This window comes from Thunnus thynnus, chromosome 18, assembly GCF_963924715.1.
Source record: "Thunnus thynnus chromosome 18, fThuThy2.1, whole genome shotgun sequence".
NCBI lineage: Eukaryota > Metazoa > Chordata > Actinopteri > Scombriformes > Scombridae > Thunnus > Thunnus thynnus.
The window spans coordinates 27,575,842-27,864,199 of record NC_089534.1 but is presented as its reverse complement, the minus strand read 5'-3'; the positions used below and the strand labels follow the sequence as shown (position 1 = coordinate 27,864,199).

General features: G+C 39.7%; 1 protein-coding gene and 1 long non-coding RNA gene across 8 annotated transcripts; one reads left to right on the top strand and one right to left on the bottom strand.

The window, feature by feature from the left end:
• The first annotated feature begins 51,071 nt into the window (after positions 1 to 51,071).
• LOC137168784 (uncharacterized) lies at positions 51,072 to 253,929 on the top strand. The gene is made up of 6 exons (XR_010924341.1): positions 51,072 to 51,418; positions 123,996 to 124,214; positions 177,357 to 177,434; positions 231,991 to 232,027; positions 251,596 to 251,832; positions 253,851 to 253,929. It is a non-coding gene; the product is annotated as an uncharacterized lncRNA (long non-coding RNA).
• On the bottom strand, positions 175,270 to 265,647 carry epha7 (eph receptor A7). Of its 7 annotated transcripts, none has more exons than XM_067571524.1 (17): positions 265,414 to 265,647; positions 263,747 to 263,811; positions 262,452 to 263,121; positions 243,101 to 243,256; positions 233,555 to 233,890; positions 200,007 to 200,131; positions 198,064 to 198,232; positions 195,734 to 195,878; positions 193,679 to 193,734; positions 190,876 to 191,001; positions 190,244 to 190,429; positions 189,798 to 189,859; positions 189,383 to 189,592; positions 188,350 to 188,565; positions 182,772 to 182,965; positions 181,978 to 182,133; positions 175,270 to 179,826 (listed from the first exon to the last, which is right to left on the bottom strand). In XM_067571524.1, exons 1-17 carry the CDS (start codon positions 265,505 to 265,507, stop codon positions 179,712 to 179,714), a joined length of 3,081 nt encoding a protein of 1,026 aa, XP_067427625.1. In that variant the 5' UTR covers positions 265,508 to 265,647; the 3' UTR covers positions 175,270 to 179,711. The 7 variants fall into 7 exon arrangements, with proteins under 7 accessions (XP_067427625.1, XP_067427626.1, XP_067427629.1 ...); XM_067571525.1 differs by having other exon boundaries at positions 190,876 to 190,989; XM_067571528.1 differs by having other exon boundaries at positions 188,350 to 188,499; positions 265,414 to 265,646.
• Between the last annotated feature and the right edge of the window lie 22,711 nt (positions 265,648 to 288,358).

Genomic DNA, 288,358 nt, shown 5'->3' with positions numbered 1-288,358 from the left:
CCATCAGGCCTGACTAATTACAGTATGTACCGTGCACAGATAGTTAAAAAAGGGACATTGATCTAGTGTTGTACTTCACTGGATCACAATGACGTGTTTAGTGTGGCAACACAGGAAGGATTAAGCTTACTAAATGAGAAATACTTGTCAGGATAAATATTTAAAGTGTCCATTCACCCAGATTACAAAAACACATATTTCCTCACTTATCACTATTGGTACCAAGCAATGCAGTTTGTTTGTAAATGTGCCCAAGTTTTGAAGTGTGAAGTTGAAGTCTCTGATGTTTCTGCTCTCACCCCAATGGAATTTTGTTTGCAAAGGTCACAGTATTAAAAAAAAAAAAAAAAAACGTTTAGTGAATTGTCAACATCAGCATATCTCTCAAGAACCAGTGTCACCATTACACTGGATCAGCAGCTTTTCAGTGTCTGACACTGTGAGCATCTCCTCAGACAAAACTGAAACAACTGCACCCCCCCCAACATTTCCCAGCTACCATCAAATCCTGGGCACAATTTCAGTTTACTGTTTATATATGTTTAAATTTTGGCAAATTGGCATCATTAAAAGTATGCTGAATTAGCTTTTATCAGTTCCTGTTTGCAACATAGCTGTGACTGTATAGACAACCATCACTGAATTACTTTGATGCTACATATTTTTTCTGAACAAACAAGTTTACGCAATCCTGATTAACCCTATCACCGCCAGATAAATCTCTGCATATTTCATATGGAGTTGTCAGGGACGAAATTCCTGCGCTGGCTGTTTGGACGTTAATCGTGCGGCTGTTCTAGACTTAAGTGAAACGAATCATTTCATCAGGGTTGTGTGACGCTCAAGATAATTTATCCACCATTTTACAGTTGCAACAGTAGGTTATGGTCAGTATGTACTGGCTAACAGGCATACTGTTTTGGGGCAAATCACCGTGGGCCATCAAAAAATTATGTTTTTGGGCCTCTCTGTGTGCCTGTCATTCAAGATGTGCGAGGACCCTGCTTTACTCTCACTGCTAGAACGGGGAGACAAAAGTCCTGCACTCCAACTTTAAGGATGTATATTCATGATGCACATCAAGGATTATGATATTGTTGGGAAGTGTAAGTCACACTGAATCTGAATATACTGTATGTGTATCATATATTTGTGTTCAGATTTGACTGAGACTTATGACTCAAAGAAGGAACATGACTTGACGCAAATTACAGCTCACACTCACATCTCTCCCTCCACGCCTCGCAGTTTGAAAACTCTCTTCTTGTTTTATAAATGTAACTTTTTCTGACCTGTTAGCAGCACAAATAAACTTTCATTCACCTCCACTGTGTTGGGGTTGAGGCAGGACTCTGAGGCATGGGTATCTCAAATGCTGGATAGATAAAACAAAAAGAATCACCATGAGTAGATAGTACTAGAAGCCAGAAAATGATTGTAAAATTGTTGTTTGGGTGAATTTACCTCAACTATCTTTAAAGATCCTCTCCAGACATGTATTAAGACAAATAAAAATACTCTGCTTGGAACAATAATGTGTGTCTGATATGGTTTCCCCCAAAAAAGTATAATTACCATGTTAAAATCCTTGAAATGGCATCAACTCCTTGTCCCTCATTAAATATTCCAGAATCTATAAATATGCAAACATATTTCATCTCAAACGTTTTCCTGCTGGACATAAAATGTCTCCTACTTCACTGTAAAGTTCATTGTTCAGTCTTTGTGCACTGGAGGATTCAAGTTTCCACATCACACTTGTGTACGTTGCATATGGGATCAGGACTGACTCCAAACTAGTTGCTTTTTTTAAATAAGATTTTATTTAGATTTCTCAGTATATATGATATACACCTCCCACATCAACAAAACAAAGACCCACAATCATAATGACAAAGCAAAACAAGACATAATAAAACAAAAAAAACAAAACAAAACAAAACATAACACACCACAGTAGCATACATTTACCCCACACATCAAACAAACAATCTCAACCTCAGTATCTTCATATCTGATCAACTTAGATGAAATATGTTAAATATAAATAAACATACACATACATTATATATAACTCAAATACCATTCCTCTCTATTGAGTACCCATATCTTTTATCCTTCACCAACTGAAACTTCAACAACAATACGATCCTCTAGACTCTGACCACTCAATTGTTATTTCCTAAGTGGCATTATTGTCCACCTGTCCTAAAAAAACCCCACTCAATTCAATTTAATTTAACTTAATTTAATTTATATAGCACCAAATCACAACAGAAGTTAATCCAGGGCACTTTTCACATAGAGCAAGTCTAGACCATACTCTTTAATTTACAGAGATTCAACATTCCCCCATGAGCAGCACTTGGCGACAGCGGCAAGAAAAAAAAACTCCCCATTAATGGGAAGAAACCTCAAGCAGAACTGGGCTCTGGGTGGGCGACCATCTGCCTTGACTGGTTGGGTTAACTGCAAAATGTACATTTAAATGAGTAAATATATTAACATAATTACTACATGAAGGATTTTAAGAGTGGTTTTCAAGACTAACAGTGTTTTTCATCACACTTTTAATGTAATTCAAAACAAAACATCACATTTCCCTCCAAAAACAAACCCTTGATTCAGTTTGCTTCACCGGCTCTGTCTACTGGTTATCAGGACTGCTCCAGCAACAGCCCTCGTTTTCGCTCAAATAAGCACTAATTAAGATGGCCATCAAAGCGAAAAAGCATGGTGCTCTCGCTATCTCTGGAGGTATTGAATGTGATCAGCATTGTGCTGCAGAGAAGGGTGTTGTGTCACTGCGTTGTGCGTCATTAGCCATGTGGTGCTAACAAGTGTGGGGCTTCTGAGAGCCCAGTGAAGGGCTGTGGTTTTTAGTGAGGGGATGGGATGGAAGTCACTGCCAACAGAGGCCTGTGTAGTGCTGCTCAGAGCACGAGACGTCCTGTCAGCATGGGGCGTTGCCTGGCCTGGGCATTTGGGTCTACAGCCCTGAATGCTCAGGCCATGCTCTCATGCTGAGCCAGGAAAACAAGGTTTATAAATGTCTGTATGAGGTCCAAGTTACCTGAACATGATATGAGCAGAGCATAAGTTATATACAGCTAATGTACTTTGCATTGCACTGTAGCCAGCTAAAGCTTTGTGCCTCCCCTTGATTAGCGATACCAAACTAGCCTAGCATTGTATTAGACAGCCAAAAAGTTTTATATTGTATCAGTATGGTAGTCCTTCAAACAGTAATAACACCCGAGGCAAGTTTTATGACCAATCCAACTTTTTTTCTGATCATGTCATACATTGACACATGTTACCACAGCTTCCATAAAACTAAAATTTAGGCTACTGGCTGAGCTGATAACATTAGTCAGTTTAAAAAGTTGGCTCACTCATGAGAGATGTCAGATTAAACTATGAAATAAACACTGAATCTAAATGATTTAGATGTGTCACACAAACATCACTGTAGGTCAGTGTCAGGTGTAATATACAGTTTATTCTGTAATCATATATTGTGGTTCATATCAAGTAGGTCCACCAGTAATGATTTTGCACCTAAATTATGGTTTACTCAGTCCCTTTGAGTAGTTAGATATGATATGATATGACACTCATTTTGGTTTGAGAAATTTGAGGGGCTGGAATATTCATGTGCAGATTAAATAGTAAATGAAATCCAAACCCTTCCTTCCTGCTCCAATTTTCACATTTTTTAAGCAATGTGTGGCCCTCATGTGCAAGAAAAAAAAAAGCATGCAAACTATCTATTTAGAAGTATGTTTTTAAAAGTTTTTTGATGGAGAGGAATCTGGGCTCAGCCCCTGATGGTTAAAAGTCAAGCCAATGCCCCTGCCTGGCAGTCTCTTTGACAGGACCAGGGGTGCGGGGGCGGGGGCTGCTGATTAAAGACAACAAGAAAGGCTGGATACAGGAGGAGATGAGGGAAGCAGTCAAACTGTCAGTTGGGTCGTAAAATAGCTACCGCGGTGGCAAAGGACACCACTCACTCACTGACAGCTCTCTCCGTCTGTCTCCCCTCGAGGTGAGCTCAAGGAGGGCGATGGCCTCTCTGTGCTTTGCTTTGTTGTCGGTGCCCAGACACTGAATATTCTCTGTTTGCATCTATTTCAACTCATGGCCAACATGCTCCTCACTTGCCACTTCACTCTCCTGAAACCGAGCAAAAGCCTTCTTTGTCATTCAGAGCCTTACTTGTGTCTATCTGCAGTCACAAAGGTCAGCGATGGAGTGATATCACTGTTCTTTAAAGAATATGGTCTAAACCTGTTCTGTGTGAAAAGTGCCCTGAGATGACTTTTGTTGTGATTTGGCGCTATATAAAATATAAAACTGAAAATCATAATAAAATTTGGCATGCTGCTTGTAATGGCACTGTGGCAGCTTTGATGCATGATGGAGGAACAGACAAAAATGATGAAATCAAAGTTGATGAAATTATGACTGAACTGATGAATTTGCTCTTAAAGTCTTCTTTTCGTATAATTATCACGATCATCATGATAATCAAAGTGCTGCTGGTGACTGTGAGCTGCAGCTGGAACCATCAGTGAGTCAGTGTGAATGTTTTACCTGAACATTCCTCAGGACGTGTCCCTTTCAAGGTTTTTTCATCCATTGGTCAGAGCACATTTTGAGTTGTGATATGTTGTTGACATTGTTATTTTCTTATCTTAACCCAAGCCTATCAGGAAGCATACATGCTGCCCTATCCTCCTCCTAGATAATGTCCTCCCACTCTCCCACATTTTCAGGCAAACAAAATAATTTAATCTGTTTTTATTTGTAGATAATTCTCCTGAGAAGATGCTACAACTGACCATCAATCAAACATAATCCACTAACAGTCAGTGATCTTTGTAAAGATGGAAATATTAATCAAGTTTATTGCTGACATTACAAATAGTAGTTTTTGGATGTTTTATATAACATTATTTATCATAAAGTATCAAGTCTTTATAAAAAAAAAAAGTGTTTCTAGGGTTGCTGCATTATAATGCTGCAAATTATATGGCATTTTTTTCTAAAAATGATAAGCATTCATGCATCCACACACACCTCTGTAAGCAAACCTACACCCTTGGATCTTCACTATGATACATAAATGAATCACTTAATTAGATCAATCCAGCAAGATACAGCTATTAAAAGTAATAATGATTTAACAAAGCCAAATTCAAGTTCACTCTGATAACTGAGGGCAGTGCAAACTCTGCTCCAAAGTGTGGGTCCACACTGAAGTGTAAAAGAAATAATTAGCTTTCTTGTGTTTGAATACCAATTAGCCACTACAGAAACAGGATCCATCGCTCAACAAACTGTTGTTGCACCACCACATAGATGAACAAGTCTAGTCCAGATCTAATTCTGCAGATTGTTTGTTATACAAACATTTTTTTATTTGTCAAAAATAGAACCATTTGGTAGATGCTTATGATTTAAAAACTATGTGGTAAGTTGAAAACAAATGCTCTTTGTTGTTATTGCCAGAAGGAGTTAAGAAATGCAAAAATAGAATTAAGTAAATTAATTAATTCCTTTTTACTGTGTGGAACCACTCAAGGCATTGAAGCTTAGACACATCAATAATTTCCCATGAATAAGGAGAATGAATAGGGGAAAGTAAATTTGTGTGGATTTTTCACATGAAGTTCAACTTTGGTGAACTTTGACCTGGGAATTTGCACCACTGACCAACCACTGTGTTGACAGTGCTGAGGAAGAACATGAGATCACGCAAGAATCCATCCACAGTGGTTCGGACCAATCAGCAACCTATGAGGAGCTACTGGCAGCTACGGGCATGGTTTAGGTGTGACGACAGCGAGCAGTGACTGTTCATTTAAAAACACCTATGGCGGCTCCTAAAGAGGTTAGTGTAAATGCTGCTGTAGCATCAGTTATATCAGAACTGGAGAGTATTTATAGAACTACATATCTAGCTGCACTGACTTGCTTGCTAGCTTTTAAAGTTAATCAGACTGCGGCTTGTTATGTTTCCTCTTATGCGCTGTCCCACTGCGTCACATGGTTTGTTGATCTGATTGGTTGAAGTTAGCCCCTGATGGATGATGACAGATGGTTCATCCAATGACTTGCCCCTTTCCAGTTTCCAAGGACGACTTCTCTGATGGTTCTGTGTAACTGTTATGACCCGTCTCATGTTGCCCCAGCAAAAGGGACACACCATATCAAAATTTAATAAAAGGGATTTTATTATTTTTATTAAATCAAAATAAACCAAATTAAAGAGTTAACTAAATGTTTAAAGTATGTGGTGTAGAAATCAGTGATATCAGCAGTGTGAATAGGAGTGTGTGTGTGTAGATGTAGGTATGGTAAGATGCATGAACACAAAGCAAATAACTAAAGTAAAATAACCGAAACCAAGGAGTGCCTGATGGGAGCAGGGATGCAGCAACAGCTGCAACAGCGGAGTGGCTGGGAACACCTGAGGGTAACTGGTGTTACTCCCAGTTGCTCAAACAATCACCTGCAGAAAGCAGACAGACAGCTGAACCACACAGCAAACACAAGATGACACCAGGGGTTATCACAGTAACAAACCATCTGGTGTGTCAGGTTAATGGACAGCTGGAGTCCAAAATGCAGGAAGATATCTTAGCTTATTAGCTGTGTTGCACCATCCTCTTTTATTGAACGTAGTCTATCAAAGTAAAAACTGTTTCACAAAAGAGAAATGGTTTGTAGACAGTTAGAGACAGGACTCCATGGTACAAATATTTATATTTGGAGTACATCATGCTAAGTCATTGTCCCATTAGTGACCAAACTAAGCTAATGAGCTAACGAATACGCTATCAGCTTCAACAGTTCATCAACTAGCCCTGCGAGTCACTACGTCACTAAGCTTCCAGACCCTCCTATTATGGATGAGCAAATATCAGTTTGTGGTGTGACCGTCATGTAGGTGGTCTACACAGTACTGACATACTAAAGAGAATGCCATCTACAGTTCTCTACATTACTGAGTGACATCAATGAAGCAAATTCAATCAGAAAAGGGTTCTTCTGGTCTTGTCTTCTCAAATAATGGCATGACTTTTTTTTAATGCAATGTGCTAAATTGACATTAATCACTCTTAATATTAAAAAAAAGCCTTCAAAGTATCAGTGCTTCTAATTTTTATCATTTGGTGTGTATGGAGGATGATCAGGGGGATTAGCAAACGCTTGTCACTTTTTGTTCAGCTTTTTCAAACTAGAAAACTGAAATGTTATCTCTCTTTGCAAAGAGAGATCAATAATCCTTTTTGTCGTTTTGGCATCAACAGCAAACATCTAGAGAGACTGGTAGTAAAAAAGGACTGGACATTTAAAGGCTCACTTCTAAACTGTAGGATTTTTGTAATGCAGTTCTGCAAGAGCAGGCTGAGTGATATGAATAAATAATGGTCCTGCTGGTGCCAACAGCAGGCATTTCTTAATTTGAAGGGGTTTCTAAGCCCCTGTTCATTGCAGTTCAGTAGATTTTTAAGATATCACACCATGAAAATATGAAATTGGCACTTGCAATATCCTGTCTTGAATTATAACAGGAGCAGAAAGCACTGCTTGGATTCTGTCTGTCTGCTCCCCACCCCCCTCTTTCCTCTTTTTTTTTCTCCCCTTGCTCCCTATCTGAATTACAATTTTTCCCCTTGGAACATTCCTCTGGTACAGAAATGAAGACATCTTGAGCTCAACTTCAAACACACTCCTCAGTAAACAGTCACTGTGGAGAAAGTGTTTCATCTGTGCCTCTGGGATATTATTAAGCCTCTCTGGTAGCTCAAACTGCAGAGTACAGGATAAGAGCTAGCTCCTGTCTTTCCACCTCCTGTCCCAATGACAACTCGGCAAACCTGCTTCTGGATAACGACGCTATCTGTGCGCTTGTTGTGGTGGAACATGCCGCAAGAAAGAAATGCTCAAAAACATTTTTGAAATAGAAGGAGAAGAAGAAAGAGTTTCCAATTTTTTTTCTCCATCTAACTTCATGATTACTGCGTGACAGTGTATCTGAGCTGCACAGATTTTGGGATTACCTGGGCAACTCAGCAGCTCTGACCTCTTCCTCACCCGCTGTCCTCAATATGAGTTGCACAAGCCATGGCAGCCATTAAAATGTCCACAATTACTCTATTCATTACTAGCTGCTGCTGTTCCTCCTCCTCACTCAGGTTCAGCAGTGGTTTCATATTCCTGATGAAGTATTGCAGGAAGGATGTTGAATTTGAATGATGCAGACAGCTCTAATAAAATGAAGAAAAGTTTTCATCTGCACATAACTCGACACAATTATTCCCTTTTTTCTGGTCCTTGAAAAGCATGTGTATTGAATGTGAACTGTTAAATATAAGGCATTTTATAGTTAAATCTATTTTCTTCTTATGCATTTCAAATTCTATTTATTCTTATGTGATTATTATGAACTTTTATTTCTGCAGTTATGCTTTATATTTCCATGATTGTTACATTTGGAATACAGTGACATTGATATAACTTCTGTATGTTTTTTTCATGGATTGTCACGTGATAACTGCTTAGAATTTACAGCATACAACTATATATATATTACATGCATGCACGCGTACAGACGCACACAATTATGTGACAAAAAAAATGGTTAAACAAACCAAAATGTGTTCCAAATTTTAGACTCCTCAAAGTAGCCAGTGTTTGCACGCTACTGGCAATATCTTTACCAGCTTCATCAGGGAGAACATATATATTCTATCACCTCTCTTGATCTTTTTATCCTGTTTTTGCTCATTGCCTTGGTTTTACAACATCAACCTAGTGATAAACCCACTGTTTACCACTTGCCCAGCACCAAACAGCAGACAGACAAAGTTAGCGACTAGCTGGTGGACATAGCAAAACATTTAGCAGCTAAAGAGTTAGATGAGAAACGAGAAGGCATAAAGACCTGACACCTGTTTCACAAAGTGATTTGCGTTTCACAAATTACTTTTTTTTTATTTCACTAGATCATTAACAGCCTGATCAATAATGGGTTAAAAATGTAAGGATTGCTGTGTGTCGGTGCTAGAGGAAAGACCACAGAATAATTGAAAGTAAATGGGTTTATCCCCCTGGGATCATGACATTTCATAGTAATCTGTGCATTTGTGTGCACAGTTGACATTTTGACCTGTTGTGGTGATAGAGGGAAAGCTCATAGTGTCCATAGTGAAAAGGGTTCAATCTGTGGAAAGCATAAATGTCCTTAGTAAATGTCATAACCCATTAGATTATATTTCTTATTTAAATTTGACTTGATAGTGATGGAGAAAAAGTCAGGGGTCACCACAATGTTTAGGAATCCTTTTACAACTCTCTTTTTTGATCAGAAGAGTTCAGATATTTCAGCAGTGTAAAGTCTACTCTGCTTTTAGAGATATTTTTCTTCCAGTTCCCAGCATACTGAATCAGTATATTCTCTGTGATGAGACAAACAGCTCATCTATAAATGATTCAAAATGTCATGGGGCACCTAAGTGGGTTGATCTGCCTTCAGTACCTTGATGTGTTGTACTGAAACCATTATGGGCAGCATTTGGGTGAATGAAGGCAAAGAAAAAGAGAATGCTTAAGATATTTATTGCCACAGATATTTATTTTCACACTGTCTGCCTGTAAATCAGCACTTGAAAAGCAATTCGGAGAAACGGTTAATAATAGATGGTGAAAATGGAAAATGCTCAGAGCGTGACTGATGTGATTTCGAGACTTACCAGCACATACAGTATGGGCCTACATGACAAATTATTTATCCAGGAACAAAGATCATAAATCCCCTAGTTGTTTCAGTAGTTGTAATTCTGCGTGAAAAGACTCCCTGCTGCACTGCATTAAACACTGTACCTGCTCAGGACATCTTCATTAAGAGCCGATCATCCTTATTAGCCATGATATTGATGCCTGTGCTGCTGTCAATCAGGTCTCAGTGCTGATGTATCAGAGCGTGCCTGTTCTGCTCATCCCAAACGACCACACGATTGATTGTAGCTGCTTGCTATTCATTAGATTAATGAGTGGGAACAGGAGACAGCGAGAGGCAGGCATGGTGGATTTCGTAAGGGGGCCCTAACCTAGACACACAAGCAGCATAATGTATTCCCTTTAACACATCTGTGAGCACGGTCATGTTTGCTGTGCAACAGATGTCACTCTTTCAGTCCTTCCTGTCAGTAGAAGATCTTCATTAAGAGTTTCAAAGGCGATCCCCTCTGGCAAAGCACAAACAGCCAGGAGCAGTGGCAGAGGCACTTCAACAGTGTGGATAAAACAAGATAACCCCTCATTTCCAAGCATCATATTAGCATATCCTCTATTATTCATGCAGTCCCCGGTTCAGAAATTGCCCCTTTTAAATTGTTTTAGGGAAGATATCTGTCCTGCACAGGTATGTGAACTCACTGAATAAAATATTTTTCTAGTTCTGGGGGAAACATTGCATTGTTTCATGTACAGATATTTTCATGGGAAAAAATGATTGAAAACAAGGAATGTATTCAAAGCATCAAATCTGTTCTTGTGATATGTAAAGTACCTGTCTTCAAATATGGCTACGCTGAAGGAAATACTGCCTATACTGTGAAAGCATGGGAATCAATGGTTCCCTATAGAATATAGTCTTTGCATCTTTGTATACATGAAAGTGTGCCTGTGTGAGAACATGCTTGCATATATGTGTGGGAGTGTGTATGTGTATAAATCTGAGTGTGTTATGGTACTTTTAAGAGAGGAAGAGTAGGTACAGGAACAAGAGTAAAGAGTTACAGCCTCACTAGCGGCCCCTGGAGGCTACATTGTTCATTGATTACACCTTACAGTACAAAACAGTTGGGTGGAAACAACATACTAATCATTTTCCTTTTCTTACAGCCTTCCCAATAGTAGGGCTAAAAATAAAGTTTGTCCTGAAAGTGGCGCTAGAGGAAAGACCATATAATGATAAAATTTTATTACAATCAGACTGTTTGATCATAAAACATTTTGAGAGCATTTAGTCCTGCAGGTGGCGTAAGATAGGTGGTAATCTCACAGTGTCCAAATGAAATAGGTTCCCCATGTAGGAGGCATAAATTTGCTCTGATGTTTAATTACATATGAATGGAAATTCTTGGCCTGAGTAATAAAAGGCAGGAACTCTCATGTAAAACTAGCCGTTCGTTATTGTGAGGCCTTGTCATGGACCACAGTTTTGGTCAAGGTGGCATTATTATCTGATGGTAGTGCTAGAGGAAACATTAGGGTTGATCATCTGGGGACCATCAATATTCATAACCAGCGTTACTGATCAGTAGATCATCATGTTTTGTTATCAGCCCCATTTAATATGTGGTGTGCTACAAGAGCCAATTCTTGGTCCTCTGTGTACATGTTGCCCTTTGGTCATAAAATTAGTTGTTTTGATATTTCTTACCATTGGTATGCTGATGACACACTGCTCTATATCTCTTTTTGTAGAGTAATGCATCGTAATACCACTATGAATCTGGACACAACCTGCCTTGCTGCAATAAAATAATGGATGTCTCAAAATGTCCTACAGTATAACTCTGACAAAACAAAAAATCTTATTGGTCCAGATACTGTTCCACACATTTAATTTCAATGAGTGTACTTGCCCAAAATATGTGTGAAGAATCTTGGGGTTCCTTTTGTCAACTACGGAACATTGCAAGAGTCAGACAACTCAGAAATCAAGTGTTTAGAGTTGTTCAGCTACACTTGAAGGGGGAATGAAAAGTTGTGTCAAGACTGAAGAAATGGAGCTAGAGAAAGAATTTCATGGTGTGAAGTGGGTGTGAATGTCAGATCATCAGTTTCTAAAAGTTATAGAAATGGCTATACACATCCCCCTATCCAATGTTGGAAATGTATGAGGGAAGGGGGTTTCCGAAGCTATTGTCCAACAAGACAGAGTATACTGGCTCCTCCGAAGTGTGATGTCATGAAAGTATGGATGACTTCCAAAGATTTTGTAATCATCCATACTTTCATGACATCACATTTCGACTACCCTGCCTCTAAAATTTAGCTTGACCCCAACTGATCCAGTGCACCACAACAAGGCTTAACCGAACACACACATTACACCAATTTTAGCTTCTATGCACTGGGTCTCAGTCACTTTTTAGGGCTGATTTTAAGTTTTTGCTCTTGACACACAAGGCCTTAAATCGTTAAGAGTTGTTCCCTCTGGTCACTGGGAGGAACCTCTGATCTTCAAAGCAGGGACTTCTGGCTTTATTGTTACTAATATATATTAATACAGATTTTTCAAGTGATCTTGAACAATACATCATTGAACAAGAGTTTCTTTATAGACTCTTTTCTAAACTAAAAGTTGCCCCAGTGGTACAGGATTCAATAAATGTACAAGAAAAGCTATGTTACAAGACAGAAAACTACACAAATGTCACTGGGAAATAACTCATGGAATGTATGACACATTAAAACTTGGTGGTATATAACATGCAATAATACATCAGGATGGCTTTTTCCTTTTAAGGTCTGTGCCAGGCAGCTGTCCTCCAATGAGTCTTTCCTCATTCCTCCTTTAGTACTCTTTGGCCGTGTCAGACCACCACTAATCTGTCTGCTCAATTAGTCAGCACCATCCTTCGCTTTGATGGCTGGGGTTCTGCCAAACCTAATTATATAAGCTTCATTTTTGAGGCTTATGTCAAAGAGCTTGTCATTTTTTTGCACTTTGCTCGGGGAGCAATTTCATCATGCTTTCAGGAAGGACACCCAACGAATATCCAACTATTACTGGACTAATATAAAGATGAAGGGACAGGAACAAACTTGTGCATTGATTTCTTCCTGTGGAGGCTATAGTCTTGGGTGCTTGTATGTTGGTGTATTTCAACTTTATTTGCAGCTGCATTAATTCTAGGTCACACTGAATAAGAGCATTAGCTTAATGTACAGGCAGAGTGACTACTTGCAGTACAGTACATCATCATGAGTAATTACATGAGTGACTGCAAATCAAAGTGTAGAAAAGTACAGAACTCTAAGTGTGCTTTCAAATCAAAGTTCTGGTCGCACTTACACTGCATTGAGAGAGTTTAAATGTCATACCTATGATCAGAATTCACCGTGAAAGACCAAGAGAAGCAAATTTCTGGATTAAAAACAAGTAAAAACTGGTTTTATACCGCCTTTACTTAACTTCTACTGTACACAAAACTATAGTAAAGTACCACTATTTCAGTAGGATAGTTGGATATTCTTTCCACCCCTGACAGTAAGGTATTGTGAAATGTATTGCTGACACAGCACAGTGGGTTTCAAGGTTGTGCTGAAGCGCTCCCACCAGACTTTATATTCCAAAAGAAGACAGTGAGAGTGATATTGATTTGACTAGGGAGGGGAACAGGGAGGTAACAGGCAGCAAAAAGTGAGCAAATGGAGGTGGAGAGGTGCACAGTTGGTGATGTACCCAAACAGGAAGCCCCCTGATTGGATAAGTGTATGACTGGATATGATCAACTTTGCTGCTGTAGACCAAAAAGTTATTTTAAAGTGATGTGTATTAAAGTTTTCACTGCTGTGAAGTATGGTATGTTGATCCAAAGAATCATCAATCTTCTGAAATTTTAGGATTAATTCAAAGACACAGCCTTGATGCAACAGATGCAATAATCAGGCTTCATTCTTTATCATTAATTCTTGCCATAGCTCATGTGGTCCAGCATTTCCCTTGTGGAATTTAGATTTATTTTTTCCCCACATCCTGCACTTGGCTTCCACCATATTGGAATCATTCTTGCAAATGTATCACTGATAGAAATCTCTTCACTGAACTTTGGGTGAGCAAAAACCTGTCAATCCTCTGTGACAACACTTGACTGACTGAACCTAGATTGTATTGTGTTCCATTTCATTATAAAAAGTCAGTGTATGACATTACTCGGTGGTTTGGTCACATAGCATTCTGTGAAAAAAATAACATTTTTACCTGTTATCCAGCAGCGGGTTGCATCTTTAAATGTATTTTCGTGCATCATCACCATGTTTTTCTGGGTCCTAATTTTCTGTTCTGGTAGGGTCCCATTGTTCAGTTCTCAGGTCTGTGTGCCATTATGTCTAATACCTGGAAGGCTCTAAGTGGACTCACTATTTGTGAACTGTCAAGTGCTGGAAAAATGACTGATGACATATTGCCACATTATATCCTCTGGTTTATTTCAGACCAGCTGTCACTGTCCTCAGGTTTCTTCTGGATCAGGTCTCTGTTCAAAAATTAAATCTATGCTGTTCAGTTGGGGGTGGAGCGGGGAGGTGGGGGGATCCTAGTGGCCTGAGGGTATAAGGGTATAAGTTTTTCTTGATCTTAGTGCTCACCTGGTGTATCCATTATCTACTTTCTGACCACAGCAGGGAGAAAAGGCCGCTGGTTAGGATCCTTAATGATTCTCCTAGCCTTATTCTTGCAGTGGATAGTGTAAATATCCTTTAGGCAGGATAGAGGACTTCTTATTGTATGTTCAGCCAATTGCAGGGTCTTGCAAGGTGCTGGTTCCATACCAGGCAGTGATGTTAACCGTCAGGACACTCTTAATGGTGCAGGAGTAAAAATTCTTCAGTATTTGAGGGGATACCCAGAATATCCTCCAGACTCAGTGAATCCATTGACGTCATCATTGATGTCGACGGTGGTGTCTTGGAACATCGGACTATGTCATATACTACAGACTGTAGGGTGGCCTCTGATTGGCCTGACCTTTTCCTGACCTCTCGTGTTACTGAGGGCATGCATTGTAGTTTGTTTACATACATTGGCCTCAGCAAATGGCCGTATGGTAACCCCTCCTGAATGCGGATATCTATTCCGCTCTGCAGCTGTTTTTGAATGGCATGTAGGAGTGATCCAGAGTGTTTATTCCCCTTGTGGCACAGTCAGTATGTTGATGGAACGTTAGCCTGATTGAAGTCTCCAGCTACAATGAGCGCAGCATCAGGATTACCAGTCTGTTAGCAGCTCAAGTCTTTGCATAGATCCAACAGGGCAGTCTCTGTACTCACATGTAGTGGGATGTAGATAATGTGTAATGGGATGTATGACAATTACCGACAGTAACTCCAGATCAGGTGAGCATGAATGGGATAGCACTTTAACATTCCCACTGTCACACCAGTCCTTATTCACCATAAAGCACACGCCTCCTCCTTTTTTCTTGCCAGGGTCCTTTGTTCTGTCAGATCGGTATACAGAAAAAGAGTCACCTGGTTGAATGGCGTTGCCCGGCATTCCAAGATTTAGCCAAGTTTCAGTGAAACAAAGGACATTGCAGTTCCTGATACCCCGTTGGAAACTGATGCAGGCACAGAGGTTGTCCAGTTTATTATCCAACGCCTGTACATTGGCTAGTAGGATGCTTGACAGAGAAGACTCATGTGGCCGGAATCGCAGCCGGTGTTTAATCCTTAACAAACTTACATTTGAAAATCTCAACCAGCCAGATAGGAGGAGAGTTTACAAAGTCATGAGTTGACAATTTCTCTATCCTGATGAGTGACTTATAGTCATATGTTATCATTGTCAAATATTATTCACAAAAAGTACAACTAATATCATGACTAATATTGTAAAAATGCATGTAAAGAGCATACATTTGCATACATTTACATCAATTTAGTGGAGCTAGTGGAGTGGCGCCTGGATAGCTCTGCGCCACCTGCATAGTATGCATTTTAATCGATGAGTACTTGGATTTCCAAATTTTGAGTTCCAAATTTTGGATTTGTTAAGTTTCTCCAGAAGAACTGACCTACTACTACTACTATGCTGACATTGTCTCATATTGTCTGACATTGCCAGTAACAAGGGGGAGGAGTTTGTCTCAGTTCTTTCCTCTTGTATCCAGTTGCCATAGAACTGAATTGGAAAACATGAAAATCATGTCTGTGCAGCTTGATTTTAATCCTACTTGTTGAAATTTCACTGAAGGTCCCTCATATATGTTGTCATAGGCTGCTATAAATTTTCTCCATGTATTTTCTGTATCTTCCTGGTTATTTTCAGGGTCAGAAAATTTGTGAGGGAGCCATGTGCTGGAACTATTTCTAAGTGAACATCAGCTGGGTACAGCGACTTCTTGGAGTCTTTTACCATTAATATCATTATAAGTCTTTCCTGGGGAGACACGTCATATCCCTGTTTAGCATGTTACCTGATAGAAAATATATGGCTTGTAGCAGCTAAAAATGTTACGTCTGTACTTCCAAATAAGTTGATAACTGGCTCAAATGTAATTAGAGCCAGAAATTATTTTCTTGTTTCTTTAGTCGTTGATGATAGTAAACTGGTGTTGTGGACTGTTGGTCGGGACAAAACATTTAGTCATTTTAGGCTGCAAAGACCAAATGACTAATCGATTAATCCAGAAAGTAACTGACATATTAATCAACGATGAAAATAATAGTTGCAGCTCGAATGTTGATATAATACTTTGCAATAATGTAATAAATAAAACAACACCAATAAGTGGTTAATATTACTTACTGAGCAGTTTAATATATTTTACATCATCATGGAAATTACACTGAGGGCCTCCACCAAAATAAGACTCACTTGTCATTAAAATGAACAGTTAAAATTATGTTCAAGTCTTCATAATATGGAGTCATAGAAATTCCCTTTATTGAAAACATGCAGGTTCAGGTGTTAATATAATGTTTTATAACAGGTTTTACCAAAATTTAACACATAGAGAGATGAATTTCATGACATTTTATCAGGAACTAAGTAACAGCGAAGCCATGGTCCTCTACCTCTGCATTTGTGCATGCACTTGGAGTACAGGGCTAAAAGTGAAGTTTGATTTGAACTTTTTAACAACATTTAGATCTTTTCACACTGGCTGAATCAGACACCCCGTTGCCAGTCAGTGGAGGGGATGAAAAGCATCAGCTCAGACATCCATTGATTCCACTTGGACATCTGCTGCATGGTTGACCAAGGACTCCATATATCAGCTCAGGAAAAAACAATTTAAAGCATTCCATTTGTCATTTATAGCTTTCCATTTTTCAAAGTGACACCACAATAAAGCTCGACAGAATATCAGCAACACATAAAAGAGTCTTGAACATGGATGTTTGGATCTCAAGATCAACTTACTAGCTTTTGAGGCTTCCAACTACAGTTCATAGTCTTCATCAGTGAATGTATCCGGCATGAACTGGGCTGGGTCAGGGCCTCCATATTCTTCAAACAAAGTGCCTGTCAAGTCATCAAACAGCATCTGAAACTCTCTTTCCACCAACTGGTTTGGAGGCTGCTGCATCTGACAACTGTACCTTTTCAAAACAGACAGTAATTGGAGATGCACTAATACTGACCTAATAAAGTGTATCGGGTATCAGCTATGATGTGACCAATCAGTTTATTGTCAATGTCAGTATAACATTTAGTGTATCCAATGTCAGTTGCATTTAATCAGTCACAACAGATTGCCAACTCAGTTCCACAGCCCTGGCATCATGTTACTTTACATGTAATGACTGTAATGAGTTCCAACCTGTGAGGTATATCGTTTTAAATTCAGGAAAAAGACAGCACTGGTATCATATTGGTGCTTCATCATATCTCAGCCCTCTGTGTGATGGGAGGCTTTCTGTCCCATCATTGAGCATGGCTATTAAGAAGAGATGTAAAATAATTTGCCTTCAGAATTGTGTGGATCATATGTCATGCCCAAAATCGGAGACTCAATTATTAGAAATGTGAGTTAGAAAGGCTCATACTCTCTGTTTCCCAGGCGAAAAGTGCTTGACATTGCAGACAAAGTTCCAGACATAATAAAATCCCACCCTGAAGTAGATAACATTATCATCCATGTCGGCACAAATGACACTCCCAAGCAGCAGCCCGAACACCTGTTACACATAATCAAATAATTTGAAAGTAAAATCTATATTTCAGGACCAATTCCCATATATAGCTGTGAAATGGGGCTTGTCAGCAAGCTGATTAGCTTGAACACCTGGTTGCCCCCTACTTGTGATACTCTCAGTGTGGATTTTATCAGTAATTTTAACATCTTCTTGGAACGGGGAGAACTTTTTGGCCCAGATGGTCTCCACCCAAACAAGGCTGGAGTTCAGATACTTAGATGCTACTTTACCATATGGAGTCCTCTGTTCAGGTACTCCTCACAGAAATCCACCATGCCATCCCGCAACTTTCATGACTGGAAATGACTGGTCTGTCAGAGATTGATGCTCCTTGGGTCCCAGGCTATTTGTTTGGTTCCACATCTAACACCGGCAACTTTTCTGTTGGACTCGGACCAGACGCTGACATTTTCAACATCCCTGTGATAACCACCTATAGATGCCCTTTGTGTTTTACAGTCAAACAATCTGGTGCATGTCCCAGGAACCTCATCACTGTTAATGTTTGGCCTCAAAATCGCCTAAGCCAGCTCCTTCATCACTAAAATATCATGCCTCCTTGGCCAGTCCTATCACTCCTCCTCCTGCTCTCCATCCCCCAACTCAGTAGAGTTTTGGTTGTTGAATATCAGATCACTGGCAAATAAATCATTTTTCTGCTATTATTTCATAGTATCAAAGCAGTTCGATCTATTTATGCTTACTGAGACTTGGTTAAGTCCAAGTGACTGTTATACTGAATGAAGCCCATCCTCCTGGTTTTAATTATTTTAAGCAGCCTAGGATTTCAGGTCGTGGAGTTGGACTGGCTGTCATTCACAGAGAGAATTTTAAATGTTCCCCTGCTCACTTGGAAACTTTTCCCCATTTGAATCACTTGGTTTTATGATAAATGGCAAGGCCCCACTACTTTGTGTTTTAAGACCCCCAAAATCTAACTCTGGTTTTATTCAGGAATTCTCTGATTTTTTGGCTTTTATTATGCCTCCCTTTGTCAGTCTTTATTTAAAGTGATTTTAATAAACATGTATGCTGCCCCTCTGGTTCCTCTTTTAAAATGGATTTTATAGTGTTATGACCCCTCCCTTTCTGCCCGCAGTGGTTTACCTGGCCACTTCATGCAGGAGCTGGCAGTCAGGGAGGGTCGTTAGGGTAATGCAGGGACACCTGGATATGCCTCCACCAAGGCTATAAATACCACTCTGATCCATTGTCTCTCTCTCTCTCTCTCTCTCTCTCCTAGGATCCACGTCTCTCCTGGCTTTGGTTTGTTTTGGTATTTTTCTTTTGCATTCAACAGAAGCGTATACGCATCTCATACATCCACACACACTACATTCACGACTGATGCAGTTAGTCTCCACACCTCATGCCTTTTGTATATAGTTATGTTTGTTTTAGTTTCAAATAAAACAAATAATTGGCACATGAACTTGACTTGCTTCCTCTCTTTCTCACATCCATTGAGCCGGTTTGTGACAATTGACATTGTGCATTAATTTAATCTCACTCAGTCAGTTGAGGGTCCCACTCACTTACTGGTGGTGTAATATCAAATTATGAAAGAACTAATGTCTGCCTATCAAAAATCAATAAAAGAAGCCAGGTCCTTCTATTTTACCAACATTATACAAGAAGCCGTCATAACCCCAGAATTCTTTTCAAAGCCATTGATTCCGTAATTAACCTCCTAGCCAACAAACTGAAGCCACACCCATGATCTATGAGCAAGTTTTAGAGGTATTTAACAGTGTTGGACCCACTATTTTATCTATTGTATATAGCTCTCTATCTATTGGCTGTGTTCCTTCCTGCCTTAAGCATGCAGTAGTACACCCACTTCGTCCAAACGTCAACCCTACCCTATTAAAAAAAATTTTTTTAAATCCATTTCTAAATTAAAATTTTTATGAAAACTCTTAGAGAAGATTGTCCATTTCTTTTATGAATAATCATAATATTTTAGACAAATTTCAATCAGGTTTCCATGCATGTCTTAACGCAAAAACTGCTGTCATCAAGTTACAAACAACCTTTAACTTATAGCTGATGCTGGTGATTGTTCAATTTTAATTTTTGATCTGAGCTCTGCATTTGACACTATGGATCACTCTATCTTATTGGATTGCCTTGAAAAGTGGGTTGGCATCAGGGACACTGCTCTAGACTGGTTTAAATCCTGTTTATCAAACTGGATTTTCTCAGTTGTCTTAGGAAATGCCTCCTCTTTTGTGGCCTCTCTGACCTGTGGTGTTCCCCAAGACTCCATCCCAGGCCTCTTGTTGTTTTGTATATATATGCTGCCACAAGGACATATCATACATAAACACAAAATCCAGTACCATTGTTATGCAGATGACACACAAATTTAGGTCCCACTAAAACCAGTGAAGAAGGCAATTTTAATCATCTTTTATCTTGTCTGGCAGAAAGAAAGTGCTGGATGTCCCAAAATCTTCTCCAACTAAACGAAAACAAATCTGACATAATTCTCGTCCGTCCCCCAAAGTCCATCCCTATTACATAGAAACATTTTGGATCCTTGTTTAAAAATGTCAAACTTGCAGCCACAAGCCTGGGTGTAATATTTGATAATGACCTTTCGTTTGAAAAACAAATTACAAATGTTGTTTAATCATGTTTTTATCAACTAAGGAGCATCTCAAAAATCAGGTCTTATATCATATCCTGTAGTTCAGTGTATTCAGGGTAAAGACAAAAAATGATCTCACGCCTTCAGCTGGTACAAAACACAGCTGCACAGCTTTTAACAAATACTAGAAGGTAAGATCAACTAAGCCTCTATTTACTGGTTACTGGATTTTACTGATCACATTTAAAGCACTTCATGGTTCAGCTCCCAGCTACATTGCTGAATTGCTGCTCCCCTATGAGCCAGAGCACAGCCTCAGATTGTTGAGCAGGGCTCTGCTGGCTGTCCCTAAGTCCTGACTCAAGACTAAAGGTGACCAAGCTTTTGCAGTCAGGGCCCCTCAGCTCTGGAACGCCTTGCCTCAGAATCTGAGGCTTGCAGGATCAGTGAAATCTTTTAAATCACTTCTTAAAATGTATCTTTTAAAAAAAGGCTTTTATTCATTCTAGCACACCATTTTTATTTACATGTCTTACCTGTTTTATTATTGTTGCTGTATTTTTTCTTCTTTTTTATCTTTTTTTTATCTTATCAATTTTATTTTTGTATTATTTTAATTGCCTGATTTTATTTTCCTCAGTCCTGAAATGTTTTAATCCTGCTTCAACCATGTAAGGCACTTCGTAACTTTGTTTTAAAAGTGCTGTATAAACACAGGTTATTATTGTTATTATTATTATTATTACTAGTTGTTTTTGAGCATGCTGAGGCCTTCAAAGTCACTCGGTGGAAGTCAGTGGACAGCCGGAGCAAGATCAAATAGGCCGCTCGCATTCAATGTCAGAACCATCTTTGAGCTCACTCAGTTCACTTTACTGATTACACAATGACAAAGCTGTGGTCTTTTGTTTTGTTACAACATAGTAACAAGGCTCATTCAGCAGTGTGATATCACCGATATGGCCTATGCTCCACACTAAGGGCATGTGATAAGCCACTTGTGATGAAGACTGTGATATGGTTGAAAGCTCTGAAAAATCTAGACCTTGAATTGAGATGACTGTCAAGACAAATTTCATTTCAATGTAGATTGCTTTTGGTGCTTAAAGGCTGCATGTGCTCTTTTCACATTATATGTGCATGGATGAAATCCAGTGCTCTCTGAATCAACTGGGGTTTAGTTAAGCAAACTAACTTCATGTTCACAAATTCCCAGATGCTCTTTATATTCAGCCATCCCCAATTTTTTAACACACCACCAGCAGGAGAAGCATCCTGTTTGGAAGTAGAGTGCTGCTTTAAGTGTGATGTCAGATAATGAGAAGATTAATCATCTGCTCGAAAGAGCATGCCTACTGCCCCTGTCTCTGGAGGAAGTGGAGCTGCAGTGGGCTATAAAGAGAACGGTGGAGTCTACAGGGGGCTCTGCACTCTCTGCACTCTTCCTATGTATGTGGCTAGAGACTGGGAAAAAGATACTTCTTCATCCAGGGCATGCAACAAAAGAGTCCTGAGACCCAGCCACCACTCAAAAGGCGTGTTGAGAGAAACCAATATCATTACTGGCAATGCAAGAGTATGCGTGCTGAAAAGGCCAGCCAGTGAATGGAGGCTGATGGGTTTTCACTGAGGTCAAGAGGGGCAGCACTGTAACTATGCTGGCAGACTGCAGATGGTGGCGTCTCTTTGTTTTAGCCAGACTCTCATAACAGCGTGTGAATGAAGGTTCTCTTTTCCACAAAGCTGTTCACCTAGATGAATACCTGGCTGAAAGAAGTGTACTTACAGTCCTTATGCTCCCACATAAAGTGTATCACAGTTTTGAATGCTAGTCAACAGTGGTACATTTTTGATTTAAAACTTTACAACATATTTGTGTTAATCTAGAAAAATATACAAATTGATGACTTGAAATATTCAGCTAATATTGTTATTCTTTTTTCAGAAGAAAAAAAAATCCAGAAACCTATCTGTTTATTTAAAAAAAAATGGTGAAATGAAGAATGTAATTGCAGATGATACCCAATTATATTTATCAGTGAAGCCAGATCAAACTAATCAGTTAAATAAATTCCAAGCATCCCTTAAGGACATAAAGACCTGCAATTTCCTGCTACTAAACTCAGACAAAACTGAAGTTATCCTGCTTGGCCCCAAACACCACAGAAACACATTATCTAATGATATAGCTACCCTGGATGGCATTACCCTGGCCTCCAGCACCACTGTGAGGAATCTTGGAGTCATCTTTGATCAGGATATATCCTTCAAGTCCTACATAAAACAAATTTCAAGGACTGCCTTTCACATCCTGTCTCAAAAAGATGCAGAAAAACTAGTCCACACATGTGTTACTTCTAGGCTGGATTATTGCAATTCCTTATTATCAGGCTGCCCTAACAAGTCTCTAAAGACTCTCCAGCTGGTCCAGAATGCAGCTGCATATGTACACACAAAAACTAGAAAAATAAATCATATTTCTCCAATTTTAGCTTCTCTGCACTGGCTTCCTGTAAAATCCAGAATAGAATTTAAAATCCCTCTCCTCACCTACAAAGCCCTTAATGGTCAGGCACCATCATACCTTAGAGAGCTCATAGTACTCTATTACCCCACTAGAACACTGCGCTCCCAAAATGAAGGCTCACTTGTGGTTCCTAGATTCTCTGAGAGAGCCTTCAGCTATCAGGCTCCTCTCCTGTGGAACCATCTTCCAGTTTCAGTCCAGGGGCAGACACCCTCTATGTTTATGAGTAGGCTTAAAGCTTTCCTTTTTTTGATAAAGCTGAAAGCTAATTGATAAAGCTAGTTATGCTGCTATAGGCGTAGACTGCTTGGGGACTTTCCATGATGTACTGAGCTCCTCTCTCCTCTGATCCCTCTCTATTTGTACACATCCATGTATCATTAATGCATGTTACTAACTTGGCTTCTTCCCCGTAGTTTCTGTGCTTTCTTGTCCCACAGGTTCCTATGGATCATGGTTATGGATCGCAAGCTTTGGTGGGTTGTAGTTGCGGACCCCGTGCTGCCTGATGCCCACACCTGCTATTATTATTATTATTATTATTATTATTATTATTATTATTATTATTATTATCATTGTTGTTGTGCTTCTCTGTGTGTCTCTCTCCTCTCTCCCCTTCCTTCTTTCTTTCTCAATCCATTCTAACATCTCAGTTTTTCCTTACTGCTGTCGCCAAGTGCGTGCTCATGAGGGAATGTTGGGTCTTTGTAAAATAAAGAGTATAGTCTAGACCTGCTCTATTTGAAAAGTGCCCTGAGATAACTTCTGTTGTGATTTGGCACTATATAAATAAAAGTGACTTGACTTGACTTGAGTACTGTACTGTTATGCTCTTTAAGGATGTTTGTACTACTGAATATTCATTTCAGGGATTTTTTTCAACTAAAGGGTCCCTGTCATCAAGCCTAGTTCCAGATTTTCGGATCACTGCCTACATTTGTTCAGTCATTCAAATAATTCTGGTGTTGTGTCAATTGATCGCCTTTTCCCTAGGTTGGAGAAACAACCAACCTATCAAAACTTTGTGGGAAAGATTAAACATTAAGATGTCATCTAACTATGTAGCATAAAATAGCAACAGAAAAAAGGCCACAAAAATGTGACAACGTGGATCAGAACAACATGTTTGTACAGGTTGTTCAGTAACTCGCCCTACAGAAATAACTTTTAAAATTGTCACATTTCTTTGATCCCCGTATAAAATCTTAAAGGGCCCAACAATCTTTATTTTATTCCTTGGACACCCAAGCAGCTTCATCCATGCTAATTCACAGGCTTATTCTATTGCAAAGTGGAGAGTGGGTCTGTGGAAGCACCAAATCCTTGCAATAGTCTGCATGAAAGATTTAAGGTTAATTAAAGTAGCTTTAATCTGTTTTTTGGACCACATGGGGCAGAACTCCACAACACGCACTACAAAGTTGATATGGCTAAAATGCTAACAGTTTCCTATTTACACATCCTGCAGATATGGAATGTTAGCATTCATTTGGAGTCATGTTCCTGGTGACCTGATGAATGTAAGTCCAATGTTCACTCTCTGTTTAGCTCTGGTTTGGTCTCTACCAATTCCTGAGAAAAATATTTGGCTCTTTAGCTGTTAAATGCTCCACTATGTTCACCAGCTAGTTGATAAATTTGTCTGTCTGCTGTTTGGTGCTGGTCAGGTAGTGTACAGAATCTATCAGAGTTTTTTCACTGAAAACAGCTGCTTGCTTTAGCCAGAAACAGGGTTGATGAGATCAGTGAGTGTGAACCAAAACAGTAAGTTGTTGGCTAAAAAACCGAAACAATTTAAAAGATGTGGAAAATTGCTCAGTAGAGCTGAAGGAAACTGCAAAGTTGGGTGATAATTTTCTGTCGGTTCATCACGAGAGACACCTTTCACATTACATATAGTCATTTGATCCATTGTTCATATAAAAATATTAATTAGTGCAGCTTTAATATTGGTTCAAAATTTCTTCAGTGACCTGAATCTGAAAATATCTTTGTTTCAACTTCTAAAAATGAACTGTAGATATATTATATAAATGGAATTGTGATGATACCTGAGGAGAATCCTGAATATAACAGTGACCAAATCAGAGACCAAGTGTTTATCCAGGGGACGCTGCCAGCCATGCTCAGTGGATCATAATCGCCAAATAAGCTCTCTCTCCTCATCCTGATTTGAAGAGCAGCCCTCACGCCTCGGACTGTCACCCCTGACGATCACCGAGTCGCTGCTCTATTACTGCACTCAAACAAACAGGTTACAACAGCAAATGCACTGTGAGTCACACAAAGTCTCTGGCAGGGGAACAGACAGAACTTTCTTTTGAAATGAAGATCAAAGCTACATTGGCAGCGTCGGGGCCTGGTGGTGCACAGAATATTCATGAATACGAGACATCTGTCAGCTACTAGACAGTGTTGAGGGTGAGGTGGGAGGGAGGTGACATTTGTCTCCCAACAATGAAGGATGGGCCTCAAAAAGGGAAGTAAGTAAACACCCCATCAGCAAATGCATGTGTGCTTAAAGTTCGCTCAGGGGGTGTTTTGTCTTCTCAGGAGCTGAAAACAAAAAAGTGGCTGCAAGGCTTCTGTGTTCCAGCTCCTACAGTATGTGTTCTATGAATCATGACAGTTTTGCATAATACCTATTTCACTGTGTGATTCTATCATTATTTATATGACCTCTTTTTTCTAAAATGTTCATCTCCCTGAGTCTGCAGATCACTGTCCTTCCTCTAGGCACTGTGAGTTGAATTTAAAGTCACACACAATGTCATTGCAGATTTGCATGGAGTCCTCAACTGTGTGTTGCTTTATAGCCTGGAATAGGGGTGAACAGTGCAGCGGAGGGGGAAATAACAACAAAGATACAAAGACACTCTCCAGTTACTATGGCACTTTGGTCTGAGGGTCCAGGCCTGTAATTTATAGTGGAAGCAGTGATGATGCTACAAAGTAAAACACACACCTGCTGGGAGGCTGGTAGTCTGGGGATGCCAGGAGGTCTAGAGAGGTCACATCTGGAGCAGGATGAAATCCAGCAGTGACCATCTTATTCCAAACACCTGTGATATGATGAAAAGAGAAATGTCAGTTTTAATGACAGTATTATTTTTCATTTTGTCTCATTTCTTTTTCCTCTTGGGTACCCGAGAGCCAGGTTGCCACCTTTTTTTATAACTTCAGTAAGCATGGGCTGGTTGTCAGTGAACTTTCACAGTGAATTTTCACTCTGCACTCATGAAATGTAGTAAACACCATCTGTACGCATCTAAATGTTAGATCTGAATCCTCAGTTTTACCACATTGAATTGCAGTGTTCTTTATATTATTATATATTAATATATTGGATCAAATTTGTATTTGGGTTGTGAAAAGGGTCACTGGAAAGGACCAACTTTCAATTATTTACTGAGTTCTGCTCAACTCTATGAAGCATTTTGATGTCTTTCAGCTAACTGTTTTGGCTTTACAGCTGGCAACTTTGCTATTTTTGTTCACTCTCACTGCTCTCATCCACCTTTTTTCCAGCAGCAGCAGGCAGCTGTTTTCAGTGAAAACACAGGAACACAACTCCAAATGAATCGATCAACCATTTGCTAATGCATCAGTGCAAATGTTTTTACAGCTTACTTGGCAGAACCAAGTGTTAAAATAATAATTAATGCAAGGGGCACAAAAGGCAGCAAACACACCTTGAGCGACTTCGTAGTTATCCACCGTGTTATTACTTTACAGTGCAGCCAAAAGAAGTGTGGGCTGAGTAGATTTGTCATGTCACATTGTTATAATAAATAAGACAAAATGACAAAGTATGGTCATACTGAATCCATGATCTAATGTTTTCTTCCACACTTCAATAAAAGGTTTGCATGCACTGGCTTTTGTCTTTAAGTCCATCAGTGCATGGATTGTTTCCTGTGAATCTCTTGTGAGTGAGTCCACAACTTGAATCACTAGTAACAATGAAAATTCATTAAATGGCTATAAAAATCATAAATAGATATTAATATAACTGTTTTTCTTTCTAATTCCATTTGAAGGAATTAGAATTGTGTAGCAATGAATTAAGAATTGTGAAGCAATTTACATGTATTAATCATTTTTTATTGCCAATGAGTGAACAGGTAGTAACGTAACTTAAAAAATGAAACCTTCCCCAACTTTCTTGGTTGTCTGAAACAGCCTGTGGACTGATTTCTATGTGAAGGACCTGGGCCAGATTTTCTGCGAAAATCCAAAGGATGTGACTTTTTTTGCATTCCTGAGTGCCTTGCCTCTCTCCCACTAACGTCAACAAATGACCAGCATAACAACACAACAACACAACAAAAAGGGTGCTATCTGAGTAGAAACACCCTGCAGATATTAGCTGACTGGGAGTGAGAGATGCTTTGCTGTAACACGGTACAAACCACAACATTAGAGATCTTTTATGTATTTATGAGAAGTGTAAGCAAGGAAAAAGACATCACCTGCAATAGTCTTGCACACGTGTGAGCATGCAAGCACGAGCAACAAGATGTTGACTGCAGGTCATTTAACAGCCACAGGTGTCACTAATGAGAAGAAATTTCTGATTCTTACAAATAGAACCTTTAATTGGTAGAATTGGAAAAGGAAGCCACACTGTTGCACTGGGTGACATGTTCTTTCATTACCATGAGCACACACACTGTAGTTTAATTTGACTCAATCCCACACACACTGTCCTGCTGCCACAAATACTCACTATAGCACCAAAAGTGGATTAATTCGCTGCGGAAAATAGTCCCTAACGAATGCACAGTTTCCTCCTGGTTGATTGATGTTTCCTAAGAATGGCTGGGAAAATTACTAAGCCTTTTTCATAAAAAATGAAACTAATCGTGGGCTGTTTTTAAAGATGTATGTCGTAAACCAATGGGTTTGGAGCTGAGTGCTACATACAGGATAGGCAAGTCAGAAGTTGCTGAGAGACAGATTGATGCATTGTTGGTTATGGTCTTTTCTTGAGATTTGTTGACAATAAGAAAAATATAGAACACCAGCTTTATCATGACAAATTTTAATGATTTATCAAATGTTTTTGCGGGGAATGAATTAATTGATTTGGAATTTAGCTCTTCATAATTTGCCACAAGGCACTGAGTCTAGCTCAGCTGGAGGTTGTTCCGTCTGTCTCTCTCCTGTTGTATAAACTCTGTGTTGTTATGCAGTTGTTGATGTGCGCCTTTGACGTTGTTTCACGTTCCCTGTCAGAGTAATTGATGGTGACAGTGTCAGGAGACTTGAGACCAAACAAATTCATAACCCAGCAAAGTAGTAGTTGCCAAACTGCCTTGTCATGGCATGAATATTTCATAGATGTATACAAACAGCATGACACGGGGTACACAATACTCTTGTTACTTTTTCATGAGTTAATTAGTCCCCCTAAGCAATTAGAATTTCTGATTAGGTAAACAATAAGCATGAAATGAGTTTCCCAAAACCTTTGCATCCCCAACATATGTGTCTCCACTGAGCAAAAAAACAGAATGATTTGTTTATTCTTTGCATCCATACAAAGGCCTCAAATGGGTCATGTTTAGTTTCCTCTGCCAGTAGAAGCAAACACTGTTCAAACTAATGTTGTAAAAGAAGTGCAGGGGTGAGGATGAGGAGAGATGCAATCAGCACCTTGACTCATGGCTTCATTGGATGGCTTCATTATATACGCAATCCAACAAACACACAGGGGCTAATTACCACCATGCTCACTCATCCATCCATCTACTTACAAAACATCTCTGCTGCTCAGTGGTCATAGTTGTGGTGTTCTTGCACTGCACTGGAATTGTGACATCAGTTTCTTTTCGATAGGAAGCTTAAAGGATAGGTTTGGATTTTTTTAAGTCTATCTTAATACAGTAAGTCTAGACTGCTGAAGCCTCATGGTAGCTGGATTTTGTCCTCCAGTTCTTACAGTGTAGTCCTGCTCTGAAGGGATCACTTCACATCCAGCATTGAGAGGAGGAATGGTTACAAACACCAATAACTCTTTCAACATACCTATGTGAGGGTTGTATTAAGATAGACTTTAAAAATCCAAACCTGTCCCTTTGAGATTGAGTGGACATCAGAAATTTAGAACAGCAAATGTTAATGAAGTTTCCAATGTTTCAGTCTTTTAAGTACAAAATTCTCTCTTTGTGTTTCCTCAGACAATGTTTCATTGTTGAGCGGCAGTGCAGGGATAGTAACACAAAGAGGGAATTTGGTACTGAAAAGGCTAACTTTGAAAGATATCTACTTAATTTGACTAAATCAGACTGCTAAAGCCTCATGATAGCTTAAGATAACATTTGATTTTAGCACAGAACAAGGACTGTAGATTTTGTTCCCTATCACTTACATCGGAAGCACATTAGGAAGGAATTTCTTGATGGCCAGTTTGAACAAGAGGAATGATTACAGCGAGCATTTAGATAAGATGTTGCCTGTTATCAGGAAAAAAAATGTTGGCAACTGTGTGGAAACTTACTCAAACAGTTAAACAAACACAGCTAAAAGTTTCTTCCTAGCTAAAGAGCATACTCAGATAAGGCGAGTGAAGTATATTTATACAGCACATTTTATATTGTACACAAAAGTAATTGAAAAATAATGCATAAAAATAATTAAAAAGGAGACAGAGCATGAAACATTAAACAAATTAAATTGTATAATTTACTCTGATGTACGTAAATTGCATAATGTATGCATGTCAAGAGGTCCAAGGGTTTAGCCTTGGGGAACTCCACACATTATGTTGGTCTGGGAGGTTGACTTGAAAGTTGAAGACTCCTTCTGGACTGTGTCTAACAGTCCAAACCAGTTTTCTGTCCAGTAGTGCTGTATAGTCAAGCATTAAAACATTTATCTATATATATTATTTTCAGTATCAACTAACAATCAGCAGCCAGTATTTTCTTAACAAAAATAAAAGTCAAAATTGTGCAGACAGTGGTGCATTGTTTCCAAGACCCTTTCTTTGAAGAGGAAAGTTCAAAATAAATATCTATACCGCATTTAATGCTAATCTAGCAAGTAGTTGTTTAGAGATCTTTGTCTGGTCAAAGTGTTGAACATAAGGACATGAACCGAAACCATCTATGCACCTCGCATGAAGCAGAACAAAAGTTTCCCAGATAGGAGGGAATATTACTACAAACCTATTAGCTTTCAGCAATAATCTACTTCTACCAGGCTGTTTTTTAACAAAACATAGTGGATTATTGGTTTAAAATACCACATTAATTGCAAATCTTTGGAGTTCATGGCCATTGCTTGTCACACCAGACAAATGGAAACTGAGTCTTAATTAGCTTAATTTAGCTATTTTTTTATTATTTTCATTTTTTTGGTTCCTTAAAAAGTGGAAAAACAGTGTCTGTCCTTTTTAATTAGCTAAATTGGTTGTAATTAGCATTATGCCATATTCACACCATATCAGTCAGCCTGCAACAGATATTCTGATAGTTATGATCTCTCCTATTTGAGTAGGAAAGAATTGTACACCATCCCTGACTGAAACAAAATCCAATATTAATGCTAATACAATCGATTCAAGTGATTTAAAAGGAACAGCACTCTCTTTTTTTGCACCTGGTTTCATGTTTTAACAAACTGCAACAAATACTAAATACAACAAAAGTAGCCAATGACTGGCTATGAATACCACATTAAATACCACATTAATTGCAAATCTTTACCAAAAAAAGAAGAATTTATTTCTTTGCAAGGGACCAAGTATAATAAACATACAATAATAAACATAAATGTTTCTGTTTGTTGTGTTGTTATCATTATTATTATTATTAGTCTCTGTCATCTGGTAGACAATCTATTAGAAAAAGCAGACTGTCCAAATGCACTGCAACAAAAGGTACAACACCACTATAGAAGCTATTCTAGAAGAATCTTTCATGTTCCCTGTTGTTTTCTTGTGTTCTCTTGTGAAAAACAGACATTTTAACACAATCAAAAATTCTCAAAGCTCAAAAGATTCTGTTGCCCCAGTTCCCTGCAGTGATCATGTTGAATTGTCTTCTTATTCGGACTGTTTAAGACTCCTTTGCACAAACGCTCTAGTGGTTTAATGACTGTTTCCTCAGCCTGACCCCAAGATGTAATACAAAAGGACATGTGGGAAAAGATAGCGTGCATAAAATGTTGGCCACATCCATAGAAAGACTAAATTTGTCTACTTGGTTGTAAGTACCAGTTGCGAGATCCTGTGACCACTCACAGTATAATTCAAGTCTAATTAATACAGAACTACACAGGAAGATCATATAACAGTACATCCACCTTTGCTTAGCAGTCCACCCACCTCCTGATCTCCCCATTTAAACGCTGGACATTGCGGTGTGGATTCTAACAAGAAGAAGAAAGTTGTCTCTTTAATTTCATAGCACTGCTTTCCTCTGGTGTTCCTTCTTATTTCTTTATTGGACTGATGTATATGCATGAGGAAGCATTGCATCAACCTCAGTGGCAAAATTACGCATAGAGGACTAAGGTCTGATATGACAGGTCACCCATCACATTTGTATTCATGAGCAGTTAAATGAATGAATTGATGAATAAATGCATAACAAGAATCCGTTAAATTGTTGCGTAAATGTCAAAGGATGTGTGATCGGCTGGTGCTTTGTGATTTCAATTCACAAGAAAGGGAACGGGCTGATTGGCTGTGGAATGGTATAAATGGAAAACAACTATGTCTTCAGTAGAAAAATGCTTACTGGCTCCAACTGTAATGAAGATATTATTAATTGGGTTTTAAAATGTGCATTTTGAGTGTAGTCTTTTGTGGTCTTTTGAGCAGACTTCTTAGGAATCCCACCTGCATTCGACTGTCTGGAGAGCAGCATGATATTGTACACAGACTATGCTGTTATTCAGTGTGTTATCTTCCTGTTTAGTCCTTTGTGTCTGCTAGGATGGAGACACAAGGGCTGTGTGGAACATCCAAAAGCAATCTGTTTTAACAAGATGGCTCAGTTTGTATACATGCTTATCACCCAGCCAGGCAGCAGGACCAGTGTTTGACTGTTATTATTCATGATACAAGATGCCTTTGATCTGGGCTCTGGCGCTCTGCAAAACCCAGCTTAACCTTCTTGCAACAGTTTCTCTCAGAAACACATCATGCACTCATGTTGCCAAGGCCACTCCTTTAACAAGACATGAGCTTTCATGTTACTCCTGGTAACTGCTGTGCTGAAGTCCAGACACAAGTCATTCCTTTTTTTGTCAAAGTGATTTTCAAATTGACAGTTGTTAATACTGAAAGGAAGAAGAAAAAATACTTCTTTGCCCACCAAGGTTCTGAGTGGGTGGGCTGGTGAACACGTTTGATTGACAGCTGAGCTGATAAGGGTGCAGAAACACAATATAAACAAACCTGTGCTAACTGTACCTTACAAGCAAACTAAGGACAGACAGTGAGCTGTTAGTGTCACTGAATAATGACCCAGAAACCTTCTGTTATTCTGACTTGGGAGTTCATGGCCATTGCTTGTCACACCAGACAAATGGAAACTGAGTCTTAATTAGCTTAATTAAGCTATTTTTATTATTTTCATTTTTTAGCGGTTCCTTAAAAAGTGGAAAAACAGTGTCTATCCTTTTTAATTAGCTAAATTGGTTGTAATTACCATTATGCCATGTTCACACCATATCAGTCAGCCTGCATTTACAACAGATATTCTGATAGTTATGATCTCTCCTCTTTGAATAGGAAAGAATTGCACACCATCCCTGCCAGTTACACTGAAACAAAATCCAATATTAATGCTAATACAATCAATTCAGGTGATTTAAAAGGAACAACACACTGCATTTTTTGTACCTGGTTTCATGTTTTAACAAACTGCAACAAATACTAAATACAACAAAAGTAGCCAACTGAGGTTATTAAAATGGTGAAACTACAAGGCTAGAAGTGGGGCAACCAACTGTGAATTATGCAAATTAACACTCCAAGTCGGTAAACTGGAGGTTTTCCATTTTTTTTCCATTTTTCTAGCAATTCAGCAATGCAGAATTCATTTCCATAACAATGTTGGCTTTGCAGCCATTTTGGCCCTAGTATGATGACACTTCTGTACATCTTTTGGCCAAGTGGGAGCTAATGTAGCAGTTGCTAACTGATATCTCAGACTCAGAATATTATCTAGGAGGCTAGCATGGATGTTTTTTCAGACTCGATCACATGTAATTATTTGGAATAACCAATATAAGAATGAAACCATTTAGCAACTGTAACTGATCTAGACATTTGCAGGTAAAGAAAGCTGTTCAAAGCGCAATGGCTCTCCATCTAGCCAGCAAAATGATGTTGGCATTACTTAACGTTACGTAACATTGTTACTTTGTGACAGACGATAAAGTTATCTTATCTTATCTCATCTTATCATAGCAGTACACCTTTCTACCAATGGATGATCATTAGCTTGTTTGTTCAGTATAAACCCAGGTACATTATAAGGCATGATGTGTCCATGCTTGTAGAGAAGATGGAGAGAAAAGCTTGAAAAGCTAATGTGAGCTGCAATTGAGATCTTGTGTTAATTTTACATGTCCATCATTTCCTCATCCGTGGAATTGTCCTGAAAAGAACTTAACTTTGGTGGTAATTATAGGAAAATAAACACAAAGGTTAGATTTAGTGAGTTTATTATGATAGCTATGTTTCAGTACAGCTTCCTTCGTCAGGTTTTTCATTGCTGTTGCTGCACAGAAATGCAGCTATTCAATAAATTCACCCGAGGTGCCGACAGTGCTCAGGAACTGATTTCTGTTCCTCTGACACATCACTCAGAGCCTATATGAAGACAGGTGTGCAAAGGTCACTTTTCTTGTATATAACATCCTATAATTAGATCAAAATGAGCACAGTACTTTCCAGGAAATTTTCTAATAAACTTTATTAAAAATGACTATGAAATTATTAGGAGCCTACAGACTCCTAAAAAAGCATTACCAGAATTTCACTATGTAGATGGAGAACGAAAGGATTTCCAACCAGTTAATGCCCAGACAGTGGGTACCATCATCAAACATAATAATTTCTCTTCTTTGCATATGCTGTAGCAGAAAGAAAAACAACCATTTCAGTTGGATTTAGACAGTTACTTGATGTGACATTCAGCAAACTACTTCCCTGATCTTAAAATGATTAATGCAGGGCTGATGTCAATATGAGGCTTGCACAGGGAAATCTGCATGATTCACTATATAATATTTTTTATTATCAGTGTTTAGCTCTGGAGACATGCATCAGACAGCTCCTGGAAATTCATGGGGTATCGGCAAACATTAGCCAAACTCCTGATATGAGGATCCTCCCGTCAGAGGAGGGATTGAAGACTGGAATGTCCGCTGACTGATAAAAGTGACTGCTGTACTATATCCTCCTATGTCCTGTAATTGGTCATGGCAGACAGGCCAGGCTGTGTATGTGCGGGGGTACACAGCTCTGCGATCAATAGCAATTACGAAGTTGCATAGCTGATTGCTGAACTCAGTCACTAACAGAGTGTGTGTCGATGTGTGTCATGTTTCGCCCCAAGTCAACACGCCATTGCGGTTTGTTCAGTCCAGGCTTGAATGGTGCCGGGATCAGGGATAAAAGTAGAGCTTGTCTCAGCAGTTCAACAGAGCTTTACAGATTAGCATTAGATGGAGATGACAAATTCATTCAAACACCTCCTCCTACATGTGTGTTTAGTAAACAGGGAGAACAGACAGTGTGTCTTGATGTTAGTGTGTTATGCTGTATGCTGCAGAGGCTGATTTGTTGAAATAAAGCAGATTAGGCCATTAGTGAGACTGATAACACACACATACACAGACTGCCGCAGTGGCAAAAAACACAGCAGTGAATCTGTACTGCTGGATCAATCAAGAGGAATTACAGTGATAATCTGCAGTGTTGTGATATCAATACATGCCCGTTATGCTACACTTCACGCACTTCACTGCAGATTGATCCACAATAGCTAACAGTCAGTTTGAAAAACTTTTTTAAACACCAAACACTGGTTCTTCAGATGTAACTGAACCCCGGTCCTGGACTAAACTGAAACACCAAATTCAGTTTATATGTACCCTGAGGAGTTCTCATTGTAAGCAAACATGGTTTTATTTATATTCAACATTTCACATGAAAATAGTATGTATCCCTAAGGCTTTCCTGCCTTATAAAACATGCTTTGTTTACAGCAGTGGTTGTCTGATGTTCATCCACAGCCCTATTACAGTAGACGAACTGTCACGTTCTAAACATGCTCATTTAATTGATTTTAAAAGGGATATTAATGATATAAAAGTGGACAGTTTTTCATACAATCATTGTTTAGATCAGTTTAGTAAAGGTTGTGTTGGTACCACTAGGTGTGGCAGAAGCTGGACTTTTCAACCATTTATCCCAACAAGTCCTCCAAATTAAACAACCAAATACATGGTTTGAACATATGATTCCAGAACGACAAATAGAAGCGTTTTCTTATCTGGCACCTCTATTGGCAGTAATCGGCAGGACAGCATCATTTGTCTGTGCTTTCCAAAACTGTTACATACCACTGTTAAAAAAAAAAGATGTTTTATGGTGTGACAGCGCCGTGGTTAAGGTCTGGTTAGGTTTAGGCACAAAAACCCACTTGGTTAGGATTAGAGAAAGATCATGGTTTGAGTTAAAAGGTTAGAGAAGCATGTGGTGTGCGTTAAAGTTACTACTTCTTTAAAGTTAGGCGACCTTTGTGCTCATGGCAACAATCATAACCATGGGAGTATTACTGTCATTTTTCTTGGGAGGACCGTCTCCTTTGGCCACACCTGTCATTGTGGAGCTTATTGGTGTGCATGATGAATGTTTTCCAACATTCTGACCTGATGAAGATCCAAGTAGGATTGAAACATTGTCCAGATTAAACTTCGTGGCTTGCAGTAAGTGTGCAGGTGTTACCTTTTTTCATTGATACTGCTTTCTAATAGCCTTACACTTACATGATGTGTATAATTACTCTCCTTCAGGATAATCCCAGTTATCCATTACTTTTAGCATCTAAGACTTTTCTTCCCACTTGGTAAATAATTTTAGGCACTCTTAATTGCAACAAGCGGTGTTCAGAAGTTACGGCTGACTAAATATGTGGATTTAAAAAAATAATAATCTAATCGTGCAAACCTACATCATGCTCTGTGTGCCACACAATAAGTGATCACAAAGGCTTTAAGATCAAGTGGTGTGAGACTGGTCTATCCATTCATCATGCTCTTTATTAGATGGTGTATTTCTTCCCTTTAAACTCAAAGGTGGAAATGGCCTTGAGAATTAAAAAATAATTTCGAGCTGTTAAATGTATAAAATGTGCATAGAAAATAAAATTTTATTGCAGGTTTTACAGGCTGTTTTTATGTGGTCAGGGAGAAACCTCCATCATTTAGGTGTGTGGATGACATTTACAGGTCGATAGCTGATCTTAATAAAAGTCCAGTATTGACAAACCAATATATCAGCCTGAATCACATAAGCTGCAGCATCTTGACTGTTTTTTGGTTCGTGCAGGCTGAGGCTTTGTGTAAAGCCTGTACATTCATGGTAAATATTCCAGGCTGGACCCCACACAGCTGCCTCAGAAGTGGTCAGTCGGTGTGTGTGTGTGTGTGGGTGTGGGTAGGTGACCAGGGTTTTTCCTGAGTGTGTTGCAGCGGCACACTGTTAAGCCCCAGAGAGACACACAACCTGCTATGCATCAGTCCCAGACCCCCTCAGCTGTCTCTGCTCAGCCTTAGTGGACATGGCAGCCTGCTCACATGCATTTTCCTCCACAGGGACATTTACCCACTCACACACACACACACACACACATTTCCAACAGCACTCTCCCTGTCCCTACACGGATCAAAGCCATCCACACGGTAAATAAACATATCAAAATGGCCAACAAAAGAGCCAGTAACTGCTCTGGAAAAAGGAAAAAAAAGAGTTGACGAACAACAAAGCAAAGGCTCTTGGCTATTGGATCACAAGCATGAGCACTTGGATGGGCACGGTGTGAAGATGTGAAGGTAAACATGCGGGGAGAGTCTTCAGTAGTGAAGGCCGTCCACAATGATGTCATCTAAGCGAGGAAGCATACACTGGAGAATAAAATATAAGATGCAAAAATATTGATGTATAGGAGCTGGCTTTGAAATGCACCCTGAAGTCAACTACAAAGAGTCTATAATGAGCTTTTAGTGCAAAATCAGCAGGTAGTTTTGATGGACAGGTGGGAGAGGAGCAGGTGGTCTTTCATCTAAGGACCTGGAATATTTGTGACCAGCAGCCTTTATCTGTCTTCTGTTGAATACATTTGTATTTATAGGCCTGGATTAAATGTGTTAGATGTCATTTGATCAGAACTGGCACATTACTTCCATACCTGCTACATTCTGGATACATATTTTATTATATGTTTGTTGTTTGTTTTGAGTCTGCGTTCTTGTAGAAAGACTATTCCCATTATTCAACATTTTACTGATGAAGAGGATTTGCTGCACATGTTTTGTTGTTATTTTTTTTTTAAAATTCATTCATTTTTGTTTCTGTTATTTGCTATTATAAGATAATGGTTCAAAATCGCAGACATCCAGCATAATAGCTAACACATTGTAAGCTGTTGTCTACACAGGACGAGCTTCAGCTGTCTTTTATTCACATGCAGTTCACACACATAGTGTAGCTGTGTCTACTTTTTTATATTTACATGCATGAGCACTTGATCTAAACCTCTTGGGACAGTATACCAGTAAGTATACCAAGCAAACACTAAAGAATGCAGTCATTCTCTCTTATCCTCAAAAATATGAGGTTATTCATATTATTTTCATGGTTTGCTGTGGTTATTTGAGGAAAGACTGTCATGAATGAAATGTAGTGTTGTAGTGGGGTGTAGAATCTCCCCATTCAACCCACTTCACACTCATTGTGGTTGCCCTCTGACCAGCCAATGGGCTACAGACAAATACAGGTTGTAGGGAGAAGTAGACAAGCCACCATTACTGTTGGCACCTCACTTTGTAAACCTGTATATAACACTAATGTATAAAATGGTTAATTGTCTTTTCTGTTCTCTGCTGTTATCAGCTGTTCTAACAATAAACCTCAACTTTGGAAAAAAATGGGAAGTAAAAGTCACAAGCCTCTGCTCCATGAAATCAATTTTACTTTCATAAATCTCCATTAAATCCTCATGTTTCAATTGCATTCTGAGCAACATGCCGACAAAGGACACAGAGCCAATAGTGAGCCGCCACCCCGCTGATCACTCATAGAGTTTGATGATTTTAATCATGAGCTAGCGAGTACTCATGCTGGGTTTTGGATTTTTTTGCTGGTACTAAATTTCTTTGAGAAATTTACAACGTGTACCATGTCAAAAGATTGTGATATGTAACACAAGAAAGCACTGTTAACAGAACTGCATTCCACAGTGGCGACTGCCTTACACAGAACCACTCTCTAGAGACTGAAAACACGATCGTTGTTACTAGTTTTTGGAGCCAATACCTAAACAAACTGTGTAGACACGGTTTCACTTGGCTAACTCTAGGCTAGGTATTATCTCTAACTAAGATAGGCCTCTTTGGAATCCAGTGGAATTTAGAATTTAAACAGTATTTTTAAGCAATGTCTCACTCCTGGCTGTGGTATTTTGTGATTATATCATAGCTAAGGGGTGTTGCTCTGACAATCCCCGTAATCACAATATCTCACGACCAGGAAGGAGATATTGCTTTTATAAAACAGCTACCAAATATTACTTTATAAAATATAATAGACTGTCCAATAAAAACAGTTTTATTAAATAACAATTACATTATAAGGGTCTTTTGCAAGAAAGTAGTTCCTGGCTGCCTGTGGTTACTAGTTTATTTATTCACATTAATTTGAACATTCTCATTAATTGTACAGCCATGGAACTGTCCAACATCACTGGGGTCACATTGCAAAATGTTTGCAATAATGTTAGGCCTACTAATCACCGCTAGCTCAGCTATAACTCAGGTACCATATAGAAACCTTTACAGAGGGCCATGAATTTGATTCCAGTGACTGTCAAAGCTCCAGCGGACTCTCTGTGTTTCTCTGTGTGTGAGTCTGACAGCAGCTGCTCATGGCTGGTTATCTCTGACCACCAGCTCTAGGTCTATTTATATTACACCAAGAGGTGGCCAGTCTGTGTCAGTATGTCACTCTGGCCGGGGTCCCCTTACCTCCTGTGTCAGACACTACGTAGCCATGAGGCAACACCCATGACTGTTGTTGTCCTGTGCAGTCCTCTGCTGCACATTTTTGAAAATATGCTGGGATGGAAGACACTAACAGAAGCCGTAGTATAGGTTCATTATACCCTGGCTATCAACCAATCAGACGGTGAGACTTTAACTGCCCGTTTTATGATCCCTCTTATAGGATGGCCACTTTCCAGCAAACCACAATATGTCATCAAATGAACATTATCAGTCATTCAGTTACTTGACATACTTCATCTTTTATCTCACTTTTTTGTATATATATATACAGTGAAATATAGTATATACTGTCTCTTAGCCTGGTTAAACACCAAACCACTGATGATAGGAAAGAATATCACACACACAAATCAGGTGTCATCCCATAAAAATATTCACTGATCATTTGCACTAAAATCCAGTTTTCAAATTAAATGTGTGTGGTTCTATTCGTTTGTCTATTTTCTTCTTATTATACTTATTGCTACAACAGCTACCAAACGCCTGCATTAGAGATGCACGGTTACATTGTACATTAGAAGACATGAAGAGTGCTCTGCCAATTTAGCATTGCACTATAACAATATCCCACTCATGATGGACAGTCCATGGATTCTTCCTGCCACCTACATTACCCACAATGCAACTGAACTTGGTTGACTCAACAGTAGATTCAGGTATGATATGCCATTAGCAGCCTCCAGCAGAGATGAGGAGCAGCCACAGAGATCTGCTAACCTCATTTCTTTCTAACTCCACAACCCCACATTTTTTTACCATCCATACTTGTAGTCTTCAGTCCCAACTGATGCTGACTCAAGTGACATCATGTGAGGCAATTGATCAGTTTTCACACATCTCTCTCTGGAGACACAAAAGGCTTTATACCACTTTTTTCACATATACAGTAGTACTCCCCAACACCTGGAAACACACACTAATGTGTAAAATCAGTAAAGTTCCCCTTTAATAAACACCTACCACTGCTGTTTTTTACTGTAACTCTATGAAACATGTGCACACTTGGGAGATTTATGGGCGATAGAGACTTACACAAGCAAACATAATCATGTGTGGCTATCATCTTTTTATTTCAAGAAACACTCTTTAACACTGACTTTGGTAAACTGTGATATTTATGAGGTATACAGTATATTCCCAGTGCTGACTCAGTGTTGTTTTCTCCCCAAATCACTTGAGGATTATATAGCTATACTCTATACCATAGCCTAATCAATAATCCAAATGATGTACCATATAGAGCGCTATTACATGTTGCTTTTTAATTACATGCACTTATGATGCCAATAACCTGGACTCCCCCCTTTCATCATAACATAAATGAATTATGGTTCCTGGGAAAAGTAATGACCTTCAATAGAGGATCCAGAATTTCTATGTTCAGCACTTTATTTCACTGTGAAAGCTAATCAATGTAGGAGCAGAATTTATTAATGGGGAGTAATTGTACATGGTTTCTCTGTCTGGTTTCCAGTGTAACTTGCAGACAGTCAAATATTGAAACAAAGTAGTTCAAGTTAGCAGGATGGAATAGTTGTAGATGTACAGTATATGTATCAGGAGGGAAAAATCCACAGTGATGTTTAAGAACTGAAGCGCTGCATGTGGTTGTCCAAGCCTTCAGAATTCCATCAGTGTGATCCATTGTTCTGAGCATCGTGTTGGGGTTATTTTTAATATGCCAATGAAATCTGGTTGATTCAATTGAGAAGCAGCCCCATGCCGAGTCCGTGGCAAAGACCAGGGGCTGCTTTAATAGTTTCTGACAGGGAAATCAAAGATCAAGATGGAGTGCTGTACTAAATGGCAGGTCTTTATAATTACAGGGCAGGTGGGCTTCAGCCAGGCAGAAATAGTGGCTTGACTCGTAGCTGCATGGAATTTGGCTTAAAAATTAATGAAGCAGAACCTGCTCCCTGCAGAGGAGGGAGAAGCTGTTCGAAAATGCACTTCACTCATGATGAAATACAGCCAAAGTTTGAAGACATATTTCCATCCGCTATACGAGAGATACACCTCCATCACTGCAAATGATCAACCCCCCTTCAAACAATCTGAAAGCTTTGTTAGTGTGAAATACGACAAAGGAACCTTTCGGTGTTGCAGGAAGATCTCCACCTGCAGCTTTCCATTAAAACCCACCACTGGTGCCATTAATAAACTGAACTACAGTTCTGTCTTTTATTACTCCTGCTAGGACACTTACAACACAGAAAAGGAAAGTTCAGTGGTTTAACTAGTGGTATATTTCTGCGAAATTTCTGCACTGTGACAAATGAAAACAACAGCGGCAAAAACAGAACTGATAAACTGTGGCACATTTTGCTATGAAATTAGAGGAAAATCTTCCTTTTTGTGTAAATACTCTGCAATAAAACCAGGAAATAACCAACTAATGTCAGAGCAATTTCCTCTTGTGAGCTCTTTGAAGTGCTGAGCTTGTTGTGACACAAGTGGAAATACCACATCTGTCCTTAGTGGGAAGCAGAAAACCACCATTAGATTCATATGCAGCATGAAACAGCATGCTGTTCAACCTGTGTTCGACTGCGAAGGATAAAAGTGAACTGTGTGTTTTCAATTAAAATGATGCAAATGAAGCTTGATATGTGCTGCACACATGCATCTGCTTTAGGTCAACTTTCCCAAGTGGCTTTACTTTCAATTACATTATGTAATGAATCCATCAAATGAAGTCGGAAAAATTAATAACAGCAAAACTGCGGAGCGTTTGTGACTGCAAATTCAAACTGAGAATGGCACTGACTCATACTTTATATTCTGCATCATTTTGTCAGTGATGGAAAAGAATAATGTGGGAATTTTTTTTAGTAACATAAGTAGTTGAGCTTTTCCTGTCTGTACTGTACTGCTCGGTTATTGTTTCTACACGGCCTATTGTGTAGAGATATGGGAAAATGCATATATAGTAAAACTCATACAAACCCAGTTTTCACGCAACAAAAGAGAGCCACAGAAATTAATTACAAATCAGGAGGCTATAAATTCTTTATTTAGGAAAGTACAAACTATGCACAAAGTATTATCTTAGAGGACAAATTCAAAAAAAAAAGCATTTCAGGTAAAGGAGGTGAATTTATTGTACTAGCTTGATGATGATTGAATGTGTTTTACAATTCAGAAATTCAAAAGAATGTTTGAAAACAATGTAATAAACAAATGTAAAATAATGGTTTTCTATCCCATAATGCTCTGCGTGCATGATAAATCATGTAAAGAAAATAAGGAGCATTTAATCAATTCAATATGAAAAGTCACGTTACATTTTACCACAATCTGTAGGAATTGAACTGTATTTTAATGTATATGTACATTTTTAATCTTTTTAATCTCTTTTTTCTTCTGCTATTAATATTTTAAATTTAATTACATTTTTCTTTGTAGTTTATTTTCTTATTTTTCAATTTTGTTCACTCACTCACACACACACACACACACACACACATACACACACACACACACACACATATATATATATATATATATTCGTTTGGTCATATCTCCTCAGTTTGAAAATTCCTATTACTTTATACTGTATGTTGTTCTTTGTAAATCTTATCTTTTAATCCATTTTTGTGTATTTGATGTCTCTACCTCTGTCTATCTTTATGTGCTGTCACTTCACACCAATTTAAACAAATACACATGTGATGTAACATGAATTAAAATATGTGTACATAAATTAAGCAAATAAAAGAACTTGAAAGAACTTTAAAAAGCTGTCCATTTAAAGTAAATTTATAGTTGGAAACTTTTTTCTTCATATATGTTGAATTGTACACTTACCTGAAGACACATTTCATACTTTTGCATGTTCACTTGACCTGCTTAGTATTGCCTGAAAGAAAAATTACATGATATTATTCTAATTTTGCATCACCAAATCACACTTTTTTCATATGTATATGTAATATGCATTTATTTATTTGTATTTGTATTTATTTAATTTCACTATAAATTGCGATTCCTGAATTATATTTCCTTACATTTACTGAAATATGTTGTAACTGTCAACATTTATCACCTCTCCCTAATATGCATTGTTCTTGTATATTTGTTGTATGTTCCAACTCTCAAACACCCAACACCCTGCTGTTGAGCACCATATTCATGTAGCTGCACTAGGTCTGACAAGGAGCAGGTTTTGTGTGTCAGAGTCAAACTGGGTTAACGTCTGTCCAGACAGCAGATAGGAGGCCACACACAGGTTTGTTTGACCCCTGACCTCTGAGCATTAGGTCCAGAATGAAGGCGGCGAGGCAGCATTCTACTGATTTGCTGGAAGTGGAGGAAACATTGACCCAGCAGCTTTGGGATGGATTTTCTTCTCGGTGCTGAGCTGTAGCTTCCTGACTGATTACTGCATTCTGAAGCAAAGCAGACCAACCTTTCTCTCAAACATAAACACATATGGTGTGGATTTGTATCATATAAAGGCATGCATTCTTTGCCGCTTAACTGTTTTGGAGACAGCATTATCTTGAATTCTCCACCAATACAGTATTTATGTCTGGCGTTCCGAAGCCACCGAGGAGCCAATGAAATGACACAATTCTTCAAACAGCTTCTGTCCCGTGAGTGGCTACAGCAAACAGGCCGGCTGCCTCAATGGCTGGTTATTGTGTGCCATTTTAAGAAAAAGGCTATTACATCTTCACCTGTGGGCCGCGGGGAGAGCGGGGGATGAGGAGTGATGTGGCTGTCGGGTCTGTCAGCAGACTGCTTCCTGTTTGTCTCACACTCACTGCCCACTGAGAACAGCACACGATTTACTCTCTCTCAAGTCGAGGTGTCCATTTATCTCAAGGAGAGATGTCAAAGGTGTGACAGATTGAGAAAAGGACCTAATATTTCCTTTAGCTGATGCCCAGTCAGCCACCACATACACTAACTGTTCTGTCCACATCCTCCATGTTTCCATTATGCTGAGTTTATGTCTGCCAATTGCATTCTCAAACCTGTTATTACTTTTATAGTTTTATTGCAAAACCAATAAAACTAAGTTATTTAGAAAAAAAACATCAACATTGGTAATCAACCCTTCAGTGTTGCAACTATTCCCCAATGCTATACTGGGATTTACATTACATTACATTTTCATTACTGCATCACTACAAGTCTGCTAACTGCATGAAAATGCAGTTTTTATCTTATGCTAAATGAAATGTTTTTATATAAATATCAGTAGATGAGTACTTCGTCTTCACACTGTTGCCCAGAGAATGATAAAACCAAAAACCAAGAGAAATGGCTTGCACGTATTCACTTGAAATATAAAGCTGCACTAATCAATGGGTTGCTTGTGTTGACAAACCCACAGAGTATTCTCTTTCAACTCTGAAGAATTTTTTTAGCCTCTTTGACTCTGGTCTTGTCAAACCCGCTTCCAGCAGCAGCCAGCTGTTTTCAGCAAAAACCCCACTGTACACTACCTGCCAGTACCTAACAATGGAGATGAAGGTAGCAACTAGCTGGTCAACATAGTGGAGCATTTAGCAGCTAAAGAACCAGGTATTTCTCAGGAGTTAGTGGAGACCAAAACTGAGTGAAAAGGTCAGGTTGACTGAAACATTACTCTGAATGAATGCTAGTGTTGCTCTGTGACTGCCAGATGTGTAAATAGCAATTACTTAGCAACAGGTTGCTAACACATTCACAATATCAGTATTATACTGATGAAGGTTGTTTTGTTGTGAGCTCGTCCTGCTTTCCCCAAGTGGCAAAAAAATCAGGTAATGCAGCTTTAAGCTCACTGGTCAGAGTTAATTCATATAGAACTAAAATGTCTGTTTGACATTTTATAATAGTACAGTCTCCAACATGGTGGTAAATTCTTTGGATTTAGCACAATTAAAACATACTGTAACACCAAATAAAATTTTTGTTGTAACGCCTCTGAGAGAGAGTATCTCTCTCAGCAGAAACAGTGTCATCAGTTGATTTATAACTTGATGCCTGGAGCAGGAACTGCATTTTTGGCTAAATGCTGTTGCCAACTTGGCAATATTGTTGCTACATTTATCAGCTTTTCTGGTCCAAAAAGCAGCAAATTTGGCCTGCTTTTGGCTCAATTATACTTACTGTATCATGATGATGATGCCACTGCATCATCCACTTAAAGATGGTTTAATAGTTCCTCTCTAGAGCCTAAATAATCAGCCAATTGACCGTAAATGATCAATTTGATGGCCCATCATTCATCATTCAAGTCGATTAACATGACTAAGAGTATACAGCCATGCTAGAGGCATCTTAGTTTAGCTTGCCAACAGACCAACATTGTCATCCACAGAGCCATGCAGCTAGCATGGCTAACAATTAAGGCCTTCAGAAGAAAAACTGGGAAGCTTTAACCTCTCAAATAATGAAAATCTTTAGGTTGTGGCCTGTTGGTCGGACAAAACAACATGACGACATTTTAAGACATCACTTTGGGTCTGGAAACTTGTGATGGCCTTTTTTCTCTATTTTCTGTCAAGCTAAAAGATTGATCATATATCTCTCACAAAAGCCTTCTCCATATGTAAATTAGTTTATGACATCATCTGGTTACTTACAGAACCTGTTTTAGCAACCAATAGCTATATGCCTTGAGAGAATGTTGACAATATTGAAGTCAAAAGGACAATGCTAGAGTAAACCTGTATAACCCTTAATGTTATGATGACTACTGACTTGGAAAAACACCAAACCAAAGAGATTTAAGGCTGTCCATGATGTCATTTTTACACAGAGCAGCTCCACCTTTCATAAATGTTTGTATAACTATAATGTGCAAAATGATATGGAATCAAAAAAGAATTAACACTCCAAACATGAAAAAATAATAGCTGAAATGTTTTTCCAACAGCATATACTTCAGCTGCTAAAAGGAATATTTGGATTCATAAAAAAATCCATAGGATCACATATAAGTGCAGCAAGAAAAACAACATAAAGTCCCCTGTGTACACTGGAAAATTAAAAAATTGTGTTTTTTTGCTGTATGACTCAGCAAATATTTAACCATAAACAGCTCAGTCCAAAAGGCTGAAACCAGAGAACCAGAGAGTTTAATCTGTGATTTCATACAGAACTAATGCACAGCTTGGACCTGCTTCACTGACATGAACAGCAGACTGATCCTTCTCTAAAACATGCAAAACAAGCCATATCCCTGGAACCTTTTTATTTGCACTGCATGTTCCAGTCATGTTAACTGTCTTTTCTGATGTTTTTACTATCCTGCTATCCTCTGATATGACATAACAGATTACATGAGAAACCCTGTCTCTTGTTGTAGCAATGGGGAACAGAGATAAACACTTCCATAAAACTGTCCCACGGAAGGGACAAAGAGAACAGAAAATCACTTCTCTGGCTGTGTATATCGAGCTGCAGAATCATTCTGCTGTCTGAACATTAAAGCTGCATTTATCAGTTTTCTTTTGGCCACTTGGGGGCAGAAGTCCATAACAATTATCATAATAAAGTAATAATTGCTGATGAAAGCACTGAGGCCCTGGTCACACCTGGCATTAACATGCGTCTTGGGTGATCTGATCACAAGTGAACAGCTAAGCACAGGTGTGAATGAGAAAACATTGAGATCTGATCACAATGTGGCCGCATATGGCCACATTCTTTTAGCAGTGTGTATGCAAATATGTCCCTAGGCCACACTGAAGGACTGCCTATTCAACTGACGTCCTCTGCGGAAGTGATAGTACGTATTCATTCGCCAATGGTGTCATATTAAAGTGCAGAATAGGGTTGCATCGCAGATGGCTGGCAGTCATTGATCACTGAGCCCTCTACGTTTGTGACATTGTGATTTAAAAGTTTCGTTTCCCTGTGTCTTTTAACGCATTGATCTGGAGTAGCACTCCTAATGATGACGGCATGCAACTTCATGCAACTCTTATGTTACCTCCTAAAAGAGTGCAAAAATAGTATTAACCTGCGATATTGCATCATGCAAAATGCACACATTGTTTAGTGTTTCTGTTCTCTGCTCATCCAGGTGAAGCCGGCAGCTTGCAGCTGCTGGTGGTGCACACTCATGAGTGTGTGTGTGTGCGTGTGTGTATGTGTGTGAGGAGGAGCAGCAGTAGATAGCGGTGTCGGGGAGCACCAGGAGGAGCACTGGGAGTGTGGGACCTGCGTGTAGTTGTTGCTGTCCTCTGCTCCGCTCTGTGTGTGTGTAGCCCCGCCCTCGGTGACACACAGAGAGCAGAGGAGAGGAGAGAAACCTGTAAATGACAGCAAAACGCAGTAGAGACTATGTTTATCTATGTTATTTACCTAATTTATGTGCACTCATTTCATTTCAGGTCAGTGTGAGAGTCTCTGCTGCGTTGCAAACAGAAATGATGTACATATTTATTTGCATGTAGAGCGGGGAAGTGAGATCTGATGACAAGTGGTCACTCGAGACACATGTGGAGATGCTTTCTAATGCCAGGTGCGGACTGACGTACTTAGAGCTGTCCACTTGTGATCAGATCACCCAAGATGCATGTTAATGCCAGGTGTAAACAGGGCCTGAACTAAAAGAGTAAAGTGGCAAGCTATAAAATCACTGCCAAGATGCTGTTTTATTGTAAATACATAAATACATATACACATGTTTTTGTTTTCTGGCTCTTGCACTTGAAATACATGCAAAATAACAGTGGCAGAAAGGGTCACCCAAAACATTAACAAATATATTAATATCCTCAGAAAATTTCAAGGAAGTCTGGCCAATAGTTATCAAAGGACAGTATCATTCTCTGGAACAAAGTGTTGGAGAGATGGATAGAAAGACATACAGTGGGCTGAAATCTTAAAGATCCATGTCTCATGGGGTTTCAAGTTCTGAACTAAAACTAAATCAATGCCACTGCAGGAGAGCAAAACGTTTCTAAGAACACACAAATCAAAATCAATCACAACAAATCAAAAACAAACTTCGACTTAAAAATACGCACATAAAATATGTGAGAGGACAAAGTTCCCCAGGCGAGGTTTTCACAGGTGCTGCAGCCATAACTCACTGCAGGATGAAAGTTCTGCACTGTAGCTGGAGTCGTATTTTAATTGTGGGCTGTGCAATCTTCAAAAATTATTTTGCATGTTTTTTAAGGCCTCATTCCTTATGACAACACTATTACCTCATCCCAAAAGGTCACCCATCTATCATCTCCTTTGGATTTTTTTGTAGAGAGTAAACATGCAGGTACAAATCAAAATGATCTGATAGTGAATTCAAGTGTTTCACTTCTGCAGCTGCAAAAGGCATTTAGCAGGTTGTACAGTTTGTTCTGTTTTCCTGACCAATACTATGACAAATAAATATCAGCAGGGGTTGCTGAATGCTAGTAAGTAAAACAAAGTAAACAACACACAGCACTCTCACTCTGGGGAGTTGTGTGTTCAGGAGCCCTGCATCAGGCCGAGGCTGTTTTTCTTTCTCATTTGAAGTTAATGATCAATACCAGTGACTCAACATCTGCTCTGGTGCCAGAAATGTCAGGTGCTGAGAATTCTGGCTTTCAGAACTCACTGTCCAGCTGGTATTCTGTTACAATAAAAACTTCAATTTTAAGCTCTTACACCCATACCCACCTATTTGGATTTAATCTGTTCAATGGCAGATGGCATAAACAAGATGTTTCTTTTTCCCAAATGAGACGGTCTGCAGAGGATTCATCACTGTATCTTCACATGTTCCTCACAGCCTCTCAGAGAACATAAATGACTAGTGTGAGATTGATTTTAGGAGGGTGAAGCCTACAGGGGTCACACCAGTTTAGCCCTCCAAATTCAGGCAAAATACATCCCTTGGCCACATTTATTTTAACTTTGACAAAATAATCTAGACTCAAAGTCTTCTTACTAGTGTTTTTCTGGGATTTCATCCACATCTTCTGGTCCTCATCAGTTAATGGAGTTCAGAATCAGAATCAGCTTTTGTGACCCAAGGAATTTAACTCTACATACAAATATACAGGAAGATACACATACAGAGGACATACAGCTAAAACAGCAAGCTAAATAGAGTTAGAAACAAATATACAGCTAATTACACAGGAAAGTATCTGGAGAAAGAAAACATATTTATATATATTTGAATAAACAATGATGGACCATTAAACAACATCTACATACAGGTCAAACTGTCAGTACATGTAGAGAGCCAAAGCTGATTCTGTTCCACTAGTTAGAAAACCTCATTCAAAATCCCATTAACATTTTTTGTAACATAAATCACAAATATCCAGACTTGGAACAGAATCTTATTCAACAGTGTCATGTTGTTCAATCCATACAATTAGACAAGGACAACAATTCTTTAAAAAGGATCTAACGTCGTTGTTTGCTCAATGTTTCTGTTTTTTCATGTCCTTTGACAAACAACATTTTCCATAAGCCCTTGAACATCGCAGGTTAAACATCAGCTCAATAGATGCACCAAGACCATGAGTGAATCAAGGGGTCACAGAGATTACAGCTAAAAAAAATTGTTTGTGAATTTTATGGACATGGACAAAACCAAGTTATGATGACATGATAGTGGAGGCTGGTTCATAGAGGCAGAGGAGGTTGCCCCTCCTCTATTTTTTCAGAGGCAAGAGGAAGATCAAAATATAAAAAAGAATATTTGGTTGAAAAAAACCATTACCAAATCTCAGTATTATTTATAAAATAATTTTTCTCTCTTCTTTGGAAAAAATCCATTATTGAAATTATGGTTAAAATGCCTCAACAGCGACACCTGCAGGGCGGGAGGAGAAAGAGCAGCATGTGTGAAGTGGTGGTGGGGGGCAGTGGGGGGCAGAGGAGGACATGGATGTATTATGAGAGCTGGATACCGGACTAAAAATTGCGCCCATCCAGTTTTATAGGAATTGCTCGCCTGGCGTATAAGCCAAAAAAATTTCCAGCTTCCGGGTCTGCTTCCACTGAATATGTGCAGTAGTGTTTCCCCCGCTGGCCCTGTCTGCGAGCTCCTGCTCGGCCCATAGACTTTACATTGTGATGACGTCAAGGTTTTTTAAATTGCTTTTCTCGGCTCGAGGAAATATTTGATGTTGTTTGCAGTTCGAGGTGTCCTGTCAACAGTTCTACAGGCGTCTCTTTTACAATGGTGGTCTATGGGGAAAATCCTTTTTGGGCCGCAGGGGGATTTTTTGCTGCAATACCGAGTGGCCACTGGGAAAAATTGGCTGCAAGGCTGAGCGGCGGCGCCCTATCCAGCTTTTATTATACATCCATGGAGGAGGACCACAGACTGTACATAAAGATGGACATCATGACAGCACCCCAAAAGTGAAGCCAAAACATCCTGGTGGCTGGCTGCAGTATAGGTCATAAGTCCCGCCCCCTCCATGTTAGTGGATGGGACATGAGCCAAACTAAAAAATCAAAGTACACGTCAAATAAATTTTTCTTAAAGACTGGTTCTGTCATTTCAGGTAGTTCGTATCATGCTGAAGTGCTCATTTTTCTTGTAAGTTTGTTTTTAATTAGTTATTTGACGATATAGAAAGCAGGTCTGACGTCATGATTGACAGCGGTGACGGCCGCTCTCAAACGTCCGTCAGGCAGTGGGACGGCTGAGGGGGCGTGTTCCGCGGGCCGTCATCCCGCCGCCCGACTCTACTGCGCATACTCTGGCTGCAAATGACGTCACATAAGCAAGATGGCAGCCCCCGGAAGGGAGATATTTCGGCTTCACCTTTGCATAGCGGTAGGAAGTTCTCTTTATACATCCATGGTAGGAAGTGGTAACGCGTTGTCCATATTTATATACAGTCTATGAGGAGGACGGGTGCCTGCTGTCCTCTTCCTGACGTCGCCGGGGAGGCTGGAGAGAGAAGCAACCGGAGAAACAACCAGGAGAGCTAACTTGTCATTGTTGCTAATGATATCGGACTGGTTAACCAGCAGCCACAAAGTTCTGTTAACTAACAAACAAGATGACCAACAGCCACAAATGGACGTTATGACATGAATACTTCATACTCCATGAAAGAAAGAAGAAGACATCAGATAACGTGAGTCAGATACAGCTTCTCTCTCTCTGTCTCTATGGTCGCTAATTTCATCTCTGATGGTTAACTGTCTCTCTGTGTGGCTGTTGTGTGAATTTATCTCCTTAACAAGAATGCAGCAGAGATCATATAATGTGTTGTAGGTAGTTTGCTTGTTGAAGTTACAGTGAGCTGTCTGGACTCACTCATTCATTTGGAATTGATCCAGTTTTTAACTGAGTGGTTGTTCAGTCACCTGTTGATGTTGTGTGATTAGTGAATCAGTGTGCAGGAGGTCTGGCTGCATGTTGTGACAATTTCTTCAGTTTTTTTTTTTAAGCTGAGTCATATATTGAGTAATAAGCTTAAAGTAGCTAGAATAACAAGTGTTAACATGTCAGCTTTGTAGACTATATTTTGTATGTTGTGCATATAGATAAGAGTGTGTAAGTCATGTATTTGATACATGCAGTAATACTTTCTGATGTGAACCTACACTTTAAGATCTGTGAATTTTTTCATCAGGTGGGGGACAGTGATATAGTTTGATGTGTTTTATTGTAAGATTCCATGTTGGTTTTCCTCCTGTCCTCCCCAATATTTTGAGTCACCAACCGCCACTGTGACACAAGTACCCAAGCTGCTGTGCAGGTATTATTTCATGGGAGTTGTAGTTTTTTAGTATGCTCACAAAGTAATTATTTAACTTTTTTAGAGTCACAAAGTTTCAACTTCTAATAGCAGCTGCTGTGGATGTCTATTTGTCTTAGAATATGCTAATTAAACCCCATGTAGACCCCAACTCCCTGACTTCAACCTCCTTCACCGCTCTTGCATACTATGTTACACACCACTCCAGTCTTATGACATCATATGCAAGAGCTGTGGGGAACACTACATTGGTGTAATGGCAAGGACACCTGACCAAAACAGCATTGACTGACTGGAATTTCATTCTCAAGTGATGACAACTGAGCCAAAAGCTCCATTTGCTGATGAAGGTTTTAAGATATAGTTCAAAGCTCCCTGAAACATGAGAAAGTAGACCTTGAGTTAAGATTATTTTGTAACTACTATTTCCAAGGTCAAGAATGAACTTCCTTGCTTGAAAAACAACTACTTTTTCTACAATCCAGGGCCATGAAAGTAAAATCCAATTCTAACAAATTGTGTGAGGAACTATGGTTATTTTAAAATGCTCAGGAGAATATCAAACAGAATACCACATATGCTGTAAATACTGTATTCCAGAGTAAAGTTTGAGGAATAATACTTCCACTGATTTATGTTATAAAGATCCTGTCAGCTGATACTTAATGCCAATATGCAATAATTCAAACCTGACAGTTTTCATAAAGAATTAGCCTACAAAGATTTTGTGCTTCCAGTGGAATTCTCTTCTTGGTTGAGCAGAAGATCTTTCAGACAGTATGCATGACTAACCCAGCTTAAAAAGTCATTTAACATCCAATCACATGGGGTAGAAAATCAGTGCTGCACTGCTTTCAGTGGGTTGAACCCTTCCTGCATGTTTGACATCACAGATTTGGCCAGAGGTGTACCTGCAACCTGCAGAGTGGACTGCAACAAACACTGTATTTACACTGAGGTTGATAATTTAATTAAATCCACATTAAGCCAATACTGCCATTATTGCAAGTGCTATGTAAACACCTTAACAAGGTTATGTTAGTCATATAAAGGTTGAAATTGAGTGTACATAACCCGATTAACACACCAAGATTAGCTGTCAGTCTTTCAAATTACTGTGGCATGTTCACGAGATGGACATAATATATGAACACCTGTATAGTTGAATACTGTCCAATACAATAAATATTGTGGCGCTCATAATATTCAAACTGGATTTTCATGTTACAGTCTGAAACATCATAGAAATCTACAGAATATGTTTGACTTTTCAGGGATAGCCTATTAGTTTCAATAGTACTATCGTACACTGTTGTAAATATGAAAAATCACATTTATTCTCCAAAACAAACAGAAAACCAAACTCTTTTTTTAAAGACGATGAGGGAAAAAGAAAGAAAATTATTTTGTCAAATTCCCCTGGATATCATCCCTATGTATGGCATGGCTGCTGCTTAACATAAACCCATAGACAAGCCCAAATGTAATTATAACCATAAATCAAAATCAAAAAACAAACCTTAACGTGCAACTTCATTGATCAAACTAGAACTAGCTAATGAGAGCTTTACACATTCTGTTCCTTCAGGATTTCTCGTCAGTATTCCTTTTTACTCCCACTTTCCACATGGACTGTGGTCCTTGTCACTGTTCTCTTCCACTGATGACCTTGCTAGGGTGTAGATGGTCATTTCTTCCTTCTCATTGCCGAACAGTACTAAAAACACAAGAGGCTGTGTTAGTGTGGGCCTTTTGCTACAGGTACTGTTGAGAACGTGAGGTATCCAAGAAGATCCCAAATCATAGTACAACAGTTTTATACTCCAATGAGGCACTTTTATAGTATACATGGTATTCTACTTGTGTTGGAATCATAGACTCTATAAAAATATGGACGTAGTTACCGTGACATCACCCGTTGGTTTCTGAAGAGCGGTTTTGAAGCTCAAAGTGAGCCGCTCCGGCCATCGCCATCTTGGCAGTACGTGACTCTGCCTAACTCCCAGACAATCAAAAATGGGCAAAGAGGCGGGCCGAATGGCTGAAACAAGCCTCCTAGCGGCTGGCAGCCCTGTCACTCGAAGCAGCCATGTCCTTCATTATGCATAACTTTACGGCTTAATAAAATTTAAACGGGTGAGTTATAAAAAAATTCACCCCCCGTACAGTTGTCATGAAAGAGGAAATTAGCTACAGAGACCAAAACCGTTTTTTGTACCAGGCTGTAAACATGTTTATTTCTGTTGTAAAGTTGGGCATTTTAACATGGGGGTCTACGGGGATTGACTCGCTTTTGGAGCCTCAAGTGGCCATTCAAGGAACTGCAGTATTTGGCACTTCCGCATTGGCTTCATTTTTCAACCCCAGAGGTTGCTGCTTGGCTTGAACCAACTAGTTTGTACAAAGTGTCATCTGAACACGTCTAAAGCCAAAAGTGTTTATAGCTGGTCCAAATAGCTACACTTGAAGGCATCGTGATAATTATTCAAATGGGGGATGATGATGCACACTTTGAGGCAGTCACTCCTCAAAGGTGTTAATGGTGTTCCACTGATAACTGATGTAATCTGACCCTCTCTGACCTTGACCTGGCCTATCAAGCGAATGGAAACTGACTAAATGAAAATGAAAAAAAGAATCCAAATTCAGGTTCTGTTTCTTTGACTTTGTGCTATACTTGTTAAGATTCTTGCATTGACTCTCCTTGTCTCTGTTTATGTCCCGTTTTTTTTCTAAAGCACTTAATGACACCCCTGCTTGTTAAAAATGTTCTGTATAAATAACCTCAACTTGACAGCACCGTGACTTAGCCTTTTTTTAAACCATAGCATTACAGATGGATGTTTGCTGACTGAACATTGAGGATAACAATATATCTACTGTTTGCTATCTCTCTTGCTGACAGGAATGGCATTAAGTTTGTTGCCAAATGCACCTTGTGCATGATTAACTATCTTTGCTGTATTAAAACACACCCGCGTAGCCATCTGCCAAGTACGATTGTGTTCAACCACTGAAACCATTTCATGAGAAAACTCATTTTCAGCCTCTTAATTATTTTTTCATTACAGTGGGGCTGAGGAGTAGATTGGAATTGGACAGTAATTGCCCGGTCTGAGCGGTGAAACAATCCTGATGCATCAGTCTAGATGAAGTGTGACAGGGAGACATCTCGCCACTGTGCAGCGCCCATTAGCCTGTTTCCTCCTTTCTGATCGACTAAAAACCCCCTCGGATTGTGGTCAGTGCAAGGTCAGCGCAGCGGCCTTTTAGGGAGGCAGAGTGCCAGCGGCAATCTGCACAAGATGTTGATAACCTTGTCGCCAGCATTGCAACTGTCCCTAAGCGTGTCCGATTGTGAGTGGCTGTCACATTGCGGTGCACTTTACCATTCTCCTGAAGCTGCCACTGGAACTAAAGGGGGCAGCTCCTGCAGGTTTAAGAAGGATGTGTTCAGCACAGCTTGTGAGGCTGCTGTTAGGATTATCTTTTTTTTTTTTCCCCCATCTGCGCTGTGATAGGAAATCTTCTCCAAATGTACTATCATGTGCAGCGCTGCCAATCAATACAGCTCTCTCTGCAAGAGTTAAAAAAAGGGGGTCTCTGCTGTCAATTCAGCTTCGGTCCCGCTGCCTGTCCCAAAATCTGGGTTGATCCTCCCTGCAATGGCAAGTTTCTTGCAAGATAGTGTAAATATAAGAACACATAATGTGTCTGTGAACTTGGTCTACAAATGTTCTGTAAGTGCCATGCAGAAGGAAATGAGAATATGTAACTTACGCTGAGCAGCAGATACTGTAGCCACAAGTGACAATTATAGCCTAGTGGTACCAAGATTCTTGTGGGACATGAAGTCAGTCAGCTGGCTTGACTGAGAGTGAGTGGAATGGGACCACAATGAGGAAACAAACGTCTGGTGAGGCGAAAAAAAGGCTTGAAACTTGAAATATTGATCTGTGCCATGTTGTAACATTGTGTAACAGTAGCACAAGTCGAGTCAAATCAGCAAACTGACTCAGTAATGTTGGATACACAGCAATATCTATCTAACATTAGCTAACACTAGCCACCATAAGCTACTGGTCATACCAGACCAATAAAGTCTGTAGCTGGCTGTTCAAGCTGAAATGGGGTGTTCAGTCGCTCTTTATGGTGGTGATTATTTGTGCCTGGTGCACCTGGGAAAGAAAATATAGAAACAGTCCATTCCACAAGTGTTTCATTAGATATCTCTCTCTGCAATGGTGAGCAAACAGGAGTTTGTCTTGTTTTAATAGAATTTCCAGACAAGCAGCAGGAAAAGGCCTCAGGCTTTGACAGAAAGCATACTGCGGCCTTGCTGAGAGGTCTGAAGCTTGTTTTGCCTTGAAGGCTCTGCAGCTGCAGCCAAGTTTCACACATGGGTGGACAATGACCATGAAAGTAAAATCAAATCATTCAGCCGCACCTCACTGCTTGGACAGAGAGGAAGATCCTGCATGTCTTCATTCTTCACCTTAACCCAGTTGTATCAAGGTCAGCCTTGGCGCTGGGAAGCAAGGACATGCGGGTTTTTCCTTGGGGCGACATAGCAACAGCTCTGTCCAAATGCAGCTCCCTGCGTTAGACAGTTCAATAAAGGCTCAATAAAGATCTGGTAGGCTCTGATAGCGCAGTCAGGGTCTTTATTATGAGAATGATGGGAGAGGAAAGAGTACTGAGAGCTGTGTTCAGTGGAGCGGTTTACATGAGGCAGACACATAACGAGCAAACTCGTGAAACCAATCCAGTGGCCTCTGCTTTAAACCTCATGGCCTCCAAGCAGGCTCATATTGCCTCTGCCCTGAAATGTATTACTCTATTTAATGAAGGGAGGATTTATAATATCTAATAATGATGACTATGATCAATCACAAGGCATCACTCTTCTTCTCATCAATCTATTTCGTACACAAAAATTTCTCAAGTCTTGAAAAAACTGATCAAACCTAAATTCAAGCCTCTAACAAGAAAACAAGAAAATATGAATCAAGTATTCTTCTTGCAACAACTTTAAACAAGATTATGGCAGCAATAAAGAATAAAAGGGGTGGGTGTGTTTATTCAGGTACCGACAGATGATCAACCATTATCCTGGAATTCTAGTTGAAATGAATACATCAATGGGTTTGTAGTCTTATCAGATGCCAAAGCTTTAATTAGGGGCTTTTTAACTTTGGCAAGTTATCAGAGCAACACATTTTTCTGCTAAATCTTGACAATTGGGAATGTACACTTCAACTTTTTTTGGTAACAGTGCATTTTGTTGACAAATCTCTCTGGACCCCAGAAAGAAAGAAATGACATGGCTGTATTTTTCTAATGATTTACTAAATCTGATCTGTACATCACCTAAATGTCAAAGGTCATATTCATACATACCTGTGGCTCATCTTATTTGGTCTGGATCAAAGAAAAAAACAACAACATTGTTACTTTTTAGTTCTGGTCCAAATATTACAAAGAAAACCAAGAGATATAAATATGAAGTCACATGGACTGACAGGTAACTCATTCATTGGACAGTTTATGTGATGTCATCTAGCATTGTCAGTGCTACATGGACTTGGAGGAGGAAATCAAATTCCGGTGTCATAAAAAGCCTTCAAAGAAATACCTGAATATACCTGATGTGTCAGACAAACATACTTATTACCATGGTTACCAAACTTATCAGAAAATACTGCATAATTATATAAAGCGCATACACAGACCACGAGATTGTTTGAATTGTAGTTTAGCTTTTGAATTCATGGACCTTGATTCATTCCACGGCTAGCTGCGAGGAACTGCTGATTTTCTTCATCCACATCCCAGCATGCACAGTGCACCTGGCTATGGAAGCCAATTAGCTCAAGATTGCAGAGGATGCCTTTCAGTAGGGTCAAATTGAGATCGGATCACATTCCCACCACAAATGAACTGCTCCAGAACTACACCAAGACCAATTCATTCAAAGGGTCTTAGTGCAGGTTTTTTGGTCCATATCTGAGTACAATACAATACAAAACAAGAATGTTTGCACTAACAGGTTAAAGTACAATAAAAAGCCCTGCTAGTGGCCCCTAGTTTTATCTCAGTATTCAGCGCAGTCGTCTAGATCTGGGAGACTCCAGTTCAAGACCCAGTGTGGGGACCTTCTTTATCATGTAGTTTATTTATGAACACTTATTGTAACACTTAAATTTTCTAAAATTAAAAGCGTAATAAAAACAGAAACAGGATTTTTAAGTCTCTTTCCACTTTTATTCGAATACAAATACAAATAATTTTGCTGCCTCAACAAATACAGATACAAATACAAATACTGGGCTCTCTGCACATCCCTATTAAATACATACCTCAAGTAAAATGCACAAGAGATGAAGGAATAAACAGTATCAGCCCTGTCCTTTGTTCCTAAAAAAACATTATGATTTTCCAGATCATTTACTTTGTGTGATATTATCATAAAGATGGATTGCTTGTAAAAGTGGTTGCTGTTATAACAAATATTCTGTCATTGTGTGGAGTGAAATACTGAATATTGAGGCAGAGAGATGAGCAATAGAACATCAGCATCACAGAGAAAGGTTATGTATTAAATTTACAGAATGTAGAAAAGTGAATTCAAAGTGATTCAAAGTTTAAAACAAAACCATGCTTTGTTGAAGGTAATTTATGTCCGTTTAGGTACTCCAGAATAATACGTAGAGGCAATGGATTATCCCAGAAAATGGTCTTGTGTTAGAGAAAAAAACCCTCCTGTTAGAATGAATTGAGCTATTTTTATCAGTTTCTATCTGGAGAGCAGGGTGGAAAAAAAAAAACTTTTCTGCTCAAGAGCTGGGAGTATTGTCTAAGGGACAGCTGATCCGTATGCTTTACCGCCAAGAGAAGCCACTTACTCCATCATCGCAGAAATCCCTGCAGTACAGCCTTCCCTTGTACATTTACAGGCCTGAGTTCAGCCCTGTATCCCACCTGTCAAGACAGAGAGCTAAACATGTCCATCTTACTCCATTTGGTGAAAAACACAGAGGGAAAAAGCTAGAGAGGTGTGCTTCTCTATCTCTACTTTTACTTTTTTCTTCATTGTACTGTAATCGCAGGGGCGAGTGGGTTGCATATTTATGAATTATTTATTGGGGAGCTAATGCATTGCACTTGGAGGAAGAGTGCCCACTTTGACTGTAATTACTCTGGCACGAGATCCTGCGTGGATTTCAGATGCGAAGTCCCTTTCCGTCTTTCTGCTTGACTGTGTTCAATGATAAATATTTTTGAAGTTTTAGTGCACTGAATGCTTTTACAGTTAGAGAGCGAGGATTAAAAAATAGCCAAGTCTTGGGATGGATTTTGGTGTCACACATGTTATTTAATAGTTTTAAAGCACGAACCGAGTAATACTGTTTCATCAACTTTTTGATGTCATAAAACTGCACTATTTGAATGAGCCACTCTCAGCTAGGCCCTAGTGTGATGTCACAATGGGAAAAAAATAATAATTCAAAAGCATTCATTTTGTAATTATTCTAATTAAGGGTCTATAATCCAAGTCTTTCAATATGGTCTGCTAGTGGAGAGGTTGGGGTAGCTTGTATCCTTAGTAGAGAGAGTAGTGGATCATAAATATATACTACCATTGTTAGCTTCATAAACCTTAAAGGCCCTGCAAAACCATATCGCTGTTTTCAGATATTCTGCTCAGGTTCGGCCTGGTCACAGGTGGTACAGGAGAATTAATCCACGGCTTCACGAAATATGTGATTCTAGAAGCTTGCTGACGTACTTGCAGCACTAGTTGGTGAACTGCTGTAGCTGCCGAGCTAACTGTTAACACACTAGTGAGCAGAACATGCTAGCGCTAATTCTTCACATTAGCTCTTCAAGCTTCTGTTTTCTTGTGCTGATAGGTGAAGCGTAACTGACAGGAAAGTCATGGGCTGTGTCAAAAATGTTTACTATTCAGCATATAATTGAATAAAAGGCACAAAACAATCAATTAGCGCAGCTTTAAAGAGTAACTTAACACCTGTAAATCTTGATTTTGCTGACCTCTAGTGGTTTAAATTGCAGTGATGTACAGATGTACTCTAGTACCCTTGATATCACTGTTGGGTGTGGTTACAGGAGCAAAAAAGCACACCTCTGACTAGAGATTAGGGGTGTGCCTGAATACAAATACGTTACTCGGCAAAGCACAAATAGTGGGGTTTTTTTTACGAATATTTGTTTCATACAAATATTTTAAAAATTATTTGTTTTCGGGAGGAAAAAAAAACATGTTAAATACCAGCGCACAGGTCAGTTACATCACTATCTCAGTGTCTCTCCTCTGCTCTGCTGTTACGTCTGTCAGCAGATCTCAACGAGGGGAGTCACATCCACCTGCTACATGATGCACATTTCCTAATTTGGACATCACTCCCGGAGTTGGGGGTGTTCCCCAGAGATAAAGCTGAACTACTGACACAAATGAAGCGCTCCCAAGGGAACACTTCATGAACACTTATTGTAACACTTTAATTTTCTAAAATTAAAAGTGTAATAAAAACAAACACAGGATTTTTAAACCTCTTTACACTTTTATTTGAATACAAATAATTTTGCTGCCTCAACAAATACAGATACAAATACAAATACTGGGCCCTCTGCACATCCCTACTAGAGATGTCTCAGGCTGATCATAAGGATCAGTATCAGGGCTGATCCTGGTATATATTAAAGGATAGCTAAAATAAATCTGATGAAATGCTGATCCTTTCTTTACTCAGCCTGCTGGAATTGCAAAGTGGCTCTTCTTTACAACAGCCTTCAGTGCAGCATTTCACTGCATATGACAATGAAAATTTGAGAGAAAATTAAACTTGTCGGTGTGTGTTTGTGTCTGTACTCAACCAAAGTTCAAGGGAACAAACCTCCTCTCTATAACACCACTGTGAGTGATACATCTCTGTAGCCTGTGAAAAATGTGCCAAAGTCAGAAGGCTATAGCTGATATTTCAATGTGACAGATACATATTAAAACATGTCATATCTTCTGCAGCTGTGTTAACATAAGTATCAGATTGGTATCAGACATTCTTACTTCTGGTCAGAATAAAAACTTGAAACTTTTAACCACAGAGGGCAGTAAAACGCTGCTTTTCAGCCAGTAACAGTTGGAAATTGAAGTTACCTCATATAAAAAAAATGCAATTAATTACTGAATGTTTGTTTATTTTATCAGTTCAAAATGATTTCAATATAGAAACCTGTGTATGCTATGAAACTGTGTGAACAGATGTATGTTAAGAAACTCTTACTTAAGACAGATTTTCTTCCCCGTGTACTGCAGCTGTTGTGAGTTTTCCACACAGAGCTTCACAGATGAGCAGTGGCACTAGTGGCGACGTCGCAGGATTTTTGGATTTGGAGTTGCTGGATTCTCTGTGGAGAAAATGCTACAACGACTCAGTGCTGTGCTACTACAGAGTTGACTGTGATCACCAAGATGAGATGTCATAACAGTTCCCGATCATCGCTGTCAGCACAACAACTTCCCAGTGTGCACCTGAGCGAGGCCCACAATCCCTAAACTGCTCCGGTGGTTTTTATCGTCCTCTTCCCCTCTGAATCATATCGTGTCTCCCATACCTTCCTCCTCTGCTCAATCCAATATGCGCTTATCTAGATGTAAAAAAAAATAACATCCTTACCTCACTTCTTTGCTCGCACTTCTCTTATCTCTTTCTCACTTTCCATTCTAGAGTAACAGAAATACTGACAGGGTCTTAAAGCTCTGACCCTTGTAACCCTCACAAAATGGCTCGGATGGGGACTTAAGATCAAGCTGTATCTGTCAGTCTGTCAAATGTGACATCAACACCACCGGTCGGGTGTTGAGATTTGCTTTTGTTGTCAGGAAAAAATAGAAAAAAATCAAAGCGTTTAACTGGAGCGATTGACAGACACAGATACATTTCCGTGCTGCAACATATACAAGAAAACATTTTTAAACTACTTTGCATTGTACGTCCTGATGTGAAAAGTGCTACACACACTAACACATTATCCTTTAAAGTGACAGTGATTGGCCAACTGGGGGCACTACAATTAAAGGTTAATTTAATTGCAAACTTTCAAAAGCAATAACTGTCACATCACTGAAGTGATTTTAATGAAGTCTGGAGGGATGATGCATCTTTATTATTGACCCGCGAGGTGCTCGTGTTTCAGATGTCAATGTGAAGAAGAAATAAGATTTATTCTTACATTATGTTGTGACTGAATGTGATGCATGACTCTATACTCTCTATGTAGTCAGTAGACGTACACTCATATATATGTGAATTTGCTCAATGTTTGAAAGTTGAAAATGTTTCAACTTGAATGAAAAATTTGCAATTGAGGCTTTACAACTTCTCTTCATGAAAGCATAGAAACAGAAAACAGAGGGGCCTGGAAGAAAATAAGAGAAAGACTTAAAACAGACACACACACACACACACACACAGTATATACATTGCTAGATACATTACATTGATGGTTTGTCATGAATGAACAGTCCAGTGGTTAGACTCTTGAAAATAAAAGCAAGAATAATAAATATGACAGCGCCTTGTGGTATCACACGCTCCTCCATACTTTCATGGTGTGTCTACGCCAGATGCTTGTCTTTTTTTCAGTCGTCTTTCACATGCAGCAGATGCACTTCAGCTCTTTGGCAAGGGGTTCATTGTTTTTATTGGACAGCGTGCAGTCCAATCAGGAAAAAACAACATAAATGAATAAGAAAGCAGAGGTGTTTTTTGATTACTTTGTTTTTGACCTGTCGATAAGATGGATTTTTGGGGAAAGAGCTGTGTATATGGCAACTGAACAGAGATGACCTTAAGGATCCATAGAGGCCTTGACACCGGTGGTAAAGGGGCAGTGGAGGAGAGAAGCTGCAGTGACAGCAGGGAGATGATGCAGATGAGTTGGTTTAAATATATTCAAAATAAATACAGTTAAGATGGTCATTGGATGATAGGCCTTCCCTTTAAACAAACCTGGGTAAAATGATTGGATAATAGAAATTATATTTACAACTAATTTTCAAAAGCCTAATGTTTTGAAGGAAAGATAATGCTGGCTGGATCATCATAATGAGAAAATGTTGTTAATTATCCAATCTTGCAATACAGCATTCACTGTTAGTAACTACAGCATTATGAAGCTTTTTTATGGTTATGTTTAGGCAGCACTTGGTTATGGTTATGGTTAAAGTTAGGGTTAGATCAAAGACTTGACTTGGCTTAGTTTAATACAGAAAAAAGTCTGCAGTGACTTGAAGCACAAAAGATTTCACTGAAACCATCATCTTTCACTAACCTTAACCAAAGTGCTTTGTTGTCTAAACACAGATGTGATGCCCAGAACTTTATACTTCCACCATCCACTTCAACCACCTCTCTATGTCTTCAGTGTGGTACATAAATGCAGCGATTCATTCATTTGAAAAAACATTGCCTGTGAACATAATCCAGGCGGCGATAACGTTTGCCACCGCAGCCTAATTGGGAAAACAATTTATATATATAAACATTATATCAAGGAGACAAGTTGCACTAAAAGCTTCATTAGAGAGTAGATGGGAAACTCAGGGAGGGAAAAGCAAGATGACAAGTAACGAAGTTCTCAGTCAGATTCAAACCAGGAACATTACAATGAACCCTCATGCCACCAGGATGCACTTCAGATTGAATCAATATGCCATATAATGTCTTCACTCATGCTTTACATGAGTAACTGTGACCTGAGGCATCTTTTAAGGCTTCTAGTCTATCTAGACTGATGGTATAATGGACTGTGAGCGCTGTCAAAACACAGCTGAGTTCACAAAAGTACTCCAGACGGACGCCAGTGTAGACACTAACTGAAGCCTGAAGTTGATACCGTCGAGCAGGTTTCGCTCCAGGGCCGGTGTAGACGAGGTGTAAGGTGAGTTGGCTTACTGATAAGTCTGAAGACACTTAATTCATGTATTAAACACAAAGCTTTTGTAGAGGTGCTCGAGTGCTTATAGCTGGATTTGAACGGTGAAACGGTGAGTGCCACATTTACAACATAGCACCATATCCTCTGCTGTTGCACTGAAGGCAGTGAGTGAGTAATGTAAATTCCAATTTCAGATGACAGGGAACAGCGAGCTGAATAATCCCACACCGAGCATTTCATGGATGACCTTTCCAGTCTTCAGCATGAGCGGCAGTAATGCGAAAGGCAGATGGAAGCGAGAGTGATAGGGGTTCAGAGGGGGGTGAGCAGTGCCCTGTGGCTGCTGCTCCTGTTAGGGTGGTATGAATCTATATCACAAGAGATGTGCTTAATTTGATAATGATCACATCAATATGTGACAGCAAGTCCCCATCGCTGAAATCCAGTGTGCCACTGAATTCTTCAGGCGGGCTTTGAAAAAGGTCTATCATTTAGAGAAATCAGAATTGGGGGAGAAGTTAAGCTTCTCCGCGGGACTCAGCGCAGAGTGGGAATTAATCTTGATAAATGCTGGATGTCTATATAAAAACGGCAAAAGTGTATTCAAGATAAGAGGCCATGCAAGCCACATTCTACGCCTCAGATTCTTTACGCAGACAATATACACTCTTGATTTCCCTTTTCTTCTTTTCTGCTGACCTAGAATGCCACAGATGTGCTTTTTCCTACAAAGGTGTTATCTTTTTTTTTTCCACCTTAGACCTTGAAAATCTTCCTCTCCAGTGAGTATGGAAACAAAGACATGTCCATACAGTAAAATAAGGTTGTCTGGCTTCAGAGGCTTTGACAAGGTGACTCATAAAGGGGTGTTACAGACAGAGAGCAAGACACGCTGGGAGAGTCTGGAAACTCAATCCCCCCTTTGCTCTGGCGCTGATGGATGTGCAGAGGTGGACCATCCGTCTGTGATGCAACCTCGTAAAGATGTCATTTACCCAAATCAAAGACAAAAAGGAGACTGCTTTGCTTACCGGCAGATGGAAGGTCTTTGCGAGTGCACGTCTTGTCAGAGATGGTGCAACAGGGCAGCAGATAGAGAGATCACGGTGTAAAGTGGAAATCACTCACTCACCAGGAGTTGTTTTTTAACAGCCGTTAAATGATGCCTTCCTGGGAGTTTTTTTCCCCCCACCCCGAAGTCTCTCATTATGTCCCGTAGAGTCCTTTATGATCTCAGGCATGTTTCCCATGATGCCCCATCTGTCTGTCCCGCTGTGACAGAGGGCCCGGCCTCCTCTCATTCCCGCCGGACAGCTCCATCACTCACCTCTGACTGCAGCTATCTCTACATCAAAACAATGCCGTGCCAGAGTGAATTAGTATGTCCTTCACCTTGGGTGGAACCCTGTCATTACTTTACCCCGACTCAAGAGAAGAAGATGTGATTTACCACACGTTACAGGAAGTGCAACATTGGTATGTCCTCAAAGGCTGCAGGCGCTGTAATATGTGAGGTTTATGGGTGTCCGGCTATTTTTTTTAACTACAGGGAGAAATCTGAACAAAAGGTTTCAAGACATTCAGTAGACATGAGTTGGGAAATGATTACTGTGTTTTATAGTTGCCTTTTGGGAATTCATCTCCTTGTATACAAACCAAACAAACCTTTCGCAACAGCTGCTAGAAATGATAATTTTCACCGTGTTCTAAATCACCAATGTCTTTCAATAGCACTTAGCGTTGCACTGACAAAGCATTATAAGGTGAACCAGAGTTCATGGAACTCTTGAGGTGATCACAATCATCGCTTGGTAAAACAGCAGCCTCGCAAATTGTGTTCAAATGAGACAAACTCTGAGGAACAGATTATGTTTAGTGGACACAATGTGAAGATTACGTTGCTCCACTGTGAGAGGATTATGTGACAATGGAAAGAATTTGACTTAAGCATGAAATGCAAACTTAACTTACAGCAGAAAAGTTTCTGTCTGAATGGAATAGACTTGGTCACTGGAGTTAAGGCAAATCAGGAAGTAAAACATACTTTTATTTATCTCTCTTTGTGCATATTTGTAAGACTTCAGAAAATGGTTGCTTTTAGAAAATAATTATTAGTTTTATGATATGACAACGCTGTGGTTAAGGTCTGGTTAGGTTTAGGCACAAAAACCACTTGGTTAGGGTTGGGGAAAGATCATGGTTTGGGTTAAAATGAACACTTTAAATGTGGTTTTGGTTTAAGTTTCTACTACCTTCAAGTTAGGCAACCTTTGTCGTCATGGCAACAGAAAAAACTATGACAATCATAGTTATGGTTTCATAAAAACATGACGGTTGGAAACGGGAAGCAAACAGTGGTCTCCTGGAGCTAAGTCCACTTTTTACCATCTATCTATGTTCCCCAGAGATAAAGCTGAGCCTTCTGACATACGCTTCATGAACAAGCTTCATGAAGACTTTATGTAACACTTTAATTTTCTAAAATTAAAAGCCTAATAAAAACAAAAACAGGATGTTTAAGCCTCTCTCCATCTTTATTCGAATACAAATGCAAATAATTTTGCTGCCTCAACAAATACAGATACAAATACAAATAATGGGCCCTCTGCGCATCCCTAGTGTCTATACATACTACATAACTAAAGATCATTTTTACTGACTGAATTTACAACCTATACTGTTGTTTTTCTTGTGAGAGCAGGCTGACATTAAATGTTGGCTTAACTAATAATAGACTTTGGCTGATGGTATTTCTTATTAGCAGCCAAGTTGGATATATTTGAATTACCCAGTTTTAGTTATGACTTGAATGTTAACATGAACACTTTTTACAAGTCAGATAATGGTAATTATGATAACTCTAGAGTCTAAAGTACTGCAGTATAAAAATAACCAATCACAAATAAAAGTCATGCACTGAAAATCTCTGCAAAATGTACTTTAATGTATGTTTGTATCTCAGGTTAAAGGCCCTCAGAATAGGTTCCAACATTCAGTCACTGTGGTTGCCACTTGGTTCTTAGAGCATGTAGACATTTATGTCATGATATGACACAAGGTGTATAACATCACCGATGATGGCTCCATCTTTTCTCATCCTCATGCGCATACATTAAAATAGGCACACAGGCACTCAGGACAGTGTACACACATACAGTTCTACACAGCTGCGTACAACAATTACACACACCAGTCAAGGTATCATGGCTCCCTCCTTGACAAGTCTGCTTTGACGACCTTGCTGCTGAACACAAACAGTTTAAAAAGCCCTTGCTGCTGAGCAAAGAGAGTGGTGTGTCCTGTGTGATATGGATCGATAGCGGGCCCCGGTGAAGTGCGCCTCCTTTATAGCCGCTGAACCTGAGCTAGAAGGGTTAAAGGAACGAGGGAGGGCAAGGGCAGGCCTGGATGTGGACAGAATCCTTGATGAGGAGGAGAAGCAGGGTATGGAGCCAGGATAAAGAAAGCCCAAGGCTGGGCCCCAGAAGGCAGCAGACAGTCTGTGCCCTCGTAGGTTCTGGGAGGAGAAGAGAGGAACACATATCAAAACAGTCCATGAGAAAGATGGCAGCAAGCAAAAAAAAAAAAAGAGAGATAATGTCCAAGGAAATCTTCGAGGATGTGTTTAAAAGTGAAAGAGGAAGTAGAAGGCTGACAGAAGGTGAGGGAGGAGGAATGAAAAGGAAACTGCATTAACATTTCTTCTGGGTTTGTTGTGGAAAATAGGCAAGGCCTTTCATAAAGTACTTAAAAGAGGAAGTTAGGCTGCTTGGCTGGTGTATCGAAATACCTCTGAAGTCAACAAAACAGTAAAAAAAAAAAAAGAATCAAAACTTGAAGTAAACAAAGCGAGGAACATTCCCTGCTAAAGATTAATTGGATTGAAATAGACGAAATACATGTTCTTTCTAAAACTGTGCAGAAAACACAACTGTGAAACCACTGAACCAACAGCAGCAGTGATATATGGATAAAAATACAGCACCCAATCTAGCTTCCATGTGTTCTAAAAGCCCTGCTGAGGTCAGTTTACAAGTCTTAAATGTGTTTTCATATGGTCAAGCCATGATGGAAAGCCAGGCCAGTGACTTTTGGGTCACTTGTGGGTGTTTCGTCAGGAGGAGCCAAGAGCTGTGCGGCTGTGACCGGGAGATGGAAAAGCTGAATCAGTGGTCGGAGGAAAAAAGGGGTAATTGGCCCACAGCCGACATTCACGTTATGCTGTTTGCGTGCTTCTCCCGAAAAGACAATGGACATTACCGGAGGCAACATATGTCTATAAATAAGGCAGGAAGCACGGAAGGTAATATTGACAAGGAAGAGGCAGTGTAGGAGTCCATTAGTCTTATAAAAAATGAACACAAGCGTAAGCGGTCAGGCTGAGAAAACAGCCCAGAAGTTGAACAATCAGGGAGTGTTATGCTGAAGACAATGCACGCAAAGCCACTGACCTGGACTGAATCTCAAAAACTTCTGCTCTTTTCTTAGGAGTTGTTAATGGAAAAAAAGAGGGGGAAAAAAAAAACAGCTGAGACGCATCCACCAAATGCCGTTGCTATCCTCCACACTGTATTCACTTCCATTCTCTTTATTTGAAAGGCTCACAAGTTGGAAGCACATTTCTGAAAGTGTTTCATTTTTCCCCGTGGGCAACCTCTAAGGAAGTTATATTTGGCACAAAAGGTTACATCACATCTCATTCATTGCATATGGAGGATTGCAATGGAGGGGAGCAACTTATGCTTTGCAATTTAGCTATCATTATAATCAATCATCCAGATGCACCAGATTGCCAAATGAGACCTTTCGCGATGTGATCAGTGCTATTTGTCAAAGGACATGAAGGGTATGAATGTGGTGGTTGATGAGCATTTGGTCACATCTAACTCAAAAGAGAGGCTGAATAGCTCAGAATGCTCAAAGCAAAGCAATTTATGTCGTGCAACTCCTCCATGTCTTTAATTTAACTAAAATAAACAGTTCTCTGCAAAATGTTTTACTGGTAGCGAGGGCACCCTGTTAGATCAAACAAAAAATGTGGTTTTTAGGAGGAATTTGTGGTACCGGAAAACAACAACAGATGTACTTTACTGAATGCAGTGTAGGCTCTTTAAAAAGTATGCATTCTGTATTGAAGCATTTAAAGTATACATTTGCTCTTTTTTTTCCAGTCTATCTCAGTCTGTCTAAGATGGGGGACAAAATCTATAGTCCTTATTCCGAGCAAAAGCACATTCCAAAGTCCAGCCAAAGCTAATACTAGGCTTCAGCTATATAGCAAAATTAAGTAGGCATCTTCCAAACTTATGGTCTTTTTCAGTAGGAATGATTACAGAGACCAGTAACTCCCTCCTTGTACAGAAAGCATATGAGTATTCTTTATAAAAAAAGAAAAGAACTGAACCAATCCTTTTTATTCACAAGAGACATCTGCCTACTGTGGAGCTTCCTGGTGGGACAAGTCTGTGAGAGAATGGGGACTAAAATCGGTGCAAAAGTGACAGTTATGCTAATAGTGTACAGCTAGATATGCTGTTGTAACTATTGCAATATAAAGTGAGCCTTAATGGTCTGCATCCATACTGAAATATGAACAATTTTTTTATTCTGTTAGTTAGTCACTCTGCGTTTAGTTTGTTCCAAAGCAAGTTATATCAACACCTGTTGGCTAGATTTACAGGAAGTAGTGGTGGAAGACTTTTACTGAGGTAAAAGCTGAAATAACAATCCAAAAATATGATATGTTAAAGGTGAAATTATGGAAGTATTATCAGCTAAATGTACTTAAAGTATCACAAGTAAAAGTACTCATTATGCAGAATGACCCCCATCTTTGTAATTTATTGAATATAAATGAAAGAATGACTGAATTGAAATGAGTGTCTTGCTATCTCATGCCCTATCCCTTATGGGATTATAAGACACTTTTTATTGCAGTCAAGGTGAAATTCATTTTAACCATACTGCTGTATGATGCATTCTATCTTTTATATGCTTATTATAAGATTTTAAAATCTTTGAAGTGACTATATCTGACAAATACGGCTCTGTGTGTTCCAGATCATCAGTATGTTGTTTGTTACATCATATACTTTTTATATTTTGAAGTTCTGTACAACATACAGAAATTAGTACTCTGTGAGGTTCTTTTATTTGCTGTCTTTACCATATTACTTTCTTTATAATGTTATGCAAAGTGTTTTTAGGTGTATTGTGCTCAAAATGGTGTGAAAGTCAAAAGATTCAAGGAGGGAGTACTTATTCACAAAAATTAATAATACTTACAGGTACATACGGCAGGTATGATTACCATCATTTCTCACATAAAAGCCAGCATTCAAAGAATAGCTGAGTCTCAAATAATAGCTGTGAGCACAAACAAATAAAGGCCACGTGATAAAACGCAACGAGGGAGGTGGAATTACCTGTAGCCTACAACAATGACTCACGATAAATTCAGCATAAGGTACATTTCCACAGCACTGATTCCATCAGTTCAACAACAGTCATAGTATACTCTTTTACTACTCTGAGTTCTTTTTAACAGAAATGCCTTTTTCATCCACCAACGCTTCCTGTTTAGATTTTTCACATTAAATGCCTGCTAATAATGGGCAGGGAGACGTACTAGTAGCTGTCAGTTAGTTTCAAATAAAGGCCTGGTTCTCTCTACTGCTGAGGCTTCAGAATGTACAGTAGTTGATATTTCCTCCATCATGTTTTTCATTTGTTGTAGTTACAGCACACATTCATAATCCCCCCTCATTATCCATCTATTTGTTCTGTGGTGCTGGTCATTTCCTGTACCTAATGTACCAAATGCCATATTACATTAAACCAACAGCTGCTATAATTAAATCACACAGATGATTGCCATTGGTTTGGAAATGTGAGTTTGTGGTTTTGGAGAAATCTGATTAAACCACACATTCGGGGTCTTACTAAATATATGGGCCATTGCCGTACTGTGCACGTGTTGAAGCTGCTGGACAATGTCATGCAAGCAACAGGCTGACTGCTTGTAATTTAATGTCTCTATCATACACACAGACTTTGCTGCTGGCACATTGACAGTGTATGGTCACTGCATATATTATGTATGTATAAAAAATCCCCAGCAGGTGTTTCATTCTTCACACCTGCCTGTTTATTGTAATTTATGACAATGAGGACAAACCACATGATTCTGTCGGAGAGTCGCACAGCTTGTCAGCGTTTGCTAATAGAGACAAGAGATTTATAAAGAAATGCGAGCTTGTACCGCAAATGATAACATGTCCAGTTATCGCAGGACAAATTGAATGCAGCCTTCCCAGACTGAATCTGCTTACTTAGTGTTTGCTTTTGTGTAACTTGGCAGAACGCTAGACGGTTGCACAATTATCATGTGGCTGGAGTGGGAAGCAAGAGGGACGTTTTTTTTTTCCCCACACAGGCACCATCATCCAGACTAAATAGATTTAAGAAGTTCTGATATCATGTGAACAGTCGAGTTAAATTTCTGTCCAACTTCTTAAAATGTTATTTTTCTTTATTTCTATTTTCGGCTGAAGAACACCACATGTACATCCAGATGAAAACATGAGTAATGATTGTTTATTTGTGGAGAAAAAGGAAGTGGTTAATTATGCTGACAGCTTCTTCCTACAGAAAATTGATGAACTGCGTCTGTGTCCTGATGTAGTGCTGAGAAAGAAAACCCCAGTTAATCATACAGCAAGTGGCGCGTTCACAATCTGCCTGCCTACAGCCTCACAGTCTCTGCTGATAAAAGCTAATATACAGCTTACAGTTATTGACTGTGTCACATTTGACTTTGTCTTAGCAAAACTTTTAACCAAACATTACAACCATAGAATTCATAACATAAATTCTCAAAAAAAAGCTGCTCAAAGAGCATAATACGTGCCATTGCTGGTAGGCTTTAATTTGCAATATGTGCAGGAAGTGTTGAGTTTCATAAAAAAAAATAACTGTTTGGAAAAAAAACCCATCAGAGTAGAAGTAACAGGAATTAATTAGTGAAAACATTAAAAAAAGAAACTCAGGGCTACAGATGTTCCATGTGAGTCCACCGCATCTCAATGTTTTTTATCAGCCTTTTTTGTTGTTGTTTGTTTTGTTTCTTTTTTTAACTCTGCTAGTATTCATGAGAATTTATGGTATTTTAACATAATAATGTCACCAGCAGTTGTCCATATGATGTTTTCACTGATAAAATTTTAACAACGTAATGAAACACAAAAGTTACTACCGTTCATCCTGTGGGGGACATGAATGTCAAAATGTCATGGCAACCCATTCAATAGTTACTTACACATTTCAGAACCTCATGGTGGCGCTGGAGCAAAAGTCAATGTAAATCTCTATAAAGTCAGTAGGATACATCCTCTGGGGACCATGGAATGCCTGTGAATGCATCCAATAGATGAGGTATAAGCATTATCTCTATTTAAACATGAAAACCATATGGTACAACAGCTATTTTAAAGCAGAGAGTAGCGTAGAAGCTCTGCTACAGTACATCATCTTGTTGATTTCATACTGTCAGAGCTGATATATACATAATAAAAGTCTACAACAGGGCTGTGCCTGTTCATGTCGATCATCTGATATTCATATTGTCTTGTTAAAGTGTTGCAGTAAACGTTGGATATATCCTATCATGTGTTATATCACTATATGCCGCAGTTAATGTTTTAATAGGCAATATAAGTCATAATCAGTTGAATTTTATTTGTGTGTATAGACTGTGTAACCAGTCTGGGCCTATGCATTCTTCTTTTATGATTTACAATTATATGACAAGTGTTTTATCTGAGTGAGCAATGTGCATTTTATCATCTCTGGCAAATGATTGTTCAGCCAGACTGTGCAAAGAGAAAGGTGGATCATGAGGAGCTCTGGGAATGGGTTTGTGCAGCTGTACAAAATACTTTACTATATTTCACTTAATAGTTTGACAGGTTTTTATTTAGGATGACCAGACAGAGAACTGTGTCTGGTCTCAGATGGCTTCTGCTCTGGTTAATAATACCTGATGGTAATATTTTTCATTGTGTATGAGCACATAGATGGCTAGAACTGTTGCTACTACTAATTATGATGAGGGTGGCAACAATGGTGGTAAAACTATAGATAATCCTCATCATCATAATGAGAAGAACATGTTGATGTTATTGCTAATTTAAAATATTGGAGGCAGAATGTATACTACATTTTGGGAGATGTACTTAATCGCTTTCTAGTCACGAATAAGACGAGATGATTGATACCACTCTCTCTGTATGGTTAATATGTAGCCAGGAGCTGGTTAGCTTAGCCTAGCATAAGGACTGGAATCAAGAGTGAACCGCCAGCCTGGCTCTGTCCAAACAAAATGGGGGATAAAAACAGAATTGGTGGTGCAAGAAAGGTGAAAAAGGTTTGTCCTCATGAGAGCATGCATGTGTTCCGCACTTCATGGTAAGATATTTGACTTTTCTAGAGTACAAGTTCAGATTTTGGCCTGATGGTGGTGCTAGGAGAAAGGTCAAGGGGTCACCAAAAATGTTTAGAATCATCCTTTGGGGACCATGAACAGTCACTATAAATTTAATTGCATTTTTTTTTTTGATAAATTCGTTGTGTAGCCTATACAAACAGCTGTACAGATATTGCGTGACTGTTCTCACCAAAAATGACATCTTAGAATGCAATATCACAAAAATAAGTCGGGTTGGCCAAGCAGTCAGACAACCAGACTGATTTCACAAAAACAATTTGAGAGCACTGCTGACACGTGGATTGCAAATGGTGTTACTGTCCCATTTCACAGATGATTGGCAATGGCAAATTGCAGATACATTTCCTTCCTTTAAATGTACTAAACTTTCTGTCCTACAGTACCTTCGCTGGTCACATGGGCTACAAGTATGGTGTTCCTTTGGATTTGTTAAATATGTCAAAATTATGGAGAGAATAAATGATCTCATGTTGCAAGTAACCAGGTTAGTCAAAGTTACTGGAAACAGAAGTTAAAGGATGGATTATTACCAACATAACCAACAGTTCCATGCCCTGTTGGACATATTTTGCAAAATTGCTGCATTCTGAGATCTCAGTAATTTACTTTGGTGAGTTCAGTGTTATGATAATGGACTGAACCAATGGCCAGGGTCTTCTTCTTTTTCACTAATCAAGGCTAAAATGCTGTTAATTCCCATCCAGCTAGTTTTGGTATTTAGATGCATTTACAGGATTGATCTGTTCATTTTAAATTATGTTACCTTGAATAACAATGCACTCTTTTTGAAATAAAGGCAACACACTGTAAGAACTAGACTCAGAGCACAGGGCATACCCCTCAGGACATTAAAAAATCAGAGATGCATTCAATCACTTTTATAGACATTTTTATGTAGCTGCAGAAGAAAAACCTGACAGCTATTTAATACTCAATCAGTACTAATGCAATATAAAAGTCTTATCCTGTTATCACTTCAACTCTTAAGTATGTTTCATTGTGGGTTTTCCTTACATTTAATTAATGCAATGCTCCCGGACCATGTGAATGCTATGCCCCATGCAGAAAGACTAATGAAGCAGCATGAAAAACACACATCACTCATCAGCACAGAAATCCACACATGCAGTTTCAGCTAAACAGTTCCTTATCTCCAAAGAAACACCTTATTCCACTCTTTTGTTTTGCTTTTTCCATTACTTCACCTGGTGCACAGAGTAGTGTTCGGCTTTTTGCACAAGAAAAAAAACTAATCTTTCAGCTCCCGGAACACAAACATTATCTTGATACATCCTCTATTCCACAAAACACATACCATTGTTCATGGTGCCCTTTTGGTGGACCTTGAAATTTTTGGCCCAAAGTCAAGTCCTGCTGTGTGTGTGACCAGCATAATACCAGAGGACTGCTTTGCTTATTTATTCTTTTTTTTCCCAACAGGTTAGCATCTAATACCTGCTGTCTGGCTATAATTAATATCATAACAGTTGAAGGTGAAACAGTTATGCAGAGTGTCTTCTTTTTCTGACTGCGTAGCACTCCGCTTTGCCTACTCAGTGCTTCATCATCCCCATCCAATCTGACAGTATTGGTAATTGTGCATTATAAGGCTTTGGCATGGGTTGCTGTTTAGTATACAGGAGCCATAGCCAGGACCTGATACTCCTTAATGCCTCTGCTATTAAGAACCAAATCACATTGCAAACACTTCATTAAACAGCCTGAGGTGCTGTCATTGTTTAATGACATATCGATGAGTGTGTTCAGTGGACAACAGCCACAACAGCGCTCTTCTCTTTTTTTTCCCTCCGCTCCCCGGGGGCGTCATCTGTCACTCCATCTCCTGCTAATCGATGTCTCTGGAGAATGCTGTGGTAGCCCCACTGGTGACAAGGTGCATTAAAAATGTAGCGCTGTTATCTCTGCTGGGCTATTCATTAATTTTGCATGGTTTGGAGAGGTCCTCGATAGCGCGTGGTCCACAGCACTTATTGTCTTCTGTAAACAGGAATTGTACTGTAGATGTTTTGACGCAAAGACCTTAAAGCTCCACTAATGATATTAATAATTTATCAAAAGGCTACATGTAACGTGAAAGATGTCGCTTGTTGTTGAACCTACAAGAATTACAATAAGCTCTGCATTTCCTCTCAGCTCCACAGAGCTTTTTAGCCTCTTTCAGCTCATTGTTTTCTGCTCTCATCACTTTGATTTCCATTTTCACCAGTAGCAGCAGGGGCAAAAATGAGATGTAGGCCCCCTACTGAGGCCTTCCACATTTAGTCCTTCTTATACCCATTTTTCCTACAGTCCCAGCCAGTATTGCTACACTGGAACTTTAGCGTAACAGTGTGCTCTTACTGATTGAAGGTAGAGTCAGTCATTCTAGAGAAAGATTGATATTTGAACTAAACACCCAAACAAATACCCCCCCTCTCTTCATGCTCCTTCAGAACCTCCGCCGCCCCAAATTCATGGGCATGCATTGTCAAGGCAACTACCAAAATAGAAATACTTCGGATGCGTCAGCTGTAGAGTCACTTCTGTCCCTCTCACACATTATCATGAGCAGAAAAATATTTCGTCTGATGTGAGCACAACAGTCCATCCACACTCTGCGCCTCTCAGCGGCCTCTCCGCTCTCCTCACTCGACCTGCGTTCAGCGTCTCTGTCCACAGAAGCAGCCGTCTGTCAGCTTCAGCTCCTGGGAAGTTGGGAGTTAGCAAGTGAGCTTCAATGGGAAGAAATCAACAGTGTTTGTAGTTATTGATTCATTAATACATTTAACACATTTAGAGCAGGATATTTGTGTGATTTAAACAGCTGCCTGCTCACATTACCCTTCATTAAACGCGACAGAAAGAGACGCAGAGCATAAAAAAAGGTGAGGGGTCTTGGTGAGACTGTCTCAGTGTGGATTGATACATTTAATTAAATGGAAGTGTATCTGTTCCGTGAGCAAACGTTTTCTATGTGAATCGGCTACGGTCTCTCTTTCTCCAGTTCACCCCACCGTTCAATGGGTGCTGTCATGTAGCAGGTGCATTATTAAGATAGATAAATTTATATAAACTTCTTAAAGGGATAGTTCATATTTTTTGAAGTGGGGTTGTATGAGGTTCTTTGGGTCGACACGCTCCTAGTTTGGAGAAGCAAACAGGACTACCAGCACGGAAGCTAAGCACTGTACCGCTGTGGACGGGGACGGCAGAAAAACGTATTTTAGCCACCTAAAGAAAATCAGTATCAGTTTAAGTGTACACTATATTTTCACCGCTGTACCTTGCCGTCAGACAGCCTTTTCCTTTTTCACTACATTTTCTCAACTGTAGAACATCCATATTCCTACGCACGCCATGCACTGCATTACGCCGCAGATCAGCTGTTTGGGTCAGAATAGGAATAGGGAAGTTCTATGGTTGAGAAAATATAGGACCGTAAAGTCCTCCACAATCTGCTCAGGTTCAACTTCTTTGCTCGTTCATCCTCAGTGCATATTAAAGCCAGTCCACTCAACCTCTTGTTGAGCTGTAAAAGTACAAGTACGCTCCAGAGTTGTTACTTCCATCCCCAACCAGTTAATTAATACATTTATAAAGCAAAAGCTTGTGTTTTTCAGGCTGTTGTTTGACTGCCTCTATGGCCAAAAAATGAATGAATGCAACTTTAGCAGACTGGTTTCAGTTAACTACATTTCCCAGTAGCTTTTTTCAAGATCATGTGACATATCTAGCACCATACTATGTTTTCCACAATGTGGCATGACAAAATAAATGAATAAATTAGGCCACAGAATAACTAGTGCATTTGCTTATAATATTGCTTAACAGTGTATAGGCCTATTTGTTGATGTGAAATAGCTTCAGTGTATTAAGCTACTTTTTAGTGTGCCGTGTATCTTGCTACTTTCAACAAGTTTAGTGTTACTGTAGCTTAAATACTTCCATTGAAGAGGAGCTTCCCCAACACTGGATATCAAACTCATATTATATTTTAAACCTTTCATTTAAATCTCAGCTATCTAGCCATATGGAGTCACGTTAATGTGCCATGATTTTCTGCATCTTTTCCAAGATTCAAGGTGAAATGGTCATGAAAACTGAAAGCTTTGGGGAATTCGACATATCCACAAGCCAACAACAGCCTCAGGCAGACAAAACCGGTGTACCCGTTCAACACTAACTCTATTGTTCCTTTCACCATCTGTCAAGATTACGCTAGCACAGACACGCAGGTCAGTCCATCCAGAGGAAAGGATGTCCTGTCACTACCTTCACTGTAGCTGCCCGTCTCCCTTAAAGCCTTGTATCATTTAACATGTTTGGGCTAAGAGTTCAAAACAATACTAATGGCCTCTTAGAGATGTGGAGAAATTTCTAAGCGGGGGTATCTGTTTCACCCATCAGCAACACCGCCCAACCCTGACACTCAGAGGCGTCACACTTCACATTATTTTGATGCTGCATAAATCACTGTGGCTGGAACTGACAGAGGCCAGTGGGTGATCTCCTGGAGGTCAAGAGGGGTCGTACACTGGATTTTGTGAAGGCAGGCCTGTGCAAGATGTCATATTAGAATTCCTCCCTTTTTACCTCACACCATGACTCTGCATGAACTTCCTGGCAGAGGGGTCATGACTTTTTTTCCTCTTTGGGTATACATAACGTCAATAAATGCCAGAAAATCTTACTTTTATTTTTGAAAACTGACCAGCTCTATTTCCATATTTTGCTGCAGTTATTCTATACACTGGGGCTAATTTAAATGATTACAAGTCCAGTTCTATTTTATGGTAAGGTTTTTGAAAAGAGGCCTTTCAAAAAATGAGGCTGCTTGCACTGAACTTAGCGGCTAACTCGGAGCGTTGCATATGCAGTCGGGAGCTGTCACCTGTGCTTGGATCACCTGTGCTTGGCCAGACCCCAAAACAGCCTCAGCACTCCTCTCAGTCTCCCAGCTGTGCCCCGGTCACACACAATGTGGGGAAGATCATTAACACCCCCAGCATCCATCAGGCCCCCCTGTCTGAATGGCTCTCGGTGTAAAGGCCCACACACACTGCACATGCTGACTGCAACCGCCTCCAGTGAAGAAAAGCAATAAGGCTGTCTTCATAAAATATAACGCAGGTATAACTGTGAATGTAAACAATGGCCGAAGCACGTTTTCTTGCAAGAAATATTGAATCGGACATTGCGTGCCACATCTGCAGGGTGTGTGTAACAGCAACAGTCAGATGATTTTATAGGAAGCTGGAGTCCAGTTAAAGAAACAAGGAGTGTGATGAGTTGAAATGGCAGCTAGGGTTGTCTTGCAGGGAGGAATGAATGAGCTTGACTTTTGTTCTTTAAAGGAAAAATCCAACAAGTCTCCACATACCTGCGACAAAACAGTCAAAACTGTCATTGTTGTACAAAAGTACCCACGTTTTCTGATCTGGTGCCTTTATTGGCAATTAATTGTTTAACAGCGCCTTCTGTTACAAAAACATTCATATAAGAGTGTTCTGCTCTGTTACTGCTTGAGGAATATGGTGTCTGCAAGGTAGGTCAAGATATTTCCGGATTCAGTCTTCTGTAGTGGTGGAGGAGGATGTTTAGCACAGCACCATATCGCAGCATGACATCGCCATGTTGGTGTTGTTCCTACGACATCATAATTAATGTTGTTCCAGGTCCATCATTGCAACTGACCTATTACATTGTTGTGATGTCATGGCTTTGCGACTCAGTGAAGAAGACCAGAAAAAGTGTAGCTCCTTGTCCACTCACATGAATACCATGTACAGTGGGGAACAGAAGGTAAACATTAAAAATAAGACCAACTCATTTATCTTTATTTAACAGTAATTTACTGCGTTGCTGCTCCCGCTGCTGTCAGACTGTTTGTTCCAGCAGTTTGAGCCGCTGACAGCCACCGCGTGGACGCCACAACACAGTTAATGGAGCTAACAGCTAACGGAGCTAACAAATACATTAATGTAACTGCTTTGGGGACAATTCTTAATGTAAACATTAATATTTTTTTAATAATGCACCAGGTTAGTGGCTTCCTTTTGCAATTTACAGCACTAGTCATCTGTTTCATATCCAAGCAAACTTGGTATTACAACTGAAATATCCCTATCAAATCAAATGGAATTGGGACATTGGGTTGAATGAGAGAATGAAAATAATTATTTTAAATATAATAACTGGCCCATGGATGTGGAATTTGGCTTAAATTGACCTATGTAGCTAGCAGTATTTGCCCAGGATTACCTTACATGTTTGTCCAGGGCCATCATATTAAAGTTTGTCCTGGGCCATCATATAAGAAGCATTAAGTATAACTTCACTACTATAACAAAAACAGATCTACTCCTTAAAATAGCACAATGTTATCAAACCAAAATTTTACCTGGATAGAATTAATACAAAGCAAACTGAACAGAAAAGAAAAGAACAAGCATTTTGTTTTTCTTTTCTACAGGTGGGGCAGAAGGACTCGACCCCTGTTGAGCTGGTGCATCATAGCTGCACATGTGTAGGTAGAAAAAAAAAAGTTTTCTCAGATAACTAGTGGTGTAAATTGTACAAGAAACCCTCTAACCTGGTGCATTATTAAAAATATCAATGTTTATAGTAAGAATCAACCCCAAAGCAGTTGTATTAATGTACTTTTTATTAGCCGTTAGCTTGGTTAGCCATGTTGTGGTGTCCACACAGTAGCCTTAAGCAGCTCAAACTGCCAGAACAAACAGTCTGACAGCAGCGAGAGCAGCAACACAGTAAATTGTGCCACAACACTGTTAAATAAAGATAAATGAGTTGGATTTATTTTTTAATGCTTACCCTCTGTTCCCCACTGTATACAGTGTGTGTGTGAGCGGGCAAGGAGTCACGCCTTTTCCAGTCTTTTGCAAGGCTATGACATCAAAACAATGGGATTGGTCAGTGGCAATGACGGTCCTGGAATAACATTAATTATGATGTCGTAGGAACAACACCAACACAGTGATATCAGATTGTGTGTTTAGCACACACCTCCCTTCTACATCTGGAGTCTCATCAAATATCACTGGTTTCACAGGTTTTCCTGCAAGATGTGATCTTCAGTTCTTCTTTTTCCTTTTGATATACTGCTCCTAAATATCCCTTTGAAGCTAAAATTTCAGAAATTTTTCTTAGGGAGGGAATGTTAAGTGCAGTGCAGTTGAGGATCCATTCATCACACTTCTAAAAACAAAAATAACAGATGGAATTAAGTAAAATTGTTCAGTTTAGTAGTTTTTAAACCGAGCTTTCTTTTATTCTCTCTCTCTCTCTCTCTCTCTCTCTCTCTCTCTCTCTCTCTCTCTCTCTCTCTCTCTCTCTCTCTCTCTCTCTCACACACACACACACGCTATTAATTCTTCCAAGAGTTTGAATTTTGCACTCACCTTGCTTCTAGAAACACTTGCCACAGGCCTTGATGCATCAACTTTGGATGTGTGACAGTGATTTGCTTATGTTGTTTATTCATTGCAGACAGTTTGCAGTAGAAAAGTGATTGCCCAGTGAAGATTTCCGCTTGTGGTCTACCACAATGTTACAAGGAGTACAGTTTCCCTCCACAAAATAATTCCGAAATGCTTTGCACGGTCTGTAGCAGTAATTTTTGTTGGCAGGTGAGATTTGTCCATCTTCCACCTGAATGCACCTGAACTCTTGCTAAATGTCATTTGATGACATAAGTTACACAACACGAAATGCAACAAATCCAAATCACAAGTGGTCTGTTGATGTGGCCATTTCATGCGGAAAAGTTGCTGCACTTTAAGAAAATTGAAAGCTCTTACAAATATTATGGAGATTTCTTGAATTTGCGTTAATTATTGAGATCACAAAATTGCAATTTCCTGGAGGGACTGAAAAAGGAAATTACTGCACTTAATGAAAGACATCTGCTACTTAGTATTTGAGAGTTCATCATTCCTTGCTTAAAGGCACCTTAGCAAAGATGCCCTTGAGCAAGGCATTTAACCTCCACCTGGTTTGGTGAACGTGTTCAACTGTCATCAGCAGGAAACCCTGATTGCATTTTGTAACTCCCCAGTGTGAATGTGTGTAAGTGTTTGAATGTGAGGCAGGACATTACTGCAAAAGAGCAGACGTGCTCAGCACATCGTCCATGGCTAAATAAAGGTGAAACACATTAAGTCTGAAGGTGAATTCTAATTCTGATTATTTGCTGGAAGCATGGATACTTTCAATGCTCTTGAAGCCACAAGCTACAAGTTTTTATTTCTTCATGTGTATTTTGTCCATGGATATGCTGAAGTGTTTCCTCAAAGATTCTTGAAGCTTTTGACTTGAGCATGAAAAATATGCTTTTATGTCCATTCACAGGGTGGCATGAGTCAAAATACTGTCTGTTCTGTTCAGTGTCAACAAAAAATGCAAAGATGTACCAGCCTTTGACAGGCTGAAAATGCATATAAAACTCATGGTTGTCTGATATGCTCTGGCAACCATTTATATCAGAGGTTTATCAATCAGTTTCAGAGTGAAAAAATATCTTTATTTCACTGTAGCCAAGCTTGAACAGTGCCAGGAAAGGGGGCATTAGTGTTGCATCAGAGATTGGACTAAAGCTTTAAGAAACAATAATAAAAAGTTAGAGCAGAGAGATGTCTTGTTTCTCTGCGGGGTATTTTCTTTGTATGTTCTTTGTGTCTGTTAAAACCTAAGCATACAGAAAATGGCTAATGACTGCACCTGGAAACATCTGGAAGACCCTGAGTTTTTTTTAAGCTTAGATATGCATAAAAATGATATGGGGGGAAAAAAACTGGTGGACCAGTGGTGAATTTTAGTATGCCTAGTACTCATGTGTCAGAATGCCACAGACATATCAATGAGCCAGTAAGATGAATGACTATCTGTACACATAAGAAGAAATAACACGATAATGACAAATCCAACACTGCATAACCTTTGTTAAGAGAGGAGCTACTAACACAAATTGCACAATTCAGAACTTCCTCACAAAAACCGCAGTCATAACATGCCACGGCGGTCCAGAATAAAAAAAACACTGGCTTACCTGTGGCTGATACTGTATGCCTATACAAGGTGAAGCCTTCTGGGCTTTAAGTTGAAAACGTTATTATGTTGTTGTAATCCAAAGTGTCAATTAGTTCTCTTTCAAAAGACAAAAGCAGGTATCCAGTGGATGATCTCAGGCATGTCTGGATCTGGTTTGTTGTGGAGAAAAGTCTCTCAGGATGTCAGAGGATGGGTTATGATAGCCCTTAATAGACTGTTCATATTGGAGAAAAATGTCCGCAGGGCAGTTATCCAGTACTTCCATTAGTGTGGGGAAGTTCTCCTGTTCCATTTTCCGTCTGATGTGCTGGATGAACACAGTGTTCAGCATCAGCAAAGTCAATCCCACAACTCCTCTTTAGGCACGGCCTGGTCCACACATGCTTCATCCTCTAGATGTGTGTTTTTTTGTTTTTTTTTTAAGCAGCTCAAAGATAGTTGTTTAGATGTAGCTCCATCTAGCTGCTAGCTACACGAAACCGCCTTCTGACAAGGCGTAGTGCTATGTAGCATAACATCAGTCACTTAAAAGAGGAAGGTCTTAATATTATTCATTTTTTAGCAGCTACATATATTAAATTCTAAAATTCCTCAAGACAAAACAAACATTTAAAGCCATTATTATTATTATTATCATGAATCTGATAGGGTGGGCAAGCTGTCAATCTGAGTGGGCCTGCGCACATCCAGGCCCATCTTTAGATCCAGCTCTGTTAGCAAGGAGATGACACCGGCTTTGGAGAGCAAGGCTCCCAGCAGAGAAGGCTTACGTATGGATTTATCCCACACTAATAAAAGTCTCATAGCCAATGTTCAGGGCCCTACTATGCATTATTATTCATGAATTTTCCCTCAGTGTCTTCTCCTCTGTCTGCCCCTCACTCTTATGCTCAGGAAAACACACAGACCATACTATGTACAAGCCTTATGGAACATGGATTAATACAGTAGCTCAGAAACCAGTGTGGTCTGGCTGCTGATACAAAGGTTGAAATTTGGGTGGAGATTACTCAAATCCACTCACATCCAAACTAAAACATACATTTGGATACCTTTTAATGATAATATTTTTTGATAAATAACTGGATAGTTCTAGAGAATTACCAAAAATTGTCATAAGACTAAATAAGTATAAAATGTATCCAACTCCTGGAATGCAGTAGAGCGTTATCTCCCCTGCCAGCTCCTAACAATGTCCAGTTGTGCTTTTGAAATAGCACACTTAGTGTTTTGCTAGATACTTTGGAGAGTGATGGATTATCACTAATGTACAGGCAGGAGGGTCAAGCTTTAGGGGAGATAGTGAGGGCGGGTTGCTGGTTGTCCTCAGGCTGTATAGAGTTCAGAAGGATCTTAAGTAGTAAAACCCTTGAAAAACAAGCAAATAATAATATCCTGCAGAAAATGTCACCATTATAATTAGCAATATGCTCACCAGAATTTATTTGGCAATTATTTTGCTTATTTGTTTTAAGACAAATTACTTGAAAGTATTAGCAGTAGCCGTGTTTACATGGTTACACAGGGACTATTTGTTATGGGCTGGAAACCTAAACTGTTCTTGTAATGAGGCAGCATGCCAGCCAGGCACTATGTGATATTTGATGCGTTCAGTTTGACAAAAGACAAGATGTTCCTGTTAAACCGAAAACAGTCAAGTCAGAAAGTCGTCTCCAAACAATGCACTGCATGAAATTAACATTTTCAACATTTCTCTGATAGTACTGTTTGGAAATGTTTCTCAATATAATCTAAAAATCTAGAGTAAAATTATACATTACACCTACATGCATTGCATTTTTAATTTTCAAACCATTTGAGTCCATTAAGTACCCATTATGATAATAGCTGGATTGTAAAGTCCAGTGTTGTACATGTAGAATGATCAATTAGGACAATAGTTTTTGCTTGTACTAAAGAACACTGGTTGAATTTTACTCATAGTCTATACATACTTTCATTTCAACAGTTTGACCCAATAACATGTGTCAGGTAAACTTTATAAATTGCTCTGTTGTTGCTTTAGAACAAAACAAGTGAACCAATATTACCTGGACACAAGTATCATATAATGAATATCCATAAAAACATTTATATAAAGCAATGGTGATTAGATTCAGTGAATTTCCTCAGTACAAATCAAATTAATAAATTAAGTGAAAACACAAAAGCTTCATACAGAATATGGAAAAATGTTATTGCATTAAAATGATTTGTTAAATCATTACAAATATAGCAAGTTAACAGGTTAATTAGACTGTACAGTGCAAATTGTACATTCATTGCGGAAGTGTTCTCACAACTCAACTCAACTTTATTTATATAGAACTTAACACTCAACACAGTTGATCCAAAGTGCTGTACAGCACAGAGAGGGAAACAAAAGAAAGGAGACAAAAAAAGAATAGAAGAAAAGTAAGAATAAAAACAGAGTGAAGAGAATAATAATAATAATGATAAAAATATGTATGGTCACACAAAACACTTAGAGACAACACAGACCTACAAAGACATCAGCAGAAATACTTGGGTTGGTTAGGTTAGGACAAGTAAGTTTTTTCTTCAAAATCTTAGTCTTAGAAGGGGTTGAATCATATGATGGTATGAGGAATAGTAATATTTTGTTTTGGCACAGCTATAGAGAAAGCCCTGTCCTAAGAACACTTAGTCCTTTGGTCAGAAAACCTCAAGTCTCTGACAGTGTGTATGGGGACAGAGTCCTGTAATATAAGAAGGGGTAAGACTATGTAACACTTTGTGGACAAACAGCAGAAATCTGAATTCAATTCTATATCTAACAGGGAGCCAGAGCAGGAAGGCTAGGATGGGAGTGATGTCCCTGTCAAAGCTCTTGCTCTGCCATCAATTCTACATTTATCAAGCTTATTCATTTTCAGTTTTTGTTGACATTGTCAGAAAGGTGATAATTCTGCTTTATGTTTATTATTGTGGTCGTAGTGGGTGGTGGTGGTGTACTGGAGTGCATTATATTGAAAAGTGTTCCTAATATTTTGCCCTCCTTATGTATGTTAATGGAGTGGACAAAATATCATGAACACTTTTCAATATAATGCACCCCAGTACACCACCACCACCCACTACCACCTCAATAATAAACATCAAGTAGAATTATCACCTTCCTGACAATGTCAACAAAAACTGAAACTGTATAAGCTTCATAAATGTAGAATTTACAGCAGAGCTGTGGTATTGGATTGCATTAGACTGCACAGATGTTCCTAATAAAATGGCCGGTGAGCATATATATATATATATATATATATATATATATGCAGAGCTGAATGACATCTGAATTGATTTGTTTGTCAAACTTTAATGTTGAATTGAATATGACTCCAAGATTTTTTGTATGTGACTTAACAAAATAGAACAATGGGCCAAGATTAGGAGAAACAATGTTGGTTAAATACTGTGGTCCAAAGAGATTTATTCTCATTGAGCTGAAAAAAGTTTTTCCAAGATTTTATGTCTTGAAGACAGTTATTGATGTCAGTGAGGTCACTAGAAAAACAATAGCATCTTGTAATGTGACAGATATATTACCACCTCTCAACACAAGCTTCTTAAATGTTTTTTTTTCTGCATGAGAAACAGGTGTACTCTGCTGAGAGTGCAGTTTATCACCCTGCAAAGTCAGGAAATTCTGATAGAGCATTACTTTAATCAATGTCATACTAGTCAAATGCATTGTAATGTTGATGTGAAATTTGAAATGATCCCTTTTGGCACTTTCCTCTCATCCTGTGTGCTATAATAGGAGCTTAAGGCTTGTAATTCTTTTAATGTTTGAGAGAGTACAGCTACATTATGATGCCTATACTGCAGTCTTGTTTTTCAGCAGATGCAACTTTTACTCAGGTAGCACATCAAAGAATGAATCTGTTTGCATCTTTACCTTTGCTTTGTAAGCATTCACATGACCTCTAATTATTCCTTCACATTCAGTCTTCATACCATAATGGACCATCTGTCCATGCAACACTTTAGTCCAGAGAAAGCTACTGGCTGGATTGCAGTGAAATTTGATATGGATATTTGAGGATTTGTGAGGATTTGTCTGAACCCTTTACCATAGTCACCATAGTTAACCACTTAACATATAGTGAATACTTTAAGGTTGTTAAAATGATTCCTCTCTGTCTGACCGTATCATATACAGTACAACTCTGTATCAGCTTTTCAAACTCACCATTGAAGCCTTTTTATAGTGTTGAATCCCTAAGACTTCTTTTTATGGCTGCCTCATTCTATCAATTCTAATTATTCAGCATGTTTTGTGTTCATACACATTCCTCCTACTCTTCAGTCTGACATATTTGGTATAAAAACAGGTTCTGTGGGTTTGAACAGTATATGTTTGCACAGAATTTATGCAGACTTGCACTGTGTATGATTTGACATTGGAGGCTGCTGTTCCTTCCAACAGTCAATGTTCTTTTTTTTTCTTTTCATCATGACCCTTATCTTTCCTAGATCAAGAACTGTACTGTAGTTTTTCTTTTAACCATGATGGTGAAGGTTCTCTAACCTTAATGACATAGTTACTTTAAAAAAATATAGCTTTTGGGTATTGCCCTTATTACATAGCACAGTATTGGAGATGACAGAAAATGAGCTGGAGAGAGATGCAACAAAGGTCACCGGCCAGGCTCTAACTGCTGATGCTGCTGTTCAGTATCTTAACTACTTAACCATGAGGGTGCTCATCGAAGTAGTTGCTTTAATCCAAACCATGATCTTTCCCTATAGAAGTAATTATTGGTTTAAACCTGACCAAATCTTAAAGGAAAAAAAGTATATCTTAAAACAACAGTCAGGTGCTCATATGAATAGTGAAAGAAGTATTCCTTGCTGTAATCATTCCTCCTGTTCGTATTGGCTATTAAGAGATACCCTTCAAATGCACTTTCAGTGTAACTGATGGGGGGCAAAAATCCACAGTGTGTCCACACAGTCAATTTATGCAAAAATGCATTTAAAAGTTGATCTGAAGCTTATATGAGGCTTCAGCATTCTGAGTTAGTCATATCAAGTGTATATTAGGGATGTGCAGAGAGACCAGTATTTGTATTTGTATCTGTATTTGTTGAAGCAGCAAAATGATTTGTATTTGTTTTCGAATAAAAGTGTAAAGAGGCTTTAAAATCCTGTTTTTGTTTTTATTATACTTTTAATTTCCTCGAAAACAAATCATTTTTATAATACTTGTATGCAGCATCATGTAGTGTTGTGTCATTTGATGTGTATGAACGGATACCTGTAGCCTGTAGCTGGATGCGCCATACAAACAGAAGAAGTAGTCCAAGTACATTACAGTGGCTAGGATGTTCCAATCCTGGGAATCACCATGAGAATTGATGAGTGTCAACACTGGAAAATAGGAGAGTGGCACATCCTGATGAATTGAGCATTAGATCATTTAGCTCTAACGTGTCATTTTTGAAGGTAATGGGAAACAACATATTTTATTGTTGTTTAGTTTGAAGAAAATGTTGTGAAGTTTATGGGGTTAATCCATGATGTTGTACATCCAAAAATGAATCACCAAATTTTAAAGGAACTTTACTGTGGATATTCATGGTCCCAAGAGGATATTCCACTCCATAGACTTCCTTCTGGTGCCCCCATGACACCAAAATGACAATTGTGCATACAAGATACATTTTGCCATAATTCACTAGACATTCTCATGATCGCAAGAGGATGAATCCTCTCATCTTTAATAACCACATGGCCTCAAGGGTCACCCTCATGGCAGATGTTTAAACATAAGTAATGCTCTAAGAATAGCAAAATCATCAGTTCTTTGTTCATTTCATCAACTTTCCATTCAACATTAGTATTGTTGGGTGTCATGGAAACTGCAAGCTTGAGGAGGTGCTGGCTCAGTGGTACACTTCTAGTCCTTTTTATGCATAAAAACCACTGACAAACAAGTTGAGCCCTTCAGAGAGGTCACATGGGTTGAGGTTTGGCCAAAATGGAAGTCAGTTATTGTTGCAGTGTTTTATAGGAATGCCTTATTTATGTGCTGAGGATTGCTCCGTGTCATGAATATGAAGTAGCTATGGTCTGATAAATGTGGGTTATATAGGGGCTAGGAGGAAGTGGTAAAAGCTGAACTGAAGGTCAGTGGTGGCTTGGTGATTGCACCAGTATTCAGCAGACAGCCTCTCTGATAAAAAAAAAAAGAGAACTAAAAATGAAGAGGGCGAAGAGTACCAGAATGACTCAACCTCAGACACGAGAGGTTCCTCGAAGACTTCTCAGACTTGACTTCCCTTCATGAGAGGGCAAACTCTTTTATAGGGCATCAGAGAGAAAGTGTTATGGTCAATATGGCTGCGCTGCTTCTCCCTTTATAAGATTCAGTGGTGTGTTGAGGTGAAATTTTAATCAGATTTTTAATTAAATTTTGCCTCATTGAAAATCTCTCCGGGAAATTAATAAGCATCTGCAGAACGATAAAGAAACAAACCTGCGCTGTAGATTCACGCTAAAGTCTTTCAAGTGAGTCCACTGAATTTGTGGACGCGCTGATATTTTGTAGATCAATATTTTGCTGGTCCCCTGTGCTGTCCACAGGCTGAGAAAGTATAGCTGAAGGCTCTATTTTATTCAGGGGCCCTCAGGCCTCTGTTTAACTGATGATTACCATTTTAACTAGTCCTCATAGAGCACAGTGCAATCAATAGAAAAGGACATGGCTTTTAGAGAGAATATGGATTTTGTTACATAATGGGGTATGAGAAACATGCCAGGATGTCACGTCAGACTGACATGCAATGCAGGGCAACATATAAAAGAGACTCATATCAGGTCTTATTAAGAGCGTTTGACATGCCTCTGATGTACTGTACAAAGACAAACTCATTATTCAATCTTTTATGCATGTGTGTCTGATATGCATGTCTGCCTCGTCTTCAGATCAGCGTCGCCCCCATTACCTAAAGCTGAGTCTTGACAAGTCCTCCCCCGTGCAAATCATGCCCCGCTATTGATCCCACTGTCACCGTCAACAACAACAATACATCACACTGACGGTGGGTTTGACGAACTTGTTTTAGAAGTTTAAATAAAAAGTCACATTTCAGTCTGAATTATTATTGAAAATGATGTTTGTTATCTTTTTTTTCCTACATTGACACTGAGCTGTGTTCTCCTCATTATTTCTTAGACATTCCTTTACTAGGTGACAAAACCAAACATTAAAGAATGATCATAATGAACATGTTTATATTTATAGCTTTTCTTTCATTCATAAGAGTCCAATCACAGTGGTAAGATACTGCTTTGTGAAAACTTAAGAAATTCGGAAGGTCGACTGACACACTGCACTTTTCTTTTTGTAATGTTCTGTAATGAGTTATGTTTTTCAAAAGCAATTGTTTTTCATTTAATTTTCATTTCATTTTTCATTTCCATTTCATTTATTATTAAATTTATAATTGAATTAATTTATTAATAACACACATTAATCAACATTTTTGTAAATGTGCTAGTGTTAGCCAGCCAGCTAATTTTCAACTGCAGTCTTTCGGAAACACGATCTGAAACCAACATCATGAAGATTTGCAGACAAGAGACAAAAAGATGCAATAAAGACAACAATACTGCAATAACGATCACTTATTACCTTCTTACAGTACAAGTGGAGGAGTTAGCAAGACTACCAACAAACAGTTATAGCTGTCTCTGTCTGTCATGTGACCTTTGAGTCCCCCCCCCCCACACCCCACTTCAAAACTGATCAGTAAACAATGAATCAGTGGCCAAACAAACGCAACATGTGGATGTTTATCTGGGCCTGGACATCTCCCTGTCTAATTGTCCAGTATGTTGAGCTTAGAAAGAAGCCTTTAACATCTGATTCTGAGGAGATGACTCAGAAATCTGATGTTTGCTTGCTATGCTATGCAACATGTGCATCTCATTTGAGTAGAGTATTTTCTGCTATCTTTTTCAAGATTTCATCCACCAACTACTGAGAAAAGATGCTAGATTTTCTTCACTGGCCACCCTGAAAACAGTCTAACAGGGCTTATGAGTGATTCATATCTGTCCCACCACTATCATTTTCAGTAAAAAACATAAGCTGTGGAAGCAGTTAAAGTTTTTCTAAAGAAAGATGTAACTTTATGTAAATTGACATTCAGCAACCTGTACAGCTTCCTGTTAATTGCCATTTTTCTGCTGCATTTTGATGTAGCTTGGTAGATGGCTAACTGTATGTAAATGATGTACCCATTCTTAATCCAGCCTACAAAATTCTGATTGTGTAGATTGTTTCTTCAACCTGGGGGAACAGCTGTTAGTGAACATAATGCCAGACCTATTTAAATGAAATATGTGGGAGGTAATTCAGAGGTCTGGAACCAGGATACCAATACTGATGCATGCTGTCAATTATCCTGTCAGGATCCTCAATTATCTTAAATGGGCCATTAAATGAAGTGGTGCCTTTTAAAGATTACACAAGATGGCTGACCTTTAATTGCCTTCAGTGTTATATTTATATCTGCTGGTGCACTGAAAATATATTTTGGTTTTCCGGACATGACAAATCTGAGGTGTTCCAGAAATAATCATGAGAAATGAGTCTCTTATCTGATAAAGGAATAGTGTACATCGCAAATACCAACACATATATGTATATCCTTATATACATACACACATACATACATAGAACATGCATGTATATATACAGTTTATACATTTACATTAGGGATGTGCAGAGAGCCCAGTATTTGTATTTGTATCTGTATTTGTGGAGGCAAATACAGATGTAATACAGGTGTAATTGATGGGGGGCAAAAATCCACAGTGTGTCCACACAGTCAATTTATACAAAAATGCATTTAAAAGTTGATCTGACGCTTACATGAGGCTTCAGCAGTCTGAGTTAGTCATATCAAGTGGATATTAGGGATGTGTGGGAAGCCCAGTATTTGTATTTGTATCTGTATTTGTGGAGGCAGCAAATTATTTGTATTTGTATTTGAATAAAAGTGGAAAGAGGCATTAAAATCCTGTTTTTGTTCGTATTACGCATTTAATTTTAGAAAATTAAAGTGTTACAATAAGTGTTCATGAATAAACTACCTTATGAAGGAGGTACCCTCACTGGGTCTCGAACTGGAGTCTCCCAGATCATAGACGACTGCGCTGACTATTGAACTAAAACTGTACTCATCACCTCATTGCAGACAGACTTCTACCTATTTATACACCCATAACACAGAGTCAGCACACCGTGTAATGTGTAGGGAATGGGGGGTTGGAGGTGTTTATTTTTACCAATCAAATTTTTTCACATTAGATCAGAAATCATTTTCACATTATGACATTTTTCTTGTGTTGGCCAATGAGCAGCTCTACTGCAGGAACTGGGGGGGTGAATTGCTCAAGGACACCTTGATGTTCCTCACAAAGGAAGGACAGACATCATTCACCTCCTCTACCAGAGTGCCATCCATTTAAAAGGTTAAAATACTGTATCTGCAGGAATATATACAAATTGTAAATGAGGATGAATTCTCTAATCTTAGGTATAGGTAACAGAAATTCATACATGTGTACAGATGAGAAAAAAACAACAATGTAAATAATAATCAGAGTTAATACCCGTTCATTCTTTGAGATAATCAATCTAAGTTCAGGTTATATTGAAATTTGGCTGTGTGATAATTTGCAAATAATAATCATCAGTAGCTTTATTTTATTCATGCTCAGGTTTTAATTAAATAACAGTGTGATATTAATTATATCCTACTCCCGGGTTAAATCAGATTATTGCATCTCTTCATGAGTGCGTGTCCTGGAAATATAACACTCTTCAGACTACTGGGTCATGGATGAACTGCCAAACTTCCTCTCTGAGTCATCTGAATGTGTTTACTCTCTAAAGGCCACTTCATGTTGTAGAGGATGTAATTTGTTTTGAAATCTCATTCCTAAAAAAAAAAAAAAAAGCAAAATGAATTACACTCAGAGTTTTGACCCTCAGTGGCGTGATAGGCACAGATATCCTGCCACAGTGCATGTTGTGAGTTATTTTGTAAGTTTACTTCAAGAAAAAGTACAGCCTGAGGATCTAAGGTAATGTGTCTGTATCTGTCAACATTGTAATGGAAAGTCCTTTCTTCAGAAATATGGCATGGGAATGTGCACAAAACAATCAAACCACCACATGTAGATGTCTGGTGTTCATTTGAAACATTAAACCTCTGGACATTGAAGCTGACCAAAGCTGATTGGACTGATTGGAAAGAGCATGAATAGCTTTTTTCCCCTCATTCTTCTTCCAATTTTTTTTTTCAGCTTTGCTCTATATAGTCTGTGGCGGAAAAGAGGGTCCTCAACTCAAGTTGCAGTGGAGTGGTGTTTCTTTTGAGGATGATTAATGAAGGCTCCTGCCCACAAAAACCAGAAGTGTTCTTCCTCATCAGACAAGCGATGCTGATTAAGTTTCTGAAGTGTTCTCTGATTACTGGCTCACCTCTTATTCCTACTTTTTTTTTTTTTTTTTTCCTGGGGTTGTGTTGGGGAGTGGGGTTTTTCTATGTATGCGTTGATGTGATGAGCTGTGTTTTTGGGGGGTTGGACCGGGAGCTTCCCGCTCTCAGCCCGGCCTGTCCATTAGTTCAATGTGACTGAGTCTGCTTCATCTTTCGTCACTGTGATATCCACACAGAGAACGGATATTAAATTTGATGTGTGCCACTATCCTGGGCTTTCAAGCCCTCTGGCAACTTGACTCTCTGCAGTCCACTCATCAAATGCTAGCTTCCCATTGCACCAGTGCTGCTCCAGACACAAACCACTGCTATGATGGTTTGTCAATACTGGCCTTTAACTAAACACTGCTTCCTATCCAACCTTGATAAGATGGCGGTACCTCCCTAAAATGGGCAACAAATAAACAGTATTCACAATGTGTAATGACATACTGGTGGTGATGACTAAGCATGGTGATGTTTGTCGTCTGTTGGTCCTTCTGTCTGGTCAAATACTTCAGTTCGGAGCAAGATATTTCGAGAACCACCACCCGTTCATAGTCCCCAGAGAATAAACTCTTCCAATGAGCTGTCCTCATCAGGCGAAAATGTCAACTTTAACAGATCGGCATGAAATTTATTAAACACATTTACACTCTGAAGGGATATACCCCTGGGATTGAAATGACCCCATAGGCATTCCTCAAGAACCACCCTGAGGCTTTCCGTATGACCGAAAGCCGAGACCAAACCCATCCAGTTCCTGTATCTTTAAGACCAGACTATATTTTGCTATATTACACTAATTACTAAGCGTTAGCTCACCAGGCTAATGCAATGCAGTGGCTATATTCTCTTTTGCAGATGACTGGCAGAGTCACAGTGATACAGTTGGTAACTGTGGGTTCAGTGACAGGTTGCAAATCCTATCATTTTAGACTCAATATTGGTAGAAAATGCAATCATCACGATTTTGTATTGTGGTGTGTAATGAGCGTTGCAGCTTCTTGGGGTCTTATGCTTGGAGTATAAGACTTGGACTTTGAGTCTTTTCAGAGTCTCTTTCAACATGAAAAACAATTTGCTTTTATTATTTTTTATTTTATCATTATTAAAACATACTTGGAATGAATATGTTCAAATTCAGACATTCTCCATACTGGCACAAAATGTTGACTCTCAGCAGCTTGGAGCCATAAATATATTGCTACTGGCCTTCACATACCCACTTTGGCTGAACCTTGTGACACTCTTTGGAACTCTGACAATACTGAACTGGTGTTTCAGGTTTGTAAGACATCAGCAGAGAGAGGTCACCATGCAGCTGAATCTGAATGAGCCAATGCTAAATATTACTGGCATTCCACTAGAATACCCATACCAAACAAAAATGTAAAATAAACTTGTAATAATTCCAGGTTTCACAAAGGTCAGTCTAAAATGCAACTAAAGAGACAGAAGCTGAGCTGCAGCATGTACATGCATAAAGTGTCACTGGAATCTCCCGAGGGCTCTCCAAAGTGTTTGTACCGCTCACATAATTCATATTTGTTTACCCTCTTATGTGGTCCTACTGGGAAATGATGATCACTCAAAACAATATTAGCATGTCAAATATTGTACCAAATTTTACAGGACCACTCCGGGGCTCAGTTTGCTGAGCAAAACAAAGAGTCCCTATTGATTGTTCTCATGTTTGACCAAACAGCTGCTCTGCACCAGTGTCAATCAGTTTATTACTGTAAACATAGCTCCCCAACGCTTTTGCCAGGTAAATACCGAGCATCTCTTGTGTGCTTCACATGTGGCCTTGTTTAAATTAGCTTTGTCCCTTGATCTCTCTTTTTAGTTTGATAATGACATCAAAATGTTCGGATGTATTTTTCTTAAATGTAAATTAATTCTTTGCGTGATCTGTACACACAAATCACTTAAAACTAAAGTCACCTAAACTGAAGCTTTAAGCTGCATCAATCATTTTTTTCTTTTGGCCACTTGGGGGCAGGGCTGAAAATCACGCATGGAATATTATGGCCTTATAAAGCTGATATGGTTAATGTGGCAGAATACTACTATCTATTCACTCATCCAGCAGAAAGGAACAACGTTTAGTGATTATTTAGACTTGTGTTTCTGACCACCGATATTCACTCTCCTTTTAGATCAGGTTTGGTCTCCACCAGTTCCTTGGGGAAATACATGGTTCTTTAGCTGCTAAATGCAACACTATATTCACCAGCTAGTAAATAAGTTTGTATATCTACCATTTTGCGCTGGGCCAGTACTGTACAGTGGGCTTATCTGAGCTTTCTTGCTGATAGCAACTGCCTGCTGTGGCTGGAAACAAGGGTGATGAGAGCAGTTTGACTCAACCAAAACATACATTAGCAGGCCAGAAACAAAAACAACTAGCTGAAAGAAACACAAAGTTTTAAAAAAAAAATTCAAATTTTAAATATTTTGTATTTTTATTGGCTGAGACCAATAAATAGTTGATGGCAATGACAGTGGAAGCTCTTTTCTGAAGGGGTTGAGAACATGCATTCTTGTGCAGTGGTAAATATGTTCTTTAAGGACAGGCTACAAACAGACAAACAGTACAACATACACATCAAAATAAATGGTAAATGGACTGTACTTGTATAGCGCCTTTCTAGTCTTCCAACCACTCAAAGCGCTTTTTACACTACGAATCACATTCACCCATTCACACACATTCATACGCTGAATGGGTACAGGGGCTACCATGCAAGGTCCCAACCTGCCCATCAGAGGAAGCTAAGCATTCACACACATTCATACACTGATGGCACAGCCATCAGGAGCAATTTTGGGGTTAAGTATCTTGCCCAAGGACACATCGGCATGTGGACTGGAGGAGCCGGGAATCGAACCGCCGATCTTCCGATTAGTGGACGACCCGCTCTACCTCCTGAGCCACAGCCGCCCCAAATAATAAATAATAAAATATACTGTATTCTTGTAATATCTCATTGAATGATGAGTGTTTAACATGAAGATGATGTAGAAAATGGTAAAAGTGACCTCAAATAAACATGTGGTCAAGCATAAATATGCAAGCATAACCTTAACAGGTATTTCAGTACTTATATAAGCCAAGTGTCTTACATCAATGGTTCAAAACAGTGTTTTCTTGCCAAAGTCACTCTGCAGATAGTTTGCCTGGATTTGCAGTTGAAGTGTGGCGACAGGATTGGAAGGTAGAGAGCTGTGCATCACGGCAGGCATCATGGCAGGTAACAGTTACAAATGCAATAGCATGAGCAGACAACCTGAGTCAGGAAACCTTGTAGGAACAGAAGATTGAGCTTAAACTTCTACAACATAACTCAGTGGTGGTAATGAAGTCCTCCTCATTATTAACTGTCAAAGAAAATCCAGCCAAATATTTTGGATTAAGGACGTTATGTGCTCCTGGAATAGCCTAGATTTATTTGCATTTGTCTTGTTTGGTACATTATATAAGCCTATGAATGTTTTTAGCCTGTATTTGTCATCGCCAGGATCAACCTGCTAGGACACTGGGCAAAAAACAGTAGAGTGACTTTTGGAACAAGCCCCAGTTATGTAAAGAGTTTTGGATGAGCGCCGCCATCAGCACCTCAGCCGAGCTGGCAGCACATAGTTGTGCTTGAGTTGGTCAGCAGCACATCCCGCAGCAATGAAGCCAGTCTCTGACTTTTCAGATACAGTTTACAGAAAAAATCTGTCACCGCTTCCTCAGGCAGACCTGTGCTGATGAAAGACCTACTGGCCCCATCCCAGGATGACACTGATTTAACAGCATCCTCAAATGAAAAAGTGCTGCACTGGATGACAAATATAAAGGGATAAAAGAAGTAAATCTATTAGTGAAGGCCTCTGCCCTTGAAGCCCGGATACACAGAGTCCAGTGAATGCAGGTGGCCCATACACGCTTAATACAAAAATAGATCTCTCTTCACAGTGCTGCGCTGATGAAAGCTGGGCATGATTACAGCAGGTTGCCTGGTCACAAAAGTAATAATTATTCTAAAGACTTTGTTGCCCCACTAGCAGCAGAGCCTGTGAATGGCAAAGCCTCATTTGACAAGACTTCAGACCTCAGTCGTTACCATGGATATGACCAGTACTGAGATCCTGACTCTGTAATTGATGTCAGTATATTTGTTCTAGGCTTCTGGGCTGAGTTCAAGGGGGGTGCTTCGGTCGCCTAGGGTGCTACCGTGAGGGGGGAGCCAAAGTTGTGTCCAGGAAAAAAAAAAGATAGCATAGCTAACAAAATAAACGTCATTGCCATTCAGTCAAAACTGTCATGAGGTTATTTGGAGCAAAACGTATAAAGCAAAAGTTAAGCTAAACAGCTAAACAACATTTGTGTCATTTTCATGGTGTCATGAAATTTAAATTTGGGTGAACAATGTTAGACTAGTTTTGGTGTAGTGTAGTGAGTTATAGCCAGTGTGCGTGGTATAAGGTTAGCGTTCGCTCAGCTCAGCTGGTAACACTGCATTAACATTACCTCACACTAACGCTGTCAAAAGGTTAACATTACCTCACACCAATCCTGTCAAAAGTTGCATGCATGTGTTTATTCTGGGTTGGAATGAAAAAAGTGTCAGCACAGGCTGTCCAAATTAGGAATGGGAACGTGTACACGAGTACACGTGTACTCGCTGGTGAATCTATAATCGTTTAGATACTTGTTTTTTTAAATAGACAACCCTTACACACCTATAATAAAGGGTTTTTGGCTCTTTTTCTTGTTTGTAATAAATAAATGTGCAGTACTTTGACTGTAGAACTGTTAAGAAGTTTGGACTGTAAAATTTGAGTTGACATGAGGGGATAAGCTCTCATAGAAATGTACATTCAGCTAGTAATAACACTGATTTCCTCAATATGGGAAAGCCACCTGAAGAAGGGGACCAAAATTTGCTAACCATGGCAGCTAGCATCTATCATGCTAACCATCTCCGCACTACAAGCTGAGCTATCATTTTCTGAATGGTTCTGAATGCAATTCACACGGACTTCTTTGTTCAATATCAAGCCTCGCATACTATATGTATTTCTACATTGTGTCTGTAGAAGTCTGCAGAAAGAAGGGTTGAGACGCTTTTGGATTTAATGATTGTGGATTTGTACAGTCCACAGCAGTGTGGACTTCATTGATGTGTTGAGTCATTTAGTGTGACAGGAAATATGGCCATGGACTCAGCTGAAATGATTTGGGTGTATAAATTTGTTTTTAACATTGTGAGTTGTTTATTTTGTGAAAGGTTAAGGATTTAAAGTTTTGGGTTAGTGTCATTCAGTTTCAGTTATTCCTTTTTTTTTGTATTCAGTAAACTGAAAACAAGATTTTGATTCAAAAATATACATAATACATAATACAAGATCACCTTTAGGCCATTGCTTTTCCCTTGTATGCTCAACTTCCCGACCTAACATACTGTACCATGTCAAGCATAACATTAAAATGCAAAAACCACAATTCATTTGTCAAGTGTCACAAGTTACAAGCCCTAAAAGTTCCCATCAGTGACATACCCGGAAACAGACCATCAAGTAAATTTAACTCTGTGTCTGGAGCCATGTGGGGCTCAGATGTATTTCTACTTTGTTGGATATACAGTACAGTACTTAGTGCAGTAAAAGAGACATGTTCATAGAAAATCAAACTGACATGTGGACTTCCTCTTGTGGACCTCAGAGAACAGTGGCCTTTTGATCTTTACATCTGCTACAGTAATACTCCAGCACGTATAGTTCACCCTGATCTCATGTTGACAATTCTCTTGAGTGCACAACTCCATCAAGGTGCACTACAGAGAAACACTGCAATCTACCAGGCATGATGTAAGCATAGCATACAGCATGTAATATAGGTGAGATACAAGAGTTCACTGACAAAATGCAAGCTCAAAATTCTAAAAAATCGTCTTGATATAGATAAAGTACTTGATGCTTGTAAGCACCATAATAGGTTTTAAAAGGTACAAGAATAAGAGACACAAGAGATACAAGTATGAGAGAGTAAAATTCTTGGGTTTCGCCTCCTTGACATTACAGCAACAATAAAATAGAAATAGAATTAATTTTGAAAATTGAAAATTTGCATATTTCATTTTCAATGCACATATACTGTCCAAATTGAGCGGCTCATCAGACAGATATGTTTAAACCTCCATCCTTTATACAAGTACTTTTGCACAACCTCTACATCACTACTGGACACTTGTAGGTCACTACTACATTAGCTACTTGGAGCAAGTATCCAGTTCCATTACTGTGACTGTTTTATCTATGTTTATCTGTTCAATGCCTTTAAGCCGAACTGCATTTATTTTAGTATATTTGAGTATGGAGCTTTTACGTTTATTTTACAGCTGCACTAATATATATATATTTTTAATTTAATGATGGATTAAAAAGTGTTTGATGTCAACAGTGTAACAAACCCACATAGAATTATCACCCAACTCTGCAGCTGCTCTCAGATCTACTGAGCTTTTTAGCCTCTTTAAGGTCATTGTTTTGGTTTTTACATCCCAAAGACTCAGCTCTCATCAACCTTCCAACAGCAACAGGCATCTGTTATCAGCAAGAGAGCTCTGAAATTAACATGTACTTTTTTCAGCCTTTCCATGTGGTTCCTGATCCTATATAGAGAAATAAAATTGTTTAACTTAACTTAAAATGCAGAGGTATTCACATGTCGGTACCCATTACAGCAGAGGATTAGCCTATTATCGCCAGACTAACTGACAAATGTGTATTAGTCTGGAACGCCTAAATTCATTTTCGATCTAATATCAAGAAACCAAAATGCCTCTGGATGCAATTGGGTAGACCTACAACCAATCAGAGCAACAAAATGTGTAATGTGTGACTTTTCAAGTTTGGGGGTCCTGCACTAACCAATCGGGTGCTCCGATGGAGTTTAGCGTCGACCAATCACAGTGTTATATCCCCATATGAGCACCCCCACGCATGTAAATAAACAGTTGTGATTGGCTTATCAGGCACCAGGATTGGTGGAAATCTGTCTGAATGGGAAGGGATCCCATTCAGACAGATTTTCACCCATTTCCATGTATCTGCCAGAGCAAATAAAACAAGAGCTCGGCATATTCTTCTGCTTCCCAGGCTAGCAGGGGATACTCATTTTGCTTGGAAAATGAATTGAAAACCTCAAAAATATGTTTTAGCTTTTAAGAAAGAGAAGAAACCCCATTGACAGATGCTAGTGGAACAAGGGCTAGCCAGGAAAGCAGGTGGAACTTCGCCTGTGTATACAGTAAGAGCTGTAATGTTTCTTGTCAGTCTAATGACAGCACTCCTGAGACTCTTACATGTGAAAAGCACACAGAGGTGGTTTACACACCTGGGCTAGGACATGAAACATCAGGAGATCCTCCCTCATGTATTTGTGGTCACAGACTCTGCGTCAGCAATTTCTGAAGGTGTGTCTGTGCATGGCTAAAGCTGGAGAAGGAATGTGGGCTCCAGAGGAGACAAGCCACATCAACCTGGAAATGGAAGTGGTTCTCCGTGTCCTTCACCACTTTATATTGTTCCTTAGCAGCCAGGCCAAAAACCATGCAAAGATTAACTACATCAACACACATCAACAGGCAGGGGGAAGTTCTGTTGGCCCAGTTGTTGAGATCTGTGGCTCCCTTTGTGTCTAAGGCACTTGAAACATTGGGACAAAAACCCTGCTTTTCTATAAGTTATTCTATAAGTCTCAGTCATACCCAGTATTCCTAGGATTTACATTCATATTGGACGATTCTGCAGCATGATTCACATCCAATGCCAGCATTTAATACCATTAGGGAGCAGTGTGCCCTTGTCAAAAGAGAGTAAAACCACACAAAATGCGACAAAGCTTGCACAAACCACCAACATCTCTCACACTTAGTCACCTGTGGGCAGACCCATCAAGCTGTCAAAGCAAATGCAGCTCAATGCTGCTTCCAATGTTGTTTTTATTTTGTCTCACAATCATATAAATCACTGACAGAGCTGCATCTTATTGGAATGTTTTGGGAGTAAAATAATAAGCTGCAAATTCATTGTAATAAATATATGATAGAAACCAGCTGTGACTGGTTATAATACCATGATTTTCATCCCCTTTCAGGTCACAGTTCATTTATTTGAATGTTACCCTCTGCAGTACATCTCCAATTGTGATCTGAGCCGGAGCTCTGCCCACTGGGTTTGGGGGCCAGGGTGGTGGATACCTGAGCTTGGAATTTGAATCACAGACCATCAATAATGTCTTTTTTTTTTTTTTTTTTTTTAAATCATAACCAGAATCTATACCTAATTTTAGCCCAGTATCCCAAGGAATTATGTTTACATTGGAGGATTCTTCAGCCCATTTACATCCAGAACCAACGTTTAGTGCCAATGAAGGACCCTTCATGCAGGGAAGGATGGGGAGGTAAGGGTAGTGGATAGGCAGGAGTTTGTGTCCAATCACAGACCTGCAATTATGTTTGTTTTTTAATATGGTAACAACAATCTTTCCATAACCCTAACTGTTTAAGGCAACTACTTAACTGTAACTTAGCTGTAGTTTTTCCATACTGCAGTTGCCATATGGAGATATTGTAGAAATAAATAAACAAAAAACAATGGCATTGAATGTAGTCCATAGTTTTTTTTATAATCATCCATTATCAATGTTCAGTCTGGTGATAGGGTTGCCTTAACCATACTTTTATATACGTTTACAACTAGCATATATTCTAAACATTGGCATTAAAAGAAGCAGGAAGCAGTTTTGTTGGATCTACTGTCTTTGGTTTACAGTTCACAGGAGGGTTTTTTATGTTGGTGCTTGGCAATAAAGACTGTTAGATGTTATGCTTTACAAGTTTGTTGCAGTGAATCTCTAAAGGGGACCTATTATGCTTTTCCTTTTTTTCAGTCATATATATAAAACATAACCAAAGTGTCAAATAATGAGGTAAATGTATGTAGAAGTAATCCTTGTGAACAAAAAACACTGGCTTCAGACTGATCTGAATGCTTGGTTTCCAGCATTTTTTTCTGTTTTCAGCCCAAGCTGATGTCAGCTCGTGACGGATTTCTTTATATGGTCATCTGCTCCATGCACAGCGTACAAGTTCACTGCTCCTCTCCGCTAACATTGTGGCATTTTTCCATTGTTTTGGGGGTAGTCACGTCGAGCCATGACTGGAGTTGAACTGGCACGCTGTGAGTGTTTTTACATTACACAGCAGGGCTAAGTAAAATAAGTAGTTTACCTGTTGGAGATGTGCTGGTTGTCTGCAGCTCTTCATCAAACAATCATCACTGTGGCTGTTTTCTGCTTGTACTATTCCTCCCTGCATTATTTCTAACTGATCTGCTGAACAAAAAGATCCAAATATCTCTATATGTTGTTGTGTTGCCCAGTTTTAAGCGCCGCTAACAAAGCTCTGCTAATTCAGTGAGGAACACATTTAATTTCCTGTAAATTCTTCACAATAAAAGTCTCCCCTTATTTAGTCATTTAAAGCTTTTAATATGAAGTAGCAAAGCAGGAAATGTTGGGTTTTGCATCAGCAGGATTTTAAGAAGACTCTGATACAGCTGCCCTTCAGCAGGCTTCCGGAAAGCTGGCCAATCAGAGCAGTGTGGGCTGATCAGGAGTGGGGCCTTAAAGAGACAGGAGCTAAGACTGCTTGTTAGAGACGGGGCTGAACTGAGGGGCTGCATAAAGGGCCAGTATAAGATAAATAAGGAGTTTTTTGAACTGTGAATCATACTCAAATCTGCTCTAGTGGAGTACCAGTATAAAAATATAGAGATGGAAATGAGCATAATAGGCCCCCTTTAATGGACAATACAACAAAGCTAATATTATTGAGCTGATCTGCGGTAAACAGTGGTTAGAGTCACAAGGCAAATCCTGTGATCACTGAACTACAGTTACAATGTGTAACCGTCACTATCTCCTACCTCAGCTGCTGCTGCATCAGGCATCAACAGCCCTCAAGGAATAGTAAAAAAAACTACAGAACCACTTGTACCTCATGCTGCTCTGCAGTACAGTCTCACCCACTGTGTTGTGAGTTTCATTCAGCTGCAGCCGTAACCTCCTGTCGACCCTGCTCTCTCTCCACCTACTCTTCCATCAGACTATATACTCTGACTGCTTGCATCCCAATCTCTCAGAATGATTCAAGGATGATGGATCATTTTCCTGCCAAAAAGTGTTCAGGCTCCACACAAGTGGAAAGAGATCCACCTTTACTTATGTGGGTGGAATGGGAGAGAGAGAAACAGAAACCCTGGCAAGGAAATCACCTACTGTATTTAATTAGATTTCTCTTGACAGACATTTCAGTTCCGCTTTAAAAAAAGATTTCATATTACACTTGTCTGTCAGTGTAAATATATTAGAAATAAATGTTATGAATATAAGAACTTGGCTTTGCATTTTGGGGATACTGTACAAGCACAGTTTTGGAGTGTTTTTTTTCTGTCTGTAACACATGACAGTAGGCAAAAATCAAGTTCAGGAATCAAGAATTTAGTAAAATTCAAATATGAATAGTTTGGGCATAATATGGAACAATTATGAAATGTTAACTGAGCATAATTGCTTGTTTTGCCTCTCACTGTTGATATCCATTTATTCTTCATGGACTGCACTTGACTATTATTGAGTGTGTAAAGGTTGTCCTTATTATGACATTAGAGATTGTGTTTATTAGTTGGAAATTTGGACAGTTGTTTTATCAGTGAGAGCCATTTGTAATCAAACAAAGCCTCAGAGGGTTTTTTGTCTTTTTTGTTTGTTTCTTTTTTATGAGACATTTCTCTCTGAAGGATTTCAGCGGGACAGGTAAAACAGCCAGAGATCAAATACTAATGGCTTATCTGGACAAGGGCCAATATCAAATTGCATGCATTTCGACAATGTGCCAAATATGTCTCACCTCCTCTTATTGTGTGCTTCTCACGTAAAGGACTGTAATAAGGGCCTAATGAAATATGAAATGTGTTTTAGTGCTATCCTATATGGTTCTGGTTTCTCAACTTTTCTTCCCCATGTGTCTGTGGCCAAGTCTTTAAAAATAGCCCACAAATAGTATATAGTTTCATTTTTCAAAAAAACTCAGTAATTTCCTGAAACAGCTGGGCATTGTGGTTCTTATCAAACATTACAGAAGGAAATAGTGCATTTGTTGAGGACTGTTTTCAGTGGTGGATTAATCCACATTTGTTGCTTTAGTGAGTATTTCCAGCAGCAGGACTGTGGCAAAATACATTACCATGACTGTGTTCATAGCATAGAATTATGATAAGAACTGTATACTGGACTTGCCCAGTGCATAAGCCAAAAAAGTTTTCTCACTTCCTGATTTGCTTCCATTGTGTGGCCCTTTGCACATGGGCATCAGTGTCTTGTTCAGCCCATACACCAACCCTACACTGGGATGGCCAAACATAACGTTTCCTAAGTCATTATCATTATGACAGGGCTTCAGAAGTCATCTGCAGAGATGGGACCGTTCACTTTTCAGCATGACAATGACCCAAAGCATACAGCCAAGACAATGTTGGACTTCCCTTGAGTGGCCCAGCCAAATCCCAGACTCAAACCCAGTAGAACATCTGTGGAGACACATGAAGATGGCAGTTCATAGATGCTTCCCATCCAATCCAATCTGACTGAGCTTGAAATGACTCACCCCAAGAACACCTGAAACCATAATCTCTGCCAAAGAGGCTTCTACAAAGTACTGAATTAGGGGTCTGAATACTTATATGAATGAGTTTTTTGGGAGGGGTTTTGAGAAATTTTCTAAAATTTCTAAAAACATGTTTTCACTTTGTCATTATGTGTTATTAAGTGGAAATTGATGAGCAAAAATGGCAGTTTTATCAATTTAAAATTAGATTTACAACGCAACAAAGTGTGCAAAAGCGGCTAAAAAGGTGGGCAAAAAAAAAAAAAAAAGAAGTTTAGACTAACTGCTCCAGACAACTGTTACTACAGCTTTCAAATGGAAAAACTATTGGAAAATAGCAAAATAGACCCTCCAACCCAAACAGAAGTTGGCTAACATGAACACAATGTCAGGCAGAGTAAATGAAGTGAAACACATGGCTTTGAATCAGTCTTTTCATGGGATTTGTTGACAATAAGAAAAATAAAGATTCTTTAAAAGATTCACTCTACTGCGTAAAGACTGAAAGTCAGATTTCAGAGAGAACAAACCATCTTTCGTAGTGATTTTTACTCTTTAACAGTAGTACTGCAACAGTGAGCACATGCTGACATTGCCTACATGGAAATGATGCACTTTGGCGGTAATTCATTTTGTGACATTTCTTGTTTGGTAACTAATCTTTCAGTGTAGGGGAGTGTAGTTGTTTTTATCCTTAAAAAAACTAAATGAAATCAGAGTTAACCGTGTATGCCTGGCTAGAGAATAAGCGGTCCCCTGAGCAACCCTGATCATCATTTCTAACTGATGTAGTGGGCCATTAGGAGAGGCGTCAGCAGGGTGGAGTGCAGGGAGCATCGTTCCATTAGAAGTTACTGAGGTCTTAAAAACAGCCTATTGGCATGCAGGAGCTGCTGCACCTTTGCTGAACACAGAGTCATTCTGCTTCATTTAAGCAACTTTGATCCAGTGATTTTTTTTTTCCCTGCCTCACATTGTGAAATTAATAATTAATATGTGATACTCTTCTGATTCACTTACCAATTTTAAAGCACAAACAGAATCTAGAATGTGCTCTCACTGCCAGCTTTTACCCCTGAGGACACCGTCAGACTGGTGGAAAGTAATGAAAGAAACCAAGCAGTAATGTCCCCGAAATGATTTCATACAAACAAAGTTTAGATGACTCTCTCATGTTCAGAACTAAATGGAGCACGCTGTTCCGAGGAATACAAAAGAAGGATGGACTGTTAATTATTTCCAAACAAATTGGCATTTAATGGCTGCATATCACTGAGAGGAATAGTATGCACAGAGGCCCAAGGGAGGAGCGAATATGATACTGTTCAATTACATCATTATTCGCTTACACAAATCATTTGCTGTCATGATAATTACTGTAGGTGTGGGGAAAGTAAATTGAAAGCCTAGAGGCATTTAAAGGTTGAATCAATGTTTTAAAACATATGTTGTGTTTCGCAGTTCTTGCCATCAATCAATCAATAGGCGATAGGTGAGACTGGGTTGGACATTTATTGGTAAATGAATTAATAAAACATCATTTTTATTTAAAGTGATACTCTACTTTGAGTATAAATGCACATACCCGATAGGGGGTGGCTACATCCAGCAGACACAGAGTGGCGTTCGCATTCATGTTTCTGACTGTCATCCAGTGACAGTGAATCCAATATTCAATCTCCACTATGTTAACTAGCTAGTTGGTAAGGCAGGTAGTGCACTATGGTTTTGTCAGAGCTTTTTCACTGAAAACAGACTCCCCCTGCTGCTGGAAATAGGGCTGATGTAAGCGCTGACACTGAAACACAAATGTTGGACCATAAAACCAAAACAATGAGCTGAAAGATGCTAAAATGCTGTGTAGAACTGAGAGGAATGAGCAACACCTTTCACATCACACATAGTATTTTGACCTATTGTTAATGCAAAAGTATTGATTAGTGAAGCTTTAAAGGTGTCTTGTTGTGCTTTTTGTGATTTTCTGTTATTTACATACTGTTATGATGTCAGATATCCACATTAAACGTGGTCAAAGTTGTAAAAATGCTCCCTGCAAGTCAAAAGCCAGGGCTTCAGCCTGCTTGAACACCTGGTTTCTTTACTTGCATCGTCCACTCACATATTCTGGATCTGATTCAGACTCTAACATGAAGTTGCCATTTCGAGTAAAGAATGAGAAGAAGTGAAATAGCCGACTACTACTGTTTGTTAACATAGCCACTTTATCAGGCTAAGTTGGTGAAGCCTGCCAAGGGAAGCTTCTGGAAGCTGGCCAATCAGAACAGAGTGGGCACATCGGAAAGGGAGACAGGAGCTAAAACGGCCTGTTTTAGACAGACGCTGAACTGAGGGGCTGCATAAAGAGCCAGTATAAGATAAATACAGAGTTTTTTCAAGTGCAGATAATGCAAAGATATTCCACCAGAGCCCCAGATTAAAAATATAAAAATGTGCATGAGACCCCCTCAGACCCCTTTAAAGTTACTCAAGGTTAAACAAGAGGGGAGACCTTTATGTTAAGGGTTAAATATATTATATAATAATAATGCATTATAATCATAAACAGTAGCCATTCAAAGTAATTTTAAAGAAAACCTATTTACATGGCTTATAGTACATTTTAACTTTGTCTAAAGCCATACCTGCCAACACTCCCGTTTTTCCCGTATTTTCACCTCCTCTCCCACTGTGCTCCCATTTTTTTGTTTCTCTCCCGTAATCTGCATGTCCCTCAACCTTTATTATGAATAATCATCATACACACGGATCCATAAGTTTTATATGTTTGTCTGACATTACTCAAGTTGCCAGATCATCTACAGAACACGATCTAGGCACACAATCCACACACCACATACAATTTCAACCAATCTGTCACCACAACCTGATTCAAGGGACGTGTGCACAGCTGCTCTCTGCGCAGGCAGTCTTTCCTCCCTCTGCTGCTGATGTGATTCACTGCTGCAGGTACCGCTGGTAAAGAGGAGGGGCTGGTTTGTCTCAGCCAGCGGCTAAGTTTACAAGAATTTACCAAATTTTAAGATACGTGGCAAACTCAGATAAACAGTTTGGATACATACAGACAGCTTTTGTGTTATTGGCTTAATGATACCCGCGATTGATGGGACACTGCAGGCAAAGCAGTTGAAAATATTACTTTTCTATATGTTTATGCTTGTTGAACAGGTGTTTTGATAAAGTACTTACTGGCTTTTTACTCACAATGTGTTATGGGAAATCTTCAGATGGGCCAGAGATCTTCAGGTCACCCACAACTCAGAAATTATGGTAAATTTACCACTTATTATGAAAAAGACTCAAAAGAATACACTGGAAGCTGAAAGAGTTCAATGTGAATATGTTTACTGTGCATTGAAGTGAAATACAGAGCAAACCGATGCTTTGACCCGGGACAAATAACCTAAAGAAAAATCATAAAACATTCAATTATATACCTCTCATAACCCTTCCTAACATGGAGCTTAATTGCTAAACCCCACCTCGCTTGATCTTAACACTTTGGTAATAATCCAGACATGACTCAGCTACAGAAAACAAAGGTGTCTCACACTTCTCTAACATGTATCATTTGTATTTAGCCTCTTCCACATTTCTCATAATACACATAGCCAAGCGTCCTTCACTCTTCACACACAGAAGATTAAAATATGACATTGCTGATTCTCCCCTTCTGTATTCCCATAGAAACCATCTGCTATAGATATAAATGTTTCATTTGCACAATTACTGGTCTATTCATGGAAGGACAGTTTCCCACCACAAATGGTTTTGTTGCACTACAGTAACGAGCATAGTTGTTGTCAACTGGAGACGATTTCAAAGAGCTCTCAAAATTAAAAATTCTACTAGGAGAAGGAGATAGGGCATATCTTGCTGCTATCTATATCTTGATACTAAATATAATTAATATAGACCAATCTTAATATTGTGTAATCAGATTTTAAATATCTAATTGTTAAATGGATGAAAATTAATTGTAACCATATTTTATCCATATCTGACAGCACCCCAGTTGTTGACTATACTCACATGATAGCTGAGGTCAAGAGCTCTCTATAACAGTTGGTTCCATGTCTGCAGCCCCTTTTGTTGCTGAATTATAAGCCTTTAAACATGCACCAAGGTCAAGGTTCAAAGGTCAGTATTTAAAAGAAGGAGCCGTGTAGAATCTTTGTACTGACATATGTTACTCTCCAGGTTGAGACCTTTCCAGCAATGCATTTGGTTTAGCTCTCGACAAAGTTTTAATTTTCCCATTTCATGGACACAAACATCCCAGGCCTAGTTTCAGAGAGCTCTTTGATGGCCCAATATACAAAATGAAGCTTTTCACTTGTTTGTTTGTTTGGTTTTTTTTTAGTGGAAATTGTGACCAAAATAAGTCACCTTCAGCGCTTAAAATCTAGGGCATTACTCCAGGCTTGGAGGAAGGCCTGAAGTGCATGGGCTGAAAAGACGACTATTTACACAACCCTGGAGATTTTTTGTATCTTTGTGATTCTTAGTTTTGGGATTTCATGTCAGCATGACATACAGTAGCCCATTTTATTAACCAATGCAAGCATAAGAAGAATATGTCTTAGCCTTTTCTCCCAAAAAGCGCAACACAGAGGAATAAAAATAGATAAAAGTATGGTAATAATAATAATAATGAAATAATCAAAGTAATATTAAAATTAAGTTGAAATTTTAAATCTATTTACAGAATACAATAGTAATAGTTTTGAAATGGGATATAAAACTTTAAATGAAATATTGACTATTCAAAAGACATATGGACTGTGCTATGGACAAAGAAATGAAGTGTATGAAATATATGAAGGTGACGAGAGCAAAAATGAAATGTGACATGTGCATTAAATAATTCAATTATGTAACAGTGGAGGTTGAATGTAATGCACAATCTGAAGTCCAGTTACATGAAAGTGACAAGTGCAGGGATTAAATGAGGGATGTGAAATGTAAAGTCTACTTTGACAACCTCGTCTTCATCCCATTTCTATAGCCATGGTACAAGATTTGATACACACACACACATCGGAATGCTTTGTTGGATAACATGGCGAAATATTTATTGAGGAAAAATCTATGTTTAATAGATATAATATATAGATATAAAGATATATATATATAGATATAAAATTAAATGAGCAATTTAACATTTTACAGTCACAGGCTATAAAACGCCTTTTCTTAACAGAGGTGGTGGCGTTTGGATTTGGGTTATCATATTTTTGAGTTATCAAGGACACTTTGTTTTTGTGTTGAGAAATGTTAAAGATATCATCAAAAGAAAACCTCAACACGGTGACAGTGAGGAAAATACTTCCAGGTGGCAGGTCCTCTGGTCAGCCAATCGCAAAGCTTCAAATTCTGGATTTAAATTCAATTCATCCCTGGGATGCTCTAAAATGTAAGTTTTTTTTATTGAAAGAACATCATCAAACAGTTACATAAATAACAAATAACATAACAGCTCAGATAACTACACAACGCAAAGACAATGATTCAAACAACATGCAACTACGTGGTTTCAGAGAGAGCAGCATCCATAACAACCACCATAGCAACAATTGAAAGCCAGCAAGAATTTCTGTAATAAGTGACAAATTAAACATCATATACATTCACTGAACAAAGATTATGAAAATGAAATGTACATTTCTCACTAGAAATTTTATCAAAACACATTTTAATGCTGAAACTATCTTAAAATATTGCATTTTCTATAGAGAATAAAAGGAATGGACACCATTTTTTTGTTTTTTCAGACAGAAGCTTGAGAGTCACATGATGTGGATGCAGGCCAATAAAGAAGAATAGGCCAAAAAAAGAAGACATCTCACAATTTTAGAGGCGTTATTGTAAAACTAATACGTTTTGTGCTGTGGACCAGCGTAACTATCACACATTTTGATGTGAGACAGGGTTGCATACACAAACACACACACACACACACACACACACACAAAGTGAAAAGTCAGAGCCAGCGTCCAGTCTGCAGCCTCCCAGGAGGTCTGTGCTGCACACACTGTGTCAAACCACTGGAAAATCACACAACAGCCTGTCATTTGGCAAACGACGGATGCCGCCTCATTTGAATACATGCTGTCTGACAGCCTAATTAGACCAGAGCTCTGTAATTGTCACTAATTGTCAGCATGTGACAGATCAGGCAAGAAATCCAATGAGCACAATGAAATCATAGACTCTAAGTATTATTTTTTTAAAAAGAGAAAAAAGAGACAAAGGGTTGGGTATTTCAAAGCCAGTGTGTGGTTTACTTTATTTCATTTTGTTTCTTAATTCTATTTTTATTTATCTACTTATTTAATTTAACCTATCATGTTCTTCATCATAGTGGCTAAAGGTGATAGTAGATCAGTCACATCAACCAAGATCCTTATAAATGAAATCTTAACCTTGTCTGGTCACATTTTATACTTCAATGCTTAATTCCTTCATGCTGAGTAAGTGTTTAATTTATGGCGATGTATGGTCTGCATACACAATAATAGTGTTGTTATGTGATGAAAACCTTCTCAATAGCATATGTAATGTGCTTTAACAAATAACATGTTGTAATTGCACAGTGAAACTGCTTATAGTGATCACGTCTGTGCAGGTCAAATTGATCACTATAAGCGGATGATTATTATAACCGATTTTTTTTCTTTTTCTTCATTTCTCATGCAGATTACCATCTAATTGACATTTGTATATTTATTACATGAATATAAAGTAATGAAACAGGCAGCTTTGCTATTTTCTGAATTTTATTGACTGTTTTAAAGTACAGAACAGCTGTTTAAACGCTTAGTGTTTCGCTGCTGCATCTCGTTGGCTCATTTTTGGCAGTTTGTCATAAGCTTCAAGTAGACTACATTTTTCACTGAGAGAAAATGACTTTCTTTTTCCTGTCATGATTTCAATATGCATGCAGCACCAACCTCAGGTAACCAGCCAGCAGCAGACGGGTAGTGCGATGTGCGTATAGGCTGCGGGGTTGGGGGCTGCTGCAGCCCGCAGTGAGAAAGTTGAGCCAGAATCAACTTTTGGAGAAACGCAACGTGTAACGCCGTACAACCCTGCCATGAGGGCAGACAAAAACAAAAAAAAAACAAAAGAGAGAGAGAGACCATGGTTAATGTTTTCTGCCATTTTCTTGTTCCTTTTTTTATGAATTGTATTATCCTTGACGCTTTGGTAATATTGTTCATCTGACATTCATGCCAATAAAGCTTATTGAATTGAACTGAATTAAATTCAGAGACAGAGACAGAGAGAGAGAGAGAGAGAGAGAGAGAGAAGAGAGAGAGAGAGAGAGAGAGAGAAGTAGTAGTCAAGCGAACTAAAGAGTGGATGAGGAGAGCAAGCAGCAGTAGCAAGAAAGCCGGTGAATGAGAGGAATAAAACATTGATTGACATGATTGTTTCACAGCAGTTACAAATAAACACGCCCACATCCCACACCTCCACACAACCCTGCAGGGGTGCGCCACAACGCCTGATAATGGTGCCGCAGCCTCTAAATATACATCATACGTGCACTATGGGAGTAAGGTAAAAAGAAAATTGAATTACCGTAGTTTAAATAGTCTTTTTCCATATGTTTTCATATAGGAAAAGACCCAAAATGAACACTATAAGTGGACTACTCGATTACTATAAGTGAATTATTTAAACAGCATTTGTATAGGAATTATTCTGTCCTGAGCTTTTTGATCTATATTAGCGGTTGATCACTGTAACCGTGATCACTATAAATGGTTCCCACTCTACAATTTTATTTGTGTTTTTATGTTTTGTGAAATACCTCATATTATAATACACACCTTTGAGGAATGAAATGCCAAGAGTGACATTAAAGGTGTAAGAATTGGCCACCTGATCCAAACAAATAGGGGGCAGCATTTCACGACCCACAAAAAGGGTTATTATCACTTGAAATTATGTAAGAAAAAGAAAATTATTATTAAATATCATATTTGTGCTGTTTTTTTGAATACCCAAATAGCCAAACTTTCTCTGTGAGGTGGAAGTGTATTCTAGTTATGTGATACTCAGACAGAAAAAGACGATGAGCCAAAAATACCAATGAACCTTCCCTTACTGCTATGATGCAGTCACTTCTAAAAACAGCTCAATAATAAAATAAACTAATATTGTATTGTATCTAGTATTGTATTTGCCATTTTTTTCCAAATAAAGAAATCATACATAATTTCAGTGTCACAGTGTTTGTGATGAAGATCTACCTTTACGTCTAGATCAAACCCAGTTTTCAGCATATGGTAACATGAGGAAGAATCATTGCATCTTCTGTCGATTGTTTCTAATGAATCTAAAATGGGTCAATTTTACTGTAGGTGTACTAATTCATATGCGACCAATCCCAGATCAATACAAATACTTGTTTAACATCCTTGACTCTTTTTTTCAGCCCTACTGTCCTTGAACATTCTCTTCTAATGAGTCCTCCAAACACAATACTGGCACTGTAACAGTGGCTGACTGTACTAATGAGCTTGTCTGAGTGTTCTTCATGACTGTATGCTCTAATCCCAACCTCTCACAGTTTTAAAGTTTTGAAATGGAATATAATATTCATAAGTACTTTTTAATTAGTGTATAATCACCTGAAACTTAGAATTGTTGTGTTTTCGTTACCTTAGAATGAGCCCTTTATATCTACATAGGGAGTGGGTCGTCTTCCACGGAGCATGCCATGTTGCACCGCCATGTTTCTACAGTAGCCCAGAACGGACAAACCAAGCATTGGCACAGGGGTTAGCAACCTCACTGCTAGATGTCACTAAATCCTACACACTGGTACTTTAAGAGAGAGAGGCCCACTGTTCATCCAAAAAAAAATAAAACAATGAACAAAACAGCTTGACAGTATTAATTCAACTGAAGCAGGATCCCAGAGCGTAAAACGATTGTAGCACACCAGGAGTGACCCATGAAAATTGTACTTGAATAAAAGTATTACTCAATTAAGACATAATGGCCACATCCCCCAAAATCATCCCTGACATTCAACCGAGCTAAAACTGGAAGCATTGTGCTAAATCCTATTAGCTTCTGTTCAGTGCTAATCCATGAAACCAATAAGCAGCTATTAAAAGTTCAAAAATTCACTGGCCTGAAAAAGATGCACCAATAACAGGATTACTGATTATAAAACATGCCGTGCTTGACATGTTCACAGGCAACCAACAGTGGAAAGTATCTTCAGTCAAATTGTGCATGCTAAAAGGTCAGACCATACTTTTAGAAAAAAATACTGTATTGTACATAATAGAAAAATTTTTGTTTGACACATTTTCAGAGCCATTCAGCGCCTCTATTGAATGCTAAAGTATGTCCCGAAAAATGAATAAAACAAAGGGAAGGTGCATCAGAATTGTATAGTTTATTATCAATATCAATCACACAAATGTCACCACTCCAATTTACTTGTCTATTACAGGCTAGTCATTCTGCATGAGATGGGCCCACAGTGGTGCTCTTGACTCTTATAGAGAGAGACAAAGTCTACATCCACACTAAAGCCAATAATGCATCTTTTCTCTGCAGTTTGGCCAGTTGTCCACGCATTTTGGGGGCATAGGTAAGGTTTTGTGATTTGGTAATTTATGTGACTTTCTAAAACAAATAATCTGCCAATCATTGCCCACTTCATGCAGCAGTTGGGCAGAAGATTGAGAGTAGACAGGATTTGAAAGTCTTTTTTTTTCATTTTTCACACAATCATGGGGTGGCTGTGGCTCAGGATGTAGAGCAGGTCGTCCACTAATCAGAAGGTCGATGGTTGGATCCCCGACTCCTCCTGTCCGCATGTCGTAGCATCCTTGGGCATGATACTGAACCCTAAATTGCTCCCGATGGTTGTGCCAGCACCTTGCATGGTAGCTTGTCGCCATCGGTGTGAGAGTGTGTGCGTGAATGCGAGTTGTGAATGAGTGAATGAGCAGTATAAACATTGTAATGTAGTGTAACACCTTCAATGAAGGTACCTTCAAAGAGTGACTAGTTGAAGGTGTGGGCTGTTGTCCCCATTTCTACCATTCATTGCTTTTCATCTCACCTTGGATTGTAGCCTTTCAGAACAGGTATAAAATTCAGCCATTTGATGTGGTCAGATGTCATAGGAACTTGTTTGTTTGAAGTATCACCTTAGGTGTGATAAAGGATGATAAAGGTGCTGCTGTAAAGTTACTGTTGATCTGAATGAAAAGAACTACTGTATTAGTAATGACAACCATGCTGCACTTTAGAGGGCTTTCAATGCCATTACTGCACTATATAATTAGGAATTTGTTCGTTCACAGGTCCCTCTGAGACACATGTACCTGTGCCCATTTCCCCAGAGGGGTCAGAGCGACCTTCTAGTTACAGGACGGTCAGTCCGCCCACCAGGGCACCCTGCTACCTGCTACCCTACATACTGCTGGAGTCCAGGCTTGCAAATGTACGATAAGTCTGTAGCATTTTGTGTCTTGCGTGAAGCATCAGAGGTGAAGTGACTGTGATGTTCATCTCTAGAGGCAGCTGAATCCCTGTGCCAGGGAGCAAAGTGATAATTCACTTCTGAAGCCATTTTAGCACATACTACATTACTAGGCTGAAAAGATTGCTATGTCCGTCTTTGGGTCCAATGCACCAAGACAATTACAAAAGTAAGCCATGCATATCAGTCATGCGCTGCCTTGAAATAAAGCCCAGCCATCACTTCTCACATAATGCACCAATATAACCTTGTTTGGGAAATTGGACACTGTGGCAGTTATTTATTACTCATCACCTCTAACTCATTATATACCGGTGTCACCTTTCATTTCTAAAAATCTCCAAATTCTATTTCACTTTATAAGTAGGCTAGATGATGAGTATGGGCAGGGTGGTCTGTTATGGCATTTGTATTCCAAGGTGTTGTTACATCTTTTATATAAAACCTCTTTTTCTGTCTACTTATTTGCTTTTTTCCCCTAAACTCATCATGTTAACAGTGATAAAGAAAGACTACCCAGTGGAATAAAAGAGACAGCCTACTGCTAATTATTGTAATGTTCTTCAAAAGGAATGAATTGTGTTAAAATACATTGCCAGGTGAATTTAATTGTTGAACCCCTGATGTTCCTAGCTTCTAAGCTCTGCCTACAGTAACAACATGTTCACATTACAGGTCTTCAAAGGTCCAAAATGTTTCCCCCTATACCCATAGGAAACCTACCCAACCTAGTGTGCATAAAAATCCAACATTGACTGTTGGTAGGAGATCTGAACAGGTCCCTGCTGTTAAAATCCAGCATTTTGGAAAGTAACTAAGTATATTTACTGAAGTATTGTACTTCAGTACAATTTTTAGGTACTTGTACTTTACTTGAGTATTTCCATTTGATGCTACTTTATACTTCTACTCCTCTACATTTCAGAGGGGAATATTGTACTTTCTACTATTGTACTTTCTAAAAATATTGTACTTTCTACAAGTCATATTAACCATTTTAACAAGTGACCAGTGCTTGTTTTTCTGGTGGAAACAGTCTTGTAAAAATATGTGCCCTTCTGCATTTAGTTGTTTGATGCCTCCTCCCGTTCAGTTCCAGATTCTTCTGAGCTCAGCCTCTAGTAGGATGTTTCATTTTTTTAGCTTTTGAAAGCTTCTTTTCCTTGTGAAATTGCTAAAAACATTTCTGCATTCATTTATTTAGTCTTTTTTTTTTTTTTTTTTTTAAAAAAAACAACTTCTGATTAATTTTTGTGGTTCTACTTACATTCAAATATTTGAATTAAGGCTAGGGTCATGTTTTGGCCATGGTTCATATTCTTTCCTTTCAAACATGGTTGATTCGCATACTCTATGACTTTTCATGTGCATTACATGAAAAACTAGACATTTATGTTCATGCAAATATTTATACACTTCCTGTGAGGTAAAGCTGACAGGAACAGTGAGATACTTAAATGTAGCACCTGAACCTAATAACTGGCATGATATTGATGTGCTTATATATTATGTTTAAATTATGCAATATTTGATATTGATATTAGCATAAGTACACTAAATTCCCCGTTTGGACAGATTGAGCTGTAACATATTACAAACTCTCAGTGGAAACAGCATGTTTCCAGTCTCCTCCTCTTGTCTCCTCGGGCGACTCTCCCTGGACAGAAGTGGGCCGCTTTTCACAACTCTGAAAACAGAAGGCATCCCCCAGGTTCAAAGACTCAGGATCAGTCAATGAGAGCCTCACTACAGCCTAATGAGGATTAATACCTTACACAGAGGCAAAAATATCAGGCCCCGTGGGATATGGACTAAATATGACAGGCCCAAAGACATCTCGGCCCTCAAGGATCACACAGAGGGATCTGAAAGGTTCGCTCATTTTGTGCTGGAGGAGATAATAGTGAGAATGTTGTTATCTAGGTAGGCTCATTCCCACTAGGAAGATACATACATAGGTGAAAGATTAGAAGAGAATCAATAAAGAAATCTCATGCAGTATGTGTACAAAGAAAATCCAAATAATCACAGTATGTTATTTGACTTAAGGGAAAACTATGAGTTAGTGTCTCTGAATTATGATTTGAAAAATAAAATTAAGAGTTGAAATGTCATTATTCTGACTTCATAAATATGACTCTGTATCTTTTGAGCGTGCTATCTTGTTATTAAGACATCCCATAATTCTGTGTACAGACCTATAATAGGGGCCAAGGGGTTTCTTTTGCCTCTGATCCTGATCAAACACTTTCATACTGAGAATCTGCTGATATGAAGCCTGATCCTGTATTTATTTTTAGAAAGTAAAATATCTATAACGGTTTCCTGCTTTTTTTCTGTCTGTAATTTATGTGTGTTTATGTGTGCTAATACTTTGGGTTAGGGTTAGTAATCATCATCATGATATCCATATTATTATTGCTATTATGATTATTATTAGAACCTTTATATATATATAGCATTTTTTTATTACCAAGTAACAAAGTGTTTTCAAATAAAATAACAATAATTTGGAAAGTACATAGTTGTTTCATTCATTTAGATGTCCCAAAATAATCAGATAAATTAAAAACAGTCATGTCACTTCATGCAAAAATGTAAGTTTATAGCAAAGTGGTTTTCAACAGGGATGCTGTTCCAGATTTTGGCCGTCCTGACAGCATATTGCACAATAGCTAAACAGGGTTACTGCTAGTAGATTTTTATCTTGCTGGATCTTCTGGTTGAGTCTGGGAACGAACGGGCAAAAAAGCTAAGAAATGTGTGCTGGAGCCCAGCCACAGAGTCCATTCCTAGTGGGAAGAACTTCCAAGTTTCCCTCATGATTTTCTTCTGGCCTCCCAAAAGCATGCAGAGGTCCATGGAATGAAGCAGAGGTTTGTGAACTCAAGCCTCCAGCTGGCTAAGGCCAAACAGATGGCTTCAGAGGAGGCTGTTCACAACACAACATCATGCAGTCACATGGAAAGAGAAACTGGCCGTGACAAAGCCTGAAAATAAATATACTGACCACAACCGGTGGAAGGACATTGCTTTGGTTACACTTGTGTGATTTGGCCTGACTGTTGGCAGTCTTGCTCTGGTGCTCATTTGCACAGCTGGACGGCTCTAGAGGGCACCAGGACCGGCACGATGGTCAGCCAAAGCTTCGACCCGCGGCCCTGCCTGTACTCCCGGCAGACTCAGCTGCACTGCGCTCCCTGTGCACTGTCGCTGTCCATACTTGCAGTCTAGGCAGCAATCCAAGAGATGTCGGTGTTGCAGCGGAGCGAAGCCTCTCAAACATACTGTAAATGCAGGTGTAAACAATGATAAGGTCAGATGCAGCGGCTGTGATTTTTTTCACCTGTATTTACGCGAGCTAGGTCTGCTGAGCACAAACTTCAGATTTATTTTGTCTTACACACTCACTTTGTAGTACACAATTACACCAGGGAGCTGCCAGCTGTAGCCACAATTTTATAGTTTGTCCATTTTGCAGTTTTCAACAGAGCAGTTGGAGGCTTATTGTCTTGTTATAAGGGAGAACTCTCACTCTCATTTGATCAGATCTAATCTCCAGGCTTCTGTTGCTTTAGGAAATTAAAATTGACGCATTATACTTTTTCCTATAAGCTATTTCTGGCTGACAAATATTACTCTAGCGCATCACAAATAACACTCAGAGTACACAGCCTGCCATCGCAGAATTTTCTACGGTAAACTTACTTCCAATCAGGAGCTCACAGGTGAAACGCTGAGCCCCCCCTGACAGATGGAATTATGGCGTTGTGACGTTAGTGGCACTGTCATAAACACCCTAGTGTATTAACTGTGTTTCCATCACACACAAGTTAATTACAACCACCCTGGATGAGACTGTGGGGTCCACTCCCCTTTCCTCTCATTGTGTCACATTTAATTTCATTTCACCAAACATTTAAATAGGTGCCGCGTTTGTTGTCTTTGCAGCTATGGATCACTGTCATTCTGCCAAACGAGCACAACAAATGCACTCTCCTCCCAGTCCCGTCCAGCACAAGCTGTGTTTCACATCGACACAAACTCAATTATTGTCAGTAATTACAAGTATCTTGGGGTGTTTGAGTGGAGGCTGAATTACAAAAGCTGCAAAACATGGATTAAATTGCTTGAGCGCTTGATAGGAGGAAAGGGGGCTGTTAAACTGTCTCTCACATTCAATTGGCCTAATGTCTCTAAAGCTGGTGGTGTGGCCAGTAGTTTGTGGTTTATTGGAAGTGTCTTAGTGGTCAATTTAAACAAGTATCTCTTCACCCTTTCACCCACGGGGTACAAGAAAAGCCAGTGCGCCCTCTGCTTCACAGAGAGGCTAACAGACATCCAAATGTCCACCTTTTGGTCTTGTGGACAGAGGTTCAAGGTTCAAGGCTCCTATACTAAGAATAAATAACAATAATAAGCATATCTAATAAATACCGTAGTGCAGGATTAAAAAAACTGAGCAGCATGTTAAAAACAGCAGCGTTAAGCAGTAGCAGCAGCAGCGCCAGAGCCTTGGCGAACCTCAGTCATAAGTCATTATGTCAAGTCTGCAAAGGTGCTGGGCCACGAGGGGATAAAATAAATGTTTTTGACACTGTAACCTTTGTCAGATGTGTTTCCTGAACACTTCTTTGTGTTATCGACATTGGTAGTTTATGAAAGGTATGTGCAATGTCTGCTTCTTTCCATACTATGACAGAGATAGGAGTAATCTTTTGAGCAAAGTCGAGGGACTCTCTAGAAATCCACAGAAAATGCACTTGCAGACTTGATCAGCTTTATATTTGGACAATGTTATGCTCTTGTGGAAATGTGTGGACTGCGTGGACACACTGTGGATTTTGGCCTCCATCACTTACATTGAAAGCACATTTGAAGGATCTTTTAATATCCAGTATGAACAGAAGGAATGATTACAGTGAGGAAAACCTCTTTCACTGTTCATGTGGACTCCTGACTGTTGTTTTAAGACACACTTGAAAAATTGTGAACCTGTCCTTTAAGCCCACAAGTAGTAGACAGTCTCTGGCCTTTCATGAATCTGCCGTTCTGTGTGTGTGTGTTGTGTTACTAATGAACCAACAGTGTCACCTGTTTGTTTCCACACGTCGTCGTTCTTTTAACAGTCTCAGCAGCTCATTAGATGCACGTCGAGGAGAAAGTGGAGACTGTGACAATCAGCTTTTCCTCCATTTTATTCACAGTTATTTCACATGCTGGAGTGTGGTAGTAAACAACTCTGTGCACGTTTCCACAGGAATGACAGTATAACAGTAATAACAGTGGTTTGAATCTGCGTGTGTTAGTGGCATGTTACACTGGTATATCATATAAGGCCAGGCTCCCTTTTTACAAGTGATGATTTCACTGTCCGCACCGTCGGCCTTCACTCTTTCAGTGACATTTTTCCATCTACATCTCTTGTGTGTGAATGAACAGGATGTAAACTGTTCTACATCGGTAATTTACTCAGCAGTTATATGTTTGCCTGAAAATAAGATTTTTTGATTTGGAGGTCAGTAATGCAGCTGCTTGCCTTGTAATTATTATGATTGTATCTATACTTTCTTATATATTCATGGCATCGCTATAGAAACTGGTTATTACTGAGGACTGACTTTGCATCTTGGATCTTATAATTCCATGAGACTGTAACAGATTAATTGTTGTGGTCAGTGTTGGTATAATGTATATGGCTCTTTTCTCACTTCCACACAGCAGAGGCCAAAAGTAAGTAAAAGAAAGTTACAGAGAGGGTTGGGTATTTTCATGGAATAATAAGAAAAACAGAATCACCAGTCATTGCTGGTGAGTCTTCATCAAGTTAAAGTAATAAAATAATTCAAGATGACCAATACCAAACTATGATTATCTTCTTGGACAGCTAGATAATCAGAAACTAAAATATCATACAGTTTTTGTGAAGTCTCATTTAAAAGGATGGACTTCACATTAAATCTCCAAACAGATGAAAAACTGGACTAACGAAGGGGAAGTATGAACAGATACTCACATGTAAGCTATGAATCAGGACTCTTTACATATTGCATTTCAGGTTTCTGCAGAAGTATTTACTTATCTGAATATATCAGCTTAACAGTCCTTTTGCTGAAAACTTCAAAAGACGATAGAAGAAATGTTCAAAAAGCTTTGGGTGGAAAACAGGTTACAATTAGGTCAGTGTGCTGGAATTGCAGAGATCTGAAATAAAAAAAAAAACCCCGAGGGTGTGTTTTCTTTTGAGACTGCTGCAGCGCACCACTTCTAAAATAGCCTGCTCTGTTAGGAAAATTGGAATAGCTAATATAATAATACAGTGTAATAATGATTTATAGTCTAAAACAAAGGGGTGGTTTAGCTCTTCTAATAGCCTTATTGGTTTGTGAACAAAGTTAAATTCATTAAAAATAACTGAACATGCTACAAAAGATTTATTAAAATGCACTTTCAGTCAAATATGCAATCAAACAGAACAAAGAAGTGCTGCTGTAAGTGTGCCCGGGAGTGTATTTTAGTCCCATTACAAACCGTTCATTTCTGAGGTGGTCGGTGTGTGAGTGCCATGTACTGTCAGCCAACTCTGGCTTGTGAGGTTTATCATTACATCTACCCATCAAACAGAAACATGCGTGAGTCACTTCCTCAGAGGCGTGGGGGGGGGGGGGAAACACACCTCAGAGCTAACAGACCTCTGCCTCTTTTACAAGCTCCTGCTTCACTATTTCACCAGCAGCTCCCCCTTCTGCAGCTTCTACAAGAATGTTCTTTTTAATGTGAGAGACACATACAGGCTGTCCCGAGAGAGCAGAGTAATCTGATTTAAATTCAGCCGGCGGGGTCATTATCACATGTTAAGCAGCCCAGGACTCTAGAGGAAGCCCATGCATACATGAAGCATATAGATATACAGTATGACAACACACACATGCATGTAGGCATAAACATACTGTATAGCACATGGTGTTCAGATTTGCTTTACTGGTATGTCCATAATTAAGTGCAGTATTGAAAGTTTTATAATGTAAGTATAATAATGGAGAATAGACAGCAGCGGGTGTGCACATTACTGCATACTATAGTAAAAGAAAAACAAATTGCTGAAAGCAAATTCTACCTTCATATTTCTCAAAGTAATACACTGAAATTTTAGTATCTGTACTGAAACTCAGGTATTGTGATGGCACTAGTATCAGAACATTTTAGCAATACCCAACCCTAATTATTTCAACCGATGCTCACATGGTGCCTATTCCTAAATATAAAAATACTACTTAAATGACACAAAGGAAACCTACAGCTGTGTAGTTTTTTATGCTTTTTAAATATAATTTATTGCGTTTTTACACTGGGAAAATGTACACCTATAAAAGTAAAAAAAACCCACATTCAATAAAACAATAACAATACATCAATCTTAATCATTAATCATAATGATACATCATCAATAATACATCATTAAATAATAGTGTGAACAAAAATACAGCGTATTATCTTACAATGTTGTGTGAGTCTCTTGTTTGATGTCCAGTGTTCATACTGTAGCATAGTACTGGTTGGCTCCTGGAGTTCTGGGTGAAATATAATAAGGCTGCCATGTGTACTGTGCCTGGACAGGACACAACGGGAAAGATGGAGGAGCAACAGGGGCCCACAGCTCATTTGTGCCCCAGGAGCCCCTGGTGGGTTATAACCAGGCCCTGGATTCAATGTTATGGTAATTTAAGAGGCTGTAGTTTGTGATGCGGTTGAATTGTGTTGCACTATACCGAGAAGAAACTTCAATATCTAGTTTACGCTCATTGTTATAAATGAGGTGGACAAAATGTTCGAGACACCTAACAAAATGAAACAACACAATTTAACTGTAAAGTTGAATCAACACCTCTAAAATAGGTTTTTATTTTATTTTTTATTTTTTATACTTTATTGCAAGAGTGCATTTGCACTGGCGTGGCGTTCATACTTACAGCATTCTTACAATATTTATATATTTTATAGTGAAATAATAATAATAATACAATAAATAATAATTCAATTTAAAAAAGAAAAAGAAAAAATAAGGTAGTATGATATTGCACACACACACACACACACAAACACACATACATATAATTATATAAATATATATATCTGCACACACATCTCTAACATAGTTAAAACAAAAACTGTAGTAAAAATAAGCAGGTCATAGTGAGTGACGTATCTGTTCCGCCAACTTACTGCAATCACAGTGAAAGCTCTAATACAGGTTTATAGGAAATTTAACAAATTCCTGAAAATCAAAAAAAAAAAGCCAATTTAAGAGTTGTTCTTTTCTGTAAGCTGACTTATAACTACCGCTACAGCTGCATCAGTCTCATTAATGCTTGTTGCCATTGCTGTGGCTATTTTTCGTGGATTCAGCTAGGTGGCTAACTAGCTATGTAGAAAGATAACATCCACATCCTTAATTCAATCCACAACACTCTGATCAGCTGTGTCTCCAGCCATCGGAAATAGCTTCGTTTCATTCAAATGTTCTCACACTTTAATGTCGTATTTAAGTTTCACTCAGTATTCTCAAACTTGTATTTGAAACTCTCAAGATGTTATTCCATATAAACAACATTGAACCTGCTGCTGTATCTGCCTGCAGTACCTCACAACTATCTTGCTGTGGAAGCACGTCCTGCTGCACAGAGAATCCAGAGGCAACAGCAGTGATGTAGACAAACAGCAGAGGCTACAGAGAGGCCTGACCCACTTTTGGAGCTGACTAGGATTGAAGTGTTTGCTCCTCAGCTGGGTGGAAAAGAGAGTTGGTGGGGAGGCTGGACGATGGAACATCTTCTGTAGCTCACCAACATCACCTCAGGTCAGAACTACGCACACACACATACACACACACACATCTCAGCATGGAAAACGTCAGGCTGTCAGGAAGCCTGACGGGTGCACCGCCAGCCGAAGCAGCACTCTCTCTGAGAGGCCTTCACTGTCACAGTGCCTTCTCACTATTACTGAGCTAATCACTTAGCCTGTCCACTACCCAGCAGTCCCCTGTGCTGTTCATCACATTTGCATTTTTCTTCTCCTCTCCCTCTTTTTTTTCTTCTTCTTGTTCCTCTCCTTTTCAGCCGGGCGTTAAAGAGCTTTGTCCACAAAATAAGAATTGTGATAATTAATGGCACAACATGTTTCTCATTTAAAATCTAATCTAAAGGAGGTGGACACAAATTATCCAGCCTAATTGAAAAGCTAAAAGCAATAAAACAGCTCTCCGCAACCTTAATGTGATTCTTGAATGGGTGGGGAATGAAGTAAGGGGCTAGGAGTTGGGTAATATCAATGGTGGTAATGTAGCTTCAATAACCTTCCTCTTAGTGCTGCTGGCCCACACAGAGATCTCGAATCACTGCCTGTGGACACGTTGTCAGAGAGCAAAATAAAGGCACACCATGCTGTAGTGTATTAATAATTATTGGTGTTCTCATAAGGGTAACTTGGGCTTGTTGCCAAAAATTTGCAGTTGCAACATTTAAAATGGATGTGCTTAAAATAAGTTTAAGCACTGAATGAAGTTGGAATGTCAATGTCAAAGTGGAAGAGCGGTGGTTGAAAGCTCTGGAAAAAGCTAGCAAGTGGACCATGAGTTGGGATTACTTTGATGTGTGAGGCAGGAGGGCAGAAGTTGCTCAGTGACATCCCCTTCAAAATAATGATAATAATAATAAATAATAATAATAATAATGATGATGATGATGAGAGGAAGGTAGTGAGACAACATTTAAACAAGCCAGAAGTCATTTTCAATTACAGCTGTCTGTGTTTAACTTGGTTTATTTTCACAAGTTAGATTTAGCTTCAGGAGCTAACAGCAGCTAACAGCAGCTAACAGCAGCTAACAGCACAACTGACCCGCTGGAAGAAATCTCTCCGTCTGTGAGCTGCAGCTCTGCAGTGGACAAGTTCACCATGGTAACACCATGATTTAACATTTTAAAACAAGATTTTAGCAGCTGACAACTGCAGGAACAGACAGGATTTATGCTGTTTTTGTGGCTGCAGGCAGTGTTTACTCCCACAGACAGTCACACAAGGAGAGATTTCCTCCAGCAGGTCAGTGCTGCTGTTAGCTGCTGTTAGCTCCTGAAGCTAATAGCATAGAATTGAAAATAAGTTTCACAGACTCACACTCAAGGGTGGGGGCTATGGGAGGTGGGTGTTAACATTCTGCCATTTATATACATTTCATGATGTAGAGAACTCCCAAACGGTCAACTCTACGTCGGCATTAGCCCCACCTTTTCAGGGTTGAGTAATTTTAAAATTTTAAAAATGCTGATTTTTATAAATTTAGTGTCAATGTCAATACCAGCATTGATATGTTTCATCACAGTACAGTCATCTAATTTGGTTTACAGCTCAAAAAACATGTTAAAGTGTGCAGTACCTCTTTAAATATGCTGGGATGGAGGGAGTAAGCAGAATTTGAGTGTGTAGTTACCTTTTAGATCCCTCCCCATGAAAACTAAATAATGATCATCTGCTGATGAAGATCATGTGATTCAGCTAAAAACTCTGGAAAAGGCTAGTAAATGGAGCCGTGAGATTGAATTTTTTTTGTTAAACTAGTTTTATAGAGATAGCATTTTTTTCTGCATGTATTTTATCAGTTCCTCGGGGCATTGGAGGGGAACATAAGACAAAAAAGTGTTAGTGATAACTGCCTTTGATTCTCTTCTCCCTTAGTTCACCCAAAAATTAACCAACATGAAAAACTTACACTTTTTAGGAACCATTCCAAGTTGAATATTGTTGAAATCAGCTTTTCCAAAACAATGAATGATGAAACAACATGTTAAAAGAACATAACTGAGCATGGATGGTTGTTAAACAGAATTTTAATAGAATGTGGTTTTGCTTGAGCAGAGCTGCAGAGCTTTTAATCATTGCCAAATCTCCATGCACACACACAAAATTCTAACATTAAAAAAAAAAGAATAGGGGGCCTCATTTTGATCTCTTGAAGAGGCCTGGATGCTGGGACACAAGGAGTTGACCCTCACCATTCTGCACCTCCATAATTCCATTGAAACCTAGCAAATGTGTCTCTCACAGCCGGCCTGTTCTCAGACATGTTCAGACAGTGGGGAGAAAGAGAAACCTGCAGGCTAATTATCCCTGACCTGGGTGGATTTGGAGGACCTGTCAGGAATCTTCTGATTGGTCCTCTCACCAGTTGTTGAGATTGGGATTAGCGAGGACAGCGAGGGAGGTGGACAAACCCCTGTGGTGAGCCAGTCAGACCTCTACCCCACCCAGCAAGTGTACCAATGGGCCTCTTTATCAGGGTGCAGATGGAAATGGCTGCAGAGTGTGGTATGTGGCTACCTATTATGCTTGCCTTTTGTTGAAAGATAGCACTGGTGGGAGAGAGTGAAGAGGGATTTCATCTTTTTCTAAGGCAGGCTTGCAAGCCTCAGAGTGTGTGATCTAACTCTCACTCCCGCTGAGTGTTTGATACCACAGGCCTTCAAAGGTCTAAAATAGTACCTGTGACTTACAGTATCTAAAACAGGCCACATCCAGGTTTGAGTCTGAAAGGACCTGGCAGCAACTGGAGCTGAGCCTGAACAGACCCAAAGGAAAAAGGATCCGGTTGAAAAAATCTCCACGGTGCATTTCACAGCCCCAAATTGAACCTTTTTAAAAGAGAGAAATGTGAGGCTCCCACAGCCAAAAAAAAAAAAAATCCTCCAAGTGTTTATTAAAACTTGAAGAAGACATGTTGGGCTCTAACCATGCATATAATAAAGACAACTCATAAATTTATGGTTTTCATTACTGCCTCAGATTCTTCACTTGAATGATGAAAGGCCCTGATATACTCCTAATGGACACAGAAGCTGATGCAGTTCTATGTTCTACCACACATAAGATGTCTCTATAGGCATGATAGGCATCTTCACACATCAGCAGTCGGCGCGTACGGTTTTGAGCTCAAAGGGTCAGGAGGAAGCGTGTAATTATTAACTTTTAACTAGTGCGGTTCAAAACGTGCCTGTTTGGAACGGGCCGATTTCTTGGCCACTGGCTGCTACTTCAACACATAGAAAAATGAAGAGGTACAATTGATGTGAGGTGGGTTTTTTTCTCATTTCAAGTAACATAAGGGCGCCATTTAAAAATAAAATATTGTGCTTTTGGATTTGAGTGGGTATAATTGCTCCAAAGACTTGCGCTTTGTCTTTAGGGGGGCTTCACAATCACCATGGTCTAGCAGCATATGAGACAAACTGCTTTTGGACTGCCCGTGGAAGCATTTGTTTATTTTACATGTGTAACTACAGTCATTGTGCACTGAGCTCTGAGTTCTTCAAAAAATGCAGGTGACCTTTGCTCAACAATGTACCTGAACGCCTCCTGTGTAGTCACTTGCTGCTGCTGTTGATCTTCTAAACATGCTGCTAACACGAAGAGTGTCCATTCTTGAGTAAAAGCTCCGTTTTCGCCACCTACATTTCCCTCTTTAGAGCTCTTTTCTCTGACTCGTATCACGCCTCTGGTCTCTCCATGACATGGTGGAGTCAGTCAGCAGAGCCCTGAAGCTCCGCCCTGCCCCTGCACACAGCTAATTGCTGGTTTATTCAAAGTTTATTAATATTAAACATATTGCGTGTCCAAACTGCACCAAAGTCGACTTTCAGTTCGGTTGAGAAAATGTGCCAAAGGAAAGGGCTGTATGACAGCAAGGTAAAGTGGTGAAAATATTCTAAATATAGCGTACACTTAGACTCATATTGATTTATTTAGGTGGCTAAAATACATTTTTCTGCTGTCCTCGTCCACAGCAATACAGTGTTTAGCTTCCGTGTCAATACTCCTGTTTGCTTCTCCAAACTGGGAGCATGTCAACCCAAATCTACTGCAGGTAATACACTGACTATTCACTAAGTACCTCATACAACCCCGCTTCAAAAAATCTGAACTATCCCTTTAAGTAAGCACAGTAAACACCACAACAATTGTAGTTACAGGTTTTAAAAAACTGTCCTGATTCACGGTTGGAAACGAGATACAAACAGTTTTGAAAGTTAGGATCTTACCGTCCACCCGACCCGCCACCTCCAAATATGGAAATTTGTCACCTTATATAGGCGTCATCTGAACTGCGTCACTTCTCCAGGTCATAATAAACATAACTATAGGTCATTTCTGGCGACTGACGTAACGACCCGTTATGTCGTTTTTCTTAGGAGGACAGTCTCATTTTTATTGCTGTGGTGAAGCTAATAGAGTTGTGATGACTCCACACCTGCCACAGGCAGACATGGAGGAAAGGGAAAAAAAAGCCACCTTTAAGTCTCCCACAGGGCCAAGGGCTGTCTATGGGCAAGAGTGCAGCTGACAGATAAAGCATTTGACAGTGACACATTGCTATGGGACGACAACAAAAATGACTTGAATTTTAAAACACACTTTGTCTCTTCCTACTATACTCTCCCCTCTCTCTCACCTCTTTGCTAGTTTCTTCCAGTCGTTTCTGCTCTTGCTTGAATTTTACATGAATAAGTGGATAAAAGAGGGAATTACATAGAGACACAGACAATAACGGTCTTTCTGTTTGAATTATTCCATCCTTATTTCCTCTCACAGGCATAATTTGGCTGATTTTCTTTCACGGACAACTACTTTTCACTCATCCACCCTCCATAAATTCTCTTATTATTGATCATTAAATTACCCTAGAATGCACTTCATTAAGGTTATATCCTATTGTTTAAAATAATCTTAACACCATTGGCAACAAAGTAATACTACAAATTAAAAGACCCACATTACCCTGACTTCATTGTAATCCAGACAGTCACAGTGAGGGTTAGGAAGGTTACTTTAACAGTGTCATCTACTACACAACACTGAGCACCTGCTCCAAATGATACTTGGTAATGGAATGGACTGGAAAACTGAAAACTCCAGTGTAATTTTGTCACTTTCTGTTTTTTTGAATCAATTCCTTTCCAAAATCCACAGATATGCCATTAAAGAAACAATCAGTTCTAATTTGCAGGCCTTATTGTGTAGCATATTAACACACTCTACTACCACTATTAACTATTAGATCAAAATGGCACACTTACCATCTTTTCAATTAGTTTACTAACTGTGCTCGTACTGCTTATACTGATAACAAAGGACAAGAGAGCCAGCTGTCTACCCAGAGAGCAGGATGCCTCCAGCCCCTGCCCAAAAAATCACATGCAAACATGCAGTGTTGTGAGCATACCTTTATTACAATAATAGATTCAAATATACGCAACACAGCTGCTATAACTATCTTGAAGACAGCTTTGCGAACATGGATTATGTTATTAGTGTGTTATTATGCTTGGTGACCAGTGTTGGGCAAGTTACTTGAAAATTGTAATTAATTACTGATTACATGTTACTCTATTGTAAAAAGTTATTACATGACTTAACTCATTACACATCAGCAAAAGTAATACATTATATTACTCTTTACTTCTGTTACTCAGCCATCAGCATCTTCTGTATTTAACACATGTAGAAACAGAAAATGAGATGTTTGTGGGTTAACAAGCAAGCAGGAAACAGTTTGGAAGGATTTACTGACCATCCAACAGCTAGCGTTAGAGTAGCATCAGTGACTGCACACAGCACTCCGGAAGTCCCGACATCAGCTGCACGATTCACACACCCTCCAACTCTGAACTAAACTAGCGTCAGGAGGCTGTAGGCATACCCGTGACTTACCCGTGGCCTACAACTCTACTTTTGGAATTTACCATGAGTCACATTTCTCCTCCTCAGGAGCGTCTGTCAGATGATTGCAGAGACCACACCGATATCAACCCTCCATTAATAACAGTAACACAGCGAGCCAGCAACCCCCAAGTGTAAAAGTAAGTGGGATTAGTAACTGTAATATAATTACTGAATTTCAAATTGTAATCCCTTACACTACTGTTACTGAAAATAGTAATTACATTACTGTAACAAATTACAAAGTAATGTGTTACTACCCAATACTGTGGGTGATTTAAGCAATATTACACTTGAGGGTGTGCTTTACCGCCATTATTGGCACAACAGTGATGCAGTCAGGAATGAGGAGCTTTAAAGGAGGCTGTAAATGCACCGTGCTAACCTAGCTAGCAGCTAGAAGCTAGCATCAGGGTTAGCTCCACCCTCTTGTCCAAATATGGTCACTTCTGGCTCCAAAAATCCAAGATGGCGACGGTCAAAATGCTGAACTGGAGGCTTTAAAATGGGAGTCCACAAACCAATGGGTGATGTCACGGTGACTACATCCATTATTTTTTTACAGTCTATGGCACAGATTTGATCTTAACTTGTGAGACAAGTTTTTTTTCCAGATTCATCAGTGTTCTTTTTTCCAAAATTTTTGTTGGTAAGAGTGGTCAGAACCACTTGTAAATAGACCTGCACAGATTCTGATTATGGTTTGTGGTAAATTCTAGGCCAGAAAAGGTCATTACTGTGAAGTCAAAGGATCAGCTGAGGCAGCGTAGCTGAAGCTGGTCAATGTTACAGATGAGGAGTTTTATATCCTTATCTGTCTGGCCCTTCTTCCAATTCTCCTCCTTCTTGAGCCACATGTGAGAGAACAGGCTCTTCTCTCTCCATCTCCTGGAGTTTCCTCCTCCAGCTCATCTCCTTGTGAGCCAGCTCATTCCTGAGGCTCACTTCAAGAGCATCACCAGCTCTCCTCCACTGCCAGTTTGCTGGGGTTCACTTCTTTTTCCTTCTGTGCCAGCAGGTCCAGGGTCTCCACATGGGCTCTGGTAGGAGCCCATCTCTGCTTGGTGATCCTTCTGATGAGCTCATCCTTTTGTTTAAGCTCTTCTTTGAGCTGTCTCACTTCACTCTTGCTCCGCTGCAGGAGGCCATGCTGCTCCTTCAGAGTGATGTTTTGCTCCTTAATTGATTTGACTTCACTGATGAGTACAGTGCGTCTCTGGTCAGAGTGTACAGCTGTACTGCAGCTGGCCTGCACAGATTTGGACTGTACATGGCAGCACCAAACTACATGTGTCCAAATGCCTGAAAGACACAAACTTGCAGGTAAAAATATACTCATATTCTGACACTGATTGGAGATCCTCAAAAGTAGTATTGGACTGTAGCACTGTGCTGGCTGTGTGAGTACATTTACTCAAATATTGTATATTTAAGTACAGTTTGAGGTACTTTATTTGAGTATTTTCAATTTCTGCTGCTTTATACTTCTACATTTAAAGGAAAATATTTTACATTTTTACTCCACTACATGTATTTGACAGCTGTAGTTGTTTTTACTGTTACATAAAAAAAAACATATGATCAGTTTATTAAAAATTATGCATTTTGAAAGATTAAACTGTCCAACAGTATACAAAGTAGTTAAAATGAACTTCACATCAATCATCTAAAAACACTGAAATGCTGTTTACATGTTATTTTACTTTTGTACCTTTACTTGAATAAGCAGGACTCTCAATTTTCCCTTATTTTTACCAAAACTATTTACTTAAAGATCTGGTTAGATCATTGTCCCTCCACACACGCTGGGTTAGTGATGTTACAATGCAAATGAAACCCTACTGCATTCATTAAATCGTTCCTTCCTATTCGTATTTTGATCTAAATATATAATAGTAGTACTGCATTTGTCAGTGTGGCTCACTAGATGTGAGAAACGATTTAAATTGTGACACAGAAACTATGAAAAAAGCTAAAAAAAAATAAATCTTGAAAGCATTTGTTAGCATTTGAATACTTTTCAACCACATGCACTTATGGTAAAAGCCCTGTAGGAAAATATTTATATGATCTTTTTGTATAAAACAATCAGTATTCTGTATGACCACTTACACACCCCGGGCTCACACAGTTAAAGAAACACAAATAATCAGTAAACACAGCTGTATAAGGTGTCCAAACCAGAACATGGCCTTTCAGTGACTTTTCATTGCATTTCTCTTCTCTCAAGATCTGAGACACAGAACAAACCAACATATTTAGAGTTCTACTGGCTACTTTTCATGGTATACATATATATAATGTAATAAATGTCAAGATGCTATATCAAAGATCAGGAAATAGCAGCCATATGGACCAAACCTAGCACTCATACGAACATATTTGGCTCCAAGAGCCAAAATCTTCCTTTTTAAAATTTCCATTAAGCGTTATCTCATTTCATATATATAGTGTAGATAACCATATGAATACAAGGCTCATGTTCATCCTTGTCTTATGTAATAATCAATGAAGAAAGCATGTTAGAGGAATGTACACTCATAGTGAGCAATGACAATAGTCATCAGATACAATCCTAAAACAGACTGTTGTATAAATTAAATTAATTATTCTAAAATAAATGAAAATAATACTCAAATAAACAAAAGATATTGGAACATGCAGACCTGCGTCTCCACTGTGACTGTAAAACAACAGCGAAAAAACAGTTTCATGGTTTAACTAAACTGCGGACTGTATGTTATATTTCATGACAACATATATTCAGTGTCCTTACAAAACTTGTGTCTGCTGCTGTTTATTTTCCTTCATGTCATTTATATGTGTTTTAGCTTAACACTTTGAGACAACAAATTTTTCATACAACAAAACAAGTCTACAGCTTTACTATAAGAAGTGGCTCATCATCATGTTATAGGCTCCTCAAGTGGAGTGTTTTAGGATTAAAACCTGGAAGTTTCACTAAAATGACTTAATGTCAGATCTGTAAGAGTTCAACCTACCAGTAGATACTGTAACAGCTGTTTTTGTAAAGACTACTTGTGTGCTGATGAGGGGTTTTACAGATGTGGGTCATTCTATGAGGACATGATGATATTAAATTAGTGGGGATGTATGTCATTATAGTCTCCCAAGGAGTTATGGTCACATTCAGTGCCAATCCAGGAAGACATGATTTTCCTAATGTTTGCCTTAACCGTGTGTTAACTTAAGTTTATTTGTTATAAGCAGGATCTTTCCCTGCCTAAAACATGCCATTGTTGTATATTGTAGAAATAACAAATTAATTTCCACATTAAAAAACCCTGTCATGGAACATAATCCAGGGTTTGCAGAATACATCAATAAGAATAAGAAAATCAGTGTTTTCCGGAGATAGGGTTGCAGCTCATTACTGTAATTGCAATACATTTCCAAAAGTATGTGAACACCCAAACAAAGTATATGGACTTGCGGACATAACAGCCATTGGCAGTTGCTGAACATCTAATTCAAAAACCACTGATATCAACATGTTGCTACATTAACAGCCTCTATTCTTCTGGGTTGTCTAGAATATTGTATGCCCAGAGGGTTTCTCTTTGATGTAATGGAGACAATTGGGCTAGCAACAGCATAGTAAGTTTTAGCAGTTCAACAAAGTCAGAGAAACGAGAGCACCAAAAAGAAAACCAAAAAGAAAAAGACAGGGTGTTGTATTGCAAAGTAAATCGCCATTAGCTGTTTGTAAGAGCAGCACAATGTTTTTTGGGTTGGAAGTTTCCTTTAACTCTAGCAGTGTGCAGGTGCCTGTGTAAAATAGAAGTTAGTTGTCAGATTAGTTTTGAGCCCTGCCAAATAATCACTGTATGACAAATCACTCAACAGTTGCATGACAGGTTTAGTTCGACACGGCACCGAAGCAACGTGAGTTTTCAAGGAAAAAAGTTTCTCTTGCCAAAATGTAATCAGTTTGGAATTTATTTAATCCCTGATTCATAGGGCGAATAGTAATATGTCTTTTCCTTAATCATTGTGTCTCCTGCAGAGTTCAATAGCATGCTACATTCCTCCTTCCGACGTCTCAGCCTGTGTGCACAGAAAAGCCTTTCATTCCCCGTCACATCACTCTGACAACAGTGTAAAATGCATGGAACATCTAAGCACAGCCCAGCAGTCCTACACAGTGTTGGTTCAGCCCCAACAATAATCCACCTCAGATCCCTCTAATTCTGTTAAAACAACAGATCAGGGTAGCCAAGTCTGACGGGAAGATTTCAACAGCTTATCTTCCACCTTTCCAGCGATAGATGAGCAATATATTGTTCTCTATTCTGGATTGTTTGATAATGTATGTGTGTATGTGTGTGTGTAAAGACTCATGTATAGTTTACAGGGACTGTGCCAATTCTGTACATTTCACAAGGATGATAAATGAATTTCCTGTTTTTCTTTGTGTCTTTAAGTAGAGTGTCATTAAAGCCACTGATATACTTGCTTTTAACTATATGTTTATGGGTGCATCATGGCTACCTTGTGTGTCCTGTGTTCCTTGGGAGCGCTGCTTGTGTACGTCTGAAATTAACGCAACATGTTTGCAAAATGCAGTTCAATCCATGACCGGATGGGTAGTATCACAAAATAAGGTCAGCAGCAGTGTCCAGTCACAACAACAATAGCAGAGAGTTCCAAAGAGAAACGCATAGAGCTTGTCTACAACTACCCTCATCTATATGATGATTTCTACGCAGATGCTCGATGTCGCAGCCGCCACCTTTTCTGCCGTGATCTCAACATCAACGATATTATAACCTCCTTGAGAGTCGCCATGGTTTCTGTTTATGTTGTGCTAAAGCGGTAGTTTAAGGAAGATATTATGGTGTCGACAAGTTATGATTAGGTCCCAGTCTGCCCCCTAGTGGATTCCTCCATGTATACACAAAGTACGCAAGCAAGAATGTGAACAATGATGCTGGAACCGCAGCCATTGTCTATGTGTTCGTGTTGGTAAAAAGCAAGTGTATCAGTGGCTTATGGGGCACTCTTTCTTGTCTGTTCAGTCATGTTGAGTCAATTTTTTTTCAACTGGATGTCGTGGAAAACAAATGATGTTAACAGTTTTTGCATCACTGTTAACGCTGCATTACTTGATTTTTTTTTTCTTCTTCTTTTTGGCCACATGGGGGCAGTGGAATAAAGTGACAACATAACACTGGCGTATTATCACCAAGTTTTATGGCTAATGTATTAGCAACAGTTGCCTATTTACACATCTAGCAACATTAGCATTCTTCATGGATTAGCATGGCTCTGCTACCTGATGAATCTGAGTCAAATATTCACTTGCAGTTTAGCTCTGTTTTAGTCTCCACCAACTCCTGAGAAAATTATCAGAGTATTTCCATGCTAAATTTATGTTTATCAGCTGGTCACCAATGTCTTGTCTACTGTTTGGTGCTGGACAGGTAGTGTACTGTCACTGCAAACAGCTGCCTGCTGCTGCTGGAAACCAGGCTGATGAGAGTGGTGAGACTGAGGATGTAAAACCAAAAACCAAAACAATGACCTAAAACTGTCTAAAAAGCTCCATATAGCTGAGAGGAACTGCAGAGTTAATCAGAGGGTTCATCACTATGAATGACACCTTTTTTACATTACACATAGTAATCTGATCAATTGTTAATATGAAAATATTGATTAGTGCAGCTTTAATGTTGTTATTTTTAAAAAGAATATGGACTGCAGTTACATGGCATTTACAAGAAAACTGTTCACAATGAGGTATGTGGATTACCCAGAATAACCTGGGTACTAGGGACAGACATACTGCTGCTGAGTTGTTTTTTTTCAAATGTTCAGTTCTCTGTGATTATAAGCACCACAAATGAAATTCCTTTCAAGTCCATTATGAGTTGGCAACAGAAATGTCAGACCTGGACAAATAAAAACTCTCTGTGTGGCTAGAAAAATGTGTTTTTTGTCATTTTGGTGAAGTGTTTAGAACAGAAGTTTATAAATGCTATTATTAACAACTGAGTTATATAATTTTGTATTTATCAAAACAAAGCAGATCATTGAGGGTCAAAGGTCATGACTGGTGCTTGGATTCCATACATTTAGTACCGGAGGTAAACAGAAGAAAAGCTTAATTTTTCATACCACACGCTTAACTGAGACTGATCGTGATCTGACATTGTAGCAGAACACCTCAACTTCTGCGTAACTTCCCTTTACACACACATGCACACGCACACACTCTAGGGATGTGTAGAGGGCCCAGTATTTGTATTTGTGTCTACATTTGATGAAGCAGCAAAATTATTTGTATATGTATTTGAATAAAAGTGGAAAAAGGCTTTAAAATCCTGTTTTTGTTTTTATTATGCTTTTAATTTTAGAAATGAAAGTGCTACAATAAGTATTCATGAATAAACTAGCTTATGAAGGAGGTCCCCACACCAGGTCTTGAACCGGAGTCTCCCAGATCCTAGACAACTGCGCTGACTACTAAGCTAAAACTTTCCTCACTGCCTCATTGCAGACAGACCTCTACCTATTTATACACCCATAACACAGAGACAGCAGAGCGTGTTATGTGTAGGGAAGAACTTCAAAGGTGATTATTGCTTTGCACTTTTCATTTACTGCCTATTTTTTACAACCTAACTTTGTGGAAAGCAGAAGGGGAACAACAGGTTATGGAGAGTCACTTGGGAGCACTTCATGTGTGTCAGTAGCTCAGCTTTATCTCTGGGGAACACTCCCAACTCCAAAGTGATGTCCTAATTAGGAAATGTGCATCATGTAGCAGGTGGATGTGACTCCCCTCGTTGAGACCTGCTGATAGACATAATAGTGGAGCAGAGGAGAGAGACTGAGATAGTGATGTCACCGACCTGTGCGCTGATATTTTACATGTTTTTTTTCTCTTCCTGAAAACAAATTTTTAAAATATTTATATGAAATAAATATTTGTAAAAAAAAACCTATTTGTGCCCCTAACACACTCACACCTGCCTGTTTCGCTGCTATGAACTCAACTCACCTTAATCTTCATGTGCTCTGTTGGTTGAACAGATTGCATTTATAGTTTGATTCAAAGCTCCTGACTCTCCTGGTTCATCTCTTCTGGTGGAAGCATTTTCATTGTCTGTTTTCAGTCACAAGGGATCCTGGATCCTGTCCATGCTGTCTCCATCATGCCCTGCCTTCATAAGCAAGGGCCTCAGTGCTGAATAGCACCTCATTGAACATACTGTGGTCAGACATAAAAGCTGGCCATTTATCTGTGTTTGCCCTGAAATACAGCACTGTTCAGAATCCCCCCCTCTCCTCTGAAAGTGGGATTATGTCTCCTAAGGGGCCGCTAAGTCTCTAAACCCCAATTACTGTGCTACCATTTGATTTATGGGTTTATTTTTAATGACACATTAAAATGCAATTAGCATCTGTATCCAGAACAAACTGTGTGCATCCAATGAAGGACTTTGAGGGAAAAAAATGACATGGATTCTCTTTCACTACATCGTCTCTTTGGCACACTGGCCTCACAGTATTTTGGCACTTACTTTAGATGAAACAGCACTGCCTTTAATGGGAGACTATTAAAGCCTATTATTGACTTCTTTAACAGTACAACAGAGTAGGAAAGTTCTCAGAAAGAAAGAAATCTGAAGACTGATTTACTTGACCAACATTCCTCCATTTATTTGTTTTCCTCCTTACTTCCTTACTTTGTATTTTTCATTAAAACACACCCAAACCCAGAACATGTAGATAGCAAATCAACTGCACATTCACACATCGCCATACACTGTGTACAATTTTTATGTTGCTGTACTGGAATTGTGTTAGCGAATGAACACTCATTGATTTTTCAAAAGTATTATGATCCAGAACTGTCACTGGATTTAATATGCCTGAAAACACTCACAGTCAATACTGCTACTGACCTACACAGCACAGCAGAAGATAGTGTGCTTTATAAAGTCAGCTTTAGACACGGCAACAGGCAGAAATAGCAGCGAGATCAGCAGCTTGCATTACTGCATGCTGGGCTGCATGCTGATTGAACTGCCAGTATTGTATAAAATATGGATTGGCTTTACACAGGCCAGCAGACAAAATATCTTTGATAATATTTCCCTCTCTGGTTTAAGGACAATCTGCCTGCTGGTACTGCTTTGATATTCTGGCAAGTTAACCACAGATACCTTAACTCCTTAGCAGCCTCCAGCAGCAAACTTGAGCCCTAGCTTACTCTATTTTAGCCACAGACTATAAAAAAAAAATTATGGATGTAGTCACCGTGACGTCACCCATTGGTTTGTGGACAGTCATTTTTAAGCCTCGAGTTTAGCAATTTGACTGTCGCCATCTTAGATTTGACCGTTGCCATCTTTGATTTTTGGAGCCAGAATTGACCATATTTGGATGAGAGGGTGGTGCTGAACTCCTTAGAGGGTCTTTTACTACAACCAAATGCTGAACAAGACTTTTCTAGACCAAAATGTTACACTTAACTTTCATCAACTGAAAACACACTGTGAAATTGCAGCAGCTATGCCTATACTCTGTGAATCTGGGGTTACGCCATGGTTGCGTTATGTAATCGATGTTGTGGCTGTGGTAGCGATTTGTCAATCACAAAGTTGCCATGCCCTAAGGAATACCCTGCTTTATCCTATATTTTACTTTGAATGGGATGATAATTTACAAAATGAATATGCAATTGAGACCACAAACTCATTAGGAAAGTGTTTACTGAGGTAATAAATCAAGTGAGAAGTAGGGTCATTTTCTCATTGACTTCCATACAATCAGACTTCTTTTTGCAACCAGTGGAATCGCCCCCTGCTGGCCATTAGAAAGTATGCAGGTTTAACGCACTTCTGCATTGGCCTCACTTTTCAGACTGGGAGCTATGGGCTTGGTTTTAGCTGTTTAAGTCTGCAAATGCTGCTGTATCAGTTAAAATCAGTTAAATCCAATGGAATCACCATAAGTATTTGAAAGTGCAGTCATCTTCAATAAAATAAAACATAGAAATATATTTTCATGATTTTGTGAGAATTGATTATGGGGACACCACAGTGTAGAAGAGTGATGTTATTGAATATTTAAATTCCCCAAAATTATGCAAAAGCATATTTTTTCAAACTAAGTGTTGTAGTATAACCAACAGGAGACCATTGATGTGTGACTGTACAAAGAGACCAGTGTTATTGGTCCGGCTCGAAGGACGGCTTGTTTTGGTGTTAATAAGGTTGTAGCTCATTGTCTACCTTACTATGGTAGGAAAGAGGTATGTTTGTGTTTTAACAATGTTTCTCTTAGTTATTGTTATTATTGATCCGGGTTTAAATTTGTGAATATTATTCCAACTTCACAGAGGTGCTGTTTGGTGCCCCTACAGCACTTGGTGCCCTATCCACAGTGCATGATGTGCATATATGTAGCGGCGCTGAAGTAAATCCACAAGAATCTTTCACGCCAACTTAAACCTTTAGTAAACTTAAACACACAAATTTGCACCTATGACCAATAGCGCAAGTGCTGACCTCTGAGAGAACGGAGAGCTAGACAGTCCAAAATGGAGGGACAGTCCAAAATGGAGGGAGCGGTCGTAGCTTAGCTATGTTGCATCACCCAGTTTTATTTACATTTCTCTGTCAGAGTAAACAGCACAACGAAAGAGACAATTACAAATATCTCTTTTGCATAAACTGTGATCTTATTATCCAGAGCTAATGAGTTAGATAGCCAGGTCAGAGAGCTTTTATCTTCAGTCACTCTGTAGTGTATAAAATTATGTACAGTCCTGACAACAGAATCCCAAGGGCAGGTAGCAGCAAAGTACAGAGAAAATAGAAAGCTCAGAAAGCATTTATGACTTATTTACACTAGCGCAATCCTTGTGAGTAGTCACTACACCACCATCTATTTTACGAGAATGTGCAGAAGAAATTCACTTTGCCATGTTCTAGTGTGACCAATCTTAAAACTGCACATGAAGTTACCTCTTTTTGAATTTTTTTTTGTTTACATTCCTTTTCTTTATTAGATAGTTGTGACAAGAAATAATCTGGTCCAGGGGCAGTGCAACCATATAGCATCCTCAGACCCCTCACCAGAATGCCCCCCATTTAAAAATTTACTCTGTTGCATCCTTGTGGGAGGAGGTATACCTGGCCTTGTGAGCATGCTGCAAGGATTGCCAGCACCTACAAAGTTGAAGCCCTATCAGTTCTTAGTCAAACAGTGGCAGGTACAGTGGCTGCAAGTGTGGCAATAATACTTTATCAGGATGTGTTGTTAGGTTTAGCCTACCCAAAAAAAAATACAATCAGGCATATGAAACATGTTAAAACTGCCTAAATGACTGCAAGCCACCATCATTCAGGCCAAATGTTAAATCAATCTTTGGACAACTTGCACATGTTGTTAAAAACAACTGCCAACACTATCATCTGGATTGAACCATGCCAAGACACATTACATCAATGTGGAAATATGCAGCAGGCTACCTTTTCTTTCTTGCTGAACAAGCGCTTGATTTTGGTTGGCACAAGAGGTGTGCCCTGTCTGTATGCTGAAATTCAACCAAGAGAATTAAGTTTACACATTCAAAGCTTTATTGATAGCTTTATATAATACTGATTTTGGCACAGATTGAGTTTAATGTAATGGCCAATTATGGTAAAACATCATCTATATGCACACAAGAAACCAAGTTAGTGGGTGAAATCAGGGAGACAACAGTGTTTACATCCAGCTGATGAGAAATAAAATTGTACAGAGACCTTGGGTGTTGGCCAAACATCACTGAGTCACATTAAATAAGGTTCTATGTTCCGCTTTTTTCATTTGTAGCAGTAAGGAAACGTGTGTAAAGCTACATACTTTGCCACCTCATGCATGTACCTCACAATAAATGCATTTTAATGTGAAAGCAGTGGCAGGACTCTAGGTGGACTTGGTGGGCCTGGGCTCACAAACTTGGCACTCATGCACACCCAACCAGAAAGCTTCAGTGTATAGCAGTCAATGAATACTGTTTCAATTATCTGATTAAGTGACCGATAAAAATAAAAATCGTGTTTCTTGCTTACCATGTGATGATGATGTTGGTAAGTCAGATTTTTTGAGTGGCAGTGCATTTCACAAATGCCAGATTGCAAGCAGTGAGCAGCCCCTGCACAGAGGAACAGAAGCCTACTTTCCGATAGCTAGCTGCTTTTAATATAGGTTAAGATAAAAACCATGGAGAAACAATGCAGTCACAAAAAGACATCAAGAGGAGCAGGAGGAAGAGAATTCAGCTCAAGTTCAGCCATTATTCTCAACCCAGACACCTAGTCCTGCTCCTCCAGTTTCTCCTCAACAAGTGCCAAGAAGCAACAATACGTACATGGCTGCTAATTCAACCCTCTCCCCATCAGCAGCAGCAGCAGCAGCAGCAGCAGCAAGTTGTACTGTTGAAAGACTCTTTTCAACTGTCAGTCAGGAAAAAACATCATCAACCTGCCATCAGGGCATCAATGATGACATACAGACTGAACTCTTTCTCCCTGCTCTCCTTTAAAAGAGAACGGACTGAAGTGTTGGACTATAATGAAATAATTTCAGTGTTCAACAGCAAGCCCTGCCATCTCTTGCTGTAATCATTTACAATTTCGGACCGTAGTAGCCTTGCCTATTTCAATATTATTGTTTATTGGGTATAGCTTTTGTTGGGTGTACAGTTGGATTTTATGCTAATGTTGCTGTGTCTGCCATCTGTGTGTGTGTGTGTGTGTGTGTGTGTGTGTGTGTGTGTGTGTGTGCGCGTGCGTGCGTGCATGTGTGTGGTTTATGTGGCTGGCGTGCCAGGCTCTGTTCAGGTGTCATTTTTGACGTTACTTAGCTCGTGCCAGTGTACCTCTAGCCATACGCTTGATTAAAGAGGTACTGCACATTTAAACATGTTTTTTGAGTTGTAAACTAAATTATATGACTGTGCTGTGATGAAACACATCAATGCTGGTGTTAATATTGACATTGACACCAAATTTATAAAAATCTGCATTGCATGGGTTGAAAAGGGCTCAACCTGTTATCTGCTGACATAGAGTGGTCTGTTTGGGAGTTTTCTACGTCATGAAATTTATATAAATGGTAGAATGTTAACGCCCACCCCCCACCCTTGAATGTGAGTATGGGAAACTGTGCAACCTTCCCGTGGTCATTTTCAAATATACGCTGATCGAGACAGTTTTAGCTTCCCCCCTCTCAGCCCTTTGCCCACTTTTTTAGCATTTTTCAAAATTATGCAGTGGATGGAGTTAGACTCAGACCTGGGGGTGAAGTTACACTTTAATGACGTTGTTGCACCTGTCAGCTGTGTGTATGTGTGAGTATGTGGCTGCCAGGCTATGTGATGCTGTTAATGTTCGTCTTGGTGCCTGTAACATTACCTCTAATAATGTATAAGGCTTGTATGATTAAACTGTGGTGCATTCAGGAAAGTATAGTTGTAATGGCCCATTTTGGCTAAGATACGCGTTTCAGAGCCTATTAAGTATGATTGGTCTTGGACGGGCTAGACCCACCTGATTTTCTCTGTGCTCACCCACACTGGGATTGCTGCCTACACTGCAGGTTGACAATGATTGTCATGGTTTGCTAATGTTACCAAAAACATACCCCTTTTTTGAAGGGGAGATTTAGACTTTTTTCTGTGCTTTTTGTAGGGAGGTCATTTTGAAACTTTGCATCGAGGAAACTTTGATGAAGGAGAACAGCTGAGGAAACTGGGAGTGATATCATATCTCATTAACATCAACCGTTTGCTTTACTGGAGGAGTGATAGTGTAAGGTATAATTGGATGATCAGGCTTACACTGAGCATCAATACTGGCTATAGCCAAGGCCTTTAGATATAAACTTCCTGTTGAGATCAGTTGGTTATTTTTATCTGTGTAAAATATCACCTGTCTAATATCATAGCACCGAACACAATTTCATAGCCTGATATGGTAAAAGAAACATTTTCACCTCTTATTAGAACTGTGCTCTCTAATAAAAAGAATTCAGCTTTTTAAAAAATAAAATAAAAAAAAAACTCATCAAAGAAAGATCTTTTTTACACAATCTCCAAATATAAATCAGAACATACAAACCAGTGATTATATCTGCATATCTGAATCACAGGGAAATGCTGTATGGCAATGTTTGACCCCTCATTTATCGGCTGTGTGGAGACTAAATTTACCAAATGTCTTCATCAATTTGTTCTGCCCCTCTGAACCGCACAGAGCACATGTGGTCACATCAATATCAGGTGAACACATCATCTCATAAAAATGAAGCGTATCGTTCCTAAATGAGAAATTCTCCATTAGAAAAGAAATGACTCTTGCAAAATAGCAGTGAAGTTGTGACTCAGCTCATGACCTTTACTCAAGTTTTGAGTAGTAAATTGTGTGTGCTGAAGGCCACACTGGGCATGGCAGCTGCATAGTAATAATAAGAATAATAATAAGAATAAACTTAATTTGTATAGCACCTTTCATACAAGAAATGCAACTTAAAGTGCTTTACAATAAAGTAATTAAATGCACCAAGTGCTTCACAAGAAAATAGACTTAAAATGAATATAAGAACATGTTAAAAACATTAATGTAACATAAGATAGAAAATAAAACCCACTTGATAATAATAATAGAAATAAGATGAAAATAAAAGTGAAAATAAAATACATAGAATGCATAGTAATAATAATAAAAATAATGAAATTAAAAAATAGAATACATAGAATACATAAAATCAAGTAAGATACAACATTTTAAAGGAAGTGCAGCAGTGCATAACTAGTTACTAGCTAGTTAAAGGAGATACATTTTTAGCATTCTTTGAAAAATATTAAGCGAGCTGGCTTCTCTGATATCTCTAGGTAGTGTATTCCATAGTTTTGGGGTGTAATTGACCAAGGCTGCATCCCCCGATTTTTTTCGGCTGTTGCTGGAAATCTCTAATAAACCAGCAGCAGCTGATTGCAGTGTTCTTGTAGGCAAATAGGAGGACCTTAAAGTCAATTCTAAATGTTACAGGAAGCCACTGCAGATTAGCTAAAACTGGACTAATGTTGTGTTCTCTCCTCTTGGTTCTGGTTAATAACTGACCTGCAGAGTTTTGGACGAGCTGAAGTCTCTCAGAGTTTTTTTTTTCAGGAGGCCAGTCAAAAGTGCATTACAGCAATCAAGTTGGCATGAAATGAAGGTGTTAATCAGTTTTCCAGCATCCAGCTTTTTGATTTATAAAAGGTCATACTTTAGCTATGTTTCTAAGGTAGAAAAATGATGTTTTCGTCACCTTGTTAATGTGGGACCTGAAGCTTAGATCTGAATCTAAGATAACGCCAAGACTTGTGACCTCAGTTTTAATCCAGGGAGTTAATTTCCCCAGATTATTAAACAGCCTTTCATTTTTTGTTTTGGAATAGGATTTCATTTTCATCCTTGTTTAACCTTAAGAAATGATTGCTCATCCACTTATTTATTGCCAAGAGACAGGTAGTAATGGGGTTTATAGCTGCAGCATCATTTGGTTCAACGGAGATGTACAGTTGTGTGTCATCCACATAACTATGGAAACATTGTGCTCTCTGATGATGTTACCAAGTGGCAGTATGTATAGTGAGAATAATAATGGACCAAGGCAGCTTACTTGTGCAACCTCAATGTAAAACATTCTCCCTTTGATGTATGTTTTGAACCAGTTTAAAACACAGTCAGAAAGACCAACCCACTTTTTAAGATGATTGATTAGTGTGTCATGGTCAATGGTATAAAACACAGTTTTTTCTGAGTTTATTCTGAGGTTGCTGATTATTTTAGTAAGAGCAGTTTCAGTGCCATGGTATGTTCTCAAACCTGACTGAAATTCCTCCAGGATATTGTTTTCTTTAAGAAAGGAGTTTATTTGCACTTAAACTATCTTTACAAGTATCTTATCAGTGAATGGAAGGTTGGATATTGGCCTATAGCTGGTCAGTGCATTGCCATTTAGATTGAGTTTCTTTAGTAAGGGTTTTACAACAGCTGTTTTGAAGGCACCTGAGAAGATGTCTGTTTGAAGAGATGTATTTATAATCTTCAGGACATGACTTGAAACACTGTCGAACACTCGCTTAAAAATGCTGTCAGGTACAGGGTCAATACATGGGTTAGAGGGGTTACATTCAGTGACAGTCTTGCAAAGCTCAGTTAATGCAATACAGGTGAATTTTGCCATGGTTACATCATTTTTACAGGATTTGCTGAGATCATCTGTGTTTACATCAGCAGCAATACTGGCTCTAATTGAAGTTATTTTGTTATTGAAGAATAATGTTCTTCACATTTTGATGCAGAAAACTGCAGGGGGCTGCAGGCAGTTTTGAATAGCTGGTCAATAGTGGAGAATAATATTCTAGAGTTCCCAGTATTCTCTGTAATAATTTTGGAAAAGTAATCCTTTCTTGCCAGACGTATTGCTTATTGATAGTTATAGACAGTCATGGCTTCTTTGTGTATGTTACAGTGACCTGTGAGCCTAGTTTTCCTTCATTTTCTTTCAGCTGCCCGACAGATTGTCTTGATCTCATTAACACTATTATTGTATAACCATGGGGGGATTCTGTCAGTTGACCTCTTTTTAACCTTTAGTGGAGCAGCAGTATTTAAAGCAGATGACAAGTTTTTATTGAAATTTTCAACCATGTCATTTAAAGAGCAGTTGTAACTGTATGGTTCAAATGATCTCTTAATAATAGAGAACTTTGCTTCAGCCTCACCATCAATGAATCTCTTTTGAACTAAAGATTCCCTTTTAGTCTTTGTTAAGGTTAGGTTGGCATCAAAAAACACACAGTGATGGTCAGAAATAGGTCATTTGAGCACTGAAACAATATCACCATTCAACACTGTTGTTATTACTAAGTCTAGAGTGTTATCATGCTGATGAGTGGCTTCATTTACATGTTGGGTGAGTTCAAAGCTGTCCCATAAATTCACAAGCTCCATAGCTTTGGAGTCATTCCTTTAATTTAAATATTCAGGTCTCCATTCAGGATTATATCATATCTAGTGACGCCAAGTGAGATCAGCTCTGAGAATTCCTGTAGAAATAGTGATGAATATCTTGGTGGCTGATATAATGTAATGATGAGCACTGATAATTCTGCTTTGAGTTCGAGCAAGATATTCAAATGATGTAAATTCACCCAAGTCAATGTCATTATGGTGTGTGATTGCTACGATGTGTTTGACAATGGCATGGACCATGGTTTAAGTATGTATCTACTGGTATGTTTAAGGAAGTGGCATGGGGTCTTTCTCATCTCTGGGGGACACCTGAGTGGTGATGTCTGTGATTACTGCTGTTTAATAGTTCATCAATTTGACTGACCTTCAGCATGTCAGCTTTAACTAACTCCTTGATTGGTGAGTGTGGTGGAGGGTGAGGAGGGGTCATTGGGTCCCTGATTGGGACAGAGACATCCTCTGAATGCTTTGGATGATGTGGAGCAGAGGGTCAGGTGAGGGGGGAGAGATACAGGCTGTCCGCCTGTGTGCACTGTCTTTCACACTTATCCACACATTCTTGTTTGGGTATGGCATCCCAAGGGCATGATGTACGTTGACACTGAGTAGTCTGGATCCAGTGATGTTTGGGTGAACCCCATCAGATTTAAAGCAGCCTTTACAGTTCCAAAAGATATTGACATTGTCAAGAAACTTTATCCCATGGGTAAGGTATGTCGATTTGAGCCATGTATTCAGACCAAGGATATACTTAAAGATTTGATTCCTTTCCCCAAAGTTGGAATTGGGCCAGAAATGAATACATGTTGCAAATGACAGTCGCTCAGTTTTTCCAGTAGCAGGGAAAAGTCTTTTTTCAGGAGTTCAGAGCCATTGTGGATAATAAAATCCTCATATTACTTGGATGTGTAGAGAGGATAACTGGCAACAGCTCTGTTAACTCCCTGACAGATGTGACAGCCACGGTTAGAATATCAGTTTTTGCCATTCTTACATGCTTGGTTATAGGGTCCCTAGTGAGAACAGTTGCTGGCTCAGGTGTGGAGTTATCAGTGTTTCTTCTGGCCCTCGGCCTAGCAGGTTTTTTTTGTTGGGGGGACGGGGGGCTATTTCTTGGGTTTTGGTTAACCTTAATGCTAGTGGTGTGATTAGCTTCCCTGGGTTACACATAGTTAGTATTATCACACATTTCATTCAGAGTCAGTGGATTGTAGCCGATTTGCAATGAGAGTTCAGGTGGTGGAGTGAGCATTGGTGCTCTCTTATTTGATTTCTTGCTGGATTTGCCTCTGCTGTGGACGACATCAGCCCAATTCCTGGCTGGAGTTGATGCTTTCGGTCTGGCATTGGTGCAGGGACAGTAAGAAGTGTCATTAGGGAAGGCTGGTTTGGGAACCTCTGCAGCTAATCCAGTGTCGTTAGGACATATACATTGAAGTGTGTCTGCCAAGTCCGTGATAGGACGCTCCACATCCGATGCAATCCCATGTACATTAGTCTGTATCTGTCCGTTCGCATTTGGTGGCTTGGTACCTTATACCGTAGCTGCTAAAGAGTCAATGATTTGCTCGCTCTCAAGTATTTGATGCAGTGTTTCAGTCTTCTTGTCAAGCTGCATTATCTGAATCATTCACTCATACTCCTTGCAGCTTACCAATTTAATTGGGTTTGGAGAAAACGCTTTTACGTTCTCTTTTGTTGGTCGGAGAAGCTGTGCATGCTAGGCTAGGCTAGGCTAAGCTAGGCTAGGCTAGGCTTGTAGCTGAAAAGCGTTTGACAGGGCTCTGAAACTTTCCCGTGTCCTGAAAGTAAACTTTTGTTCCGATTTCATTATAAACATTTTCATTACCGCCAGTGTAACCGGTAATAGCTCTCTTTGGAAGAATACTTAGGAAGTCAGAAAATGTAAGAAAAAGTGCAAAGCATTTAGCAAATAGAGAGCTGAGGAAAACACATCTGCATGGTAGTGCAGCTGGAAGCAGTTCTTTTAAAATATGACAACTGTCTGGCATGGCAGTGTATATAAGAGATGATTTGCTGTGGCGTAGTAAGATAAGCCTTTCTAGGTTGATAATCACTTGCTAAAAACTGTACCAAAGTCAGACTCGGTAATATGGTGCCTTCTCTTTACTTTGAACCAGTTTGAACATTTAGCTGAAAAAGCGTCACGTATGCTTTTGGGGTCTTATTTTTTGGATGGATCAGAGTTTGTTCTGTCAATAAAGAGTTTTGGTGGCATCAAATAGTTTTTGAAACAGTTGTAACTGCAATATAACAGTGCATGTGTGAGGCTGTTACTTTTGCAAGACTAAATAGATGGGAGTGTCCTTGAGCAAGTCCGTGGCACTTGACCCCAACCCCTACTCCTCAATGGGCAAAAGATTAAACTGTGGTTGTACAAGACATCTTTAAGGTGTGGATGTTGCTGGAAATAAGCATTCATGCTCAGCAAATCTTTCCTGGTTAAATGATCAATTTGCCAAATTACATTACAAGACACATTCTGCCATTTACTAAAAATTAATTTAACATATTTTACTAGGATTTCTGCTGCCAGATGCCATTCTTTCATTCTTTTATTATTACAAATAAAAATTACCTTTACCTCCAGTGTACTGGGGTTGCAGCAGGAATTTTTAAGATACTATATATAAATTTTAGAAAATAAAACTAATTATTGACGCTATATGGTGAGTGGGGATTTTTGTTATTATTTTAAAAAATACAAAAGTAAATGGGACAGAATGGCACAGACCAAGCCCCCTGAAACGGTGCTGGCTTGTGAGGCAATTTTTGCATAGTGGCCACACTGTATTGCAACTTACAGTAGTATTACAAGATGCACACTGCCCCCAAAAAGTATTTTTTCATACACAGTCATTGGAAATGGAGCAGCTGTAAACTGGTGGCTACAACTTGCTAAACGTTACCTCCCAAAATGACTCTCTATATAATCACAGTTTGATCCATTCAGGCCATTTGGAAGGTCTAGAAGCCATATTTAGCCTTATTTTATTGTTATTATTTATTTATGTGTGCAGGGTGCAAACAGGAAGTCAGCCTGCATGGCAAGCGTAAGTCTTTAAAGCACATGCTCTCAACTGACTTGGCTGAAAAAGGACTTTAGTGCAACTCTAATAAGTTTAAAGTAGCCTGTATGCATTGTGCAGCTGTATTATGAAGAAAAACAAACAAAATATAATAAAAATAAGTTGCATTAGGCGTGATATTGACAGTTACTCTTTATGCAACTTTGGATCTAACCTGATGCACCATCCAAGAAGCTAGGAAACTGTTTGGAAAAGGGCAGGCACTTTGAAAAAATACTTGGCAGGTGATTGGATGACCCATCTGTCTATCACTGTCTATCACCGTCTTACCTCGCAAGGCACCTGGATTCGTGACACTGATTGGTCTGAACCACTGGTGGTTCAGACACAAGCACATAAGTTGAAGCCTGACAAGATGGATTATCACATAATCTTGTGATGCTGTGATCTCGTGAATCCAGCTGCCTCGCAAGGTAATGTTATGGGTAATGATCAGAAGTCAAAATATCTGATCACTTTAGAAAGTCAAAGGCCCTTAGAAATTCCTGAAAGAAATATTTATAACAGTCATTTCGAACAGCCCTAAGGCTGTGCCCAGTCGTTCCATGTAATAATCCATCCATCCATGCTTATGTGGAGCATTCTGTAAAAGTGTTCAGAGGGAGAAACCAATAAATGACAGTTATACATCTTCCAATTCTGATAGCAATTTTTCTAGAGTCAGTATCAGCTTTTGTATTACAATTTACATTCTGTAATGTTGACTATGCAAATTATATTAAAGAGCAAGTGTTGCTTTTAGCGGTGAAAGGAACCATCACTAACTCAAGTAATGCCTACTTCCCACCCTATTCATAAGACACAAGGGTCCATGAACAAAGTGTAAACTGCACACTCATTTTTACCAAAGGACGCCAAAGAGACAGCTTTAAATGATGACTTTTATGTTGCAATCTCACTTTTTGGGATCAAATCCAACTAAAAATGCAGCAACGACAAAAACAGATTTCTCTCATACTCCTTTGCGGTTTGTGGTTTTAAGGGACTCCACCTGCACAAAAGCTCAAAACCGCCTTTATACTCTATCCACATCTCAAAAGGGACATATGCTACAATTTTTTTATGTGTAGTGGGGGAAAATTACAGAGGCTATGTTAGACAAATCAGAAGCAACAAAGAGAATGGTGAACGGGTGAATGTGTGCAAGATCAAGAGGATCATCCACACTGCTGAGTTGGTGTGTGGTGACAGCTTGAGTGAGTGAACTGACCCACTACAAGACAGCAGCGTCAGCGGAAATGACATGAATACAATTGATCTTGGCTCCGCTGTTGGAGCGACCTTGTATATAAAGTCTGACAAAGGGTCAGTGAGGGGTGTTTCTGCTTTCAGCTCCAGACGTTACAAAAAAAGGAAATGCCACATTTGATTGGAGACGACACTGCTATCACCGCAGGCGCTTCCCTGAAGATAGAAATTCCAAATCCCCTTGTGCTGCCATTAAGCAATTAACACAGGTGGAACATATGGGTACTGCAGACTAAACTAATCACTTATGCAAATGCACAAAATAAAATTTGGAGGATTAATTGCAGCCTGAGCACGTGCCGTGAGAGATGTCACGATTTTCTCATGTACAGATGGAGATCAGGAGGATGTTTTCATCAAGCATGCCTGTCTCTGATTTTACACGTTCACTGTCCCCTTTTCAAAACTTTCTGGCTTTACATTCATCACAGTTCAGCTGTATATAAGCAGAACTGATATTAATATAATGATAGTAATAATAATAATGTTAATAATAATAATAATAATGATAAAGTAATAATACATTTTGGTTTATGTGCTTTACAAAACCTAAGGTAATAAAAGTATGCCAACATAGCCAATCACCTAAAGCGCCTTTGTAAAAGTGTGTTTTTAATAGTGATTTAAAGTAGAAACCCTGGTATTAAGAGGTACAGTAGGACATTCCAGAGTCTAGGAGCCCTGACTGCAAATGCGCGATCACCTTTGTGACTAAATTCTCACCTTGGAATGACTGGGATATAAACATTTGCATATTGCAGGGGTCGCAGGGGGTTAACAGCTCAGTACTATAACTAGCTGCAAAAGCTCATCAGAGCTGTTAGAGATGTTTGCTAAGAAATCAACATACAGTGAAAAAGTGTTTGTCCCCCTCCTGATTTCTTATTTTTTTGCATGTTTGTCACACCTAAATGTTTCAGATCATCAAACAAATTGAAATATAAGACAAAGACAACACAAGTAAACACAAAATGCATTTTTTAAATGAAGGTTTTCATTATTAAGGGAAATCAAAATCCAAACCTACATGGCCCTGTGTGAAAAAGTGATTGCCCCCTAAACCAAATAACTGGTTGGGCCACCCTTAGCAGCAACAACTGCAATCAAGCATTTGCGATAACTTGCAATGAGTCTTTTATAGCGCTGTGGAGGAATTTTGGCCCACTCATCTTTGCAGAATTGTTGTAATTCGGCCACATTGGAGGGTTTTGGAGCATGAACCGCCTTTTTAAGGTCATGCCACAGCATCCCAATAGGTTCAGGTCAGGATTTTGACTAGGCCACTCCAAAGTCTTCATTTTGTTTTTCTTCAGCCATTCAGAGGTGGACTTGCTGGTCTGTTTTGGATCATTGTCCTGCTGCAGAACCCAAGTTTGCAGCAGCTTGAGGTCACGAACAGATGGCCGGACATTCTCCTTCAGGATTTTTTGGTAGACAGCAGAATTCAAGGTTCCATCTATCACAGCAAGTCTTCCAGGCTCTGAAGCAGCAAAACAGCCCCAGACCATCACACTACCACCACCATATTTTACTGTTGGTATGATGTTCTTTTTCTGAAATGCGATGTTACTTTTACGCCAGATGTAATGGGACACACACCTTCCAAAAAGTTCAACTTTTGTCTCGTCAGTCCACAGAGTATTTTCCCAAAAGTCTTGGGGATCATCAAGATGTTTTCTGGCAAAAATGAGACGAGCCTTAATGTTCTTTTTGCTCAGCAGTGGTTTTCGTCTTGGAACTCTGCCAAGCAGGCCATTTTTGCCCAGTCTCTTTCTTATGGTGGAGCCATGAACACTGACCTTAACAGAGGCAAGTGAGGCCTGCAGTTCTTTGGATTTTGTTGTGGGGTCTTTTGTGACCTCTTGGATGAGTCGTTGCTGTGCTCTTGGGGTAATTTTGGTTGGCCGGCCACTCCTGGGAAGGTTCACCACTGTTCCATGTTTTCACCATTTGTGGATAATGACTCTCTCTGTGGTTCACTGGAGTCCCAATGCTTTAGAAATGGCTTTATAACCTTTTCCAGACTGATAGATCTCAATTTTTTTCTCATTTGTTCCTGAATTTCTTTGCATCTCGGCATGATGTCTAGCTTTTGAGGATCTTTTGGTCTACTTCACTTTGTCAGGCAGGTCCAATTTAAGAGATTTCTTGATTGAGAACAGGTGTGGCAGTAATCAGGCCTGGGTGTGGCTAGAGAAATTGAACTCAGGTGTGAAAAACCACAGTTAAGTTATGTTTTAACAGGGGGGCAAACACTTTTTCACACAGGGCTATGTAGGTTTGGATTTTTTTCTCCCTTAGTAATAAAAACCTTCATTTAAAAACTGTATTTTGTGTTTACTTGTGGTATCTTTGACTAATATTTAAATTTGTTTGATGATCTGAAACATTTAAGTGTGACAAACATGCAAAAAAATAACCACCACTGTACATCATATTATTTATTTTTATTCATTATTGATTTGTTATTTTAGTCTGCACACTAAAAAATACCAAAGATTTAATGATTCAGTATGCACACAAAGACATTCATATATATAAAAATGCATTTTACGCATTTACATTCATTTACTCAGCTATACATGAATTGAAAGTGAACAAACACTTGTGCAGGAGAGGTAGGAAACTAAAGGATAAAAAGGAAAATAATGATGGATACTGAGGGACAGTATATCTACTTAGTGTTTTGACATGTATACTTTGGTAAAAATTACCAAAAAAAAGAAATTTAGATTTTATTTTGGTTTCTGCTATGAGATTCCCACACTGGTCATCAACAGGGGATGTGAATTATCAGTACAGACAGGGGTATTGTAATTCACTTGGTGCAATATCTGTGAGGGCGGACACTAAAATAGTTTTTTATATCACTTTAATTCTAACAGCCTAACAGACTACCTATTTAGCTAACTTGCAAACTAGCGTTACTGATGAGGTCATAGGAGTACACAAAGCCGTGAGTTGTGACAGTCTGGTCATTGGCCATTGCACCACCACGGACCCATGGATGAAATACACTGGCTGGAACCCTCCTTTCTATAATGTAGGAAGACCAAAGAGTATGCAGCAGTCATGGATGTATTAAGAGAGCTGGATACAGAGCCACCACTCAGCCTTGATTTGATATGTCCTAGTGTCCACGTGTGGTACTGAAACTAAAAAATTCACTGTGGCCCAAAAAGCATTTTCACCATAGACTTCCATTATAAAAGAGAAGCCTGTACAACTGTTAACAGGACACCTCAAACTGCAAAGAAGATCAATTATTACTTTTTGTATAATTAGTTTTAATCCATGAAGGTTTTATATTTGTACAAATTTCCTAGAGCTGAGAAAAGCAATTTTAAAGTGTGTGACATCATCCCAATGTAAAGTCTATGGGCCAAGCAGGAGCTTGCGGGCAAGGCCAGCAGGAGAAACACTACTGCACATGTGCAGTGGGCTGTACAACGTGGAAGTATATCCAGAAGCTTTTTTGGCTTATGTGCTTGGCAAGCAGTTTTCATTTGAGTGAATGGGCGCCATCTTTCAGTCCCGTCTCCAGTTCTTATAATACATGGCAGGAGCTGCCGATGACTCAGCTGGTGTTGACTGTGAAGTAACGTCTGGTGGGAATCTGTGCTAATGCTAGCAAACCTAACTAGCTTCCTTTCCTGACTAGAATACAAACTTAGCAGCATGATGGGTCCTCGCACATGATGAAAGTTGTAAAGAGACAAACCTGATAAAGACCTGCTCAAAAAGTACAAAACTTTTCTTGTATTAACATTTGTAGGTTATAATGTATGATGTTCATCACGGAAGTTGACAGCACATAGCCCTTGCATCACCAGCTCTCAGTTGCCATGAGTGTTAGACGTTGTTTCCACAAATACAGTCAAAAATATATGGATGGTGATATATGATATTTATAGATGTCCCAAATGCAGCATATAAATAGAAAATAAAATCAGAACTCCACAGACTCAAAAATGCACTCAGCTAATTCTTACTAACTCAAAAGAGTGTATAGTGATAAGTTACTCTTTAATAACTCTTACACCATTATAAATCTGAGTGATGGATACCTAGCCAGTTATTAGGATGATCAATGAAGCTGTTATAATCAAATGAATGATTCAGGTAGATTAAGATTTCCTGGTCAATCTATGAGAAAGATGATATTTGAGATCTTTTTTTTTTTACCTGATTATTGTGTTGTTTGTCTCCCATCAGTCATGAATTGCAAAGCCATGCGGAAGGTAATATTTGGAGGAGCCTTTGGTCAGACTCCTTCTATCAATCATACAAATTACCCCTCACCTTGCAATATTTATGATAATGCAACCAATGACACAGCGTTAATTGCATCCATTCCTCAACTCTTCTGATGGTCTGACACACAGATCAGGAAGAAGCCAGTTTCCTCTTGCTACTGCTCACACTCAATCCATCATCTTCTATCCTTTGTGTGTGATGAATGTTACATTTATGGGGCATTATTCCAGTTGTCTGTGCCCCCACACCATTCCAGTTCAGCTGTTCATGTGAAATTTCTTCTTTTTGGCAAACAGATACAAACAGCAACTGTTGTCTTCATGTGCAACCAGTATGCATCAGCTAAATTTGTTTTGAGGTGAATGCCATGCTGCATGGATTATGTTTGTCTTCAGAATGTCCATATTGTATGTATTCATTTGTTCCCAATATTTTTCATTGAATGTCCCTGCATGGTAAAGTAATGTTAAGGTTTGGGTGTGGTTTGTGTAGTAAAAGCAATCAGTGGTCACAGATGACAACAAAATACTACATTATACTGTGAGACATGAACCAGAACCTACATTTATACTGTAAGTTGTGAGAATTACATTATAACAATAAAAATGCTAATTTTTGAAAGAGAGGGTTGAAACATGGATAAAGATAGCGAGACAATGTATTTAAATGATTTAAATGACTCAAAGTAACAATTTACTATACTATAAAAAGGTTCAATAACATACGGCAGAAACAGCATATATCACAATTGTCATTAACAAACCCTGTGTCTCTGCCATGTTTCTCTTTTCAAGAACATAACCCAGGCAGATAATTTGTTGGAAATATGAGTATGAGGGGATTTAGTCATCCTTACACAGTATACTGTAAATAAATAGGATCTTTGTTAACTTTATTAATCCAACAAAACTTGAGGAATTCTCTTTTAGGGATGATATGATACTGTATCTACTAGGGGTGTGCCCGAATACAAATACATTATTCGGCAAAGCACAAATAGTGGGTTTTTTATTTATTTTTTTATTTGTTTCATACAAATATTTTAAAAAATATTTGTTTTTGGGAAGAAAAAAAAAACATGTCAAATACCAGCACACAGATCAGTAACATCGCTATTTCAGTCTCTCTCCTCTGCTCCGCTGTTACGTCTATCAGCAGGTTTCAATGAGGGGAGTCATATCCACCTGCTACATGATGCACATTTCCTTATTTGGACATCACTCCAAATAATAGTTGGCGGTGTTCCCCAGAGATAAAGCTGAGCAACCGACATAAGCCAAGTGCTCCCAAGCGACTCTCCATAACCTGTTGTTCCCCTTCTGCTTTCCACAAAGTCACGTTGTAAAAATTAGGCATAAATGAAAAGTGCAAAGCAATAATCACCTTTGAAGTTCTTCCCTACACGTTACATGGTGTGTTGTCTCTGTGTTGTGGGTGTATAAATAAGTAGAGGTCTGTCTGCAATGATGTGATGAATAAAGTTTTAGCTCAGTAATCAGCACAGTCATTTATCATCTGGGAGACTCCAGTTCGAGACCCGGTGTGGGGACCTCCTTCGTAAGGTAGTTTATTCATGAACACTTATTGTAACACTTTAATTTCCTAAATTAAAAAGCAAAATAAAAACAAAAATAAAAACTCTTGCCACTTTTATTCGAATACAAATACAAATAATTTTGCTGCCTCAACAAATACAGATACAAATACGAATATGGACCCTCTGCACATCCCTAGTATCTACCACATAAAATAACAAGACTAAGAGTCTACAGCCACACTAGTAGTTCTGTGAACTTAGATACAATGGTGATTTGAGCTAAATGCTAATGTGAACATGCTAACATTCTCACAATTACAATGCTAACATGCAAACATGAAGCAGGTAATGTTTACCATGGCTGATGGAAATATTCATAGATTTGCAGGTACTTGGTCATGAATCAAAGTGTTGGACAAATTAAAAGTTTTGACCTGATGATGGCACTAAATAAAACATCTGGAAGTTGTTACAACTCATCCTGAGGGAAATGTGAATGTTTGTACCACATTTCATAGCAATCCATACTATAGTTTTGGAGATATTTCAGTCTGGACCAAAGTGGTGGACTGACAGACATTGCCATACGTGACTAAAAATGTCAACACTGGGTGTTAGAAAAGACTTGAACCTGGGCCCAAATTAAATTTATTGAAATACTCTGAAGAATCAAACCAAACCAATAACAAGACTCTGGTGATGATGTATTTGAGTCCGCGACTTGTTTATGGTAGTGTTGCCAAAGCTTTCACAGGTGACTTGTCTCACAAACTTGTTGAATATTAAATACATTACAAGAACATTTGCACTGGACAAAAACAGCTCCTTGCCCGCCATGTTCTTGAAAATAGTAAGAGACATCTTCCACCATGTACTGGCTTGCCCCATCATAGACTGTATAAAAATAATGGACATAGCCACCGTGACGTCACCCATTGGTTTGTGGACTCGTGTTTTGAAGCCTCGAGTTTGGACTGTTGCCATTTTGGATTTTTGGAGCCCGAACTTACTGGAAAAAACTGAACATCCGACTCCTTGGAAACTCTTTACTGAGGTAATAAATCAAGTGAGAAGTTTTACCATAGACTTCTTTTTGGAGCCAGTGGAGTCACCCCCTGATGGCCATTAGAGAGAATGCAGGTACTTTGCATTGGCTTCACTTTTCAGACCCAGCTCTACCCGCTTGTGCTCCATTTTCTTCTTCTGTTGTGTTTTATGGTGGTTTGCATCCATAAAAGTTGTATTACTGCCATCTGCTGGACTGTCCCTTGCCCCATCTATTCCGGCATTGCCATGGCATGTGTGAAAAGGCGCAAGACAGAAATGTTCCTGAATGTAATTGCATGTGTGAATAGTGAAAATCACTAGCGGTGCCTGAGAGGTTATCCTAGTAATCTACTGGGAACTATGTGTGACAGAGGCTATACAGTATACTGTAATAAGGAAATCTAGTACCACATTGACATGCAGACAAAAAGATGTATGGAAACAGATTTCCAAAAACAATATTCTTGTTGTTTGTTGAGAATATTTCTCAGAAGGTGTATACCCACATCTGTTTCTGTAAATCAAAAGAAATATGATAAACAGACTTAATCCTTAAATTGTTATGATTTAAAGTGAAGCATTTTTACTGCAGATTAGTTCATACGAAAGTAAAATAAAACAAAAGCTTGATGATCCTTTTTTCTTAAATCACAGTAAATTAAAATTACCTAAATAAAGTTCACTCAATAAAATATTTAGATCCATTTTTTACTGTGAAACAAATTCCCCTTTTTCAACTTGTAAAAGCCAAGGAATGGGATTTATGAGGTTTTCGCAGGCATCAAAGCCTTCTTCTAAAAGAATATATTACAGAACTTTGGAAAGACTTAACACTTCAACACCAATGTATTTGTGTCAAACTAGGGTGAGTTTGACTGCCAGTTATCCAGTTATTTCATGCTTTAAAGTCACTTCACATGGATATTCTAAGTTATAAAACTGAAATGAGTTTTTATTGGTATAGGAAAGAAGAGAGCAAAACTTTTGCTCCCTGAATCGACTCGCTAAACATCAGCAGAAGAGCACTTTAATCTACAGGCAATCATCATGAATATAGTTGACCTTTTTCATAAATCACAGCTGAGTGATCTGATCGAACTCTGCAGGATTTGGAAAAGTTTGCGGTATAATGCACAGTATCTATATTTGAGTTGGAAAGCATTTTCATGGTGGCTGCTGTGTGTTCTTTTTCCCATATACTCAGTTTCCCCTGCAGATGTGCACAACAGCTGACAGCTGCGTCAGTGGCTAAAATAGAATGAGCAATTGCAGGCAAACATTTCTTGTTAACAATTACAGTTGAATAGTGATCTAAAGGTTAATTTGGTAATCAGTGAATCTGCAGTAATGATAGCTGCGATAAATTATGACAACAGGAGACATTTATCATTGAATCAAACAAAAGGATGTTTCCCAGTTGAAACCTGACAGGATACAAATGTGACTTCTTTGAAAATTAGCAAATAAGATGAGTAAATGTGCAGAAAGTATTTAAATGATCTGAAGTGAAGGTTTAATATACAGTATTTTATAAATGTTCAATAACTTCCAGCAGAAAGTTCCACATATATCAAAGACAAATGCCATTCTAACAAAATGTCTTTTAAAAAATGGTAACAAGGAACACCCTGGAGACCAATTTTACAAAGACATCGATAAGCATTAAACTGTACCCTTCAAAATAAAAGTCTGTGCTTAAACTGTGAAGATTTTAGGAATTTACAAAACCATATTCCTAACTTAGAGCAACATAAGAACACTGCTTCATACAGCTTCTGTTGGAAATAGCAAGTCTGACACAGTTCACCAAGCACTTTACTAGGAACATCTTTGCAATCTAATGCAACCCAAGTCAACAGCTCTGCAATGAACTCTACCTTTACAAAGCTTTTACATTTTCAGTTTCTGTTGACTTTGTCAGAAAAGTGATAATTCTCTTGGATTGCATTAGATTGCCAAGGTGTTCCTAAAAAAGTGTTCAGTGAGTGTATATGCAATACAGTCACCAGACACAATGCTGCCATTGGGCAGTCAAAACACACCAAATTCATTCTGGGGTTTACATTTCACCTTTCTGAATGTCCAAAGCCAACCTTTTGAATATAATTTCTCTCTACAATATTTGTGCATGGCAACTACAGTACGGGTAAAGTTAGGGAAGGTTCATGGTTATGGCAAATAAATGAATGTGTGGTTAAGGTAAGAGAGGGCACATTAAACACTTGTTTGGAAAAGAAACTGTGGTTTTACACGTAAAAGTCAAATGCACTACCTGCCCATCCCCTCACGTCAACCTCCAGGCACTTATTATTCACTGCAGAATCATCCAATAGGAACATAATTCCTAGGGATCCTGGACTTATATGTGCCAGAAAGGCCTCACTTACCTGCATCTCTGCCACCCAGGCCTGATGAAAATCGAACCAAGGCTGCCTGTTTATATAGCCTTAAGACTGCTGACGACCCTTTAGCACCATGTACCAACACTTTATGTGCAAACATACTGAAACCTAGTTTACATTCAATATACCACATCAAGGTCATTAGGGGACATGTAGGCTATACATCATAGCTGGTGGCTGTGAGCACTTATTCAAAGGGAAAGCAAAGCACTCAAGGGCAGCCTGGTTTTCCAGCATGAGCCTCCTCAGCTGCTGTTTTACTACATCAGCTCACCTCGGAGCAGCAAATCTACACTCAGTTGCTCAAAAAACATCTTCCATAACAGTTCTGTCTATCTGAAGGGCACGACAAAGTGAACACTTCTGCCCCAATGTGTGTTCAACATTCAGAGAGTGAAAAGCACTTTTCTCTTTTTTTTCTCTGCAGTCTTTTCCATTAGACCCATAGGGTGAACACCATGCTAGGATCAATACAGGCCCCATTAGGGACCCCTATTGGGTATGGCTTCTGAGCATCGACCTGCCCACCCCGGTCGGTGAAGAGACCCTACAGGCCCTGCTGGCTGTTGCGGCATCCCTCTACGTCGAGCTGCGGCTCCTAAAGGTGCATCACATGCATTACTAAACCCTCATGCATTCTAGCTGAGCACTGTTATTATTACAGTGATTACTGGATACTGTGCAAAACGGGTTTATCAGCTGTGTTTATCAAAATCAAGCTTCCTGTGAGAGGATGGCCAAGCAGCTGTTTGCCAGTAGGACCGGACTATTATATATTCACTGTAAGAGTTGCAATGAATTGTGGCTGATTTCAGAGGTGTTTGAATGTTATCTGCAAATGTGTTTGTGTAAAATAAAGCGGGGATGGGACAGATGTTAACAATCGCTGTTCGTTTTATGAAAATCTGCAAATCTGCACAGTCTAATCAATCCTAAAGGGATGGCATATCATGCATGTTATATATCAGTTTGTAAGTAATCTCCAGGCAGCGCTTCCACTACAGCGACTGCATAAATACTCATCTATTGTTTTGTTTGCCCGTCTCCACTCACCCAAGCCTTTGGGATCTTCCATCTATTCATTTGCCATGAATAATGTGGCACATCTCATGTCAGATGGAAAGATAATGGTGTCACAATGCTGGCCCCACATCTCCCGCTCAGCACAATTTACAATAGGCCATTCTTTGATTTTCCCAGCACTTCATGCCTCACATTGCTGCCCAGTGAGAGGGTGATTTGCAGAGAAGCATATCCTGACCTTACACAGGCATACACCCACACAAATCACTCTTGTTGACCCCTAACTGCTGGGATGCTACTGATCAGTCCTGATTGGACTGGTTTGTTCACTTCCTGCGGCTCTGCTGACAAGATGCTAGATACAGTTTTGCCTTAAGGGAGATTCAATGGCTGTTTTGTACATGCAGTGTCAATGAACTCTGCTCTTGATCAACACAGCATTGACCATCAAGATATAGAAAAGAAGGATAAATACACGAGGCGTAAGACATACATGAATACTGCATGAATCAACACTGCATGAAGCATCCTGGACTTGGCTTTTGGCCCTCATTATCTTTTTGGGTCCTTCGTACATTTTGAAGCAACCTCCCAGCCATCGTTACATGTTGAGTCTTGATCATGGAAGTTCATTCTTGACCTTCGGATCCGTATGTGTGGCAGAATATCTCAACTCAAGGTCCATTTACAAGTGACCATGCCATTTAGGAGAATGATAGAGAAAGAGAGGTGAGGTCAGAGGGGCTATCAGGCTAACGGCAAGAGGAGTGGACGGTGAGAATCCCTTCCAGCCACTGCTAACTCAGGACACCCAGGACCAGTAAGACTCTATGTGTTGGACTGTCAGAACATCCAGCCAGAGCCTTCAAGTTACACTTACCATATTTAACACCTTAAGATCTCTACTGGTACACCCTGAAGACCAGACCCATCCCCCAAGAGGACGACTGAAGTGGTGTATGACATCATGTGAGCTGAGGGAAACACTATATTGATGAAATGGTGGACAGATGCTGGATAGGAGCCTGAATGAAGACTTGAAACAGACATCAGCTGTCTGTGAACATCAGACCAAAACTGCTCAAAAAATCAACTGGGAAGAGGTCAGAGGTCATCAACCAGGAGTCAGAGCACGACCGGAGAAGCATCAAAGGACATTCACATTCAACAATAGAGACCACCTTTGAATAGTTACTATCCCCCCCCATGTACAACCTCCTGTTATCATATGAGAAGTCAAAGTAGTTCCATAACTAGGTGTGACCAGAATAGTTTGACTGCTTTGACCAGAATAATGTTTGGAGTTCAAAACAATTAATCACAGACTGTTACTTTAGTGTGACATTAAGCAGAGGTGCTACAAGAAAGACAGTCCAAGATGAAACAATTCTTCACAGGTCAACTAAAAATAAAATCTTAGTTTAGCGTGTTAGCATGCTCACTTGCTAATCATCACACAAAGTTCATCTGAGGCTGATGGGAATGTCATTAGTTTTGCTGGTATTCAGTCATAAATCAAAGTTTATGGACAATTTTGACCTGATGATGGCACTAGAGTAAAAGTCAGATGATCACCAAAATGTTCAATTATTCTTGTGGGGAACATGAAGCTGTAAGGCTTTAAGTTCTGAGGTATGTGCCACTTGCCCATGATATGCCTACAGAAATAATAATAAAAAAAACATATTAGGACACATCATGTGTGAACATGAATGACTTTATCATTTTTTTTTGCCAGAAAATCCAGCAGAGCATCCTCTTAGGAGAACTTAATTAAATTATTAAAGTGATGACAATGATTGTCACCAGCCCCTGAGTCACCTACCTGTAACGTACGTTCATGTATTGCTTCTACTGCAATTCCAATTCACATCCATGTGTACCACAGGTGATCCTCACGCTTCTTGCAACAAAAATACAAAAAGTGCATTAACACACCTTCAGTGCACTGGCACAATTTGATGTACAACATAAGTAATAATGTATCTCCTGGAGTTTATTAAGACTGTTTATCTATACCAGTAAATCAAATATCCCTTGACCTGATCTCAGATATTTTTAACATATTTTGACTTTTTCTCTTCTGTTTCTGTGTGTTCCAGTCAGCCTATAGCCGTGCCATAGAGACCTGACACTGCTGCAGCTGAAGAGTTTTTCCAAATCTCATTCAGTCCACTTTAGATTAGAATCAAACACACAGCACTTGTAATTAGAGTGAATAGCAAAACATAAACCATCCAGTTTTTCCAAATGTCAGTGCATTACTGCCAACCAAGTGAATCTGTTGAACTTTTCTAAAAGTCACTCTGTGGTATTACAAAAATCACTCAGTTTGATCACAGACAGAAGCTTTTCAAGCTGAAGTTGGCAAAGATGACAGCAGTTGTTAAGGACGGACAAATATGTTTTGTTAACCTTCATTTATTCAGGGAATTTTCAATGAGAGGAATCGCCTCTTTTGCAGGAACACCCTGATCACATTCACACAGTTACACACCTGGAAGCTGCCCAGTACAACCACAGTCTGATCTGCTAGCCACTGAGCAGCTCCACTGGAGCCATTGGGGTTAAGGGCTTTGCTCAAGGGCACCTCAGTGGTGGTAATGAGGGAGGGGCAAGTGCTGCTTTTTCACTTTACCTACCCGATTTATCCTTCCGGTCAGGGTATTGAACTGATGACCTTCCAGTCACAAACCCGCTTCTCTAACCTACAGTACAGGCCACCACTGCCCCATGGGTACCTACTGATAATACAGCAAGACTATCATAATTTCAAACAGGAATTATCTAACACTGCCCAACTGTTAACCTTCTTTTCTGCTGTCTTTGCATAAAGAGGCTTTTTTATTATGCTGCAGTAAGTGTGGTAATACTGCTATCTGTGTGGCCGGTTTAACAGTTAGGGGGCCCCGGGGCAGAAATGAACTGCTGGGCCCCTAAAACACAGTTTTTCTATGAATGAATACTGCCTGGCTGCAGCTTTCCTGTGTAGCAGTTTGATTAAGCACATTAATGTAGGAATTTGCATCACAAAAGTACAAAATTGCACAAACCTTTGTCCAGTTAGTAATCCAGCAGACACCTTATCCATCGCACAGATTCCATTCCTTCAAGTGCAGTTTTTGGTCAAGTGCAACTTTTATATTTAATTATTTAATTATTTATTGTAACTTCCTTATCTCCTTAATGATTATCGGTGCCTGAGTACACTTGGTAGTAACGTATCATGCATGAATACCTCTATCCTTCATATTTTATATGGTAGATATCCATGATGTGTACAGTACTCTAGTTTTTTAAGGTTATATATCTACACTACATTATGTACTATACTGTATCTATCTTGTACTTCATTTTGCTGCTGTGATGCTTCAGTTTGCTTCAGAGTTGGGCTTATTAAGTTAATCTTTTTTCTCATTTTTAGAGTTATAAGAGCTAATTTTACAATCCAAAATTAAAAATTAAAAAACATACAAAAATAAATAGATTGAAGTACATTTACTAAAAAAGATGTCTAAAGAGAGGACAAAGTAGACTATAGAAGAGGGTTATTGAAAATCCAGTATAATAAAACAAACATAATACCAATTTAAAGGGAACTGCATTATATTGCTGGTTTGTAAGGCATACTGTAATAGTAGTGATGAGTGTAGTAGTGTAGTGATGTTTTATTCTGTAAAACAATATTGTACATACCATACTTGCAAATATATACATAACACACAAAACAAAAGGCACACTCAAAAAATAGAACATAACTAAATACAGTTGTATATATGTATATGCAAAAATGTAAACAAAACAATAAAACAATGAGCTGAATATAGTATGACACTTGAAATTGAAATATGACAGGATACAAACACTTAACTAATTTCTATAGTGTTTCTGGTTATAATTACAATTGAATCTATACTGTAACACAATTTCCATGTAGTGCATTAGCTTATGTGGTAGATTTTTTTGAAGGAGCTTCCAGAGCTGGAAACAGAGCTGAGCTACTCTCAGCAAGCAGCGAGCTGATGGCAACAGCACCATCACTCATTCTGCTCCACTGTGTCTTTGAAGAAACCATTGTATCTGCCAAATCCATCAACCTTTCCCACAGAGGCATTTGCCAGCCTGTGAAACTGATCATCTACCTTGGGGATTGCGGACCATAGCGGGGGGAGCCATATTTTACTGCCTCCTTAAATACTTAATGCAGGAAGGTGCCACAGGCCCGGCCATAAAAAGGACCCCATGAATCCAAGGCGGCCAGGCCACTCAATCAGCCGAAAGCATCCCGAGACATTTGATGAATCTGACTTTAGCTGCAACACTTAATCAAGATGAAATTTAGTTTCAGGAAGAAAATCAGAATGGTGAGCATAGTATTCTTCAAGGTACGGCTGCCAGGTTTGCATTACAAACACATTATCCTTTGACTTGCCAACAACAAGTGATTGTAAACAATTTGTGATGTATCTATACTTTTTATTCACACAAATAACAATAGCTACTTCATGCTCCCACCAGGAAAAGAGTCTGTTTCCATTATCCCAACAGAGAGCACATAGACAATAGTGATAACAGAGACATCTTTATGATAAGATTGACTTTTTAACACATTTTAAACGTTTTTCAATCTGCCATTTGCGTCAAGGATCCTTGCACACCGTCCCAGAGAACCACAGCTTCACAAACTGTATGCTGTATTCTGTACAGATTGTAAAGCCCGTTAAGGCAATTTTTCTGCCAGTGTTCAGTTCCAATACAAGTAGTCTTGTGCCCTCCATGTGTTGAGGAAGAAAGTAATGGTGTGGAGGTTGGCAGCTTTGCACATTTGACCTGCATGCAGGACATTGGAGTTCTTGTTCCATCACAGACCTGCAATTAACGTTCACTTTTTTTAATTAACCCTAACCATGATCTTTCCATAACCTTAACCAAGTGTTGTTGCCATGTGCAGATATTGTAGAGAGCAATGTTGGCAGTGGAAGGTCCAATATCAGCGTTCTTGGCTGGCAATGCGGTTAAGAATTGTTAATGTTCCACTGTCCAGGAAGGACAGCTGCTTTTCTGACATTTTTCTTACAGCTTTCAGCACTGATTTATCTAAAATACAACCTAAATAATAAACAGTAGTTTTTGCTCCAATTGCTTCTGACCAACCTGCTGGATTTGCTGTTTAAAAGGAATGGCCTCAGAATTCCCAAAGTGAAAGAGGTTTATTTTGAGGGAGCAGCCACATAGCAATATTCTAGAGTTTGGCACTGATCATATTCTATATTTTTATTGTGTCTTTATGTGACACTTGGCAGCAGAACAAGCTATACACAACATTGACATCACCTTACATAGCTGATATGGCATATTTGAACATCCTGATTAATGTAAATATAATATTCACTCTCCCTTCAGCTTTGTTTTGATCCACCAACTCCTGAGAAAAAATATCTGTCTCTTTAGCTGCTAAATGCTCCACTATGGTCACCAACTAGTTGCTAACTTTGTCTGCTGTTTGCTGTTGGCCGGGTAGTGTACAGTGGGCTTTTTCGCTGAAAACAGCTGCCTGCTGCTGCTGAACCAGATTGTTGAGAGGACTGAGACTGAACCAAAACTGTAAAACCAAAACAATGAGCTGAAAGACACAAAAAAGCTCCATAACGTTGAAAGGAACGGTAAAGCTGGTGATAATTCTCTGTGGGTTCATTAGTATGACCAAAACCCTGTCACATTAGCCGTAATCATTTGATCTATTGTTGATATAAAAATATTGATTAGCGCAGCTTCAAATCATGAATGATATCTACTATATCTGTAGGATTGAACACAAGTGATGGCGGCTTCACTGAAACCACTGGCTCGTCATTTCTACAACAAAATGTCATTATCTACAGCATCAATCCCTCAGTTAGATACAGGTTCTCCGGTTATTGTTCAAGTTTTCATAGAAGCTAAAAATGAAAATTGGGATTAATCTTGAATAATGCTATTTATTCTGAATTCATATGAGCTGGATCATCATGGTGATCACCAAACTCTCTCTTTGAAGATTGTATTTGATGATGTAATGTTACTGCTCATTATTCAATCCTCTCTTTTAAAAACAGTCACGGTTCAGATGCCCTTGTAACTGTCACTCAGGCTTCTTAATTACCTCTACCATAATCGTTTATCCTGGTTTGTCGATCAAGAGCGGCTTCAGCTACTTTGTGCTGAAAATATGATGTTTACTCTGCTAATGATGAAACCAGAGAGAAGATTAAGCCGAGAGACAGTGTTTGATTTTCAGATTATTTTGTTGACATCTGACACATGGAGCCCGAGTAGCTTTTTACTCAGGATTACACACAACATTAAAGGGAAAATGAAGGCAAAGTTATGTTGTTTGCTGAATCAGAAAGAACCTCATCAGATTCAATACAGCACACAGTGAATTTGAAGGTAGGTAGCTGGGCAACTGAAGTGGGAGGCAGTGATGTTTGGGATTTAAAGGCCCTTACTGAGATAAATGCAGTGCAGCTAGAGAGTGTTATGATATGGACACATGCCTTGTTGTTGTAGCTCTGTATTTGGATTTGAACATATAAAAAGTATGAGGTTAAAGTGCTGACTCTAACCTTAAATGTGACATTTTTACTATATGTCAACATCAGTTGCACAGTCTGGGAATTGTAGCCGTTTGTATAGGCCTACATTATACTTAGGTATACATTAGACTTTTTATACATACTCCCCCAGTCTTAGGGAACCAAAATGTTTTGGATGAGTTAAAAAAAAAAAGTGTGGTTTCAAATCCTTTAAAATCAATGACGGTCCTAAAAGAATATTCCAGTGATTTAGCATTGCACTCCTACAACATTTTTTTTAAAGTATCAAAATTGATGCAGCAGCACCAGAAATATCATCTTTTTATTCAATGCATTATTCTTTCTCTTCAAACCCTAGCACCTACATTACCCACAATTCAACTCAACCTGATTCACTTGGCTGTACAGATTTGGATGTATTATGCTAGTAGCAGCTTATGTAGCCTGGAGCTGCCAGCCTCCAGCAGAGATGAAGAGCAGCTTCAGAGGTCTGCTAACCTCACTTCTTTCTAACTGCACACCCCCAGATTTTTTTTTAGTTTCAGACTTGTAGTCTTCATCCACAACCGAGTGGATGACTCAAGTGATGTAACTTGAATCAGTTCATCAGATGTCACACAGCTCTCTCTGGAGACACAAAAGGCTTTATACTACTTTTTTCACATATGCAGTAGTACTTCCCAACACCTGGAAACAGACTTTGATGTGTAAAATTAGTGGAGTTCTCCTTTAACCCTAATCATACCAAATGAGGTACCCGGAAACCCCAGAGGTATACTTTTTGTCATATCTCAGAGATGCCTTATCCTAACATTCCAAGTTTTTATGACTTTGTCAATCAATTTGTTCCTAATGACTTAATATCATTGTTTTCTGTTTTTGAAAAATACCGATGTATTGGGGTTCTGGGGGACCCCAGTCAAAAGCACCCAATTCCACCTCTGCAATTTTAATAGAGGGAACAAATTATTGAGTTCATGTTTGCCATGGGTTTAATTTATCAATTATTTTTGATATGTCAATTGTTTCTTACAGTAGTTGGTAGTCCTTGTATGTCAAGTATGTTGGTAGGATGAGGGTTAAGTCTGACCCACAGTCATCAGCTGATGTCTGCTTCACCTCAAGCTTGTTTCAGGAGCTTTTTTCCTTTCATGTTGTTCATTACTCTTTTGTTTTAATGTTTTATTATCGTTTATTTAGTGCTTAAAACTGCAATTATATGAAATTGTGCCCTGCAACTTGAAATTAAACTAGCGACCTTATGTGTGTAGTTCTGTGGGTCATGTGCACACATGTCAATGATCAGGACATCACACATCAAGTTCGCACAGGGCCTTGCACCCACCCTGCATGGTTCTAGTTATCCTACAGGCTGCATTGTCCATGTATTCTTCAATTTTGAAACATGAATAAACACACAGTATTTAGAACAAACAGCTAATAATCTCTTACTGAGCGAAACTTTCTGCAATATGCACAACATAATGAGAATGGATTGTTGCCCTTCCTACAGGCGAGTCATTGGCAACTTTTGAAGAAGCACCGACTCTGTTTTTAGGATATGGGGCCCTTTTCCCCAGAAATCACCTCTATTTTTCTTCAAGACAAGAGCAACAGGTTAAGCGTGAAAAGTCGACTTTGTTGCATCTGTAAATACCATATTACTTTCCCCGAGGGATACACCTGAACTGAGAAAAGCAAAGCCTTTGTTTTCTAAATGGGTCATGATCTGTTTTCTCTGTGCATTCCAACAGGTAAACCATTAGTCAGGCTCGCACGTACCTCCTAATCAATTTACACAGTTTAAAACCATTCATCTCCATATCCCTGTTTGACTTCTATATTAGATGCAAAATGTCAGATACTGTAATAATGTTGAAGCAGGGCTCGAGATTATTGCAGAATCGCCAAATACAAATGATTTCTTTCCCTGTTATCTTCCTCTGGCGGTCTGCCAGGTTTCTCTGTTTTTCTATGGCAGTACATCAGTGTATTGGGGAGATGTAGATGTACTCATTTTGTACTCTGATATATAAAGATCCTATATGTTCATCAGAGGGTCCTAACTAGCTTACAGCTGTAATGTAATCAACTGGAAACTAACTGCATACATTTTACCTACACAAAGGTTACTTTGCCATTTAAATCTCAAAAAGAGCATGCAGTGAAATGGCAATTTGACTTCTGAAACATATTTTGGGAATCTGTTTGCTGTTTCAGTCGTGTTCATATCTGTGCCTTCAGTACAGAGGCAGGTTGGAGATGTGTGGGGCTACTGCTAGCTGAGCTAAAATGACTTCCAACAACTCCAAAGCTTTCACACTGTATCAATTTACCATGTAAAGATCTAGATAAGACACAGCACAGCCCTAACTCTACCATGAAAAACACTGTATCTAGGGTGTATCGTGACTTGTGTAAGTATAGCCTGACTAATACTGTTTTTTTGGGGGGTGGCAATAAAGCATATTTGAGTTTAACTCTGTATCTGTATCTGTATTATCTGCATGATGGAGACAGTAATGCTCTCACTAACATCTTTGGCTTTTCTGTCCTGTGATTTCTTGTTACTTATCCGCTCACATATACTTGCAAGTTAAGAGGTTATTCCATGCCTGCAATGTTTACATAGTTGACATGCACCTCCTCAAAAATGCAATTACACATTTGGGCTATGGAGATACCATGTGGGGACTACTAAAGCGGTTTGCATGGGCTGTTTGACTTTTAACTTAAAAGTGTCTGATGCTGGTAGACATAGCTGATAGAGACCACAATGTGAAATAAGGGTCAGTTTTCTTCTCCACTGCAGACCCTCTGTGACTCTATCACAGTGACCATAAATACGACAACCACACAGAATAATCTCATATCCAATAATGAAAACAGGTGGCCCTTCCCATCATCCCTTGTATCACAGAATCAATAAAAAAAACAAAAATTTGCATATTTTTTTCTTAATTTCATATCACTGCGAAAAGAATACTATTGGGTTTTCCCAGTGAGGTAGAGTCAGACCTGTTGTCGGTAAGCTGCATGTTATGACATGTTCATCCTGAAGCAATAAAGGAAGGGCCACCGCTTTAAAGTAGGGGAGAAACACTTCTGCCTTGATCAAATTCTGACACTGAAAACAGAAGAGTAGGAGAGACAAAAACAAACAAAGCCCTCCTTGTATTGTGCTTGCTTGAAATATTGCTAAAATATTTATGATCAGCATATCTTCATGTAACTTTCCCACTATAGCATGCCAAGATGTGCAGGTGTTCATATCTCAGAGATAACATTTAAGGCACACAGCCTTGGAGGAACAAAGTGCTTTTGTCTCTTTTGATGGGTTTGAACAGGTTCTCTTACAGTTCCTTCAACACAGCTCAGTCAGCCAACTCACGTGGAATGGTTGATTACAGTATGTGGATGTAGAGTATCTACAGCATTGATATTTGGCTACCCTCTGACCTCATCATGAAGATAACGTCACCCACTCAGAATTGAGTAAACAATTTATACAGCTGTTCTGGAGCTTTTTAACCATAACGCATAATCTTCATCATTAGATGAAGTTTATTCAGTTGTCATACAATTGAACAATTATCTTTGATTTCCTTTGTGTGTGTTAGTTGCTTATTTGTAAGAATGGCTTTCATTGTAACTACTTTCTGCCAAAGAAGCAGTCCCATTGAAAACTGAAAATGTGTGTTCTGTGGATTAATCAGTGTAACAGAGACTTCTTCTTTCCAGAAGCAGGGTCTTCTTCCTGCAGACCCTGGAAGAAGGGTTATTTTTGTGACATTATTTTAAAATGTCATCGGTAATTCCGGTGAACCAACCCTTTAAGTTTTTTGGCTCTCAAGCTGCAGTTTGGCTAAGCCATCTAAGCACTCTAATCCTAAAATTTCTTTGACAGTAACAACTAAAAAGAAGGCACGGATGTTCTAAAGTGAGTCATATGTGGTCACAGTCAGTGGTTAAATGAAGTATTAAAATAAGTATTGATCTTTTAAAGTTTAATTTTAAAGCAAGGCCCTAAAACAAAGCACCAAAGCGCTATTTCCTCCTCCACACTGATAAATGTACTGCCATACTTTGCAGATGATCCAACCATGGATCAGACTGTGCAGCATAAGCTAATGGGAAGTAAGGCATAGCCACAGAGAAACACATCGGCGGAAGCCAAATTCATGGGAAAACCAAACTCGTACTTTGCAGAGAGAGTCGAGCAGGCTCAGAGACATCATGGTGAGCCACTGCTGGACTTACCAAAATAAACATAAGAACTGCTGAAAGATGTGATGGAGAGAAAGCCGTTGAAGCTCTCTCACTCAGTTGGAATTTCTGGAGGATTAAATGATGAAACAGGGAAGTTTGGAAGACTGTTTGGACAGTTCTGTCTGTCTTATTATGTACGCATGTACAAACAAGTTTACAGGCATGTTGATGTGGTCCCACAAGCCCACACACACACACACACTTGCACACACAATCTTCAGTGGCAGCAGTAATTTTAATCCAGAATAAGATGACTAATAGAAAACACATTCTATTGGCATGATTAGTTCATTTGTTAACAAAAACTGTGACAAAATGTGCATGAGCATTTTTTCCATGAAGAAGACAAGACACAGACTTTACAAAACAAAAACTGTTTTTATTCTTAATTACATGAAGACTTTTTTCTCATATGTGCACGAGTCTTCTGCGGAACACACCTGCAGTGCAGCGTCGGTAGAGCTGGATTCTGGAGCTAGCTGCACTGTACAGCCTCAAGAGCTTAGCCAAGTGAGCAGGTAAAGAAAAAAAAAACTTACAGCATAAGCAGGGCTTAGCAGAAAAAAAGATTAATATTCATACCCGCTGGGGCTGCAGAAATAAAGAGTGTGCATATACACCATAGACTGTATATAAAGATTGACTTAACGAGGTGTGACGTCACCCGTTGGTTTGCATTGGTGCCGGTTTGAATCCCAGAGTTGCAGCTTATGGTCGGCACCTTCTTTTCTGTTCGGAGCCAAGACCTTCCAATTAAGCAATGTGGGGTGTTTCCTTTCATGCTCTGAAAGGTACTGTAATGAAGTAGCATTAAACTTAAAATATTACGACAATGTTCCAACTCAGTGCAAGTCCAGAAGAGACATAAAGCCGACTGTATAAGTCTTCAAATCTTATTAATGGAGCAATAATTTCCAAAAATGTCCACCACCTCACTTATGAAAGGGCCTGAATTTAGAGATTGAGACCATAATGACTCATTAAAAATAATTACTGACTTTCTAGAGAGAAGTTGAAGCTTTTTTTAATGGGAGTCAGTTGGAGCATCTAGTGGCTGTCAGTGGCATTGCACTTTAAGCTACTTCCACATTGGCTTCAGCATCAAGCCATAGTTGCTGCTGAGTGTATATACTAACCCCCGCAGCTCTAAAATAGCTCTCAGAATTCATTCATTTTCATATCACATCTTATTTTGGATCTTGGTATTGTTTGTATCTGTAAATTGAAAGCAGGATTGGAAATCTCATCATGTGCTGTGCTCCATTTCATGAGGCTAAATAAGATTTGTTGGAAAAAAAAACTTGATAAATGTTTTTAGTGCAGTTTTCATTGTCCTTACATCTTGTTGTCATTGCATTGTTTCATTCATATGAGGACTTCTCTTTATGAAAGTGTTGGTTCAAGTGTGACACAATTTTTCTTCTACTCAGTAAATTTAATGTTCCTGACAGTATTTCCTTTGTTAGCAAATCAGAACATGTTTCATGTCTGAATGTATTACTTAAGTTGGTACCACATTATAATAAGGCTTACTTTATAACTGGTTTATAACTAATGATTTCATTACTGGTTCATGAATCATTTACTAAAGCTTCATACATCAGCTATAAACCATAAATGAGAACAAATTTTGTGTTGGCAGGTTGTGTAAAGTCCCTCTGACTGATTGGACAACTTACCTTCCAGAAAAGGATAAACACCAGTGCAAGATATTGTGGCCATTAAACTTTAAGGAGCATGTGCCCCCTCAAATATGACTGATTGATCAAGAAATGAAATCCTAGTTTTACTCCATAATTATTTTTGTCTTAATTTGGAAACAATAATTCATTTTTAAGTACTTTTCCCCATTCAGTGTCTAACTGTAGCTAGTAAACAGGAAACCCATTATTAGACTGAATGTTGCAAATACTGGAGAGCTTAAAAACGGAATAATAATAGTATAATAGTAATAATAGTTTAAATGACATTATTACATGGCTTTGTTGAATACTCAATTCTGATTGGTCAATTATGGCATTGTATGGTCTGTTATTTCTGAATAGCAGACCGCTGCTATGAATAACAGACTGTTGCTATGGACACAGTTGTAAGACTCTGGAGGGGACTACATCCAATCATATCCATCCGCAGAAAGAAGTCTGATAAAATTACCAACTGCAGCTCATTCGCAACACCCTGTTTCAAAAAAACTACTGAGCTCCAAATATTACAGAAAGGGAAAAATGGAGCAAGATTCTCTCCTTCAATCCAGGCTACAGCAGCAGAGCGCCTCTCATAATTACTTATTGCTACATACTAACTTAAGCAATAAGCAGTAGTAATAATAATACTATTGTTACCAGTTGTAACATTAGTAATGATTGTGTGTCCAGGTGTGTCATGTGCAAGGTCTTGGCAAGAAGGAAACATAGAGATGAATGAGGACAGAAACATCAACATCAATATTCCCAAAGAAGTCACCCTGTCTCACTTCACCATCAATGGAAATGTTCAGTTGCACATGGATTATAATGCTAAGTAGACTCATCTTAAGAAGGCTACAGAGTTTACGTTGCTATGGACACAGTTCCAACAGTAGAATCTAACAGACTATTTTTTTTAGTGGAAGCAATAATAAAACCATTTTTGAATCAACGTTTTGTGTCAAATTATTGATTTCTTTAGTAAATAGCTGTGTAATAAGTAGGATAATGTACAATGAGCGGGTCATTATTGCGAAATGAAGTGATTCAGGTCCTGCATCACCCTGTCAGTGTTCATTTTGCAATAATGACCTTGCTTGTTTCTGAAATGTATGAGGCATGTCAGCATTAAGGGATCAGTAGCAGAACAGAGACAAGCCCACTACAAATCATCTCTATCATGTCTGATCTGCCTTTGTATCTTTCTCCATATAATTCAGATAGAAAAAAACAATATATTATGTGAGACCTCCAGCACCCAGATCAAATGTAGATGTCTACTAGTCAATCGATAGAAAATTAAGCAGCAACTAATTTGATAAACAAATAATCATTTTAGTTATTTTTCAAGCAGAAATACCAAAGATTTGATGCTTCTAGTTTCAAAAATATGATAATCTTCTTTGTCTCCTTGTCTTAACATCATAGTAAACTGAATATCTTTCGGTTTTGGATTGTTAGTTGGCAAAACATCTGATGACATCACCTTTGCCTCAAGGTAATTGTGATAGGCATTTTTCACAGTTTACCAATGTTTTGTAGATCAAGAAAGTAATCTACAGATGAATGTATTTTGAAAATAATCATAATTCGAAGCCCTAGATTTATTAACCATTGGTGAAGAAATGGTTACACCTTAAAACACTTGCAAACAGTTTGCATGAATTCAAATAAAATGCTCATACTTGGTCTTGATTAACAGAAAATGTTCACAAAGTTTTGGTCAGCAAAGTAATTACTGACTAAAAAGAGACTAATATAGTATAATCGTTGTTTTTTACTTAGACAAGACTAAAACGTCCAGAGTTTTTGTTGACTAAAAAAAGATTAAAAATAGGAAGGATAAATCATGTGGACATTTAATCTCAGGAATAACTCTAAATCCAAAAATAGCTGATAAAATCCAAGATATGAGAAATGATAAAAACAATGCAAAGGACACCCAAAACTTCTATAGAGATTGTATTATATTTCCAAAAATATATGTACAGTCTATTACAAAGATTACAAAGCAAAAAGAATTGTCTATGTAACAAGAAATTGTCTAATTAAATGATCTTACAGTTCTGCTGTTGGGGAAAATACTTTTGACCAGTGAATATTCTCAATACTTTCAGCACAGAAAAATAAATAATAAATTGACAATTTGTATTACTGTACAACAAACTAAAAGGCAAAAATAAAAACAAAGTCAAAGTAAAGATGGAAATCCTATCAGCCGTCTTTGGTCCTAAATGAAAAATTATGTACAACTGAAATCTTGTGGGTGACAATAATTCATCTGCGAGATAGAAAAATATAGTGCATTTTCAATGTATTCAGAGCTCTCTACTGAGTAATATGTGTAAAAAACAATATAAATAAAATGTACAAGTTTTACAATTAGAACATATACAAAGATTCCCTCAAATCTCGGCTCTTTCTGACACAATCAACACTGCTGCACTCTTTGGAATTATCCACCACCTCGCCAAAGTGGTGAAACAAATTTCCAACTGCTGAACCACAAGATTTGAAAAATAACTTCATACTCTATCTGCTAGTCCTGATTCCAGCCTTCTACATCGTGCAGGTTTTTGTTTTTTGTCTTTTTACATTTTTTTTTATTCTTTTTTGTGTTTTTGCTGAAATAGAGCCACAACAAAACTTTTTTTTGTCCAGAGCTGAGCAACCTGAAGTTCAAAATGGGTGTGAAACAAGCTGAAACAGACGGTAAAGTGACTTCTGTTGGTGAAGGTTACAAGTGATTTGGACGTTGAATCGATTGTATCCTGGCCTTAATCTCAATTTGGCTCAAACTGCTGTTTCCCCAGCACAGGAAAAAAAGGACATAGGCATTCTACCTCAGGGTCTGAGGGGCCTCCAGGGGCCCACCTTTTAAAATCAGAGCAGGGTGTTGGGAGGAGGAGGAGAGAGAGTGCTGCCTGTGAACTGGGGAGTTTTGTGCTGACTGAATGACTTTATGCCTGTATTCAATTCAAAGGTCTGGCAAAGGTCCAATTGCTGAGCTTTGCTGTATGGATAAAGGGAGGTGGGGTGGGGTGGGGGTGGGGGGGACACAGGGGCTCAGCACTGGTCAGGGCTAATTCCTGGTGTCTCCTTACAAAGGTGAGTCCCACAGTGAAAATGGATCTAAAGACACATCCACACTAAGCCAGCAGATTTTGAAAATGCGGTTTATGTGTAAAAAACGAGGTGTATCCACACATATCCGCTCGCATGAGATGGATTCATGGCATGGATGTGGTTAGCCTAGCTTAGCATAAAGACTGGAAGCTGAAAACAGCTAGTCTGGCTCTGTCTGAAGTTCAAAAACACATCAACCAACACCTCTGAAGCTCACTCAAAAGCTCACTTATAACAGGATTTATCTCATCAAAACACTGTTCACTGTTTTAAGGGGAGTTAGGTGCTGGAACTATTTCTTTGCAAATGACAGCGGGGAGTTGTGACTTCAGCAGGAGGTTTGAAGTGCTGGGTGTACAGATGTTCACTGAGACATTTCCACAATATGTTACTCCAAATATATTTTCCAAATTTAAATACTCCCAAAACTATTACTTTTACAATCCAAATAGACATTCCTACGCAACTATACTGATGAAATGAAATAGTTTTTTTTTTAGCAAAGTTAGTTCTGACCTCTCAAATGTAAATATTCGCTTATGTTCTTGGATTTACATGACACAAAACCGAATATATTTTGGTTTTAGAAGGTTGTTTAGACAAAGAAAAGCAATTTTAAGATGTACAATTTGAATTTGGAAAACTGTGACCAGCATTTTTCTGTATTTTCTAGCATTTTATAAGACAAACAATGGATTGAGAAAATACTCATCAGGTTAATCAATAATGAAATACATGCATGTATTGACAAGTGTGTATGAACATGTCCATCTGTGCAGCTGTGCATGTCTGCTGTCCACATCTGATTGTAGACATCTTCCCCTTTAGAGGCGACAGACGTTACTGCCACACAGCCCTCGACAATGTCTAGACAGGCTTAAGTCTTCCTTGTTTTCCTTGCCTTTCAGGTTTATCCACCCTGGAGACCGTTTTCAAAGGCTTCACAACAGCTCAGTGTGGACAGAGGGCCAGAACGGAGAGAAAAGGTGAGTTTTCAGATGTATCTGGCTTATTGTGGACACAACATAAGACACAATGGACAGACTGAAGAAAGCTGCTAATGGTTTAACTGCTTGTCAGTGAGCTTGCAGTTCATTTCTAAAGCTGGTTATGCTTCATCTTTAAATCTGAGATGAAAAAAGCTGAAGTAAATGAATGTTGCTTTGACAATATACTGTAGATTTATCTCCTAGGTTACAGCAGCAGTAAAAGAAGTTCTAATGGTTTTCCCCTGTAAACACCACTCCTCTCTACACGACTGCTGAATCACTACACTTTCTTATCAAAGAGTACCGTGCTGAAAACATACTCAACATAGAAACCTTTTCTTTTTTTGCATTGGAAGTGGAGACAGATGGCACCAAATAGGTTGATTGGCTTTTAGCACATCTTCTGCAAAGCCCCCTCGTCTCTGTTCTCCATACAAAGCCGTATGGAAGAAAAGAGGAGCAATCTTAAGAGACACTTTAATGCATGTTCTGTCACATCTTCGCCTGTGAAGGATGAGCGGCGGAGAAGCATGAATAAACAAGGGAGCTGCATTGCTGCCTACAGAGCCGGGAGGTGGGATTTAACAGCATGGTCCCCATCTGACTCTGGCCCGATTGTTTGGTCCTGCATTTTCATACCCAAACCCTGAAGGGGGTTCTTTGATTTCTGGGTGGTGTCAGGAAATGATGTCAGCATGGCTAATTGGCACCTACCTAGTGTTTCGAATGGTGCTTCTTTTATCTCTGCAGCCACTCACTCAAATGATGATTTCATCTGATGACTTGGCACGGCAGTTTTCCGAGCAAATTCCAAAGCATTTTCTTTAGGTCAAACAGGTATATTCCTTTACTTTCTGGCAGTGACTGAATCTTTCCAAAGGGTTCGTCTCAGCACAGCACACACAAACACCTAGCACCTTAAAAATCTCAGGTGAGGACCATTTCTACCTGGTAATTATTGCTCTGTTTAGTCCATCTCTTCTTCGCTGACTGTGTCACTCGTGGCATTAAACCGTGGCCTTGCACTTGATTTCACCTGTTCAAGTTCTAGATAAAAAGACATCACACTAAAAGGAAAACAAAAATAAAAGATAGGGAGCTTGTCCCAGTCGCCCATCCTCAAAATGAACCGCAGAGAGTATTGCCATTCAAGTGCCTAAAATAGTGGCAATACTTAGTCGAACACATTTTAAGGCAGTAATACGTCTAGAGCTTCCACCTTTCACCTTTTAAAAATTGTATTTGCAGCTGAACAATGCACCAAAAAAAACAAAAAAAACCAACACTGTGTGCAACATTTTAGGCAAAGTGATGGCAAAACAATTTGCGGCGGCTTCAATACAATCTTTCAACAGTGCTGAAACATTCTACTCAGTAACCAAATAACTGTTCTGAAACTCAAACGTTTCCTGTAGTGAACACTAAGACAAAGGATATTGCTACTCTGATACAAAAGACTGGTGATTTGAAGAACAATTCTCCTCCTGCGTCTCCTCAGTGTTGCACTCTTTCAAAAAAATTCTTAATAAAAAGTAGGAAAGGTTGAAACCAAGTCAAAAACCCACTCTGGTAAGCATGTGAGAATACCATTTTCACTTCAACAGCACATGAAGGAAAATACGAGTCACTGCAAACAGTTCAAACAGTCCGGCGTGTCTCAGCACAAAAAGTACCTTTGAATCTGTACTGAGTTCCTTCTGTGTTTGGATAAAGGAGAGTTTACCCTGTTGTTGAGTCCAAATAGAAGGAAAAAAGAACACTTGTATGTGCCACAACATGTCACTGTGGCAGACATACATAAAAAAATTGACAAATTAGAAAAGAAACAAGAGAAGTGACCGAAAAACACTGCAAGTAGACAATTAGTTTTTTGTTCTTTTTAAAGAAAATCCATAGCTATGGTGTGCACTTAAATCATTCATTAAGAACATAAACTCCTTTCCAGTGCGCCATTTGATATGTGGTTGAGTTCGTAAGCGCTTCTAAAAAAGGAGAAGAAAAAAACAAAACAAAACAAGTAAGTCGTCTCGTCCAGGTAGTTTCTTTTTTTTGTTGTTTTTTGCCCTTTTCCTCTCTTTAGTGCCCTTTGAAGAGGCAGACCACAATCCTTCACTGAGGAACAAAGGAATGATTTCACTCCAGACACAGCCGGAAGAGTCAGACATAACAGATGTCCGTTTACTTTGACGAATATCCCAGGTTCTGTCCCAGGCGCTGCTCCAGATAAGTTCTGTTTTTGTTTTCGCCCTGTCCGCGGTGGCCCGTCGCAGTCCATCACACCTGAACACCCGTGCCATGAAGATGCAGCATCTGGGCTCTCATAGTCTGTATGCTGCTCATGATCTTTTTCTGATGTCCCACCAGCGTGATCCCCAAGCTCATCACGTCCCTGCAAGACAGGACAACACATCAATCAACGCACTGGACCACAGTATGGGGCAAAACAAGTGAGATTTACAGCCTCAGGTTTTTCATTATCGTGAGTGAGGGGTAGAAAAAGACATCCAAACACAGCGATCTTGTTTGTGAATCTCGATAATAAATTTCATATGGTCAATTTCAAGGATGATGTAGCAAAAAAAGTATGATCTAAAGTTTCCTTTTTATTGGTAAGTATGTTTGGAAAGTTTATTTGAACTCTGAGCATTTTATGGGGATGTGGAGATGGATGTTGACATCTGATGGTCATTGGAAGTTTAGCGTAACAACTTTAGGGCAAACCACAGTCTGGGCCGATGCTCGTATTCAGCTGCTCTCAACTAGTAAGAATGCAATAAACAGCAAAGAGTTCACACAAGTTCATGAACATTCAGATGGAAACTCAAAACATGATAATGTTTGATATGGAATTATTGGAGACACCATAAATTATGAGTTTTTTCACAGATTCTGTCTTTACATTTTTAAAACCCCACACACAACATTAAAATATGAGTCCGAGTCAACCACAGAGCATTTATCCTACAAGATTTTGATTGAAGAAGTTTTCTGTGCTAAAATGGCTCAACATAATAAAAATCTTATGTCATACTCACTACTCTGCTGGTGAGTTTTACCTTTTAACAGACAAACTGTTCTCAGTTAATTCCTTTTCTACTTTGTTGATTTTTAAACGGCAATAACTAAACTCAATATTCCTGCGGATGTTTCACATAGAGAGCCAAACAGGAAAGGGAGATATTGTGCCCTTTGATCCACTGGAGAGCCTTTGTGTAGAAAATGCTAACAGTAGCTTAACACTGAATAAAACAAAACTAGATCAAAACCTAGTATATGTCAGGACCGTTATAAATGCAGTTGCAAGAACAATACTTTCCACTCATATCTTGGGATGTTTGATTTGAAAGAACTTATTTTAATTTTAATTATAACTACTCTAATTATCTGTTACCTCCGCCTGCTCTTTCATCTGTTTCTGTCTACAGATGTCTGTAAACATATGGTCTCAGCCATGTGTTTACCTAGGATTAACATGCTAGGCTACCAGTCTGTCAGTTGTGTGATTTATATCTGCGCTGTGATGTCTTTCAGAGCACACAAACACAGTAAATGCTGCTAAACCGGAAACACCACAGCTACACTGTATTTTTATACAGTTTATGGGCTACCCACAGCATTGCACGGCTATGCTAATGATGCTAGCCAAGGTAACTAGCTGCTAGCCACCGTGCGGGCTGGTAAAATGGATCCGTCACGTATCTTTATATCCGCAGGTTGTTGCTCCTGTCAGTGTCGGAGCCTCCACGTGAGATGCTTCGGTCAGTAAATGTGTGTATTTAAAACTTATCGCAGGGCTGCGCTCCACTGTAAATGCCCCCTGAGGACGTAATAGAATCTATTCATGCTGATTCATTTTGAAAGAGCAACAGCCAACGGGGAAACTCCAACACTCGTCCAACCGACCAATGGTGTAACTTAATCAGTGAGCGGGACATTTGGGGTTATTCGGAGCCGGTCCAGCCAAAAACGGGAAAGTAGAAGCGATTAGAAATAAGTGAATGTAAAAGAGTATTTCTGTTATAATGATAGATTCAGATCAGCAGAGTGATGAGTATGACATGACTATGTTGCCTTACTGATGGAATTAGTGCTGTGGAAATGTACATTATACTGAATTTATCAAGACAACAGGTAAACATGGAGGACGTTTGCATCAACAGCAAATTAAAACAAGTGGATCAATGACAAGGGAGGCATCTCACAAACATATGATGTATATAATGTAAGTATAGTAATAAAACAGGAAAGATCAGAAATATAGGCATGTCTCTGATATAAGACTGTTTAAAATAAAGGTCTTGTTCTCCCTGCAAATGAGGTAAATAAAGGCCAAGGCTACTATTTCAAAATTTAAGGGTAAAGTTACAGAAACTTGTAAACCTCATGGGATGGCAGTATATCAAAACTCTACCTGAATTAAAAATGCACCAAAGTTGATGTTGAAGAAAGGGAAGTGTAGGTGAGATCCTAGTCTAAACATGGCTGGTATTAATGTCTTCTACTGATGCTTAACCCCTTGAGGGCTTCAAAAACTACTTACTCGATTGACATTCTGGCCACAGATTCCAAGGAACTGTAGCCAGCTGCTGTGAAGTTGTCTCTGTATCGCTCCATCTTGATGGCTTCCAGCCACTCTCCCACTGAGCGGAAAGCAGTGAAGTCTGGTGTGCTCTGATCTAACAGTGGACTAATTGGTCTGCAGGATGAGCACAGAAAGATGTTTATGTCTTATGTGAAAAGGAAACGTTCTGCTGAAAACAAAATCAAGCAGGAGACGAGACAAAGCGACGACCAAAGGCATCCAGCGGTGCAGTAAATTGCGTGAGGGGAAAAAACTAGCTGATTGGAGGCTTCAATCAATATGAAATTCACAAACAGATGCAGCATGTCAGCTTTCTGCTTCTGAAAAATATTTTTGTCAATATCTTTTCAATCTGAATACATTTGCCTCCATATAGTCCCTGTATAATAAAGTGCTTTTTAACCAGTTGTAACCTCTGGATCTCAGTCTCACCCTGGGATAGTATGTTCTGACTGCAAATAGAATTCATTTGATAAACGTCAGAGTGAGGTCTGGAGTTCCCACTGCACTTTAAAGTACCAGGAACTCATTATAGAGATTGATTTAAAAGCCCCGCTATTGACCATAAAGCCATGGAAGCTGCTTTGGGGTATCGATCCCCCGGGATTTATCTTTCATCTGTGAACTACAGAGGCTAAATCATCCTCTGGACACTTTGGATCATCCACTAATGTGCTAAAATAAAAGTAAAACTTCTTTATTGTATGACACCACATTTTAAAATGATTAATTGGGGGTTTTATATTCCTCACCTCGTACATGTTCCCACTGGCGTTTTCAATGTGTTGGGATTGCGGATCATCTTATCAAGGATGCCGACTATCTGATCAAATTTGGGACGTTCGGCCCTGTCTTTCTGCCAGCAGTCCAACATTAGCTGATGCAAGCCTGGAGGACAGTCCATAGGGGCCGGAAGACGGTAGCCCTCCTCTATGGCCTTAATGACCTGGAGAATATAAAACACATTGAGTCGTTAGTTTCAGACTTGAGTATCAACGACTATAACCATAATCTTTTAGTATTAACCTTTAGTGTAAACCTAATCCTAACCTTTAAGTATCAGCCTTCAGAGTCACCTTAACCCTAAACCACAACTCCTAACTCTTTAGTAGTATCCTTTATTATTACCCCTAACCATTTAGTGTAACAGTTCACCCACATAGCCAGGGGTGTGTCTGGATGTGCCTGTGGCATCTACATCTCAAACTGGCACACGCAGCATAATCATAGCATCTCGTGCCACAGGCTGTGACAGGCTGTGATACTCAAGTGATTACTGTGATGTGACACAGCTGACGCTGCTGTGTCACAGCGTTGCACTTGATGAGTTTTTTTTTTTGGCAGTAGCCAAAATGGACTTCAGAAATTGGTTTTTCAAAAAAGAAAAAAATACCAGCACAGGAGCAGGAGAGCAGGTAAGTTAAGACTTCAGAGCGGGAGGAAGGCAGCTGGCGCCATCTTGGTTGTTTTAATGAGTAACATTACAACAGAGGAGAACTCGCTGGGACAAATTTCTTCAAGGTTCTCGACTCCTGTCCCAAAAACATTTTTCCAAACATGAACTGTTTACTTCAGGCACGCATTACTCCTCTGATAACAAGCTGCACAGTTGAGCGCTTGTTTTCCACTGCTAACAAACTGTTATCAAAGCAAGCAACAGGGCAACATGTTCACAGGCTGACTGAACAGTTCATCTAGTCTTCCATTTGAAAAGGAGTTGACAGACACTTTGGATTATGATGAAATTATTGAATTGTTCCAGACCAAGCCCCGCCTTCTTGCACTGTGATGCTGTGTGTATGTAGCTAACATTGCTCCTACACGTTGCTGACCCGTGTGAGTCATATGAATGTGCTTCTTGTATATATTGTGCTAATTGATGCTAGCAGTAATAATGTTTTAATGAGATCTTAAAATAAAAGTAAAAAACTGTTATGGTTGATCCCACAGGCTCACCTAAATTAATATTTCTGGCTACGCTACTGTCACGGTTAGGGTAAGTTTGAGGAAGAAAAGTTTCTTCCTGAACCGTAAGTGTCACAATAACTCTAATTCTTACTGACAAAGTGAATAATGTTCTACTCTTCACGACCCTTTCATCCTTTAATCACCAACTTTGTAAACAGTGTCGGAGCTTAATCATTTCATGGTTACCTGCAGCAGATGTCGTGCATCAAGGACTTTCGGGCCTAACCAGACTTGATAGCTGTGTGCCAGTTTTGTTACAGTAAATGGGAACACGAGGACTCAAAGCAGAGTGATTCAAAGCAGCCGATGAGCTTTGAGCACTAATTGTGGAGCGACAGGTTTCTCATTATACCCCATTCCATCACACCAATATGCCACTCAGATATGCAGTATTTCATGTCTAACAACTTTTTCTATAGAAATGAAGCTTCTCTTTGCCCTTGCTAGAGCATTGATAATCTCCAGTTCTATCTGGGAAGCCTTTCTGCACAAAGTACTGCCTGATGATGCAGTTTTAAAGGGGCACTCCACTGATTTTCCTTGTCCAAGTCAATTTATTTGTCCTGGGGGGAACTACTCAGCCTGTGAAATCAGCTCTGGAGGAACTTTGTCTGAGAAAGGGTTATCCCAGCTTGGGCTTAGAAACTATAAATCAATTAAAGAAAACCTGCATTTCAAACTGTAGTTGTGGGTGTTTACCAGGTTGGGAGGGTCTAACCAAAGAGTTGCATCAAGTTGCATCATGGGATGTGTAGGATCCAGTATTTTTGGAGCTTGCTGTATATAAGTGACTAAAAGTCAGGATATCTGAAACTCTGAACCTTCCCCCAATGTTATGAAAGCGCAATATTGTTTGAGTTATGTTATGCCAACATTTAACTCACCAGTTTGATTGCTAAGACCTAGAGGCACAATGACAAATGGTGGCTTAACAGTCCAAAAGGGTCCAAAAGGCAGTCAAACAAATTTGTTTTAAACAAATCCCTAATTATCGAAACCACTTATATAAAAGTGAGTATTAATGTAAATTGACTCAACTGTCAGCTTTTAAAGGAGAGAATGATGACTTGTGCTCTTGTAAAGCTGTGTCTAACATAGTCACCACTTCCCTACATCAGCACAAAGTGTTATCACAAATCAAAATTAATGAGATTCAGCGTATAATGAGTGAATAAACCTTCTTGGATGGTCATGCTAAAAAGGTTGAATAATTTATTCAGCTCTAGACACATTACCAAAATCAGACCTTCATTTCCTGATCCTAAAAAAAAGGTTACACATGCTTTTATTTTGTCTCGGCTTGATTATCGCAGCTCTCCTCTCACTGGGCTCCTGCCTTCAGTAAGTGCTACACGCTGCAGCTATGCTTTTAACCATCTTCTGAGGAGATGGGATCATATTACACCCATCCTTATCCCTCTTTACTGGCTGACTGTGAGTTTTAGAATTGATTTCAAGATTTCACTGATAACCCTTCACGCGCGACAGGGCCAGGCTTCTCTTTACATGTTGTTTCTTATGTGCCGCAGTGTAGACTTGTTTCCTTGAGATTCATTTCCAGCAATGTTCATATGTCTAAACAAAAGGGCTATATTTATACAGCTCTGATGAATAATAGAATAGATCTTTCCACAGAGCCTTTAAATCTAATCTATTGTCACTCTGCATCATGCATGCAGTTTAGCACAGAGTTCATTAAAAGTCAATGCCGTGAGAGCAGTAGGTGCAGCGGGCACTTTGGTTTGAACCTCTGACTCCTCTTCCTTTATTGTGTGGATAAGGAGCTTTGTATGTTTCTGCATATATTCATCAGCTATTCCTGTCAGAAACGCTCAGACAAGAATGAGTCATGGAGGGAAAAGGTGTCAAAACACTGAAACTGTTGGGAAAAATGCAAATAATGTTCTTCCTGCATCCCCGGAGGATGTTTGCTGAAGTCTTGACAAAGCGCAAAAAATTCTGACATTGATGTCTGTCAAGTAGTGGAATGTCAGAACACCACATACGCCACTTAAATGCCCAGCCGTCTTGTTTAGCATTTCTAACATCTGATTGTTCAATCAACTGGCCTCTGCTTAAGAGCGCCAGAGAATCTTAATCATGTTTAGCCCTGATACTGTGGGTGCTAAACTCAGGGGGCCATATAGGAATCTTAAGGCCAAAACTCACTTGCTTTCCACCATCAATCAAAATGTGTCAAGTGTCTGACAATAAGGAACAGCTTCAAGTGGTCTGGCACAGTTGGACTCCCTCGGTTGGAGTTGGCAAGAAAGCAGGCAACAGCACTCAGAGAACTGCGGGTGAGTCAGTCATTATAGTAATTTGTGACATTTGTAAAAAGAGGTGTGGGACTTAAAAAAGCAAATATGTTCTTTGAGGAAGAAAAGTATGGGCAATATCAGGAGTCAACTCTTACAATTTACTTGACAGTATGGCAAAAACCATAATCCTGATTATGCATCATGATTACCCAATTGAGTTTTAGACATCTAATTTGTCCTATCCATTCTCTGATTAGATTTCAGTACCAAACAGAGCCAACAAGTCTCCAAACATCCCTTCCAGCTCAAGTGTGTTTCAAAACATGAGCAAGGTGAGAGTATTTTCTGGAAATTCACTGCACTGTGTGTAGTTTTGACTTTGTTTCAGTTATTCAGAGCTGTATTTCTACAGGTGGCTAAAGCGAGAAAGGTCTCTGGAGCTACAGAGCTGTTTTGCAGTTAACTCATGTGTGACTGTATTAATTATTATTATCTATTACTTTGTGATAAAGCTTTAACCTAAAGAGAAGGGACACTAGCTTTAGAAACATTACATATTCAGTTTTTTTCCCTCATGTATCCAACCTAAATCTTGTTCAAGTACTGTATTTCTATATTTGTTGTACGACTGATGCATCTTGCAAGAAGTGAGTCTTGAAGTATTGAAGCCTTCATATGTTTCATTTAAAGGGGTACTCCAGAGATTTAATAATGGACTTCCATAAAGTTGGGGGCCTCGAAAAAGACACATTTCAAAAAGAATGGTGAAAATTGAAGAATCAGAGGCTGAGATATCCTGATATTTGGACCATTTTTGGAACCTCTGGCACATTTGACTCTGTATTGATAACTGGGCCCAGCTCAAGAAATGCTGGATCCTACGTTTTCCATAATGCAACTTGATAGCATCCCTTCATTAGACCTTCCCTGCTTGGTGCTTGGTAAATTCCTCTCGCAAATTCTACCCGCAGTTTTTGACGCAGGTTTCCGTCTCCAAGCCAAGCTGACATAACCCTTATGAAATCACTCTGACATCATCAGTTATTTTCTCGTTTTACTTTCCTCCAGAAAGTGTTATTCAACTATTATCACAGGTTGAGTAAACTGATCTTGATGTGTGAAACAGTGAAGTGGAATGACCCCTAACATCAGAGCTCATCTACACACATGTTTGGACGTGACTATGTCTAAAACAAAGCAATACGTGCAATGCAAACAGCACAAGAGTAATTTGCTGTGTAATTGGTCCAACCATAACTCATAAAGTTTTAAAGACATCTGAATCAAAAGCATTCTGCATGACAAGTGTTTTCCACTCCTGTTGTTTATATTATTAAAAAACATCAAATCCATGTTCTCAGGACTTCATTTTTATGCATATCCCATTTCAGGACTGTTTCTCCTTCACATGGATTCAAACTGCATGGTTATACAGCAGAAAGATGTCTTGAACTAATTAAGGCCAAGGTTACCGTCCCCACCGAGCTGTTCTCATGAAGCTTCTCAAAGAAGAACCACAAACTGGGATTTTTGTCTTTGATTTTCTCTGTTTTAGTGGGATGACTTCATTAGGGATAATTACTAAAGGGATGAAGCTGGGGAAAATCTTGCATTCTCATAATTCATAGCCCCTTTTAGATGGTAGTTACTGAGATAATTATTCTCCTGGATTGGAAGTAATGCATAACCTCCGCTGGACTAATACTCTTAATTCTTGTTTGTTATTTGTGAGCAATAAATCATTTAAAGTTTTGAAACTAATCTAAAAAAATGTCAGTAAAAAGTTGGAAAATTCCCTGAACCCAATGCAGTGTAATCACATTACTTTTTTAGTTGTTTTGTTCCACTAAAACTCAAAGATATTGAATTTAGAACAATATAAAACAGATGTAAGTTACTTGAACAATTAATTCTATATCATGGCACACATAGTCAACAAATAACAAAGTCAATATGTGTAAATATCTATTACATCTCCAGTACAATGTTGAAATAATGTCTTTTTAAATAGAGGTTTTAATGAGGTAGTCCCTAAACTGAAAGAGAAACGTTCTGTATTATGTTTAGTAACTGAATGACTTTATATAAGGTAGTAACTCACATCTTGATTGGACATGTCCCAGTAAGGCCGTTCCCCATAGGACATGACCTCCCACATGACAATGCCATAACTCCACACATCACTTGCGGAGGTGAATTTACGATACTGGATGGCTTCTGGCGCGGTCCATCGGACGGGTATTTTGCCACCCTGTTCAGTGAAATGCAGGTCAGTGGCTGGAGTAAAGATCAAATTCATTACATCCTGCATCTTCCCCTAAAAAAATCAATTAGTGAGAGTTTTGCAATTACACACAGGGTCAGAACACACACACAAAAAAAACAACTTTCTCAAAAAACTTAAGCAGAGTGATTGCTACCACTTTCTAATGAGGCACTATTTACAAAGGTTTTTATAACCTGTGATTAAAGCTTTATTAATGCTTTATAGATTAGTGAACTCATTGAAGAGAACACATACATTTACACACATACATTTACTTGAAATATTGGCTTGATATCACTTATCATATTAGACTATTTATTCCATATTTCCTTGATAGTAATTGATTCCTATTGTCCATATATTATTGTCTCATTTTCTCAGTTATTGATGGTGTAATTGTCTCAGCTTTTTTTCATGTGATTTTGCTCCTATTAATTTGATTGTTGCAGTCTGTCTTCTTATAGAAAGAAGTTGTTGTTTCATATTGTGAATTTGATACTTGACAAAGGTCAGAAACATTACATTTTTAATCAGCTCAGTGTTGACAGTGTTCAGGAATTCAATGCTTTCTGTTACTGTCTAACTAACTTTTTTTTAATGCACAAAGAATAACTAGATTTCACAACCTGTCAACCCCAAAGTAGCTTATAACTGATGTATAAAGCATTAGTAAATGATTTGTTAATAAAGTACAACTTTATAAACTGTGCTTCATGAGAAAGTGCTTGTTTTGCATATTGAAAATGGTGCAGACTGCATGGGCGTGCACCTGTACTTCTGCTCTATTTTCATGCAGCTGCTGTGACTTGATTAGAGAATTCAGAACCAGGGCTCTGGGTAGAGAAGGCAAGTGCTTTAATTGACTCACAGTTGTTGTGTAGACAGCCTCGGGATCGTCGTCTATCACCCTTGACAGGCCGAAGTCAGACACTTTACATACGAGATTGCTGTTGACAAGGATGTTTCGCGCAGCCAGATCTCGATGGACGTATCCCATATCAGAGAGATATCTCATTCCTGCCGCTATGCCCCGCAGCATCCCGACCAACTGGATGACTGTGAACTGACCATCGTGTTTCTGCGTGGCACAGAGAAACACAGGCAGGTCAGCCATCTTCACTGACCATGAGGGAAATGTAGGTCACAGCACTGCAGCAGCTCTAGCACAAGATTTATGATATTTATGCGATGCACAGATCCTACTGCAGACTGCCTGCTCTCTGGGACTTTCCAGAAAAGGCAAAGATGCTTTAAGCCTCCTGCGCTTCGAAGGTGATACTCACCCTGAGGAAAGCATCTAATGAGCCGTTTTCCATGTACTCGATGACAATCATCACTGGCTTTCCTGGAGAAAAAAAGAAAGAAAAAAGAAAAAGACGGACAAAAGTAGATGATTAATTGATACCTAAATTTTGTTTGGTTCCAAAACTCCCCACAATAAACAACTATGGCGAAGTGCTTCCAAGTTATTTTTAGTTTTCATTGGCTTTTAATTAAAAGTTACCATCTGCTCCTTTTATTAGAGTGTCTAAATGAGAAAATGTTAAACAGAGAGTGTGGTTAATTTAATCAGATATAATGTCACTCTAACTGTGCTGCTTTTACCTGCCAAAGCTAAACAAACTGTGATGAAAAGGATTTTACAGGGATTCCTGAACTCTCTCACGACATCAGTGTAGAGTTCACGCTTTAGTAGTTTAGTTTCTGTGTCACCTTCAAGTGTGATTACCTCTTGTCACGACTCCCTCCAGATGCACAACATTGGGATGGTCGAACTGTCCCATGATGCTGGCCTCGCACAGGAAGTCCCTCCTCTGCTTCTCCGTGTAGCCCACTTTTAACGTCTTGATGGCGACCGACACGTCTCGCTTTCCGGGCAGTTTCAGCCGGCCGCTGCACACCTCCCCGAACTCTCCTGTGTGGTGTGAAAGCATTCATGAGTGAGGGTTAAAAAAAAATGAAACACTTCACAATGACAAATTTATTAGTGTATTTTGAGACAAAGCAGCTGTGCTGTGGTGGATTACAAATTGGAGTGCAACATCTTGTTATACTCCAGGGAGTGTAACCGAGACCTATAATAAGACATGCTAGAGATGCATAGATACTGTCATTGACCGCCTCTGTAAAACCCATGTGGCAGCAATTTTTCAGCTGTTGGAATCTTTGCGCCTGCCTCTACGAGATGCAGCCCACACATTAATTGCAATGAACTTTTTCCCCTCTTCGCAATTGCACTATCAATATACAATGCATAAAGCTGTGTCCCTATTCAAGGTGTAAATATTTGGCTGTCAGTGTGATATATGAGAGCACAGAGTGACTAAACAGAAAGAGCTGAGAGACAGAGGATGGGCTCACCTGCTCCAATAACCCGCTCAATTTTAATGCAGGAGGCATCCAGCTCCTTGGCAAATTGATGGACAGCCCTGTTTGGGTCCTCGTAGGTTTCAGGGTCAATGTACGTTTTGGTGCCTGGAAATTTAACTGTAGAAAGGTAAGAGGATTACTGTTACGATTAAATATGCACACTGCACACCAGCGGGCGCTTGACAGGCAAACGATTACTAAGACCAGTAATTCAGAGGGAATTGCTGAACAGTCAGCGGCCGGTGTCAAAAGGGTTTTCACACAGGAAAATTCATCACAAAAGGGGAAACCAAGATTTGAGTAACCTGTGCGCGGTGCTTTTATGAGGCTGTCGGGTTACCTTTCACCTCCCTGAAGCTGAGACTACCTCATTGAAAAGAAGAGGCCGTGTTGGTTCATACACTTGTCATGCTCATCATTCTAGAGATAAAAATCTTTTTCTTTTGTACCTCGTGCTTTTACATTTTCAGTTTGGTTTACTCTCTTAACAAGAGTCCTAAAAAGTGATTACTAGTGTGTGCTGACATGAGTTCATGTGTTTTGAATTCCGCTATTTTTTCCAGAAAAATTACACAAGGTAGTTTGCAGTTTTACAAAAACTGTCCTTAGACAGAGGTCTGATTGATTCTATTGAGAACTGATTGCTTCTTATTGTAGATGTTCAAGTTTGAATTTTTCAATCTCAGTTGTTGAATCTAAATTTAATGAGTTCAATTTCAGCAACTTGATTTATTTCAGCTCCCAAAATGACTGAATTTGAACTTAAAAACAGGTTCTGATTATGGGACACTTGAACATTCTGTCTTAAATTGTGAATCCTGAGTATAGAGAAAAAGACAAAATGAAAGTTAAAATCAAGATACTTGTCAAAGTAAATACATTCAGTAGAATTAAAATTCAAAGATTCAAATTTCTTTTGGCCTTTATTTGCTTCCATAATTTTAACACCTTGGATTTTGCCTCCCTAGATACATGCAGGCTGCCGTTCCATCTGATGATGGAAAGAAAATGACTGTACTGCCTCTACATGTTTGTCAGGTTCATAAATAATCTCATATTATCTGAAAAAGACACCAATTGAACATCAGTCAAAGATAAGACAGTAAAGGTCTTTCTACAACAGATGCAAAAGAAATATAATATATCATGAATTTTCAATCATTTTGTTCGACTACTGTAACAGTGGAAAGCAATGTCAGCACAATGGTATAATGTATTATTTGGTGGGATTATATGATTTTTTTATACATGGTATAAAATATACATATGAATAGTATATCTATAGCATTATATATTGCATTCACATAATTTCCATCCTCGGCTTCTTTTAGGTGAGGAACCAAAACAAACTTCTGACTTCACCGTGTCCCTCTCTCTTCTGAGAACAAACCTACAGCCTTGATTACAAATATCACCGCCTCAGGCAAGAGTTTGGGGATTTTCTTAAAATTGGAGTCTGTGCAATTTCAAATAACAATGATACAGGAACAGTTCATGAATATCCATGAAGTGAGAGGGGAAGCAGTTTGTAGAAAATAAGGAAAACAAATAAGGTTTAAAAAAAAACAACAGCCAGGGATAGTGTAGGGAGTTACCGTTTCACACGGTGCTCCGAATTAACAGCAAATGACTGTATTATGCACTATGAAGTTAACAGTCCACTCGTAGGGGCTATTACATGATGCGTTTTAAATTCCACTGATAACAATATAACTTGTCACCTTTAAAGTTTAATGAGATTGGATAAATACCAAAACAACACAAGTGAGTCCAGCTGGAGAGACACTTATTCTCTGTATGGAGGAAAAGGCACGTTAGCCCATCCAACAGCGTCAATACAACAAATGCATTGTGCTCCGGTGAGGGGATGCCGGCAGCTGAGATTTCCCTCCACTTGCTCCCATAATTGCTTTGTCCATCCGAGATGTCAGCGGATCTGATAGGAGATGTCTTATCACGACTTCCTCACTGCTACATGGCAGACAAATTGGGTCTACTTGTTGAATTTGTGCGCTATCTAGCTTCTGTTGCCCTGGCAGCCTCTTGTCATTTGATATTGCACAGCATATCACTCCATTAAGCCTGACACTAGCCTTGTTTGTGTTTTCTCCCGGTTATTATTTATTTTTTTTAAAATTTTCCTTCAGCAGGTGGGACCTGTGAGCTGCAGAGGTGGATCTGTCAGATACTTAGCAGTAGCCAACTTGGGCTTACCGGCACAGCCTCTGCTTTAGCTGCACACTTTGTGACACCCCTGACCCTTTGTTTCCAAATCAGCGGTTTGCCTACAGTGCGGATCATTACAGCTCCACTCTGGGAAGCTGTCTGCAGCTGTATCTCCAGGGGCATCATTAGGGGGTAGTGTACTGAAAGAAGGCACCTAGAAGCAGCACCTACGACAAAGCAAACTGTTTGTACACCAGAAACTCTGTGTCGCTTGCTAAAACTGTCTGGCTTCTACGTTTTTTTGAAAGAGCGCTACCTTCCTCACGGGTCAACCCTCTACTCCCTCCCTGACAGCTGTCACATTCATGCGTTTGTAGTTTCCTGACTTCTTCATCTCGACAGCCTCAGTCTAACCAATCAGTAGCAGATGTTGCCTGATTGTTCCCGGCTTTGACTCAAATCAAATGAACTGGGATAAAAACGGTCATGCCTGTGGGTGCTAATGGGTTTTAAGGCAGCCTTCCTGTTCAGTGTGCGGTAATTGAGATGTCTGTGTAAGTGTGTGTGTGTGTGTACATATATATTTATACATGTGTGTGGGTTTGAGCCGATGCAGGCAGGCACTCACACTGGAAGTAGAGCTCCTCGTCTCCCTCCTGATCCGCTTTGCTGTACCCGCAGTGCCTGAACGGGGGGGAGAGAGGAAGAGAGTGGCAGAATCAACTGATTGTGTGGAGGAAAATAAATGCCCTAAATTACAAGAATTTTAATGCGGCAACTAATGCCGTGCATGACAAATCTCTTAAGAAACCCAGCTGAGCAGCACGAGCTGTGAACCCAACAGCCTAGCCTGGGGAAACTGCTGGAGTATCTAATCATGTAACATATCAAATAATACATGCACTGTAAAGGACTGTTCAACATGTCTTGTAATATTAATTTGTAATATTAACGTGTTGAAGGTTCCCTCAAGCAGGTGAGTTGCTGCACAAGGTTGGTCTTTGAGTATAAACTGAAAAAAAAGCGATGATGTGAGGAGGTGGAATTCCACAAGTGACGGACATGCACTTACTGTACATAACATTACACATGTGTAGCTCATAGTGCATGTACTTTAACCCCTTGAACCCCAGACTGGTGGTTTGGTCCTCACATACACTTCATCCAATGTAAGAGGATGTAACTCAGAAATGCAATCATTTGTTCTCGGACAGATTTAAGAATCCACATGTATTGATCTCATGGCAGATATCTGTATATATGGAGCTGCTCAGGAGAGTGTTAATGTTCTAGAAATGTAAGAATCATGTTGATGGAACATTTTGAGCCTTAAAAAAATATTCATAATGCAAAATAAAAAAGCATATTTTTTAAGGATGCCTTATAAAGTATTAAGATGGGATGTGCTCAGACTTCCCAAAGTAAAAATATTTATTTTCTGCATAGACGACGTTAGAGCTCATCAAGGCTTAGATGAACATGAAACTCTCACAGCTGAGTCATCAGTGCAAAAAAAAATAAGCAACTGCATTAGAAAATAGCATATCTAGTCCTCTGATAAAATGTCAAAGATGCCTGAGTGCATGGAAATGTGAGTGGACTAGTACTCCCAAGGAGCATTTCTGTTTAACTGAGGTTCAAACTCTCTAGCATGAAGCAGAAACTAATGATTGCCTAAACAAGCTGGTGTAGAAAATATATATTTGTTTAGAAAAAAAATAGTTGAAACAATATAAACCTGTAGTAGCATTTAATTGACCATGATGTAGAGGAACATGTAGAATGTATATACACAGTATCTTGAAAAAAGGGGATTTAGAGTGTGTTAAAAATAAGCAGCATCTCGGTGTGTGGAACTTAATTTCAATTTGGGATGTTTGTGTTTTGGCGCTACAGCAACCATTATGTTTTGAGTGATGTCAACAGGAAGTGCTGCTCCTGTGTCCTGTTTTTGTATCATAAAGTTGTACATTAGCTGCTGGCTGTTCTAGTTTTCAGTGTAACCATGGATGTACAGATAATCAACCAGATTACTTTTAAAACTAAAGAAAATCTGATGATTGTAAAGCAAGATAAAGATATACATTTACATGATTTTCAAATGGATGTATGGATGCTTATCTTGGATCGGTCTGGCAGAATGTGTGTGACGTCTGTTCATTCTACTTTGTCTGAGCTATGACTCAGAAGGGATGATATTTTTAACGCAAATTGTGTGTACCATGGGAGGCAAATTCTAATGAAACCACCATGAACAGTGAGCTTTCATGAAGTGCCTTTCGTGCAGATGAAAACACAGATGAAGTATGTGAGGGAATGGTAATAATGACAGTGGTCAGGGTGCTTTACGATGGTGAAAAAAAAAAAAAAAAAGAAGAAGAAAAAAAAAAGCAGTACTATGCTTCATCCTGCCCTTATGATTTCACACACTCACACACAGGAATGCAGAGCCAAAGCTTTCTCGCTGTGGAGTACTTGTCTCATAATGGCTCTGCAGAAATAGCTTAAAAATTTTGTTAGGGGGGCTAGGAGAGGGATAAAAAAAAAAAGAAAATGATCACATCACAACCCATTAGCACAGCATGCCACGAGATGATGGGTGCACGTGTGTGTGTGTGTGACGACTCCACAGACGTGGAGACCTGTGAGTGACAGAAAGGCTAATTGACAAGCGCAGACTCACAGGAGCGGAGAGTCAATGGGGCCCGCGAGAGCGTACCTTCTCCCAATGATGAAGCCGAACACCATGAACACCAGGATGATGGTCCCCGCTACGGCCACCACTGCTATGATGATGACGGGGTTCTGCTCGCTGGAGACAATCGCAGCTGATGAGAGGCACACACACACACAGACACACACACACACACACGGACAAGACATGCAGAAAGACAGAAATGCTCAGTGTGAACTTCAGTACATCAAAGACCACAATCTGCAGGACATAATTGAGCCCAATGAGCGGTGTGGAGATTGATAACCCCCCTCCTCTCCTTCCCTCTGAGAGAGTGGAGGAGGGACGGTTCTATTTTTGAGCCGTCCTTATACACACGGCTCTACTGTTTCAGAAAGTGGGCTTAATAGTCCCAGACGGCGACGGCGATGCCCTTCATCTCAAACAAAGACACATTCAGGTTGGATTGTTTCCCATTCCGAGTTCTCACAGAGCTCAGACTGTTTGCGTTGACAAACTGCCGATTGCTCCGAAGAATGGCTTGCCGTAGCATCCTATAAAGTCAACGCGAGTGGTGTATGGGGGGGGGGAGGGGGGGGGGGGGGAATTCATGCATTTTAAATCAAGTGGATCTGTGCTGAATAAATACTTGGAAAGAGAATGATTATTTTTTTTGAGGGGGGGGGCTGTGTGAGGCGGAGGGAGAACACAAGCCTTATCAGGGATGAAAAATGCGGCGACATTCGATCAGCTGTTCCTCATTCGGGATTGAATATGTAAGCGATTGTCTATTTTGGGAGGAACTAAGAAGGCTCAACTGTCATATTACACATTTGCAGGTTTTCCTCTTGAGGCTGTCACAGAGGAGGCTGGTAGGTTCAAGGACACTTTGACTGGACTGCAAACTTCTAACCTTGGTACAGGATACACTCTGCATGCGGTATGAGTAATTAGAGTGTCCTTTTATGCAGAAATGTTGGTGGTAAAGTGGGTGGGGGGTCCTAGTTGGGTGGGCAGGAGGAATGGTGAGGCTCTAAACTAAAGAGAAATGAATGGAAACAAATCAGATTTCAAAAAGATATAGAAAGAATGAACAAATATAAATAATAATACATACCAGGCACGGTGGTACGGAAGGTTTATAATGACTTTATCAAGATTTAATATAATTTTCTAATACTTAATAGATCTCATATAGATTTAGTGCAGTTTTACCCCCAAATTACCCCCCTTTTATGGAACACATGTCATGTTATTACTGAAACACATTCAAATATTCTATTAGAAAGTTGCATCAAAAACAGAATAACACTAAAGACTTGGTCACCAGCAGCAGTTTTAGCTCTGTTCATTGAAGCCTGAAAGTTGACATTTTTTGGTCTATCCTCATGTGTTTCCACATTTACAATACATTATAATGCTAACATCATGATCCATAACACAAACACCTCGCAGCACCATCCCTCACCTAAACTCACAGTAACACACTGTGACACTCGGGGCAAAGCTAACGCAAGTGATTAGATTTAAATGAGTTTATCCTCATGACGCTACAGTAGCTTGTCCTTGCGCTTAGTGATTTTTCCCATGACGTTTCGCGAGCGTAAAGTCAAAGCAATTTGTGTTTGCTTTGCTTGAAAGCAAATAATTTCCCTGGGCTATTACTACAGTAGCTGGATACATTAACAGGTTGTGCATAAATTTGGAGTTTGAAAGCCTGTGTTCCAAAAATGATGTGCTGATATATACCGCTGTGGTCAAACTAAAACTAAATAGCCTTTTGTAGGATTTTAATTCAAAAGATGATCGGACAGATGCAACTTTGAAAGATATAAATCAGCAGAGTTTAGAGCTACTCTGACCCTCAATGAAAAGCATAAGGAGAGACATCAGATGTAAATCCTCCTTTACTGCACTGGTGAATCTTTCCTTAAATGAGCTTAGAATAATCCTCACATCTTCCTCTCATCCAGGGTCTATTTTACTACCATGGTCAACGGATAAACTGATAAGTGTATATCCACTACATGAGAGCTTTTACATTTTTTGGCACAAATTTGCCCTCAAATTTCCATTTAAATATGTTCTTCTTTGCAAGATTGGGATCATATATGCAAAATAAGCTAATAGCACTGATTGAATCTTTAAAAATGAATGAAAAACACTGATTTTGAGGACATAAAGATGATTGTAAGTGATGAATATGAGACTAGGAAACAGTAAATCTAAACCACACATCATTACAAACATGATGTTCAGTAAAATATATTGTACATAAACACATAATATGTAAGTAAAGCAGCAGTACTTTAGGAGGGTGTGTTGTAGCAGTACCCTACCTGTGGCCTCTTCCTTGGTGGTGATCTCTAATCTGGGGCCGTAGGTGCCGTATCCTGCCTCCGTGAAGGCCCTGATCTGGAACACGTACGCTGTGCTGGGCTTCAGGTTGCTCACGGTGGCTGAGGTGGACTTGGACCTCACTGTGGAGTAGATCCTGTCCTTCTGATCCTGTATGGGGAATAAATAAATCACCTCTTAGTCTACAGTGAAATTTTTCACCATTTCAGTGGAAACTGCTGTTTAAAGTCTGGTTTATAATCGAGTCTTATTGAAGTGTTATACGTCTTTGCTTGTAAAACACTGCAGATTTACTTCAGAGGATGTAATTACCTGCACTTTGTAAATGGAATGAATATGATTTAACCATATTTCATCCAACTGGATACATAATATGCTGATTTGAGATGAAAACAAATGTATTAGTCATAGGGTATATATTTTACAGGATGTAGGCTAAATAGGGGCCAAGGCCTTTATTTATAGCAGATGCAAACAGAACTAGGTCTTTGAAACAAGGTTATATTAGAGACAGGCCTGTTTTTGATGTTCTCTGATTTATATGAAAGTATATGTGAACATATATAAGTAAAACATGTCCCTGTTTTTTGATCTTTTTCTGATCCCTTTACCCGCCTCTTTATAAATTCTGGATAATCTATATTTTAACAGCACGAATTCCATCAGTACAACAACAGAGTCATTTCACACTCACCAATCTGTTGCTCTGATTTTCTTTCTTTTCTTTTCTTTTTTTACAGATATGGTGTTTTCATTGCTTTTTTATATCTCTGTGAAGCTACTGTCAAAGAAAATGAAGACTTTCTACATAGTTTCACATTAAAATCCTTGTAGTTGCTTAAAGGGCTTTTTCTGGTAGACTTTAAATGTTTAATGTCACCAGGAAGTGTTTCATTGACGTCGTTTAACAGTGATTTCAAAGACAACAAAAGTAGAAGCGATTTAAAGTAGGTAGTTACTAAAAATCAGTATTTCTGTTTATGCTAATTTATGCTAAATTTACCATATGAGCTAGCACAGGTAATTCCACCAGCTGCATTGTTTTTACCAAGCCTTTATTAGGCTTTCATTGGAGAATTTACAGCGTTAAAGAATGATCGTACTTGTGGCTGAACATTTTTTCTTATGATACTTTATACAGATTGTTGAATAAAGCAGATCTCTATTCTCTGCCTATAGGTGAAACGGCTATATGTAGTTTAGAGTTGGCACATAGAAAACATAAACACATAAAAATATCTTCTCCATCACAGAATCCATTTGGATGCAGAGGCTGCGCGCATTGTGTACTTTGTTGTTGATCTGTAAATGTTTTGCTCGGCAAAAGCCCAAATGGAATGCCAAGGTCTGTTAGGGGTGTAGTCGTTGTTTCCAATTTTCCACTTTTACAGCTGGGCAGACCACAGCCACAGTACGTGACACAGGAGACTGATTCGTCAGTGTGTGTGTGAGAGGCTGTGGCCAGCAGGACTGGCATCAGAGCTCTGCTACTCTTGCCTTTGATTTGCTGGGTTAAATTCGCTCCATTAAACCTCGCTGTAAAAAGCTGATGTGTTCAGACTTGAAACACAGGGAAGCAGCGGCATAGTCTATGTGGAAGGGGGAAAGGAGATAACAGTAACAGATTGCTAATTCTGGCAGTGCAGCAGCCATGGATTGTGTGTGTGTGTGTGTGTGTGCTAACATGTGTGTGGGGGCGGCTGTGAAGGACTACAGCCTGATTAAAATCTTATGAGCATCTCATTCATTATTGCAATTATGAGACAAAGAAGGTACTTGCAGAATCTTGTGAATTCTACTCACAGCAGAATGCGGATAGAATACAAAACTGAAGAGCTGACAAAAGTGAATGCCAAGCTGAGAGATGGAAAGGCAAAGGGGTTTCATAAAGAGACAAAGAAAAACAAATCTACTGCAAACTCACTTTTTCGTAGTACTTGATTTCATATTCTGTGATGACGCCGTTGGGTTGATGGGGCTCCTGCCAGGAGAGCTGGATGCTGCGCTGCTGCACTTTCTCCTTGATGACCTCGCTGACCTGGGACGGAGCTGTTTGGACAAGAACATGTCAATAAGTGGAGGGCAAATCCTCTCTGCACGCACGCACGCATACTCCAAAGCCGCAAATCAACTGCGGCGACTCCTCCGCCGACACTCAGCGGCCCTCGCGAGCTGATGAATATTCACAGGGGCGCTTCTAAATGTTTACACCTCATGATCAAAATTTCAATTACAGTGCAAACAGTGGAAGATCCCAGCGTTCCCACCAGCCAGTGGAAAGCTGCATCGTGTAGATTATGAATGACAATTCAGTTCAATTATTTCCAACATTTCCAGTGGAACAAGCAGGCACTTACTCTCCCTGATGACAGAGCTATTCAGAAAGCCTCTTAGAGGGAGAGGGGTGTACCTGTAACCTTCTGACACCAGTCTTATGCACAACAATTATCTCTGGCTCTGTGCATGACTCATTTTAAGTGTCTGGCTGCCTGGATTAAGTGCTACCACATTTAGATTTGCTAAACAGTGCACACACAGACTTATATTTTTTTATCCGCCAATACCCAAAGGTAAACCATGGTGCTGAACTTAACCTTGTGTAGAAGAAGCTGAAGTCGTCACTGGTCAACTATTGCTCCTGTTGCCAGTCACACCTCCACTGCTAACACTTCTGATTTTACTACTAATGATAACAAGGCTAATGCTAATGCTGTAATGATATTACTACAACTACTAGCAGTGCTGCTTCAACTACTCCTGTAACTATTGCTATTACATCTACATACAGTTACATGCAAATACTAAAATGCTGTGTAGAACTGGAGGAACTGCAGGCACATTTCACATTACAGGCTGCGGGCTAAATCCACAAAAGGATTGTGCAGCTTTTGCCGTGGCTAAACTTGTGCAAATGGGACAAAAAGATGGAGTATAATTCACAAAGCAATTCACAAAGAAATGGTGAAATGCACCTCAAACTGCACATGATATAAATTTTGAGATTGTTCTTCAAAACAAGTTTCTGTATTAGAAACCGACTGAAACACTCCTGTTGCACTTTTGGACTTAAAAAAAAAAAAAAAACTTTCTGCAGCTGCGCCTGCTGCTTCTAGTGCTACTTCCATTACCTTTACATCATTATCATCATCTTAATTATAATCATCATCATTTATAGCACTTTTCTTAAAGACTCAGCGAGGAAAAGGGTAAGCTTTTTGGATTACTAAACCTCACCCCAAGGAGATGATGCTCAGGAAAATATATGCTTACTGCAAATCTGCACTCTAAACATCCCCAAAATCCTTTCTGTAAACAAACTGTGAAATTTTGATGACTCATGCCGCTCTTGGGACATAACATATTAATTAACACGTCTTAGCAAGTTTGAAAAGCCGTCTTGGGAACGACTTTAACTCCGAGGTAAAAGCCACTTGTCAGGAGGTGTACTTTGATTCCTTTCCTGGGTCTTTCACAGATCAGCAAAGAGCTTTCAAACCAAAGGAAAGCTTCTGAATGAGGAATTTACACCTAGGAAGAAGATGTGAATGGTGTTGTAATGATAGAAACTCGGGTTGATCATCTCATTTTGAGCCGTTTACAAAGGATGAAACTGAACAACAAGCTTACGCGCCATTTGGCAGAGTCATATGTTCCAAAACCTTTAAATTATATAGCCTCAACAAGTGTCAAGTGACAGAGATATATTTTTTACTACTGAACAACAACCAACAAGAGACAAAATCCTTTCCCCTGGACTAGCTGAAGCTTCTGGAGTGCTGAAGTGTCTGTACCATGCTCAGTGACCCGTTGAGAGCAGACCTCTGCAGCCTTAATGCAGCCTGACCCCAGATTGTTTTAAAATGACCTGCCACTAATGACTCCGGCTGGATTAAAACCTCATTAGGCCTCATCGGCATTCCTGACAGTAATGCGCACGACAGCGGACACCCAAGACCTTGTCAAAAACCTGCTGTTGTGACATGTCCCCTCATAATCCACCCAAAACATAGAACAATGTATCCTTTTTCAGCGCAGTCTGCCGGTCAAAGGGACGATTGAGTTTTCTCTCTCGAGTCACAACAAGCAGTTAGTGCAGCTTAACTTCATCCAATTTGGCTGCTTTCTCTGCCCCCATCCAGACGGTGTCCTTGAAATATGGACCTTTCTATTCCCGCTCCTAATTCTGGTTCGGGTTTATGGGCACTAAATGATGCTTCTTGTCTGTGTTTACTGCTTTAATCTGACATTTGCTTTCATCCCCTCAGGATGTCTTATGCTACCCTGTATGTGCACTGAGAGACACTACTTCAGGATATATATTTACACTGTTAGAAACTCCTGGACTCTGACAAAAATATATATAGTTTCTTATAGGTCCAATGGTCTATGCTTATGATCTGAACTGGGGAAATAATAATTATTTTGTGACTAAATACATCACAAAATAAAATTCTTCTAATTAACTTTTCAGTTGTTCATGGCGTTATGAGACAGCTTTGTTTGTCTCAACTTAAATGGTGACTGAATTGATTCAGCTGCATACTGCTGAAGGTTATACAGCTTTCACTTTAAAATACATGCTTTATTTCTTGTGTTGTCTCTGTGAGATGCTTTGGGATTTTCAAATCAATCAATGTACAAACTACATAGAAAAGGGCCCACATGCTGTTTTTAAGAAAGAAGTAGAAAAACAAACACATTGATTTACTGCAGCACCGTTAATGATACAATCCAGATCTAAAATAACTCTTTGATTTAATCTGTATTGGTTCTTTTTGTAGATAAAACATACTGTAGACTGGTTATAGAGGCAGAGAAATCATGACTTTTTTGTCCATGGTATGGCACAAGCTCCAAAAACACCGGATCCTACACTTCCCATAATGCAACTCAGTAGTGTCTTTGGGTAGACCAGTTGTCTCTAACTACCAACCCAGAAGCCAGATGCAGCCTTTTGAATATAGAGATATTTCTGATATCGTGACCTTCAGATCTTGGTATGGGTCAAGATCCCCAAACATGTGGGATCCTACACTTCCCATGATGCAACTCAGTAGTGTATTTGGTCTGAGGAAAGGTGTCAAACTGCTACGCTCTGGGCCAGATCCACCCTGAAAAATATTCAGAGATATTTGAGATATCTTGACTTTTAGTCTCTGGTACGGGGCGAGCTACAACAAAACTCAGAACATAGATTGGTTTCTGTTGCTAAGTAGTCAACTTATTTTTGGTCTTTTGTGCTTTTTGTGCTATTGTGCTTGGTCTTTTTGTGTTTACTGAAATAAAAGTTTGAAATGTCATATACTGTATGTACTTAAGAGTTTTGTCAGCCCTGCTCTAATTAAAAAAAATGATGGCTCTTGCTGAGAGAGGAAGCACTCCTCACTCCTAAAACCACATACTCGTCAGGGATATGTGGTTTTTAAGCAGCAGCAGCAGCAGCAGCAGCAGCAGCGATACTGCCTGAGTCACAGAGCCGGTGCGCAATATGATGAGCTACTTTCCCACACAGCTTCTTCTCCCTCCAGAGTGTGACACAGGCTCAGACACCAGATCTGCCCCATTTACCCCGCTTTGGCCCACAGCTGTAGTAGCAATGACTCAGCCCAGCCCCGCCCCTTCCATCACTCCCTTACCCCGCCACGGGTGACAGAGAGAGCCGAGGCCCTGTGTTTCCACAGAGATCATGAGATCAGTGAACAGACGCCGTGTTCCACAGGCTAAAAGGTGATCATTCCAGGAAGGTGATTTTCAGAACGGAAAAGCAGTCACTCTCCATTTCTCGGGGCTTGAATGAAGACCGGAGTTGAGCGTTAATTCTAAGAAAAAATCTGCTCCTCTGGCTCTGTCTGTCTCCCCCGCGGATCGCTCAGGCGGCACTGTGTGACAGCCGTTAATGACTGACTTGATATCATGGAGACCAGAACCAGTCAGCCACTCTCAGACTTTTAACATACCTGTGGGGCTTAGCACGGCGGAAAATTGTATAATTGTTATGCTGCTCTTAAAGAGAGTGTTTGGGAAGGCATTTGTGCATTCATTTTGAAATATTAGAAAATGTGTTAGTGACCCTGAACACCTTCTCCTGTAAAGCTAACTGATCCAGAAGCCAGTCGCCACCGTGCTCTGCATTTGAATATCTTATGAATATATTAGACAGTGTGTTTTTAATATCCTCTTCTTTCATTCAGCCGGCTGATTTCGACTGAGGCGAACAGCAGAGCGGAGGTAGTTCATTACATAAGCGCCTTTCTCTGCCTCCATGCTTGCCTCATGGACCGTACCAATGCTATAAACTCATATATTAATTACTGCTGTTTTCAAGATGTGCTCGTGTATCTTAATGCCCACGGCTCCATCTGTGTCGAAGCGCGCGAGATTGCTGCAGTTTAACAGTGTTTGAAAGGTTTTTAACAGGTTTTTAATTTAAACAGGAGATACAATGTCTCCTTGAAAAAATAATAAAAAGAAAAGAATCCTCTGGGTCCAATATGGGCACATAAACACATTTAGAGCATGTCTACCTTATAATATCAAACAGCGGAAATGAAATGTGTTTGACAAAGAAACTGTGCAGACATTTGGAGTAGTTAACAGCTATTGATGTCATTAACATACTGTAGGTTTATTCAGTTTCCCCTTTCATCACGGCAGCGTTGAATATTTACATTTCAGGGGAGTCTGGTTATTAGACTGAAGCCTTTTTAACCCATCATCTCCAGCAGCCTGTAAAACAAAGGACTGACGACGGTACGGTCTCTGGCTGGATTGACTCTAACGAGGTATGACATAATAAAGATTACTTCTACTTGATGTTGTGACTCCCATAACGGAGCAAAAAGTGACTGCTGTTAAAATGCTTGCAACTTGGGAGACACAGATATTTTAGGGGAAAGCTCCAAAAACTGGTTCCTACATGTCCCATGATGCAACTTGGTTGTGTCTTCCGTTAGAGCAGGGGGTGAAAACTCCTGGCCTGGAGGCTGGTATCCAGCTTTTAGATATTCCGATATTATTTGAGATATCCTGATTATTAGTCCCTAGTAAGGGACAAGCCCCAAAACCCTGGATCCTACACTTCCCATGATGCAGCTCAGTGCCTTTTGTTTGACCAGGGGTTTAAACCACCAGCCTGGGGGCCAGAGTTGGTCTTTTAGATATCTTGAGATACATGAAATCATGGAGTAAGCAGTGTCCTACACTTCCCATGATGCAACTCTGTAGTATTATGATCAAGGGTATTAAACTTCTAGAACTATCTTCCAGTCTTTCAGATATTCTGAAATATCTGTACTATTGGTCCTTGGTATGGAGCAAGCCCCAAAACAACTACATCCTACATTTCCCATAATGCATTCAATACCATCTTTTTATTAGACCTTGCCTGCCTGGTAAATATCCAATTTGTTTTGCAGGCTTTCCATTCAAAATATTACATCTCCAAGTCAAAGCACGATAACCCTGAAAAATCATAAGGTATATTTCTCAGACTTGACAAGGTTCCTGCGGAGCCACGGGACACATACAACTGTTTTCTCAGGCAAAGGAGTGTTCCTCATCACTAGTAAACTGAGTTTTATGTGCACACCTGGTGGAATTCCCTTTTAAGGTCAAGGCTAGGCAGTTTGGTTAAATCTTGCTTACAAATCAAAATAGAGACTTCACTCGCTCAGAAACATTGTCTGCTTGAGTTGAGAATTGCACGTGGTTCACTGGATTCAAAAGAAAATGTATGTGAACAATCCGCCCCGCCTCTGACCTCCATAACCTCTCTTTCTACCACTCTGTTTCAGTGTCAAACTGTTGCCTGCTCCTCGTCTTCTCTTCTCTGTGTAATCCTTTCGTAGTTTGTCTCTTCCTGCATGGAGGATGCAATTTGCATTTTGAGATTAAGTGCTCGTTTCACCAAATTTCATGCGACCCCAGCTGGTTTTTACAGCTGGAATGCCTGTGTATGTTTGTGTGTGGGTGTGTGGGTGTTTGCTTGCCCGTGTGAACCCAGCAGAGAGAGTGTGTGCGTGGGAGGATGTTATCTGCCCCAAGCTACTCTCCACCTGTCTGGCTGCAGAGCTGGCCAGACTGAAACTAACTTGCAGCTTAGCTCTGGAGGCCATTCGTCCACTCGGTGGGCAAACGCAACTTGAGCATACTTGAATTAAAAACAGAATTCCGTTTAGTTTCCGTGTGCACTCTCGGAGCGTGCTCAGTGAGTCAGAAAGTAAAGGATGGAGGACAATAATAGACCCAGGCTCTGATAAATGTGAGGGGAACTGTCAAAACTGGTGTGACAAGTTTCTTGCTCTTGGGCTACAGAGCCAGTGTCTCGCCCGTGGCTCTGAGGCTCTGCACGGAAATGTGTTTCACCAGCAACTGCTGCTCAGTGCTGTGTCACCTCTGCTTAGACCTAAACAGGCAGAAAAGGGGAGGGCTGATCCAGTCAGTAGCACTTTTCCTTTTGCGAGGGGATCAGGGCTTTAACTGTGGACATCCCACAGTGTTTCAAAGAATTACAATGCCTCATCCAAAGACATAATCATACTTTTGTCATCAAATGACTACGTGCAATGCTAAAGGTGTCACTCACAGTGATGAACCCACTATGATGAATCAGTGACTCTGCAGTTCCCCTTAGTTCTACAAAGCTTTTAGCCTCTTTCAGCTCATTGTTCTGGTTTTACAGCTTGCAAACTCTGCTAAAATTCTGATGAACCCATAAAACAATTGTATCCTCCCACTTTTCAAACCAAACCTACACCCTTGTAGATGTTTTTATGAATCACTCTGATCAATCTCATTCCTTTACAAGCTCTCCATTAGAAAGATCATGAAGATATTGGGTGGACATTGTGGCCAAAGCTGCAGCGTGTCCTCCCATCAAAGGCTAACAGTATAATTTCTGAAATGTTTTGATAACCCGATGATTCCTATTCACCACCAACACTTCGGTGAGAGGTGCATGAAATACCCTTGAACCAAGTGTGTTTGAAAATAGAGTTTTAAAGAGCCTGGCAGAGGACGGAGTGCCGGCTGCATAACAATGCTGGTCGAGGCAGGGACACCTTTAGTGACCATGCGGGGAGGTCAAAGGCGGCTCCGTTTGAAAGCAATTAGCTAGGCCTGATTTGAAGGAGACCTAGGCGGGGTCTTTCATGTTCTATAGGGCTGACAGCTCCAGAGGTGACGGGATGATTATTAATACATATCTGATGCTTTCACCGCTGACAGCTCAACACAGCCATCAAATTTCTCCTCATTATTTCCCAGTTCAAGGACCCCACCATCATATATTCACATCAATTCTCTGGATCAACAGAGAGGTATCAAATCCAATTCTCTTTGCCTCAGAGCTTTTCTTAAGTGTAACAGTCAACAGTCTGAGGTCTGAGCTGTGCTTATCAAAGGCGCATTAGATGTCAATGAGAATTTCTTCAGTTAATAGAATCCCTCCTTGAATCCTCCCTGCGCTCAAGCAAGTAAATGTTTTTTTGCTGAGTGCATCACCCACACCTAACAGCTTAAGTATAGCCCTGTGCGCTACTGTGAAGCCAGGAATCAGAATCACAGTGGAAGGTCAGTGGGGGAAATTGCATTCATGCTACACTGACATGCACACATAAGGCGCACTGTGCATGATTGCCCCTTCAATGCCTCCTGACAGGGAGCTCATTTTAACCTGCAGTGCTGTCCCACACAGAGCGCTCTCATAAAATATCAAAATGCCATTCAGTGGTGTAACAGATGCAGAAATCATTGGTCAGCTTTGTTACATAATTGTTAAGCCAGCAGGGACCCCGTTTATTGAAGAAGCACTCAGCTTTCCCGTGTCAGTGTCCAAATTAGGGAGCAGGGCTGGCAGCCTATCATCAGCGGCTCTTAGCACACTCCCTGATTTCTTCAAGTCAGCTAGAATTGGGGTTGCAATAGCCATAGTTATTTTCCCCTCATGTGGGGCAAGAATAGAGTCTCCACTCCATTGTGCCATAGTCTAAATTTACATAATCATATACCAGTAATGGTGAAATGATGGCCCTGTTCACATTGGGCACTAAAATGCATCTTGGGGTGATCCTGTCTCAAATGGACATGTCTACATACTGGTGTGCCTAAAACACATTGACATGATATAAGGTTGAGAGCCATATTTTTAATACCAGTTCAAAGTCATTTTCACTCAATTCAATGTCCCAATTCATTAGGCAACATAAAATACTCCAGCGTCATGTATAAAATGTGATACCACAATTAGAGCCCAAGCGATACTAAATGCTGCCAACACGGATATTGATATTTGATCATTTAAAAGATCCAATACCGATATTGGTTGACATGAATTTGAATCATTTGAAATAAACAACTTACATATACGAATGTTTTTGATTAACAAATGTTGGTAAATTAGTTTTTTGAAGGATTGTAACCAAATATGTGCTGACAGAAGGTTTTACAGTTCTAAAATAAACTTGTCATTGGACAAACCTGTGTAATGTGATATTATCTTTGGTATTTCTCTACTGCAGTTTCTTCTAATTGACCAACATACTGCACATGCCAATGCTAATATATCTGTGATGAGTTAATATCAGCCAATAACCATAATATCAATACACATCACAATATAGCAGATTGGGAACTGATCCAACTCCATGTATCCAAAAACCCTTAAATTGGACTAATGGAACTCATGGAGAAGGAGAATCTTGCAAGTTTTCCTTTTGTATCAAGCAGCAAGATGTAGCATGACGTGTTTGAGTTCATTTGCCTTCCTTGACGTCACGCGTCCTCATCATTGCACATACGCACATTGCATTGTTGATGCTGAAACGATATACGGTGCAGCTCTAGTTGAGATGCATTTTAATAATGCCAGGTGTGAACTGTAATTTCCTCCTCTGTCTCACAGAAACCAGGTCATGTTTTAGAAGGTCGTAATGATTAGCTGGACAGATGGGAAACAGCAATATGACTCAAAGAACAATGACATGGAGCATAAACTAAATGTGTAGTGCAGCTTGATCGTGCCAAAACCTTGTATTTACCGCAGACATAAAACTGAGCCTCTTGATTTAAAATCCTTTACCGTTCACCTAAGCAACACAGGGCCCAGTTGTTTATAATGAATGTCCCTGGCTGACAAATAAGACCATTTGTTGACTTCTTCTGGCACTCATAATTATAGTGACAAAGCACAGCAGGCCAGCATGTGTGTACTGGATGTAATGTAATGTGAGGTGGTGTGGGGTGATGGAGCTAAACGCTTTGAGATGTAGACTTGTTTCAGGGAGGTCGCTGGAAATAAATGACAGGGTCAAAAACAGAGGAAAAGCTCTGTGAGTTTGTAAATAAACCTTGGGTTTTGTCCACGGACCGCTTTCCATCGGACCCCACTTAATCAGAGTAAATCCCTGAGAGCTGCCTGGCTGCATGATGTATAGCCTGATATCCTCATTCTTAATTGCAGAATTGAGATCTACAGAATTCATTGCCCAGACAGCCTGATGAAGTCATAAAAATATGCCATGCTTGTCCAAATCCCTTTTGCTAGTGAGCTGTGTTATAATGATGCTATCTAACTCAGGCTCAGCACATGGACTGTCAGAGAGAATACACTGTGAAACAAACAGGCGCAGGCCAGATGAGAAATGAAAGCACTGGTACTTGTTATAATATAAACACGCTTGGCTTTGCTTATCCGCTGCCTCACTGACCTTTCTGCTACAAGCAGCTGCAAGGCATGTCTTTTCAAATACATGACCAAGCTAAGCAGAGATATGCGTTTGCATACACAGTGGCTTTATCGTTTATCTTAATAAAACAAAGACTGTGGAGTGAAAAGGCACAGAGCCGATTATGGCGAGAGCCCAGCGCGGTGACTGTGGATATTTACAGGAGCTGCTAAGCAGCCAAACGGCCTTCCACCTCTTTGCTTCCCTTAAATGTCAAAGCGCACCCCGAGGCCCCTGCGCTCCAATCAGAAACCCTGATTGGACATCTGAGCTCTATGGGGATTGATAAGTGAGATAATTCACAAAACGCGCTGTGCTGCAGACCGATGGCACATTGGGTCACAATCCTTAGGCGCTGCTATTATTTTGAGGTTTCAACCCCTATAGTCACACTTATCTGTGGCTTCACACAGAGGCAGCTGCTCCTAACACTGCTCTTCTTCTCTTATTATCAGCGAATAAATCTAATGTTTGGCATACGGCTGGAGAAATATTAAAATTTCAAATTAAACCCACCGCCACCATTCTGCAGAATGGGGGGGACATATGATCGCTGAGGGCTGGCATCATAAACATCCATTTATTATAGAAATACCTCTGTCATCAGGAAGATGATCATATTAATCAGCACTCATATGCTCTTTAATCACAGTCTTGGACAGACTCCATCCCAGGGAAATCATATCCAGGGCCTCTCTAGCCGCCTCTGTAATTTTGCTCAGAGCAGACTGCTCCAACACACTCTGCTGATTGCCAACAGATCGAGGCCAGGCCTGCAGCTCTCCCAGACACCATACAGTTAAATCAGATCAGTCTGAAACTAGTCCAACAAGCACTCAAAATGACCCCGCTCATATGGCTGTGGACAGTTGTGTAAGGTGCAGAATGTGCTCCCTCGGTGCTGTAGTCGGGTTGCTGAGCACCTTGAATCTGTCAACATGTTCAGTACGCGGCCGGATGAAGTGACAGCCACACATTCCAAGTTTGGTTATTTTCCGCATTAGGCTGATGTTTTGATATTTCATTTTGCAAGAGGACAGAAAACAATCTGCCGCACAGCAAGCGGGACAGATCTGCAAGAGTGCAAACATACCTCGTTCTAGGGGGATCGCCTTCATCTTCAAACTGAAAATAAACTAGTTGGAGACAAAAACAGCAAAAAAAAAAACCCTAGTCATGGCTTAAAGGTGCACTATGTCAGATTTGGCCAGAATTTGAATTGAAAACATTCAAAAATTAACCAAAATAATCAACAGAATGTGAAGAAATAACAGTTTTGATGTTATGTCAAAGACATCTGTGTATTTTGTTGCAGAGATATCTACTGAAGTTAGCATGCTAACCAGCTAGCCCCGGCCCGTCCTGTCTCGTAATGCCACTTTGTACCTCAAGAGGTGATAGTGAGTCACTGTGGCGTCCAGTCTGCCCTCAGTCCAACATAAGAGGAAGAAGAAGTAGCGCTGCCCTGAGCCACCAACATCAAGACCAAGATCTAGATTAACAACTGTACCCCAGTCGCCCCAAAAGCCCTGAGTTCACTACGTGTCTAATCTCATTTTAAGACCTTCATATTGTGTTTAAATGTTGCATATTCACAAATAAATTTCAAAATAATTTAACACAACAGCAAAGGAGCCAAGTAGTATTCCTAGAAAAAAATGCAATTTATTTAGAGCTGAAACAATTATTTAATTAATCTTTTAGTTGACCACCATAGAATTAATTAGCAACAATCTTAAAAAATGATTGATCCTCAGTCATTTTTTAAGCAAAAATGTCAAAGAAATGTGAATATTTGCTGGATCTTTTTATGGTAAACTGATTATATTTGTGTTTTGGATTGCTGGTTGGATAAAACAAGCAGTATAAATATGTCATCTTGGCTCTGGGAACTTGTGGACTGGGGGATCTCAGTTTATTTTTGCCATGTAGCAGGTTAATCCGGCCATGGATGCAGGCATCAAAACATGGAGTCTTGTGTCTTGTGTGAATATTTCACTTTGAGTAAACATCACACAGCCTCAGTGAAGGGTTGGAACACGCTGCTACAATATAGATACAGTATGATACTGTCACACGGTGTGAAATAAGAGGATTTCAGCAACCTTAAAGCAACTTAAGGGGAAATAAAAGGGGAAAATTTTAAAAGATGGCAAACTAGGAGAGTAATGAAGCAGTGACTCCTGATGCCCTTGTGATTCTGACTTCTCTGTTTTAAAAAAAGTACCTCATGCTGAAGGTATTAATGCTTAGGTCACATTCACGCTGGCGGTTCTGAGGTATACGCTTTGACTTTTAAATAAATAAATAAATCCCACACTGATCCAATAAATGCCTCCTTCTAAGCTCTGTCTGACAATACCTAATTCTGCCAGAGAAAACAGAAACTGGACGGTGATAATGACCTTATGGGGGGGGGGGGGAGTATAGAACTCATTTGACTGCACACTCGGTTTGAGTGCATCTGCAGGAAATTGAGCAGTGCATAGCCAGAGTAAATGCACCTGGTGATAAAGGATAAGACTGGAACGCCCAGCCGGCTCAGCAGCAGCCCTGTAATCAAGGGGATGGCCTGATGCTGGCAGCCACGCTCATGATGAGTAACCCCCGGGCCAGACACTCCAGACAGGCCTCCAGCCAGACGGCATGTGTGAGAGAGAGAGAGAAAAAAAAAGATTGCACAAAAGCCTACTTAGTGGCTGACTGTAGTTTTGGGGATTGGCTTTTTTGTGTCTGTCATTCGCGGTGAGCTCTTCTATCACTCATCTGTCTGCTATGAGCTCACTTGATGTCTTCTTTATGCTTAGACAAAAAAGCGAATGACAGGACGTGAAGGGAACCAGACGGCAGCGCACCGACGCTCACGACTGGGTGTGTCGCCTCACGCTCGACGAAAACACACACCAGGCATGTCCTTGAGGAATACTTTACAGTGGTGATAACTCATGTGTATCACTGCGTAGAGAGTGTTGATCCTTTAAATGATTGACCTCCTGAGCCACATCTTTTCTTTTTTATGTTCTGTTAACTTATGGAAGCAGCTAACTGATTATGATTAATGACGGAGAGAGACGAGCGGTGACTCCATCTCTGTGAGACTTATGGATATTGCGGGATTCTTTAAAAAAAAAAAAAGTATCACATGCTTTTGAAACAATTTCAGAGTTGGTTTGTCACAACTCGCTGCGTGTAACAATCTGTTTAGATCAAATTCATAACTATGATTTATTATCATGTGTCATGTAAAAGCTGTTTGCGGTGCTAAAAAGCAACAGAGTCTAACAAGAGCTGATTATTCCCAGGCTCAGAACAGCATCGCCTGCCTTCTACCCCTCCGAACTGTTTTCAACCGAAACTGTGCTGAGTGATTGGCTGCTTGTAGAGACAAAGCCAGCTCTCAGGTTGCCCGGCTGAACTCGGCACAGATCAGCCCCTGGCTCCCACTGCCCTACAAAGGCACGTCCAGTGTCCTTTGTCCCACCTACGCCCCCCCCCCCCCCTTTGCCCCACCCTCCAACCACCGCTGGTTTCCAGGGTAAGTGACTGGCCATAATCACCGGGCACAGTCAGATTCACTGCGTGGCGAGACGCCCGGTAATGCTGTAACACCTGCTAGATAAACAGCGTGTCCAGAGAAAGCAGGACCTAAATCCTCTTTTCCTATTCTGTTCTGGAGGAAGAGGATAATAACCAATGCCAGCGCTTGCGAGGGACTCCCACCAAATATGACCTTTGACCGAGGACAGAGAGCAAGCAGGAGGGCTCGCTGAGGTGGGAGATGCAGCTGTTTGCCGCTGTGCTTGCTCTGAGTTAAAGGGATAATCCGCCCTATAGCCTTTGCAGTGTTGAAATTAAAAAATGAAAACAGCTTTCAGAGATGTATCTTTAAAGCGGGTGGAAGAGTTACTTAACCTCGGGGCTCCAGAAGCCAGAGGTCAGTTGTTTCTTGGTATCTTGATCAAGTGCAAACTTGTTAGGGAGATTGCACCACTGACATACAATGCAATGTTAAAAGCAAAGAGAGTGTAGAGCGTGCACATCCAAAATGGATCAAATAACACTTTGAGGGCAAAATTAATAAATAATTTTTTTTTAAAATGACAGTTTTTGACAATGAAGATAAAGATCTATCCAAATGTTGCTCTGTCAAATTCAATTTACTGGGAGCTATCTGTGCAGTGTGCAGATTTTTTTGTTTCACTTGAATGATGAATCCATTGTTCCTGATTATTTTCCTGTTGATACAATCTTTTTGGCAAATCCAGTTCATTTAAATACCTTCCAAATCAACGTAGCTCATCACATTGATGCAAAATCATATAAAAAATCCCCATACTGCATAAAGCAGTCCAGTAGATATATTTACAACGTCTCACAGCACATAATGTCATATCAAACACCCCTACATGGTACATATTCCAAAGAAAAACTGACTGAAAAAGTACAACAATAACAATAAATGGAAATGCTTCATGCTCTAAAAAGTAAGAACGGCCGTTTCACGCCAATGTTCAATGATCATACAGGGAGAAATCCACCCACAGAAGAAATAGAGGTACCGGTTTCTCCAGCCACTGAAGCAGAATCCCTTGCAGCCACAAGACTATTTCCGTCAGGGTCGTGACTTTCACTTTCTCTCGACTCGACTTTTTCTCTCACTGTTGCTCTCTCCACCTGTGCATTAAACCCACAGTTGACAGCAGCAAGTTCACACCGGCTCTCTGTGGGCTGTCAAAGTCTGGGAAATGTAGGAAATAACTTACTCATCTTGAGGGACAAATGTGACAAAAAAAAAACAATATTTCCTCATAGAATTCAATCATCTATGTATGGGACATCCCAGCTTAATTATAGGACTGTATCTGAAGCTGCTGTTTTCTTTGAAAGCTTTTGTTTGGATGCATAAATCTGAGCAGAAATGCTTCTTTTAAAAACACCTGCAGCTTTGAATGTTTTACTTATTGTGTGTGAAATTATTTGTTATCCGTGTAAAAAAAACAAAAAAAAACCAACCTGCGCGTTGAGGGGAATATGTGTGAGTGCTGCATGAACAAAGCTTCATTCTTTAGCAGTCTGAGCCCCGGCTCACTATCATTATAATGATGTCATTATTGCGAGATAATTAGCCTTGAAAATGTATCTTGGGAAACAATCTCATAGCTCATACTTTCTCCTTCGAGCAAAGTGTCTCTGTTTTGCTGCCAACTATATATTGGACTTGATAATGACTCTTTTCTTCTTTGGCTGGTTACAGAAATTTAGTTAACAATATCCACCGTGATCACTTTGCTTTAGTGTGGGTAATACGGATAACAGACAGTCTAATGAGATGTCAGAGATCATCAGTGAAGCTGGAGAGAGAATAACGGCCAGAGAACAGAGGACTTCAAAACACTAGCATAAGCTGAGCAACATAATACATCCAGTGCGCTCAAGGTGGCACCTTGTGGCATTAGGCAATCCAGAAAGGTAGTTTTTGTAACAGCTCTATTAGCTGTGTAATGTTTTCTCATTTTGGCTGTTCCATGGCTTTGTGGTGAGCTTATGGAGAGCCGCTTAAAACGACAGAAGCAGGGAACGTTCAAATAAAACTGCAGGCTGAGGAGATGAATCGCATTCCGTACTGGGTAAGAAAGACGCCTGTGGAAAGTGCTGGACCTCCTTGAAGTCGGCAGACTGATTAAAGTTTGGAGATTGGCCAGACTAAAAGTAAAAAAAAAAAAAAAGCTCAATCTGTACTTAACTGCTTTTTTCTTTAGCTGGGAATCTATTTCTATTTTCTTTAAGAGGAAAAAGAAGCAGGTACAGCACAAAGAGAAGCTGTCAAAGTGGTTCTGTACGGAGAGGAAATAAAAAAAACTATTTCTTAATCTTCCCCTGCTGCAAATGCCATGCTCTGGTCAAATACATTCTCAGCCTCCACATGGAAATAATCAGCAGTCAATGCCTCAAACACATTGTGTTGTCTCCTAAAACACCCGGCCTAACCCAACTGCCATTAGTCACACAGGGACAATTAAAAAAGCTGCCTTTGTAAATCTGTCTGAATTGCCTTAATCCTTCACTATTAAACTCTAGAATAGTTGGTGGGACCATTCGTATCTATATAGGCAGTCGCTCTGTGCTGCGCTGCAGCCTAGCAGAGCTGTGTGGATTCAGGCTCAGAAAGCAGCAGCAGGGGGTGAGAGGGGGTGCTGGCTGTTTGTGATGCAGATTCCCCACTAGAAGAGGACCACCAGCAGTGTGGAGCACAAACACACACACATACACACTCATACAGTATGCTGGTTTGTCAGTATATCAGGCTGAGCCTGGCCTTGTGCTAAAAGTCATATATCAGCCAGGCAGTGTTGTCCCCTGCTGATATGATGGAAGGAGGTTTAGGATTTTACTCCTATCGGACTGCAGAGGTGTCAACTTGCCTCAGCCTGCATTAACAAGCTGCTGAAAGATTTTAATTTATACTGGTGTTAATTAGAGCTGAATATCAAACCCCAGTACTTTTTTTGGTATTGCTCGAAATGTGTCGCACTGTCAAGTACTGAAAGTTCTATCTGCCTATGTGTGATATGTCTGTTTAAACAACATTGAACAAAGTTTGGTTTCACTGTGAAATGAAAAGAGGATTTTCTAGTTGTGTCCTGGATTCCAAAGTATGATATCAGAAAGTCATTCTGGTATATGTATGGAATTCAGCTATCATATCAGCAATAGCATAAAATTAGTGTTTAGACCTGGTCATAGCAGAAAGTTGCACATCAAGGATCATCTGCACATCTGACACAGGTAGTGCTACAAGCTTAGTGACATAGTGACTGGTTACAGTTGATGAACTACAGTACCACAGCTGGCGAGCTAACCACTAACAGACTAGCCAGCCAGGAACATGCTTGCACTCACCAGCCAAAATAGCTCTCCAAGCTAGCTGCTTTGCTAACTGGCAGTTAAGCTAGCTGAAAGTTAAAGATAGCTTTCTCTGTTTTGGACTCTGCTGCTCTCCATTCCTTCAAGGCTCAACTCTCAAAACCTTTGTGTGTTAAAGTTCACCATAGATGAACTTAACACAAAAGAATTATGCAAACATGTGTAACATGCTAGCATGACAGGGCCTTTGATGGAGCTTTTTTGACATTAACAATAGGTCAAAAACACACCCTGACAAGCATAAAAGCTGTGAGTGATATGAAAAAACATATAGATAAATGTTGACAATTGCTACAAAATATCAGCTACCAGTAGCTTTAACCACATTATAGTTGAATTGTAACACAGACTATGGTGGGTTTTTTTTTTATTAACATGAAACACTGAGCCTACCAACCTCACCTCATATCAACTTTTCTCAAGTTTACATCAACCCCCAAAAAACTTAAGGCAAAGAATATTGTGGCAGCTCTTAGTTTTTCATCTGACAAAAGTAGAAAAAACAGACTCAGGAGTTTTCAAAAGATGTGACACAAAAACGTCAAGGTTTTCATACAAGAAATATAAATCTGAGTTAATGGCTGTGAATGTACACAGACTAAACCCACTTACAGACGGTTTCTCTCCTAACAAAGTCCAAAAAGGATAACAGCACCATTTGAAATTGGGTAAAAGCAGCTTAAAATTGCATAACAACGCCAGTGACAGTAGACTCGCAAATTGAGAAATGAAGCCCAACATCCTGATTAAGGCTGGCAAGGTGTCACATCATTGTCAGCCTTTGTGTATTGGCCGCAGGATTTGCCATTACTGTAATTGGTGATTTGTGTCTGATAGGCGGCGAGGGAGACGAGGCTTAAGACTTAGCAGGAGGGCCCGGACGAGAATTTGCTTTTCAGGGTGCTGAGCTTCTCCCAAACCTCATCCCAATTACCCCTTGAACAATGACAGACAGCAGCTTTTTGCCTCTTTGTGTCAGACGTCCAGTGTGTTTACTTAGCGTATCTCCAATCCACTTTGTCACCAGTTAATTGGAGAGCAGTAAGTTATTCTGATGCAAATGTCAGGCATGTTCACACAATTTAAAGCGGGCTACCTTCAGTTAGGTTGAGGTGACAAAACAACAAAAACCATGTTGGCAGTCTGGGGGAGTTAGTCTTCCCCTCCTCCAACACACCATGCTTTCAGTGTGTGGGGACTTTACAGTATGCACTTGTTTCCAGCGGCTGTCAGATGCTGTGCACACTTTGGACTTCCGGGCTAAATTCATCTTGTGATATCAACCGCGATTTAATTTCAGCCAGAAAGCAGAGGATGTTATCTGTAATGTGTCAGATTAAAAAGCCCATACAGCTGAAATACATCCAGTCAATGCATTAAGTCGCCGAATCTTGCAAGCGAGATGTAATTTAATTTTGAATAGTAGACAAAATCAAATAACGTCATGACATTAATAAGTGATTATCTGTCTTCCTGGCCACTATATAGAGGAGTGTTTTTACAAAAAACACGGGGGTCTCTGCACGCCTTTAATTTCATTTCTCATCTAGATATCTACTGCCAAAGTATACTGGTTTTAACACATTGTGACATACTTTTTGGCAGTGTTCGATGGCGAGCCACCAGCGTGATAGGGAGATGATTTGGGGGGGAATTTACAAATTTAATTAGCTTGGTCTCTAAGGATACAAGCTCTTCCAACTTTCATTTAGATGTAATCTTTCTTTAGAGAATACATTTCACCACACAGTTTTCACAGAAGAAGAGCTCTCTTCAGCCTCACTGCTTGACAACACGCATAGACGCCAGCTGCTTGGTTCCAGAGAGTGTAAAGAGTGTCAAAATAAATAGTGAAAATAACACATCCAGCTCAAATAAGGCAGTTGCAATTCTCAGTTACGTGGACTTTTCACATGGCTTTAAATTTTTCCATACATTATATATTATCATATATGACATCATTAGATTATTAATAGTGAAGCATCAGTGTTAGAGCAGCATGTTACTGTCTAGCTGCTGGAGGTGGAGCTAGTTTACACTACTTTATACACAGTTAGACCATAAATCATCATAACACAGCTGTCAGCAGGTGTCCTGACTCCTTGCAAGAAACAGAAAGGTTGTTTTCCTTTTCCACTGCAGCACAACTAAATTGTTTCAGTAGTTTTGGACAGTCAGCCATTGTTGGATGTCTACATTTTTCAAAATAAAAATAAATGTTATTTTCCACCTTTTTTTTTCTCCCCGCTATACTGAAATTGTACCGAACTGTGATCCCAAAACTGAGGTACATACTGTTACACCCTTAATAAGAATGCATTAAATGAAGTAAAAGTACCAAAGGCAGGTTAAGGCAAAGAAAGTGCACCAAAAAACTTGTTGTCCAAGGATTGGACACTTCTTATCTACATCCACCTGCCTGTAAGTTGTTTCTCTGGATTTCTCTTTTTTCTAATTGATCTATTTCCAACTAAACTGTGTTGTGCTCTTGCATTCTGTCATCTCTGAAATCTCTGAAATCACAAGGTTAAACAGGCGACTATTTTCTGCCAGCAGGAATCATGTTGTCTCAGTTAGACCAAAACACCACTACCTCTTTGTCCTGGCTGTCCAAGGATGCAGCAGAATGAGCAGAGAGCATGGATGGGTGAAGGAGATTGTCTGATACAAAGGGACTGGGAAGCTTTGAGATGAGCTCTTGGCCGTGTTACCTTGTCACAGCATTGCTTGTGCCCTCACTAACTTCCTCTAGTCCAGATGTGAAGCCCATCTGCTCCACGGCGAATACCAACGTCCTTTCGGATCCTCGGCTGCCATAATCTTTTTACTGTTGTTTTATACCAAATAGTTAAAAGCAGTCTACCAGATGGCTGTCATACACACCCTGTGCTTTGATAACAAAAAGGTTTTGGTACAGCGCTGGTTTAAAGCACAAGAAATACAGCTGAGGAAGCTAGCAGGTGTGCAGGACTAAACTAAGTCTTGGTCAGGCCCTGAAAGAATTTGAGGCGACAGCTTTCCAGGGTTAAAAGGTTGTCCATAATTGCCAGCGGCCTGTTTGAGTGGAGGCAAATGGACTTTCTGAATTTTTTTCTCTTCCTTTCTCCAAAGCCAAAGTGGTCTGCCACAAACTCATTATGATTTCCAAGTGTGATGATCTGAATAAAAGGGGAGGGGGTGAAGCAGGGGGTTGAAGACATAATTAGTTTTCCTCACTGCAGGAGACAGTATGCTGATGAGACAATGAAAGACGGGAAAAAAAGCCGAGCTGTCAATCTCCCCTGATTCTTTCATCTCACAAAGCACCAGTGAGTAATGCTCACAGACCCCCCAAAAAAATCTCCACAAACCCTGCAACCGCAATTGTGTTACGCAATGCAAACCTCTGCCAATCCTACAACCATAAACCATTTCATAGACCTCAAGGAGGAAGAAAAACAAACTATTTGGAGAAGCGAGGCTTTCTAGCAAACATGATCTGGGTCAAGCTCAGTCACAGCGCTGGAAATGAATAAAAAGGTTCAAGACCGCAAATAGATAGAAAATATATCTGATACAAGGGTCAAAACAATCAAAGTTCTGATAACTTCTGATAATGCTTGGAGAGCTCACTTAAGAGTGAAACATTTCTTCACTAAAAGTTAAGAATAGGACACATTTATCAAGAGACTTCATGGAAAGTATAGGAGTAACCTTAAAGAGCAGCTTTCAAGAACACATGATTAATCACATGTACTATACTCGGCGCTGGAATAGCCAATAAGACACAAGGATTACATCTATATCTGCCTGTTCATTCTGTTAAACATTCTTACATTTTCTCTGATTATTATTCTTTTAAAGCCTGTGTGCTATTAATTTGTTAAATTAATTCATTTGTGGGGAATCTTTAATATCTCCACTAGTAATTAACACATGGTGAGAAAAAGCTGAATTCCGAATTATACATATTGCTTCAGATAACATATTATCTACATTGTACAGTCATTCCAAAACATGTCTCAGAAGCGAGGCTGAATTACCAACATGGTAGAGGAGCCCCAGACCTTCAGGGGCCCCCAAAAAGCCAAAACTTCACTATGTGTCAAACGGATTGTTGACATTTGAATATGTACTGCTAATGAACAATATGAACTAAAATTAAAAGGTTCTTAAAGTGGGTGCGACATTAAGTATCATCTAATCTCAAGGCCCGGTTTTGTCGAGGGGCCTGGTGTCAACACCTAGGGACCTGCAACTCAGTTTTGCCACGGGGCCACTTAGCGGAGTGACTGCATCTTTGTCTATTGTCTCGATGAAGCTGAAAATCCCCATAGAGCTGAGGAGAACTGCAGAGTTAGGGTGTTATTCTCTCACACTATACATAGTCTTTTGATGCATTGATGGTATAAAAATGTTGATTAGTGCAGCTTTAAACTTATTTTCTTTAATCAAAAACTACAATCTCTAAAAATTTCACTTGCAACAGTTTGATAAATGCAGGCTGATGTTGCTCTTTTCCTGTGTGAGACAAATGAAATGTGCCCTCGCCAGCTAGCATGCTAACACTCTCTGGGCTATAAACAATCCCTCTGCACCGCCAGACAAAATACCATCGCCTACAGGAAACAGCGATCAAAGTTTAGCTATTGACTTGGGATTGCTGCTGTGTGTATGTTTGTGTGTGGGTGTGTGTTTTTGTCCGGTTTTTGACCAGGGAATTCACTCCTACTGGGCACCTATGGCATGCAACCCTGCTTGGCTTTTATTACCCTTGGAAGTCCTTTTAACTCCTTCAGCAGGAAATGAAACACTCCAATGGCTCTATTGCAAAGTGCCGGAGCCATTTGCAGCTAGGGCCGTGACATTCCCGAGCATGTGTTCCATATAAAGAGAGTCTCTGGGAGTCACAGGTGCATGCCGGCAGGGTGCGTGTGGTATGTGTGTGTGCATGTGTGTATGTGTATGTGAATGTATATGCGAGTCAGGAGCGAGTAGATAAAGAGAGAGAAGGAAAGAAAGTATTTTGGTGTTTACTGAGGCCTTACAGTCACCCGTGGGCAGTAAAATGGAGAGCTGCTGCATTCCAGAGCCAAAGCCAGCTGCCTTCACTGACCGGTAAGCGCCTGAAATCACACAGTGCAACTTTAAATATGGAAGCTGAAGTTAACTTTTTAGTTAGAACTTTTTCAAAGAGGACAACGACAGCTGGATTTTCTTGTGATTTATTGTCGGCTGTACTAACTAACAATTATCTTCATCTTTGATTGATCTGTTGATTGATCAATTAAGCATTTAGTTTTTTAAAATGTCAGAAAATTGTGGAAAATGGCAATCAAAAGTTGACAGAGACTGACAACAACTTGTTTTGTTTTGACCAACACTCAAAACCAAAGATAGTCTGTTTACAGTGATGTAAAAGAGAGAAGTGATGCAAATCCTCCCACTGTTGTTTGATAAATGACTTCAGTGATAATTGATAATTCAGTGATATTGTTGATGGATTTCCTAATAAGTGACTGATAGATTGCTTGACTGTGTCAGCACTAGTTGGCTGTGACTCTTTATTGTGCCCTTTCATGTTCATTAAATACATATTTTACCAAAAAATAATGAAGACCATGAGATGGAGTTGAAAGTCTAGATTTGTTGTCAAACTACTGCTTCTAATGTCAAGAATGAACTTCTACACACAAATCAGGTCGATATGCACAATATGGTCAATTTATGCAAAAATAACATATAATATAATCAAAGTGATGATTTATTAACTGTTGTACTAGAAACAAAACTCATATGTGTAAACCTAAAACTTCAAAAACATTTTTTTATTTTATTTTAGTTTGCTCATTTGGCAACAGAAATTTGCTAAACCTTAGCATGCTAAGATCACTGTAATATGAAACGGTTTAAAGTGAGTCTGTGTAACTTTTCCTAAACTTTTGCAGGATAATGGCACAATGAATTTCCCTTCATTTCCCAAGATTCTGTTGGGTCGGTTACTTTAAAGACATAGAGGAGAATGAAATCACATAAAGGAAACAACAAACATGTTTCTTGTTGAGATATTGTGTTTAACTCCGGTTGTACTTTTGTGATAAAACCACTGAAATGTAGATGCGTGACAAGCTAAAACAGTAGCACTAACTTAAGCACAAGTAGATTAGAGTCATGAAGTCAGTGACCTTATTCAGTACTTTCCATTAAACAGTAATTGTCTAGTTTGCTAACAGTAGCTAACATTAGCCACCATAAGCTACTGGTCATACCAGGCTGTAGCAGCAAAACAGTGTATTAAACTGAGAAAGGGTGTGATTTATTGTATGTGACTTTGCCTTTTTATTTGTAGGAAGAACAAAGTGTCTTTTTTCCTCTTCTAAAGTTACACAGTCTTTACACTTTAATGACGTTGGGGTTTTTTTTTTGTTTGCACCTGATGCACTAACCGATTTATAACCTATAAAACTTTCACAGCTTCATCAAACGCTTTCCAAACGGCGCTATTATTATCCAATTTTGTTGCTAGAGATGAAACTCTCACAAGCTGTGAAAAAGATCATCAACATTTAAAGTGAGAAGATGAATAATTGCTCTGCCACAATGAGGGCTTTTGTTGCTCAACCTGAGAACACTGTGCGCTCTGAGGGCTCCGTGGCAGTGCTAAATATGTATATTCTCATTGCAGCTCTTTTGTTCTCAGGTCACGCTGTTATTTGTCCCACGCTTCATCTGCCGCACCAGACTGACTACCTTAATTACTGGCACTCACTGAGAGACATTAATAAGTGTCCAACAAACCTGAGATGGAATATATTAGAGTTCCATTTTTGTCGACAGTGACATTTCTCATCAACTACCCCTCAGGTCTGTAATTTCACTGAGCGAATATTCCCTGCTCGTAATCTGTCACCCTGTGGTGGTGGTGGTGGTGGTGTGGAGAAGGCTCAGGCGCTCATGCCTTAATCTGCTCATGTATGTTATTCTATTTACATAGAAATTACTATTCAAATTCAGGCAGAAGCTTGTATGTATCTGTTGCAGCCTTTATCAAGGTTAGCTAACGCTTGTTCACACAGCCAGTTCATTTAAGCACATTAAAGGGTCCATTCACCCAAATTAAAAAAACATGATTTCTCACTTACCTCCAGTAGTATCAAGCCATGCGGAGAGTTTTAGTTTTATTTACCCATGTTCTGAGATATCTGTCATATTTCTACCTCGCTCCAATATAATGGCATTTGTGGTGGTTGTGGCATTGAAAAATGACATATCTTTACAGAATAAGTGTTGCAGGTACTCTATACATTCCACAACTCACTTACTACAACTCACTGTGAACAGTTTCTTCAGTAGAAAGCAGTTCCAACTTCTCCAAAATGGAATTTCTCACCAAAATTGTTCATCTTGTTTGTATATATGCATGTACAGTATGTGTGTTCACATACTAAAGACTATGGTGTTCCTCTTCACCTTCTTCATTAATTGTTGTAGTTATATACTAAGTCTGTTGTTGAAATACTGTTATTACAGTAATATATGATTGGATGAACTTTTAAACTGTGATTACTGCTGTGTGGCATTGTGTTCTTTCAACATTAAAGATAGCCATCATTTTAAGAGGAATTGCTGCTCCACTAAAAATGTATTAACAAATATTACAACGTTTATTTTTCCACAGTTCTGTTCTTAAAATCAAACTTCATTTGTGGTGAAAAATCCTGTTTTTACCTGTAAAAAAGTAACATTTTTCAAAATCACCGTAAATAAACTAAACATGTCAAGACTTTTAGCACCAAAAATGAAATTCCATACAATCCATCGTACTGGAGGTTCAGAGATCTCATGGACAGATAAGTAGAGCTGCTGCGGTTACTGCATCGCCGCGGTAACGCAATCATGTCACATCCATGACAGAGTCAAGCTGATCACCGCTTCACTGCTGACTGAGCGGCTCAAATAACGGAACATTAGTTATTCTCTCAGGCTTAACATAAAGAATGACGTGTCTGCTGCATGCCGACCGATATTCCTGCTGCAGACTCTTAATGACAACACTGGGATGAAGATAGACATTTAGACTATAGACACTATAAAGAATAGACTACTTCAGGAATTGTATGCATTTGAAAAGTTTTCAGTCAGCACTAAAAGTGTTTGGTTAGTCCAGTTTAACCTGCAGGAGTGTCTGAAGGCTCGTGTAACATGTTTTTCTGCCACAGAGGAAATAAATTCATGACGAGTGAAAACGAGTTCAAAGCGTCTTCTGTAATTCCGCGAGCTGAACTTGTAACCTTTGACTCAGCGGTCTGTCAGTCTAACCACTCGGCCAGCCTGTCGCCAACAAGTAAACACGCAGCCGATTCTATTCAAACATTTTTTTCAATGTCTGGGCTTTCTTCTTTTACGCCTGCAGAGAAATTCTTATTTGTTTACAGAGGTGTTTAAGATATTGTAAAATACACACACACACACACTAACACACATTTAATATCCCGCACACACTGATAAATGCAACAATGCTCTGGGAAACTTGTTAAGTGGCCAACTTCTGCAAAAATGAGTTGTCAAATGTCTCGGCTGATAAATGAGAGCTGCTGACGTCCGTGAGAGAAAAAAAAGACGTAATTCCAGAAAGGTGAGGGTCTGACTGAGATGCCGAGCGGCTATGTGGAAGGTAAACAGTAGATTGACTGCCAAAAAAAAAAAAAAAACCCTTGCCTCAATCTCTTTCTGCTGCTGGTCTGAATAATTAAAGCTGTGTCTGTGTGTGCTCCGGGGGGGAACACAGCCTATAGGATGAAGCTGAATGTGAATCAGCGCTCCCTTTTTAACTTCCACATATTCCCCAGCTGAGACCAAAACATCAGAATGCTGCAACTTTTTCCGACAGTTTTCAGAAATGAAATAAGATGGCTCTCCCGACAAAGTTCTCAAATTAATAATAACGCTGCATCCAAACACCAACAAACAGGGTCGGAGGGAGAAAGAAGCACAAATAATCAAGGGGAAATGAGGGAGAATCAAAGAAAAACAGAACGTTAATAACTGGACTTGCAATTATAGTAATAACAGTAATGCTGCTACCATTAGAAATAATCTATTTGATGATATGTTTGGCTTTATACCAGCATGAGTAAAACTAAACATTAGATCACATTCTAGTTTAACTCTTTCTCCGATGATGTTTGAGTGAATATTGTAGGCAGCCGACCAGTTGAACCACCTGTTTTTTTTTTTTTTGTTGTTTTTTTCTTTAGCTGTTGGAACGAATGAACATGTTTCTGTGCATGTCTTCAATCTTTAGACGATTTTTGCTGATGTCTTGGATTTCCTTTGCTCCACTACAGAATGCTGACTCCACTTCTTTTCTGATCCTCTGTAATAACTAGTTGGACGTTGCAGGCTCCAGTTCAGAGCTCCGGCACACGTCTGCATCTCTGAAGCTCTGGAATATTATTGTTCAGATGTGAAAAGATGTGATGTCAAAAGGAGAATCGCTCTGATCTTAGTTGTGTCTTGACTGAAAAATAACAGTTCCAGGCACCTTTTTTCAAGTGTTTTTTTTGCCATTGTTTGATAGTGACAGTACAGGTGAGTCTGTAAAATCTGCAATAATACAAGAAGTCTAACAATACAGCATGCAGATTCACCTAAAATCACCAATTCCATTTCTGCTACCCAGAGGAAGACTCCTTTATTTCATACACTCTATATGATCTTCCTCTAGTATGAGAAAAATATGTCTCATGAATGATGTTCATGGTGCTTTTCTAGATTGATTAGCACTATATTAACATGTGAATACTGATGTCTTCGAAGGTTTGAGGCGCACAAATGGTCAACTTTACCAGATAAGGCTGCTATTGTCAACAGAGACCTACTGAAGATGTACATTTTTAGGTAACAAATATATAGTTTAATTCTTAGAAAAAGGCTCTGTACTTTCCCAAAACAGCTGGACACTGTTAAGCAAATGTAGCTAAAAAAGGAAGAATAGTGCATTTGTTGGGGACTATTTTCAGCTGTGGATTAATACACATTTTGTTTGAGTGAGTATTTCTGGCAGCAGGACAGTGTGTGTGTGTGTGTGGGACCGAGTCGAATTAAACTACAGTATGTCTATTCATGGTAATGAAGAAACATGTCACCCATTGCAACAGTGTGACTCATTGATGTGTTTTTAACAGTTTTTGGATGAGAGTGGAGCTCTGTGGTGCAGAGGATACACAGTCAATACTTGTTAGTAGATCAATTCACTGCTGGTTTGGTGTTTTCATGGGATTTGTTGACAATAAAAAAAGATATAGAATATCACCAGACTTATCCTTTAAGGACTCTGAATATCAACATATAGCTATTTGCAATTACTGGCCCTCTAAGCTGGTATTGGTGGAAGCCTGGTCTTGACTATAGCCCTTTATGGATGTGTCTGCCTGTGTCCTTTCCAAGGCAGTGAAACAGCCCGTTGCTCTGACAGGCTGCCTGCACCAAGAGAAAAGGACTGTCCAATGGCTGCAATAGGGACCAAGTGAAGGGGAAAGAGGCAACGCCAGCTTCTATGAGGGAGGGCTCATTCAAGCACGGTAGATTCAGGGGGATTTAGGGAGCTCGTCTGCCAGCAATAAAAGGCTGAAACAGGATACTTGGTGAGATTAATTACCTAGATAGGCCACGATAATGCCATTTAAATGGGAAAGTAATTAAAGTGCACCTTCCATGAAAATTATTCATTGCTGACGGATTGGGTGACAGACAAATCAGGAGGCATTTACAGAAAAGCTACAGGTTAAGTGCTCCGAGCTGCTGCTCTGAGACCACCACAGTTTTATTGCAGCTGTTGAATCTTACTGCTTTGCCCAGCTCTCATCAAATTACGGCGAGCATGTGGAGCCGGGGGGGGCGGGGAGGGGAGGCGGGGGTGAAAAGAATGGGCTCCCAGGTAACGTAAAACCGGGGACAAATGCTACAAAGGAGGATCCGCTTAACTAGAAAATTACACTGGCTGGCACTGGTCAGTGGGGACTCCTCAGAATCAATCAATCCTTCTGTTTAAGGCCACCATGGCAGATTAGAACAAAAAAAGGTATAAATCAATGGCCTTATTGTTTCCCCAAGTGTTACTTTCACAAACGCACTGAACAAATATCCTTTTAGTGATGATAAAGTGTCAATAAAGCAGTCGTATAGATTACCAAGGAGGAGCTGGGGTATCAATTTGCACCCTTCAACATTTCATTTTTTTTTTTTTATGATCACTGCTGTCTTGTAGAGGTAAATAATGATCAAACTCTCTGCTATCTACCTCTTTGAACTCCAGACAGTAAACTGCTGGAGGACACTGAAGCAGACTTTGACTGAAACAGCCAAACAAAACAGGAATATTTGTGTCTCATGCAATGCAAAGGGAGAGAGGCTTTTCAGATCAAAGTAGAATGCTTAGCTTACATTCTTGGGTGCCTCTTTTTTTTTTTCTTCTTTTGCACAGAGAGATTGTACTAAAGGGAATAGTGTGCTCTTTTCATTGAATGTTTAAGTAGGTTGGTACTTGAGGGGGGCTATAACATCATCCTACATTCACACAGTGTTGCACAACAAATGAAGTGGAGAATGACTTACACTAACCACAAGAAGATAACTTCTTCTCGCTGATTTTGAAATTCCTCGCATGTATAAAGTGTTGAACTTCACAGTTTTTTTTACACAAAGGCTGATTTACAAGTTGAGTGATATCTCTGTCTTATCAGATGTTCTGGAATGACGGTCATGACATTCTTGGCATTCTGAGACATTTTTAGTCACAATCTACAGTTCTCTTTCAGACAGACCTCGTTACATCAACGTGATAGTCATTTTACATGTTGAGCTCGTGTCTAAATAAATGCCACTTAAAAAAAAAAAAAAAAAAAAGTCAGGAAGGGAATCTGACATCTCACACACACGTCTGAATTGAATGCAGTCAAATGAAGGTAAAGAAAATGCACATCAAGTTGTTGTATTGTCATATGCAGTTAAAACAAGTTTCCCTGGATGATGAAATTCTTTGCCTTCAACTCTGAATTTATAAAAGAATCACGAGGTATAGAAATGAAAAATATAGAAATAAAATAAATGAATAAAATATCAGGAGAGATGAAAGAAAATAAATCAAATATCCAAGCATTATGAGAAATTTGACATTGAATTAATTATAATACAAAACACTGAATGAGACTATTTTAAATTGAGGAGGTTTATGTCAGATCAGTGTGTAGAAATATGACTTTTTGTCCTTCGAACTACAGAGCAAAAGAGGTTGCCTAAAATTGTATTAAAAACAATCCCACATATAACCACAATAACAATCACATGTGCCTTCTCTCTATTAGATTTACATGTTTAATGCTAGCAGTTGGCATGCCTGAAATTATGAACAAACTTTAAACACAGCTTGTATGCAAATAGGAAGTAAACAAGGAGTCCCAACTAAACGTCTTGTCATTCAGTGCTTGTGCACTATCAGACATTATAAAACACACACACATTTTCATAGTACACTCACTCGTGACCGTCAGATTTATGACACTCATCAATTAAGGCTTTAATGGCAAAATCATTTTAAAAATCCATCGCTGATGCAGCCTGTAAAGAGGGTTCTTTGAACTCACCGCTCTCCTCCAGCTGTTCCACCACTCCTTCTCAGGCACCGGGTGCCAAATACCCCGCGAGCACTGCGGCTCAATCCCAATAACAGTCCTGTCATGTCTGAATAAAGTCATGACAAAGATTTACGTAAAGGACAGCTTTGTCTGAACACATTAACAAATAGATGAAGCCGGCGATGTTATGTATCTGGTGTCAGAAAAGGGGCTTTAGATCTGAAATTTGAAATGATGTCTCTATCTATCACATGTGTTTCAAATAAGTGCCGTGGCATTCTTTACATTCTGAGGCATTTCTAGTTGCCACAGTCTAAATCATGCATGCTGGCTAAGTCACACCCCCCGTTTTTCTGCTCTGACTCACCCATGAAGTCTGTGAATACTTCGGAGCACAGCTCAACTATTGTGAAAGTTGCTATCTGAGTGTAACAGGCTTTGTGCTGCTGGCTAATACAAGCAGTCAACATTAAAATCAATTTCCACAGGCTCTTCCTCTCACTCATTATATTGTTTATACCTCTTGCCGATCGCACCTAAACCCCATTGCACTGGTCTCAAGTTGAATGTGAACACACAGCATGTATACACACACACACACACACATGCACACACACACACAGGTCCTGTAGCCTTTCCCCATAACCAATTTCAAATCCTATTTCTGTGCCCTTCTCCACAGTGATTTTTCTGGCTCAGAGATGTGAACACCCGCTTGAATAAATATTAATGGTTATTCTATGAGCAGTGCCCACTCACAAGTGTGCTGGAAGAACAAAGGCCTTGTTTACAAGTGCGCTTGAGGAAAGCTAAGGCGCCGAGTGCCTCCGAGGGCGGCTCTGTGGTGCTGTCGGCTCACAATGGAGTGCTGATTGAAACACACTCTTAACTCGCGGTGTATGGCGGCGGCAAAGACAACGAAAATCCTCGATGCGACGATTTCCATTCAGCGGCTACAAGGACGGAGCTGAGGAAATCAAGCTTATGAACTTGCAGCCTCTACTTAAACTCATTTAAGACAGAGCTGAGAGGTAATTAGGTTTCTGGGAACAATAAGCACTCAGCACCTTGTGTAGCTCCAGCTTCGCTTCAGACGTTTCCTTTGGTGTAATTAGGGGAGGTGTGAATTCCTCATCATGGATCACCATCTGTATTCACATACTGCAAGTTCATTCCCTTAGTCCCAAGCTACAAACCTATGTACATGCTGATTATCATGCAGGAGGTGGAGATGGGAGGCATGGAGGAGAGAGCTTCTCTTTTTTAAGGTTCTTTCACTGCTATGGGGCTCCGGCGCCTCACCACGCAAAGGTTAATCAATTCTGAATGATGAGCTATAAAAGCTTTAATAATGCAGTCATTCTCTAATGAGTGGTCCTGCATGCTCGCTCAGGAAGGGCCGATTGTTTTAGGAAGCTCCGACGTCCCAATTACAAAGCACTCAAGCAATTCCTAACAGCCCAGAGAGCTCTGGACACAGTGAGGGTCCAGTGAGCAGGACAATGAGCACTGCAGCATAGAGCTAATGTCTGCTCGAGATGGGAAACAAGACAGAGTGTTCACATGGCCGTCAACATCAGCCTACTGCTGCCTACTGATTTGCACTTTAGCCAAAAGCTGGGTAGCTCTGCCGCCTTCCTCGGGTCACAGAATGCCAGGGACTTTTCCACTATTTCTCTCTTTTCCAATGTAGATGTGCAATTTTGTACTTTTCTCAGATAGTTAGGCCATCAAATGTTTGTTTCTTTCAGTGTATTCTTTTTTTGACCAAGAAGCAAAGGCAGAATTAGTGCGGTGCCATAGAGCCACAAAACCCTGTACAGGGGAGGAAGTGGCATTTGGATGATCAAGCCTCTTATTTTGACATTGAAGACTACTGACCAGGTCCTGTTTTCAGTGCTGCTTTCTTTTAACCATGACCGCATTGTTTCTTAATCTTAATGACATGTTTATTTTCACCCAAACTGCAATCTTTCCTTAACCTTTGTCAAGATTATGAGCGGTCTTATGAAACTTGTCACGTGATGATAATTGAGCCATTTCCATAACAACTGACCAAACTCCATTTGCTAGTGGAGTCTGTAGGACGCTGTTAAAAGCTTTGCAATAACTCAAAGTAATATGGGTGGTTCTAAAAGGAAATGAGAAATTAGATTTTCTGTCTTTTATTCCACGTACTAGTACTAGAAAGACACCGGCGCACTAGTTGGAAACATCCTTCTAGGATTAGATCACTATCAGGCCAATAGGGACATCTTATCAAGTAATTTGATTTGAAAGTCTGGGTTTAAAAGAGGGGTGTTAGTATTGCATCATAGTCTGTAGACTAATGCAGAGCCTATTCCATCCTGATACCATGTGATACTTCAAGTGAATCAAGGAATCAATCAACAAAATCCCATATTGAATCAGCAACGTGTCATCTACCTGATCATTGTGTTATAGCACTATAAATGGTGCCACTGACTTGCAATGGTAAACATGAAACCACCTTGGCCAAGTGCACCCTTCCACACTAGCTAATGGCTAAATATTTCATTGGGTTAACTGAGTAATTGTCTGTTGTGAACATGCTAAGTGTAATTATGAGTGACTCTAAAAGAGCATGAGTTAATTGTTTGTTTTTTTCCCTCACTTTTTCCGGCAGGTCGTCCTTCTTTTGACGTCCTTGTTTCCTTGACCAGGTAACCCCTCAGTACATTCCAGCTCCAATACATCATCCCCAACACTGTATCCCACACACAACTGAACCTCTTCCTTTCGCTGCCCTGTGTTTCCTACAAACGCACACATCTAGTAAACTAAGATGCTGATTGTACAATAAATCATTTTGTTCTCATGTTATTGATTTTTGGTAGTAAAAGATGGTATAATTTGAACTTTGAAGCAAAAAAGCGGCAAGTGAGCAGCTTTACATGACTAAAATAATGTCAGTGTCTCAACTAGTACTGTATGATGATGGTGTAAGAAGACAGCAGGACATGACTGGCCATCACATGGAAGAGGACAGGTGTAATTAGTGGTTATAATAAAACATTCAGAAAAAGCTTCAGTGCTCTTGCTGTAGCCGGGCTTCTTTTAATCACCATAGTCAGTACACTCTTTTGGGCCAAGTGTGTTTCATGGATGCTCGAGCGTGAAAGAGGAATCTTGTTGGCTGGATCCATAGAAATAATGAATAAAGTTTGTCACCGCAAAATACAGCATTTTAATTACGGCGGATTCCCTCGAGACCAAGCTGCAAATACAGTACTGGCTCTTAAGGTGCCACTGGGAATCTACATCACTGCTAAGCTAATAATGTTTGCCACTGTAGTGCTGATATACACATTAAATTAATCTGGGTAATATGCATACTGGAAATATTATGGATCATATCAAACTATGGTCATTAATGCTAATGGGGAATCATTACTGTAGTTTGCATGTGAGAGGTTTTCAAAATTAAACTGTCAATTGCCATGTTCCTTATTGCCTAATGCTCTCTCAGCTGGAGCAAAAGATGAGCTCTATGCCACCATATATCAAATCCTGTACACTGTGCATGGACTAGTGTGAGCCAAACACTTTCCAAAAGAATATAGTTCAACATTTACAAAAAACACATATGGCTTTCTTTCCAGGAGTGAGATGAGAAGATCAATACTAACCTCATGTCAGTGCCTTTAGTACGGAGCTGGATGTAGGATTTGGTTAGCCTAGCTTAGCATTAAGGCCAGAGACAGGAAACTATTTCTTAAGGAACAGTTTATGCATCTGCCCAGCACTTCTTTCAATATATAATTATAGTTTATGTAACTTCCCCTAAAACCACAACTTTTGTTTTTACATTTCAGTTTGTGTACAGATTAAGCAAATTAAATACATTGTGATTTGGTAAGTGTTTTGTTTTTTTTTTACTTTGGACCGAGCGAGCTAGTTCCCCTGCTTCAAATGTTTATGCTAAGCTAGGCTAATAGCCTTGCATCTCTAGCTCCACACTTAAGACAGAGGCATGAGATTGGCATCAATCTACTCATCCAACTCTCGGAAAGAAGGCAAATAAGCACATTTCCCAAAATGTTATGCTATTCCTTTAAACTGAAACCTTATCAAGAAAAACTCAGCAGATCAACTGACACATTTCCTTTCACAACAGTTAAATCAAAAGGGGCTTCTACCCCACAGAAGCACAACATTATCAGTTATTAATACTTTTATGCAGTCCTTACCTGCTTGACCAGTGGCGATGCTAACCGCGGCAAACAGCCTCTGTGTGCGGCTCAGGTCTGACACCCCATTGACAGCCTCCACCTCAAAAGTGTAGTTGGCGTGGGCGAGCAGGTCCATGATGGTCACATAAGTGTCCACTAATCCTGACTGTGCGGGGGAGTATCCCACATTAGGCCCACACGGCACACACTCTTCAGGTTCCCAGCTGCAGCGCCGGCATATAACCCTGTAGGTGACATCGTTTCGGCCACCCGTATCTGCCGGTGGGCTCCACTCCAAGGTAACGGTGGTCTGGTTGATGTTGTAGACCAGGTTCTGTGGTGCCGAGGGAGGCCCTGTCAGAGGTGGACAAAGAGAAAGCCAGAATTAAATAACTGCGTGCCAAGGAAAGTGACAGCCAAGAGTGTGCATTGACTGGATCTGTGCTTTCACTGTTCTTTGAGAGAAAAAAGAAAAAAAAACACTACAGGACATGCCAGCTCCAGCCCTAGAGCCAAACACTGACACTCAATTATAATAAGACTCAGACCCAGAAAAAATGGTACAGGTACACTGAAAGGAAGTCAGCTCTGGCAGGCGCCAAGGTCAGTGTTAGAAGGCTGTGAAATCAAAGAGTTGGAGTCCAGAGTTTCAAAGGGAGAATAATTTCATTGTCAGAGTTCATGCAACACAGTTTTATGTCACTGTTTTTATGAATTGTCATTAAAAAGGTTGTGTACCCATCTAACCCCACACTTCACTTCCACCTCATTGCACCGTCACCACTCTACACACTGTAAAGTCTTGTAATTAAATTGATTATGAGATTTTACAGTGCAAGAGGTTTTTCTATTTAAAGTCAGGTCCACAATCAGAACCATTTCAGAACTTATAATGAGTTTCAGTCTTGTTACTTAATCTCATCCAATTAATTTTAGAAACATTGCTATCTTATTAGCTAATACTTCCCAGCATGCATTTTATTTGGAATACAATTCTCTTTTGATATTTTTCCTTTTATACATGTGTCAAAGCACTTAAGTATTTATACTAACAGTGCAGCAAAAGGTGTAATGATTAGTCACCGCAGTGCATGAGGGATTAGATTTGTAACTGCTTTACCTTTGAAAAAATACAACTAGAAATGAAGCCTTACTACAAACGGTGGTCAACATAGCAAAACAGATGTTGGCTGACATCGGTTCTCAAAGATTCTCAAATCTATATTTAGAGGGTGATAGTTACGTTGGCTTAAAGAGACCAAACCATTCAGTTAACTCAAAATTTTAAAGCTACATTAATCTTTTATTTGTTCATATTTGCCACTTGGGTTAGGATTAGGGTTAGGATTAGGGTTAGGGTTAGGGTTAGGGTTAGGGGGTTAGTTTTAGAACTTCACATGTTATGGCTTTTTTAGGTCATAATGGCTGTTATTACATCCAGCAGAGAGCAACATTAGCATTAATTTGGAATTGTTTTTGGTCACCTGACAAATGTTTGTCCAATATTCACTCTCCTTTCAGCTTTGTTTTGGTCTCCACCAACTCTTGAGAAAAAGTATCTGGCTCTTCTAATGCTCCACTATTTTCACCACCTGTTCTGTAACTTTGTCTGCCTGCTGTTTGGTGTTGAGCAGGTAGCATGCGTCAGTTTATTAGAGCTTTTTTGCTGATAATATCTGACTGCTGGAAATTAGGTTGATGACAGCTGCGACTGAATATAAGTATGTGGGTCTGAACTCCAAAACAATGATTTGAAAGAGACTGCAAAGCTCTGTGGAGCTGAGGGGAAGTACAGAGTTGGGTGGGTAAAAAGTGAAACTGTAAGGTAGCCTGGTCACTCATACTTTAACCATGAAATAATCAAATGTTTGTTTTTACAGTGTACTTCATGCATGCAAACGTAGGTGGTGATTCATCCAGATGGACTATGGGCTTTGTTTACAAAGCGATTGTTAACAGCATAAAAGCTGCAGCTGCTATGGAAATGATGGAGACATGGTTACACGGTCAGACAAATGCTAAGCATGGAATCAGAAGCCACAAACAGTCTCTCTCCAAGTCTTTCCTTTTCTCCAAAAATATACCACTATCCCAGCTGGAGAGATTGGCTTTACTGGGTTTCCTTCCAAAGGTATATCATGTAGACAGCAGGACACTTAAAGTTAATGTCTCCCAAAAAAAGACTTAAAGCCTGGTTCACCCACACAATTTATGAACAAGATTTAAACCTGGATTATCACCGCCCTGTAACTGCCATATACAGTTTCACTTGACATACAATAACAACTAGCTCTGTGGCATCAAAAGTGCACAGGACCGCAGACCATTTCCTTATAAACGTTCACGTAATGGCAAAGAGATTAGTTCATCTTGTAAAACAATAAATAACAAATTGCGGCTTTCATCTTTCAAATTCCAGGATGTTGCCTTTTATGGCCCAGATGTTGATATAAATAATCGCCCCCCAACGCAGTAAAAATTATATGACTTTTATTCTTTATTTATGAATGTTTTAAGAACATCTTCATTTTGTTCACTGGGACACTGAAATCATTTTGTTTGCTCAGGAAATATTCTTTGAGGGAATCTTGGGGAGGGACCTCTCAACTCATTAAATTTGTCACATTAACTAACAAAATAGGTCATGCATACTGTATGCATAGAGCCAAAACTGCTATCACAATATTCAGGCTCATTAATACAGCACTTAGTTGTTTTTCCCTGTTCCACCCATTAGAAGTAAGGGCTCAACGGAGACATCCATATTCATGATTATCGGCTAAGATAAGAGACAGACTGTGGACTGGGAAGATGAAAGAGCCTGCTGTGGCAGGTGAAGTGGAGAGGAGTGACTGCTGATAGCGCCACTCGACTTCAGCCTTGGCATTGACACTCGACCCGTACTCTCAATCTTCCTTGCGGACAAAGGGAAAGGTGTGCCTCGACACATATGCACTTAGACGCCCACGCACATGTGCGCACTCACTCGCACACCCACACACACCTCCCACCCCCCGCCCAAAACCTCAGGGATCTTTTATTCTTGCATTTCCATGACCACGGTAGGCTATGATAACATCTCATTTTGCCCATGCCACTCTTATTTGTGTCTCAGGTGCCACAGATCAAATATGCGATTTCTCTGCAACAACAGGCCAAAAAGGAAATTAGATTAGACTGACCCCGTATCTGTATGACCTTTGTCTTTTGTATTGTTTCTGAGGTGCACACTACACTGCAGGCTGTGCTTTTCCTCCTCTGAAGGCCTTGGTTTACTTCCAACAAAGTGTTTGTCACATCATGAAACTGAAACTCCCTTTCCAAAAGCAGAATCTTTTTTGGAACTTCCCAAAACAGGGTTTGAACTTCTCTCTCAAGCTATTGTTTTTCATTCTTCACACAATGACATCCGTCGCTTTTTATGTGTACAATGCCACATGTGCAACACCACAAATGCTCTTGAGGAGAGACTGTCTGAAAGTGTTTTTGGAGAGTTCTCGGGAGAGAAATCAGGGCAGTAGGAAGCAGACAGGAGAAGGTTGCGAAAGGTCTTTTTCAGAAATGGTATAAAGACTTTCTGTCTGTCATGGTCAGACGACACATCATATTTCGTTTGAAGAGCACCAAACCCTCCACTCCTCTTTCTTCTTCTTCTTCTTCCTTGGCGTCTCTTTGTTTCGCCATATATGTTCTGTCTGGACTGAGGAATATGAAACTCTTCTGCCCCTACTTCACCTGCAGCACAGATTTGCGCCGCATCCTGAGCCCTCCGCTGTCTGTCTGTCTGCTCATCCTTATAGCTCAAGGGCTTGTTGCTCTCCCTCTTCTTTCTACTTTTTTGCCTGTCTCTCACTCCCCCACTCTGTCTTATCTTTTCGTGTTCTCTCCTCTCACCCCTCCTCCCAGTCAAGTTTCATTTCACGGATTAGCCTGCCAGAGCCCCCACAGCCTGAAATGTCTCAATCACTTGCTCGCTTCCCTCCAACGCTGCCGCTGTGACCGAGCATGGGTTAGCATGTGTGTGAGGGTGTTTTTGTTGTTGTGCATGAGTATGAAGTATATGTGCGTACAATTTATGTTTCCTGCTAAATCATTTGCATGCTAACATTGCAGAGATTTTAAGGTAGAACCTGTGATTTTGTGGAATAAACAAAGCACTCCCATGTGTAAAAGTAGTGAGAAAAAGGCTCCTGGTGCACTGAAGTATCCACTACATCCAATAATCTACCATATAGAAAATATAGTATGGTAGCTGATAGTTTTTAGGTCATGTTTCAAAGCCCATCTCGACTCTGTGCAGAGTTGTGAGACCTGAGTAAATCCAAGCTTAAGAGGGAAGAATCTGGCGCTTATCGGCCTTGAGAGGTGCTCGGGGCTGCCTTAACCCTCCACAGCCTATTAGCTGGCTGTGCTCTAATTGGGGAGCTGTGGGAAGAGGGGCGGCAGGGGTGAGTGGTATTCAAATCGCCCATGAGGTAATCCTCACTCTACAAATGTGTGTTGTGACCCCGTGACCCAGCCTCTAATGATGGGGCTGCAGCAAAACCTGTACGAGGGAAGCCATGCAGAAGAGCTCGGAGAAGAGTTTTTGGCTGAAGGACCTCCAACTGCTGTTGTTGTAATATCTAAAATTTCAATACTACTTCAATACTACCACACTGAATTCAATATTGGATTTGCTACTTGCACAAAATGTGTGCTGCAAGCTGAAATTCCATTTCAGCCCCATCTCTGGAGAGTGCATGATGGCACATGGACATGAATAAAAAAACTGAAGGAAAGAATCACTAAGAATGCATTTGAACAATACATGTTTTCTGTGCTCAGAGTTTTCACTCATAGTAAACAACTAAAATATGCAAACAAATCTACATAAATGAAGTTCTGATGCCAAAACACATTTGATGAAAGCATTATGGAGCTACATGGTGCCTCCCTTGTCACATCTGTAAAACAATGAATCTTGGAACAATGACAGAAGCCCTTGTCAGTGGTCAAACACTGTGTAATGTCTTTACACAAACTCCTCAGTTACCATATATGTGGTGGTAATTGTAAATGTTGTTGTGAGTTAACAAGCTGCAATCACACTGTGCATGAGCTCATCCAATTACAATGCAAGTGAAATATAATGCAGTCATTTACATTGACTTTACATATGCATGATCAGGACGGGGACAGAACAGAATTTCCATGTATCGCATCCATGTAATTAATAGCACTGCAGATTTGGTCATTGTGGTGATGTGTTGTTTGCTTTCCCCGCATAAATCTTACAGGACAATCGTGGGTCATTACAACTTTGGTATGGATAGTAGATGGGTGGTTGGGATGAATTACCAACTGGGCAAAGCAAGCAAATGCCCAGTGGCCCCAGACCATTAAGGGCCCTAAAGGCCTTAAATCAACTGGGCAGCAAGTATTTTAAACAAAGTTAATTGAAAATGTGTTTGGTTCACTGAAGCACCATAAAATGGTAAAGGCATTCTCTCTGCATCTCTGCCAGTAATATACATTTTACTACACTTTTTACCTATACCATACTTCCTACCCTATCATTTAGAATGGCCCTTGTATACTTACACAATGCATATTCTTCAACAAGTTTGCTAAATTATGTCCACACTAACTTGGGGAACTGGGGGAGGGGTTTTTGCCCCGGGCAATCCCGTTGGGTTAATCCAGCCCTGACCACAGTAATTACTGAGATCTGGGGCTGTGGTGACATTGCTACAATGAAGTCTGACAATACACAATCAAGCAGGTTGTAAACAAGCTAACAATTTAGACCACTTTACTTGGAGGTAAAACTGAAAGTGAATGTTGGTAAAATATCCTCATTTGACAGGAAAACAGAATGAAGGAAACTGGAATCCTCTTGAAGTGAATCTGGGTCTGAGCCTCAGCAGAATGAAAAAGAATATATTTTTTTAGATTTTGAACTGAACACCGGCTCTGATATTTCGTAGCAACACAAGCCCCTACATTCTATCACAGTCCCCTAGCAACTCCAGGCAGGATGGACCCTCTGATGGACGTCAACTTGTTGAGGTGGCACATTTTTAAGGGGGGCGGCAGGGCTGAAAGGAAGACACGACTGTTCACGACTGCCCTTTTCAGCCCCGAGCTTGCACCAGCACTGCTCACAGCTGTTGCATGATTGATGCCCACTCCCCAACCTGTCAACAGCTCCAGTCTCTGCCCTGCCTCTAGAGAAAATGCCTCCCCATAGCTGTCCCCATATATCTCATTTTCTCACAACTTTGCATATGAATGGCTTAGACAAACATTCGACAAACAAAAGCATTTCTTCCTTCCGCCTCCTCTCAACACATAGCACATGGGAAACAATGTATTTGGAGCTATGTTTTTGGAACTTCTTCTTCCCTCATCTTTATTCAACGTGGATTTGGCTTTTCATGTCCCCACATTACATCTTCATCTCATTTCCTCTCAAATCCTCATAGACACATTCTTAATCTCTGTGTGCCAGAGATCCATCTCACTGTTTTGCTAAGGCCTACGATATGGTAGCTTTACAAACCCCTATTTAAAAAAATCTGTCAATCAAGCTATTTGTTCAGGCAGTGCAAATTCATTTTCAATTACTATTCACTCCTGGCCTGGATAAGGCTTGAAAAAAGGAAATCACAGTAACTATTGGTCACACTGACTTAATCCAGTGATGAATGAGGAAATGCACGTACAGAAAGCTGTGCAAAAAAAAATGTACTGGGCGAATGTAGAGGAGGGCGAAGCTATTCATACAAGTTAAAAATACATATTTACATATAATGGTATGGGGTCATCAAGTGTAGACCCAAAGTTAATGAAAATGAATAATGGAAAGTGTGCATTAGGCAACTTCAGTAATTACTGCGCTACTTGGCCAAGGTGATTACCCAGAAGGGAACGGCCAGAGGACACTGCAAAGAAGTGGGAACTTTCTCTTTCTTACCATCGCATGTGTGTCCTGCCCTTGATCAGTGGGATACGTTAGAGTGAAGCGTTAACATCCGATTAGGATGGTTGGAGAAGTGAGTAATGGACCTGTCTTTTAGAACAAGATCTGTATGGTTGCCCCTGTGCTACACGGAGAGATTGGTGATTTGTGGTCTTTGGCCGGCCTCAATTTGCTTAGTCTGAGCTATGTCCTTGTTTGTGTCAGATGGTTCTGGGAATGGAGTTAAAAAGACAAATTTGCTAAAGGAACACTATAATATTGCTCTCTGTTTTGCTTCATGTGACGCTAGTTCAACGTGAGAACATTCCACAGTTCTTACCTGTTTGAAACCATTTGACACAGCTAGCTACATTTTTTTCCTCTTCACTAAATTAAAACTATACAGTGTAACTTTTGCTGAACATGATTATGATTATACAATAATGGTATTTTCTAAGAGCAAAAATCTTACCACAAGCAGCAAACAAGCATGTCTCATATACTTAATTTGATTAATTGATTGGTTGTCAACTATTAAATTAATCACCAACTATTTTGATAATTGATTAAACATTTCTTAAATGTGAATATTTTCTGGTTTCTTTAGTATTCTATGACAGTAAACTGAATATCTTGGTTGGGATATTTGAGGTCTTGGGCTTTAGGGAAACAGTAATCAACATTTTTCACCATTTTCAGACATTTTATAGACCAAACAACCAACTGAGAAAATAATCAACAGATAACATAATGAAAATAAGCCTTAGTTGCAGCCCAAGATAAAACCCTTGAAATGTTTATTTGTGACATGCTCAACATAGCATAGCACAGAAGTACAGAAGAGTGCTAACATTAGCTAACATTAGCTAACATTAGCCACCATAAGTAAGGCTGTAGCAACAAAACTTCTAAGTGGGCTGAGTTGAACAAGAGGGTGTTTTATTTCTTATTAATTTAACTTTGTCTATGAAGAAGACAGTGCTATCTCTTTTTTTCAAAAGTGACATCATCTTTCTTAAAATGACATGTTAACAATGACTTCAAGCTAATAAAAAGTGTCCTGTGGAGTATTCCTATAAACAGGCAAAGTTTCTGTTGCTGAGAACATTTCTTCCACATTTGTGGAGCACATGGAGAAGAACAGCCAGCTAAAATGCAAAATAGAAGGCTGAAGTTTTAATGATAGATAATGTTTGTAGGACATCATAGCTCAGCTTCTCTTATTCAAGTTATAATCTTATTCATTTTTTCTTGCAAATCCTCTATCTCACCCAGTGTTGTAACTAAAATATTCTTTCCTGATCATTTATTTTCACTTGTATAATAATGCCACAACTTGCTCAACATTATTCTTCCGAAGGGGTGGAATTAAAAAAAGAAAAGGTGCAAACTTGTACCAAATAGTTCATGACTGACACACACACTTGGGGCAACATGAACATGTCTGTGTACTGAAGATATGTTGAAATGAATGGGAAGAGCAAAAGGGCAGGCAGGGACAACAGAGATGTTGCTCAATGTGTTGTTTTACCGACACTCATAAATGACAAAGAATTGTTTTTCATATGACATTTACAACAATAAGTCCAAACTCCAATCCGTATAATCCTCTCTTTGATTCTCTGATTTAATGCATAGACAAGCTAATGCAGCACTATAAAATTCTACTATTTGAATAATATCTCAGCAGCAGTCTCTCTCTCTGTGTCACACACACACACACACACACACACACATTAAAGATTCTGACTTGGCCTACTTTGGCAGGAAAAGAGCAGCTCTGCTCAGGATGTGATCCAGGCATGCTGATTTCCCGCACATGCATATGTGTCTTTGTTGTGTTTTAATCAACAGAAAATGGTACAAAATAAATAACCACAATCTGAATTGTTAATTTGCCCGTCTCCTTCCTAATAGATACATCAAAAAAAGAATGACATAACTGTGTATCCAGCAGCCAGAAGCGTGTGGGCCTATCCAGTAGTCTTGTGATAGATTATCAGTAGAATGAAGGCACACAGATAAGGTGCACAGATTATGTTTAGGGGTGCTGTTTACCTCAAGAGATAAAGCAGAGTGCTAACATTGCCCCGGCAGGGTGTGTCACTCCCCATGCACAGTAGCTGACGGCAACAGGAGAAAAAAAAAAAAAAAAAACCTACAGCATTGCCTTGAAATAAACGTGTTAGAGAATGGATTTGGAAGCAAATGAGCCCCACCCTTCAGACTGAATCCCCCGGCCTGTGTAAATAAGCCATCAATGGCTGTCACATAACTGTTACACTAGCCAGGACAAATGAAGACGCAGGGTGCTGCCTGGGCTGCCGCTGCTGACTGTAATTGCAATCTTTCAGACGGGAAATGGCAAATTGCACCTCTCATCATTAGCAACCAGCTAAGACAGAAAACAGACATGCAAGCCTGCAAACATAATTATAATGACATACTGGGAGGCAGAGGAACTGCTATGGAACACATCTGGGGCTTTCATGGGGCCACTGCAGACTGACTGAGCAGGTCTGGCGTGTGTTTTTTTTCCCCCCGCATGTGTGGCTGTTTAAATTCAGATCCCGGCAAGTGATCTGCGCTGTGTTTACCTAGCAACGGCATGGCAGACTTACTTGTACAGGCCACAGACGGAGGGTCAGAGAGTGCTCGGTAGTAGCCATCCTCGCAGTTGCAGCGCCAAGAGCCCTCGCGGTCGTTAAAGCTGTGCGCCGGGCAGCGAGAGCACTGAAGGTCCTGGGAGGAGGACTTGTAGAAACCACGACCGCACGCTGTGGAAGGAAATAAAAAGGGTTGAGGCCGGGGGAGAGAGGAAGACAAAGACAGAAACACTGAGTCGAAAGCTCTGCACAAACTAGTACAGAATCAAATGGGAATGTCATGTCGTTTACCAGTTGATCCCACATTTCTGTGTAGGGAAATTTGTGGAAATTAAATACAAGTAAAGTACAGTACTCAAATTTTTTTTTTTACAATTTTCACTTCCTTATTTTAAAAAAAGAAGAAGAAAAAGATGATGAATAGAGTATTATTGGTTTCTGACCATTTAAAATGATTCAGTGTCTACTTGCGACCCCTTCTTACAGATTGCACGTCTATGAGTGGTGAACAGTTCCACCAGTGATTTTCCTTTCAAAACATCTCAGATTGTTTCATTTGAATAATTGTTGAGGCCAGATGAGGTAAAAACTTTTTAGAAAAATATATCATAGTTTAGAGAAAACTCAACCTTAAAAAAAAAGAAAATGAAAAAACTCATTTGTGTAGCACAACTTACATTTTATTTGGAGGAGTTTTTTTAAGGATAGAGGGTGTTGTATGCTGTACACATTGTGAAGCCCCCTGAGGCAAATTTGTGATTTGTGATATTGGGCTATACAAATAAAACTGACTGGACTTGGAAAGTATTGAAAACTTTAAAATATGGAAAATGGCCGCCAGCTTGTCTACCTATTCTTTATTTCATATTTTGTTTGGGAAAATTTCTCATCCAACTGTTTATGTCAAAACAATATTACATTTTGAGAATTTTGATGTATTTTGTTAAACGAATAAATGGGTATATCATGGAAAAATATGTTTACATTCATAAACTTTCTACTTGAAAAATGTATTATTTAGGTACAGGGATGAAAACTCCTGTCATGGTAAAGTTTCATTACCAAACAAAGTGGGCAACTTCCCTGGAGCCCCAGACCACCCAGGCCCTTAAAAGTCTCAGCTGTACCATGTGTTAACTAGTTAATGTAGCCAGACTGGTATTAGTTTTTTGAGGCAATTTTAGACTTAATGTGATTCATTTTCATAACATAAGTATTTTTGATAAGGATCCCTTAAATTGTTGTCTTGTTATATTGTCAATTTAGAAATATCCTCATATTGCAGCAGTAGTTAATGCATTTCTCTCCGCCAGAGGAAAATGTTCACCAGAGTTTACAGAAAACAAGGTCCTCTGGTGGGAAGGGCTGTTCAAAATATATTTCTAGTGAAAAAAAAAAAGAAGACAAAATTAGTATTCCAGTACTGTAGTAATGAAGGGGAGGGGGGTCAGTGGGGGCTCATTTCTTGCACCTGGCCCCCCTAATGGCTTAATACGGCCATGTTAGGATACCCACCCCTAGCCAGAAATTCAACCTGGAATTCACACAGCGTTTTCTATTTAGTAAAGCCCAGCAGAGCCGGGTTCACACAGGATTATATTCACTGATGATCTCAGCAGTTAACAAATAAGTGGATGTCTCCAGGTTATATTAGTCCTGTGCAAACACTGTCTGAAAGAGTCTTCACTTTGCACCTGAATTCCCATCACGAGGAGGGCATGACAGAACAAACCACTGTGTTCACATCTTGATGCAGCCAGTATTTGAATGAACCTTCCCCCTCAGGCTTCATCAAGCAGGCTGAGCCATGAGACAGCGTTACAAAAATCTTGTGTTGAAGCATTCACCAAGGGATAAACTACAACCTCTCACTTCAAAAGGAAAATAACAAGACTATTTTTAATCTGATGAATCCTCAGGTCAGTAAAGGGGTCCGACTTGTTTATAACGAGTCCTATCTCTTAGAGGAAACATTCTCCAACAGAGCAGAGATAAGTCTACATTTAGCAGAAAGCATGTGGATCTTTTCAACATTTTACCTTTGACCAAGTAGGTAAACAAACCTAAGACTGATCTGACTAATCGAGGAAGCCTCCTCACTGTCTGTGTAGTGAGACAGTAAAATAAATAACACTCTTAAACTCAATTAATTCATCCACCTACCATGTGTCTAAAATTACAAGTGATTTTTAGGTTCCAAATGAGCCATGATAACAAGTCATGACGAAGACAGAAAGGAAATGCCAAACAAATACGGCAACCCCCCCCCCCCTGTGAATCACATGCATTTGTTGAGTTAATGTTTAAATACTACTAAGGAGTAAAATGTCTAATCTGGGTCTGGCTATTTTAGCCTCCAAATGGGCTAATCCACACTGCAAAACAGAGCTTAGCCTGGTGAATAACTGCAATCTAGGCCACATGATTTCTTAAACAATCTGCAAGAAATCTATATTTTCTACGAATAGCTCTGCATACAAACTATCAAATTATACTAAAATGCATTTTTCATGAGCCACTGTGGGAAATGAGCAGTGATTTTCATAGTGGGTCACCCCACCCGATTTTCAGATCTCAATTCTGCTCTGCTATTTTTTTATTTCCTTTTTTTCCGGGAGGATTTAAAAATATTGGCCTCTACTTCTTGTGACAGGGCGGCAATAAGAAGGATAGAGGGATCAGAGTTTTTGAGTTTTAACGCTTCCACAGCGGCATGAAGAGGAGGCCGAGGCACAGGGTATCCCCATTTCAGCTACATGAAAGCCCTGTCATTCTCCATTTATCGCACTGCCACAGCCTTGTGAAACAAGACCTTTTTTTTTCCAAGAGGAAAAAGACATGATTTTATCTCTAATCTTTCTTTACCTTTTTGAGCCAGTAATTGAAAACAGAGCCACAAGGAGGCTGCGAGCGGCGGGTCTTGAATGCTGACCAGGCGAAAAATACATACGCAGAGTCTGTATGTGCTTACTCATTATATTTAGCAGCTTTGAGTGTATGTACAATTCTGATGAGCGATAACATTCGACAAACAGCAAAGTAAACCCTGTCTAGTTGCAGTATCTGATACGTTGTGTATACACTCCCCCATGGATGTTGATAATGACACTGAAGCATTTTCTCCAGCAGGTTAAAGATTGGCCAGATCCAGTTTAAGACGCTGTTTTCTCCCACCATGCCAGGCTGTTTAAACATTCTGATAAGCCAGCATGTCTGTTTGCCTTTGGGTTTCTGAGAGTCCGTCTGCTGGGTGGCCAGTGTGTAGAGGGGGAAAGCCCGGCAGGGACCGGAGCTGTCTCCCACCGCAACCACCACGACAGCGGATGAAGGGATCCGCAGGACAGATTACGACGAGTATAAGGCCTGGGAGGGGAGGTCTTTCGGAAGTAAACACAACTTTAAAGGAAAATTCTAGTTTATTGCAAATTATTTTTGTAGCTTTGACTGTGATTTCTACTTATTATGATTATGCTTCTCCCCCCCAACACTGATTTCAATACCCAAGCTAAAAGCACTAGCTGAGTACCAACTAGTGCCCTCTTTTCTAAAATGTATAAAACTGTTTAACTGTAATAGGAGATGTTCACACACCAACATATTTTTTAGGTGTGTGAAATTTTTAAATTATATTTAAGAGGAAACGCTTTGCTCAGCATACACTCTTCAACAAACCAGCTACTTCCCATCTGCAGTCGCTGGGCAGGTAACATTAGCTAATCATGGATGTCATGTTAACAGTTAAGGCCTACTACTGACTTTACATGAACATGCAACGTTAGCAAACAGCAGCGAATGAACAGGTAAGTACAGAAAACCAAGCAATCTAGCAGTCAGCTTGTATCGAACCTGCCTGATCATCTGTTGGACGTCATTGTTGCAATGTTGCCATTTCCCCATATCTCAGAAATTACTTTAGGATAATGTTATCATAACCGATGGCCAAAACTACAGAAACCAGACCTCTGTTGTAATGAACTTGGATCCTTTGACTCAAGCTCATGAGCAAAACACGGTTCATTTTTCTTGCTTTTTCAGTGACAGATGTGTTTATCAGTGCGTCCGACCGAGTTTGGCACCCAGAAATATTTACAGAAGCAACAAAGCGGCAAATGAGGCCTCAAAATCAAATGCCTGTATGACATAGGCAACTAAGTGTTTCTGCAGCTCTTCCCACCGCTGCCAGTGCATTGAGTGACAAGTACAAACATAGCCGTCCCTGCCCAGCATTCCTGCCCCAGTGTCGGCTGCAGCAGCAGTAACAGCAGCAGCAGTGAACACTGATTTGCTGGCTGGTTCCCCTTCCTGGCACCAGATGCTGAAGAGACTCTGTAAAACCGACACTGAGATGGGATGATATTGAGTGAGAGGTTCTTTGTTGACTGTCCCCGCAGCAACACTTCCCTTCTGAGTGGAAATACCTACAAAGCAATTACACCAAGTCTGTTCACCCAATAGCCTTCTCACCTGACAAAATGACTGACACCTTACTGGCAAACACTGACACGCAAACATGTTAAAACACCATACAAAACCCAAGACCCTTTACAACTTGTGCTGACTTTGACAAGAGGACTTAGAGCCCAACGTGTAATTACATTTGTAAGGATGAAGTGTATAAGAGTGACTCCTTGAAAAAAAACTCCCATTTATGTAAGTCTGGTCCTCTTCTGGCGCAGATAAAGGCCGCCTAATAGCTTGTGCTTGTTGACACGGGCCCGCTAAAAAAGCTCAGCGGCAGACACAACAGTCGGCTTATTTACGACACTGAAAAATTAGTCAGTCCCTAGAGAAGCGGGTTTGGGTTAAGCAGAGAAAAAAAAAAAAATACAAGTCTTACATTCCAGCCAACTCCTCGGCAAGCTACAGAACCAGCATCTGTAATTTCCCTTCCAGTGGTCAAGCACTTTCATTCAGTGATGTGTGGGGGGACAAGCTGCAGTCAGCAATTTTATACACGGAGAGGAAGAGGAGCCTGAGAAAGGAGAGGTCCTGAGAGCGGTGGGATAGAGATAATCAAATGCTCCTGTGACTATGGTGTCTCAATCACAGTCCAGAGAGTAAAACAAAGTCTCCTTATCTTAAGCAGGCACACATACACAAAAAAAAAAAAAAAAAGGGGGGCGAACGGATTTCTGTATTTTCGTAAGATCTCGGTTTATTTCTTTTTCCTCCGAGCTGAGCTTCTTAACATTCTTGAATTACATCCAATTTCTCTCACGCTCTGGCAGTGTCATGACACTCTGGGTGAGGGACAGACAGGGCGGGAGGGGGGGGGGGAGAGCGGCAGTGACTCCTTATACGCCCGTCTGACATATCCCTTCCTGGCCAAAATAGAAAATAATTATTTCCCTTGTCTGGGGGTGACGCCATGGCACTCAGTGGGTTTTTTTTTCTTGAGTTAATCTTGTGTCTTTGTTGACAGATCGGATTCCAAATTTGCCCTTTCATGTCCTACGCAGTTTTCACTACAGCTGGTTATTCAGTCTTATTGAAACTCTTTGAGTACCAACTGAAATGTGTCCGTAGCATCAAATATCAAAACTGATCAAGAATGCTTGGTCGGAATCTGACTATGAATCAAAGGTTTGTTCAGATTCGTTTCTTGTGACCAGATGACACTATTTGTGGCATGTGTATCTTCATGGCTATGCAGATGCAGAAAGTATAATTTGAGCTTTAGATATCAAAAAGTGATCATCATGGTATTGGGACCAAAACTCAGGTATCACGATGGCAAGAAAATTCCAAACCTTATCTATTCCTAGAATTCACAGAAACTGGGAGTCAACTTCCTTCCTTGCTTTCTTACAACCCACAAATCCAGTTAGGTCACTGTACTCACCAAGTTCTATGGGGTGATGCAGTGGCACCTTTTCAGTTTCTATGCAGTTTTCTAGTTTTCTATGTATTCATTAGGGCTGTTTACTGAATCCCCAAACTTTGTGAGTACAGACCTAAATCTGTTCATAGTATCAAGTATCAAGAACTGTCAATCATCAAATCTGAACAAGAATGGTCCATGTGTACAGTCAACACATGTCGGCAAAGACGTTCATACAAACCCTCATTGACGTGACCAGATGTCCAAACTTACTTTTGCGGACCGTTGTGGTTATGTGGATGCAGAAAATATGATTTGAGCTTTAGTTGTCCGAAAGTATCAAAAAAGTATTGTTTCAATGTTGGTACAATGTGTTGTTGTGTTGTATTGGTCCTGATATCAAAAAACTTCTAACAATACTTTGTCTTAGTATTCTCAGAGACTGGAAAACAACCTTCATTGCTTGCTTACAGCCCACAAATCCAATCAAGGTTACTGTCCTTATTACAGCTGAGCACAGAGGGGAGTAACTGGTCCAAGCAGGGCAGCTGGGATATTGAGTTTCTCCCCATCTGTCTCAATATTCCTACGGACGGGGCTCAAAGTGAGCCGCAGTGTGGGAATGTGGGAGATTCCCTCAGTTTTTTTGCAGACAGCAAGAGAGTGAGAATGACTAGTGTGGGCCTTTCTGTCTCCACGGTCCTAGCATGATGAGTCCTGTCAGGGCCGAGCCTCCCCCTTTCTCCGGCTGCCCTCCCGTCCGGCCTGATTATGTGTTAAATCCGCCCGTGTGTCGGGATGGATGTGGAAAGAATGCGCGCTGAAGGGAGCTGAGCGGGGCCGCGGAGACCCGGAGAGAGCAGCCTGGAGATAGCACCCCATTAGAGTGATAAAAGAGGCAGAGGGAGGAGAGCAGCCGACAGGACCAACATGCAGGCCCCGCCGCTGATGAATGCCAGGTGGAACGGGTCAAGCGTGATAAAGGAAACAGTTTATTTTCTTATTTCAAAAAGACACCATTGCTTTCCGTAAAAACGGTCGCCATGGCTGCTGCCACTCCGATAGGGAAATGTCTTTATAAATATCAACTCTAAACACAAGCCTGGTAAGATGTGGAGCCTGTCACCAGTGGTTTACATGAGTGTGGTTCCTTCCAGCGTCTCTTCCTCTGTCTGCTTGATTGTGACATCCAGTGCTGCACGGTCCTCAACACATACCCTCAGATAGTGATCAGTCTTCTACACTGTTTTTGCTGATATGAGTTTTGGTACAGACACCCAAAACAGAACTTTTTGGTGATAAACTACTTGGGGCACCAGAAGTCCAGGGGCCACAAAAGCTGCAGCTTTACTGTGTGTCAACTAGTTTGTGCTAATTTGGGAATATGCACCACTAAAGCACAAGAATAACAGATACCTTAAAGCAGATCCTGCTTCTCAAGGCCCTGACTTGAAGGGGGTCCTTGTGTCAAAATCTTTTTTAAAATGTTCATTTTTTTCACTTATATGTTCTTTATTCCTACATTAATATGTTAAATCAAATTAGCATACAGTAAGCCTGGGGCTGAATAGTATTTTTGCACGGGAATACCATCCACATTGCACTAAGAATAGGGGAAGAACAGAGGGTTACTAGGGTTAATAGGGGATCTAGCAGGGTAATCTGACCACACTTAGTTGTTAAATGTCGTCTAACAACAAGCAGCTGTACAAGATCATTGCCTAAATATGATCAAAATATGTGACAGTTGGATACTCGCTCACATTTTTGTGAGAAACAAAGATATTTTCTCCCTCAAACCTGTCTGATCACTTCTATTACATTGCAATCTGATGTCAATGCTGCCATAAACATTCTCTGTCAGATATTTCAAAATGCTGTGTGTCTAGCTGGTTGTTCAGACGACCATGAAATGCTATTTAAAAACCCAACTCCTGCTTTATGTTTTTCGGTTTTACTTTCAGGGCATACGATTAGGACCATGACCGTGCGTTACGACTATAGAGAGGGATGTCAATAGCTCACACAGAGCTTATTTCTTATGCATTAATGTAGCCTAAGGCCTATGTGTGTAGCTCTGATTAGATGTGACTTATGTTCTTTGCCTCAATAAATAGTAGACCTTAGTGTGGACATTCATCAGACTCTGTTTACTACATTTTATGCATGCTGAACTATGGCTGCATCTCTTTTATGGACTAAAGCCCGTGGTGTTTTCCCCTGCAATGTAAGAGGCAGTACATCTTGTGAGTAATTTCAGAGCAAAGCAGGCAGGCAGACCTGAGAAAAATCCGAGCTGAGTGTATTTCTTCTACTTGAAAAGCCAAAGGACAGCTCAATTGATCTCATCTTGTGGGTGATGTGTGGATTTTTGTAGCTGCAAAGGTTTTGGAGAAATCAAGTGTACCTTGAAGGGAGACATGAGTTATTTATTAAGCTTACTGCAGTGCAGGCTAACATTTTGTTTATACCTTTGTATCATCTAAACCATATTCAAAGTATGGAAGAATTCATTTTATGCTACAGAATTTGTGTGGTTTACACTCTAATTTTTTTCATATTCAAACATGTTTTGTGTTTGAGTGTGATCACAGGAGCAACAAAGGAAGCAGCAGGTGTTTGTCAAATGTTTCTTTTTCCTATGAGTCTTCTGCACTGCTCTAAAGCTCCTTTTTTTTTTCTCTTTCAGTAAAGAAGGAGATGCTCAGCAGCTGGGTTTTTGCCCGCAGACATGTTAATCTCCCACCTATGAGAGGCGAGGCGCCTACCCAGCTCCTGGAAACAGTGGCAGAACACACAAAGAAGAAGGGAAAAGAACTGAGGCCGTGCTGAAAATCTCTTCATGGGACGGAGATAGAGTTTCAATGTCAAACCCCTTCCAAACAACACCAACACCTCCCCGTGGGTTTCAGAGGAAGCAGAGAAGGTAGGACATGGCTACAATGACGTCAAAAAAAAAAAAACAAGTCAGAGCCGCTGAAACATACGTTTAAACGGTTAAAAAAAATCTGATGTCATATTGTTGCCGAATCCTCCCTCTGCCCCACACATACTTGGAATGGCTCTGTCTGGCTGCTGCTGCACTCCACACATACAGACAACTGGCCCATTCATCCGAGGTACCTGTGCTTAGCAGGAGATAAGTAGCTTTCCATGAGAAACAAAGAGAAGATTAGCATTCCCTTACACTGTGTTGGAGGGCATGCAGCTTTGCCCTCTAAGCAGAGAAAACCCAAAGGAAGTGCCTGATTGGTTGTACACAGTAAAGATCAAAGTCAGCCACTGATTAAGTTATACTAAAATTTAAGCTAATGCTCTTGCTATGTTGCTACTAACTACTGCTACTACTGCTACAGCCAGTTCACTACATTTAGCCTAAAAGTGGGCCAATTTAGAATTAAACAGCAATCTAATAATACTAATACTAACACTAATAACATCAAAGACATGTATATTAGGGTTAATACTACTTTCAGTGCCTCTGACCAAGGCTGCACTGTGGTTGCCCACTGCTCCTAGTGTGTGTAAATAGGATGGGGATCAGTTTCCCCACGAGAATCAATAAAGTATTTCTTCTTCTTCTAATGAACAAGTGGAGATTACCATCATTTTAAAGAATCTCCATTTATATTTCTTTCAGACTACTCTCACCATGAAACCACTAACTTTAGCCTTATACATTTTCAAAATTGTACGAGGTTGTTCACCCAAATAACACAAAAACATTTTCTCACTTAGTCTCACTAGTGCTATCAAGCTATCTACATAGTTTTGGTTTTAGTTGCTCAGATTTTAAAGATATCTTTCTCTGAGATTCCACCACAACAACATGGAGGTCAACGGAACTTCTTTCTACCAAAGAAATAGTCCCTGTAAAAAGTTTTTTTTGTAGATTATCCATAGTAACCAGGACACTAGCTATTAGTCATGCACGGATTCACAGTTATATCCGCGGGCACCGCAGTTAATCCGCAGATCGGGCGGGCAGGGTCATAAAAATTAACATTGTGATTAATAGCAGATGGGTTGTGGGTGGGTGAATTAATACATTATTAATGAGGAAAATATTAATAATAATATCGATGTTAGTAGACCATAAAGAGATCAACACTTGCATGAAGCCATATGTCATTATTGTGTTCTTCTTCCTCTTCCATTGAAACGTAGCGCCACCATCTGTTTGGTCATAAATAAATTACAACATTTCTGCAAAGCAAAGTTTTCCCTGCACTGCAACGCCAAAAAAGAACTTTTACTTAAAAAAAAACGTTTATTTATTTAAAACCAGCGTACTTCAGTGTAATACGTTACCATATCATCACACTTACATATATCCCACTGAGAAGTAATGGTAATGATAATCGGATGCGGGTCTCTAAATTGGAAGAAATAATTGGTTTGGGTGGGTGGCGGGTGGATGATTTATACGTACATGTGAGTTCAGATAAAAATACTCTTCTCTAATGTAATTTTTCAAATTCCTGTGAGTACAGCAATAGGAATTCCATTTATCTCCATTGTATCTGCATTTTTGTGAACCTACCCCTTAAATCTGTCTCTGAAATTTAAACTAATGTTCAAATGTGGGGAAAAGATGTAACGTTTAATCTGAAATAACTGTATCAAGTTCAGAATTCACAGTGTATAACTCAACAGGCTGTGCCCTGCCCCTCAGTGGGGGGTGATCCCGTAATGAACTGTAACTCCAATGTCTCTTTAGTTCATTTGTAAATGAGACTGTCGTGGAGAAAATGAAGAAACTATCAAGCCATGCGTATGAAACCGAGACCGTAGAATCAATGCGTCTGCAAAGGTTATGAGTGAAATACACAGGAGGAAGTAATATGATCTCACAAAAGACAACTGCTTTAGCTGCATTAGGGTCACCGCTGACATCAATACAAATTACAAACAACAAACATGAACACCTGTTTTCTCTTCCAGCTCTCCTGCTGATTTACTGCATGGATTCGGATGTGGAAAATGAAGGGCATTTTAAAATTAAACCCATTACATCAGAGAATTTATGGCCTCTCACTCTCCTCTGAGCAGAAGCTGTATCATGAGTGCGCAAAGTCCTCCTAAGAGGTCTCTGCTTCTTTAAGTTATCATGCGGAGTGAGCTTTTTGAAATGGATTCTCAGTGACATGGAAAATGTCCCTGCCTAATCGTCTTTTGTTTAGTTCATTTAACTCACATGGAAACAGGAGAGAGGGCCCTTAAGGCCAGCCAGGCGGCTACCTTTAATGGATGAGGTGGCCAGCTCTAAAAGGGAGCTGTACTAAAAGACACAGCAGATGAGGCGAGGACTCTGCATTCTGGGGATGAAAGCACAGGGTCCAAAGGTCTGACTGATCCAAAGCCCCCTGCAGCCCAAGCGAAATCGGCAGTGAAAATGTCCCCAGTCAGCAACTGAGCATTATCTCTGAATTGTGCCAATGCCTACCAACCCTCCTGACCCAGCCCCCGCCCATCCCAATCCACCACCACCACCACCCCCGCCACCCCCCCCTCCCTCTGGTCCCAGAGCTGTGACAGAAAGGAATGGAACAATGTCAAACCAGCCGCTCATCACTGCTGCGGCCAGGCCCCCATGGCCTCCCCTGACACACAAAGACACCAGCTTGGCCTCAGATGCCCACGAGTGGTTGTTCAAATCTGGGTCTGCTCTTAAAGGGTCAGTTCATCCAAATAACAAAATATATACATAGTTATTTATTTACCATTCACACCTAGAGGTATCAAGTCCTGCAGATAATCTAGATAGACAGACAGAAAATGACTAACAGGCATTCTCATCATGTGCAATGGGAATTTTTCACTATTTGCTTACATTTTATAGACCAAACATTTAATCAAATCATCCTGAATACCCCCCCAAAAAAAGTGGTTTTGAGCACTCTCTGGAAGAAACAGCAGAATTTCCCACAACAGAGCCATGCTAAGCACATTTTAAGTTTTGCTTCCTCTGCTCTGGGTGTAAGTGGAAAAAAAAAGTGTGAAGTTATGTAATAAGTTATCGATTTCCCTCTTAAAGGAAGATTGAAGTACAGAGCCAGTGGTCTGAAGACTCCCAGAGGAGCTTGCTCCGCTGACAACAGGGCCCTCCCTGCTGCCTCTTAAGGTGGCGAGACCCCGGACCCAGTCGCATATCACTTTCCCCCCTCATGCCACAGGGACACAACACAGAACACCAGAGGCATTGTCTTCTGACATGGAGTTCGCCTGTCTGATTACATCCCTCTCAAGCAGTCAGCAGGCAAGCAATTACAAAAAAGACATCTGCACCACAGTTTGGATAGCTAAAAAGGGCAAAAGCTTAGAATTGCAAGAGGTATGGTAGAAGGGATCGATGAAGATGTCTGAACCTGTTAGTGCAAGTGGAGATGAGGGCTGCTGCACGGGGAGGGGGGCTCTTTTGTCATGCAGGGAGAGGGGGCCGGAGAGGTGACTCCTCTAGCGATCAGGGGTCAACTGCTGCGATCATCCATCTTCCGTCTTGACAGTGTCCTGTCAGCCGGTGCGCTCACGTTACTAAACACAACAGGCAGGCCTCCATTGTGGCGCTGTGCTGGTCTGCAGCCATGTGTAAATGAAGTTAATATTCACTGACCTTATGCATGGCAAAATGTGGACCCTGGTGTCACCTTGGAAATAATGCTATCTGACACAAAGTCACAGAGGTCTCCCTTTTAGGGGGTTAACAAAGTCTCTTACCAGTAAAGCTGACCATATGCCTTTGTTTGTGTGAGAATGAGGAATGTTTGCTTTGATTCTGTGTATTCAACAGAAGGTCTCAAATTTGGACTAGCAGGTCAGATTCCAAGACCTGGATACTGATAAGTCATCACTCTCTGTTTTTTTTTTTTCTTGGCTACTTGAAACACAATAAAAGAGCTGATTTGGCGCAATTTGCATCCAAAATCTCACCACATCTTCTGAGAGTCATACCTCTGATTTGAATCAAGACTAAACATTGATCCAGTTGATTGTTGTTTTGTACATCTGTTTTTTTGTTGACATTTTTAAGGCTTATGGGGTACATCTCAAGTCTCTTATTTGATATTTCCTCACTCCTCGATCCTCGCTTGAACCACAAGTTGTTCCAGTCCGACATCTTGAAGGCCGTCTCAGATGTCTTATTCCTGCTCTGAGCGGTGAGGAGTGAAGAGGGATCTCTGAGGATCTATGAGCGAGGACGCACGAGAGCAGCCTTCACGGAAGTCTTTTATCAGCTGACACTCCCCCTGGATATCAGTTATTGATTGGACGCTACAGCTGATCGGACTGATCTGATACATCACAACATCAGTGCGGTTTGCGTATCGGAGGGAAGACAGATGACAGAGTAAACTCGGGGTTTGAGTCTCATAATTTTCTTTTTGCCTGAACAATTTAGCCTAATAAATAATTTCCAGTGTTCAAAAGAGACTCTGATCATATTCTGAGTTATCAAATAATGAATTCTCAATCAGAATATCAATAAATACAGACGCAAATAATGAATAAATAATATAAATGTATTCTGCCAGTTGAAATGATTCCTGTGCCTCTGAGCAGGACACAGAACACAATATAAATACAGAATGCAGGTTTGTATTCATGTGCAGATGTTTGTTAAACATCACAGGTAACAGGCTACAAACAGCTGCAAACACCTTTTATTAGTATCAGTACAGTGCACATGTGTGTAGACGGTAACTCCATAAAAAGTCTCTATAGCTGTTAAAGCTGACAGCTGATCAGCTGTGATCTGCTGACGTCGCTTCACGTGACGTCTCATTTCTCTAAAACACATATTTCCGTGTTTCCTCCCACCTCGCATGGTTTCCTCACATCTCTCCATGCATCCTCAGTGGGAAGGACTTAGACGCAAGGAGAAGATGCAAGAGAGGGTAACGTGGACGCAATTAAGAGACTTGAGATGTACCCGGAATGTCCTATCAACGTGTTCTTATATCCTTGATACATGGACACTCTCCTCATCTCTATTCATATTCAGGTATTTGCCATTTGTTGAAAACCCTTATCAAACAGTTTCAAATTGGGAAAACCTTTTTTCAGTCCTAACACCACTAACATGCAAATGAATGGTATTTCTGAGTAGCTTAACATATTCACTGAAAATATGATATATGACTATATAATGATATATATGTAATATGCCTGCAAATAAAGGCAGTGAAAACATCACAGGGTTCAACGGGTTAAGTGTAAAGAACCTTAAGGTTACTAATTTGAAGGAAAGTAACGATAAGATTGTTTCTGATGCTTCTCAAAGTGTTTTCTTAACAAGGTTTGTGCGCCTACAACAGCTGAGTGGATTGAGCTTTTCCATCAGCTACTTGATATTCATGTATGCAATCAGTTGCTGTAGCTTATCAGCAGAGGTGAGAGACAAACCTATTACCAGTGACCAGACGCTGGCAGCCTCTTGTCCCTCTTAAAGCTCAGTTCTCTGTGCTTAGATAGTGCGTTTTAGATCCAGCCTTAATGTGATATCAATAAACCTGAAAACCAGTTGGAGCAAATAATTAGTCACGACAAGGTTTTTGTTTCTTTGCATTTGCCTCGGCATATGAATTAGAGCGCTTCATATGAATATAACTTGGAGATAAATATTTACCAAGCCAAACAACTATGTGAATGAGCCTCCCAGTATGCAAAATGAGGCATTTGTACTTAATTTGACGTGTTGACAGTGCAGCCGGATCCCACAGAAAGCACTGCTGGCACCGGCTCTAGCAAGATGTCCTCATATCCCGGGAAACGACTTATTCTTGCTTTTACTTCTCATTTGGAAGTTTATATTTAAAAAGGGGGCACTGGATGTGGAAAATAAATACTCTTTATCATAGCTTGCCAAATCACAATTTCAAACATTCTGCCTTCTTTTCATCCTCTGAAGAAGTCGCTGTGTCTAATGAGAAGGAATTAGATGCAGTAATATCGTCCTGTCATGAACACAAGTCTACATGACCAGAATATGTTCTTAGTAGCATCACGTCAACTGAAACGTAACACCCTTTTCCTCGGCCTTTTTTGTACCATTGTCTCCTTTCCTGCAGAAACTTACTATGCAATCTATTGTTTTGTCCACCTTCATACAGCATATTGAGCACAACCTTCTTTTCTGGGGCGACATTGGAAATCCTCCAGTAACTGAAGTAGAGACAATGCAGGCAACAGTGGGTGAAGAAAGAAAGTGAATGACAATGGTTGACCATAGAGTTGAGTAACTCTTGGGCTGCACGGAACATACAAATTAGAAATAAGTAATCCCATGATCTTAAAAAATCATTTGATTATCAAATTAAACGATTGACAGAAAAGTAAATCTTGACAATCGATTCGTTGTTTTAGTATTTTTTTAGGCACAGATGGCAAATAATCACTGGTTTTAACTTTTCACTTGGATGGTAAAGTGAATATCTCTGGGGTTTGGACTGAAGAAGACATTTTAAAACGTCACTTTCAGCTCACTCTAAATGCTTAGAAAAATAATTGGCAAATAGTGAAACATGCCAATCATGCGTTCCCACAGCTCAGGATGATGCCTTTGAACTGCCGGTTTTGTCTGATTTAATGTCCAAAACCCAAAAACATTCCATTCACAAGGGTATAAAGCAGAGAAAGGAAGCAAATTGTCATATTTGAGGAGCTGGAATCAGCAAATGTTTGGCATTTTACTCGATGAATGACTTCAATGTTTAATTAATTAATTGGTTCACCACTAATCATTTTAGGTTTTTTGTGTCTCATGTCTCAAAGTCCTCCCCTGAGTGACCAATTTTTGGAAACTGCCATTGTATGTATTGGTAGTACCATCATGAGCAGAGAATACCACATCTGTGAGTCTGACTGCTACCTGCCAGGCCGGGACAACAAGGAGGAAAAGCCCTGGGCTGTAGAAGAATGATACTATTCACAGGAAGCAGACACTGGCAGTGACAGGACGAGCTCCCATCCATCACCAATTTATTTCAATCTTGAGTGATTTAGGTCCATTTGGTGCTCCTGTGGATTCCAAGCACACCTGTCATTTGCATAATTAAGCTCTGGAGCAGTTGTAAAAGACAGCCATTTGGTGTATTAAATTCACACCTTATCAATCAGTGGAGCGTCAAGATGTATGAGGACCTCCTGACTCTTGGCTTCCTGGCTTCATTTGAAATGCTAAGTGCAGCTTTTTCTACAGGCCTGGAGCTGGGCCTGGCCTGCCCAGGCTGCCTGGTGGCTTCCATACACGCTAGTTGTCGTGGTCAGACCCCGACTGCTCAGTCTCTTCCCTCAGGGGCCCAGTCATCAATCAGTCTCCAACTAACTTCTGTCCAACTCTCTGACAGTCAAGATGGATGGTGCCAGCGTCTACAGGATGCTGTATCCTCTCATTAATTCTCTTGTTAGCATGCACCGATAGCAGTGAGATACAGCCTGTTTTATCTGTTTTCCACCAGATAGAGACCTCTCCCTTTTTTGGGTGAGGGTCAACAGTTAATCATTTCTCAGGCACTGGTTACTTAGTACCACAATGATGTGATGTGTCAAAATCGGACAACATACATTCCCGGGATTGAGCGGAACAAAGGCGCCAATGTCCTCCCACAAGGGCCCTCTCTCTGTCCAAATGACTCTGTGGCTCCATTGCAACCAGAAGCCAGTGCTAAACAGGACCAGCGAATGAATGGGCGCTATTTTCACAACACGCACTTCGCAAAATGAACCCCGCGCAGGCTGCGGGGACACTTCAACTGGCCTTTTTCAACACCCATTACACTGAGACCACTGAACGCAGCGGGCGGAGAAGAAGAGTGACATTTACTGCCACAGATTGCCACACAAAGAGTTAAAGAGAGACAGGGGAAAGGGGGCGGGGGGGTTGGAGTGAAAAGACAAGGGGTCCCTCTTCGTTGACGGTGATGAATGAGTGGATCACAACACGTTTCGGAGGAGGCCTTTGCATCCACACAGGGGGCTCCTCAAATGACATGACTGACAGCTCAACTCACTTACTCCACCTGCACCCACCCTGTGCCTGAATATTTTACTCAGCAGCCATGTCATAATCATAGCACACTGCAGATACTAAAATAGGCCAGCTGAGGACTGTCTTAAAGAGCCAGATTGCTTCAAAATAAGCGACTGTCAGATCATTCAGCGGCATCTGAAACCCCCCCCACACCTTTTCCATGTCAGACTTTGGAAGGCTACATCTGACAATTTTAATGTTTTTCCATTGGATCATCTACAAAAAATATGTTTGAACGGTTAAATGAATTTGCACCTTTTTGGTGGCTAGTCAAAAATGTTAAATTCCTGGCTCCAGCACTTTAACGGCCTCAGTATAATAAAATGATGCACCTGTCAGACTGTCTAAACTCTTTTTTCCGATGCAGGAATTCGGGGATTTGCAACAATTTTTGTTACATTCCAAAACATGCACACCTAGTTTATGCAATCATTGGCTTTTCTCTAAAGCTGTCTTTTTTCATTCCTCACACAACTATTTTTTACTTTATATGTGTACAACCGAGTGCAACACCAAGAATGCTTTTGAAAGCGTGCACTGTTATCCCAATTTGTACGATTCTTAACGTCTCGACGGCATTTTTTTCCACGCCGCTTTCAAGTCAACCAATTTGGAACATGTATAAACACTTTATCCTTTAGAGATGTTCAAACCACAGACTGTACAAAATAGTTCATTTGAAGCACACTGAACCCTTTATAGTTAAGGTGCAGAATCACCATGAGGCACCATTAGAGAAAGTCCCCTCAGCTGAAAGACTTTTACAGCAACCGAGACAAGTCCGACATCCAACAACCAGGATCTCACATTTTTAACGGTCACAGCCACTTGGACTTATTGCTCTGCTGTTCAGCTGATAGAAATACTTTGAATAGCTTTTAGATTGTTCTGGGGGAAACTACTGAATGGACAATTTAATGTCTGTGGAGCCGCTGGAAGAAGTGCTGATGGTGCACCGTGATTCTCATTTTATTTAGATTAACTACCCCTTAATACAAAGGCTTCTCATGCCTCAGTGGAGATAAAGCTCATAAAGGTGCAGTGTCAAGACTGGAATTTGATCCACATACACATTAAGGAGGCTTCTTCTTCAGGTTTTAAACAACCTAAGGGGTAGGGTATTCACTGTACTGTCACCTCTATCCACAGGTATTTGTTTAAGTGACACATAAACAATTAATTAATAGAGAGGTGCAACAGTCTTCTGATCTGAAAGGCTGTGCACCAGGGCATAATAAGAAAAGGTAGCTTAGAATTACTTTGACAAGCCAGAGCTTTTGGCTGTTATGCTGCATCGCTCTCCCTGTGGAAATAAATCATGGGCTTCCTTTCCACCTAAGAGCACAACTGGATCTTCCATCTATGCATATTAAAACAACAAGAACAATAAAAAGGAACTCCTTGGGGTTGAATCAGCGATAGTCTGCTAACATTAGAGACATAGCACAACTTGAGGTGGGTTGTGTTGCTCTAAATTACATGGCCTAATATATTTCATTAACACACCTCCCTCATTGGGGTCCCTAATGGATGACAGCGTGGCATAAAAGCTTGTCTGCCAGGGACACTAATTTGTTCTTAGACGCATTCCCTTCAATTATTACTGGCTGCTGCTTCTCATAAGCTGCTTAGATTGCGGTTGCCCACTTTGCAAAAAAAAAAAAAAGAAAAAGAAAGGCTTGGCTGACAAGGCAGGCCACTTAAGTTCTGTGACCTAAGCCACCCCCCTTAATCCATAGTGATTTTTATCTTTCAAGTCAGGTGGCCACTGAAAATAATCCTCTGAGCATTTAGAGTGACAGAAAGCATGTTATTGTTAATTGTGGTGGCACAATCCTGCACCATAACAAAAAAATGAGCTCCACCGAGGCTGTATTTGCCCTTCCTGTTAGGTTCCTTCATAAATATCCCGAGGCCTAAATGCCACAGTTCGCCAGCTATTTGTTTTCCTTTTCTGTCAGGGTCATTCGGCCGGGGCAGAGAGATACTGAAAGACTGGCTGGACTTCCTCTAGACCTGTGTATTCTGCTAGTGATTGTCTTGGATCCCTGCCAGTAGGAAAGAGAGCAGTGTTTGAGCTGAGGAGCTAAACTCCAGTTATTATTTAATCCCAGTGTCAACAGAATTGTGGCTATAAATTAAAAGCCTTGTAATCAATTAACACGGATTCCAGTTATTACACTGCGGATGCCTGGCCTCAATATTTTATCCATCTTTACTGCTGTCAAATCAGCTGCTTTAATCCCATTTGCCAACACAACTATTCAGCCAATGATGCCTAAATTGTCATTTACCTGTTTTGCATAATCAAATCACAAATACTCCCCAGTTTATTGCCTGTGGTTTTTTTTTCTTGGCACACCTTTTGTTGTGTGAAATCCAGGACGCCCCTGACTGATTTCTAAAAGTTAGTTCAACAAGAAAACAACTCTGGGAATTCTGATGAGTAAATTAAATTACTACTTAAAATATGTTTCACTGTGATCATGAAAAAATAAATAAATACAGGCACTCACGTTCACATGCATCTCCTTTCTGATGAAATCCTGCTTTGCATATACATTTCCCAATGGGCACCAGCCATTCCCCTTCGGCGCTGCAGTGCATCTTGGGAGAGTTGTCGGCCTCCTCCTCGGCGTCGTTCACGCATATGCCCTCGACCTCCACCAGTGAGGAGAACTCCGATCCCGTCACGGTGTCTGGGAAGGTGGCCAGGTTCTCGATGATAGACCAGCACTTCTTGTAATAAACTTTGACAGAGACCAGGGCGATACATGCCCCTACATCCTGGAAGGCCAGATAAAAGCCCCGCCTGGACAGCGGGCCAATTATGCGCACTTCGGTATTCAGCTTCATCTTCCTTTCACCCAGGTCGCCCTGAGTGAAGCTTTCATCTGCGGCGATCGTGTCAATTTTCACGTACTGGTTCTCCCGCAAGCTCCTGCCTACTTCTGAATCAGTTTCCTGGTAATACAAGTTGAACGTCTCCTTGCAAGTGCCCACCACACCAGGTAGACTGTTACAATCCCTCAAGGTGAACTTCAGTTCCACAAAAATTCTCTGGGCATCGCCCTTCTCTATCCAGTTAGTCCGAAGCCAGTTATTCTGATTGGGCTCCATGACTTGGCAAACCTGGTATGTGCGAATGGGTGTATAGTTCTCATCCAAACCGCTGATCTCTTCCCACTGAAAAAACAGAAGACATACATTTGTAAATGAACACAGTCCATTAGGGAACGCCACCATGTTCAATTTAAAAAGTGAAAACCATCAGACTGAAACCTCCATAAAGACGTCTAATGATTGGCAATCAAACGTCGACTGGAAGTGATTACAGTGCAATGAATATGACAAAGGTGTATGAAATATAGTTATTTTAGATGGTTCTATGTACAATAAAAAGCAGTGAATGAAGGGAGATCAGCAGTTGCAGTTTTATCACACGCACATCTTTAAAGAATGATTGCGCTCAGTTTATCTGCTTCTACTCACATTATTTATTTAAAAAGTTTCACAGCCTGCATGCTTTTAATCAGACTAGCGAGTTGGAAGTGGTTTGCTAAAGGCCTTTGTGCTCTGAATGTCAAAAGCCGTGAGAGTTTAGTAGAAGAAACAACATCTTGCATTCTGTATCTGGTGTTATGTAAAGACATCTGTGAGCAGAGAAATATAGGCTACTGATGTATATTTAACACCTTTGGATATTATTATTCCTATCACAGATGTGGGACATCAGAGAAAGCAGGAAACATATATTTAGAGATATGGAGTCAGTTCCTGTGCCAGTGATGCAGAGATTCTGCAGACTTACCCCATTGGGAGGATAGGAGATCCACTCCAGTTCTGTCTGCTGTGCCTTGGAGTCCAGCAGAATCACTAGTGACAGGAAACCGAGAGGCAGGTGGTTAAATCTCACCGGGGCACGGGGCTGGGTATCACTGATAGGCCACACATTTATATCTATAGCATATAGCCGTGACCTAATTTCTACCAGCAGCAGCTAAAGCAAAAACATGCAATAAGAATATATAGTATGCTGCAGCAGACAAGTCCTCGGTTCTGCGGGGGGAACTTTTTGCGGCGCAAATGAAGACACTGACATTACATATAAAGAGGAAATACAGACTCTAGAAATAGAGACGGGTCAGAACGGGATGGGAATCATTACGCATAGGATTTACGCGCATTGGATCTATTTATCGATGGTTTATTTTACACACCAGTTTGTTAAAACTCATTTTTTGGAGTTGCGTTAAGGTCAAACGAGCTGCGTCTTCCTCCATCCCGACGCACACACAGTACATGTGTTTAAACTGAGGAATATTTTCCGTTGGAAGCGGTCATAAAACTACAGTGAAACCTTCCAACCGGGCGGCTTGTTTTCAGTTTTAACCAGAGAAGAAGATTTGTCATTGCAGTCTGATTTATGTTCTAGAAAAACGTGCGAGAGCGCAAAGCGGCGAGACGCGGCGGCTTTCATCGAATTTAAATTAAAAAAAAGAACTTGTTTTAATTGTGTTCAGTGTCAGCAGACAGCTCCGTCGTGAAAGAGGGGACGCAAGTCAGGACGCACCGCCGTAAAACAAAAGAAAAAAAATGCTCTGGTTCTATCTACCAGGAGACTGATGTGGAGGTTACACGAAATCCCGCATATAAACACCGAGGATTTACAATTCATATCAGCCTCACATCCACACCGCGCACGGTTATTACACTGTAGTTTTGGTGGTGAGAAAATCATTACCTATCGTGTGATTTTCTGTTTTTACGCATAACATAATGTCATTAATTTAAACGGAATCCGATAAATTAAAAGTGCCAAATTTTTTTTGCCATTTTGAGTTATTTAAATCCTCTCTTTTTTGGTGTTTTATAGCCTTCATTCACGCCAATTTGAGCGTCTGAGATAGATTACATCTCCGCGTCAATCTGCGGCATCTTCCTTCCAAGATACAAGACTAAACAGGACTGTTAGAGCCGAGGCCACTTTGGAGGAAATAACCTTCCGAAAACTGCGTCCAGATAGTCGGCTCACTCTCTGCCATCGAGGCGAGCCTGCTGGGACGATCGATCCGCTGATATTACCTTGTTTGGCAAGATAGATTGTTAATCTATAATGAGCAGGCTACTTATGCCAATATCGCACTGGTGATGAAGTATGATATAAACTAAGCTTCTGCGTAATCTGTGCTCTACAGCGTTTAATTGCCGTGCGTAAAAACACCGAGAGGTCGCTCATCGCTACAGCCCGGGAGCCGACAGCGCTGTCATCCCCGCACACTGGCCTCATCTGACTGCGCCGGGCTCATAAAACATCCACTTTTTTTGGGAATTATTAAAAAAAATCGCGTGGAATAAAAAAGCAACAAGAGAAAAAGCCATAACGCTGACTGCTGGATTTGGACACATCTCTATTAATTTTGGCGCATGTCTGTAAACGCGATGGGATGGAAGAGAGTCCAAACTTTAAGAACTTACCTTCCTTCGCATTCTGTGCTTCCACGCTGTCTACAAAACAGCATACATGAAGGCAAAATGTAATCCACAGACACGAGATAGACGTGGAGAGCATGGTGCAGCCGCGGGTTTCAATCTAGACCGTAACTCGCTTTGCCACCGTCTCGCGTGCTTCCCATTGACGACACTAAACCGGCTCTATGTACAACAATCCGCTGTTCCCCACTCAAATAGCGTCTGCTGCCGCTGGGAGGAGTCTATGGCTCCGGTGATGTCAGTCAAAGTGACAGGCGGAGAGCTTGTCCAATCGTAAGCAAGAAGAGGAAACGTCATGCAAACCGAGGGCCAGTAGGCGCGTGGAGCTGGCTGGGTTTTAGGGAATGCACGACGGAGGAGATGTTGTCACAACTTAGAGCAGATATTTTTGGTTTTCTTCAGGAAAAGGGCAAGGGATGCTGTAGCACAGTTGGTGTCTCCATAACACACACACACACATACACGCACACACACACACACACACACACACACACACACACACACACACACACACACACCACAGCAGTATGTGCCAGGAACTGAAACAGCTCCTCAAACAAACAAACAAACAAACAAACAACGAGCTCCACAGTCTTTAAAGTTTTATATCAGATTTATATCCTCCAAAGACACACTTTACACCAATATCTCCAGCAGGAATTAGTGAGGAATTAGTTCTAAATCTTGTTTCTGTTTCTTATTTTTGGTGCTTTATTATTTTAACTGACAGACTTAAAGTTTCAGAGCTCACTGCTTCCTGGATCAAAGATTATGAATTAGAATTGAGCTTTGTTTTAATGAAAGATGTGTGACTCACTCACTTCAGCCTGAGTGTTAAACAACATATTGGCCCCACATGTTGGGTGTTGAGGAGGAGGAGGAGGTGTTATAGAGGCAAACTAGGAAACTGTCTAGCCCTGCACAAGCTGTTTTTTATAGCATATTATTATTTTTATTGAATTTAAAATATTGTAAAATTTATAACAACAAAAAACATAATATGTGGTATTTTTTGTTAAGATGTAACAACTTAACAAAATCGCATATTTGACAGCACTACAAACCAACAAAAATATACTCAAATGTCAATTAAAAATCAACTGAAATACATTTCATGGTCTCTACAACCTTTCTTATCATCGATACCTGTAATGCTGTTCTTTATTTGATGCAGTGCAACAGATAAACAGCCAGCTTGTGGCCAAATAAAAATGTAGAATAGAAAGCCTTTATTTTGAAGTGGGACGTCATCTGCCCGACACTTACACTGATCACCTGCACAGTGTTGTATATACATGATTATAGAGCACCGGGCTGCAGCTAAAGTGTGCTGCTTTAAAATATATATTTTAGTGGCATCTTGGAGAGCCCCTACTTGTAAGTGTGTGTGTGTGTGTGTGTGTGTGTGAGGAGACAGTAAGTAAGTAACAATGTATGTATTTTTGCATCTTTCTAGAACAGATGTCACAAAGTGCTTCACAGTAAAAGACAAAATAAAGACACAATGTAAAACTACCAGATAAAATAGAGATAAAAAACATATTGGTTAAAAAAGAACACTACTCATCCTGCCTGCTTGTGCTCAGCTATGTGTTACTATGTGTTGCTAATGTTTTACAGTCTGCACGATCATATGATGCCCTCTGTCTTTAGACTTTTGATTTGGTTAAGAAGCAATTCCCTCAAAAAGCCTTTAATGAGACAAAAGGGACAAAGGGTGTACAGAGTAGACAGAAGTGGCAGCAGTAGAATCACAATACGGAGAAACAAAATGATAACGTAAAGAAAAGAAAATACAAAGATCTAATACTAATTAACAAGTTGAAAAGTTTCCGGAAGAGTGTTAAAGGCTTTCATTCAGTGTTTCCTTTAATGTTGGATCCAAATATTGCATCTGATGGAGAGACATTAAATGGTGTTTTTTTTTTATGTGTGGAAGGTCACCTTAAGTAAGGGAAAGTCCCACTGAGACAGACTATTCACGCGGCAGGACTTGATTCATTATTGCGCTGCTGCTTGAGAGACTTTCACCATGAAGATGGAACCGCCGGGGGTCTTAAACAGCAAACAAAGACAAACAAAAAAAAACATAATTTAAAAGTCTAAAGTTAATTTTCCACTTTCTCAGATGACTTGGCATATCGCTTAAAAATTAAAGCGTAAAGCGGAGCTCATTATCCCTTCATACATACAGCTTTTGTTGCAGGTCACTAATTAATCTCCATTACCTCCCAACAAGCAAAACAGCTGTAATTATGGCCCACAAATATTGATTAATAAATTGTATACATAAAAATGGACAGAGGCAGACAAGGACTCACTTCAAGGTTTATTTACCTTTGCTTTTTTTTGTTTTGTGTTTGTTTGTTTGGCCTGTTTATTATGCAAATTGCAGCTAATCCTTTTTGCCCTTGATACACAGTCGAGTCCTGCACAGAACTGTATTACTAATGATTGTTGAATTAATCTGGATTAATGTTTCCTTTATCATAAACTGTCTGCATGAAACCATCACTCCACCATGTCTCCGTCAGTGGAAAGTCAGTGTTAGAAACAGGATTTAGGAGTGTTTGGTTAAACTGCACATATATTGATTCTTTTTACTTATTTTACACACTTCTTCAACCATAGTTGAATTATTTTGATGTGATATTGTTTAAAATTCACTGTCCACCTCACCTTGCTCGGACAGAAATAATCTAGAGAATAACAAGAGTGAACAGCTAAGACAGCTAAGCTAACGAGTGAGACAAGATGGCGAATGGCGGCTAACTCACAGTGGAACTTCTTCGTGAGGAACTTCAGCTCTCCCATGAGGCTATCCTGACAGACTTCAGGGCAGAAATGTACACCCTTCGCACAGAGCTGAGGCAATAAATTGAGGTCATACGTTCAGAGACAACAACAAGTTTTCAAGGCCTTCACCATGAGATGGGAGAAGAAATAAACAGACTCCGCCAGGACCATGCCCAGGTGATAGTTGAGCAAGTTGACATGGCACACAGTCTCACAGACACTCTTGACGGCATTCAACTGGAGCACCTTGATGAATTGAAAATGAAAGAGCTGAAGCAGCTAAAGGACAAATGTTTTGATCTCGAAAGAAGGAGTCAGCGAAAAAACTTGCGGTTCATCGGCATCATGGAAGGATCAGACGGCTCCTGTCCCACTAAATTTATGATGGAGCTCATTCCAGAGATTCTGCATGCCGAGAACTTTCCCTCCCCAGTAGTGATTGACCATGCCCATCAGTCCATCACTACCTGAAAAGGGAGCCCGGCCAAGACCCATTATTGTCCAGCTACATTATTATGTACAGAAAGAGAGAGAAGGGCAAGGGCCCCCTCACCTTTCTGTCTCTCTTTCACATCTCAAAAAATGCAGACATAATATTTCTTCAGGAGACTCACCTGAGCAATCAAGACCATGGCCGTCACACAAAGGTTGGGTGGGCCTGGTGTACCAGTTGCGCTTCCAGTTTAAGTCCAGAGGGGCAGCAAACTCTGTTTGTTTGTTCCCAATCTTTTTCTAGCCAGGGTAGGTCTTTAACTGTACACTGTGTATGCTCCAAATTACTATGACGATCAATTTTTCTCTTTCTTATGGTCTTCAATTCCCAATTTGAATTTGAGTTGTTTAATCATGGAGGGAGACTTCAATTGTGTCCTAAACCCAAAACTGGAGAGATCCTCCAAAACCATTCAACCTCTTTCCAACTCAGCAAGGAGTATAGAATATTTTCATAATCAGGAATATAGAATCTTTTTCCAAAGGATTATGGGATTGTTGATCGTTGGCAGTTCAAAAATCCATCTCCTCATTGCTTTTCTTTCTTCCACCCCGTTCACCAATCATATTCACGATTATTTTCTTATAGACTGAAAACTTCTGTCACATGTCAAGCACTGTGCACTATGAAGCAGTTGTTATTTCTGACCATGCCCTGTGGAGTCCAAATATGACCCTTCATTAATAAGTGACTTTCTAAATAAACTACAAATTCCAATAATAGAAGCAAGCCACAAAGCCAGTCTTTATGAGCCTCTCTCGCTTCAAGACTTAACACATGCAATAAAAAGTATGCATCGCTCTAAAATCCCTTGCCCTGATGGGTTTACCTCTGAGTTCTTTAAAGCTTTTCTAAATTAATCTCCCCTGTATTACTCAATGCCTTTAACAAAGCCTTTGCTGCTTAAACTCTTCCTCCTACCTTTTATCAGGCATCCATATCAGTTTTATTAAAGGAAAGAAGGAACCCTAGGAAGCCAGTTTCCTACCAATCCATTAGTCTTTCAAATGTAGATACCAAATTATTAACCAAGATGCTTGCCACTCAACTGGAAAAAATTCTCCCATCAATCATATTGACAGATTAGACTGGGTTTGTTAAAAACCATTCTAGTTTCTCTAGATGCTGAGAAGGCCTTTGACTGAGTTGAAAGGGACTTTATTTTTGGTGTTCTTGGAAAGTTTGGCCTTGGTGATAATTTTATAGCTTGGATCAAGCTGCTGTATCAGTCCCCTCTTGCTTCTGTGCTAACCAACTCCTTCAGATCTCCCTATTTCCCCCTGCAACGGGGGACAAGGAAGGGCTGCCCCTTTCCCCCGCTTTTATTTGTTCTTGCTATTGAAACTTTGGTTATTATTCTGTGTTCTCTCAAGGGCTATGGGGGAATTTGTAGAAGAGGGGTGGAAAACAGAGTGTCTTTGTACGTGGATGACCTGCTCTTATATGTAACAAACCGCTATCTATCCATCCCCAACATAAGGTCTACTTTGAAAGAATATACCGAGATTTCTGGTTAAACTTGTCAAAGAGTGAACTGTTCCCAATCAGTGAGAGTGCCCAAAGCCTTTCATACTCACATCTACCATTCAATATAACAAGAAATTAATTTAAATATTTGGCAAGCAAACTTTAAGTCGCTATTTGAGCGCGCTATTTATAAACTTGAAAGGTGGTCCCATCTCCCTATTGCTGCCTGGCAGGCAGAATCAATGCTGTAAAAATGAATATCCTTCAAAAAAAATTGTTTCCGTTTCAAACTATTTGCATACTAATACAACAATCCTTCTTTACATCCATTGACAAACTAATTTCTATTTTCATTTGGAACAAGATGACATCTAGAATTAGGAAAGCTTATTTGCAGCGGTCAAGACCAGGTGGGGGAATGGGACTACCTCATTTACAGTTTTACTATTGGGGGTGTAACATTCATGCTCTCTCCTTTTGGGCTCAATCTGATGAGCATGCTGAAAATCCAATTTGGGTACAAATGGAACACAATTTGTGCTATCTGACATCCCTGACTGCCCTTTTGTTTTCTTCAATGCCTCTGTAATTACACTATGTTAAGAACAATCCTTTTGTAACACAGTCTCTGAAAATATGGTCTACTATTAGGAAAAACTATGGATGGCAAAATAGCTCTCTGCTTGCCCCTGTGCAAGGTATCATCCTTTTAGGAATGCTTTTCTTAAAAGTTAAGGACAAGACATTTTAAACCTGTACTCCCTTAAAGGATAACTATAATTTATTACAACTTGTGTCTTATTATTGTAGCTCTGGACATCATTTTTATCACTTACAATGACATTGTACCAAGGCCGTAGCAACCATTTCATGGGCGGACACTGAGGTCATGTCCTCAGTTTTGTGAGGGATGGCTACGTCACTCTGTCATTTGGTCCACCTTTGGTTCAAACTGAAATATCTCAACTACTATCACATGAACTGAAATTTTGTAGAGACATGTATGGCCTCTAGAGGATGAATCCTACTGACTTACCTGCAAGACTCTTGACATTCCCATCAACCTCAGCTCTACTTTGTGTTTAGTGTTAATTAGCAAATGTTAGCATGCTAACACTATGAACATGGTAAACATTATACCTGTTAACATTAACATGCAAGCATTCTCATTGTGAGCCTGTTAGCATGCTGGTGTGAGCATTTAGCTCAAGTACAGCCTCAGAGCCGTTGGCATGGCTGTACATTTTTAGCCTTGTTTATGGATAATTCTGATATTCTTAAGAGTCGGTGTCTTTATATATAACTTGTATTCCTGCACCAGAATTATGGATTACTATCTCCCAGGGGACACCCTAGTGGATTAGGGGTGAAGATGGTGGGCATGGACCACCATCTGATTCTGACTCCTGTCATCTCTCCACTGTCACTGTTTACCAAAGGCATAAAATGCCATGATGTCATGACAGTTCTGGATCAGGGCTGGATGAGAATACAGGTTGTAGACAAACACTCAGGTTATCCAAACTTATTTGGAATAGGAATAAAGGAAACAATAAAATTAGAATGGTCAATAGAATGGAATGATGGCCAGACCTACAAAAGTGAGACGCAAGATGTAAGGAATGGCAATTATCCTACATCTTCTTCCTTAAAGCTTCTTCCTTAAATATCGACTTCAAGATTCAGTGATTCCTCTTTGGCATGTATTTCTTCAACCTTAAGGACAAGATGAAGCCCAGGGAACAGTGCCTGTGCATCCTTACTGTTGTCCCTTTGTCATTCTCTTAACACACTGAGTATCTTAACAATAGTCCTAACTGCTTGACTAGTGTGACGTATCTCACCAAATTGGAGGCTGTCTGTTTCACCTCATTGTACCTAACTTAAACATGTTCACTGTTGCCATGGCATTCTCTAATTAAACTGTTCCTGTTATCCTCATATGGAAGTGACACTAAGCATTAGAGGTATTATGTTCAGCTCTGACAGTAATGAAGCTGGTGTCATCTTGCCTTGTTGTTGCCAAATTGATTGGCTAACAGAGAAAAGTATAAGTGTGTGACACGGTAAAAGGTCATTCGGAGATAGATAGATAGATAGAGCTGTGAAACCTTAAGTGTGTGCAAGCTCCAACGGAACCTTTTCAAGCTAATTTAGGTTCAGTAGGCAGTCTGTCATAACAGGCAACAATGACGAGGGAGGGAGTGTCTCAAAGAAGACGCAGCTGTCGCAGCAAGTATCGCTGAGGCAAACTGTGGACTGACACACACTTAACAGACCCAGTTAGTGTTTCTAGGACCCCCAGTTGTGCAGATATCACTGACATGACACAACTTCACTTATGGACAGCACAGGACCAGTTCACACCCATCTCACTTATCGTTTTTTATTATTATTACTTTGGAATTGACACCTGTTGACACTTAAACTTCTCAAATTATAGTCCATACTTTGAATGATATCACACCATAATACAGTTACTTACATAAATTAATTCAGTTCAGTTCATCTTTATTGTCATTATACTTGCATACAATGAAATATAGTCTTGTCATTCCAAGACGGTACAACTTGATAAAAATAGACAAAAGCTAAAGAAAAAGGAAGACAACTGTAATAAAATAGTATATAATATATATAGAATAGCAACACAGGTCACAAACAATGAAAATAAAATAAAAATACATTAAACATTAATAACAGTCTGTCAGTCAAGTGTGCTGGTGCCCTGATTTCAGTTTAGATTAAATACTATATGTTTCAAGTCTCTGTAAGTTAAATGAACTGAAACCAAAGACTCTTTGGAAGGTAAGATAAGACACATTCAAACACCCAGAGTATTATTGTATGCTTTGGAAAATAACAAAGAAAACATTGCCATAGACAAGATTTTGAGTATACTGGGGACAAATTCCCTGAACACCTCCCAACCACCCAACACTAAGAAAATTTAATTCTTGTTAGCCTAAAATAGTAAAGTATTTATCTATCTAAATAAATATACTGATTCTAAAAATACTGGAATCAGCCTATAAAACACACACCTTGTGTAGCTTTTTTTTTTGTAAAAAAAAACCCAGGGTCCAATGATAGCTACAGCACTTTAATACTGAACAAATTCAGAAAGAAAAAATATTTGCATAAAATGCACTGTTTATGTATTAACAAATATCATATTAAACATCCCTAACCTGCCCCTATACCTTTAAGGGCACATAACCATGTTCTGATTGTGTGTCAGAATGTGGTCATTTTAATGACATAGTGGTCATGCTGTACCTGTAATAATAGAATAGGTACCCATTAGTTCAAAAATACTTACAGTATAAAGTTCCATGATTGTTATCCCATTATTCCCTAACTATGCATCTTGTACAAAACATTACACTGTAAATTGGGATCATGCAGACTGCAGTCTTAGTGTTTTTCCAGACAGAAACTGATATGTTTCAGTATCGAAATCTTTAAAAACTTTTAGATAATATGGTAAATTGAAATAAAATAATAGTAATTATACAACAGGTTTAATATTTCTCCATAAAATGTATTTTCCTGGAGACAGAATTTATGGAGGGCTCTGAAACAGCATTTAGACTAGCATGTAATGAGATTTAATTTTCAGAAAACATGGAGCATGAAAGTTCATTTCTAAACATGGAAATTGTTGTAAAACAAAAATTTTTGATGTTAAGGTTCATTTGCTACTTTTCTGTGAAGGAAATGCATCTCATGATCTTTGTTAGTGAGTGAAAATGACTGAGTAAACTCCTCTGATCCACCGATAAAGTTTTCAAGATGCATTTGAAATGTCCATAAGAGGTTCATAAGTGGACCTTGAGTTAAGTTTTGTTTCTGTCAAACTAAAGTTAAATGAATAAATGCTTTTATGGCACTGGTGAGAAATGTGGGGGAATTTGGATTCCTATAAATTCATATGGCCCTGATCCCTCATACTATAACAATGATTCCCCCTCCATCTGCACCAGTTCAGCGGGTCAATCTGCCTTAAGGAGTTGCCAACACACCACAATAAATTTCACCAGCTCTGGTGTCAGTGGAAAGTTTTAGTGTCCCGTGATGCTCTCAGTGTTTTAAGGGCCATAATTCTCAAAAGAGTGGGAAAACATATGAAATACACAAGCACATACACAAACATTTACAACGTGTTTTCCTGTCCAGAGAAATCTGTTCAACATTCATCTAGTGTCCTCATCAGCAGGCAGTACTTAACTCTTCTCCCAGTGCCTTCTCCCTCCAGGCTCGAATTACACGTCTAAGAGAGAGTCACACAGACTGCAGAGATGTGTAAAGAAGTTGGAAATACTTATGTACACAGTTGTATCTTGTTCCCATGCACTTCTCCGGCTGTGTCAGTAAGTAGCGAACAACCTGGGCTCCGTGCAGGCTGATCCTGGCATCCAGCAGGCAGGGTGGGGGAAGTCTGAAGTCTGCCTGTCAAGCCCTGCAGGAAAACACCACCCAGAGCTTTAATAGCGACCATGAGAAGCAGCCCAGAGGCCCTGTCGGTTTGGTTGTGCAAGCAGGCAATTTGCTTCTTTTTATAGATCAGTAATATGGAATGCCTGTCCCAGAGGAAATCTCAAGTGTTGAAAATTCAACTGGTATTGTTGTGGGGCAGCTCAAAGCCATTTGCACCTGACACCGTTTTGTTGATATAATCACATTCCTGCTGGAGTCTGTCTGTGACTCTGGTGAAGTTTTAAAATGCAAAGCGCCGGAGAAAGAGTAATCATTCCACTCAACATTTCCCCTGTGTTTAAACTCACATGTGCCTTGGGTCACAATTATGAAAATTGGTTCATCAGAAGATAAGGAAGTACACCAGAAATCCACATTTCTTTGTGATCCAATTAGGCGATTCAAAGAGAGGAATATGCAGTTGTATTTATTAAGCACATTTCTGTCTGGTATGTTGCTCTAGTTTTAAGTTATGTAGGTACGGTGCAGCAGAAGTTTGGTGTGTTGTATCTAAGTTAATAAGTCACAGGGTGTGTGATATTGCAACTTCAGAGTGAACAAGATATTAATTAACTAATTTTTGCCGCAGAACAGAAGAAAAATACATTTTTTGCTGTAATTACAGGAAGAACAGCAGCCAGAATGGAAAATGAGACACAAACATGACTAATGGAGCCTCAAATGACTCAACATTCTCACTATTCCTAACACAGAAATGTAGTAATTGAAGTATCCACATTAAAGACAACCGCATTTGAAGGCAATCCTTTTAATTCCAGTTTGATATTTCCATGCAAATGAAAATTAATTAAAGTGCTAATTATCAGCCTTGCTCACATAAGACACTGCTTTTATAGTCCAATTTCAAATTATTCCAGGATCACGGCTGCTCGTTCACTTTAAACTAATACAAGGGCTTTACAGAAACATCACTTCCAGTTAGTGAAATGTCACAACGCTGCGGTGTGTCGCCCTGACGACCGCTTTATTTCCTGTGTCACTGCTCTCGTCGGTACGATTGTGGGATTGTCGAAATCAGTGTTGACAAATGAAGATATGCAGACATCTACGGTTATGGGAAACATGTGGTCAGTTTCACTCGACATCATTCATGCGTGACGGAGGGCCTGCCTCTTCCACCGTCATTGTGTTGTTTGTTTATTTAGGAGTGATTAAAATGGCGTCCTTGTAGCTTGTCCCACAGTCCAGACTTGTGGAAACAAAATCGAAGAAACGATCCCAGTGAAACATGAGGAGTGGAGGAAGTCAGGAACTCTTGGGTCAATGTTAATGTGTCTGCAGTAGTACCCTAGCTATATGAAGGACCATATTTTTCTTTGCAATTATCTGTACCAAAGCAGAATGTGTGCATGCTTTGACATAGGGCTGTTATACATATTAATAGCTGGTGGTGTGACATACAGCTTGCTCCATTGCATGTAGAGGACGTTGATGCTAGTATGGAACTCCAAAGGGCCCGTGTTAAATACATTTAAATGTATAAAATAAATGATCATATGACTGTATAATAAAATGGAGCTATTTAAATGAGAAACTATGTATTTTGTCATTTACTGTGGAGGACTTGTGTGTGTGTTTGAGGTGAGCTTAGCCCACTTTACTATTAGACCCCTTTTCTTTTCTTCTTGTCTCTGAACATTCATGACTCAGGTGGAGTCATAGAGCCTTGAGATTACCCTAAAATTTTGCTCAGCTTTTTGTTCAACAATTTTGCTAAGACAGAGTTATCTTAGCCTCATAGGCAAATTAGCATATACTAGCACGTCTGCATTGAGTTTATATATATGTAATTGCACCACTTCTAAAATTTGAGTTCTATTCACTCTGAACACATCTTAAGTAGGAAAAAATGCCATGAGGAAATAAGTAAAAGGCATTAAAAGGGCACATTTCTAAATAATAATAGCTATTTTGATAAGAAAAAGAGAATTTTACAATTAGAGGTTGGGATTTACTGTATTGATTTTTTCTCTATTTATTCACATGATTCTTTATTTCATAATTTATTTTTTAAATTGTATTTCAAATGTATTTAATACTTTTGGAGTTCCGTACAGCCGGAGATGTGAAGGCACAACTGCAAACACACTTTAGTGATAGGATTGTTCAGCTGCTCATTGAGCTATAAATCTCTTTTTATGAAGTGAAACAGGATTAACAAGGCTCCGCGAGGCTGCTATCGCCTTGCTCAGGTACTGAACACGTCAGACTGTTAGGTATACTGTATATCATCCAGATCCAAATGTAGCAACAGTGTCGAGTTACTTAACTGTCTCCTATAAATGAACTTTCTCATTGAGAGCTGAGCGTTCAGGGTACAGGCTGTGTCAGTTAGCGTTTTCCATGGCATGAAAGAGAAGAAGGTTGCCCCCTTGAATCTGAAGGATGCTCAGCAGAAAGGTGTTTTATTTCACTGTTTCTCCAGCTGCCTGTGCTGCAATGCTGAAAGCATTCAGTTCTGGTGATGTTTGGCCTGCGTGTCCCCCGGGCAGGCTGTCCAGCGGCTGTCCTCGGCCCAGACACAGCCTTCAGCCACGCTGCCTGTCTGGCACTTGCAACCCCTGAGAAATAGATGTCCTCCTCTTCTTTTTTTTTTTTACAATTGCTCTTTAATCAGCTGCCTGCACAATAGGTTGAGCGTTTTAGCATGCAGCTGAAACTGTTGTAGGTATGAGAAAATTAAATTCTGTGTCCCTCCCTTCTATCCAATGTCTGAATTTTGCTGCATTTTGCCACTGGAAGAATAGTTTGTTTTAGTGCTTTTCTCTGTTTCGTAACAACTTCCAACAGGCAAAAGCCATTTTGAAATGACTTCACTGTAGTGAACCACACAAAATTAGCATACCTAACGGCATGCAAATATATTAATGTCCATGCAAATACCAAAAACATGCAGAAAAGTTCCTGCCCTTTGTTCTTTTGACTCGGACACGCGCATTCACAAGTACAGCTTAGAGGCATGCAGAAGTCAGAGTATAACCTTGAACTCAACTAACATTTTGTACTCTATAACATTGTGCTGTGCAGCACACAAGCATCAAACCATGTGCCAAAAATGCCAAAATCTATTCTCTTTTGTTTAGTATAGAGTAAGAATAATAGCACTTTTCAAAAACAAGTTACAAAATGTGTTACAAAAGACATAAAACCAACACATGTATGGTGCAATAAAATACAAATCATTTAAATCATAAGTGACATTTAAGAGATGAAATTAAAAGAACACATGCACTAAAAGCAGAGAACAAAAACAGTTTAAGAAAATGCAAAATAACGTGTTTTTTGGCTAATTTAAATGAAGATAAAAAGCTAGCTTACCTGATCTGCTCTGGCAGGTTGTTCCAGAGTGAAGGGGCCCTGACTGCAGATGCCTGGTGTCCTCAGGAGCAACAGTGTAGAGTTGAGAGCTGTAGAGAAGACAATACAATGTAAGTCTAAGCTTAAAGACTAAGTTCAAGTTTAAAATGGGCCCACGACCAAGACTGACTTAATGTGAGCCCTCTCACAACACCAAGGTGGAAATATTTCCTCAGTTATTTTAAAGTCAGCCATGTCATTTCCTACAGATTCACTCAGAACAATCTATTATATCCCAACATGTCATAGCAACAGGGAATAAACTGTGGTGTGGATTATTCTGGAGTAGTGGGCAGACAGTAAACTGAAATTTGTGTGAAAATTGTACAGCCCAAAATGTTGGTCACATGACAAGAGTTCAACCTTTCTATTCCCAACACAGTATAGGTGTTACGTTCGTATTGGATGAATGTGCAACATACTATTTACCTACTTGAATAAACCAGAATTCTTGCTAACACAGGCCATAGTGTTCCCTTCAAGTGGAGAAGAAAGTAAAGCTGTGTTTATGTCGTAATTACGAGATTTTGACTTGTAAATGGCGTCCATGTGGACATCCATGTCAACAACTAGGAAATTCAGATTCTTCTGACCACTCAGATATATCCAACTTGGCACTTCATAATACAGAAGTCCACCCTTCAAAGTAATTAAACCCACATTAACTGGATGAGGTGTGTGTGAAATCATCAGTGTTTCAGGTGATATGTTTGGATGTTGTATTTTCTTAGAGGACAAACTCACATATTTCAACACGTGAGAGGAATATAAAATCAAATGTGGTGTATTTTATTCTGAAGAAGTTACCAGACAGTGATGTCAAATGTGGCTGTTTAAATTCCTCTAAACACATTATGCAGTGCATGCCTGCTGTCAGCTCGCCTGGATTACTGCAAATTACAGCAACTCAAAAAAAACCTAGTTAATGCATTGTGTTGCTATTTATTCCACCTGTCACAGACTGAATTCAGTTAGAGATGCCTAACTTAATGTGACGCTGAGCAAATATCGATCGCTTTCAGTACATTTTGTTACATTAGGGTGAGATTGTGGCTATGCAGGGCATCCTTTGTTTTATTTGTGAAGTTTTCTTTTTTATATTTGACATTTGGTTTAACCAGGATTAAAGTTATCGGAAGAAATCAATCACTTTTCACCCTTTGTGAGTACAAAAGCAGCTAAAGATGGCTCCTTACATCATCAATAGAAGAGAGAATTTTATGCTCAAGTGCTACAGCTCTGCAATCTTTTCTTGTATACGTTACAACTATGTGAGGACTTTAGCCCTCACAGAATATCTTCATCATCTGACAAATCTGAGAAAATGTGTAGAATCCTCAGCAGATTTTTACTCAGGCCCACAGCTTTCCGGCAGCAAGACAGCAGCCTTGGGAGAAACTCGCTATCATTATAACATCAATCGCCACTCGGCTCTCTTAAACTCCTTCCCCATCACCACTCGTTTCAACCGCAGTACATCAGCACCGACTGAGGTGGAATATGGGAGCAGGTAGTCATCCTTTAACACCGGCTCCAGCCTGTGTGTATATATTAATGAGACGCCACTGGCTAGCTCCAAACTTTTCGGCTCGTGCCTGTCATTAAAACACCCCGTGTGCACTTTTGACTCCAGATTCAGTTCTTTTCCCCCTTCAGGGAAACAAGAGGGATTATGTAAGATTTAAAGAGATCGGCCCACATCTAGCCCCGGCCCCTCTCCTCCTTTTTATCTTCTGATTGAGATAATTATTGGTCGGAGGAAGGAGCAGGGAGAAATGCTAGACATGCTGAGTGGATGTAGCTTTGAAGCAGGAGATGGACAGCACCTATAACACAGCTCTGTTTGAATGAGTAGAGAGGAGAGCATCTCTCTCACTTTCCAAATTCTCTACATCAAGTACATTAAGTTTGAGCTTTTGTTTTCAGTCGGTTTGCATACACATCTTTATCACACGTTTGATTCTTGCATTTTTTGATTTTTGTCGATTCCCACTGTTCAGCCTATAAGTTAGTGTCAACATTGAGGGTCAACCATGGGCCAGTTTTTTCAGGATTTTTCATTAGGGAGCCGTTAACAAGTGCAGTGGAAACACAGGTCTGTATGTTTTGTTAATTTCTTTTAATTTATTTATGTATCTAAGGGCAGGTGTCATTTTACCCATCAGTAGGGGAGGGCTAATAGAGTTATTAGTTGTTTGGCTAAAAATGACTCATAAGTGAATATATATGTCATGTGTTGCAGTTCAAGACTGGAGACGTACTTTACTTGTTATCAACACATGATAAACAGCAGCCTGCTTCACTTATGATGATTGAAAGTGTTGTTATAGAAAAAAAATGTCATCAGCGCACTATTTCTGTCAGACCTATTTGAGATTCATTGGGATTTACATGAGCTGTGTGTTTATTTTGTGATCTACAGTGCATCGGCACTGCGTTAAAGCAGAGCAAGGGGCTGTGTTGGTGGGGGGCGTGTTGCTTCAGGTACCAGTCAGACATGAAATACAACACAGAAAGCCCAGTTTATATGACAGATAATACTCCGCACCAAGGTTTTAAGTTATCAAGGCATATTGTTATCTTTTGTTGTGATAATGGTGAGTTAAACAGTAGAAAACTGGCCTTCATGGTACAAAGTAATCTGCCAGGAATGTGCGTGTGCACATATTTAACTGGTCAGCTCAGTGCCTTGTTGGTTGTGGCAAAAGTTGAGTCTGGTTCAACTGGTTCAACCCTGTGTTGTTTTGCCAGAGCGCACCCCAGCTGCGGGGGGACTGCCCCCATTCAAACGAAGCTGTGTTTTTAATTAAGTTGGTCTGAACTTGGGCATCAGTGGAAAATACACCTACCGCCTACGCCTACACCTGAAGCTCACTAATAAACATGGTGTATCTGGTTTGTTTAATTTGAAACATTAAACATGACAACTAGATGTTTTAACGGGAGCAACATGTCATAATATTTCCAGATGAATAACAGTCTATCATCTCAGATACTACTGGTGAGGACAGGTCTTGGCCTGTGTGCAGGCGTGTTGGAACTAAACATTGCAATGTTGTCATGACGATAAAACTCCAGGAAACTGTGCACAGTCACTGCGACTGTCACCACTGTTCACCAAGAAGTACAAGAGGTGTAAATCTAACTCTAACTATCATTTTTTGGGGATGTCAGTTTGGGGCGGCTGTGGCTCAGGAGGTTGAGCGGGTCGTTCACTAATCAGAAGGTTGGTGGCAAAATACCCAGCTCCTCCAGTCTGCAGTCTGCCCTCAGGCAAGATACTGAACCCCAAATTGCTCCTGATGGCTCCACCATCCATCGGTGTGTGTGTGTGTGTGTGTGTGTGTGTGTGTGTGTGTGAATGGGTGAGTGAGCATTAGAAACATTGTAAAGCACTGTATCACTCCTGATGAGCAGGTTGGCACCTTGTATGGCAGCCTCTGCCATCAGTCTATGAACATATGTGTGAATGGATGAATGTTGGCATGTAGTGTAAAGCGTTTTGAGCGGTCGGTAGACTAGAAAAGGCTTTATAAATGCAGTCCATTAACCATTTAAAATTTCTGTTTATGTATGGATTAAACATACAAGATACAATGTGGTAATTCAGCTTAATGGGTGTTGTTTTTTTCCTTGGACAAAGCAAGGCTAACTGCTTCCCTCTGACTCCAGCTGTACATAACACAGACATGAGTTTGATATATGTGAAACACTTGCACTAACCTGCTGGAAGTGTTATACAAATCAAGTTGATTGATTGATACGGATCTTTTCATCTCACCCTCAAAGGAAATAAATAGGCTCCGCATATTTCCCAAAATGTTAAACTATTCTTTTGACATTAATGTATAAACATGTGCACATTTGCACACTTGTAATGCTTAACATATAACATTTATTATGCTGATAGTAGCATGCCAAGTTAACACGCTGCGGGATTGAAGCCAGTGTTGTAGAAGTGAACAACGTACATTTACTCAATCTGCTACATTTCACAAAGACGTTCTACTTTTTATTCCACTTCATTTATCTGACAGTTACTTTACAATCAAGATTTTACATATTAAATACTGTGCTTGACTCAGCTTAATACGGTGCATAAACTAGTTTAAATTCAGATTTGCCAGTAAAAGTTTTTAAAAAAATACAACAAGAAATAAAAACAGAAATATTAAGTGAAATAATAAAGTGAAAAACTTTAATATAAAAAAGTAAACTTACACTCACAGTAAATGCATCAGTACCCTGAAGGAGTATTTTATTTCATGTCCTGCTTTTTGTTTCTGCTTTTAAAATGATTACTCATTGCTTTTTTTTATACTTCATTTTAATGTATATTATTGTTCTTCAACATCCTGTATTATTATTATGATTATACTTTATTGTACTGACATCTCCCTGGAGGGGAGGAAGAGAGATGTTCAACCAGTCTGAAAGATACAATAAAGAATCTTTTGTATGGTTTCAATAAAATGTAGAAGTTGCTCTCAGAAAATGGCAAAATATTCATAAATATGATGGAATATAACAGGTAACTTATGTCCTTGGCCCTGGTCGACATAATAATACGTCAAGAGACTGTTGCATTTAGATTTGATAGATATTGTGCAAAGAACTGCAGGTCGTGACTTTTAATTTTTCTTTTTATTTCGTAACAGTGTTTTAGAAATAAATCTTCAGATGGTTAATGGCTTTTATACTGAGCCCAGGAGACTTTCCCACTTCCTTTTTCCAAGTGTTATGATGACTATCTAGTCACATATCGTCATGCTCGAGGCTCATTGGAATTAGCAGCTTTGCATGTTTACTCTAATTGCATACAACTGATAGCAGCAGAGCACCGAGTGAATAAATGAACACTGTGAGGGTTAGAGACAGAAACCACAATGGTCTTTTGAAAAACACATTTCAACAAGACAGAAGAAAGTAAAAGAAAAAAAAGAAGTTAAGTTTAATAAGCAGTCAAGCACAGATACAGTGAAATGAGGGATTAAACAGAGATGTAACAGCGATACAGGTAATTGGGAAACCTTATATGAGAGAGGAGGAGAGAATGTCATTTTCTACAGTCAATAAAATAATATGGAAGCAAATGTGAGCAAATTAACAAGTTAAACATTTGTTTTGAAATAATAAATGGACTACATAAATGCAGAAAAGGACAGCAGAAACTTTTTGATTGATAATAAAGTTGCAAAGCATAACGGTAAAACCTCTGCAGCCCCTTATTTCAATGTGTTGGATGAACGTTGGGGATTGAAGCTGCACATTTGTGATTATGTGAAATCTGTCTGCATTCCTGCTATAAGCCAAAAAAGACTGTTCATCTTCTAGGGTGTGCAGCTGGGTCACCCACTCCCCCCCTGAAAAAAAAGAGCCAACATGTTTTATTACTTCCCTATAGTAAATCCATATGGATTCACACCTTTGAATCCATTACAGCTGGCTGTCACCAAACATATCCAGTGTGAAATAGTGTGAAGCCTGTAACCTCGCATGTTTCATGCATAAATCCCACCACTATGCCAATAAGCATTTCCAAGAGAAACCAGTAATGGGTTTATTAAAGGCTGTTATGGGATGTCGAGAAGGAAGAGACAGTTTGAGACACAAGTGCAACAAGGAAGAATATTCTGAGACAGACATTTCCTTCTAAAATTAGAAATCCAAGGTATGAAATTCATTGCTTCAACATCACATCACTTTGTTTAATCCAGCATGGATGTGTGGCGGCTTAATTTAAACATTGAATCCTCTGTTACCACATTATGAATTTTCCACGAGATGACAGACACAAAAGTAAAACACCTTAACAATTTGAACCCAAGGGTGGTTTTGCTTGTTTTTAATTTCCTTCATTTATAGGTTCAGGGCCTAGTCATTATACTGTATGTGTCACCCAGGCTGGTATATTTTGTTTTATTCATGACAAGTTAGGCTACTCAGAAATGCAGTCATCACTTTGCATGTGAGTAGCACAATACATGCTTTTTATACATGCTTTTATACATAAACAAGACAAATAAAAAATAAAATGCTAATTGAAATTTTGGTTTTGTGTTCAGAAGTTTTCAGTATGGTGCAAATGTCCATGAATAGATAGAAGAGATTGTCAGGGTTCCAGGGATATAAGAACCATGCTGATGGGACATTCATGTCAAAACATATGTTGATAGTGTCAAAGCAACAAAATATATTTATAAAAAAGATCATTAGCTTGATCACTCTGATAGATCACTCTGTTGTCAGCCAGCAAGGATCAATACATTTAGTGACATCATTGTAACTGATATCAAGTTGTGATGTCATGTTTTCAGGAAAGAAAAGAGAGTTGTGTTTGTTGTTGTTGTTGACATCATGTTGAATCTGCTCCATGGAGTCACATTCTCAACACTTCCTGTTCACACACAGACATGCAGCTGAAAAAAATACCGACTGTGTTACTTTGACTGTAGAAAAAGTCCTAAATGTAATGATTAACAACCAAGATCTCAAGTTATAAGAAGTGACTGTTCTCTATGATCTCAAAAAAGATGGAATATTACAGTGTGTTCTGGTTTGAGATTAAGAGGTATGAATTTTGATGAAAACTGCATCCCTTGGGCACAAAGGGTTAAACTACAATTAATCTGCCGAGCAGACAACTGAGTCAGGACTCACGATGAAACACGTTCAGATTGAGCCTTTACACCGTGTCTACACTGAAAGCCTCTCAGCCGTGTTTTTTAGTCGTCCATCTCGAGCCCGTCTGCCAACAGATACGCTCCTATTTTAATCAACCCAGCTGTCTACATGCCCGCATAACGGCTCGTGTTTCACTCGTGCTATACGTGTGTAACCGTGACTTGAAGCGTATTTTCAGGCTTCAAGTCTATTTTCCTCTGTTTTTATGTGATTGTGTATTGAGCTCTGAGTGCTGCCAAAGTGTGGGTGACCTACACTCCACACTGTACCTGAACGCCTTCATGGTAGACACACAAACCAACAGAGTACTCGCTGCTGCTGCTGCTCTGCTAAACATGCTGCTCACGCTACACCTTCTATGTGTTAAAATTATGAATGTATAATAAAACCTGCATACAGAGCTGCTGCTCTGTCTTGCTTCCAATTTTGCCCAGTGGCCACGAACGGTATTGCAGTAAAAAAAATCCCCTCCGCCCCAAAAAGCATTTTCCACATGGACAACCATTATAATAGACATCTGTAAAACTGTTGACAGGACACCTTTAACTGCCAATAAGGTCAATTATGACTCTTTCTTCTATTAATTTTTGATCCCTGAAGGTTTTATATTCGTAAAACTTTGCTCGAGCCAAGAAAAGTGATTTTAAAATACATGACATCATCGCAATGGAGAGGTTATGGGCCGAGAGGGAACTGGCGGGCGGGGCCAGCAGGAGAAATGCTACTGTACACATTCAGTGGGGACATTCTTATTGGACTGAATAGGCACCATTTTCAGTCCAATATCCAGTTCATGTAATACAGCCATGGTTAAAACGAACATAATCCCTGTTCTTAGACTTTTGGGACATGTCCACTCTGATGTGGAACAAAGTAAAAACTCATCTTCTCTGTGTTTTGGGGCTTTGTTCAGGCTGTACGTAGGTAAACATGCACAGGGCACTAACAACCAGAGAAAAGTGACACTGTTAATGACAATTTGTAGACTAGATAGATAGATAAGTGGCAATTCAGTTGTAGTACATTGAACAGCTTAAAATTTAGCTACCAATGACAACACTGGTCATTTTAAACACTAAATGTTGTGGATCCTTATTCTTCAACACCACTGCTAACTGAACGCTCTTTCTCATGTAAACTACAGTTCCCAGCATAAGTTCCTTTACATTGTGCCTCTGTTTGGAGGGTAAAGGAGCATTTCAGATTTCTTTCTTTCATTTCAATGATAAAAACAACATGAACAATATCAGTTTGATGTGATTTTTGATGCAAAAATCTATGAATTATTGTGGTTTCAGTTAGGAAACCCCTCTGAAAGATTTGCAAAAGAAGCAAACACAAAACAGCAGAGGCGTAGGTTTCTAGTGTACACAACAGGTCAGAGAGTTGACTTCTGTCTACATTACATGACAATAACTTTGGCCTGTACCACTGAGAGCAAACACACAGTTGCAAAGAAGAGCTTGAGGGGAGCAGACCATGTGGAATCAAAATACATAAAAGCAATAAAAAAGTGACAGTATGATTTGTGACTAAGAGGATAAATATGAGGACGTGGACTACAGACGCAGAATGAGACAGAGATACCGATCAGTTTATGATCCGAAAGATGCTCAGAGAAGACGGAGAAAGCTTGACCGGAGTCAGGATTGACACGACAGGGCAACACACATGAATTTACAATAATTGGAAAAGCTATACTTCATACAATGTTATCAGATAATTAAATCTCAAAACAATTGTGCTTCACGTCTTCTTACATGTCCGATTGAACATGTGAAATGGAAACTGTCACTCCGACACACAAAAGGGGCGAGGACGGACGTATCACAAGCATCAGGGGATTACAAAGAACAAGAGAAGCACTTATTCCTCACTTCGAGAGCTTTGCTTAATAATAGCCACCATATAACAAAGGGAGTGTGAAAATCACACTTTATGGGCCGGACCGGTTGTAAAGTTATATTTGCCGTTAAATTGAAATCCTGTTCCCTTGACATAATAGATAAGGCATCTGAAATCATAATAAGTCACTTTAACAGCTCATCAACTTTACAGTAGCCGCTGGCGTGCGCGCTGCTCTACATTTCTGTGGCTGGAGGGATAATGTTGGGCCTGTCAAAACTGCTGAAACATGAGTGACATCCTGTGACAGCGATTAAAGCACAGCGTCTCCCGAGCATCTCTCTCCACAGGTTATGAAGATGAAGGGGGAGAAAATGCATGGCTTTTGAAAATGCTCCCTCTTTTCCCCTTGGTGGTTTTGCACAATAATTGTTTTTCCGCACCCTTGGGCTAGTCATCAGTGTAGCTGCCACATCGCCACATGATATTCATGATAATCCCATTAGTCTCTCCGCTGCAGTGTTTCAGAGTCCAAAACTTTTGCACGACGCAACACAAGCGGATACAGTGTTTTTAAATGTGTCGATTGCCTCTCCGGTGGCTTGTCAGGGCTTGATGATCTTTCTAGATTTAAAGCGATTTTTTTTTTTTTTTTTTCTGTGTGTGTCATGACTTCAGGCGAGCAGTCGAGAGGGCTTGAATCCAAGTCCTGCACGGGCACGCCGATCTTCTCCTCCCTCTGTGGGGGAGACGTGTTTTCAAAATATATATATGCTGGTCACATCCATCCACATGGCTTTGAGCGGTCAAACAGAGCTGCCCGCTGCACTTCAGGTATACAGTAAGGAGACACAGTGTCCCCACTGTACAGTTTATGGCAGAGAAAATGTGTTGCCTCCACAAATATGCGACTAATTGAGGCACCAGTGAAAGTGCTGCCATGGTTCATTAATACTGTAGCATGAGTGTCAGCACTGACCACTGCTGGGGGGGAACATTTTACTTTGTAATAGAAAAGTTAGATTAGATTTTGTAGTCTATTGACTATAATATTGCCTAATCAGTAAATGCTTTTGAATATGTGCTTTCACTTCAAAATCACAAGAATCCTGCCTTTGTAATTTTTCTATATTATTTCATATTTGAATTGGAATACATTCAAATACTATAAAATGATTAAAAGAACTATATTGGAGCCATATATATATATATATACAGTATCAGACAAAGGTTTGGACACATTCAAGACGATTCAAGACATCAAAGCTATTAAATAACACCTATGGTATGTAGTAAACCAAAAAAATGCTAAAGAAACCAAAATATGTTTCATATTTTAGACTCCTCAAAGTAGCCACTGTTTGTCTTGATGACGGCTTTGCTCACTCTTGGCATTCGCTCAGCCAGCTTCATGAGGTCGTCACCTGGAATTCTTTCCCAACGGTCTTGAAGGAGTTGCCACATATGCTGAACACTTGTCGGCTGTTTTTCTTTCACTCTGCGGTCCGACTCATCCTAAACCATCTCAGTCAGGTTTAGGTCGGGTGATTATGGAGGCCAGATCATCCGATGCAGCACTCTATTACTCTCCTCGTTGGTCAAACAGCCCTCACATAGCAAAGCTGTCGTCGAAGCAAAAGGTGGCTATTTTGCGGGATCTAAATATATACATACAGTATTTTGTTTACTACATAATTCCATATGTGTTATTTTATAGTTTTGAAGTCTTCAGTATTGCTCTACAATGTAGAAAATAGTAAAAATACCTTGTCTGTGCTGCTTCTTTCC

Excerpts from the sequence above, each read along its gene's own strand:
- epha7 (XM_067571524.1), bottom strand. The coding sequence starts at position 265,507 with ATGCTCTCCACGTCTATCTCGTGTCTGTGGATTACATTTTGCCTTCAT. Across the intron at positions 188,566-189,382 it reads AGGCTGTCTACACAACAACT|GGGAAGATGCAGGATGTAAT; the intron begins GTGAGTCAATTA and ends TGATTTTTTTAG. Across the intron at positions 179,827-181,977 it reads GTGGCCAGAATGTCAATCGA|GGACGTGATGAGCTTGGGGA; the intron begins GTAAGTAGTTTT and ends CCTGTCTTGCAG.